At 49.6% G+C, this 286,537-nt stretch overlaps 2 protein-coding genes and 1 pseudogene across 10 annotated transcripts; 1 reads left to right on the plus strand and 2 right to left on the minus strand.

Moving 5' to 3' along the window:
* The first annotated feature begins 8,623 nt into the window (after positions 1–8,623).
* TWIST2 (twist family bHLH transcription factor 2) lies at positions 8,624–35,752 on the plus strand. Its single transcript, XM_038142715.1, has 2 exons — positions 8,624–9,399; positions 34,974–35,752. Exon 1 carries the CDS (start codon positions 8,888–8,890, stop codon positions 9,368–9,370), a length of 483 nt encoding a protein of 160 aa, XP_037998643.1. The 5' UTR covers positions 8,624–8,887; the 3' UTR covers positions 9,371–9,399; positions 34,974–35,752.
* A 20,797-nt stretch (positions 35,753–56,549) lies between these two features.
* Positions 56,550–58,499, minus strand: LOC119702963 (annotated as a pseudogene).
* Positions 58,500–58,540: 41 nt separating this feature from the next.
* HDAC4 (histone deacetylase 4) lies at positions 58,541–234,937 on the minus strand. Of its 9 annotated transcripts, none has more exons than XM_038142676.1 (27): positions 234,805–234,937; positions 209,242–209,491; positions 164,148–164,219; positions 141,556–141,800; positions 129,141–129,291; positions 126,101–126,221; positions 121,106–121,227; positions 112,857–112,997; positions 110,908–111,020; positions 107,405–107,521; positions 106,524–106,722; positions 103,941–104,170; positions 97,694–97,951; positions 96,230–96,416; positions 90,304–90,437; positions 88,882–89,002; positions 85,527–85,573; positions 79,986–80,093; positions 79,694–79,749; positions 79,112–79,199; positions 78,103–78,222; positions 76,304–76,401; positions 70,107–70,225; positions 68,393–68,526; positions 64,657–64,741; positions 63,423–63,564; positions 58,541–62,972 (listed from the first exon to the last, which is right to left on the minus strand). In XM_038142676.1, exons 2-27 carry the CDS (start codon positions 209,261–209,263, stop codon positions 62,933–62,935), a joined length of 3,270 nt encoding a protein of 1,089 aa, XP_037998604.1. In that variant the 5' UTR covers positions 209,264–209,491; positions 234,805–234,937; the 3' UTR covers positions 58,541–62,932. The 9 variants fall into 9 exon arrangements, with proteins under 9 accessions (XP_037998604.1, XP_037998605.1, XP_037998603.1 ...); XM_038142677.1 differs by lacking the exon at positions 234,805–234,937 and adding an exon at positions 234,232–234,328; XM_038142675.1 differs by lacking the exons at positions 209,242–209,491; positions 234,805–234,937 and adding an exon at positions 192,042–192,252.
* Between the last annotated feature and the right edge of the window lie 51,600 nt (positions 234,938–286,537).

Below are 286,537 nucleotides of genomic sequence, written 5' to 3' on the forward strand. Positions count from 1 at the left end.
TTAAAGGTCGCTGCAAAGCCTGCTGAGAGCAACATAAAGTTTTCTGCTGAGTGTGCAGGTTGTGGATCAGACTCCGAGTCACCTGACAGGGCCTAGAGTGGAACCGACAGCAAACTCGAGCCTTGCCAAAAGCGCCAAGGAGGAGGAAATGAAACCTCACCGCCGTATTGATGCCAGAAAAAAAAAAAAAAAGACAAAAAAAACCCCCAACAAATTGCAAATCTCAACTGATAATGAAAAAGCTGGAGGAGGTTCAGGCCGAGGACAGGTATATTTTATAGCTCTCCTCCTCCAGCAGCCACTTCAAGGATGTTTTGAGCTATAATACACAAAAATGCAATGCCTCGCAATCCACCACAGGTTGGGCTGCTCGTCCTCCTGGCGGAGAGAGCTACCAGGGTATTTAATTCCAGGGTTGGCTCACATGGAAGCTAGGCCATATCCACAGGCTGCAGCTGCTGCCCAGGTCACCTCCCGGAGAAGGTTTGAGCTCATGCATCACCTCCTTAATTTCATGCAATGATTTATACATTTGAAGCTGACCACGTAGGATGTTGTTCTCTCCCACTGAGACCAAAACCTGTCCCACTATGAGGATGCATCCAGCACTGGAATGACCTTGCAGCTTCAGCTAAAGGAATGTTTCTCAAGGCCGCCCCTCCTGGGAGCTGCTGCAGGCTGGGTGTGGGCAGCTGGGACAGGAATTAGAGCCCAGGAATTCTGCTGGAGCGCTGCTTCCCACCGAGGTTCAGGATACCTGAAGGAGGCCAGTAAGGAATCTGGAGAGGAAATTTGGACAAGGGGCTGGGGTGACAGGACAAGGGGAAATGGCTTCACACTGACACAGAAAGGGTTAGATGGGATATTGGGAAGAAATTCTTCCCTGTGAGGGTGAGGAGGCCCTGGCACTGGGTGCCCAGAGAAGTTCTATCCCTGGAAGTGTCCAAGGCCAGGTTGGACAGGGTTTGGAGCACCCTGGGATAGTGGAAGGTGTGGGATGGGACCTCCAAGATCCTTCCAACCAAAGTCATTCTGGGATTCAAGGACAACAATGAGCAAGCCAAGCCAAGCACACCAGGGATGTGTTGGGAAGGGTAAAGGATGTCCTGGATCCTGGGTGCAGCAGGCCTGGGAGGTTCATACCTGCTGCCTCATCCAAACATCATCCCTGAGCCTACACATGCAAATCCACAGATGTTCTGCAGGAATGCTCTTCCTGTGCCTCTGAGGGGTGCAGCTGTTTCCCTGATCAGCTTGGTGTCCCCAGGCCGTGTGTCTACAGCCACACCTGCTGTGGCTCGTGACATCCCAACAAACAGGGTTGTTGCCCCTGAGAAAGGAGGCAGTCCACTCAATATTTCTGGAACAACAGCTCGAACCCAATCACACTAATTTCTATTAATTTTAATGGTTTCTTCTTTTAAATTCAAACAGCCTCAAGTTTTGAGGGCTTGTTTGTTTGGCTTGGGGCTTTTCCACCTAATTGTTTTTGAAAGAAATAATGGGCCTTTCCTGCTTTTTCCTTCCCAGATCTCACTAGGAATGTCAAGCCCAGTTTCCCCTGGATTTGTTGAGGGTCCCAGAAGTGGAACTCGAGCTTTTGGGGGTCCAGTTGAGCCTTTAACAAAACTATCTTTTCTCCTCAAAGTTTATTCAGCTGCTCAGTTAAACAGGTGTTGGTAAAGACAAAGAAAAATGTGGAAGTTTTAATCAATCTAAGAAAAATAATTTCCTCTCTCAACTAAGCAGCTTTGGCTCTCCCTTCTGATGTTGTGAGTGTAGTTACTCAGTAATTATTATTTTTTTTCTTCCTTAAATGGAAGATTTCAACCTTTCAGTGTCAAATTAAACACCAAAGTGAAACCAAATCAGCTGGTAGCCAAGAAATTTGATCAGAAGGCACCAGCCCATTGCTGCAGCAGAAACCTAAACTGCAACACATGGAGGTGAAGGACTCGGGGTGCCTGGTTTTCCAAAATAAATAATATTTTCCTAGGAATTCAGGCACATTTCATAAAATGTTGCTCTATTTAGAAAACTAACTTTTTTTCCTCTCCGTAACTGTCAGGTTTTCCTTTATCTCTTTGGAGAGGAGTTCACCAGTCACACAGGGCATTGTCCCTTCCCTCTTCCAGGCCACTTGAATGCTGGAAAGCAATGCCCAGAGCACCCAAACCCTGGGGCAGAAGGTGGAGCTCCCTGGTTTAAGCAGATGAATATTCAGGGAGGATGAGCCCACCTGCCAAACCAGCAGAACTCTTCTTTCTGGTACAGGGAACCCAGGTCTCATTTCTATGATCCCACAGGGAATAGGAACGCTCCAAAGGCAGGACTTCTCACTGCTGGGAAAGAAGAAATCGTAGGGGAATTGCAGTGCTGCGGGATGAGACATGAGGGCAGAGATTGCCTGTTTTTATCCAGGCAAATGCGAGCTCCAGGCCTTACAAACTGTGAGTAGCTCAGGTACCTTCACCAAGGCCAAGGTGAAGTTCAGAGCAGACCAAAGAACCTGCAAAGGACATATTTTAACCAACTCCATCATCTTCTCCAGGAAAATTCCATTTTTCCCACTTGAGAAACCCCAACATATCTTCCTTTGTTTGGCCCTGGCGTTCAAAATTGTGACTGTTCCAAATCATGGCAATTCCCAAAATCCCAGTGGGCTCCAGCAGGGCAAATGGCTCCCAGCTCTCCAGCTTCCGGGGAGCAGTTTTCCCTCTGCAGGCACAGTTACCTGGTCAGGATCATTGTTTTGGCTTCCCTCTCCCCAGTGTCTGACCTGCCAGGTGCTGCACCTTGGTCCTTAAATTCTGAGCCAACAGTTCCATTCCATCCCCAGGAGTTAAAACTTTGCATTGAGAGAGGTTCTTCCCGGCACCCATGAGGAAAACCATTTATTGCAACAGCAGCTTAATTACTACAGGGCATTCCTTTGTTTTTCCCAGTACCTTGTTTCTATCTTTTCGCCTCACAATGCTGTTAACTACAAGGCTGGTTCACCTCTAGGATTCTAGTTAATCCTCAAAAATATTGGAATATTTTATTCCAAAAATATTGGAATAAAAACAACGGGCTTGGAGCAACCTGGTGTAGTGGAAGGTGTAACATCCCCTTGAAGCTGGTGTTGCAATCCAAAAAAACCTTAAGAGAAGCTTGACCCTTCCAGCCATTCCTGAATGCTGTTGGAACACCCAGGCTGGCTTTGGATTCACCTTTATATTAGTGGGAAGCCCTTCTTTCCCAATTTAGCAAGGCCGGAAATCAGGGAGGAAAAGGTGAGGAGAATGAAATATTTCCCGTGCTTTGATTTTCCAGTTCATGAAACAATATTTTCATTTTTCCTAGCCCAGGTTTTTAAGCTACAGTTGCAACTGCTGCAGCCACAATTAATATTCCACCTTCCAAAAAGAGGGGGAAAAAAAGAAAAAGTTTCTTGCCCGTGGATTCCCAGGAACATGTTCCACTCCAATCTGCAATTAGCGGTGGCCTCGGGCAAATGATCTAAAATAGAAATGTTATTTTTGGAATGGTGATAGCCACCACGTTTTACTCCTCAGAACACCCGTTCTCTCTGCTGTGTGCTGTCATTAAAAATAGAATCCACAAGGGCCACGCTGCTGCCTTTGGGTTTCTTTCCTGCGGCAGGACACACGCTGCCTTCCCAGTGCTGCCAGCGCAGGGAATGACACGGATTTCTCATCTTGCCAGAAGTCTGTGATCAGATCTGAAACACTGCACCCCATGTTTGAAGCAAAATTAGGTCTGGCCCAAATTCTCCTCGTCCTACTGACAGTGGTGCAGATGGCAGTGGGTCCCCAACAGCTTCATGCTTGAGATCCCAACCCAAAACCTGTAGAAGACACAGAAGGTCTCCCTTCTTATTCCAGAGGGGGACAAATCCAGACCTGATTTTAATATATCCATAACTTTAAACACCTGCCTGTGTCCTGCAGGAGTTAAAAGGGCCCAGAAGCACCTCTCCTCTCCGGGACATGCTCCAGTGGGGCAGCCACAGCTTCTCTGGGCCTCACCACCTTCACAGGGAAGGATTTCTCCTCAGTATCCCATCTAAACCTTCTCATGGCAGTGGAAGCCATTCCCTGTATCCTGTCCCCTCAGTCCCTTGTCCCCAGCCCCTCTCCAGCTCTCCTGGAGTCCCTTTAGGCCCTGGAAGGGGTTCTAAGGTCTCCCTGGAGTCTTCTCCAGGATGACCCTTGAAATTCACGCCTTGCTTGGTCAAAGCTTGGGTGGAGCTGCCACCTTCATAAAGGAGATGGACAAAGGGCCTATGGGCATTTCCCGGGAGAAAGAGACTGGGAAAATCTCAACGTCCTCCCCTCGCCTTTTTTTTTTTTCCTGTCAGCCTCCTGCAAAGAGAAAGAAAGATCCCTGTTTCCAGGCTCCTCGAGCACCAAGCCGAGGTATCCAGGTGGATCGGCCGGAACAAGGAGGGAGCTGCCACCATCCCTCTCCCGACAGGCAGATCCAGAGCACACCTCGCCGCGTTTATTGCCAGGATCACCGCTGCCCCGGGCCAGCCTCCCCTCCGCCCGTCCCGCTGCTCCGGGGCTTCGGAAGGGGAGGAAGCAGAAGGGAAGAGCGGGCACATCAGCTGGTAACAGTTCAGAAACAGATGTACATTCCTGCACAGAGCTCCGGCCGGAGCGTATCCAATTACTTGGGAAGCGTGCTCCGCCCCGAGCGTCTCATCCCTAAAGCCCCGCAGCCCGCACCTCCCGCCCCTTATCTGCGCCGCTCCTTTGCTTTTGATTATGAACTTGTCACCGCAGGGGGAGGGCTCTGGGGGACACAAGGCACGAGAGAACAAAGCCCAGCACCAGAAGGAGCAGGGACGGTCCCGGCTGGCGCGGCGAAGGCGGCGCGGGAAGGTGCTCACGCCGGGTCTCTCCCGGTGGGTGCTGCACAAGCACTGAGGACACAAGCGCTGTCCCCTTAAAAAAAAGAGGGGAACAATGAATTAGCTTCATCACATCTGGCTGCAGTAGAGGTGGTTCGGTGCTGGGTGAAATTTGGGAGCGGGATGTTTCTGGAAGGAGAAGGGATGCTCTCCTCTCTCCTCTACAGCAGGAGGTAGCAAGAAGGAGGAAGGCAAAAAGCACAACAGCGTCTGGTTTTCCTCCAGTTTGCTCCAAAAATTGGCATCCCTGGCAGCTCCCCCAGCACAGGGCAGCTGGAAGAGCAGCCTGGATGTACTGAAAGGGTGTTACCTGCACTGTCAGGGCATCCAATCTTTTCCTGCTTCCCACGACAAGCAGAGGGAGGGGTGGCAGGAGGCTAAAATCCAAACCTTTTCCTCTTCAGCACAGAGAGGCCAGAGGGTGATTTTCTGGCCAAACCCTGCCCAGGGGACAACTGGACCACAGGCTTCCTACGGAGAACAAGCACTGACCCCAAATCCCAATCCACACTCATTATTGCCTGCTAACACAAAGATCTGTGAGCCTGATAAAGGCAGGGGAACAGCATGACAGTGTCACATTCAAACAGGGCATTACAATTCCACCAAAACTATTTTTTATGCGGCAGGTTTTATTCCCGAACCTGTCTCCCACCTTGCCGCGGCCGGAGGAAGGATGGATCCAGCCCAGCCCGCTTTGCCAGCGGCACCTTCGTGCTGCTTCCCTCACAAACCTCCCCGAACTCCCCTTTCCTGCAGGAAAGCCGGATCACAGATCAGCCGGGGCTGGTCCCGCGCCTTCGCTCTGCTGCAGGGCAGATATTTGCAGGATTGTCACCACGGGACGTAGTCCTGGCACCAAGCACTGCAGCAGTGGAGGGTCCAGACACACACACAGAGCAGCTATGGAGTGATGCTCGCTGGAGCCGGGCTCAGAGACTCCATAATTACCCCACGGCCAAATCCCACCATAAATTTCCCCTAATGAAGCCTGCCTGATACTAAAAGGCTTTGCACGTTTAGAGGTTATGCACAGCAGCAATTCCCTTAGGGGGAAATCCTGCCTCGATCCTGCAAACACTCCTTCGGTCTCGTTTGCTGAGGCGAGGCGGGTTTTTATTTCATTTATTTACTTAATATTAGCTGTTTAACCCAGAGGAGCACGGGGCTGCTCTGCTGCTGCCGCCGTGCAGCCTGGAGAGGCACATCTCAGAGTGCCAGGAGCAGCAGCCACTCGGCTGGACCGGGATCACGCCACGTGGCCGCAGCCTTTTTCCCAGCACGGCTCTAGTGAAATGCCCAGGAGCTGTGGCCGTGCCTGTATGGGATTATCCCAAACACCCTGTGCCAGCTGAGAACTGGGCATGTTGAGGTCCATCCACACAGTCCAGCCCCAGCACCCCTCTGTCACTTGTAGGATCAAATCCCACCCCATGGAAACACCTCACACCCTGGGACATCAAGCCCCGCTTTCGGTGGTCATGGCAGGACCATAAAAAGCTGGAGAATAAATGTTGGCAGGGCAGGGGGAGAGGAGAGGCACAACCAGCAGCTCCACTCACCCTCCTCGCCAGCTGGGATCATTTTCCCTTGCTCCTGGTGCTCTGAAACACAGCCCAAAACATCCCTGCTCCCTCCCTGAGCAGCTTTATGCAGGCACCTGCAGCCCTTCTGGGCAGGGCGCCCCGGGAGCTCAGCCCTACATCCCCCCATCCTCCCGTGCTCCATGAATCCCTGCATCCCCCCTGCCCTCCCGTGCTCCGTGAATCCCTGCATCCCCCCTGCCCTCCCGTGCTCCATGAATCCCTGCATCCCCCCTGCCCTCCCGTGCTCCATGAATCCCTGCATCCCCCCTGCCCTCCCGTGCTCCATGAATCCCTGCATCCCCCCTGCCCTCCTGTGCTCCATGAATCCCTGCATCCCCCCTGCCCTCCCGTGCTCTGTGAATCCCTGCAACCCCACAGCGCCTCTCCCCCAAAATCCGGTGCTGTGAGCCAGGAACCTGTTTGCTGGGAAAACCAGGAATGGTGCCCCTCCAGCCTTCGGTGATGGCTTCCCTCAATACTTGGAAAGGATCCCAGGCACTCAGGAGGCTCCTAAACAACCCCAGCCCAAACCAAATGCCCCTCACAAAGGGTGGCATCAGCTTTGAGGTCCGTGCTAGGCACCATCCCAGCCCACTTGCACTCATGGAACTCCAGGTTTCGGATGCTGGACCAGCCCTCGGCTCCAGCCCCAAACCCTTCTGGAAGGCAGCATTTGGGGTGCGAGCGGGAGCGGCACCCGCCCTGCCCGGCCCACTGGGGTCTTAAATGGATTAAAAATCTATTTGCAGAACAGCCTCGCTTTCCGACTTCTGTGCTGCACCTGAAAACCTTTCCTTTGGAAAGCAAACACAGACTCTCCCCGGGGGCTGCCTGGGGAAGGCTTTCCACTATAAACATTACCTACCAGCAGTGCAGCCAGCCCCAGGCAAGCCAAAAATTCCTTCTCCTACCAAGGAACAGTTTCCAATCAAACCAGACATTATTTTTTCCGTTAATGAGTGTTGATACCTACTGGAAAACTTTGCAAAGAAGTCCACTCTAAACTAATTCTTCTGATATAGTATTGACATTTTACGAGTTTCTTTTGTCTTATTTCTTTTTATTATTATTGTGCTATTTTATTACCCTGCTCCATACTGAAAACATGATCTTTGCCGCTCAGGAATGCATCTGTTCCTGCAATTTGGGCTATGACTGAAATCAGAGGTCCAAATCTGATTTTTCTCTGCCTTAGCTCCACAGAAGCAAGCAGAGTTTTCCCACATTTCCCCCCACGGCATGATGGAGAGGAAAAAAAGAGACCTGTTGTCTTCTGTTGGATAGATCAGAAATCCTGCTATCACAGTTTTTGTGCGCTGGGATACCACGAATTCAGCAGCGGGATATTCTGGAGGAGGAGAAAATGTCCTCCTACCTACCTTGGCTGCTGATTCCCTAAAATGTACTGTTTAGCATTTAGTGGAAGGGGGGGAAACTTGGGAGCAAATGGCAATGCATAGCCAGTGTTGCTTCTCCAGGGTCCTCTCCATGGGTTTTCCCATGAACTATTAGCTGCTTTCCAGCAGCTTTCCATATTTTGGGTTTGTCCAGGAGGAGTTTTTCCCATGCCCCCCACAAGTAGGGGTTTAGCCCCTCTGCCCCCAAATCTCCACCATTCCCAAGCTTAGCGTGCCCCAGGGAAATTCAGCCACTCCAAGGTCACCCCGTGGGATGTGGAGGCAGGTCCCCACCCCATCCCTGCAGGACAGGGAGTTTGCAGGACCCCCAGCATCAGGGGCTGGAAAATAGGGCCCCATTCCATAGAAACAGGGCACGCTCTCGGGTGGGGGGGGCTCGCTGCCTCTGCACCCCGATGTGGGCACAGAATCTCCGCAGCCTGGCCACGGAGCTGGGAGCGGGACCCCAAAAACCCCGGGGTGGGTGTGGGGGATTATGCTGGAGGGGTGCTGCAAATCCAGCATCCCCGGGGGCAGGGGGTGGCGTTCACCAGCTATCTTTGATTCGAGGTGCATTCCCAAGATTTTAGTTAAGTGTAACATAAAACTGTGAAAGTTTAGCGGGGGAAAAGCCTTCCTCCCACCGACCTGGCCGGCCAATCAGGAGGGAGCCCCGCACCTCCCTCACTTCTGACAACTATTTAGCAACTGAGCTCAGCTAAAGTTTCCAAAAAGTTAGAATAACTTCCTCTCTCCAAGACCTCAATTTTTTTACACAACCTCGGTCCTTGAAATAAGAGCCCTTCAAGCAACCTGGAAAACGTTTGGTCAGCAAAAAAAAAAAAGAAAAAAAAAAGAAAAAAAGAGTCCTCCTGTTTTTCCAAAGGATCTGTCTCAGGAATTTAAAGCACATTTAAGACACACACACACTCACATAACATAAGGAGGGGGGGAAAGGCTCTTCCCCTCCCCTTCTTGCAGAAAGCATGGAAGAAAGCTCCAGTTCTCCTGTTTCCCCTGTGGATAGCTTGGGGACCAGTGAAGAGGAGCTGGAAAGGCAGCCAAAGAGATTTGGCAGGAAGAGAAGATACAGTAAGAAGTCCAGCGAAGATGGCAGCCCCAACCCAGGGAAGAGGGGGAAAAAGTCCAGTCCCAGCTCCCAATCTTACGAAGAACTGCAGAGCCAGAGGATCCTGGCCAACGTCAGAGAGAGGCAGAGGACTCAGTCGCTCAATGAAGCTTTTGCCGCCCTGAGGAAAATCATCCCCACGCTGCCCTCTGACAAACTGAGTAAAATCCAGACGCTCAAGCTGGCGGCGCGGTACATAGACTTCCTCTACCAGGTGCTACAGAGCGACGAGATGGACAGTAAGATGACGAGCTGCAGTTACGTGGCTCACGAGAGGCTCAGTTATGCCTTCTCCGTGTGGAGGATGGAGGGAGCGTGGTCCATGTCGGCCTCCCACTAGCCACCGCCCGCGCCGGGCCAGCCCAAGGGGTAGGTACCCGTTTCTCTTCTCCTGAACGATGCTCTGGGTCTGTTTCCCTCCTTTTGCCCTTTGTGGAATGCTGGGGATGCTGATGGGTTTGGGGTCGCTGACCTGGAGGGCAGCGTAGGCACATCCAGCTCCTCTCGTTCCCCCCCGTGCCGGAGGAAATTCAAATAAATGGAGCTTCCAGGAAGGCAAAAACGAGATCTCTCCAAAATTTTGGGGCGTGGGGGAGGGAAATAATAATCAGCATGCTTTTGTTCTGTGGGAATGGGGAGTAAGAGGGGGCTGGTGTTGAGAGCTGGGTGATGAGGGACAGAGGGGAAACCGTCACCGTGTGACATTTGCCAGAAAGCGCTGCTTCGGAGAAGGGCGCGGAGAGGAAAAGGTGATGGCCACAACAGGCTGACAAGGGGATCCAAAACAGCTGCTGGCCTGCTCTGTGGGTGTCTGCACCCCAAAAACCCCAGTGCTGAGCCCCGTGGTGGTCACATCCCCTCCCAGCTGGGGGGCCGGGGGTCAGCAGGACCCACGCGGGCTTGGCGACGGGTTCGCCCCAGGTTGTGTTTCCTCTTAAAAGAAACAAGCAGCAGATGTCGGCTGCAGTCCTGGGCTGTGCCCCTTCCCCCTCACACGGCAAAAAGCAAACAGACATAGGAGAAACTCTGCTAAATTTTTGGGTTTGTCCAGTTTCCCTTCCCCAAAGTGACGGTAAAGCAGTGGCTGGCATTAGGCGCAGTTTCTTATTTACTCTCCTCACCAAACCCTTCCTCGTCACTTTCCATTAGCAGAAAACTACTTCCTCTTCAGCTGCCTTTGTAATATTCGGGGAGGGAGAAATAAACAGTCAGAAAGGAGGGGGGGAAAAAGCCTTTTAATAACACCCTCATCTCCAGCTAATTAAGCAGAGCAGCTCTGCGTAGTGTCAGCTAGAGTTTGGGTCTGGCCGGGCGCTGTCTGGGGCTCCCTACATAAAACAGAGCCCTCAAACCCATTTCACCAAGCAAACACTCCGAAGGGACATTTTTCCCCGCCACCCTTGTGATGTAAAAATGAAATAATTTCATCATGTGCAGAGTTGAAAAGGAAAGTTTATCCAAGCCCATTGGCCGGACTTGCTTAAAGAGGCAAATCCATCTTTGTTCAGTCAGCAATGAACGGCCCCTTTGAATAAATAATATACAGAACCAAGCAAAAACTTGATGCAACTGCAGTGCCTCAGTTCAAAAAGGTAAAAAAAAAAAAAAGTGAAACCAGGACTTACTAGTGGCGTGAAACAGACTTAAAACCATTTTAGATGTAAATGTTTCGCTTGCATCCTGAAATGGTTTGGAATTTGCACTTTGGTGATGGAATTAAGCTCTTCTAGTGATTCCCCAAGATATGAAAAAGAGTCTCAAAATTGGTTATTCTGCCACTTGCACAAGCTGCCTGTTGTTCAGTTTTATTTAAATAGGTAACACTTTTTGTGGGGTTTATGGCCATCGCTGGCCTTCTTATATTTTTGCACATCGTGCCCCGATTTCAGCTGCAAAAATCCAAAACTGAGTGGGTTTTTCAAAAGCAAAACCCTCTGTTGATAAAACAGACAGCCTTTTCCCATGCTAATCTGGCTAAAAAACTGCAGCAAACAGATTAAAAAAAAACCAAAAAACCACACAAAAACCCAGGCTTCTTGTCAAAACCAGATGTAAAATGTCCCGAACACATATTTCTTCAGCAGTTTAGATTGGCTGAATAGGAAAGTGCTGGGCTGGAACAATGCATTGATTCTGTTGTTTCCCAAATGATGTGTTGCCATTAGCCAAGGATGGTTGGAAATCTGTTATCTAATACACAACCCTCCTAGCACACAGGGCAAAACCTGCCTTTTTTAGACCATGTTTTACACCCCACATTGACTAAATTATTATTAACATTGCTCTGATGAGGCAGACTTTATAGGTAGGTGCTCAGATTGTTCCTATCACAAAAAAAAAAGTGTGGATATAACAGAAAAATCACGATGCAGAACCAAACCCCGGCACATTTTGGTTTGATTTGGAATAAATCGGAATTCGGCTCCTTCGCCGTAACCGAGCCTCCAACCCAGTGCTCCGAGGTGGCTCTTGCAGAGGAAGATCCCAAACTTTGCCCCTTTCCCTGTGCCTGTGCTGTGCAGGAACACGCGTGTGGTTGGACTGTTGAAAAGGTTGTTGACAAATGGCCTGGTGCGGTGCGGTGTCAAATTCTGTCGTTTATGGCGACAGAAATTACGGCTGCCAGAAAATAAAAAATAAAACTGCAACGAGGTCCTCAAGAAACCCTTGAAAACAGGCAAGTTTAGTCGGGTGGTGGGACTTCTTATGTGTTAGAGGGGAGCAGCCTGTGCTGCCCCAATGGACAAAAAAAATCCATAAGAAATTGCTGTGTGGGTTTGGGATCAGTGCCTGCCTTTCCTAGGGAGTAGGAACTGCAAATGTGGGGTGGGCGCCGCTCAGGCTGGGCTGCCATCCTCCCTTTATCTGAGGTTTTGGGGACAGAGAAGCAAGGAAGGGTTTTCTCTTTGGAGGGAGGCTCATTCCCCTCTGGCTGCAAGCAAAACAAAAATCAGAGGAGCTGTTTGATTAGAAAATCAGAGCCCTGGGAACTGGGAAAATGCCACCTGGCCCCTGCGAACGTCAGCAGGTCACTGCTGCTCGCTCCCCTGGCCACGAGAGCTTTTCCTGTTCTGCTCCATGGAATTCCAGACAACCGACTCCGGGAGCTGCAGGAGAAACAGGCACAGATTTAGCACCTCTAGGACTGCAGTGGGATGTTTCAGCCGAGCCTTCCTTCCCCCCAAAATCTTCCCATCCTCACCGCCGGCACCTGCGCCCTTCCCCTTGCAGCCACCTTTCCCTTTTGCTTTTGAAATGTTGCACAGGCTCTAAACTGAAAAGAACAAATCAGGGGGGAAAAGTGTATTTCCTGATACTCCTTTTAGTAGGGATAAAACCCGTCCAGCTGGGATGGCAGGACCAGCAGCACAGCACCACAGCCCTGAGCCCCGCTCCAGTAACACCAGTCTGCTGCTCCTTCCCACTCACTTGGGACGAGCCCTTCGCCTCCCCTGGGCTGGCACTGGCGCTGGGAACCGCTGTTCCCACCTTTTCCATGCTGGAGAAGCCACGTTTAATGCGTGCGTTCAATCCAGAGCCCTCGTCCCATCGCCCCTTCAGATTTGCAGGGCTGTTTCCAGTATAAAACACCAGCATCCTATTTCATTTTCTCCTTAAAGGAGCAAACAGATGTTATCTCTGCTGGCCCTGGGAACAAAACTTAATTCTATAGTGTCTGAGAGCAGCACAGTTAACTGGGGGTGTAGTGACACTGGAACGAAGCCCTTTTTTGTCCCCAAAGCCCCATTTTTTTATACGCATCCTTCAAAAAATGTAAATAAGTTTCCTTGACAGGAAGGATTGTAAAGTTTGGTATTTACATTAATGGCCTTGTAGCGGCGGGGAGGGGTGGGGGTTTCATCTCAATGCATTTAAAAAGCCCAGCAAAATGCATTTTGGATCCTCTGTTTACGTTCGTGTCTTTCCTTGGGAAAGGATAAATCTGTTACCCAGCAGACACCAAGCACGCTGCAGTCAGCCAAAAACCGCTCAGGCTCAGGGATCTTTGAAAAAGAGGGTGCAAGGGAAATGCTCCGGAGAAGGAGACATGTAAAGAGACAAATCTGCCAGGGGCTAGACGCAAATAAATGAATTAGCCATCAGAAAGAGCTGGAGACACGCATGGCGGAGGGAAAATGCTGGATCGGGTCCGAAGGAACGCTTAGAAAAGTGGTAAAAACATGTTATTACTTAATCTGCTGGAGGCAGAGCTGCGGTGAAACTCCTATCGGGAGAGATGTGCGTTGAAGGGTCATTAAGGGAACAATCGAGGCAGACATTTCGGCTAAGTAGACCTAATTTGTCTCCAAATTAGTCATCCTCACACCGCTCAGCTCTGCAGAGCAGCCCTAATTTTCAAGGCATCCTCATTAAAACGAAGGGAGAGATTGAAACGCTTCCCCTGATCAACCTCCCCTCACATTCCTTCCTACAGTGCTTTTTGGGGGCATGTTTCCTGCAGCTATAGGTAGCAGTGATAAATGAGCCCTGCAGATCACAGCGGGCTCTTACAGAGCTGGGACAGATCCTGTAATCACCGCTGAGATCTCTTTTGGGGACATTTTATGTCACTCTTTCCCCCGGCAATATAATTCTTTTTATAGCCATAGCCCTCAGAATCATTTCCATGTGCTTCAGCACGACTTTGAAATCTCCGAGCCCAAACCCTCCAGAATTTATGTCTTGCTGGAGAGCTCTGGGAAGGGTTTGATGAGGCCACGAACGTGGAAAGGGACGGCACCAGAGCCCCGAAACGCAGAGCGAGCTGGAAACGCCGTCGGGGAATTACAGCTGGCTGGGGAAAGCAGATCTTTCGGGGAGCTTTTTCACCCCTCTTCCCAGCTTTTGCAGAAGATGGGGAAGGGGGGAGAAAAAGCAGATAATGCTCCTTGCAAGCTGCTGATCCCACCAAACACCTCGGTGGCTGCTCGCAGCTCCTGATTCCCTCCTTCAGGCAAATTTGGAAGTGACGAAAACCAAGAAACCATCCAGCTGGGTATTAGCAGACTCGTACTAATTAATGATCAGTTCACAAGAATTAAAACAGTAGAAATATTTGCCAGGCATTAAAAAAAAAAGCAAAAGCCAAAAAAAACAAACAAGAAAACGCCAAAACAACACTTGCCATGACGGCATTAATTAGATTTGTAGTTGTGGACGATGACCACTCAGCAGCAACAACTAATCACACACAAAGAGCAAATTAACTCAGCCAGCCCATAAATCAAGGCAAGGCAGCCCTTGCCCTCAGACCCATCCCTTTAACCACTTCCACACCAGGCCCAGCCGGTCCCCCCAGCCCCGATGTCCTTGTCCTTCCCCTGCCAGTTGCGCAGCAAAGATGCGGGAATCAGGGCTCTGGGAGCTCTTCGGGATGCGCTTCTCCTCCTGCCTTAGAGCGGGGCTTTGGGGGGTAAAACAGAGGATCCCTCCTTGAATTTTATTTGATATCTGCCACCCAGAGCCCAAGGTTGTCAGTGTTTAGCAGTAAGGTGTGTTTTCCCTTGGGAATGGGGGAGGAAAAAAAAAAATCAGTCTTTCTCGGTAACTTCAAGGGAAGCAGCATCAGGAATTTGGAGACAGGTTCCTTGCAGGAGGAAGGTGCAAATGGGACAGGGAGGTTTGGTCACCACTCCCATAAAAATGTGAAATAAGCTACAACAACTCCTATGCCCAGCTGTTAACAGAAGGCTCCAAGTGGCCATTGGATCCCTGAATTCTCCAGATTTGTTCCCTCACTTCTCCGGGTGGCTCTCCCCGTGGCCTGAGCCTTTTGGGTGGAAAAGATTTGTTGATCTAATACTCCAAAACGTGCGCAGGAAAGGCAGCATGGATTCTTCATCCCCAAACCAGCGGCCAGGGGGTGTCTGGCACTGCCCAGGGGCTGGGATCCACCTGTATCCAGCCTCTCTTTGTTATAATTATGTGATTTGGGATTTTAAATTTTTTTTTACACACGTGCTTCAGCAAGAGGTGGGATTGAGGCAGATCCACTCTCCCCCAGATCACAAAAGTGGTCAGACACCAAAACAGAAAATAATCCTTGTGTCATGCACTCTGTGGTGAGTCCCTCCTCTTCCTCCCATCTCCTCTCCACCTTTCAACCACAGCTTGGAAAACAGAAAAAGGAGGAGGTGGGGGCGAGAGAAGAGACAGATGTCCACGGGTTCAGCTTGAGGTCCAGTAAGCCTGGCCTAGCTTTAATTGAATTCCTAATGAGATAGTTTTGCCTTGTTAGCTGCCACCCCCAAGAAGCATTTCCTTAAGAGTTATCAGACCTGCCAAACACATGCTTTAAAATGCATGAATTGGGTTTTGGGTGAGTTTAGCCACCAAAAATCCTCGTGCAGTCATTTATCTGATTATGCCCTTGGTTTTAGCTGTTCAGGCCTCCTTTAAAAATCATATGTTTGTGCTTAAATGTAAATAAACCAAATTGCTCTGCTTAAATGGGGGAATCGCGGCTGTGCTGAGCCTCCTATTTAAAATAATTAGTTAATCCAGCTTGGAAAATTTAGGGTAGGGTGGGATGGAGCCATGGAGAAGCTTTCATAGAAAAAACAGTATTTTGGGTGTCTGGGGGGATGGGGGTCCCCAAGGCATTCACACCCAGCGTCCCCAAAACCAAGCTCCTCAACAAAATTAACCTGCCAGAGACACAAAAATTCAGATTTCAGGCTGACCCTTATGGCAAATTTTATGCACATCATGGTGAAATTTGCCTGTGTGAGAAATTCTGCTCCTCAGGCAGAACTCCTGTCTGGGAGGAGAAGCTCAGAAATGCGAGGAATAAAACAAATAAAATTGTGGACTCAGGAGGAAGGTGAACAGGGAGATGCTTCCCAGCAAACAACCTGGCATTGGTACCTGGAGATAAACCACCTTGTTAAGGGAAGAAAGGAGTTTATAGTTTAATCCACCCACACAAAACCCACCTGAGCCCGTCAGAAACCCCAGTACCATCGCCCATGGATGCTGTCAGGACCACACTTGCCCTGCAGCACAAAAATCCCACCCTGAATATGGCCAGGACAGAGATGTGACAAAATTTATTAACGATCCATTAATCAAAGGGGTTTGGATGAGGAAAACAGGTTTTCTATTTGTCCCAGCTGAGCACCTGCCTCCCTGTCCTTCTCATGTGCATCCCCCCGGGATGCCCAGCACCACCTCCACTCCACAACCCCCCAAAATTCCTCCCACAGGCACTTTTATGCCAGTTCTTGTGAGTTTTTCTTCCCCTGAACACACAGGTGAGCTCGCCCATCAGTGGGCTCCAGAGCACAGGATGGGTGGCAGGAATTGAGCCTCTGCATGGAAGCAGAGCATTTTCACCCATGGCAGTGCCTCTGGGAGTACCAGGCAATCACCCCCTTGGAAATTTCCCAGTGAGAAACCAGGGCATAAAACCACATAATAAAAACAGGCCGGATGAGATAACAATAGTTTTTTAAAAAAGCGTTCTGCACATAGCATATTAACTTGTACTTTTGCACATTGGACAAGATGGTTACTCTGCATATTTTAATTTATTTTGCTTAATTATTTTGCCTGATGAGCCCAGGAAACTTCTGATAGCACCAAGCCCTTTTTGCTGCAGTAATTGCCAGCGCGACGCTCCAGGCGCGGCCCCGCGATCTCCAAAGCCCCCTTCCAGCTCCGTGGGGGTTTGTGCACAGAACAACCCAATATTTTACAAGGGCTTTTTCACCCCTGACCACGAAAGGGGCTGTTTAAGAGATCCCTGGGATTGCCAGCACTAAATAACCTATTTTATACCAGATGGGGCTAAAATGTTTGCTGCCGGAAGGGAGCTGGAGTGGGAACGCGGCGGAGCGGCCGTGTTCTTGCCTCTATCGTGGTGTGACGAGCTTGCACTTGGGTTTTGGGACTGAGAAGAGGTTCAGGCTTTTGAAATTTTTAAATCAGCTTGCACCTCATGAACAAGGGAGATCAGAGATCCCTTTCCAGTGATTCCCTTGGAAACTTTAGGATCAAACAACCCAATGATCAATATTTCTCGTCGTAATGCGCGCAAAGGAACAGCTCACCGCTGCTTTCCCTGTTCACTCCAGGGAGGTTGGTGGCGGAAAGCACCTCAAAAAGGTGCTGTCACACCAAAACCACAATTCCAGGCACCCCCCAGGGCAATGCCATGTGCCCAGAAGGCTGAGGGTAGGGAACTGGGAGCTCAAAACACGCTGATTTTCAATGGGACCGAGTTAATCTGGAAGCTTTCCTCCTAAGCGCTGTTATTTTGTAAACCGGGCAATACTTTCACTCTCAACGAGTGGAAAAAGGTAAATATTTTAAAGTTGCTGAGGGAAACAGACACGGCTTTGAAAATTGTAGCTATTCCTTAGCTGTGCATATTCGTGGAATGGTAAGATTTTTCGGGCTAATAATGTCAGAATCAATTCATGGAATCATACGGTTTTTCAGGATAATCATGTCAGAATCAGAGAGAAAAACTCCTGGCCTTAAACACAACAGTCTGCAAATTTATTCCCCTTTTTTCATACTGGTTTATTGTTCTCACATATGCATCACTGGCTAATTTTCTGCTGCAATTAGCGAGGTTTTCCTGCCCACTGCAATGCCCGAGGTACGTGTACGAGTCTCAAGGACAATTCTTAGATCTGCCCGCTCACCCCTGCTCCTCCAGAAAATAAACCTCCTGTTTAGAGCACATTCCGAGCTATTTCCTAATGCCATCATTTCACCAGCTGTGAAATGTATTTTTGTCCCCCGAATGCTGTTTTTCCTTAATCTTTTGCTGAAATGCTACTGCACAGTTTCTCACACAGCTACAGCCACATTTGTGTTGTTTGAAGATCCAAAAGCTCTTTCTGGAGAGGAAATCCATAGGCTCCCCCCCCCGCCTTGAATTACTCATCCACTGCACTGCTCAGGCTGCCTTGCAGCCTCTCTGCAGCTCAGGCATATCCTTAAAATTGCACACAGGGCTAAAATATTCCAAAACCAGGGGGATTTGGGTCGTTTCTGAAAGAGGGAGAGGAGGAGATGAAGGTTTCCTGGAGCTGTCACAGTGAGCCTGGGCCAGGAATCAATGCCTAAAGCTTTTTGGGGGGAAAGCTGCTGGGACAGTTTGGGACCTGGGTGTTTGGAGCTGCTCCACTGAGGTGCAAACGGGGACAATGAGCCACTTCCAGCCCTGCAGCCACGGCACAACCAGGGCAGAACTCAGGAGAGTTGTCGGCACGGGGGCAAGCTTGCTTTTACCCCCACTTCCAGCTTCTCCCAGGGCCAGGAATGCCAAACTACCTCCAATCACAGCTCCAGCCCTGTGCTGGCACTGCTGAGACCCCAGCCCTTAACCCTGGTCCCCTTCCCAGCCCCTCGGAGCAGGACAGGAGCCCTGGAATTTGGGGTCTCCCTCTCCCTGGCTGCCAGCATCCCAGCAGCACGGAGGGATGCAGGGACACCAGGCTTTGCTCCAGCAGGTCCGGGAGGCATTGGATGGGGCTGGGAGGCAGATGAGGCTGCTCCATTTCCATTCTCTTAGGAAACTTAAGAATTTTTATAAAAAAGCAAGTGAGGATTTGGCAGCCAGCGGAGGGCGGGGATGCCTGCCAAGGCCTGGACAGCTGTACCTTCTTCACTAGCAAGTTGTGCGATCAGCTAGGGCTGTGCTGAAAGCCAAGAGGAGTTACCAGAGCTGCCACATCGCATTTGGCTGATCCTCCCTCTGGGAGACACCTTAAAGAAACAAACCCACCCCGACAGCTCTGCCAGCATCAGCACAGCAAAACCAGGGGTCACCCCACGGGCTCGGGGGGTTGTTCTGGTGTTCCCCCCCGCCTTTCCCCAATTTCGGATCCGAGATGAGGGGACAGGGGAGGAGGAGACTTATCCGAGGCTGTTTTTTCCATTTTTGCTTGCGTACCAAAGCCCTGGCCGCCCCTCCCGAGCTCGGCCGGGCCTTCCCGACGGCTCGAAATAACCCAGGAAATTGTGCAAAGCTGCGGCGGGCCCGGCCCGCCCGGCCGCAGGGACACCCGGCTCGGCAGCCGGCACCGACGGTGGCACTGCACCCCAGATCCTGAACCTGTGCCCTGCTGGCCTCCTCAAAACAGCAGCAGGGTCACAGCAGAGGGAGGGAGGGAGATGCGATGGGCCGGGAGGGGATTTGGGGAGCGCTGATGCGCCTGCAGAGCCCAGGCCGCGGCTGGGGCAGCCTCCCCTCCCAGCAGAGAGGGGACAAAAAGGCTCTCAGATGTCTTCTGAAACAGAAAATTATCCCCCCTTTCCATCGAGAGAAAAGCAAGAGATCTGCCTCCAGGTGTTACCCCATCCCTACATCTCCGAGCCCTTCCCAGGCTTGAAGATTTCACTTTAAGCTCATCACTGAAACAACCTCCTGGCCTCCAAAGCCTCCCCTCGCACAGCCTGCCACGTGTATTCCCATTCCCCTCACAAAGCTCCTTTTTCCTTGCAAACGTCTCCAAAAGCTCCTTCCAAGCACCCGTGCTCGCTCCAAAGCTGCTCTGAGGTCCCCGCTCGTCCCTCAAATAAGGTGCACAGACATTTCTGGCCACATTCCTTCATCTCTCCCCACCCCGGCAGCCCCAGCAGCAGCAGATTCCCAGGCTGGGAGAAGGAAAAGGTGGAAAACCACAGGAGCTGCTGACTCAGCACCTGCTGGCACGAGAGGGCAGGGTAAACTGCATTAAATAATCAGGCGGGGTTGGGGTTGCATCCAAAGAGAACATCTCTTGTGTGTCTATCAGGGAGCACATGGGATATCTGGGAGCAGCCAGGAGCTGTCTCACTGCCCAGGAAAAGGAAGAAGCAAATTTTGCACTGGGCACATCCCACATCAGTGATCACCAGGAGAGCAGACTCCCAGGTTATTTAATTGAGGGTCAGAGTGTGCTTCCACCTTGCAGTCACAGCTGCCTTTCTAAAAGAAAAACTCTTTTTTTTAAAAAAAAAACAACAACTCATTTCTCTGCTGTGTTTTCCTGAGTACGTGATTAACCCTGCCCTGTCCTCCTCTTAATAGGAGATTTTAAATTAGCTCCAAACAAAAAAAAAAACCAGGTCTACCCCATTCCTTTATCAACAGCCACTTCAACAAACAACCCCAGTTTTTAAAGATGACTCCAAGAGGGTCGGGCAGCTCAGTCCTTTCATGAGGGAAAACCACACCGAGCTGGCAAGCCAATTTGTGGCCTAAACACAAGGAACAAAACCTCCCAGGTCAGCCCTAATCCAGCAGGACAAGCATCCTCCAGAGCTGCTGATAGCTACAGAAGGCATCTGCCCTTCCCTCAGGGACTGGGGTCCTTAAAAATCCAAAGATTGGGGTGCATGAGAAGCAGCTGGACCCCAGAGAGATGCGGTGCCCACGGGGCTCCTGCAGCACCTCAGCACAGGCTGAGACCCCAAAAACTGCACAGGAGAGCTGGCAGGACCATCCTGAAGATCCTGGGGCAGGGAGAGGAGAGGGACAAGCCCCAAAATCTGAGAGATTTCACAGGTTCCTTAGAAGAGAGTGGCTAAATGCTGCTGGGCAGGGGAAATGCAGGGGTTTGGTGGGGATTTGGGAGTGAAAATGTCTCAGGCCTGCTTTGCTGCTAAGGAACAAGGGGGGTTCCGTAACTCCACACTGAAAAAAGGGGGGTTGAAGTGTCAAATTATACCCTTTTCTGACTTAGAGATGGGGTAATTGAGAGGCATTTTAAAAACTTTTATTTTATTTTTAGTCTGATAAGAAGAGTGAGACAGTATAGATGTTATAATTTATGCTACTGCAATCAGAAGTTAGCTATGTCTCTAAAGTAGTCTTATTTGTAAGGTTATTTTTTGAAACTTGTTTCTAGCTCTATTTGTCTCTCAATAATGCTTGTTTTATTAAAAATATTTATTAAATATACCCAAAAAAAAAACAAACCCAAAACCAAATCATAACCCACATACACATTGAAGCACAGCAAATTGCAGAGGTGAGGAGGGAGCCCCCAGCTTGCTCCCATCTGCTCTGGTCACCTCCAGCCCGTTTCCCACTGGTTTTGGCAGGCAGCAGAAGTGCCATGGGATGCTGGGGCTCTTTCCAGCTGGTGCCCCTTGTGGGGACACTTCCCAGCAGAGCCGTGGGGCTCTCTGAGAGGGTGGCACCTCTCTTGTGACCATGGACCATTTGATGGGACGGCAGCAGTGGGTTCTGCTCTCCTTGCACCCTCAGCCCACCCTGGGCTCATCTCCACCGCGCCCTAAAACTACCTTGCCCCGCAATTTTGGCTGGTGGATGGTGACTCAGTTTCCCTTCCAAAAAGCAAATATTAACTCTTGCAGTGCCCACCTTGCCCCTCCCCAGCAGGCAGGACCTTGTCAGCATGGGGAAGGGATTCACATGCCACCAGGCTGGATTTACATTCAGCCCTTCGTATTCCTTTCACAACTTCTCATCTCAGAGATCTGAATTGCAGATGTTGCTGTGCCTCAGATTTGGAAGGGGACAAAAACGGAAGGAAAAAGGTTAAGCAGCTCTGTGAGTCACTCCAATACACGACCTACTGTTGATTTAGAAACCTACCTCGGCTGTAAATACAGAATAAGCTTCTCTGAAGTGTTTAACCTCTTGTATTCTCTCCAGAAAAACTAATAAATGAGAGCAAAACATCCCTCCTGAGTCACAGAAGCAACAAAGCTGGAAAACCCTACCGTGGGTTCAGCACTGAGGATAAAGTGACCCAAAACAAGTGACCTAACGAGGGAGAGGGAAAATAAAAAAGAGGCATTAGTGGGGCAGATAATGAAGAGAGCAGGCTGTGCTGCTCTCTGGGATCTGTTCCAGGCAGCAAAGGCGGGGAAAAGCTTCCCAAACAAGCAGAGAGAGCCTGTGCCATGAATAAAATGAAATATAGCCCAAAGCAATAGCGGGACTCTGGCTCCACAGGCACCCACTTGGTGCACCCAGACTCTCCTTGGAGTCGCACAAGCTGAGCACACCCATCACAACCCCAAATCATTTATCCACAGGCTGCTTTTCTGGGGCTTTTGGGAGGCAGAGGACATTTCAGCCGCATCACTGGGGAAGGACTGGGAGAAGAATTGCGAACAGGAGAATTAGCTTTGAGACAGGTCTTGCCATGCATCAGTGCCAGCTCTGGAGAGGGCAAGCTGTGCGTGGAAATGTCCTGATTTCAGCTTTGGAAATGTCCTAATTCTAGCTTTGGAAAGCCCTGTGAGTTCTGGAAGGCAGCTGAACCATCCAACCCCCCCCTCCCCCCACACACCCCCCCAACTTCAAATATCTTGTTGAATCATCTTTTGTCTTCAAAGCAGAGGGTGTAGCAGCGGAAGGAGAGCTTTCCCTGGGATTTGAGGCACTGAGTGGGAGTTGAGAGAAAGGCCAGCATCTGCTGATCTCAGGGTACCACCAGGAGAATTCTGCACCAGGATCCCGAGGAGGTCACTTGGGCTGGAGCCATCCCGAGGCCTCCGGTTCGAGCAGGATCCTGCAAAGTGACCGGGGGGGGCTGGATAGTCCCAACAACCCCAGTGATTAAAGGGAAAGCTGATGAGCCAGCAGTTCCAGCATAAATCAGGCTGGCCTTAAATATTTAGGCGTGATTTAAGTCGGCAGAGCTGTGGTTCACAAACCACCAGAGGTTTCTGTAGGGATGGGGATGCTTTAAATAAAAATAAAAGTCACCGTTCTGGTCAGCACACAGATGTAAAACTCAGGGCAGGGAAAACTGCCTGAGTAGTGCTGTTGGATAATTCAGGCCCAAATACCTCTTGGAGTAATTTTCCTCCAGTTCCTCCCCATTCCAAGGCAATTTCCAGCCCTAATCAGACATGAATTGAGGCAGGATTCCAGAAAATTTATTTTATGCTCTTTTTTGCTAATTTAGAACTCAAAGATTATGTGCTCAAGCTTTTCCTACCTAAAACCCAGAGGCTGGAAATTTACCCGATTAAAAATACTACATTAACTGATTAATTAAGTTAATAATCTGTTGGGGTTGTTGATGAGCAGACTGAAGCCAAAGAGATTTATGGCCTCTCCAGAGCTGGGAGGATTTTGAAAGACACCAAGTTTTCTTGATCCTTTTGAGAATTCCAGCCTAAACTCCTATCCAGCAGCCTTTATCATTTAGTTGCTCTTCGGATCTCTAGGAAAAACTAAAATCCGTAACACACCAGAGCAGCATAAGTAAGGATGAAGCAGCATTGTCAAGTTTGGAATACACAGCTCAAGTCCAAGTGAAGGCACAAGTTGGTTCAGAGCTGTCCCCAAATGTCCCGGGCTGTCTCCATGTCTGGTCTCAGCTCCTTTTCCTGGCAAGGAAAATCCCATGGGCATTCCCTTGCTCAGCTAACAAGATTACTTGGCTGGATCTCACCAGGGAGCCAGGCAGTGAGTCCCCAAAAATTAAGCCCCTTGTCCCCAGCCCATGCACACAGGACGATCTTGGCATCCGTGGAAAAGGGGAGCAGATACCCTCAGAGGAGAAACAAATCCCCAATTCCTGCAGCCAGGGCCTGACTTTTGTAACCAGGCACTGGAGGAATAAACTCAGGTCTTTTCACCCTCAAAGATCTTTAAGGTCCCTTCCAACCCAAACCAACCCATGATTAATGGAGCAGAGATGGAAATCATTTGGAGAAGTCCAAGAACCTCATCCCCTGGACTTAAGGCCATCCCAAAAGCAGAAGTGGAACAGCCAAGTGAGGAGATGGGAGCAGAATGAGGATATCTCTGGAAGGAAAAGCAATGCCAGCAGCTCTCCTGAAGTGTCTGGAGCTGGCACTATCCTGCCAGCGTCCTTATTCCAACCCCACAGAGCTCAGGAACAGCATGCAAACACTTGGAAGGGAAGGAAGAAAGCATTTAATAAGTCTGAAATAATTTTCTTACAAATTCATTAGCTATTATTTCAGCTGTGTGACCTCCTGAAGGGACTTTCTAGAGGGCCAGATTATGCAGTCAACTGAAAATATAAATACGTATGGAGGGGGCAGAGATCACTTTTTTCAGCCAAACCGTGTGGGATGTCAGGTTATGTTTCCTGCCGGGGGCATCCGTGCACTTCCAGGAGGGGACGCTGGCCCAGCACTTGCATTTCTTCCACCATTTCAGGCAAAATCATCTCATTTATTGGTGTTAATTTCAATTACTGCTGCTTTTAGGGAGCCTTTAGCCTGAAGGTCTGTGCATAGATTCACACTGATAGTTACTGCTGGGGAAGTGCTGTACTGGAGGTGAAAGGTGCAGTGCACATACAGATACAGATCTTCCCCAGCCCTGGAAGTGTCCAGGGCCAGGTTGGACGGGGCTTGGAGCCTGGGATAGCAGATTGTTCCTGCCCATGGCAGGGGGTAGGACAACATGAGGTTTCGGGTCCCTTCCAGCCCAAATCGTGTTGTGATTTTATGGTATGGTGAGGCCCATCTGTGCCTGTGCAACAATGGCAACTAGAAATTTCACAAGAAAACCAAAGCATTTTAACAGGTAAAAAGCACCCAGAGGAGTGAGAAGCTCTTCAACTGAGTCACCCCAGACATCCTCCACACCCAGATATTTAATGGAATCTGGGATCACAGATGACCTGTCTGTTGTGTGCCAAAGCATTTGTGTGCAGAAACATTTCTCTAGACAGAGATGGATCCAAGCTTCCCCATTCTCTCCCTGCATTCAATCTGATTTCCTAATAAGCCTCTAAACCCTCATTTCAGTCACAAAATATAACACCCAGCCTCCTTCCCTTCACAAATATCACACGCTGGTTTAACCTGGAGAATTGGAAACTTAAACATCTTGTACTGCAAATATAAACCGTGTGTAAAACTCGGTTGTACAGAGCAGAAAAGCTGTTCAGCATCAACCAGAGGTTCCCTTCACCCCTGGAAACATCCAAGTCCAGCTTGAATGGGGCTTGGAAAAACCTAGTCTACAGGAAGGTAGACGGCCCGTAAAGGTCCCTCCCAACCCAAAGCATTTTGAGATTCCCTGAGCTGCAAATCCGAGCAGAGGAGCCCATCAGCAATTTCTGAGCAAGCCCCTGGCTCCCAGCAGCACCAGCTCGGCTCAGCTGGGCTCAGCTCTGTCCACAGCAGAGCCCAGAGAGGAGCAGCACGGCCAAGCTCCAGCACGGAGCCTTTGTTGGGAGCAGATGCTGTGGGGAGCTGCTCCTGCTCCCCCCAGAGCAGGGATTGCATCAGTGCCACAGGTTATTATCCCAGCGGGAACCTCACAGGGGTCACTCGCCGAGGCTCAAACAAGTCCAGCTTTTGCAGCTGGCAAACCTAAACAAGGGCAGCCAGCTGCTGCCGAGCTGAGTCAGCCGCGCTCGCTCGTCCACTTAACCCGTTCGTTTAATCACCCAAACCCCAAAACCTGACAACTGCAGACAGGAGAACACACATCTGCTCTTTTGCAGCATGACAGGCTGGAAAAGACCGTGGAAACCGATTTTCCAGGGCTTTTTTCCCTAGGCTGCTGAGTGCGTGCTGCACACAAATCATGTTCCTGGGAGTCGCTGGCTGGGCCGCTCTGAGTCAGCAGAGCATGTGCTAAAAACCCCAGCCGGCCAGCGGGGCGAGCAGCACGCACTGAAATATTGAACATGTGATTGCATCCTCCCCTAAACACTGACCAGCCGATCTGCCTGCTCCTCGAGCAGAACGCACTGAAATATTGAACATGTGATTGCATCCTCCCCTAAACACCCAGCAGCCGATCTGCCTGCTCCTCGAGCAGCGCGCAGTGAAATACTGAACATGTGATTGCATCCTCCCCTAAACACCGACCAGCCGATCTGCCTGCTCCTTGAGCAGCACACACTGAAATATTGAACGTGTGATTGCATCCTCCCCTAAACACTGACCAGCCAATCTGCCTGCTCCTTGAGCAGCACACACTGAAATATTGAACGTGTGATTGCATCCTCCCCTAAACACTGACCAGCCGATCTGCCTGCTCCTTGAGCAGCACACACTGAAATATTGAACGTGTGATTGCATCCTCCCCTAAACACTGACCAGCCAATCTGCCTGCTCCTCGAGCAGCACGCACTGAAATATTGAACGTGTGATTGCATCCTCCCCCAAACACCGAGCAGCCGATCTGCCTGCTCCTCGAGCAGAGAGGTTCCACCTCTGTGCGCTCCTTCCTCCGAAAATTTGAACTTGATGGAGCAAGGCTGTTTGCTCCCCTTTGGAAAGCAGCAGCAAGGGAGGGATAACTTTGTTTTAGCTCTAAAATCCAGAAGAGCAATGAAAAGGTGACACGGGAGCTCTGAAGGGGATAATTTATTGATAGGAAATGAAGAGGGAGCAGCGGCACAGACAGCGAGCAGAATAAAACAAGATTCTACAAATCATTAGTCAGTCATTGCTTCAGGAATTAAACCCCTCAGGGTGTTCATCCATGGGAGGGGAGGCTTTTGGAGCAGAGCAGAGGGTTGGGAAGCTCCCGGCACTATCCCGGCTGGAAACTGAAGAGGTTGTGACTAAGATCTGGCTCCCTGTCCTGCTCCCTGTGGTTTGCCTGCCCAACACCACCCATGGAGCAGTTTCAGGGAAGCCCATAAAGCAGCTGGCCAGCCCCATGACGGGCTCGAGGCAGTGATGCTGCTCCTGGGAGTCTTGGAAAAATGATTCATGGATGCTCAGAGCACGGATGGGGAGCGGGGGGAAGCGCTGACCACGGGAGGAGGATGGCAGCATCCAAACCCGCAGAAAGAAAGATAAAATAACCCCACCCTGGCCAGCCCCAGAACAAATTCACAGCCACTCTGCTTCTGCCTGCATCAAGTCCAACTCCTGGCCCTGCACCAGAGACCCCAAGGAGATGGGCACCCCCAGGAAGCCCTTGGGAAGAGGCTGGCAAGGAAAGGAGGAGGAAGAGGAAAAAGAGGGTTAGAGATGATTACAAACACCAGGGCAGGGAACAGGCTGAGTACCTTAAAGGGCTGGGGCTGAAATCCAGAGGGCTTGGTGTAAGAGGCCTGGTTTAAGGGTTTTAAACCTGGTTTAAATGGGCTATTCTGTGATTCTAAGCATGGGCAAAGCCATCTGCATGGAAGGCAGCAGCTGTAAAGTTTAGGAAAACAACCGTACTGTGTGGTACTTGCACTAAAGGCATGAAGAACTAAAGGCTGGAAGAACGTGGGGCTGAGGAGAGATGTGGGACTCATTTTGCCAGGCTTGTGCCCTGCTGGTGTAGCTGCCAGGCCAAGGAAAAGGGAGAGAAAGAGCCCCGGGGCGAGAGGAGATAAGGCATGAAGAGCAAGCCGGGTCTATCACACCTATTCAAATTCCAAGTCACTGTCACCATTCCCAGGGTGCCAAAAGCCCCAGTCCCAATGACTCATCCCAGCCCCACAAAATCCAGAGTGGCTCACTCCATGCCGAGGACTCCTTCCCCCGGCAGGATTGTTTGTCATATGAAATATAACTCCGTCTTCATGAGGGCAGCACCCTCTAACCCCAGGTATTTTAAAGAGTTGAGCAATTCTTGCCATAAAAAAAAGATCAGAGGGCCTTTATTGACTGCAGCAGGGTTAAGCCTGTTTATTCCAAGTGAGAATTTGGCCCCTTGACTTCAAGGAAGACATGCTGATTAATCCCAGATGGAGACCTGGCCAGGCACAATCCATTCCCAAAGTCCTGGGGCTGAATCACCTCCATTATGGAGCTCAGAGCCCGGGGGTTACCGAGGAACAAGGAACAGCACCTGCCATGTGGGGAACTCTGAGGATGGGGCCAGGGAATTGGGATTGAGAAATTCAGGGACTTTCAGGGTGTGCCTTATAGTGGAGGGAAGATGCCAGAGTAGCATCTTTTCTCCTGCAGACATCTGGGAATGTCACCTGGGATGGGAGTCCAAAATCTGGGCATTGAGCACAGCGGGGAAGGAGATGGGGAATCTTCCTGGCTTCTTCCCACTGAGGGCTTCTTGTGGCGCTCTGTAAGGATCCATAAGAGTAAAAACAGGATTAAATCCATCCATGCTGCAGGGAAGCTGCCCCGGCATTTCTTTGGCAGTTTTGAGAAGCAAACACAGCTTCATTGCTACTCCAAATGCCAAGAAAAAGGATCTTTTTTCAGCAATCATCTCCAAGGCTAACTCGGGACAGGCAAGATTTTGCTTCCCAGAGTTGTGGGCACGAGTGCCATACTTTTTGCAGGAAAAGGTAAAATCCTTTACATATGTGCCTATGGAGAGATGGCAAAACTGTGGATAAACACCAGAATACACCAATTCCAAGGCTGGTATTGATGAGTTTTGGGGTCTTAAATGCAGAGGGGGTGGTTCCTCCCCCACCAGGGGCAATTTTTAATGCAGGGGCATTAAAACTTCACAGCTGTGGGATGCCACTGTCTCTGCCCCAGATTTGCACGGTGCAGGCCAGGGGGACTCTGAGGGCTTTGCGTGCGGAGGAGACTCCTGAGAAGGGGGAAACGCCTGGGCTCGCAGCTCCTCGCTCCAGCCCGGCCTTCCAAGCTGTTCTTGTGAGGGCCAGCATCTGGAGCGGGGTGGGAGCCGAGGATTGATGGGCAGCAGCACACATACAGCTGTGCACATCTGGCCCGCAGGTGTCTCAGCTGCTTTTTGTCAGGGACATGAAAAAGCACCCCGAGTTCCCGGGCCAGTCGTACCTGTCCCGTGGATTGTTCCCAGAAGCCCCCAGAATTCCGTGGATTTTGTGTCTCTGCCTTTTAGTGGGTGGCCCCAATATTTTTTTTTCTTTGTTTTTCCGTTATTATTTTATTTGAAAGAAGGAGTTTAAACCCTAGATGCTTTTAAAACGGGGGGGGGTTTGTTGTTATTAATTCCTCTGGCGTTAATCCACGCAGCTGAGTCAGTCATAATGGATGGCTGTCATCCTTTCCCTGATTTACTCCTAGGAGTAGAGGTTACTACAGAGCCTTTGTGCTGCACTGATGAAAAAAACTGAGGCTGCTCCTCCTTATGCTCAGCCACAGGTACAGCCAGACTTGCTCCCAAAATATTTAATCTGTGCAAGGACAAGCAAAGTGGGGAAATGGAGGGAAAGTCTCATCCGTGGGGTAGGAAAATCCCGGAGCATCCCACGGGGATGCTGCTGCTGCTGGGGTTTGGGAACTGCAGCTGCACACAGGAAAGCTGTGAGAGCAGAGGAGCTGCTGGCTGAGCAGGCCAGACCGACAGAGTTCCCTTGGAAAAAGAAGAAAGGCACAGATGTATATGTTTATTTTTAGAGAAGGTGTCTTTCCTAGAATTTGTATTATTTTGGCAGGAGAGCTGAGGGGGTGGAGGAAAGGTTTCCCTTTGGCCAATAATATCTGCTCTCCTAAAACGGGGTGGAGGCAGGGGGGTGTTCTCACAGCCCAGTTCATATCTGAGTTGTGTTTATCCCTGCAGAGGCATAGAGGGACCTGAGACCCTCTGTCTCAGTGACTGCCAGCTTTGTCCCAAATTAAATTAAATTAAATTCCCCCTCGGGCTGCCAGCTGTGTCTGTGCAGGGTGGGATCTGTCATTGTGAGCATCTCAGTGGAAGCGGATGGGCCACCTGTGACAACTCCACCCTCCTTCCCTGGTTTCCAGCCATTCCCACGGCTTTGGCCCCCTTTTGGGTGTGCATTTCAGGCAGTGCCTGCCCAGAATTGCCAGTGCTCTGGCAGCTGGAGCCCACCTGGATCCAAGAAGGCCACAGGATGTGGGATCCAGGAGGCAGAGGAAGGTGGGATGTGGCTGCTCTCTCCCTTGGTGTGAGCCTCAGAGCCGCTTTTTAGGGACACATCAGCGCCTGTGCAAGCTCTCCTCCCCAGCCTGGCTATTTCCCTGGAGCTGCACCAGGAGAACGCCTCATTCCCTGCCTTTTCCCCACTTTGTTCCACACTTTTGTCCCGTGGCTTTTTGGGGAAGTGGATTTGAGCCAAAGAAAGTGATGATAGCCAGGAGGGCCGGTGGGGGCCACCTCCTTCCCCTCCTTGCCCCCAGCCCTGGCTCAGGAGATGCCGCTGGTGTCCCCCGGTGCATATTCCCCCAAGCCACCCACCAGGCAGCCGGGCAGGCGTGCATCTCTTGGTTCTCCCAAACTCCCAAACTCCGCTGCTTTTCCCTGCTCCAACTGCTCATTAGCGGCTTCCGCCCCTCGGCAGTTCCGAACCGCCATTCCAGTGATGTGCTGCCAAGGTTTTCAGAAGGGGGCTCCCACAAACCTGCCTCCTCCTCCAGCTGCCACCAGCCCTGCTCGGCCTGTGGAGGAGTGCAGGGCTGGGGGAAATGCGCCTTTTCTGTTTAAAGGTTTTTTTTAATGCTGGTTTAAAGCTGGTTTTATATTTGTTTTAACTTTCTGGTGAGGGAGGGATGCAGCACCTTGGGGCCAACATTCCTGGCTGCCCAGATATTGCTGCAGGGAGGCAGAACCTAACAGAGAACATCTGAGCATCCTAGCAGCAAAATGCTTCACTTGTCAGCATTCCCTTCTCCTCCCTGTGGTGAGCGCAGGCCCACAAGACTGGTTTTAGCTGGGCTACGACCTGAAATGTTGAAGGATTGGCTCCCTCTAGGTGTTTTGGGCCCCAGAGTTTTTCCATGGGAAGTTGTTGAGCCCACAGGTAGAAGCCACTGAATTCTTCTCCTTGGTGAGCATCCCTCTCTTCTTCTCGAGGGGTTCTTTCTGTCCAAGGCCAGGTTGGACAGGGCTTGGAGCAACCTGGGATAGTGGAGACTGTCACTACCCATGGCAGGGGGTGAAATGAGATGGTCTTTAAGGTGCCTTCCAACCCAAACCATTCTGGGATTCTATGGACACCAATAACCCTTCTTGCAGCTGTGTGAGGGGGGGAAACAAAAAATATTTAAATCAAAATTACGGAGTAATTTCTGGCAATATGTGAGAGGAGCACTCACGACTGGAGCTCTCTGTCCACTCCCTAACCTCATGGCCGTGCTCCATCCTGCTCCAATGGCTGGGAGCACACCCAGGCAGGGCTCTCCCCTTGGCTTCTTCTTGTGGCATCATCTCTTTAGGATCCTCCGTTCTCCCCGGACAGCGAGGTGTCAGCAAACCACGCAGTGCATGCACAAGAGGGTCTGGAGAGGGAGAAACAGCCCCAGGGGGAGGAGAAAAGGCTCCAATCTTCATTTCCTCATGCCACACACCCATCAAACTGCTCCTGATAACAAACTGGGGGGCTGCAGGGTACAGGGAGGATGTTTCACCTCCAACCAGCCTGAGCAGATAAATCTCCCAAGCCCTGCAGAGGCTGGGGTGAGTCAGAGAGAGGCTTCTCCCCGGGGCTCAGGAATGAGCCTCTGCCAGGGATGTGTTTTGAAATGGTTTCCCAGCTGTAAGATGCACATAATTGTGGCTTTCCCTTCATCTGGGAGACTTCAAGAGCGGATGGTTGATAAGGGTAGAGCAGCAGAGGCAGCACAGCCCGAGCCAGGGGGTCTGGTTTCAGTCTGTCCCTACCCGCAGCATTCGATCTGATTTTGGCTCTCTCTCCGCCCCCTCGCACGGACACAATTATCTGAATTCCTTTCTCTGCTGCTTCCTCCTCTCTGGAGCCTTGCAGCCTGGTCCTGCTGCCTTTTCCAGGGCTCCCTCCTTTCCTGGCGAGTGGAAATCAAGGGATTTCTGCTGGGTTTATCCTTTCCTGGTAACACCCCAATAATCAAGGGATTTCTTCTGGATTTAGGCTTTTGTGGTGGGAAACATCCCAAAAAAATCAAGGGAATTCTGCAGTTTTAAGGTGTGGTTTGTTTGGGTTTTTTTATTGCACCATCCAAATCACTAAATGGTTTTACATTTAAACAAGGACAGGCTTAAACTGAAACAGGTTTTACATTTAAATTAAACAAGCCTAAATTTAAATGAATTTGAGCAATTTAAATTTAAGCAAGGCCAGATTGGACGGGGCTCTGAGCAACCTGGTCTGACGGAAGGTGTCCCTGCCCATGGAATGGGATGGGCTTTAGGTCCCTTCCAGCCCCAACCCCGCTGTGAAGTGGCTGCCATCGATTCTGGCTCCAGGGACAGCTGAGAACTCCATGAAATAATTTGGGAACATCCCTTCAGCAGTGATCCTCCCAGTCATGGGGATGCCATCAGCAATTTTAGCTGTTTCCCACTCTCCCCATAGCCTGGAACAGCTGAGCCGTTTTTTCATTTGCCCACAAGACAAAAACAATGACAAGAAAGGAATCACCATTGGGCATGGAAAATTTTGAGTTCAAGCAGCAAAAGTTTTGGGAGGTTTCTGAGCAGATCACACCCCAGGGGATGCTTGGAGGCCAGGTGTCCAAACCTGACCATGGATCTTTTGACTGATCAGTGCCACAGGGCTTTTTAGAGGAGCCATTCCCAAAACAGCGAGGAATGATGGCTCCGGAGCTCAGGAATGGGATTTCAGTGATTTCCTAAAGCAGGAGCATCACCTTCTGTGCTGTAACCCAGCATTGCTCGAAGCTACTGGTGGGGCTATTCCAGAATAATTTTTTACCCTAGAAAGAGGAGGGATTCAGTGAGGAAGAAAATTCCTCTCTCTGAGTGTGGTGAGGCCCTGGCACACGGTGCTCAGAGGAGCTGTGGCTGCCCCTGGATCCCTGGAAGTGTTTAAGGATAGGGCTTGGAGCAACCTGGGATAGTGGAAGGCGTCCCTAACAGTGGCAGGGATGGAACAGGATGGACCTCACAATCCCTCCAAACCATTCCAGGATTCTATGAATGCCACATTTTCCTCACCTTGCCGTGTTTGCTCTGTCCTATCTTGTTCAGGCCTTACTTCTGAGAAGAAGCAACTCCACAAGGGATTTCTCCTTTCCTATTCACCCTAAAACGTGCCTGGGATTTAGGGCAAGAAAACAAAAAGACCCTGGGGGCAGAGCCTTTTTCCTACACCCTCAACTTTAAAAGAAATTGGGAAAGCTACCTTAAAAAATACCAAAACCTAAATAAAACAGCAAAACCCACCAAAACCAAAAAAACCCAAACAAACTGCAGCAGTTTTCCTGCATTTCACATTTCATTTGCACTCTCGGCCACATCACGGAAATGATTTCAATCCTTTTGTAATCAAACCCACCCCAATCCTATACAAGCAAAGGCCTGGGGACCTGTTGTGAAATTTCCTGCAGCCAGGGCCGTGCTCCTGCTGCCACCTTCCATCAGGCCAGCAGCTCCCTGCTCCTGTGGCATCCATGCTGTGCTGGGGAATGCTCCTGGTGGGGCTGGGAAATGCTTCAAAAACAGGGAAAAATGGATCAGCAAGGCCCCAGACAGAGGAAGCTGTGCTGTGGCAGGGCATTGCAGCTGAGTTCTGTGCTGGGTTAAGAGAAATGCTTGGAAATCCCCGAGAAATCCCAGGAGAAAGCAGTTCCCATCCCTGGAAGTGTTCAAGGCCAGCTTGGATGGCTCACAGAGGTTTTTGGGGCATTTTCCCTCTTCTTCAGCCCTTCCTTCTCCCTGCAATAGCCAAACAGGGCCAGGTTGCCAACACGAGGATCACAAACCAGATTCAGAGCCTGATTCCAGAGCCTAATTTCAGAGCGTGATTTCCGAGCACAGTTCCACAGAATCACAGCACGGTTTGGGTCAAAAGGCACCTCAAAAAAAAACCCCAATCCAGTTCCACAGAACTAGCATGAGGTGGAATATGGCAGAGCAGTCCCAGAGCTCTGGGAAATCTACAATCCACAGGGCAGGCCACCACCATCCCCTCACCATAACAGGGAGGAAAATCATCCCCGTAGCACCGAAGTCCTGTGGAATTCCCAGTTCTCCAGCTGGAGCTGGAAACCAGAAAGAACCAGTGGGGAGGAGAAGCCTCAGCAGCCAGAGCAGGGGGTCTCAGCCAGGGTTAAAGACGTCAGCTCGGCCCTGGGAGCAGCTTTGTGCTGAGCTCTCTGCTCTTGGGTGGGATTTTAAAAAAATCCCTGGAACTAGACCAGCTTTTTATCTGGTTTTACCTCGTTTTCGTGTCAGCCACATTCAGAGAAGAGCAGGGCACAGCAAAACCTCGTGTGACCATCCTCCACCCCTTTCTTCTGCTGGCTGGAAAAAATAATAAATAAAAAATAAAAATAAAATCAGCAAATTGCTCCGTGGTATCTTCCTCCTCCTTGGATTTTATTTTCCTTTCCTGGAGCCCTCCCTGGATGGGGAAAGGGTCAGCCTGTCGTCTGTCAGACGTGGGCATCCCCAAACCACCGGGAGAGGTGGAGCTCTCCTAAGTGGTCCTGGGCAGCCTGACAAGTCCCCTAGCTGGTCTGCAGAATGTGGTTGTAATTAGATAATTAATAACTTGGAGAGGGAAAGGAAAGGAAATCAGCTAAATGGGAGCTTTCCTCGGTGGGAGGAAATAATTATATCTGCTTTTTGATGTCTGAGCTGAGGCGGCTTTGCTGAAGGCAGGAACAGCACCTTGCCTGCAAAGTCATCCCTGCCCTGAGCAGGAGAGGGGATCCCACGGGCATTGCTGGGTCATGGAGTTTGTCCCACAGAATTTACCCTGCTCCTGGAAGTGTTCCATGCCAGGTTGGAGCAATCTGGGATAGTGGAAGTTGTCCCTGCCCATGGCAGGGGAGAGGAATGAGATGAGCTTAAATGTGCTTTCCAACCCAAACCATTCTGGGATTCTGTGATGTTTTGATGGATACATTGGTCCTGCCTATGGATTTACAATTTTAAACTCCAGCGCAAACCAGGCTGTGACATTACCAGACTCTGAATTTAGGCTGTCTGTCCAAAAGCCTAAGGAATTGTGCTTCCACTTGCTCCTGGCACACTGGAACTTGCCCAGTGCCTGGATTAACTCCACGCTGTTGGAACCAGGGGCAGCATTCAACACCTGGTGATGAACCACAGCCTGGATTTGGGGGGAAAAAGCCCTTCCCACACAACCTAGCTCAGAAAGATGTCCCGCATTTGGTGTATTTATTTTTCTTCTCTTTTCTCTTTTTTTCTTTTTCTCCAGACTGTCCAGTGTCTGCGACTGAAGTGGAATTGGGATATATCCAAGTTTGTAGCTTCTGAAACCTTAAAAACCTCAAGAAAACTGGTCCAAAAGACCCCTCTTGACCTCCCTCGCTCTGAACTCTTGCAGAGCATTTTAGACTGAGTAGCAAAACAGCACGGAAGAGAAGGGGCTGAGGCTTTGCAACATCTCTCCCCAGAACGACTGACCAAAGAGAGAAGGAGAAGCAACATTCCTGGTTGTTCATTGTTGTTGGGATTTTGTGTCTGTCTGTCTGTCTGTGCGTTTGGTGTTTTATCGCTAATTTTTTTTTTTTTTTCTGGAGACAATCTTAATTCAGGAACGCATTTATGAGTGAGGCATCTTTGGGTTCGAGTTTTACTTCCCCTTAACTGTATTCTTCTTTTTTTTTTTTTTTAAATTCCAAACCTGATTTCTTGTACAGTCATGGCAAAACTGGACCAAGGCTCTCAGCAAAAAGAGGAAAAGAAGGAAAAAAGCCCACTATGCCCCCAGCTCCCTGCATGAATTGTTTCAAGTACAGCCTGGATTACAGACTGCCTTCCACACTCTGCCACCTCTCCCTTATTGCTCCATGATTTGCTACCGCTCATCCCCTTCCCCCTTTTTTGATTTTTTAATTTTTTTTTGTTTTCATTTTCTGTTCCAGTGTATATGTTGCTTATTTGTTTTATTTATTGAGATATTTTTAACGAGCTAAGAGACTGCAATGTCGCTGTGTATACTGCTTCTCTTGCCAGTAAAAATAAAGATGTCATGCAGCTACCGAGGGTTTGGGATTTATGTTCTTGACTCCACAGCCCCCAGGAAAGGCTGAGACTCTTCCTTGTGCCCCACCATGTTTTGACACTCCCAGGGAGTGGGGAGATGGGGTGCAGAGCGTGTGAGCATCACTTGTCCAGGCTGATATCTGCAGGATGATTTGGCTTGGAATGGACCTTCAAACCCAACACCTTCCACTAGACCAGGATCTGGAAACATGGGGCAAAATTATCCCAAATGACCTTTTCTCCTAATCAACTATGGGAAGGAAAAAAAAAAAGAAAAAACAAAACTAAACAAAAAACAAAAAACAAAAACAAAAAAAAAAAAAAAAAAAAAGAAGAAAAAAAACCACAACAAAAACCAAACACAACAAAAACTCCCTGCTGTGGTGTCTAGGGCCATTAAAAAATAAATCATGTCATTCCATCTAAACCAGCTTCAGGGGAAAACATTTTAAGATGCCAAATCACGACCCTGTCTGTGTGTGCATCAGATGCATTAATTCCCTGATAGCTTTCCGAGCCCCCATGTCAAGTGTTTATTTTAAAACAAGCCCCGTTGCGTGGAGGAAAATCCATCACATCCATTAGAAGCTCTTACTTAGGAGTAAATGACATCTCAGTCTGGGCTCTGGGTACCAGCAGAGCCAAAAACACCATTTAAGAAGGTGAATTTAACAGCTGTCAGACCACGCAGCAGGCGGAATGGCTTCCCCCCTCCCCGAGGAATGTGTGGTTTCACATCAGTTACTGCAGTTTTGGGAATCTCTAGCTGTGCTCCAGGTTGCCATTTCACCACAAGAAGTGACGTTTTTTCGAGCACAGGCACCGAAATCCAAATCCAGCTTTTCTGAGGGTTTGTCAGGGAGCCTGTGGCGCTACTCTGCTGCGCCATGAGATGCTCAGGAGCAGGAGGACACGGCTGGATTTTCCCAAGGATCTGTGCCATGTGCCTTCCTCGCTGCTGCAGAGGGTCAGGGCTGCTTCCCCCAAGCTCCTGTACCATGGATTTAAGGATCTGTCACGGGAGATCAAAGCCTTCGACCCCTCCCTGCAGCTCTAAACAAACATCGATGCTCACAAGCACCTTTGGAACCTCTTCCATGGTCAGCTGAGGCTCCTGTGGGTGTATGGCCTTGTAGAGGTAAATTCGGAGCCTGGAATTAGGGTACAACATTTGTTTTTAGGCAGAAAAGGGAGTAACTGTTCAAATGGTCAGGAGAGGGCCTTGCCATGGGGTTTGGATGGGTGCATTCAGTTCCTGAGGAGAACCAGGGCCATAAAATGCTCCAAAAAGTTTGGGAGCTGTGAACTCTCCAGGTAACAGATTTTAACAGCAAACACACCCGACTCCATGAAGAGGGAGGCAGACAGCTCCATCAGCTGCTGGGAAGGCTTTATCTGTGCTTGGAGTTTGTGTGGCGTGAGCGGGACAGTCAGGAAACCCAGACCCCAGACTGCAGCTGTGTCCTCACGGGCAGCACATGGATGCATCTAAATTTTCTTTTCCATACACAGGAGTCTTTTCCAATGGCATTTATCACCCCTAATTCCCAAGGGGATTGGAATTGTCCTTCCCAATCCCACCTGTGATGCCACAACACCCTGTGAGAGATTAAGGGATGTCACCAAGGGCTGGGGCAGGGTGGCTTGTGCAGAAGAGGATGAAAGCAAGAAATCCCTAAAAGCAGCAGGATCAGATGAGTCCCAACACTGGGATTTCTCCTCTGTGGCAGCACACACGCCCACGTGGAGCCTGGCTAAATATTGATCCTGGATTTCTTGGTCTCTGTGAAAAGGCCACAAAAAACCCCACAAACCAGTACAAACTATTCCAGCAAACCACAAAGCGAAATATTCACTGGAAAGAAGCCAAGCACTGAGGTGAGGATGTAAAACGCACTGATCTGGGGAGGGGTTTTTAATAATTTTTTACTCAATCCCAGCTCAGCTTAGCACCTCTGACCCCTCCATTTCTAAAAGGGGGGAAGAGAGGTTTTTGCATTTTCAGCCAAAGTCCACACGAAAAAATAATAACTATAAAAAAAAAACCCAAACAAATCCAACCCCCGAGTCCCACCCCTTGGGCTGTCTGTTCTCCCTGGCTACCCCCAAGGCCACCTCGTTTCCACACAAAACCAAGGAGTGCTGACAGCAGGGAGGGATGGGGAAAGGGGGGAGCCCTGACGATTTTTTCCCAGGGATCCTTGGAAACCTGGAAGTGCTGGTTGGGCTGGGACCACCCAGGCACTGTTTCTGGGATGGCAAATCCAGCCCCTCCTTGCAGGGTGACACCAAAGAGAGGTCAGTGTCACCTCAGCACGGAGATCTTGGCTGGGGGAACCTGCATCCCACACAAACCTGGGAGAGCAGGGAGGACCCACGTGCAGCTGTGTGCTCAGGACAAGGATAAATCCTCTGTTTCCTGCGACAAAGAGACCTGAGTCAGGCTTAGGCAGAAAGATAAAACTGAAATCAGGAGCGATGTGAAAGTAACTCATCAGCCCTGGGGGGATTTGAGACCCACTTGGATGTGCTGCTTGGGTGCAGGAAAGTATTGGTGGCCTTGGCAGTGCTGGGGGAACGGATGGACTCTGCTCTTAGAGGGCTTGTCCAGCCTGAAGGATTCTCTGATGTTTCAGACAGACAAAAGCTGCTCCAGCAGCAGACGGATGGCTGGGAAGCGCTGGGAAGCAAAAGGAGAGGTCAGTCCCAGCAGGACACAGCCCCTTCTTTGTCACTCAGACACGGCCTCTTTGCTTTACATTAAAAATCACACATTTATGTCTCACCTTTAAACCTCTCTCCCACTTGCAGCACCAAAGCTGGGCAAAAGCTGCTCACCTAAACCACAAAAAGAAACAAACACCACAGACCGAGGCCCTGGCAGAGAAACTGTGGCTGGAATCCCTGGGAGTGTCCAAGGCCAGGTTGGACTTGGGGGCTTGGAGGAGCCTGGGATAGTGGAAGATGTCCCTGCCCATGGCGGGGGGTGGGATGGGGTGATCTTCAACCACCCTTCCAACCCAAGCCACTCCACGGTTCCATGATTCCATTACTGCCAGCATTCTGCCCGTGTTTTAACGGAATAATTCCGGGTTTTTCAGCTGCATCTTGATGCTCTTTGTGGTCTTGATGCCATTCCCCTCGCCTTTGTAGTCTCAGGATTTGTCTGGAGCTTGGTAAAGTGCACTCGGCCCTTTTATGATTTCCTGTCCTGTTTCGGAGCCCTGCACTGAAAGACTTCAGTTGCCTCCTAAATCTTTTTCCAGAACTCTCCTGTCATTTCAAATACGGGCCAGCGTTTTGTTAGCTTCAAGACTTTGAAACAATATCAAAGTAAACCTCAAAGGAAAATAACGCAGTAAAGGGGAAGGTTGGGGCTTAATTCATATTTAAATAAAGATCCTTCACTTCAGCTTGGGTTACTGTGTAAAATGACTGGGAGCAAATGGAGCTTTTAAAGGCCTTATTCCCCCCAGGGGTCTGTTTTAAAACGATCAGGGAGCCTACCAGGCCCAGGAATGAAATTGCCTTCCCAGGAAAAATTCCCTACCACTGGGAAGAAAAATCCTTGAAGTTCTCCAGAAGCAAGATGGACATTTTTCCTCCCTCCCCCTCCCGAGCTGTGACCCAGAGCAATGTTTGTGAACGGTGGGAAGGCAGACAGGATCCCTGTCAAAGAGGAGCTCAGGATTGATTTACATGTCAAAACACGGATTTTTCTCTCATTTTCTTGTCATTTTCTGGGGCTAACCACACACAGTAACAGGAAGACACTGCCCTTTCCCCCTCCCAAAATGCTGGTTTTCGGGAGAGAAAGGAGGAACCGAGGGCTGGTTTTCAGCAAGCCGCAGCACCTGACAGGGATTTGTCCAAGTCTCGGAGTTCCAAGCTGCCTGCCCAGCACAGGTACCTTCACAAGAGCAGCCAAGCGCTGGACTCCGCTGGGCTTTATCGGGGATCTCCTTTGAAATTCTCCTCTAAGCTCCACATCCTGCTGCAGCGCAGAGCGGCGGTGGTGATGGATTTAGCCTTCCACGTCCCCTCTGCCTTTATTCCTTATTTCCTACTCCAGCCCCAGGAGCAGTGGGCGGGAGGGATGGCTTTTGCTAACGCCAGCAAACTCCAGATCTGCCAAAACCCCGAACAAAGGCTGTGAGAAAAATATTTCTGCAGGAAGCGTTCGCTGAAACATGATTCATTTCTCCAAGATAAGTCATATTTCCCCCGGCCAACACTTACAAAAGGGTTCTCCTCCCTCATCCCTGCGCTGGCCTGGATGATGGATACGGCCCCAGCATGTGCTTCCAGTGGAGGGCTGTGAAACTGCTCCCATGCTAAAGCAGTTTGAGGCCGGGGCCGAGCGTGGCTCGCTCTGGGGTCCCCTCACTGTCACCGGTGAGTTCTTCCCGCTCCACGCTCTGGAAGGGAACGGTCCCCATTCCCGAAGGGGACTGTCCCCATTCCCGGCCTCACGCCACCACTTCCAGCATCATTGTTTTCCAGCCGGGTGTGACATCCCTGCCTGGCCGCTGTGGCTTTGTCACCAGCTCCTGGAGACAATGGGCTCCACGGGTCGTTTGCGGTTCATCACGTCTTTGGAGCTGTCCGGGCACTTAGCTGGGAAAAAAACCCCATTCCTGCTTCGCACATGGCCGGGAGATCCATAATGGAATTTCCTAACATCCCTTATGTCAGAAATCCTGGTTAGAGAGGGGCCCTGCCAGACCGTGGCTTGCTTTCCCAAATTAGTGATTGGGTGGGAACTCGGTAGGAGCTGGGCGAGGGACCAGCTGGCATGGGACAGCAGCTCATGGTGGGAAATGTCCATCCAAGCATCCAGGCAGGGCAGCCCTGGTGGGGTGATGGACCCAAAATGCTGGGCAGGGACCTCTGTGGCCACAGTTCTTCTCACCAAGAAATCATGGAATGGTTTGGCTTGGAAGTGACCTTAGAGGTCATCCAGTCCCACCCCCTGCCATGGGCAGGGACACCTTCCACTGTCCCAGGCTGCTCCAAGCCCCATCCAGCCTGGCCTTGGACACTGCCAGGGGTCCAGGGGCAGGCACAGAGACACTCCTGGGACACCACACCAGTGCCAAAGCTGGCAGAGACCCCCATGGGGCCACTCCCAGGGTCAGCCACACCCGGGCCAACCTTGGCTGCCCTTTAGATCCATCCGAGGTGGTCTCCCGGTGCCTGGTGGCATCCCATGCCCCTCATGTGGGATTCTGTCAGTTGGGTTTTATTTCTCCTTTCTCCTTTTTGCCCTGGGGTACGGGAAGTCAGAGGAGCTGGCTGGAGCATGAACATGTTCCCATGAGTTACTGCCTGGGTCACTCTCCCTGCAGGCATCGTCAGCACCAGCAGTGACATCCAAGCTTCCTGCGTGCCACCACCACCTCTGGGGACACTGGAACGGCTGGTGGTCCATGGGCTCCTCCTGCCACGGATTGGGCTTCTGCTTCATTTGCCAGTTGCCACCACAGAACATCCTGGTCTGAGGAGACAGAGCTGCTTGGGCAACTTGGACCAGGCAAAAGCCAGCAGAAGAATTAATGTCCACCGAATCTCAAACCCCAGCCTTCTCACATAAGGGCTGAGGTGAGGTGAGGTTTGTCCCTCCTGGAATGACACCACAAAAAAAGGAAAAGGAAGCAGGAGTGGGAAGGAAGAGAGAGGTGCAGAGGAAGAAGAGGATTAGCATGAAGTACAGACGGGAAGGAAGGCAGAGACCTGCCCCTTTCAGACCACACAGGCAGACCTCAGGGTGGAGATGGATGGCTCCTACAGGCCCCGAGTCATTTCCCATGTGTCCGTATGCCAGGTGATCATTTCATTCCTGCTCAACTCTGCTGCTCTGCACCGGGACTGCAGCAGTGCCTTGCTAAGCCCATGTTTGTTAGCACTGCACTAAAACGGAATTATACCCAGAAGGACATTTTGTGGCAAGCACTGCAGGAGCACCGTGTTGGTGAGAAGGGATTTGATGTTGTTAGAAGCTGTTCTTTCCTGCCAGAAATTCACAGAATCACAGCACAGTTTAGGTGGGAAGGGCCGTCAAAGCTCATCCTGTTCCCCTCCCTGCCATGGACAGGGACACCTTCCACCATCCCAGGTTGCTCCAAGCCCCATCCAACCTGGCCTGGGACACTTCCAGGGATGGGGCAACCACAGCTTCCCTGGCCAAACTCCCCAATATTCCTTAAAATGTGCATCAGATCTGCAGGGCTTCCAGTCCACACGCTCCACAAGGGTCTGGGATGAGTAGAATACGAAGACAGAAGCTCAGATCTGAGGGGACACAGCCCAGCCCTGTCAGGGGGGATGGGCACGTCCAGCCCCAGCCCAGGCTGGGAGCAGCCAGGAAGCAGCCAGGTGTCCCTCTGGCACAGCTCTGTGACCAGAGCCAGCCCCTGAGCCTCACACTGTGACATGTTTGAACAGCCAGACCCTTTCCCCTTCATTAGTCTTGGGGTCGGGGGGAGCCAAAGGTCGGGCTGGGAGCTGATGATTACACTACTAAACAAAACCTCCTCCTCCTCCTCCTCCACCTTCCTCCTTCTCCTCATAAATTTTCATTTAGTACCACCAAGGTGTCTCCCCCCCCACTTTGCATTCTCTTTGACAAGAGGGGTACTCCATTCCCCAAAACCAGCTCCTTCTTGCCCCGAGCCCCAAGATTTTTGGGAAATTTGTCCAGGATCCTGCCCATTAGCGCTAGAAAAACAAAGGTGGCAGAGAGGTGAAACCCCACAGTTGTGTCTTGGTCCCACTTCCTGGTTTTAATGGCTCTGCCACCTGTGTTCCCACAGGATCAGGGCCCTGTTTGACGTGCCAGGGGCTGGAAAGTGCAAAACCAAACCCCACTGTCTGAAACACATATGCTTGCTTTGCTTTGGAGAGAAAACAAGGGAAAAAAAAGCAGGAAATGCAGCTGGCTTCCAGACTGGCTGCCTGCACTCGTTCATGCCCCAGAAAAGAGCAACCCAAACTGTACAAGACAAAGTGCAAAGCATCATCTGTGTTTCTCCTGATCCTGGACCCCTCTGTTTCTGTGGGCTTCTCTGAGACTACCAAGAAGTTCAGCCCTAACATTGTTTTACTGGTCCTGAAATGTCTTACAGAACTTTTCCAGCCGTGGTTCTCAGAGCTCAGCCCTCCTCATTCCAGGGAAGTTTCAGAGTTCAGCTGGAATGGGGAAAGAATTTGGTGATTTAGATAACCTCAGCACTGTTTAAGAGATTTGGCTGCTCAAGTCCAGCCAGGGGGTGATTTCTGAGCTGTGAGGTTCATGTTGAAGTTCAGGCTGGAACAGGGCTTGGAGCACCCTGGGATAGTGGAAGGTATCCGTGGCCATGGCATGGGTGGAATGAGATGGGCTTTGAGGCCCCTTCCAAGCCACTCCCTAACCATTCTGTGATCTTCCTGCATCACCTTGGCCAGGGAACAAACTGCTGCTTTGTCTCTGCTTTTCCGGCCCTCTTGGATTGCTGTCAAGGAAACTTTCCCCCTCACTGGGCCATCCCCAGCTCCCCATCCCAGCTCAGCCTGAAGGACAGTGCCTGGGGGCTGGTGCCATCGTGTGGATACAGCTGCAATCAAGAGGAGGAGGAGGAGGAGAGGTGGAGGGCAGAACTCTGGGAAAAGGACAAATCTGGCATTGTCCGAGTCTGGATCTAAACCAGGTTCCCTCCTAGAGATACCAGTGGGTTTAAGTGCTGCTTCCTCCAGCGGGTGAATAAATAAATCAGCAAAAGGATGCACCACCTGCACCACTTCCACCCTGGAGCATCTCCTGGTGCCACAGCAGATCCCAGAGGGAGTTTTCCCTAAGGAAAGCAGCAGTGGTTGAGATTTAGGTCCCTGCCAAAGGCCCAGAAGCTGAAACCACTGTACCTTACTCTGCTTTCCTACTGGAAACAGGGCTGGAACACAACCCCTGCCCGTGTCATCCCCTCCAGGACCTCCAGGACTGTCTGGTCAACCAACGCAAACACACTCCTGAACCTGGAGGAGGATCAGGCTGTGGATTTTGGCCCCTGGCAGAGGGTGTGTTCTGCACTCTGGGCTTGCATCCTGTCCTGGAAGTCACAGAGTCCCCAACCTCCAACTCTTGCAAAACTGAGGAGCAATCCCAGCCCAGGATAAAAATAAAGGGTCCACAGGGCCCTGCCACTCTGGGGTCAGCTGACACAGGATGTGCAACCAGGCTCCTTCATGTCATTTTTCCACTGCTTTTTACAGCCTGGAGCTGAAGCGGAGCCAAACGACAAGCAGTGGGGAGAACAGATCAGGAGTCTGGGGTTTCCTTTGGGTGGTCAAAATCCCAAACCGAGCCCTGCTGGCTGGGATGTTCCCATTATCCTGCAGAGCAGAGCACTGAACTCCAGTGAGCTCCTTCCCAAACCCCACTGGCTTGGTGATGGAGAGCAACCTGCCCCGACTCTTTCGGACGCATGGATGTAGGGATGAGCTTGGTCCTAGGGAGGGCAGGGATTCCCTGAGGGCCCCATCCAGGCCCTGCCCAGCCTCCCTCCCTCCCACTCCTGCCCCTCCCACGTGCACTCCAGGCCTGTCCAGCCCTGTCCAGCCCCGTCATGTTTTTGGCTCGCCCCCAAATTCCCACTGCCAAGGTGTTTGCGGAGCACTTGGCAGAGTGATTTCCCCTCCAAGTCCTGCTGGCTCTGCCAGGATGGCTCTGGATCTCGGCTCTGGGAGAGGCAGAAAGGATGCACCAGGTGGCCAGGGCTCAGCCACGAGCCCTGAGTGGCTCTGTGCTGGCTGTCACGGGGTTGGAGCACCTGCAGGTGCAGGTGGGATCCCCTGGATCTCCGGTGATCCATCAGGGCACATCCATTCCCAGAGAGGCTGCCACCCCAACCCAGCCAGGTTTAGCAGCACCTGCATTGAAAAATCCATGAACGACCCAGCCCCACGGTGCTGTTTCAGATTAAATGGTTCCTTCCCATTGTTATTTGGGAAATGTACGAATTTTTCCCATCTGTCTTTGACCTATAAAAAGAACATCCCTCAGAACCGAGAGGTTATTGCCAGCGATGACGCGTTTTCATTTCTGGTCTTTAAGCACACTTCATGGCTTGCCAAGACTTTTTAGGAGGCTAAAACTCAAGGCCTCAACTCAGCGGAGCGCTTCCAGCACGTGCCAGATAGGATTTAGGTGTACACTTGTGTCTGAGCACATGTTGCAGGCTGCTGGACAGAGAGGTTTGCCCAAATTGGTGCCAAAAATCATCTTCATTAACTCCTCGACTCTCTGATTCTGTCCTCGGCTTTATTCACCTACAGGTGAAATTTGGCTTGCAGATGTGCAGCTCCTGGATTGCAGGGAGCAGCTCATTATTTGGTGAATGCTGCATGGGGATTCAGGAAGATGTGAAAAGCCTGGGGCAAGTAGAGGTGGGTGATGCTTTCTTTAAAGCATGTTTTTAAAATCACAACAATTGCAGGAATTTCATGGACTGTTTAACAACAGCTAAATTGGGGGGAAAAAACCCTAAGAAGGCATATTTGAAGTGCCTCTGAATGAAAATTCTGATTTTAAAAAGAAGTTTTACAATATAAACCACTGTTCAAGTGAAATATTTGACTCCAGGCTGACTGAAATACCCCTTTGCAAAGAATGTCTCTTCTTTCTCCCCTTTCCTTTTTTTTTTTTTTTTTAATTTTGGTTTGCCAGAAGTTTCCATCATTTCATTTTTCACCCCAAATCCTAATTTCAAGTTTTTGGAGCTTTGCTGCTAGGAAAAGTCAAGGCTTGTGTGTATCTAAGTATGCCCTGAGAACTGAAAACAGAGCTGGATAAATGAAGAGAGAACACAAAATTCTGACTCTCAGGTTTGTCTTTAAGAACTTGCCAGTCATCCAGGAGGAATTCAAGATACCACAGCTATCAGAAGACACGGGATCTGTACTCTGCTTCCAGGAAAGACACATTTCATCATCACAAGGAAAAATACCGGATGACAACCAGCCCCCTCCAAGCTCTCAGCATTCCTACCTGCACTGCTAAATCCCAAAATCCAGCCTTTTCTGCGGTGTGCCTTTTATCTCAGCAGCACTGCCCTCAAATGCAGATTCCAGAGGAAAGGCGAAGCTGGATTTCATGGGAATTATCCCTAAAGCTTTTAGCTCAGCAAGGCAAGGGTCAAACAAATTTATTTGGTGAACCTCCCCCGTCAGACCTGTCTCATCCTCTCTCTCCTGCTCCATCCCTGGAAGTGTTCAAGGTCAGGTTGGATGAGGCTTGGAGCAACCTGGGCTAGTGGAAGGTGTCCCTGCACACCTGAGTTGAGCTGTAAGGTCCCTTCCAGCCCAAACCTTTTGGGATTCAATGCACCCATCAGCAAAGCAACCAGAGCTCTTCCACCCACACGGCTCTCACAGAACAAGGTGACCAACAGAGAGGGGAAAAATGCTCAAAATCGCTCTTTTTTTTTTTTGATCCTTAAAACGTTTGTTTAATCCTGAAAGCAATTAAAACCACAGAGGCTTTAATGGGGAGTTGAAAGCAGCAGCAGGGTGGGTCACTGGGGCTTTTTTTCCCTATTGTCAAATGGTGAAACCATCCTGTTATTTAACATGTCAAAAGCCTGTGAAGCAAACAAAACAAAACCCCAAACTTCCCGACCGCAGCGACACATTGATGGACACCAGGAAAAGGGCTGCAAGCACAAAACAAACAAACCTCCCTGAGAAGGGCTCTGCCAAATTTAAGGGGAAAAGAGGTTACGAGTAATTTGTGGGAAATGCCGCTAAGAGGGAAGGATAAAAGAGACCAGGAATAAAAAATAAAGAGGAGGAAAGGGCAGAGGGAGAAGGGACTGGGACAGGGCTGTGCCAGTCAGGAGGGATTTGGCCGGATGATGGTTTTACTGCACTGAAATGTGGAAGATACTTTGATTAATTCTAGGAGCCTACCCCAAAGTCATCCTCGCAACTCCCAGTGTGCAAATTACAGAGGGGAGGCGGGCAGTGACTCATGCTGGAAACTTCCCAACTTCCAAAGGGGGGGGGTTTGAAGAGGAATCTCAGTTCTCAAGCAAACATGAAGGTCCCTGGACCCTTGGACCCGTGCTGGGAGAAAGGTTGGAGACAGTGTGGTGGCAGGGAGGCGGCCTTGGATGGGGTGGTCCCTAGGAGGGCTGGCAGAGGAGATGTCCCCAAGGAGGATGGGGGTGACAGCTGTGGGTGCCTCTTCACGGCTGGGATCTGCCATCCCAGCAGAGATGCCTGTGGGAAGGCACCAAGAAAGCTGCTGCCCGCTGGTGAAAGACTGGAGCAGGAGCTGTGGGATCACTCTGTGTCCCTCCACCAGCACCTGAACCAGCTGAACGCTCTGGGCCTTGGGTGGAGCCCCCCAGCTCCGGGGTGCCTCGGATCAAGGTCGGCTGGATCACGGAGGGGAAAACAAAGTCAGAGCCCCGGTGTGGAGTCTCAGGTGTGCTTCTCCCTGCCCTCTGCTCAGCCAGGAGGAGACACAAGCACAGAGATGTTTGCCCAGCCAGGAGGAGAGACAAGCACAGAGATGTTTGCCCAGCCAGGAGGAGACACAAGCACAGAGATGTTTGCCCAGCCAGGAGGAGAGACAAGCACAGAGATGTTTGCCCAGCCAGGAGGAGACACAAGCACAGAGATGTTTGCTCAGCCAGGATCAGCGCCAGCTCCGGGAGAACCTCTTGGGATGACAGCAGAGAGACTGAGGGGGGTCCTTGCCTGATATTTATTATCCCATCTCAGCTCCACTCTCATCCTCTCGTTTTCAACTCTCCAGGTAGCTGACAGCACCAGGAACTGAGGCCAGCGTGTCGGATTAACATCATCTTCCTCCTCCAGGCTCTTGGCCCCACGCTGGAGTCGGCTCAGCCCACGAGCAAAACCGACCCCGAGAATGTCACGAGCTGGAGACAGAGGTGGGGACAGAGATGGGGACACCAGGGTTCATGCCCTGTAGCCAATTGTGGCTACGTTTTTCTAGTTTCTCTCTTTAAGGAGCGAAGATAATTACTTTCACTTTTAAAATTTATCTGTATTTTTCTTTAGAGAAAGGAAGGTGCAGGGTGTGACCCTCATCTCCACCACCCGGGCTCAGCCTGGGGCGTGTCACACAGGCTCTGGGGTGCGTCTCCCTGGCCCTGAGCAGGACCCCCTCTGTGCCCTTCAGATGGCATCAATGGTGAATAAAAAGCCGCTTCCCTGCGCACCGAGCTCCTCTCAGCCTCCCTGGCTCCACCACGGGCTCCGTAGCCACTAGAGGGGAGTGGAAGGTAACGAGTTGAGGAGGTGGTTGTGTCCTCCTGGGAAGCACAACGCCGCTGGGTTGGGAGGTTACACAGCTCTGGGCGCCCACCAGACCCAAAATTCCCAGCATCCACGTGAGGAGGTCTTCCCCATAACCCCAGGGCACCAGCAGGATGCTGGAGCAACCTTCAGCACGGAGGAGCCACGTGGGGTGTGAAAATTGTTGTCCAGATCCTTCAGGCAAGAGGAAAGCACCACAGGCCCAGGAGAGGACGGGTCTTTCCCCCAGCAGGGAAAGGAGGCCATCCTTCCATCAGGAGCTGGGAGAGGCCATCTCCAGCTTTTCCAGTCCCTTAGCTCACCTTTCCCCCATGACATCCAATGGCAGAGGCACCACAGAGCCCACTGTGGTCAGTCTGGGCTTCTTCAGGGTCCCCATGGTCCCTCACGAGAGGAGACGGGGTCACCCAAGAACTCCTCTGACCATGGGATTCGCCAAGTGAGGTGAATGTGCTCCCTCAGGCAGAGCTTGGGCTCCTTGTCCTGTTGGCATCATAGAAATAAATCAATAAAAGGGTTCAAATGAACCGTAAATAAAAGGCTTCTGCTGATAAGAGCAAATTTCCATGTGGAGGAAACACGGAGAAAAGGCTGAACTTTTTTTCCCCCTTCAGTCTGGAAGCCCTTGAGGTGCTTTTTTATTTCTGCTCTCCAAATAATTTAGTGTGTGTTTCAGTGTGTTCAAGCCAGCCCAAGCACAAGTCACCAGGAAACGCTGGGGATGGTGGAGATGTACATTATGTACAGGGAATTTAATGCCAGGCCTGGGGCACCAGGAACTTTTCTGCTTTTGCCATTGGGAAAACCTACATTTTACTGCCCTGAGTTCCCAACCCACAGTGAGGCCGTTATTAAAGAATACAATATTAAGATATAAACCAAATTTAACAGTTCCCTTTGCAGGAATGTGGTGGGGAGGCAGAGTTATCCCATTCATTTGGTATTTTTGTCGAAATGGGAAGCGTGGGGGCTTCTCCCAGGAGTATATTTTTTTATCCACTAGGGAACAGGTCAATATTTTGCTTGTGTCCATCCATCCATGCATCCATTCAAGGCTGGGTGGGGCTTGGAGCACCCTGCGACAGGGGAAGGTGTCCCTGCCCGTGGCAGGGGATGGAACTGGATGAGCTTTAAGGTCCCTTCCACCCCAACCATTCTGGGATTCTGGGATTCCCCTTAGGTCACTCCAGCATTTCATTTATTCCCGAACAAGAAGGGCTCCGTTCATGCCCCGAAGGTGATGGGCTGGGCTCTGCTCTCCTTTTATCTCCGGGTCTGTCCGAGCAGCTCTGGAGTCCATCAGCCCTGCTGTGATTTCATCCCTTGGCACAGCCCTGCCAGGATGGATCCTGCGAACGCTCGCCGGGAATCGCGCCGCTGCTCCCCCGCCCCTCCGGAGGAACAGCCCATCCATCCTTCATTTCAGCCCTCGTGGCTCATCCTTCTTCCTTCGCGGCGCAGCGAGGGAGAGGAGGATGTGGAAGCTGAAGGGAAAGCAGGAGGAAGGATGGGGATGGGGAACCACAGCGTGGTTTTTCCAGGATGACTTCGGAGTCTACGGAAAACAAGCAGAGCCAGGGAGGAAGGAGCCAGCTCCGTTCTCTGCCAGTCACTTGATTTTTAGGGGGTTTTTTTCAATCTTTTCTCTAGCTCTGCTGGTTGAAAAGGCTTTTCCTGGACGTGTCACGAGTTCTGCAGGGCACAGGGGCAGCCAAGGCCCAGCTGGGCCTGAGCCCAGCCTGGCAGCCCGGCACTGGTTACCTAAGCAAACGAGATTTTGGGGATTGTGTCTGTCTGCTGGTTTCCTTATCCCTGCCGCCCAGATAACCCCTGAGCCCATTCCCTGGTCATCCTGCTCGACAAGGGCACTTATCTTGGAGAGATCAAATTCCTGAACATCTCTGGAAAAGGGGCAGGGACACCTTCCACTGTCCCAGGTTGCTCCAAGCTCCATCCAGCCTGTCCTCAGACACTTCCCGGGATCCAGGGGCAGCCACATCTGCTTGGAGCTGTCACCCCTCCCAACCCTTCCCATGCAGCAGGGAAAGGAAAAAAAAAAACACCCAAACCTCTGAGCACCATAAAGATTTTATTATAAACAAACCTCTGTGAGCTTTTTGGGAGCCGGGGTGATTAACATTCCTTAACGAGGACGGTGGGGGTGCTCAGGGCTGGGGGAGGGCAGGCACAGCACCCTCCTGAGGGTCCCACCTTCCCACCTAATCCCCCCGTTGCCATCTGGCAGATTTACTGGCCCCACTAACGTGGCTCCCACTGATATAATGAGGAATTGCAGGCTGGGCTGTATTTCCTCATGAATTTCACTTCCCTGCCAGAAAAGTTCAGGGCTGGGTCAGATTTTATATATATTTATGCATATAAAAATATATATATCTATAAATGTATATATTTCTTCTTTCCAGGTGATTTCCACCTTTCCCCGTCTAAAGACTCATTCACCCTCATCTTTCCCACCCACCAGGTTTTGCTCTGTTGGCCTGAGTTTGGGCTAAAGAAAATATTCCAAGGGCCAAACCCCACGTGCATCCCCTCCAGGGGTGGGATGCTGCCTGGTGCTGCTCTCTGCGGGTGCCACAGGAGCCCTGAGCCTGTCCCCACCGCACTTCCAGCCAGGAAATGCTGATTTAATCAAGCTCAGCTTTGGCATAAAGGGCTGGGAAGGGAAGCTGGGTGGCTGGGACTTCAAACAGCCCCATCCCTCCTCCCACACCTTCACAGGGTCATGATCAGAGAGGGACCTGCCCCAGCATCCTAAATCCCTGCCCGCTGAGCTCCTCCAGCTTTGCTGCACCCACCTCAAATCCTCCTTCCCTGGCCATGGCCAGGCTGCCCTCTGCAGCAAGAGGTCACCAAGCTCCTTCTCTTAGGACAGCAAAGCCTCAAATGTGTTTCTAGGTGAATTTTGTAACGAGTAAAATGCTTCTAGGTGAATTCTGTATTTAATAACAGCTCCTGCCGTGGCTGCTCTTGAAGGGCTCTCTCCTCTTGTTTAGCAGAGCTCTGGCAGGAGTTCGGGGGGTGCTGGCGTTGCCTCTGCTGCCTGAAGGCTTTGGGATGCCAATTGCAGGCACAGATTGCTGAGGAACGGGCCATCCCCACTGATCTGGGGTTTCCTGGCTCCTTTCTATGGGTCACCCCGTCTCATAGCCGAGAATTCCCGTCCTGCATGGAACGCAGTCAGAATCCAGGAGGAGGTGAAGCCCATGCACACCCTGGGGGTGAAGGGGGTGTCCCAGGGCGCAGGGAGCCCCATGCAGCTCATGGGAACAGAGCTCATGGAAGAATTTGGGTATAATCCTCACGGGTTTCCGCTCCCCTGCTGGGAATTAACCATCCCTGCCTGCTGGAGGGAGGCACCCTTCACCCAGGGGATTTCCACGTTTCCATCACGAGGGGAAGGGAAGGATTTGTTGCACTCAAGGCACCCCAGCCCCTTCGTGAGATAACTTTTTTTAAGATCTCAGAATCCCAGAACAGTTTGGGTTGGAAGGGACCTTAAAACTCATCTCATTCCAACCCTGCCGTGAGCACGGACACCTTCCACTATCCCAGGTTGCTCCAAGCCCTGTCCAGCCTGGCCTTGGACACTTCCAGGGATGGGGAAAATAATCCTGCCAGAGCCTTGGCCTTCCCAAACCCCACCCCTGAAGCAGCCACACACCTTCTCACCAGAGGCTGCCTCTCTCAGCTGCCTTTTTCTCACAGTTTCAGAGTTTTATGGCCAGCATTCCTCATTTTCCATGTCATTAATCTCCACAGGCCCTGGCTCCAAGCAGGCAGGAAGCCAAACGCTGCCAGACAGGTTCCAAGCGAAATCCAAGTTGTCTGGAAAAGAAGAAAATCCAGCTAAAAGTTGGGAAAGCGCTTGAGCCTCAAACTGGCTCTCCCCAGCCACCCAGCAGGACAAGGGCGATGCTGCTCGGATGGGTTTGGTGGCAGCCAGGGCGTCCTTTCCCATTCCACTTGACCTTTCCAGCAACCAGCCAAAATACAACCTGTTCCTTTGAGCTCACAGATTTAATTGTGCCCAAGGGGTGTGGGGAGGGGGAACCCAACACCCAACCCAAAGCAAAACTGGGAGATTATTTTAAGTTTCTTTAGAGAGATGTTGCTCTGAGAGCTGCTCCTGAGCAGTCAGCCAATGCGTTTTTCAGAGCGTTTTTGCTGTGAGTTCTCATTTCCTCATCTTGGAAGATGCTCTGCTGTGAATCTTCAACTCCCCAAAGTCCCAAAGCTGAGGATGACACAGGCAGAACCTCTTTCAGGTAGAGCAAGGGAGGAGAAGAAATCTGTTCTACAGTAGGACAAGAGGGAAGAACGAAAACTCACCTGGAAGTCTCCAGAAATACCTTTAATCCTTCTGCAGGTGTTCACATGGTTTAGTTCTGCTCAGGAAGACCAGAGAATCCCAGAATGGGGTTCCCTTCCGTCCCTAAGGGAAGGCTTAGGTTGGATATCAGGGAAAATTTCTTCCCTGAAAGGGAGGCCAGGCCCAGGCACAGGCTGCCCACAGGGCAGTGGTGGAGTTCCCATCCCGGGAGGGATTTTAAATCCCTGTGGATGTGGCACCTGGGGACAGGGCTCAGTGGTGGGATTGGCAGTGCTGGGGGAATGGTTGGACTCTGTGCTCGGAGAGGGCTTTTCCAACCAAAGTGATTCCACGATAAACCCAAGGCACGGTGTTTCCTGACCGAGGGGAGGTTGGGACCCGCCAAGTTCCGTGTTTCTGTGTCGCTTCCCTGCCTCCAGACAAAACTCCAGCATGGCTCCGCACCAGGAAGGGCTGGCTGAGCAGCCCAGCAGCACCGGCAGGTGAGCCAGGATCCTTGGGAAGGAGGGCCTGATCCAGCTGCCTCCCAGAGTGGATTCCAACCCTGGTGGAATCTGCTTGGATTCCTCTTCCCTGCTTGGATTCCTCTTCTCTCCATCGCCCTCCAAGCCTCTCCACAGCAGGGCTGGGAAGCAGCCCTGGACACTCAAGCACTCAGCCCTGCTGTTCTCGCCTCAGAAAGGGAACGGAGAGGAATTGTTTGGGAATAACAGTGCAAATCAAATTTCCCATTGCAGATAAGGGGGAGAGAGGTCAATTATGAGAAGGCTTTAGATGACAGAGGAATTAGCCTGCAGCCCGTGTGGAGTAACTCAGTTCCAGTCCCACTTCCAGCACTCCCAGGATCTGGCACGGCCCAGGGCTGTGCTGAAGCCCAGCAGATGAACCCGGCCAAGGCAATTTGTTGTCCCCGACAGACACAGAGCTGCTTCACCAGCCACAGGCTGAGCATCCCCAGTGCCCTAGAAGGAGGGGAAGCATCCCAGCGAGTCAGGGGCCGTCATCCATCAGCCCAGGGGGAGCCAGGCAGCCCTGACCAGCTTCCAGCTGGAGCTGTGGGAAGCCGCTCTGTGGTTTGGGTGTGCAGGTATTCTGCAGCCCCTCCTCCTCCTCCTCCTCCTCCTCCTCCCCAGCTGCATCCCCCAGAGGTGGGTTGGGCACCTGGCTGCAGACATTCCCTAAAAACAGCTGGGGAGATGCAGCCCCTGCTCCCTTGGCTGGCCCAGCACTCGCCTGTCACATCCACATTCGCTGAAAAATCCCTTTGCCCAGGATTTTTCTCCTGGGAAGCTGAGAAGCCTCAGAGAAAAAGGAAAACAGTTCTTATCTCATTTGCTTCTCCTGTGTTGTGCTCCTGTGGAATGTGTTTGGGGATTTTTCACCCACAGGTGATTGTTTCACTGCATTCTGCTGTGAGTTGTTTTGGCTCTTTGGCCAATCAGGGCCAAGCTGTGTGGGGGCTCTGGAGAGAGTCACGAGTTTTCATTATTATCTTTTTAGCACTGTGTAAGTATCCTTTCTGTATTCTTTAGTATAGTATAATATTCTTTCATATAATATAGTATAATAAAGTAATAAATCAGCCTTCTGAGAACATGGAGTCAGATTCATCATTCCTCCCTGCCACGGGGGTGCCTGCAATACAATACTCCCCAGATTTGGCAGGGTTTGGGATGGGCTCGGGATGCTCCCAGCGAGGTCTCCCCGTCAACCTCCCTCCCTTCCAGAGAGAGCTCTCTCCACACCTTGCCCAAAGCCGTATTTCATCCCTTTTGGTCCTGGTTTTCCTCCTGCTGGAGCGCAGCGCAGGAGGATTGGGAGCAGCCCCAAGGCCGCCCTGCCAGGGCTGGGGACCCTCAGCAGCACCAGGACCTCCTCCAGGATAAACCAGTTCCAGGATAAACCAGTTCCAGGATTAAGCGGCTCCAGGATAAACTGGCTCCAGGATAAATCAGCTCCAGGAATTCCCGGCACTCCCCAGCGGCTGAACCCAGCTGGCTCAAAGGCGGCTGCTAAGCCCGCACTGGCTGCATTATCCACGGGGATTGGGTTGGATTGCAGGAATTGCTCTCTGCTAGTGGGGAAGGAGGGATTTTTAGTTTTTATATTCTCCCCCCCCTTTCAAACTCAAATGTGTAATTGAAGAGTGAAATTCTGCAAGCTTGCTCAAGGACACTTTAATCGCCTTTAAAGCCCAGGAATTGCTCCCCATTCCCTTCCTGATTTAATGGGAAGCAGGTTTCTTGTTCCTGCAGGCACTCTGAAGCTGTTGACCATTGGATAATTGTGCCTTGATACAGCACAAATGCACAATTCTGTCTGCACTCTCATCCTTCTAAATACAGTAACCCCCCCCCCTTTTTTTTCCCTTTAATTGCACTGACTTTGAAGAAGGAGTCCCAGACCATGGCAGGGGGCTGGAACAAGATGGTATTTAAAGTCCCTTTCTGTGATTCTGTGATTCTAAACCTTCCCACTGTGGGGCAGGGGAATGAATTAATAAAGAAAGAGATGAAAAAGACTCAAAAGGCCCTGTAATAAATCAGATAAAGGGCACCTGTCTGTGGCTAGTGCACACTGATGCTCTGGCTGTGTGATCCAATCTACGCTGGAAATGTTTTCCCCATTTCTGCTGTGCAGCAGTGAGATTTTGGGGTGCTTTTGTTTCAACCCCAAACATTTCCTTCTGCTACTGAGCCATTTATTTTGCTGTAAACCTGGGCAGAGGGTTGCTTTTCCCTCGTGGGCATCCAGAATTCACCTGACCCCTCTCTGTGTCCCGCAACCAGGAGTCCCTTCCCTCAATTAGGTTGGGATTTCCTCCATTCCTGCTGAAGCCTTCCATTAGCACAGCCGTGGGATGGGAGGATATTCCCCATCCTCAGCAGGAGCAGCTTGTGCTGCTGGAGAAAAGGCAGACTGTGCCTTCCCCACAGCCTGGGGAGCTGCGTTTTTCACAATTTAAAAACCAGACTCTCTGTGGCTCTGTGAACAGCCTGGCTGAGGAGCCCTGGTTTTCCAAGCACCCCCAGAGGGTCCAGCCCTTCCAGGTCCCTCTGGCCATGAACCTTCTCCTGCCTTGGCCCGGCTTCAGCCTTTCCTCCTGTGTCCAGACAGAAAGGCCCTGAATTCCTGCACGTGACCCTGTTGCTGCACCTTTCCATCAATGACCATAGTATTTTCCTGCAGGGAAACTGTGAAACAGCTCCCAGCCTCTCCCTGCCAGGAACTCCCAGTCCCTTTGACATCCCCTGGAATTTCTCCCCACACGCTATTCTCCCCAGCATTTTCTCTATCCCAGGGCAGCTCTGCAGGTCACACCAACACATCACACCCAGGCAGGGGCAACAAATGAACTCTCAGGTCCCCGAGTGAGCTTCAGAGCATTCCCTAAGAGATCAACCCAGCCCTAGGAGAAAGTTTCTACTCCAGAAATTATGATGATCCAAATCCCATCATAAATCCAGGACGTTTTGCTGGCACAGAATGAGCTCCTGCCCCCTGTGTGCTCAGGTTGTGCATTTAATATTGGACCCTTTTCCTCCCCCTGCAGTGCTCCCACTGCCACAGGCATGCATCTAAAGCACAAAGCCTTGACTTGCTGCCCAGAGGCAGAAACAGCCTCTTCCTCCTTTAAAAATATTAGTGTAACAAATGAAATTAAGAAAAATAAACTCAGTGAGGGCGTGCCAGTGCCAGGCTGAGCTTCCATCCCTCACACCCAGCCACAGGCACTCATCGGAGGAGCCACGAGGGAAGCGCCTCAAAATCCTGTTGGGCCACATTCATTGCCGCACAATGTCATTTTCTTTGGGATCTGCAGATTTCTGGCTGCAAAAATTCCCGTGGCTGAAGCAGTGGGTGCCACAGCACTCAGCTCAACCCTCTCCTCAGGTTTGTGTCCCTGTGCCACGGGGAGCTCAGAGCATTGCAGGTGAGAGGATGCCTGGCACAGGCACTGGGATGGTGTCGGAAACAGCCCCCACCCCTCCAAACAAGGCCTCTGCCTCAGCTGGGTCACCCAGCAGTGGGATTTCACTCCCAGAAATGAGCTCCTGGGAGCTGCAGGTGCCCTCCCAGCCAGGCTGGATCCCCCAGATCATGGTCCTAAAGCAATCAGCGCACCCACACTCTGCAGACAGATACAGGCTGCAGGGAGAGCTCAGAGCCCCTGCCAGGGGCTCCAGGAGAGCTGGAGAGGGACTGGGGACAAGGGATGGAGGGACAGGACACAGGGAATGGCTTCCACTGCCAGAGGGCAGGGATGGATGGGATATTGGGAAGGAATTTGTCCCTGGCAGGGTGGGCAGGCCCTGGCACAGGGTGCCCAGAGCAGCTGTGGCTGCCCCTGGATCCCTGGCAGTGTCCAAGGCCAGGCTGGACATTGAGGTTGGAGCAGCCTGGGACAGTGGCAGGTGTCCCTGCCCATGGCAGGGGTGGGATGAGAGGGGACCTCCCGGATCCTTCCAACCCAAACCACTCCATGACTCCATGAATCAGGCAGCAGCAGCAGGGGATGTTTCACTGCTGAGGGAATCGGGAGCATGCCAAGTTTTCCCTGTGAGCTCTCCCCACCCCTCCCACCAGGAGCCCTTGGTGAGCACCAAGCTGCTGCTGCTGCTCCAGGGAGGCGCTGGAAGGAGCCCAGAACTGAAGCGTGGCCTTCTCCTCTGTGACCACAGGACAATTCCAGGTGACACACATGGAGCAGATGGATTTTGGATGTGGTTCAGGGGGCTCCAGAGACAAGCAGGAAGCCAATCAGAGGGAAAACACGTATGAAAAAGGCCATGAAAGCTATAAAGCTGGAGCTGCTTCACCTGGAAACTCAACTGGTTTTTTTGCAGGCACTTGCCAACATGTACCCGGGAGCCACAAGGAAACCAGGAAACCCCAGGAGCTATTCCATGAACACCCCAACGCAGACGTGGGTCTATGTTGCCCAAAAAACCACTCTGCCACCAAGACCCCCTTCCATGACACATCAAGAACCCGAGAGATGAAACACCCCATCCCAGCAAAGGAAGGAAAGAAGATGAGCAGCAGAAACCCGGGTGGTACTATAATTAACTTTTTTCTTTTATTTACACCACAAGAATAACAAGTTGTCATAATGTGGTACAAAATACTGGACTCCTAATAAAGTTGAAATTGAAGTCGGTACTGTCAGAGAAAGACACCATTGGCCAGTAAAAAAAAAAAAAAAAAAAACCAAACCAAAAGAAAAAACAAACCAAAAAAAAAAAAAACCCCAAACAAAATAAAGAGAAAAGAGAAAAATAAAATAAAAATAAAATAAAAACAAAGAAAGAAAAAAAACAAGAATGAGAAAAATATTCCAACTCCACCAATTTAAAAGAAAGGACCGTCGGAAAGTCGAGCACAAAGAATGCTACCATCACTGAAAGTAGGGTCCATACAAGAAGAGTGAAATTGTGTCTAAATTACAGCGTAAACCGGTAGCTGCTACCAATGGTGACATCATACTGAGCATGTATAGGTATAAAGTAGAATATAATATAGTTACAACTTTTTGATACTACATATCTGTAATAAGCTCTCGGGTGAATAATGTTTCAACCCCTGCCCCCCCCTCCCCGCCCCCACTTTTATATATATATATTATATATATAAGTTTGTCATCCTCATAAATTGGAAAATAGCGCCTCCACTATGGAGCACAGAAAAAGTGTTAATTTATTTTCTTTCAATAGGATACTTTTTTTTTTCTTTTTCATCATCAATATCAAAGACAAAGTGAAGATGAGCTGAGAACGAGCCCAACTTCATGACAATGAAGAAACACGTTTTGCCTTTTGCTGTAAAGTTCTCGTTTTTAAACCACAGTGTTGCACAGTACACGACTGCTTAAAGTGAAACCGAGCAAAAATACATCATGTAAAAGTAATTTCTTAAAAAAGTTAACGCAGCTGTGCTGAAGAGTTAACTCTTTAAAGTCCTCCTCATCCATCCATCCATCCGTCCGGCTCCTCGGAATGAACGACTCTGCGCGTTGATACAAGGGTTGCATCCAACCTCCCCACCCAGCCGAGAAATCAAAGCAAAAACACCAACCCAAAGGAAAATAATAATAACAACAATAATAATAATAATAATAATGACACAGGCAGTTTACTTGGTGTGTTCGGCATAGTTTCCCTAAAAACACTGTTTCCACATAAATACAATAAACTCTATTATTGGCAAGTCACAAGTGCTAGATAAACGTCTTAGTTTTTTTTCTTTTCTTCTTAAAATGAGAAATGTTTAAGTAGTCCTTTTTGTTTTTTTATTTATTTACTCTTTTTAACAATAAAAAGCACAAATTCTTCTTATTAAGTTCAGTAAGACTCCAAAAGAAAAAAAAAAAAAAAAAGAGAATTCCCACTCTCCTTCCTTGGTGTGTAGCTGTGTGGGTGAGTGAGTGTGTGTGACAACAACATCCCAACCTTTAGTCTCCACAAATGCCACTAGAGGAAAAAATAAAAACCCAATATAAAACCAAACCAAAACAAAAACCAACCCAAAGAAACCCCAAACCAGCTCTTTTTTTTTTTGTTGTTGTTTTTGTTTTCTTTTTCTCGTTATCGTTTTCAAAGCTGCCAAGTTTGGCGTGCAAAATCTGTATACAATATAAAGACATGCCAACCTTACAGACCATGCAACCTCAAGGTGTAGGAAACTTAAAAAAATATATTCATATATATTTATATATATATTTATATATATCAATGCCCGTAAAAGAACATGGGCCCAAAAAAGTTTACAAAAGGAAGAATGGAATGAGTACATGACTGTGACTAATAAAAAAAAAAGGAATGTTTTGTATCGAAAGTAAAAAAAACCAACAAAAAACCAAACAAACAAACAAAAAGAAAAACCCAACCAAAAAACCCCCAATGGTTACTTGTGTACTGCAAACTGGGCCTCACTTCACTGTAAAGAGGATTGAAAGGTGTTCCTTTTCTTCCCAAGCAGGTACAAAGGATGCCCTGGGCAGCACGTGCTGGGATGTGGGAGCATCCCGGGCTCCCACCCCGCTGGCATGGCCGCCCCGTGGCAAAGTCATCTGAAATGAAGAAGCTTCATGGCTCAAAAAGGTGAAAAATCCCCCTGGAGAGCCTCAAAACGAGGGCTCCCTCCCTTCTCTCCGTGCCTGCACTGGCCCCGGAAAGCATCCCCGGGGAAGGTCACAGCCCAGGGAAGAGCGTTCCCAGGGAAAAGGGGGATGCTGCGAAACAAATCCACATCGCCGGGAGTTTGGAGGAGACGAGCTCTGTCATTCGGGAAAAGTCTTCCCGTCCCGGCAAAAAGCTGAGGGAATGGATGGAAAGGAAGGAAGTGGCGGAAGGAAGCGGTGGAAGTGGCGGAAGGAAGGAAGGAAGGCGGCATCCCAACAAGCTCCTCCGGATTTTCCAAAGGAACCGGCTCAGCACAGTCAGCCGGCGGCTCCCGGGAGAGCAAAAAGGAAGGAAAAAGCTTTGCCACAACCGGGAGCAGAAATGTCAAAAACCTTCCGGGGAAGAGCTGACAACACAAAGGGAGGTGTAAACACAGGCACTGCCCACGGCACAGGGAGCAAACCCTACGCCAGTCAGCAAATTCGGCAGTCGGGTGGATTTGAGATCACAGCAGCAGCGTGGTCAGATGGAAGAAAACCCCAAACCACAACATCCCCAGGTACGCCATGCTCCCACAGGGGGGGATTTCTAGGACGTGCCGAGGACAGGCCTTGCCACTGGGGCTTTCTGGGGTTTTAGGATGTACTTGGGTTTGCACAACTCAAATACTGTAGTGTCTGGTTCTGAAACTGCACTAGAAATCGAGGAAGGAAACAAAAGCCTCCAGCGTGGGGTCACGCTCCCAATTCCTCCCGCGAGCGAGTCCCGAACGAAACAACAGCGGCTGCTTCGAGAACTGGAAAGAAGAGAAGTTACTGGAAGCAACCCCACCGGTCACCATGGGAACGGGATAAAAGAAGGAAGGGTGGTTAAGGAGAAGCTGTGCTGGGAAGAGGGACGTGCTGTCCCACACTGCTGGAGGAAGGCACGTGGGGAGCGCCGTCTCCGCGAGGACGCTCCGCTCTCCGTGGCAGGGCTCGCGGCCTCTCCCACCCGGCATTCCCCGGAGGCAATGACCTCCTCAGGGAGGGTGGGGGGTGGGGCACAAAAAAAAAAGCCTCCAGAACCCCTCCCAGCATCAGGAAGAAGAAGAAGAAGAAGAAGAGAGGAGAAGAAGAGGGAAAGAGGAGGTGGGGAGTTTGTGGGCATGTCCGGCGGAGAGAAAACGCTGGCGGTCCCGGAGTATCCAAAGAGCCTTCCCAAGGGCAGGCAGCGCCAGGAGCCGCAGACAGGACAAAGGCATCGCCCACTGAACACTACCAGGTAAGAAAATTCCTTATTTTCTTTACAGAGCTACTACAAGAGAGCTGAGGAAATATACAGTCAGTGGAATCGGTACAACAAAGGAGCCCATCGCGGTCCCTCATCCTCCTCCTCCTCCTCCTCAGTAAAATGCACCCTTTCCCGGAAAAAAAACAAACTCTGTTGGTCTGCCCACAGTTCCTTACACCTGCAGAAAGCTGCTCACTGTACAAAAGAGTTGAGGAAAAGGAGAGAAAACAATAAAGAAAATTTTAAAAGAAAAAGAAAAAAAAATTAAAAAAAGGAAAATCCATGTATTATAAGCAAGAAAAGAGGGAGGAAGAAAGGTTTAGATGCTATTGCCGTTCAGAAAGGAAACCTGCCAAATGGAAAATAAATGTCAGAGTCACACAAACAAGGCTTCCGGAGGGTTTCGGGAAATATCCATATAAAAATTAACAGCAAATTCAGCGTCTTTGCTATAAAAAACTCTTTTTTTTTTCTCGTGTTTGTTAGAAAAGGATCACAACTAAAAACCTTAAATTAAAATACAAATGTTTAGGGTAGTTGCCCAGTGGCTAAAGTGTTGGCTTTCTGAAAAACTTCCCAACCTGTTGCCTGACAAGTCCTCGAGTTTCAACCTAGATCCTTTTCCAAAAGCACCTTTGACGTTCCAATTCCCAAATCTGTCCCTAGGGAGCTTCCAATGGCTACTGTTAGAGTATGCATTTATTACATATATTTTTTTTCTTTTTTCTATAAATGCATCATAAATATTTTTCTCAATAATTCATAGGAATCCGGTTTCTAAGCTTGGAATACATTTGGAATATACATTATACACATATATATATTTATACCTAACAATTTAAGCAATATCTCATGCTAGTTGCTTTTAATAAAAAGCATTCCAGTCTTAAAACCTGCATTTGTGTCTAATACATGCTTCAACAACCAAATTGATAAGTTCAATTACTAGATAATGTAGAAGAGAGAGAAAACGTTTGAAAATTGGTTGTTAAAAATGGTTGAATTTCAAAGACCCAACAGTATTTGCCACTTTTTTGGCAACTACCTTAATTTTTTTTTTCTTTTTTCCTTTTCTCTGAAACAGCAATGAAAGAAAACAAAACAAATCCAAACTTGTCAACAGTTTTTGGAGACGCTCTGTTCAGCTGATGCCTGCTTCCCACCATCATGCCAGCACAAGCCAAAAAGTCTTCCTTCCTGATGGCAGTCCTTGGCTTTCCCAACCAGAGGAAAAATATTCAGGAACTGCTGTGTTTTTTTCTGGTTGTTTTTTTTTTTTGTTGTTTTTTTTTGTTTTGTATTTTTTTTTTGGTTTTTTTTTTTTTGTGTGTGTGTTTTGTTTTTTTAAATTATTTTTACTTAAGGCATTGTTCCTCAAACTTCAGAAAATCCAGCTGCACCAAATCCATCAATTAAAAAAAAAAGGCACAAACTCATCTTCAGATGGCTTTGGAGACAATAAAGCCGACTCCATCTGGGCTACCATTCCCCCCCTTCTGCTTCCCTTTCCTTTAGGTGTCAGATGAGTCCTCGTTCCCTGTCCCTCCCCGTTAAAAATTCACCATCATCTCCCAACGTTCCAGTTCCGACAAGAGCTGTCGTTGACTCACAGGCAGGCAAGAGCCATTTCCAAATATCCAAGAAATGAAAGTACACGATGGGTTGAGTGGTTCAAGCAGAGATTGCTCAGTTGTGGGTAATCAACTTTGTAAGCACCAGTTTTACGTTAAGGTTTGTTTGATTTGTGTTGTTGAATCTTTGATTTCTTTATTATTCTCGTGTTTTGTTTTAGTTTTTTTTGTTTGGCAGCTCTGCCAAAGACTTCCCGGGCATCATTCCTCTTTCTGCTCCCGGTGAGGACCAGAGGAAGAGTGCCCAATATGTCAGTCCTTTGCTGCTCTTCACCAGCGGTTTTTTTCAGCAAAAAGAGACTCGAGGATGCGGAGAGATTTGTTTTTTGTGTCGCTTGCTTTGCTTTACACCTGGCTGTCCTTCCGTGTTCGGGAAATAACCGTGACAGGACGCAGGAGTAACAAGAGAAAGCTTCTTGGCAGAGCTTCAAGACGAAGACGAACAGACAGGAGAACTCCAGCTCGAAGGTGGGTGCTACAGGGGAGGCTCCTCTTCCATGGGTTCGTCCTCAGGTCTGATGGATTGTGCAGCCAGGCCAGGTGGGACAGGGAGGGGAGAGAGACAAGAGGGTTTGGCATGACATAATTGGACAATTCGTGGTGCCAAGTCTCACTCCTTATGTTCCCACCACCTTCCAACCCGGCCAGCTGGGATCACCTGAATTAACCTTGCCACCAAGAAGTGTTTTTGGACAACCTCACTTGGGCAACATTAAGATTTTCCCCAGCAAAATAAATTCCTTTTTGCGGTCCAAAACCACACTCGGAGCAGAAGGCTCAGGCACAGGGGGCACGCACAGAGCTCATGGCTCTGCTGCTCTCCCGCAGCCCGGGAGGTCTTCTGGGAACCCATGGAGGAGAGGGGACGTGGGGAGCACAGCAGCAGCGGCTGAAAGGAGAGGATTAACCTACAAGGCTGCTCCTCCTGGCTGCACAGACTAGAAATGTGATGGGAAACCACTGACCTCTTCTCCGCCGGCTTCACACCCACCGACAGCGATGCCATGGCCGTCACCGTCTCCGCCTCCTCGTTCTCACACTTCTGGGCCTCCACCAGGGAATATCCCACCGTGGAGGCGAAACGCTGGAGGGAATGCCAGTACTTGCCTGGGGGAGAGGTGACAACAGGGCCATCAGGGCACCATTTCTGCTCCTGCTTTCCCAAACCTGGCCGCCAGCTCAGAACTGCCCAGGAACACTCATCTGATCCATACTCTCACTTTAAGGGCCTTAGGTGCTCAAAAAAAAATTCCTTTTTCCACTTCAAATACCTCAGAAACTTCTAGACCTAAGGACAAATGTGCCTGGAAATGTCTCTCCACCAAAAAATCCAGGAGAGGGAAGGATGCAGTCCAGGTCTGGATCCGGCTGCTGACTGCCACGTACTTTCAGTGGGCAAATCCCTGAAGACTAAAAAAGTCAAAGATGTATTTAGAACCATCAAAGTTGGAGAAGACCACCAAGACCACCAAGTCCAAGCTTCAACCTCCAAAGTATTTTTTACGTCAGCAGTTTGACACCCTTTTGCATGGGGAAGAGCACCAGGAAGGCTCCAGAGGAAAGAATTTCCAAGAATTTCTCCAGGCAAGGTTCAATACAATGATTTTAAACTGCTTAGCTAAATAAACCTAAAATATCAACAATTGCCAGCAAAACTCACAAAATATCCTTGGAAAGGATCATCCCTTGGGAGAGATCATCGAGTTCAACTCCTGGCCCTGCACAGGACATCCCAAGAATCCCTGTGCCCCCAAGAAGCCTGTGCCTGAGAGCCTGCTTCACTTCCATGCGTACCTGCTCCTAATTAATGGGTGCCACAACACCCAACAAGACTTGTGTTATTCAGAGATACTTCACTGCTTTTGAAGAAGTAAGAGCACCCTCTAATGGCAGGATAGTCTGTCCTTTACAGAGATTTTAGAGCTTTTAATTTTTGTTGGGTTAACAGCTAGACTGGATCCTCCTGAAGGTCTTTTCCTACCTAACCTGTGCTCTGATTCTGTAATTCCCCCTACAGGCTAAAGCCCTGCTGGGCATGGCTCCATCCGCAGCAACACCAGTTTGTCGCTGCACAAACCCAGTTCAGGATGCAGTGACCACCAGTGAACTGGGAAATGGGAGCATGGAGCTGGCAGAACGGTGGGGAAGCCCAAGGGGTGTCCCCCAGGGACCCAGCTGGGTCAGCGGGGCTGCACTCACTGTGGATCTCGATGACCTTCTCCATGGAATGCACCGCGTTAGCATTCGCTCTCTGCTGGAAAACCTTCTCCGGAAGAGGGTCAAGCTGGAGAGAGAGGGGAACACCAAAGGAATGTTACCATTGAATCCCAGAATGGTTTTGGTGGGAAGGGACATTAAAGCTCATCCCACTCCTGCCACGGGCAGGGACACCTTCCACTAGTCATTCTGCAGTGGGAACATGCCTGTGCCACCCCAGGGAAAGGCCTAACAAGCACTGCTGGAGGAAAGTTTTAGGATTTATTTGATTTCCTTTGGAAAAACTCAAGAAGAGGAGACACCTCTGCCCTCCCAGGTTCTCCACTAATGAATGAATTCATCCCAAACCTCCAAGGTGGGCTGCCCAAAACAAGAGATGTCAACTGCTGTTAACTGTGCTGAAAACAACCCAACCAGCGATGTTCCCCAGCAAAGAACAGCCAGAGTTCAAGAGTTAAAAATATCTATGGCAAAGTTTAACTTCGCTCAAAGCCAAGAGAAGCAGCAGCCAAGACTGCTCTTATGAGCACATGGTAGCCATTCCATAGGTACTTCACGAGATGCTGCATTCCAGATTCAGTAATTATGGACAGCACTTTTTATTAATTCTCCACTCTAAAAATAGGTCTGCTCCAAACTGGTTTCTGTATGACATTAATTGAAGGCAAAAGCAATTCCTGGATAAGTCTTTGAGCAAGAGCTTTCCAAGGCCTCTTGGTTGACACTGAGACAAAGCATGTTCCTGATTCCAGAGCTCACTCCTCCTCCTGACCTAACACTCACAAAGAGCCTCAGCCTGTGGAAAAGGGAGCAAAAAACCTCTGGGAATGAGGCACCTGGTTGTCATCATCTTCTTGTTTGAAGATGATGGGCTGGGGATGCCCACAATGGACTGAGCAGCTCTGCAGAGTAATGGCAGAGGAACGGTGGCTAAGTGGTCTGGACTGCCATCAGCAGACCTCGAAATCATGGAATCGTGGAATGCTGGGGAGTGAAGGGATCTTAAAACTCATCTCATCTCACCCCCTGCCATGGGCAGGGACACCTTCCATTATTCCAGGTTGCTCCAAGCCCCAGTGTCCAGCCTGGCCTTGGGCACTGCCAGGGATCCAGGGGCAGCCCCAGCTGCTCTGGGCACCCTGTGCCAGGGCCTGCCCACCCTGCCAGGGAACAATTCCTAATTCCCAATATCCCATCTAACCCTGCCCTCTGGGTTAAAGTGGATTAAAACCATTCCCCCTTCCCCTGTCCCATCAGAACCTCATCTAAAGTTCCTGTCCAGCTCGCCTGGAGTCACTTTAGGCACTGGAAGACTTCTCCCTGGAACCTTCTCCAGGCAGAACAACCCAAACTCTCTCAGCCTGTATCAAAGACTCTCTCTGCACCAAACCCACCCCTGATTTCCACTGAACCCTGTGAGCATTGCACAGTTCTGCCAGCACAGCAGTGCAGGTCCATTCCCCAGCCCTGTCCCCCTCCCCAGCGTGGTAATCAGCTGCACAGCTCCAGCTCTGGTTTAATTTCCTGGCAGGTTGGAAAGGAGCTGGCTCCTGCGCTCGCCCCGTGCTTCTCCCGATGCGGGAGTTTTGATCTCTGCTGGTGGACGCCGTGCTCAGGGGACTGGCACTGCTCCCCTCATTTCCTACCAGCCCCAGTGGAGCTCCAGGACAGCTCCTGAGCCAGCCCAGCTCCCTGCAGCCCGCCCTGGCCACAGCTGCCTGTCCATGTGTGAGCAGGCAGGATCCTCCGACACGCTGTAGATCAAACCGCATCAAAGGGCCGCAGCACAGAGCTGCAGCCGCTCCCCCCAGCTCCCCTGCCTTCAAAAGGCTCGAGGAAAGACCTGGATAAAACGAGTGTTTCCTGCTTTCTGATGTGTGGGTAAGCCAGGGAATATTACCCTATCTGCAGAGCCCACCTAGCACAAGTGAGAGCAGGTCTGTGTTTGAGTGTCCTTGTAGCCATGGTTAAAATAATCAGTGTTTTTTATCTTTAAGGATCAATATTTCCTCTGCTCAATGAAATCACTCCGGCAGCTCACAACACCCAAGGTATCCTGAGTGCTGAGCTCTCCCCACAGCCTCACACTCCCAAACACACCCATGGCTTGGGTGAAGCACTTATTTACTGCTTGTGGTTGCAGCTCCTGTGATCCTAGGAGCACATGGAGCAGAAGGAACGACCTCCTCCAGGTGTTATTCCCACTGCTTCCCTTTCAAAGTGCATCTTGCCCCATAAAGGTGGCTGGAGCCAGAGGAATTGTCTGTAGTGACCACTTAAAACATATGGGTGCTGCAATAAACACCTCACAGAATCCCAGGAAGGTCTGGCTTACAAGGGACCTTAGAGCTCATCCAGTCCCAAGCCCTGCCTGGGACAGGGACACCTTCCACTTTCCCAGGCTGGTCCAAATCCCATCCAACCTGGCCTTGGAAACTTCCAGGGATCCAGGGGCAGCCACGGCTTCTCTATGAAACCTGTGCCAGTGCCCCACCACTGGAACCCCCCTGTTTCCATGCTGGTGTGGCAGCTGCCTCCTGAGTTTTCAGCTGTCCTGAGGGCTGAGTGCAGGCTGGAGCCACGCCCCATGCCCAGAGCCCTCTCAGAACTGCCTGGCCAAGCACAAGGAGCAGGATGCTCCCTGGGCACTGGGAGCTGGGATGCTGGATGATGGAAGCAGGTGTTTCTGATGAACCCCAGCTGGTTTATCTCCTGGCCTGGCTCTTCCAGACTCCCACCTAACGCTGAGTGTGGATACTCCAAGACAGCACTTCTCCAACAGGCTGGAGGTCAAACTGCTCCACACCTCCATGCAGATCCAAGCTCCCTCTCCATCTTCCCAGACACTTGATGGTCACAACTACAACCCTCCCCAGAAATCAGCTCCCACTGGAGACAGACCCACTGCTCAGCTCCTCTGGTGCTGCACCTCAGCCCAAAGTATCCGTACTCAAAAGCCCTCAAACATGGTTTCAAGCTGCACCAGAGAAGGTTTAGGTTGGATACTAGGGAAAATCCCTTCCCTGGAAGCGTGCTCAGGCATTCAGTCAGGCTGCCCAGGGCAGTGTGGAGTCAACACCCCTGCAAGGATTTCAAAGATGTGTAGATGTAATGTTCCTTCTTTCATCCCACTGACAATAAAAGTGGGGGGAAAAAAAGCAGAAAATATGGAGCATCTAAAATTTTCTCTGCAGGAAAATACCCTGAGCTCTTCAGAATCCAACATATTGCTGTATTTCTCTGTCCGGCTCTTATCTTGCAATCACCCCCCCCTAACCTTTCTGGCCAATTTTTCTGACACAGCCAAGGCTTTTTCTACACAGCAACGTGCAGAAAATAGAAAATGTAACTCCTAGGAAAAAATCCAGCAGCAAACCACGTCAAGCAAGCTGCCCCATGTAGCAGGCACAGGCCGTAGGACTAGAGAGGGGAGCAAAGAGAAGGGAAGACTTGCACAATGAACTCAGAAATTAATTAAAAGAGCTGTTTTTCAAAGAGCACAAAGCACATTATTTGGAGAAAGAACAAACCCAAGAATCATTCTTAGCTGTTTCACTCATTGCACGGACTACAAAGCACAGGTGGTTTTTAAGCATAAAACAAACACTCTTTAAAACACCGAGTGTCAGAAGGACACAAAACAAGGACAGAAACTTGGCAGACGGGAGGATGAGACGCTCAAACCCGAGGAGGGAGTGGGTTTTGGGGGTGCCTGTACCTCGTTTCCCAGCAGGGCAGACACACAAGCCTCTGAGGCATCGCAGATGGCCGTGAGGTCGTGGCCACCCTCGAGGGCCAGCACAACGCGGCCCCCGGCCAGGCCCATCAGCTGCTTCGTCAGGTACCCGAAGCCTGCAACGAGGGAACAGAGGAAATGCAGCAGAAGGGCAAAGGTGGCGGCTGGAATGGGGCTCCTGGCGGAGGATCAAAGAATTAGGGAGAGGAATTACATCATATTAAAAAGCCAGCGGGGATTTGAAAAGGCTCGGCGCATAACACGAGCCAGGTTGGGCTTTAATGCGCTCGCCGGGCGGTTCCAGCTGCGGCTTCCCTGGGATGGATCCCTGCGTCCCTCAGCAGCACCACCCCAGCTGAGAGCATCACCATCCTCCCCTTGCCACCCCTCAGCACCCCAAATTAAAGCCAGCAGCCGACATTCCCTTTGGAAGCAGGGAAAGGGGCGGATTGCTGCTGGATGCTGCTTTGGGGGAGGGAGGAGGAAGGGGAATGGGCCCAGTTTGGGTCGGGATAGCAGCAGCGCAGTGCCCCGGAGAGATTTAGGTTTGACATCTCGTTCTCAGCAGACAGCTCTTCCCGTCCATAATATGCTATAAAAATTCCAGGGGCACCCGGCACTTTGATCAGATGACACACAATACATTTCTGCCCCCTTTAAACAAAACAGAACCAAGCGGCAAGGATTTAAAAAACGTGTCCTCAAAGCAACCTTCCCCCTCCAGGAGAAAAAAAAAAAAAAAATCGAAAAGCCAAACAAAGGAGAAGCCAGGGAATTTCTACCCTCCATCCCCACTGCCTGCTTTCTGCTTTGGAGTGAACCCCTTTGTGAGCCGGCAATTTAACAAACCAACAGCAGAGAAAACCATCCACTGCAGAGCCCACAACTGCTTTTGTGAGAGGAGCAGAGCATGGCAAATTCAACCAGCAGGTAAACAAGACCCTTCCTTTCCAAAGTGTTTCTGGATATCTCAAGGAACTTGCTTCTTGTAAACATATTTCACTTTATTCTTATATAAAGTTTACAGGTTCAGCTCCCTTACGAGGTTTTAAAGTTCACTGTAGAGAACAACTTTCCTGGCTGGAACAAACTCTTAAAAAATAATAGTAAAACTCTTTGCAAGAAAAACTGTCCTCTGGATTAATTCGAAGGAAACAGTGCCAGGTAAACTCCACATAACCTGGGGTGGGGGGGGAGGAATTTCAATGCATCTCCCAAAAACATCCCAGACCCAAAGAAAAAAACAGGGTTTGTGGGTGTCTGCAATTAATTCAAAGGTGGAGAGCAAAAATATTCAGCTCAGAATTTTAATAAGGTGTCCTGGAGGAAGAAATGGATTTCTTGGTAGCAATGAGAGTGTTTACAGCTGGTATGGCCTCTTTCTGCAATTTTATATTAATGCCAGCATAACTCTAATTCAGCAGAGATGTGACTACAAATAAATTACACAATATTACATATTGAATATTTCAAAGTTGAAATATGCAATGTTTCAAAAAAAAAAAAAACAACAACAAAATTAAGGCTTCAGTCAGGCCAAAATATTATAAAAAGATAAATGCCATGAAAATTCAAAGAAGAAAGATGGAAGTTTTGCCATTGAAATGGAAGATCTGAAATAGACTCCACAAAGTAAAATCTGGGAACACCCTCCTTCAATCCATAGGACAGCAGCAGAAGGAAAGCCCCCACTTACATTTTGCTGACAGATTATATCCTCCCAGGGGTGTGGGGTGCCCTTCCACAGCATCGAAACCAGATGACACCAGCACAACGTCTGGGGCAAACTCGTTGGCAATGGGCATCACTACTGTCCTGCAACACAGAATATCCACAGCACACACGTTAGGGGGGCTCCTGAGCAAAGGCAGGGGTGCCTAAAGCCTCTCACCAAACCCTGATTCCACGGCAGCAAAGCCCACCTATTTCTCTACAAGGTGAGAGCCTGGCTGGAAGAACTTGCACTCCCTGGGATTTCCTCCACCTCGTGTTTTGAGCAGGGAAATGAGTTGCCACCTCTTGTGTTTCCCATTTGGGATCACATCCTGATTTACATACATGGGAATAAGGGTAAAAATAAGAGGGCATCTGGCACAGGCTGCAAAACTACCTGGGAAACCTCACCCCAAGGCATTATCTCCAAGTCCTCCCTCAAAACACCTCCTCTAGGCTTTGCAAAGTGATTCCTTCCTTCCTTCCTTGCTGCACTTCTCATTTCCCACAGTGAAAGGCTGGAGTGTCCCATGGGGCAGAACAGCTTTAGAATGCAAACATCCCACCCAAATCCACCTCTCCCAATGCTAGTTCCCCATCCTCTGACATTTCGTTCACTAAAAAATGGATGGAATTGTTCAGCATCCCCATCCTACTGATTGTTGAAGTTGTATTTAAATGAAACAAAGGGTCTGTTCCCGTGGTTTCTCACCAAAAGCCTTTTTTCCCCTCTGCTTTCTCTCTCTCCAAACTCCACGGTTTCTCCTCAAAACCTGCAGGAGGTTGCAAACATCCCATTCCCCACATCAAGACACACTTCCCAAATTATATTCTTTCCATTGTAACTGCACCTACTGAATTCTGGATGCATCCCTAGGGCAACCTGACCTGTAATTTTCCCATTTCCCCATCCTAGGAACAGCCACCAGCCAGGATAACTTTCCAGAGCAGGAACTGAGGTTATTTTACCCACATCCCAAAGCATGGACCTGTAAATCTTCGCACACATGAGAACCTCACACTTTATTGAGTCGAGTCTTTATGTGATGCTCTAAAAACAGAGCCCAGGGGAGCCTGTTCCACACTGAGATGGCTCAAGTGCTATCAGAACGCTCATAAAAGCTCCCAGGTTTTGCCACGAGGTTATTAAACAGCCACAGGACATCTGCCAGAGTCAGCAGCTCGTGACATCCAGCTGAGCTCGTGCCCCTCCGCAGAATGGGGCATCAGCCTCTGCCAGGCACTGAGCAAACCCATCCCCCAGTCCCCACTGCCACCACGGAGCAGGAACAGGCACCCAGACGCCAAAAAACTCCCACCCCCACCTCCCAGCTTTACTTTTTCCCCACCTATTTGCCATAGCAAACCCTGCAGTATCACTGATCTCTGTGGGCAACAAAGGGAAATCATTTTCCTTTCATACACACAAAACCCCAACAAGGAATTTGAATTTTCTCCTCTGACGACGTCATTGCCCCCTCCATTTTGTCCCTGGGGGATGATTCTGTGAGGAAGACAAGAGCACAGCTCTGGCTGGTGAGTTTACAGTTTGGTGGAGCCCACAGAAATTTTTAGGAGAAACCACCTCCCTCACCAAGGCCTGAAGCAGCAATCCCAGAGCAAGTGCAGCAGCCAAGGGTTTATTTTTCCTGAGCTATTTCATTCCTAGCCCAAGAAAAACTGCTCAAAGAATCAGATTTATTTCCCCCCCCATCCCGAGTTACGACACAGTGGGAGCTACTGGGATCTCAGTGGAAGTGTGGGATCCCCAGAACCAGCCCAAAGCTGCACCCCCAAGGGGTGGGAATGGTCCATCAGCAGTGAGCAACCCATGGGATCAGGGATCCATGGGGATTCTCAGCCATGGGACAGCTCACGGAGCACAGCATGGCTGGGAAGGACCTTGAGCACCATCTCATTCCAACCCCTGGCACCAGTGTCCAGTGCTGCCAAGCACAGAGGCTCCTGAGGAATGGGGCAGCTGGTGACCCTCGGCTGGAGGTGGCTGTGGGTGACAGTGGCACAGTGACTCCTCCGGCACAGCCACACAGCCCCCGGGGCTAACCCTGAACCCTGCCAGGGCCAGTTCTGGGAGAGAAAAAAGCCCTTCTCCTAATTCCAATATGACACCCCAAAGCATCCCAAAGCCACATCAAACTCGGTTTGATGCTCTCCATGATTGGAAAACTTCATCCAGGAGGGTCAAAGCCAGAACTCCCTCATTTTGCATTTTCAATTGTAAGAAAGAATGTCAAAAATCCGGAGTGTTTCCGAGATTCCATCTGTGGACAACGTTTTGGACACATCTCTTTCAGCTTTTTGCTTTTTAATTTTCCCTTATCCACAGATAAAAACAGCCCCTTCACTCAGATCCAGCCCAGTAAAGCCAAACCCTCCAGGGGAAACAAGGATTAAACTGGAAACAACCCCGTGGCTTTGCCCTGCTGATGAGACTCTAAAAAAGCCAGAAATTCGAATTATTATCCAGAAGATAAGCAGCTCTGCCTGGAATTGGGTCTTTTAGGGAATGGCTGAGGTGGCTGTAAAATTACTCACTGAGGAATGAATATTCCTAGCGCTGAATATTCATTCAATCCACATAGAATTTTTTAAAAAACAAGGAAACTGAAATTTCCCTAATTTCAGAAGCTTGTTTTGCTTGCTTAAAGTAAATTAAATCCTTTTATTTGCCTGGTTACAGCTGAGCTGAACAGCTCCACACGAGAGCAAACTGATGGCTGCAACCAGCAAAGCCTCCCTACTGTGTTCTGCAATTGCTTGGGAGAGAGGAAAAAAAAATAAATGCAATTTTAGATCTATTTCCCAGAAGGCTGAATGAACAATTTTTAGCCTGGCATTAGCCAATTCCCCAATTAAATGCCTAATAAATGACAGGTAAATTAAACAACCCTACAGAGGAGTATTTTGGGCTTTAAATGCTCAATTGCAGCGAGTAAATTGGTGAAACTTAGAAGGCTGAACACTTTCTTAGAGACTTTTTCCCACTCTTGGCCACATCTATGTTTTATATATATTTTTATGTGTGCTATGTATAAATTTATATATATTAAGTTTATATATTTATATATCTGTTGATATATTTTATATTTCATATATATCATGTGTATATTTCTATACATGGTTTTATACACATTATATATTTTATACACATAAAATAAAAATATTATCCACTGCTCCTCAGGCTAACCGGCTTCCCGAAAATTCCAGTCTTTGCTTCTCCATGGTCATTTACTGTGTCAAAAGAGATTAGGAATTTGGGGATGAAATCAGCGTGGGGAGAGCGTGAAATTGAAAATACAGCAACAACTGCTCCAGGCGAAACCTCATCGTATCTTCCCCCTCATCCTCTTCCTCACTCCTGAATAGGTTTATGGATGGAGGGAAAAACGCAAATGCCCCTAAAATTGGTTTCTGAACTTGTTTAGTGCTTTTTGAAGGCAGCAGGAGGAGGGGGAAGTGCAGTCCCGGCTTTTTCCTTCTGGCTGAGGTGTTTTAAATAAAGTCAAATGTGGAATCGAGCTGTACGTGGAATTATGGCTGGAATCATTAGGGTTGAATTACTGGGACAGGGGAAGAAATTCTCAGACACAACACGACTGCTGGCATCATCAGGACAACTTCCTTGCAGTAAACTCAGAGGGAAATTCCCGCAGATAAAATATTTTTAATTTCACTAATTGCTGTTCCCATGTAATAAGGAACCAGCCGATGCCTTCCCATTTTTCCTGCAGGTCTCTTAGCTGGGTTTGCACCTGGACCAGGAGGACTGAGAGAGGCAAACAGAATTTCAGCCGATGTAAAATGTAAGGGAACAACAAATCCTGATCCAAAAAAACCCCTCTGAATTTTACAACTTGTTTGTTTCTGTAACTACGGAACAACAGCAGAGGCACCAGGAACGTTCTGGGGAGTTCAGGACTTTGGGAACGACATGCCCTGCATTTTTCCCTGCATTAAACTGACTCCATTTCTCCCTGATCTGTGCAATCTGGGACTGCCCACGCTTGGGGGGTGAGTTCAGACACGGGATGTGGAGCTGACTCTGGCACAGCCACAGCTACCATAGGGTGCAGGAGCTCCAGGCTCCCAAAAAACTCCCCAGATCCCTTCTGATCACCCCCTGCCCCCCACAAAAACAGCGCACCCCAACCTGGAGCTGGGGCAGGCAGTGATTTCAGCCCCAGGTTAGGAAGGCAACGAGTGACAAAGTGCAGGGAAAAGCTCATTTTTAACTCTTCTTCTCACTTCTGATATGTCTCGATGGCATTAAGGACCATCCAGAGGTCAGGACAGTTTGGGCATCCCAAGACTGGGGAAATAATATTTGGAGAGAGGATGAAAATCACTGATGTGAGTTCCCATCTCTTTCTTGCGTGAAACAAACCCGCTCTGAAACAGGTTTTCAGTTTGGGGATGAGTGGTTTCACTGGGATTTTTAAAAATCTATTCCCTCATTTCTCTCGTTCAGAAGGACAATTATCTCAGTTATTTTCATTTCTCAAGCCCATACGCTGGCTTTTCCTGAAACACAACAACAAAAAATGAGGAGCATGTTGCTTATTTAAATCTTCTCCTTTTACATGGAAAATGGACTTTTCTCCCTAGAAGCAGACATGCATGTGAAGAGTTAAGGCTTGGGAAAAAAAAAAAAAAAAGAAAAAAAGAAAAAAAAGAAAAAGTCTATCAGTATCTTTGCCTAGCTCAAAGGATTTCCACTGATTCCTCTCCAGACTTCAAAGCCTCACAGTTTGGCATTCGGACTGGTTTGAATTAAAGCTCAGCTCTCCACTGTGAGTTTCCAAGTTCATGGTGAAAATGCCTCCTGCTTCTGGAGTTCATTATGGCCAATTTTCTTATCTTTTCTTCATCTTCGGTTTGATCCCCAGCAAATGCAACGTGGCATTCGACGGGGTGGAATAACAAGGTGCTGCCTTGAAGGCATGTATTGTCTCAAGGGGCTAAAGCAAGAAAAGAAGGGGGAAAAAATAGGATATATGACCCATTCCCTTCACTTTCTAACTCTTGGGGGACTATAAATTGCAAACTTCAAAGCGTTATTTCACATTAAAATCAATAGAAAGATTCGGGGGGTGGGGGGGGGAAATGTTTTTCAAAGGAGCTGGTTAAGATTTAAAAAGGTCACTTGATAATGTACTATCATGGCCAAACTTGGCATAGGATGAAAAAAAAGCTTCTGATTTAACGTATGGTTAAACTGAAGGTGTGCAGGCTCTGGGAGGACCATCCCCCAGCTCCCCCAAAACTCCCCAAAATAAGGGCTGGGACCCACTCCAAAGGCTGTTCCCTAAACAGCTGCAGTGTCCAGGCAAGCAGAGCCCAGGAATGGCTGGCAAAGGCCTCACTGTGCAGCCCTGAGCCTTTTCCAGGAGCCTGGACACTCAATTAATATTTAATGTCCTCAGCTCCAGGTGCCCTGGCTAATGAAGAGATCCATCCTAGAGACTGTTGGGATAGCCAGGCTTCCACCCTGGAGCAATGTGCTGCCTTCCTGAGCCAGGAGTGACACAAATGATGTGATTTGGTGTCATTTGAAATTGTGTGTGTTCTCTGAGGGCTTCATGATGGCAGAATGAAGAGGAGGAAAAGGTGCTTTTTGCTCAGCCTAACGGGATATAACAGGGAAGAGCAGAAAATAATGCTCCCGGATTTAATGCTGTTCCACGAAGGTGATATCCCAGAAATTCATACCCTGTGCTCTGGCAAGTGTGTGTCTGCCGGAATTTAGGCCACCAGAGGTGTGAGGACAGAAAAGCACTTCAGATTGTTAAAGGAGAGGCCAGGTGGACCCTTGGCACAGGGGAGCCAGGGGTGGGACAGGACAGTGACTAAGAAAAATCATGGAATGGTTTGGGTGGGAAGGAGACTTAAAGATCACCCAGTGCCACCCCTGTCATGGGCAGAGACACCTTCCACTGTCCCAGGTGTCTCCAAGCCCCAGTGTCCAACCTGGCCTGGGACACTTCCAGGGATCCAGGGGCAGCCCCAGTGCTCTGGGCACCCTGTGCCAGGGCCTCTCTTGGACGAATAATATGAAAATTTTAAGGCTTATGAAAAGCAAAATCACGGAGGATGGCACGAGGAGAAAGGAACCCAGCTGAGGTGAAAAACACGTTTGTGAGAGGGAAAATTCAGTAGTACCTGAAGGCAGTTAAATATTCCGTGTCTCCCATGGGCGGATCCAGACCACCAGTAAAAGCCATGTTAACGTTGAAACCAACTCCTGCTCCTGTGCCAACCTGGAAAAGGGAAATGGGACTCTTAATTAGCAAATTCTGGCAACACATCTTTGCTCTTTTGATGTTCTCCCAGTCAAATTTGGATCTGGATCCAGCAGTGAGGTCGATTAGTCCCTGGTCCCTGAAACAAGAGGGAAAAGAAAGCTCCTCCACGCTCAGATCTTTATGGGAGCTGATGACTGGTGGTGTTTGACTGCTGCTCACCCAAGAAAAACACCCCAACATCAACCGTGCCCTCTTGATTCTTCTGCAGCAGAGTGTGCTGCACATAGTATCATTCCATAACTCATTTTAAGCTTGATTCAGGAGCATATTTTATATTTCACTACAGTTGCAACTGGGGGGAAAACTATTTTAATCAGAGTGAGCTCCCCCTCTGCTGGAGAAAAACAGGATTCACAGAGAAGGGATTTGGCTGCTTGAGGGACACGTGGGTGGGAGATGTAAATACATCCCTCTCCTTGCTTGTACTGCAAATGTCCCCATCTGCCCTGCCTGCAACTACCTGAGAGAGAGGAAAACTGAAAAATAAACCAGGGTTTTCCAGCTTTTTTTTTTTTTTTGCCAAGAAGGTCCTTGCATATGAAAAATAAATTAAAAAGTGAAAATCAATGTGTTACACAGCTGGATAAAACTTCATGGCTTTTACTGCACATTATTCCTCATACTGGTGCAAATATTTTTGCTAGAAAAACACAGGGTGGGTGTTCATCTACCCACAGTGGGTTATTTATCCATCCTTGGCTTAAATCAAACTTGTTTTGTATCCTTTCTTTTATTTGGTCTAAAATGACACATCTAAAAATTACTCCTTTTGTAAACCAGATTGCTAAAAAGCAGGAATTAAGCCTGATACAAAGGGCTGCTGCTCCCTCACTACAGCAGTCAGCAGCATCACGTCACATTTAAGTTTCTTTAGAGGCTGAAATGGAAACATTGCTGTTTTCTCAAGCAGAAAATGTCAAACTGACATGGGAAGAAGTTTTCAGATGTCACCTGGAGAGTCTCAGAGCACTCTAAGTATTGCAGAAAACTTCCCTTTGCTAAATCACCCTGAAGGACCATATTTCCTGCCAGCCCAGAGGGAAAGGAAGGATGTATCCATCCAGAGCTCAGCTTTTAGCTCCACTAGCCCAGCCCTCCCGCTGCAGGCTCTGAGGACACCACCAGGAAAGGGGAATTTGCTCCAGCAGCATCGTGACTGGCCCTCAAATCCCACAAATCTGGGGTGGAGATGCAGACTTGGTGGTGGTGAGCAATGCCTGGGCAGGGCCAGGAGAAAGAAGGGGAGGTGGAGAAGGACCAGGAGAAGGGGAAGTGGAGAAGGAGAGGTGGAGAAGGGGAGGTGGACAGGCTCCATGGCTGTGCCAGGCAAACCGAGTGTGGGTGGTGCAGCCATGGACAATCTGTTCCTTCAGCACCTAAGAAACAACTTCTGCTGAGGAAGGAGAAATCCTGTACAGGACACGGAGTGCTGGGACAGCTGGCAGAGGGCTGCTCTGGAGCAGGCTGTCCCACAAGGGCTGGACAGCTAAGTTGCAGTGACTCGTTTGCTGCGGTCCTGCCAGCTCCGGCCAGGACACCGGGCTGTTGGATCACAGGGACCTGGCGTGTCCTTGGATGGGAACACAAAACCCAGAGGAGCTCTGAAGGTGGCAGGGGCTCCTCTGAGTGCCAGGGCTCTGGGATCCATGTGCTCACCTCATCTGGAGCGCCGCTGCCTGGGAAGAAGTTGCCATCATCGTAGCGATGGAGTGAGATGTAGAGGACGTTGGGGTCGTTGTAGAAGGCCTGCTGAGTACCATTCCCGTGGTGGACATCCTGCAGGGACAGGGATCACACCAGGGAGGTTAATCCTTCACTAAATACATCGATTAAAGGCATCAGTTCAGGATTTGGGGGGGTTTTCCTTGCTGTTGAGCTTTGTTTTCTCCAACCTGGCTGAAGCAGTTTATGGGGAATGGGAACAACTTGTTTTGCACACCTAGTTTGAGATTACTCCTTGTTTAACACATGGGATAAACACAATCCCAAATGTCTATCAAACTGAGGACTCATTTACCTGGATGGAAAGAACGGGATTCACACCAATCTTGGCAGATGGAGATACTGGGATATTTGTTGCCCCAGATCTGCATCTTTAGTCAGCTTGTGGGGTGAGCACTGATACAAATAAAGTTCTGTTGAATCCAAGTTAAACAACACAACCCATGAGAGCTCCCCTATTGAGCTGCTGTGTGGTGCACAAACACAGCCTGTCAGGACAGCTATTTCAAATGCCCCTCCCTGACATGAAAAACAGGTGGGAACTGAGGAAAAAAACATCCATCAAGTCCAAAAGACAAATAAATGCATTTTAACTTGTGGGTTTGACCCATGGGTTATTTGTGGCAACAGAACCAAAACTTATGGCTGGTCCCCAGTCACTCCAATGCCTTCCCAGCCACAAAAAAAATGATTAAAAAATAAAAATCTTAACATTGCCACAGCAGAATCCCAAAGAAGCCCTTTTTTTTTTTTAAATTCTGGTCCCTTTAAGATTTTTTTCTCTGATAGAACACTTTTATTCAATTAAAACCCCAAATTTTGGCTTGCAGACAACAGGCAAGAAGTTTTTCACTGACTTACAGTGCTTGCTTTTGCAAGAAGAAACCCACCCAGAATAATTTCCACCTGCTCTCCCAAAGGGAAAGAAGAGGCATTTACTCACCCAGTCCACGATGAGGATTTTGCTCACGTTGAGCCTTTGCTGGAGCAGCTTGGCTGCAATTGCCACAGAGTTAAAATAGCAGAAACCCCTGGAGAGGGGAGACAAGAGGAAAAGAGAGGTGTTAACTACAGCTTCCCGTGGTCCCACTGCATCCATCACCAAAACAGAACACAGAAGGAAGGAGTTCCTTCTGCTCTCACTCTTCTTTCCTCCCTGGAACCATGGAAAGGTTTGTGTTGGGAATGACCTTGAAGATCATCTCATTCCATGGGCAGGGACACCCTGCACTAGACCTATTTCCCATTGGAAGTGCTGAATTCCAGCAGCAGGCTCTAGGGAAACAGGGAATGTCCCACACTTGCCCAAACCCACGGCTGACCCTTGCTAGGAAACACCCCCTCGAAAGCACTAAGCATGTCTTACCCTGCTCCAGACAATCTGGGGAGCGTTGAACACTACACATCTCCTCTAGCAATAAAGAGAAATTCCACAGTGATAACCTAACAGAATTCCTTTGGAATTCTCAGCTGTGGATCCCCCACCAAAGGAGCCCTGGATGAAGTCAGTGAAGCCCACACTCACATGGGTGTGCTCTCCTCCGCGTGGTGACCCGGGGGCCGGACAACAGCAAATCCATTCTGCACACAAAAAACAAAGAGAAGGAAAGGTCAGAGGGACGAGGATGGACACAGGGACAGCCAGAAGCCTTAATCCTGTTTGGGACTCTGGAGTCGCTCTTGATGAATTCCTCACAAGGTCACAGCAGTGGACGATGCTTTCCCTCTTTGTGGAGGGGGGAAAGGTCCCGGAGCTGCTGCATGGCAGAGCCCCAGCAGAGCCCTGCCCAGAGCACAGCTGGGGGCTGCTCTCCTACCTTCAGCTCTCCCGTGGCCACTTTGAACACCAGCTCGATGACACAGCCCACGGCCAGGCGAGCGGCGCCCGACGAGTGCACCTCGTTCCAAATGGTGTCACTGTCGACCTGATGGGACACACAGGAACCAAGTTAGGAGCAAGGAGGGCAGCCAGGAACCAAGAGACCCCCTACCTTATAAAGACATCACTCACACGGGATAGGACAAGGGGAATGGATTTAAACTGAAAGGGAGGGGGTTTCCTTCAGATACTGGGAGGGAATTGTCCCCTGTGAGGGTGGGCGGGCCCTGGCACAGGGTGCCCAGAGAAGCTGTGGCTGCCTTTGGATCCTTGGAAGTGTCCAAGGCCAGGCTGCAGCAATCTGGGCTAGTGGAAGGTGACCCTGCCCATGGCAGGGGATGGACTGAAATGGTCTTTAAGGTCCTTTCCAATCCAAACCACTCCATGGTTCTGTGACTCTGTGACCATGGAATCAGCATTTCTCTTTAACTGCTGCTGATCCAAGATGAAATAAAAGGTTTATTAAATAATTCAATGATTTTTTAAAATAAAAAAAAATCCACAATAAAGAGGGATGTTTAGTGTTGGGCATTTAAAAGAAGACTGCCCAGGAGTGACAGCAGCTTCCCTGGGGAGCCACGAGCTCACCCACTCTAACAACAGACCTTCAGCATCCTGTGCTGACCACACAGATCTGCTTCAATGCTAAATACTCCACAGAACCACTGTATTTCCCCCCTGACCATGTGGAAACAGGCCACATTTTGCAAGGCGAGGCACCCTGCAGGCACGCCCATCGCTGTTATTCCAGATCGTGCCACCAGAAGAACAGGACATCCCTCACCAGGAAGGGAAGGACCACCAGCTATTTTTCACTTATTACTCTGCCCCGAGTGTATCTATGGAAACAATGGCAAAAAGCAGAGATGGCAAGAAAGAGATCATTTGTGCCTGGCTGACTGAGCAGTGAGGAGACACAAGTGGCCCCAGGGAGGACTGATCCACCTCCTTCCCAGACGTGCTGAAGCTGCCACTGGAAGTGATTCCAGCTCTGTGATCATGGATGGTTTCTGGTAGCATCCACGCCGAGGATGCTTTGGAAGCCACAATAAACTAGGAAAGCACTTGGAGAACACCAAAAAGCCTCTGGGGAATGCCACTGCATTGTGGGAGAGCCTGCAGTGACTATTTGTGGCCTCGGGGCTCCTCTGGACCCCTGTAAATTTGGGCAGCAACACGGGAACAGCAGCAGGATAAAAGTTTGAGTTACACACGACAGCTCCAGGAATCCTGCATCAGGACTGCACACATGCAGAAGATGGGCCTGACCTCACCAGGTCTCTCCAAAAGCCCCTAAAGAGGTGGGAAGAAGCCCAAGCTGCTGCTTCTCCCCACTGCCCAGTGCGCTGGTGCTCTGTGAGGGTCCATCTTTGGCCTCCTGTCACTGGCTCTGACCACCAAGGAGTGTATCTACCCCATCTCTGGGCACAGCTAACCCATCCTCAAGCAAACCTAACCCATTTTTCTTGGTCTTTGGAAGAAAGTACCTCAGGACACCAGCAGGGAAGAGCTTCTCTTCCTGCCTGGACACAGCGAGTTCAGGGCTCCTTCCATGGGCCCTCTTCATTCCCTGTGAGGCATCAGAGGAACAGAAATACAAAAGACCCAAATTCACGTGTCCTGAGGGGCCAACAGACCCTCAGATGGCTGTTTGGGCCAGTTTTTCCCATAAAAAAGACAGGATTCTTCAGTGCCAGAGCCAAGCACGGCCACGTCCAGGCCCCCGTAGAAACTAGGCTCCTGCCAGGAGCATTCCAGGAAGAATGTCCAAAATGAAACCCAAAGAGTTTTTCCTTCCTCATAATAAAAATTACAATTTCCTTAAAATTATTTCCTTCCTTTAAGGAAAACCCAAGGTTTTTTTATTAATATCCATGATGAGGCTCCTACTCACACTGTTAAGTCCTCCTACTCACACTGTAAACTTTCCTATTCACTGATGTGCAGCTATCTCAGAATTAAATGAGCACCTCACAAAATGAGCACCTCACAAAAGATTCATTATTCTGCTTAATAAAAATACACTACAATTATTCTACTGACTAAAAAATACAATAAAATTCCACTGAAAAAATACACAGGTAAGAAATCAAGCACCAGGACAGGCTGACACAGGTTGTACCAGAGCTCCAGTCCCTGCAAAGTGAAGCTCTGCTCTTCCCTCACAGAGGAAGACACCCCACTGTGTCTCCTCCTGCTCTCAATTAAATAATTCTCACATTCTGTTCCTCTGACTCCCCAATTAGTTCCTCCTCATTTCCATTCCACTGAAGTCCTTTCCGTGCTCTCTGCTCAGCAAGAACTTACTTTGCTTGCACAGTTACAATTGTTGATATGCTCTAATCAAAGCCCTTGCACCCAGAAATAGAATCACCTACTCCGGAGAAGATCAACAACACAAACACCTCTGGGGTTTTTAGAACACATGCAGAAAAATGATGCAGATCTTCAGATATTTTTAGAATGCACGCAGCAAAAAGCTACACAGTAAAGAAAACAAATGTATCAGCTATCCTAAAATCAAGCCTTTGAGTGTTTTGAAGAATCTGGATGCAAGTGTGCTGGGATAATCTTGCAGATTTTCCAAGCTTAAACTCCTTTCTCCCAAAACCTTCTTCTAATTACCCTGGATTAGGGAAGGCCGTGGTGCGTGGAAGTTGGATGTTGAAAAAGGGTGTGAGCTGCAGAGGAGCGAAGCTGAGCACAATTCCCAAGTGATCAGCAGAAATAAATGAGTGATGTTTCACTCGGAGCTCACACCTGTTGATTTCATTGCTTCTGTGCTTGCTTTCTTCCTCTCCTGACCAGAAGGCTGCAGAAGGGAGGAGGCTTGTCAGCCATGGGAAGGCTTTTTGGGATAAACCAACAAGGAAAAAGAGTTTCCAAGCACCTGGGAACAAATTTACCCTTTCTCTCCTTGACTTCAATTCACCAAGACTGAGTTTTTAATTAAAAGAGAGAGTCTGAAAGGTGTTGTGAGATGAAGGGCTTTGCTCTGAACTGTTTTCTCGCTGCTTCACTCCCAGAGCTTCAGGAGTGTTCGGACAACGCTCCCAGGGATGCACAGGGTGGGACTGTTGGGGTGTCTGTGCAGGGCCAGGGGTTGGATCAATCTGGGTGCTTCCAACTCTGGATATTCTGCGATTCACTCTCTTGCCTGTCCTTCATTTCACTCGCTGTTGAGGAGAACTCATGGCTGCCCAAGCTCCATCCTCTATCCTGAGGCAAAACAGCTCTCCTGGAGCTTCTCCCTCCCAAAACTGCCCTGCACCCCCCTCCAGACCCATCCTTCCTTTTCATCTACACAACATCCCCAAAGGAAGACAGCCACACTTGATTGCTTGCAGGAAAAGAGCCTGGCTTCAAAGCTCTCCTGTCACCATGATATTTTTATGAAAATCCTTTTGTTAGGATTTTCTTTTCTTGAAAAGCTGAGAGGGTTTTAGGAATAAATGTAAACAAATTATTATTTGTTGTTATGAAATGCAACAGGTGCTTCCTTGATTGGTCAATGTGAAGTGTTTTTACTTAGTGACCAATCAAGGAGGCAGCTGAGTTAGACTCTCTGGGAGTCACAAATTTTTGTTATTTATATTTTTTTATTTTTATTTTGTTTTCTGATGTATTTTTTTGTTCTTTTAGTATAGTTTTAGCGTAGTTTTTAAAATATGATATATATCATAATATAATAAACCAACCTTCTAAAACATGGAGTCAAAGTTTCTCTGTCTCCTCATCCCTTGTCCTCGCTACCCTGAAAATCACACTCTCCAGCCCGTAATTTCACACAACACTCTCAGCTCCTGAATTCCAGTAATCAGCCATCATTCTGCTTTATCCTGCTCCAGTATCAATCCAAAGGAGGATCTGTCCCACATTATTCTACTGATTTTTAATTTTCCTTTCCTTTTGACTTGATGACATCACGTTCGCCCTCTGAAAAATATCTGGCAATCAATGGGGAACGGCTTCCCACTGAGAGAGGGCAGGGTGAGGTGGGATTTTGGGAAGGAATCGTTCCCTGTGAGGGTGGGGAGGCCCTGGCACAGGTTTTGCTGACAGGATTGCTAAAACACTGCACCAGAATCAGCAAACATTCAATATTAAGGCTCTGTGGAGACAACCAAGCAGCAAGCACTATCCTTATTGGGAGCATATCAGGAATACCAGCACCAAGGCGTTTCCTGCCCTGATTTGGGATTTAATGCAAGACTTCTGGGCCCGTGCTGGGCTCAGACACTGTCTCTACTTGTTACCATTCAGTCTTCATTTGCAAATGATAATTTTTTTTGCTTTGAATGGCATGCCTGACTGCAGGGCAGAGTAAATCCAAACCTTTTAAGCTCTGGCCAAAAATTTGCCATGAATTAGGCGACTGCAGCATATTTACAATACAAAATAAAATATCTCCACGAGTGGCGGTACGAATAAACGACGATTATTCTCTTTTTTTTTTTTTTTCTCTCTGACGGGATAATTTTCAAAGCAGCGATTTTGCAAAGACTCAGGAAGAAAACAATTTTGTTTCATTTCCATAACAGAATCCAGACCTTGAAAATTCAACCTCATGAGCTACAATTATGCAGCAGAACTACCACTGTGAATTTTCAAACACAATGCCTTTTATTGTCTCTTCTCATTCTTTTCCCCTTCCTGTTCTCCACGATTTTCTGTCCTGTCACCCTCCACAGAAACTCTGGAGCAGAAAGTCTGACTTGAAAGGGAAACGTTTACGCTTTCAGGCTTCAAAGGAAAACAAGAAAACCTTCAAAACAAGGTATTTGGGGTTTGGGCTTTTTTCGGCTTCATGCGAACAAACAACAGCAAAAAGCCTGATTATATGGAAATTTGACAGCTGAAAAGTAATGCTCAGCTTTTCCATGAGGGATGGAGGGGCATTTTAGTCACCTCCTGGAGAATCCACGTGGATTATCCTGGAGCTAGAGAATAAAAGATGCCAAATGCTGTTGCATTCCAGGGCAGAAAAACAGCAAACTTGCTATTCACAGGAAAATGTACATTCCCAAATATTGTCCTATTTCATGGCCAGGTTTCCCACCTGCTGTGGGAGGCAGGAAGCTCTGGAGCGCCGAGACTGAGGATGGAACAGCTCCACAGCACGAGCATGTCCTGCTTTCCACAGGAAAAAAAAAGCACTTCGGGATGCAAGGGCTGCTTCCAAACACAGCAACCCCTTCACCACTGAACATCCCAGCCTGGGAAATGAGGTTTTTCCTCCTGACCATGCCTCTGAGTGTCCCACACGCTCGGGCTCTCGGGAGCAGCTCCAAAATGCTCCGGCTGCTTTTGAAGAAAGGCACGTGAGGCCGCGGCAGCCCGCGCCCCAGGCAGCCCCTGCTCACGGGCAGCATCTGGCTGCAATTACCCACCATGGAATGCAAAGCAGCAATTTTTGGTGCTGAGGGGACCGGGAGAGAACAAACAGGACATTATTTACACATTAAAGGGAGGTACTCACCCCGACACCACCGCAAGGCAGCCTGACAAACATCGACGTTAGGGAACCTGTGGGGGGACGAGAAACGCGCTCTGTGAGGCAGAAAGTCAGAGGTCACCAGATTCTGGGGCCAATTTTGTGGCAACTCTGCAGTCTTTCCAAGCACAGAAACACACACGTTTCTTCCTGGGGGTTTTCTTCTCAGTTTCACCCAGCCCATTTACAACACACACACACGCACACACACACACAGTGTACACACTTAGGCTCCTGCAAAAACTGTCCATAAATCACTCATTTTTAAGCAAGGTGTGGGTGCTGTCTGATGTTTTGAGACTGTACACAAGGAAGATGGCACCAACAATCACTCAGTGTGTCTTCTCAGATGTGCACTCTAACCCCTTCCCACTGAGGGAGGACAGGAAATCATAAAAACACCCCAATTGTCACTCATCTGCAGTTACTAGATGACTTTGGAGAGCACAGGCTTCATAAAAGAGGAAGACAGAAAAATAAACCAGTGGCAAGCAAAGAAAAAACATGTGTTTTGACTGAAATAGCAAAACCAACAAGGAGAATGTGAGGAAAATTGAGAAAACCATCTGCAGGGCTAATTTTGAATCTGTAGGAAATGTAGCAGCGCTTTCTGGGCTCATGTGAGAGCAAATTATTGGCTCGTGTGTGAACAAATTCTGTGGGGCCCTGAGCAATCTGGTCCAGTGGAAGGTGCTCCTGCCCATGGCAGGGGGTGGAATGGGATGGTCTTTAAGGTCCATTCCCACTCAAACCATTTGGGATTCTGTTCCTGAGAGAGGAGTTCATGCATCTGGACTCATCTGAGCTCAAAGTGAGATGCCCTCCTTGATTAGATCCACATGGAAGTTCTTAGATCATCCTGCCTCAGACCTCCTGTCACATCTCTCACTGCTAATCCACCCATTATTTCCCTATTTATCTTCTTGACAACAATTTATGATTGCTGCCCACAAATTAAAAGCAGCCTCATTTGCCCAAGTTTCAACTTGACCAACAGTTTCTAAGTATTTCCACTGTCCAGGGAGAGATGGGTTTGTACTTTGTATCCGTGACAGGACAAGGGGGAATGGCTTTAAAGGAAAAGAGGGCAGGGATTGATGGGATACTGGGAAGGAATTGTTCCCTGAGAGGGTGGGCAGGCCCTGGCACAGGGTGCCCAGAGAAGCTGTGGCTGCCCCTGGATCCCTGGAAGTGTCCAAGGCCAGGCTGGACCCTGGGGCTTGGAGCAGCCTGGGACAGTGGAAGGTGTCCCTGCCCATGGCAGGGGGTGGGATGAGATGAGCTTTTGGCTTCCTTCCCACCCAAACCGTTCAGGGATTCTGTGACTCCATGAAGGCACATCCCCCTTTTCATTTGCAGAAGCTTAACAAGAAACATCCTGTGTCCTGAAAAGCCTTTTCCCTTTCAGGCTGAGGTTTCTCAGGCTTTTTTCTTCCTCACAAAGGTATCAAAGACCAAGAGTTTACACGGAGTCATCAGACACCTGCCAAGACACTCAGCCCTAACAAACTCCTATTTGCATCCCAAAACCTCACACAAAGCTTTGCCCTCAGTGTTCAAACCTGCCCTAAACCCACCCTCTAACGTGTTTCAAAGAACCCCACGAAGCTGGTTTGTAAATTTAAAAGCCTTTTAAATCTCCAACGGAAAGAACAGCTGAAGGAGGGGTTTTTAACAGGCAGGTTCCCCTCTCCACACGGAGCTTTCCTCTGATTCTTGCTCGGGTCCTGCCCTGTGGAAGCCATCAGGAGAGAAGGAGGTCATGTAGGCTGGCAGCCAGTGCCACTGTCAGCATCTCCAGGCTAAAATGGTGCCAGGTGGGCTTAGGAAACCAGGTCTAAGCCCAGTTAAGAGCTACTGGACATCCCCTCCTACTGGAGACCCTTGAGGACCTGACCTCCGGCAGCTCCGGGGCTTTTCTGCAAGTTGTTTCCAAACAGGGAATGTTCTGTACTGGAAAGCCCTTGGAATTTCTCTTCTCTATAGGATTAAACTTGGTCTCTGCAAGCACTATAAAATGAGTGATGAAAACCACGGTGGGCACAGAACTGCTGGAGCAGAGGCAGAGCAAAGGTTGCTTCCCCCACAGGCTCTCTACAGGAACCATCAGGAACGGTTCAGCAATTTGGGTGTCCCCCCAGAGATGCTATCCAAATAAACTGTATCTCCAAAGGCATCTGTGGCACTGCTGAGACAGATCATGCCCAGAGCCAAGGAGGGAGTGGAAAAGTATCCTGAGAGAATCTTACATATCCCAGGGAAGATTTATCAATGTTCCTTCGGGCTGTGGGTTTTCCACTCCCGAGCATATGACATCATAAATTCCCTGAAGTTTACATCCTATTGGAGCTACCATTCAGCTGGAGGTGTCTACTTTTGGGTTCTCTGGCCTTAAAGAGGTGGGCAGTGAGCTATAAATACCGTGCTGATTGTGTGTTTAACTACTGGCTAATGGCTTCCCTCCCTGGGAGCTCATGGACACACCGAGCAAAATCTTTCCAGCTCCTTTGCTGTGACCACTACATCACAAAGGCCACAGAGTTAAACCTCTTTTTACATCATCCAAAGTCAGGCTAATCCCAAAATAAACTTTCTCAACATCTCAACGTTCCAGAACAGGGTTTTTTTTGGTCTTTTTTTTTTTCTTTTTTTTTTCTCAGATCCCCGCATGGCAACTTCCCAAATTGTCCCTCCAGCCTGCTGCTGCAAGAAGGCAGGAAGAAAAGGGAGGTGATGATGACTCCACAGAGGTGCTAAATCCATGTTGTTTGGCTGCTTTGGAGGGTTGGTTATCTGAACATCCATCCCTTAGAATTTCTGCTGGGAAAATACAATTTTTTGGTATTTTTGTCTGTATTTTACAACAGACACGGCCCTGTTTCAGGAAGATTTGGTCTCCAGTGAAAGGGATAAACAATCCCACTCCACATTAAACAAATGTAAAGGCCCCTGCCATCTCTCTTGCTCACTGTCCAAACCTGACCGGGGTTTGTTATTGCCTGTGCAGCTGGCTGGGGCTGCAGATCCAAATCCTTGGCAGTGTGCTCCAGTTCCTTCCCTAGCCATGGATAACTATCTAACACACAGAGTGCCCAAGGATGAAACCAACTGCCTGAACTATCTTTCCTCCTCAAGAAAACATCCTTTTATGTTCTGAAGACATCAAAGAAAGGAGGTTTAAGCTCTCTACAGTTTAGGGATCTGCCTGAAGAGAGGTAGATGGATCTTGTGCATGGAGCTGGGAACAATCCTTTTGGAGATGCATAGTGCTAAGGATGAAGGGAGCCCCAGCACCTCACCCAGAGGTCAGGAAGAGGGATGTACCCCCAGGGAATGGTACCTAGAAGCTTCTTGCTGTCCAGTTTCTGTCTGTTCAGAGGGTTTGTGCCGTAGAGCAGCGTGTGGGCTTCCGAGTGAACCGTCTGCAGCTCCTCCAGCGTCGCCTTTCTGCCACGGATGCACTGCAAGGGGAAGGAAAAGGGTGGGGAAATCACTGGTGAGCGCTTGACTCTCTTTGCTGTTTCCTTAGCAAGCCATCAAGACAGACAGAAAACCACTAAAGTGGGTCCTGAGGTGGAGAAACTCAGGTTTTGGGTTAATCCCTTACTCGCAACACTTATTTGCTCGGCATAGAAAATCATCTTCAGATCCAGTCAAGATAAAGAAGGAAACTTTAAGACAGGTGCTGGCAGGAGGTGGTGGGGGTGAAGGAAAGGTGAGCAGAGAGACAAGGGAGTGCATTCTTGAAAAGGCAGGACAGAGGCTGAAGAAAGCCAGCAGGGAATTAAGGCAGAGATTTACTATTTTTGGGAAAAAAGAAGAGTCTGGTGAGGCTGAAAGTCACCAGTGGTCAGGAGGGAAACACAGCTGGAAAGCAGGCGAAGATCAACAACAGCTCCCATCGTGAGAGCAACCAAAAGTACCAAGGTAAGCACAGAAATTAAGGAAAATAAATCTTCTTTAAGGAAATCAACAGGAAATTACGGACAATATTATTGCCTGGGATCTTACAGTCACAAACCTATACATTGGAGAACATCTCTAACACCCACTGAGGAGGCCAGGCAATTAGCAATGAGGTTCATTTGGTCCCAGATAATCCCAAAATCCGATTAAATGGGTATCCACAGACAAGAGACAGGTTTGAAAGGGATAAACGAGAGCAGGGCAGGGAAATTTAGGCAATGGCAATGCTGCCACCACGTGGAAGTTTTATCTGATGGCTCAGGAACATTCCCAGCCTGATCCTGACATTGCTGGAATATTTATGCTCTGGGATTCAGCCCTCTCAGGTGATCAAACAATTGATGAACACACACTTATACCCCCATTTATCACCACTGCTGTTAGTTGTAACTAATAACCACTCGTTAATTTTTATTATTAACTTCCATTCTTTCTGTTTTAATATCTAAGCTTTTTCTCTCCATTTGCTTGCTCTTAAAATTTATCAAATTAATATAATTTAACCTCTTGTGATGGAATGGTGCTCAGTGCCTTCCTCCTACCCCCACTCTTTTTACAGCGTAGCTTGACCATTACTTATTAAAGAGCACAAAAAAAGTCATTAAAGCACAGAAAAGCTGTTGCTTTTGCTGCAATAGTTGGGAGGGATAACAAATGAGAGGGTTACATCATATCCTGCTCTTTTCTTTGGCATAATAGCAATAGAATAATAATAATAATAATAACAATAATTTTGTAATAATATTAATAATACTAATAAAACCAGCCATGTGGCCTGTTCTGGTGTTTCCCTTACCTCACACTTGCCCCGCAGCCCCGTCTCCTGGAGCCTGGACCAGATGCTCTGGATCCTGCCTGCATGCTCAGGGTGGCTGTTGGTGTTTCCACAGGTGCACTGGTGCTTCAGCATCAAGGTGTCGTACACAAGGCCTGTGGTACAGGGGACAGATTTGCTCTTGGGTTAAAAAAAACCACCAAAAATTTGCCAGTTCGAGGGAGAAAAAATGGTATTTTGCACTATGGAGTCAACAGTTTTAGGCCAAAACTGTGTGTTTGACCAGGAGCCACAGAGAATTAAAAGCCCAAAGCTGCATTCACCCCTTCCCACAGAAATCCTCGAGGGATATGAGAAGCAAATCAGCACCAAGATGTGAAATTAAATGCAGGGGGAGGTGACGCCTATGTGAGCGCAGAGGTGCCGGCGCAGGAAGGGGATCTGGGGCTTTTCCCCTGGCTGCCAGAACACCTCCAGGGCTTGGGATCAAAGGCAGAAGGACCGAGGGGTTCCTGGCTGTGTTTCACACTGTGTCTCACACGCAGCTCGTGCCTTATTTGCTAATTGTGGCCATTAGTGCCCACCTGGGCATCGGCACTGGGCACCAACCAAGGTGTTCAGCCCAACGAGGGGGGCTCGGGCAGCTAAATCCCCCTGCATTCCCAGGGATTTACAGCTTTGATTCACGCTCCAGAGCTGCCTGGGTACGATTTTGGAGGGGAAGTTGGGATTCCATAGCCAATATTCCAACTGGAGGAAAACAGCAGGTGCTCCCCAGTGACAGAAGACATTCAAGCCTTTCTCTAGAGCAAAAGACATGAAGACAAATGTTGAAATCCATCTTTCCTTCAGCCAGAAGCTCCAGAAAACAGAATAGAAGTAGTTGGTTTGGGGTTTTTCCCCCCCAGGAGAAGGGTTTCTTGCAGAAAGTATCTGTATGAAAGTTGGTCCAAGGGTTGGAGCCCCTCTGCTGGGAGTGCTCACCTGGAGAGGAGCAGGGTCCAGGGAGAGCTCAGAGCCCCTGCCAGAGCCTAAAGGGGCTCCAGGAGAGCTGGAGAGGGACTGGGGACAAGGCATGGAGGGACAGGACACAGGGAAAGGCTTCCCACTGCCAGAGGGCAGGGATAGATGGTGTTTTGGGAAGGAATTGTTCCCTGGGAAGGTGGGCAGGCCCTGGCACAGGGTGCCCAGAGAAGCTGTGGCTGCCCCTGGATCCCTGGGAGTGTTCAAGGCCAGGTTGGAGCAGCCTGGGACAGTGGAAGGTGTCCCTGCCCTTGGCAGAGACTTAAAACCAGATAACCTTCCAGGTCTTTTCCACCCCAAGGTTTTCCATGATTTCTGTGGAATGCAAAGGTCTAGATGAGAATCCAAAGGCTCTGAAAGCAGCAGTGGCAGGAGCCAGTCCCAGCCCCTGACGTCCAAGGATGCACACCCCAGCTGAAAGCATTCCGGGGAAATCCCGGGCGAGCACATCCACAGCTGCATCCTTGCTCCCAGCTCAAGCACGGACACACAGCAGAACCTGGGAGCTCCAAGGGGCTCACAGGGAACCCTGAGAGCAGCTGGAGCTGGGGCTGTGCTCCTGCACGTTCCCAGGCCTGGCTGCAGCTGCAGTCCTACCTCCCGGCTGGGTGTGGGCACGCTGTGCCACCGGGAATCTTGGCTCCCCACTCTGGCCCCGGCTCTTGCAGCTCTGCAGCCTCAGGGGAGGTGTCTGGCAGCTCCTCGCTCTGCTGTAGGTGAGTGCAGAGGGAAAAAACACCCCCCAAAAGCCAAACCACGATGGGTTCCAGGGAAGGAACAGAGCCCTGCTAATTGGCTGCCCTCAGGTCAGCCCAAGTTCACCTGGAGGAGGTTGTGCTGCAAAGCTCTCTCAAGGTCTCTCGTGTTTGATTCCCAGCATCAAACAGCACCAGGAGCTGCTGGGCCAAGGCAAGCTTGGAATTCACCTGAGGAAAAGCTTTCACCCCAGTCTGAGTTAACTGAGCTAGTGCAAGGTCTTAAACTAAAAGAAATTTAGACTGGATTAATGGAAGAAATTCTTCCCTGTGAGGGTGGTAAGGCCCTGGCTGTCCCATCCCTGGAAGTGTCCACGGTCAGGTTGGACAGGGCTTGGAGCAGCCTAGGATACTGTGAGGGGTCCCTGCCCATGGAACTGGATCATCTTCACGGTCCCTTCCAACCCAAACTGCTCAAGGAATCTATCCCACCCCAAACCTGGTGTTCACAGACCTTGGTTCATCAATGGTTTCTCCTTTCCCAGGGGCTCACTGATAACAGCAGTGTCCATCACTCATCATTTCTCTTTCCTAGAAACCAGCCCAGTTGAAAAAGGAGTTCCCAGTTCCTTCCTGTGGCTGGGGACGCTCAGCTAGACACACACACACACACACACACACACAAAGGGAAGCTCGGCAATTTAAGCTCAAAATACAAAACTACACTGGCTGTTACAAGTTAATTGAAGTGGTGCGGGAAGCAAGACTCTTTTCAGACATAAGAACAATAATTTTTAAAGGTCAGCACTAAAGCAAAACCAACTGGCTTTTCTTGGCAGAACAAACATATGATCTGAGGTTCAGATAATTATATTGCTCTGCACAGGAGAGAATAAACGCCTTCATCAGAAAGGAAAAACCCTTTAATGCAGAACATCAGAATAATTTGTGGACCCATTTTTGCAGGAGATCAGAGCCTGGATAATTGGAGCTATGCAAATTAATGGCCTAACCTGAGGATCCTTATTCAAGTGCATAGAACAGGGCAGGCACGAGTATTCATTAAAGTCACAGGGGCTGCTGGAGCTAGAGAGGGCGAGTTCAAGGACCTGCTTTCTGGGAGGAAGGAAAATTAAATGTCATGCTTCGGGACATCAAACCGATTGCTGGAAGGATCCAGGAAGGGCACGGCTCTCCCTTTGATGTGGAGTAATGAACATCGTGCTTGAGAGCTGCAGGATGCGGCTCTTTGCCCCGCACCTTTGAAGTCTCAGGTGCTGGTCACCGAGAGAGACAGGAAAATAAAATATACATCAACCCCAGAACTTCCAGCTGTCTGGAGCTAACTCAGTCCAGGGAGAGCATCAGCTCTCTGTATTATTTCTGTAGAATAAGCCAAACATGAAAAGGAGGAACAATGCCTTTGTCTGTTGGACAATGACTGCTCTCTCAAGGGCCGCGTTCACATCCAGAGTGATCGCGGTTGGCTTAAATAGGGCCCTGCAACGAAGTTTGCTTCTTGCAGCCCTCTCACCAAACCATCACACCAATTCCAATCCTCACTCCTCTGCCTTAGGATCAGTCTCCAAAGCACTTATCAGCCAGATGGATTTTCCTCAGGAAAAAGAAGCCTGATGCACTTCAGCACTACTTACTTTTGAAAAACACCCAAGACATTAATTTCCTGCCTTCCAAAGAACAGCTCAATCCCAGTGATTAAGCTTTAGTATCCACCTCCAGAAACACAATCTCCGACACGCCACCGTGGACAACTCCAACAAAACATGAGGCAATTTAACTCACACATGCTCAGCAGCTGAAATGCCTTTCCTCTCCTTTCTCCTGCTTCCATGCCCATGGGAGTGGGCTTTTTTCCCTGCTTCTCCTATGCAGACAGTGCAGGTTAATTAAACCAGACCTAGGACTAGTCTTAGGACTAGTACAGAGGCCTTACATTTATGCTTTGCACCTTAATTAGTGCCAGTGAATGCCTGATTTTATTGTGTTTTTCCTTCTCCATTCACTCAACATAAATGCAGAAACTGAAGGAAAAAGAAAAGTCAAGCCTTTGGAATCTTAATGCGGATAAATGCTGTGAAAGTGGTATTTTACAGGTGAACTACCTGAAGCATTCTGCACCTCATCACTCTGTGCAGTGCTGGATAAAAGCAGTGTGATTCCACCTCTTATTTTAAGGCACTTTTTTAGTTTTTCAAACCCTGCCTCCAAGAAAAAAAAAATCCTTATACTGGAACAGCATCTTTTCCAAGCAGCACCGCTCTCAAATCTGTACTCTTACTGCTGCCTGCAATTTTGAATGAAATTCAGAGGCACAGATCTGAGTCAAACAGATCCTCTGCTAGGAAATGTTATTTATTTCTATGTTCGGAGTCTTGCATGTGATTGATTGGGCAGCTTCAATACCAGCAGAGGAGGAGGAGGGAAGAAAGAGAAGGAATGAATAATCCCTTCAAGCAGGGCCAGGCTTCCTTGTTTTTAAAGCCCCAAGGTTTGGGATTAGGTGTATTAGAAGCTCAAGTTTCATCTGCTCTGACCCCAAGCCAGGGGACTTTTCCTTGCACCCTTGGCAAAAGCCAAAATCTTTTTATCTGGCCAGAACTGACTGCATTTGAAATGCAGTTCTGCTGAAATTCTGCGGTAAACGTTAACAACAAATAGGGACTTTAAAGGGCTGATTTGCAAAACTTGAGCCATTCCCTGGGTTTTTCCAGAACTGACAGCACATGCTTCCCACCCTGCCTGCAGCCAGGAGCTGAGGAGCACTGAACATGCCACTGTTACTACACCACCAGGGCCTGAAAATAAACCTGATTCACAGCACTGAGCTGAGTGATGCAAGAAGTGTAGGTTAAAAATGGAATAAAAGCAGAAGTGAAAGGGAAATATCATCATCAGTTGCTCTTACTTGGGTGTTGTGGATTCTACTCCCGCCCCCCCCTCTCCCCCCCTTTTCCTTTTCCCAGGGAACACATCACATTGCAAACTGTTCATTCACAAAGTAAGCGCCTGACATTTGCGGAAAAAAGTGGACTTCAAAATCAGCCCTCATCACCCAGCACAGGGCCTGAGGAGTTGCACAGAAAATCAACTTTCAGCTGTTGCTTAAGGGCACTGAAGAAGCAGAAAGGATTTTGGAGTAGAAAGTTTGCTGTCAGGATACAGGAAGAACAATTAAGCTTTTTTGCTTTAAATCTTGGTGGGGAGATCAAAGAATCCCAGAGTGGTTTGGGCTGAGAGGGACCCTAAAGCCCATCTTGTTCCACCCCTGCCACAGGCAGGGACACCTTCCACTATCCCAGGCTGCTCCATCCTGGCTGTGAACACTTCCAAGGGATGGGGATCAACATCTATTTTGCACTTGTGCTTTCCACCAGACAAACACAGGACTGCACTCATCATTTTCCTCCACATGTAAGCAAACACCCTTTGGTCTCTCTGTTTCCTCAAGACAAGCTGAAATCACCAGCTCACCTCATTTTCCCCAACCTGCAGGCACAGACTCCAGTGTGACAGGAGGAGGGGAGACTAGCAGGGAGCCCAGAGTAGATAACTGATGGCATGAGATTATGGAGGGACTGGAGAAGGTGGAACAAACAGAGCCAGCATTGCATTTGGCACTCTGTCCTTCAGAAGCACTGGCTCTCCCTGCCTTGCCTCTAAATCAGCTCTGTCACAGCCTGGGACTGGCTCTGTGTGCCTGGAGACAGAGATGGCTGTGCTGCTGCTGTGTGTGTGCAGGGTATTTTTGCTCAGCGGAAGGGACAAGCAGGACAAGAGGGATGACTCAGTCTGCTCCTTGAGGAAGGCAGGATGTTATGGAGTACCCAAATGGGGATGAGATGCAGAGCCCACGCTTACAGATTTGCAGGGATGGGAAAGAAAATCATAGAACCATCACCATGGAATGGTTTGGGTTGGAAGAGACCTTAAAGCTCACCTCGTTGGTAGGGCAGGCACACCTTCCGCTATCCCAGGGGGCTCCAAGCCCTGTCCAACCTGGCCTTGGACGCTTCCAGGGATGGGGCTGCCACAGCTGTTGTGGTCAACCTTGCCATCCCCACAGGGAAGGATTTCCTTCCAATATCCCATCTAACACTACTCCCAGCCTAAAGCCATTCCCTCTCTTCTGTGGCCTCACAGAACAGCTCAGCGTAAAACAAACCAGTGACCGGAGCCCCCCCACAGCCCAGAGCCCCCCAGAAGCTCACCTGTTGTGAACCTTGGCTTAGTGGGTGGCTCCTGCACGGACATGGGGAAGGTGGCCGAGGCGGGGGAGGACTGTGCCCGGGACAGGGGCCGGTGTCCCCCAAAGGACACGGGCATGCCAGCCGCCTCCAGCGACGCCTTGTAGTTCCTCAGCTGGTGAATCCGCTGCTGCTCCAGGAGCAGGGCTTGCTGCGGGCAAGAGAAGCAGGCAGTTGCTGAAAGGGCCTTCCCAAAAGGGTTTTTGAAGGCTCTCAGGCTTGGGCTCCTTTCCCTCGCATGCAGCAAAGGAAGATGTGACATTTCTAGGGCCGAGTCAGACAGGCACAACACATGGAGCCCCAGCCTGAGCCTGCTGCACACTGACAGGGTCACTGCCAGGGGCAGCTCCATCCTCCCCCACAGTTCCCTCATCTTCCTCCCCCTGTGCTCCCACCCCACTGCTCTGGGACATTAAGCAGTGAAACTCCAGGCCATGGAACGAGTTCCACTCAGCTGGATCCCAGGCTGGACAGGGAGCTCTTAACTGAGCTGGTTCTCTCTGCAGCCACACCATCAGCTGGACAGGCTCCTGGTCAGAAGGGATGGCTGCTCCATCCCATTCCCTCTATAAATTTCCTCCTGCTCTGAGGCAAAACAGTTGCAAAGGAGATGCTATTTTAAAGACTTCTGAGGTGTGACCACGGATTCAGGATTAAGGTGGAGAGGCTTCACCTTCAGAGGAATGGTGTCACTGATAATGGTCCATCATCACCAACACAGAATTAGAAAATCCCAGGATGGTTTGGGCCTTAAAGCTCATCTCTGCCATGGGCAGGGGACACCTTCCCCTATCCCAGGTTGCTCCAAGACCCATCCAACCCGACCTTGGACACTTCCAAGGATGAGGTGGCCACAGCTTTCCTGGGCAAACGTAGATCCTGAGCAACATCCCAATGACATTCCTGGGGAAAATGGACCAGCTCCGTTACACTGTGCTCCCTTGTTATTTGATTTATCACCTGCAATCCACAAGCCTTGGGTGTTTTCCCTCAAAAGTGAGCCCGGCTGGAGGCTCCAGGATCTCTAATTCTGAAGCAGGAACGCCTTCCACTTGTCCCCTGTTCCCTTATGTGCAGTCTTTCTCGGGAGAAATTAGTTTTAAATCATTAAACCAAAATACAGTCTCCTGCTGGTGGCTAGTGCTCAGAAATGTTAAGATGCACTATCTTCCCAAAGAAGCAGCCATGGAAGTGTTTCAGCGGCTCAGTAAACACAGTGACTGTGTTTTGTGCAGGTGATCCAGACTCTCCTCCCCGGGGTTTGTCAGCTGGCAGGTGACTCCAGGGAAAGAATCACCTGATTTTACATCGGGTTCCTGTAACCAGCCAGCCCTCGGGAGCCGTTTCCCCTCAGAGTGTCCCCCTCAGAGCAGCACAAGGTGACTTCCAAGCCCAAATCCATATCTTACAACAACCCAAGTGCCAGACCTGGCGGAAGAGCAGCTCCTGCTCCGCCTGCCTCTGCCCGGCCTCCAGCTCCTGCTGCGGCTCTGCCTCCTCCTCGTCGCTCTCGATGGGCTCCTGCTTGACCTGCACCACGCTGGCCAGCCCCGGGGGCTCCTTCTGGCCCGCGGCCCGCTCGCCATAGGGCTCCTCCAGCAGGGCCTGGTGCTCCCGCAGCTCCTCCTCCGTCTCCTCGGGGTGGCTCTCGTGCTGCCGCGCCGGCTCGGCGGGTTTGGAGATGATCTGAAAGAACCCCAAACTCATCAGAGAGCTGCTTCCCAGCGCGGGGAAAGCTCGCTCTGCTCTCCAGGCTCACAGGAAGGAGCAGTTCTGAGTTATTGTGTCTCTCAATGCAGGCCCAAAACAATGCAGGCAAAGGTCAGGGTAACCTTGGCGTCGAGGGCTCTGAAATCCTGTGTTCCGAGTAATGACACCCCCTTATTTTCCACTTCATTCTCTCTCTGAAGGAATAATAGCCTCTTGTTCCTGCATGCCTCCAGATGCTACTCCGTTCACAAACCCACAGAGCAACCATCGAGATGTTTGGCACTTATATTCTGAAAGAATACGGGGGACACAAACCCTCCAACAGGGCTTTTGCTGCCTGTTTGCTCAACATCACCTTGAATCACTCCCTGAATATTTTCTGTGCGGCTGAAATAATGATTACTTGAAAATCTGTACTCTTATGGAGCTGGTTAAGAGGAAACCCAGGACATGCAGCTGAGAGCAAACCTCAAGAGCAGTACTGTTCTAACCTGACCTCCCTAACCAGACACAGTAAACGTCTTGGAGAGGAGCTCCTAAACCTAAAGGAACAATTTAATTTTCACTGTAATTCACTCAGGCTTTTTGCAAGTTCTTTGGCAAGATAAAATTCTCAGTCCTCTGTCTCAGACTGCTTACGATTTTTATTTGGGATATAAAACAACCCCCAAATGTGACCTGTTTTTAACTCCAGAGTAGGAAAACCAATCCATTTCCTCCCTTTCAAAGAGCTCAGGCTGCCCCTGTTTCACAGGCTTATAAAGAGACTGCTGCACTTTGAAAGTTGTCAGGGCAAGGTTAATGAGGATTAGGTCATCGGTATGGTAAGCAATATTGATTTTAAATCTAATAAAGCTAAATCAAAACATGGTTATTGAACACATGCAGGAGGAGGGACTATTTGTCAGTAACTTGCTCTTTGAAGAACAGAGGCTCCAATCTGGAACTAAGCCTTTTCTCCCCCCAAAAGCAGGAAAGAAAGCTCTGCCATATAACCTAATCGAGGCAGAGGGGCAGGAACGGAGCTGAATCTGGCAAGGGACATGAAGAAAGAAAAGAGGAAGGCTAAGGAGATCCTGGTGCCACTGCTGAATGAGGGAAGGAAGGCACCTGGTGGCACATGAGATAGAATTAATGCCTTATTTAAGACAATCCTTCAGGAATCCCAGGACTCTGACACCAGAGGAAAAGTCTCGAACAAGGAAATCTTCCCTTGGTGAAGGAATTACCACTTAAAAGACCTGGACATCCTTAAGTCCATAGGACTCTCAGAGGCTGCACTCACAGGTGATGGGACAGGAGGCCATGGGCACAAATTAAAACCCACAAAATTCCTTCTGAACACAATAAAACTTTTTTTTCCCCTGTGAGGTTGGTCAAACAGTTGAACAGGTTCTTCATAGAGGTTCTGAAATCTCCATCCTTGGAGATCCCTGAGCAACCTGTTAAGAGGAGGGACATTGCCCTCAGTGACCTCAGGAGGTCCCTGCAAAGATTCAGGGATCAAAACCCCTCAAGGATTCTTATGAGGTTCCCCTGCCCCCCCAGTTTAATTCCTTATAACATACACTGAATAACCAAACCACATTAAGCTAAAAGTTCTTCTACCAATTTTCTTTAAGCCCTCTTAGGCTTGATGAATATTATCTGCTTTAAAGATAATTAAATTATCATAAACCATCTGCTGCTTATTCCTTTTTTTTTCCCCCTGCTTGGATCGAAGGTCTCAAGCTTTTGAACTTAATGCCTTTTGAACTTCTGAACTGCACAAGGTAATTGCTGGGAAAAATAACTTACAGTGCCATTGTCATACCTAATGGGAATGAGAGGCAGTGTAGTTCCCTGGAAGTTTTAAATTATTCCTACTCCTTAAAAATGTAAGAATTAAATGATAACCATGGTGAAGGCTGAGAAGACCAAGTGGTTGATGGCAAGGACATTTCAGACATTCTGTCTGCAAAGGGAATCTCTCGAATCTCTTGGTCTGCCACTACTTCCAGTTGTTGCAACCCCACCCTTAAAAGAAGATTTTGCAGAGAAGACACTTTCTTACCAACAAATCCCACATAAAACACTCAGTATCTGCATGCCAGGCCCTTCCAAACTCCCTAAAAATCTTCCATTTGTGCAGTTTTACGAGCACGTGCTCATGCAATTTAAAATCTGAGGGAATGAAAGTGCAAGGGGCTGGCTGCAATGGTAGCACTGAGAATGCCTGTATCTGAAATAGTAAGCACAAAGCACCATAAATAACCTCTCCATCCCTTAATTAGCTGTCTGGCTTCTTCTGCCACGAGGTTACTCCTCTGTTTTCATACCCAGTGGCCTCTGGCTGTCACAAGCTGCCACCATAAACCTCTGGTAAAGGCACTGCCTCTCCAGCCTCAGGCAGACAACGACTTCGCTCCAGAATAAATTACAGCTCTCTAGTCCCAAGCATTTTAAAAGGCTCCATGCAGCTGGCAAGATTTCTCCTCCACAGCTTTGAAATACAAAGAACAGAAATTAAAAAAAAAACCCCACCAAAACAACAAAACCAAACAAACAAAAACCCCCACCAAAACACAACAACAACAACAACAAAAAAACACACAAAAAACCCAAAACCCCTCCCAAAACAAAACAACAACAAAAAAACCCAAAAAAACCCCAAAGAAACAAACAAACAAACAAAAAACTACAAAAACCTCAAAAAACAAACAAACAAACAAAAAAACTACAAAAACACACACAAAAAAACCCCCAAAAAAACAATACAGCAAAAAAACCACATAGCAAAGTCAGGTCATAAATATAGGGGAAACCAAAGAGTTCATCATTTTTCTGTGGAACATTTCATGAGGAGGAAAAAAACCTGCATTTTTTGCTAGTGACATTTCAGCTAGCATTGGATTTGTCCAGTAGATGTGATAAACAAAACCACAGAATCATTAAGGATGGGAAGACCTCCAAGACCATCAAATCCAACCTCTGAGCATGCCCATCACTCCATACCATCTTCTCCAGGACACCTTTCTCTACAGTGGCAAATTCCTGGGACACTGAAGACCTTGAAGGTCCTACCAACAGGTTAGAGACATCTATTTACACATCAGAGATCAATGAGGAGTCCCCGGCAGAAAAACCACGGAATCCCAGAATGGTTTGGGCTGGATGGACCCCGATCCCCATCGGTGGGGTGGCACAGGTGGAAAGCCAGAGAAAGAGAGGAGCCAGGAAGCAAAGGAGGATGTCAGCTCAGCCCTGACCATGCCAGGATGTGCAGAAGCCAGTAGAACCCTCCCTTTCCTCCCTCTGGAGGTGAATGACGAACTCAAGGAAGAAAGAGAACAACTCTTGGACAGCTGGAGACACAGCTTTGATGAAAATTAATAAAAAACAGGAAAAAGGCTGAACTCATTTGACTCAACACGGCTCCTCCCACGTTCTGATTTTTAACTTTCACGGACTAAGGAGAAACAAGAGATGATAAGGGATGATGGGGAGAGGCTGACTTGGGCACCAGAGTACTGGCAGAGCCTTCTGCAGCAGCCAAAGCCTACAGAAACCTCTTGATCTGTTTTTTTTTTTTCCCTGCAGTGATGCGACAGCAGGGGAAAAACAACTGTCTGATGCAGCCTCAGCCCTACAGCTGAAAGGACCAGGAGACTGTGGAGCTTTTGTGCTTGGAGGAGAGGGAACAACCCACCTGCAAGGCTGAACGGGGCTTGGAGCAAAACCTCTTCTGATATTACAAATCACAGAATCCTTAAGGTTCGAAAAGCCCTCTCACACAATTGAGACCAACTGTTCTCCCAGCACGGCCAAACCCACCCCAAACCCTGACCCCAGGAGTCACATCCACAGGTTGTCCAAACACTTCCAGGGATGGTGACTCCCCCTCTGCCTGGGCAGCCTGTGCCAGTGCCTGAGCACCCTTCCAATGCAGAAATTTTTTCTGATCTTTTCCAACCCAAACCTCCCCTGATACTTCCCCGTTGAACATTAAACATGCAAAAAAGGCAGGAAACAGAAGCACAGGCTGATGTGGAATATCAGCTCAATGAGAATCACAGAATGGTTTGGGTTAGAAAGGATCTTAAAGCTCATCCCATTCCACTCCTGCCAGGGGCAGGGACACCTTCCACTCTCCCAGGCTCCTCCAAGCCCCATCCAGCCTGGCCTGGGACACTTCCAGGGATCCAGGGGCAGCCACAGCTACTCGGATGATTATTCTTAATATTTTCATGTGAAACAACACATTTTTCCTTAGTTGCCTTCCTGGAAACAGCAAGACTTGTTTTGGCTGCAGTCCCCGCAAAAATTTTCATCTGCTGCAGACACCTAACAGGGAATGTTTAAGGCCAAAATCTCAACATTTGGAAAATCACATGGAATTAAGAAAAGCCTGATTTATGAGTATATAAATATATAAAATACTTCAGGAGTATTATTTATGGGAAATCTGCAAATAAAAAAATTAACAGGCAGTGCTAGCAGTCCTGTTAATAATTAAATAATCTTTTATATTATTTTTAGTCCTGCCCTTAACTCTCCTACACACACAAGGGTCCTAAAATATCCCCAATCTGGGAAAAGTCTTTTCCCATGTCAGCACTTGGATGCTATCCCATGGGATAAATCCGCCACACGCACGCAGCACCAGCACTAAAGTGATTTTAACTCATGACTCCTATAAATCAAACACAGGGAAATCAGTTTAATTAAACCCTCTCTGACTGATTTTGCTGTGGAGAGCGATGGACAAAGCTGGAAGTCAGAGTGCTCCAGTGGCTCTCCAGCTCCTGGGAGGTCCAGGAGAAAGTCTGAATGAGCTCAGTGGATACGTCACATCCAAAGCTTTGGAAAAGCTTTAAAATCCCTCACGCAAAAAATCCCTCCAGCTGACAACTTCCCCGAACAAAGAACCCCAACTCACTGCCCCACACCCCATGGCCCTGGTCCCAGGGACTGTTTGGAGGGGGGAGGAAATGGGATCCCTGTGGAGCAGCAGCTCCCCAGGGCCCCGTGTGCGGGGCTGAGCCGGGGCCAGGGCTGGCACCCGCGGGTGGCAGTGCTCCAGGAGGACAGCATTGACGTCAGTGACTTGTGTAATCATCCTGCCTCAGCCCGGCCCATAAACAAGGGTTTGGGGGTTGTGTGTGTGGGGGGGGGTTGTGGCTTCTTCCACTCTTTGATCCAGCCCTTGGCAGTTGTGTTTTCTCACAGGACTGGAACAGTGAAAATATTTGGAGGAACCTCTGCTGCAAATGAAACAGCAGTGATCTGAACGGCCGCCTGCCACGGGCTTGTCCTGAGTCCCAGACCTGCTGCTGGAATTACTGCTGTCCTAAGGAAAGCATCCACTGGAACTCCTTGGGAGGAGTGTTTAGAAAGCCTCAAAACAGAACAAATCCCAGAATAGTTTGGGTGGGATCTCAGAGATGATGCAGTTCTATCCTCTGCCATGGGCAGGGACACCTTCCACTATTCCAGGTGGCTCCAAGGCCCCCATGTCCAGCCTGGCCAGGGATCCAGGGGCAGCCACAGCTGCTCTGGGCACCCTGTGCCAGGGCCTGCCCACCCTGCCAGGGAACAATTCTTTCCCAATATCCCATCCAGCCCTGCCCTCTGGCAGTGGGAAGCCAATCCCTGCGTCCTGGCCCTCCATGCCTTGTCCCCAGTCCCTCTCCAGCTCTCCTGGAGCCCCTTTAGACCCTGGAAGGGGCTCTGAGCTCCCCCTTGAGCCTTCTCTCCTCCAGGTGAATGCCCCTAAGTCTCAGCCTTTCAGCAAATGTTTCAGGGTATCTGAGTAACTTCCCTCACAAATACATCCTGGTGCTGTCATGCCTGAGAGAGGTCCAAGGATGAGAGGCCCAGGGATGTTGGAAGTAGAGCCCACAAATACACCTGGCACTGGAGACCCCGAAATCGCGCGCTTGAGGCTGCTGTGGAGGAAAAAAGGCACTGAAAGCTCTGTGCCTACCTTGTTCATGTGCAGCTGCTGCTGCTGGAACTGCTGTTTGTGTTTCTCCAGGAACTGCTGGTGCTGCTGCTGGATCACCAGCTGCTGGAGGGCCTGGGCGTTCTGGGGCAGGGGAGCAGACTGGGTGCGCCCGAGCGGGCGGTGCTGCCGCAGCTTGTGGATCGAAGGGGAGACCCTCTCTCCACCCACCAGGGGCTGTGCGTGCAGGGGCAGTCCTGAAAGATACCAGTCTGAAGATAATATGGAGGAAAAAACAGCAGAGGAGAAACAAAAGGAAGAAGAAAGGAAGGGAGAAAACGGCTGTTGAGTAACGCTGATGGTGACAGTAATACCACGTCAAACCCAGCCACCTTGCCATCTACAGCTGGAGCTGCCTTGAGAGAGAGCAGATAAATTAATCATCACTGCATAGAGCAATGCTTTGCTTGGTTTGAGCTCTGTATCTGCTTGGTGACTCAGAGACCCTCTGGAAACATCTCATTTCTTGAAACCAGCAACACCTTACTGACCTTTCTGTCACTACATGAGACCACACTGGTCTGGAGTTTAAACCTCACAGCTTACCTTGGTTTAGGGACTGACCCCAGGTTCAATTCAAGCTGCATGAACCAGCTGCCTCCCTGGCATGGCTAGGGCTGCAGTCACTTTTGGGCAAGAAGCCCTCTGCTCTCCTCAGGATTTGGTTTAGGAGAGGGAGAAGCTGCCCAGAAGTCTGCAGCCAGCTGGGTGCTGAGGATTATAAACACCTCAGCATTTGTGTCCCAGGATGTGACCTCCTTTCCCACCAATTCACAGAACTGCCCTACGTGGAAGGAGCTGACTCATGGGAAAGCCTCTTTTCTCAGTAGACTTACAGAGTTTCTCCCACTCTCTGCTTTTTCTGAAAGGGATCATGTGGAAAGGTATTTGATTTTATAAATGCATGTTCCTGCAGATGTCGGTGTGCGCACACACAGGTCTGCGTCTGAATACACGGATAATTGGGAAAGATGTGTTCCTTTTCCCTGAGAGCACAGCTCCTCCTCCCAAAAGTTCAAATCAGACAGCAGAGCTTGCAGAGGATATTTTGGAAGACTACCTTCCTCCAAGGCAATGGACAAGGTGCTCCTGGGAAAGCTTTCCAGGAGACACCACATTCACAGAATCCTGGAACAGTTAGGCTTGGGAGGGACCTTAAAACTCATGTCATTCCACCCCCGTGCATGGACAGGGACGCCTTCCACTATCCCAGGCTGCTCCAAGCCCTGAGTATGTTCCATCAGGAATAAGGAACATCAGGACATGTACCACAACATGGAGGATACTACCCCGAGTAACCATTCCCAAGAAGAATGGCACAGCTAAGGAATTCTAGTCCAGCTCCCCAAACTGGCCGTGTCTACCTTCCAGCCCAGAGAAAGCCATAATGGCTAATTCTGCAGCTGTCAGGGGACTATCTCCAGAGCTCAAGGCTCTCCAGCAGAATCCTAATAAACTCCACTTCATTTCCAAGGAGTTTCCAAATATTAGCTGCAGCTTGGCAGCCGCTGCACTCCAGGCTTTGGGGACCACGTGTGAGCGCACTGCCTCTCAGCTGCTGCCTCTGGAACGTGTGCTTCTCCTTGTTTCCCTGTGCTGATTCCTTCTCCTGAGTGTTGGGCTGTAACACGTTGTACTCACTCAGGAAGCCCCGCACAGAGCAGGTGGAGTAGAAGGAATTTGCTTGGAAGCAAACACAGTATGCTGGAAACTGAGGGAAGCAAACACCACACGTCTCTGCATCAGCCTCCCCATATCTGTGTGCTCCCAAGCTTATCCCAATCCCATGGATATTCCTGGGGTTTGGAGGTACAACCAGCCAAGAGCTGCAATGCTGCAGTGGCTGACACCTCCCAAGAATTTCCAACAGAAATGGAAGGAAGGGAAGGAAAATCAACACGTCAGTAACTGAGGCAGAACATCCTTTGTCCCAGCACCACACACAGGAAACCAGGAACGCATCCCAGTGGGAATTATTGCTTTGAATCCAGCTTATTTATAGCTACAGGCCTTCCCACAGGTAGCTCATTCTGAAAACCCAGCACCAGGAGTGACTCACGGCAATTAACATCCTGCAAAGGGAACACACACAAACAAATACAATCTGCTGGAAGGCAGCTGATTTTGCCACGGTTTGGCTATTTATATTAATGATGGAAAGGAAGTGTTTTAACCTGTGATTTTCTAAGTGCGTGCCTTTCATATTTTCACGGAACAGAAACCATCCACGGAAAACAGGAGTCGTTAAGATGCAATGGTTTTGCCCTCACTTTGATCTGAACTGGTCAAAACTATAAACAAATAGAGTTCTCAACTTTTACCAAGCAACCTTTGCTGTCCTGATGGAATAACAGTATTTATTTTCATCTCACCAAAATGAGGTGGGAGATCTGATTTTGGAAAAATCACCACTAATCAATGACTCAACAAACCAAGGTTTTATGTTCTACCCGCAGGGTGTACAGGTGATGCAGGACCTAGAGGCTGCCTTGACAACAACCCAACAGATCCCTGCTGGTTTCCTCTCTTTTCCAGGTGCCCGAGTGCTGGCCCCGGAGCGCTCACCTGTGACCAGGGGCGTTTGTGCAGTTGGCTGTTCCAGTAGGACCATGTGCTGCAGGAGAGGGTTGTGTGCAGTTCCCCCATCCCTCTCCAACGTTGTAGTGCTCAGGTAGGGAGTGAGGTGAGTGCCAGGGAATAAGGAGATCCGCTGCTGTAAGGCTGGGATTGCGAGCCTCTCCGCGTCCTGCTGCGCTTGTCCCGCCTGCAAATGCACAGGCACAGGGGGTTAGGAGACATCCCACAGGCTGATCCCAGCCCCACTGACAGGCCAGAGGCTGATCCCAGCCACACTGACATCCCACAGGCTGATCCCAGCCCCAGTGGCAGCCCAGAGGCTGATCCCAGCCCCACTGACAGCCCAGAGGATGATCCCAGCCCCACTGACAGCCCAGAGGCTGATCCCAGCCCCACTGACAGCCCAGAGGCTGATCCCAGCCCCAGTGGCAGCCCAGAGGCTGATCCCAGCCCCAGTGGCAGCCCAGAGGCTGATCCCAGCCCCAGTGGCAGCCCAGAGGCTGATCCCAGCCCCACTGACATCCCACAGGCTGATCCCAGCCCCACTGACAGCCCTGAGGCTGATCCCAGTCCCAGTGGCAGCCCAGAGAATGATCCCAGCCCCAGTGACAGTCCAGAGGCTGATCCCAGCCCCAGTGACAGCCCTGAGGCTGATCCCAGCCCCAGTGGCAGCCCAGAGGCTGATCCCAGCCCCAGTGGCAGCCCAGAGGCTGATCCCAGCCCCAGTGGCAGCCCAGAGGCTGATCCCAGCCCCAGTGGCAGCCCAGAGGCTGATCCCAGCCCCAGTGGCAGCCCAGAGGCTGATCCCAGCCCCAGAGGCTGATCCCAGCCCCAGGGGCAGCCCAGAGGCTGATCCCAGCCCCACTTACGCTGGAGGGGCCGGTGGCAGGCAGTCCTAGCGTGATGTTGGGCAGGGAGGGCGAGGTGTAGAGTGGGAGCTGTGTCACGGAGCCCTCGCGGTTCACGAGCCTGTGAGCCAGGCTGGTCTGCAAAGGAGAGCAAGAGCAGGGCCTGGTCAGAGCCCATCCCCAGAGCCCATCCCCTGGACACAGCACTCACCGGGACAAGGCAGCAGGAGGGGACACAGAACTGCACCGACCCCCCAACAATCCCAGCCTGAGCATCCCTAGGAGCAGTGTCCAAAGGCTCCTGGGGCTCTGGCAGCCTTGGGGCTGTGCCCGTTCCCTGGGGAGCCTGGGCAGTGCCCAGCACCCTCTAGGGAAAGAATCTTTCCTGATCTCCAACCTAAAACTCCCCTGGAACAGCTACGTGCTACTCCCTCGGTACTTGTCCTTCTCAAGCGTTTGCCTTTTTAAAGGTAAAACCAATTATCTTAAAAAAAAAAAAAAGCTTTACAATTGGTGTTTTTCTCTTTAGCAAATAACAGACAATTTATGTTATTTACTAGCGTGTGTTAGCATAAATCAGACTTCAAAATCTCATCCAAAAGCCTCAAGGTTGCATTTATGGAGCTATTTCCTGATTTTCAGGGTGAAATGCAAGATTTGCTCAGTTATCTTACATGCATTTGAAGCAAGAACACTTTAGCAAAAATACCTTTAATTTCTAAACAAGACTGATTTGAAATACGCACTAGAAAACCCATTATAAAAATTACAATAAAGTGCCTGATTTTCCTGTTAGGAAACCAGTGTTCTGATCACCCTGAGGTCTCTGCAGGTTATTTTCCAACATAAATAGAATTTAGACTTCAAGAAGAATTCTACAGAAGCCTGTTAAACTCAGGTGCTGCCGTGAAAAGGGGGATTTTGTTTAACTCAGTGTTCTATTATGGGGCAATCTGTACCTAAGTTGTGGCTGTCCCATCCCTGGAATTGTTCAAGCCCAGGCTGCTCCATCCCCTGCCATGGGCAGGGACACCTTCCACTATCTCAGGGTGCTCCAAACCCAAAATCCAGCCTGACTGTGGACACTTCCAGGGATAAGGCAGCCACGGCTTCTCTGGGCAGCCTGTGCCTTATTCTTAACAGACTTATTGCAAAAAACTTCATTTTTTCTCTCTAATCTAAAGTCACTCCCCATGTGATTATTTGTACCCACACACTTCTCCTTCCAACTGATTTTTGAGCACTCCTGGCAATTTTGCTTTAATTTAAATTACATAATGTCAGTGTGCCATTGAAAATAAGATACTTATTGTCAGCAGAGGAACGAAATATTTTACTGATATCACAAATGAAACAAAACTACCTCCATTTTCCCTTGGAACAATCAATACTCTGGAGTTGTGCCTCAAAGCCTCTCCTGGGGATTTGATACAGAAAACAGAGGAGAGAAGAAGGCAGCAGCTCGATGCTCTGAGCATATGGGATTTGGCAGCATTATCACCACTTTAAACACGCAGCTCCCATCTCTGGGCTGAATTGCACACAGCCATTTGTGAACACACAGTCTGCAGCTGCACTCCAGGAGTTTTTACAGCCTTGTACCAACTGCAATGGCAATGAATGTTGTGTGCCTTTCAGAGAGGGAAAAACCTTTAAAAACAGTATTTCAAAACAGAAAGTGTCTGCTTTAAAGGAGGCAGGGCTGCAGTCTTTCCCCACTGAAGACACTCAAATAATGAACTTGGGCACCATCTTCCAACACACCTGGTTCAAGGGCTGATGCAGCAAACTAAGAAGCAGTGAGATTTCATTTAAAATGAAACATGAAGCTAAGAACGAAACACAACATTATCTTTTCAGAAACACTCAAATATTTCCAAACATTTAATGGTGGGAACATGGGAAGTCCTGGTCCATCTCCCAGGTCATACAACTCCTACTGAAGAAGAGGGTTTTAAAGACACCAAACCCCACTTATTCTTTTTCCCAAACACAGGCCAATGGATCAGCTGGGATCACATGACGTGAATGATGAAATAAAATGCAGAGTTATTCTTCTTTGGGAAAGGGAAAAGCTTGGGCAGGACAGGGGTTTTTTTTTCTAAATCATTTGTACTGCTCGTGCCTCAGCCTAAGTCACAAAGTTACAACTGCACTACAAGCAGTTGATAGAAAGACTTTTTCCTGCAGTCATTTGATTAGGTGTTGGTGGTCTAGTCCCAGATGATCAGCTCTAATTATTAAGTTGAAAAATCAAATGGACGAGCAGGATGCTCCAGCTTCACACCTACCTGCAGGAGCTCACTCTGACTTCATGGAATGGTTTGGGCTGGAAGGGACCTTAAAGACCACCTGATTCCATCCCCTGCAGGGACTTTTGGGAAGCTGCCTGCTCTGTTTAAGTCATTACAAAATTGCCAAACCCACCAGTTTTTCCATCAGCAGCAACTGGGAATTTGCAGTTTGCTAAGACAGACAAGACTGACAGCTCCTGGATCAGCAAAACCAAAACTCAGTGCTCATCCTCCTGGGGCAAGTGAAGCCCTCACCTCCCACCATCTTAATCTTCACACTAATTACCTAAATCTGTAAGGTTTCCTATGGACTAGAGTGGCTGGAATGTGTGCTGCATCATTTGGCAGGGCAGAGGGTGGAGGAGGAGGCATGTTCCCCATATTAAATACTGTTACACTACATTAGAAATAAAAATAAAGTGCAAATCTGTACAAAACTAGAAAGCAATAAGGACTGACATTTCCACCATCAGAAGGCCTTTTCAATTCTAAAGGAATATTTGTGGAGAACAAGCCCCAGCCTGTTTTTGGAGCACTGGTGTTAAGACAGACTCTATTCATGGGGAGAACAGCTAATGGGAAGCTGGATGAAAAGAAATGCACCAGTAACATCAGACAACCACACTGGTTTTCTAGAGGCACAGTTTAGAGTGGGAGACAGCTCACATGGCCCAGACCCCTTGGAAAAGCTTGGCTCCCAGATTCCTGAACACAGGAGCCACTGTGCTCAATCCAACCCCACCTCAGCCAGGCCAACACCCTGCCCTGGGCATCCAGCAATGCCTCAAGCGATGGTGAAAGTTTATGGGATTATAAACCAGCACAAGGCACCAAGCTTTCAGATCCCCAGTTGCGGAGGAAAAGTTTAAATCCATCTCCTTTAATCCAATTATGGTTTGGTCATATTTAGACCAGCCTACTGCACACAATAAATCCACGCTTTATACAGGAATAAAGTCCCCAAACACTAAAATACTTGCCTTTGACCTTGCTGAATCCCTTTTATTTTTACTTTCCCCTCACTGTAAAACCACTGCAAGCTACCACAAGCTGCCTGTGAGTTGGTCCAAACCAGATTTAATAAACAGATAAGGCATCCTCCGGGCTGAGAGGTAATTCCCAAAGTCTGCTCCAAGTCACAAGTCGGGGTTTTCCTTTTGTGTGGTTTAGTTCTCAAACTCTCCCAAAGCTGATGGGTGTTACAAAGCAGAGGGAAGGAGGGCTCTGTACCTCTGCTTGGATACTCGTGACTGATCCTGCAATTCCATTCTCGGTGCTGATGTTGTTGGAGCTGTTGTTCGGAGAGCTGGGACCAGATCCAGGAGCGCTGTTGCATGCAGAGTCTGAAAAACACATCCAAAACCAACTTTTAACATTAGAAACCATCTCTGTGATGGTATTTAGACAGATAACAACCCCTCAAGTTTTGTTTTGGATGAAAGCAGCCCTCCTCCTCCTCCTCCCCTTCTTCCCCCTACATCTTCCCAGGGCTCTTAAAATACCAACAAACACTTTCAAATGGTTTATCTAAGTACCTACTCAGCATATTTAAGTCCTCTCTCTATGGGGATTTCTCTTAGAGTGTATTAATAACTTGAAATATGATTGAAAGATAATAAAAGGCATGGAAGGTTTGAAGAAGTCAGACTGGAGAATGTCAGAGTCACTCTGTTTCATTCTTCTGGAAGTGCCTCTCTCACCCTCTTTCCCTCTAACCCTAGAGACACCTCCTTGCATCGGACCTACCTCAGAAGCTCTCTCACCTGCTCTATGGCACAGCTGCCAGTGTTCCTCCTTTTATTTGGGAAGGTTAATAACATTCAAACCTTTTCTTTTGAACTTTCCTCATCCCCAACCATTTGCAGCAGGACAATCTCCCAGCAGCTGCAGTGGCTGAGGCTGCAGCAGGCTCCTCATTGCTCCAGGAGGAATAAAAGCTACTTTTTACAAGGGCCTGGAGGGACAGGACAGGGGAATGGCTTCTCACTGCTACAGGGCAGGCTTAGAGGGAGCTGTAGGAAGGAATTCTTCTCTCTGAGGGTGATAAAGCCCTGTCACAGGGTGGCCGGAGAAACTGTGGCTGCCCCATTCCTGGAAGGGCTCAAAACCAGGATGGAGCAACCTGGTCAAGTGGGAAGTGTCCCACCAGAACCCCCTGTGTTCTTCAGGGATTAAACATAATTTCTATTCCCCAAAGTGGGCTGTTTTTAAAATTTATTTTCCGTTTAGAAGTCCCCTCTTAACACGACAACTCAGATACCTTCCTAACAGGCTCCAGGCTGGCTTCCTGAACCATGTCCATGCCAGTGAGAAATGGGAGCTTCCACTGCCATTTCTGAAGTCATTGCAGGGAAAAAATGGTCAGCCAGCAGAGGCTGATTTATCCCAGCAGCCATGTGCCATACAGCCTTGTGTGAGTGAAGGAAATTGGATTTTCAGGTCTGAAAGGCTGCCAGAACTCATGGAAAAAACTCTCAGGCACAGGCTGGGATTTTTGGGGTGTCCTGTGCAGTCCTAGGGTTGGACTGGGTTATCCTTGTGTGGTGCCTTCCAACTCGGGATATTTTATGATTCCACAACTTTTGGCTCTTGAAATCCTCCCTCCCCGCTGCAAACAGAGAGGCTGTGACACAGAGAAGCGCTGCTGCAGCCCAGGGTCTCCCAACCCACTCCCCTGTCTAAAGGGATCTCACTTTGAGCTTGATGGAGTGAAGATCCTGTGCCTCAGAGCGAGACAAGCCTGGCAAAGCTGTCACTGGGTGGTACTTACACCGAGACATCCCTAGATGGTGCTAAGAATTAACTTTATGGTAATCTCATCACGTTCTGTACTCTGATGCCACTTGCAAACTTTGGTTCTGGGAGGACAGGACTTTTCAACAAGAAACTGTCAGTTGAGTAGTCAAAAAAAAAGTTTTATACAGCTGTATATATCAAACTCCTGGGTCAAGAACCTTTTCCTGTTTTCCATCCTAACTGACACAGATCCAGGCGCGTGCCTGGTCAAAGGGAGCAGAGATGGGAGCTGTGGATGGGGATGAGGCCTGACTTCAGCCTCCTCCAGCCGGACAATTCCAGCGCCCTCAGCTGGGTTCCAGCACCGCTGAAGTACACGAAGGAGACAGGAAGGCGTTTGGGGAAAGCAGAAGGGGGTGAAGGATTGAGGAATTGTCACTTACCCGCCGTACCTGTGACGTCCAGCGGGCGCTTCTTGAGCGCCGTCACCACGGGCCCGTCCTTCCTGCGCAGGAGGGGGCTGCTCCTCCTCTCGGCCACCTTCTGCTTTAGTCTGGAGCGCAGCTTCAGGTTGGGCTCAGAGGCTGGCCAGGAAAGGACACAGTGTTAGGAGTGTCTCAGCAGTGTTTTACTCAGCCTGCAGTTGAGCTGAGCCGAGTTGTGTTGAACTGAGTTGAGTTGAGCTGAGCTGAGTTGGCTGCAGTCGAGCATTCGCAGGAAGCTAAATTAAATTAAGTCATTTGCTAACAAATATTTGGAACACAGCTTTTTAATGTAACAAACAGGTCCCAGCCCATGCAGCATCTGAATTCAACAACAACGACGACAGGCATTTGAATTAAAAATACAATAATCATCCTGCAAAGTCTTCTGCGAACAAAGACACAGACTTGGGATTAGTGCAGAGTTTCCCACCTCTGCCAACTTGCTCCCAACCCAGTGGCAAACCCAGCTGACGGGATCCAGCAGGGGAATGGATGAGCCAGCTGAGATGCTGCTGTTGGTAATCTCTGATGCGCTGCTGGAATGGGCAGCTCCACACCCTCGGAGTCATCCGACCCCAGGGTGAGCAGGCTGAGGGAGGGATGCCAGAGCACGGGGAAAGAGAACACCAAAATCAAACCCCAACCGCACATCAGGTGATTGTCTCCCTGCTGGTTCCTTGTGTCAGCTGGAGCCAGTGTCAACTCAAGGGAAAGGGCAAGAGAGCGTGGCCAAGGAAATCCACTGCCAGGGAGGAGGAGGTTTGTTTCTTTGTTTGGGAAGCAACTTGGGGTTACATCATCACAGCCCCACAGTTCAACCCTATCTAACAGCACATCACACACCTGAGAAGTTCCAGACTGCCCAGGGCAGGTGTGGATGCATTTCCTGTGACCACAGCCTTGTGTACACCACGCTTTTGAGAGACTCCCTCCAAAACACAAAGCCTGAGATCCCAAAAAGCCAAGGCAGAGCTCCTGGGAAGCCCCAGCGGCCCTGGGGCCAGGACAGCCAGTGACAGCGCACGCGTTATCGAACCTCCATCAGGGTCACAAAGCTTTAATTCAACACTCCTCCTGCAAGATGATTTCCTCTGGGAGCTTTCTGATCTCCTGAGCCCCGAGTGAAACACCTGCTGTAGGGATGGAGGGCTCCTGACAGAGCTGAGTGAACTGGCCCCATCCTTTCCCTTCCATAACAACTCCGCCGCTTAATCCCTTTGAACCAGCAAATCCTGTGCTCACTCCATCACCAACCAACACACTCCAGGGCCAGTGATCTGCATTTCTTTAGGAGAATTAAAAGAGGGTTTACAAACTGATTGGAATTAACTGGGTCTGGCTGCAGCTATGTTCCCCTTGACCACCTGGTCTTGTCAAAGATCAAGCCTGTCCACGTTAATTGCGGGGCTCGAAAAATCAGAAGGCTGCTGAATTCAAGATCAAATGCTTGAAGTTAAGCCATCAACAGAGGGCTTTGAAGGAATTTTGCGGGGGGAAGAAAAATTTTAAAAAGAAAGAAAGGAGCTTTTTTGTGAATGTTTTGGACAGAAAAACACCAGCAGGAGATAAAGGGAGCACTAAAAAAAAAAAAAAGTGCTTCCTCAAGATGATGCTTCAAATGCTGAATGAAGTGCATTAGCAAGGGGGGAATTATCTTCCAGAGAGAGAATTTGCATTTAAAATGGCAGGGGACTGAATGCAAATCTGCTCCCAGGACAATATTAAAGACTGGACCAGTTCAAACACAAGCTCAGACTCCAAGCAGAAACTACTCTGAGTTCTCTTCCAAACAGAAGTTGGCATGATTTTAAAAGCAGTGTTTGGGTACACACCTCATCCCACATCCTTACATTGCCAGCTTTAATTTGTCCCAATTTCTCAGCATCAATAGCTGCGTGGATGCCACACTCATGGCTGGAATGAGATGATCTCTAAGGTCCCTCCAACAAAGCCACTCTGGGATTCAGTGGAAGGGGAAGGTGCCACAGCTGGACGCTGATATGCCCATTTTAAATCAAGGAAATCTAAGCCTATGCCACACCTGTTGGAAGGATCTGTCCCCTGACAAAGGAAAACATGGCAATAAAAACTGCATTTCAGCCCAAATTTTATTCCTGGTGTTCAGATGAGGGATGGTTTCTGTTGGGAACACACAATTAATTAGGTAGCTTTTAAGTACATAGAAGGAATGGGTTTGAAACACCTTAAAAATGGGCAGGGAAACAAATGATTTGGGGTCACAGATTACCTAACACACCCCATATTTTAAGCCCCAGTAAAAACCTCCTTCCATATAACAAAGAGGTGAACAAACATAGAAAATGACAGCCTTCAAAGAGAAAATACCTCCAGCATAAGTGATTGCCAAAGCAACGTATTGGAATTTGTCAGATTAAACTATTTTAAGGCAAAATCACCCTGTGTTTTCCCCTTCTGCTAGGGGATTGAGTTTCAAAACACCAAAAGGTCTATTTAAAGCCCTGCTCTGATTCTGTTGTTTATCCCTCAGATATAATCCCAACTCTAACATGGCATCAGGACCTCAGAGAGCATAATCCCTACACGGATTTAATTGGGTGCTCCAGAGCCCAAAGTAGGTGAATTAAAATTCAGCACAGGCAGCGCAGCACAGCCTCAAACTCGCAGAATTTACATAAAACTTATTTTATAGTAAAATAATTTAGGCTTGTTCACGTGGTTTTTTAAACTATTATATAATAAAAATATTTTAAAGCTGAAGAGAGCTATCTTTCACAAGTATAAAACAGGAATTTAAACAACACAGAAACATCAATACCTGACAGTCAATGCAGGCTCAGTGCTGCCTCAGGAGTACCAATTCCACTGGAAATCTCCCCAAATTCACCCTGCCAGGCAATAAGCCCAAAAAAAGCCATGCTAACTGGAGAAAATTTAAAAACTGGAGGCTAAACTACCAAACCTAAGTTCAAAAATTACTGCTCTTCTACATCTCCAGGTGAAGTATTTAAAACAAATGCCATAAAATTAGAAAAATTCCCCTCCAGCAAACAAATGAAGCCCATGCCCAAATCTGAGTCAGCTCCCACAAAGCCAGCGGGATTGCTTAAGCACTGACATACTTAATTTGGCCTATAATAAGGATTTATACAAAGAATATTTTGTTTTCCTCGGAGTAAATTAATAACCAGAACATAAGCCAAAAGCTTCCCGGGTTTTCACAGGCTCCAAACCAAGTTACCCCTCTTATACATCACTGTGTGCAGCAGGACCCATGAAATCCAATTCTTCCAACATTTATGTCATTCCCATTGCTTTTTTTCCCAGAATTGCAGCCCCTAAGCTGCTGAACTAATTGGACATTGAGTCTGTGGAAGTCAAAACCCCACCAAGTCCCAGGCAGAGTTTGCCCTGTTCCCACTGCCCATCTACATTTGTGGAATAAAAGCAAACAATGCAGCATGAAACTCCTGCTCCCAGTCCTTGAACATCTTCATTTCGGCAGGTGGGGACTGGAAAGGGATGTTATTAATCTATTATTATTATTATTATGATTACTAAGCTCCAGCTGAAGCTTTACTAGGCAATAGCCAACAGAATTATCTTGTCTCCCTTCTAACAGCCATAAGAAAACTCCATGAGAGAGGGAGCTTAAGCTGAAGGAGGGAGAGGGTTAGATGGGATATTGGGAAGGAATTGTTCCCTGGCAGGGTGGGCAGGCCCTGGCACAGGGTGCCCAGAGCAGCTGTGGCTGTCCCTGGATCCCTGGCAGTGCCCAAGGCCAGGTTGGACACTGGGGCTTGGAGAAGCCTGGGATGGTGGAAGGTGTCCCAGCCCATGGCAGGGGTGGCACTGGATGAGCTTTGAGTTTCCCTCCAGCCCCATCCTGGGATTCTATGAACAGTGCAGGCCCCTGGCAGCCCCTGGGAAGCAGAGATGGAGCTGGGAGGACCAAGGAGGAGGAGGATGGGTTCCCTGAGTGACTGGGATCCCCCAAAGGTGACACTAAACCACAAGATTTTGTTTGATCTCCTCCTGGAGGAGGTTTTCTTCTAGTGCACCACTCACAAGGAGTGTCTTCATGACTCCACAATTGCTAAGGCTGGACAAGACTTCTGAGAAGACCAGAAGTCAGCCATCAATCCATCATCACCACGAACCCTGTCCCCCAGTGCCACATCCCGTTTTTTGAACACTTCCAGGGATGGTGATTCCACCACTGCCCTGCGCAGCCTGTTCCAGTGCCTGACCACCTTCCCAGGGAAGAAATCTCCCCCAATATCCAAGCTGTTATTTTTGGATCAGACAGACTGACACTCTCCACTTGGAGCAGCACAGGGTATTTCCAGCAGGGATTTCTCTGGAGGTCAGGGCCTTCTCTCAGTGCGTGGGTCTGTGGGAAGCCAGGCTTCCATGCTGGGTGGAAGGACAATGTGGGTGGGAAGGCAGAGATGCTCTCGAAATGGAGTGACATCCATGCCACACAGAGCTCCAAGATTCCCTCTGGATTCTACTCCCACATTACACCAGGGTTTCTGACTAGTGTATTTTCTTCCAAACAACCTCTTGTCCTAAAACAAATCACTCCAAACACTCCAATAATCAGAACCAGTTCAGAGGGACACTATGCTTTCCTCGACAAATGCAGTGTTGTAATTGTTGACAAATCCTTTCATTTTCCCTTTTATTTCTTTCTAAACGCAACAAGTTCACACCCATTTCACCTGCTTAGCTGCAAATAATACCCAAACAACTCCAGCTTCCTGCAACACCAACAACCTCACGGGATGCTGGATGCTTTCCTCTCTCAGGCTCCTCTCTTTTGCATGGAAAAAGAACCATGGAGTCACAGAATCATTTAGGTCAGAAAAGCCCTCTAAGATCATCAAGTCCAAGAGGAAAAGCATGTTAAGAAGTGAAATAATTCCCTTTAAATCTTCGTGATGATGGTGGTGTCAGCTTTCTAAGTAACAGCACGTTCTAATACATCCACTGCTCAAATTTCAGAAAGCAGGGAATGCCATCAACAACCTCGTTCCTGGGGAGGAAACAAGGACAGGATTCCTTGGAAACGCAAAACTGAAAAGCTCTGCTAAAACCCACTTCAGCAGCTCCAAGAAAGGTGTTGACAAACAGCTCTTGGGGTTATCAAAACAGGCTGTCCCAACCCAGAGTCAAAAATCACTCCATAACGATTCTCCAGAGATTTTCCTTAGAGGATCCCAGTGCAGCACATAACGAATGTTATTATGTTTGGGAGACACCCACCTTGATCTCGCAGCAGAAGAGGTCACTTAGAATTTCCCCTCTCAAAAGCTGTCAATAAAACTCTGACATTAAATCCCACACAGAACAAAGTAAAATCCCCAAAAGGGGAAACAAAAATCCTTGTGCTAATCCAGGTATTTAACAGCAAAGGCAGGAGCAGCACCAACACAACTGATCTTAGATCAGTGAAAAAAAGGAAGAGCCCCAAAGTGCTTGGAGAGAGGGAGCAGAGTGAAATCAATCCCCCAGCCAGGCTAAGAACAGGATTCAAGCAATTAGTAACTGCACCAGGAAAACAATTTCACACTAAAACCAAACAGCCAAGAAACTGGAGCATAATTTAGGAAAACAAATCAGAGAGAGCTGGATTTCAGGGCACGGGAGGCATCGGGAGCACGCTGCAGGAGCTGAATGTTCCCCCTGCTGAAGGCTTTCAAGCACTCTGAAGATATCTTTCCTGCACATCCTCCCTCTCCCTGTGACCATCAGGATGCTTGAAATAAGAGTAAAGACACAGAGTATTGCTAAAATGCAGGGAAATGGCAAATTTGATGGAATCATGGAATTGTTTGGGTTGAAGGGGCCTTAAAGCTCACCTTGTTCCAACTCCCTGCCATGGGCAGGGACACCTTCCTCTATCCCAGGGTGCTCCAAACCCTGTTCAGTCTGGCCTGGAACACTTCCAGGGATGGGGAATATTTATTCTTCCCAAAAATGTCTCAACCTGCAGGACACGCTCCTAGCTTTGCAGACTGGGAGAAATGATAATTCCAACTGCCTTCCCACCACCCCCTAAGCCGCCCTCTCCCCAGCAATGGTGCTGGTTGGATTCCAGCCCTGGTAATCAGAGCTGTATTGTGATGGGTTCTGTTATTTGAGCTGCAAATATTTAATCAAATTTAATAAAATTGGACTACACGATATGGCGGTTTTAAATTACCAACACAAAGCCAGAGCGCTGCCTGGTGCCAAAAATCTGAAAAGCTCACCCGTAATAAAGAACTTTATTTAGGATGGGCTCCAGCCTTCCCTGCCTTTTGTTTACACCAGACTGTTCAGGAGCCTTTCTTCTCCAAGCAACTTAACATTCTTGGCACTGGGAATTCTGCAGGATATTGCTGTGCCAGAGCCTGACGTGCTGTTGCGTTGAAAGGAAAATAAAAGAAAACAATGAAAAAAAAGAAAAAAAATTCTCCCCTGAACCTTACAAAAGTAAACTCCTTTGTATCCCAGACCAGTGCCCAGGAGATTGATGCTGGTGCCCAAAAAGAACAAGTGCCAGCGTTCTGGCAAACCAAAATCAGCTGAACGTCCTCCTGCTGGAAAACAACAATGGGTTTGGTGGCTTCCACTCTTTAATAATGTGATTAGCTCCATTTATCATCCTTAATTCCCCCTGTCTGACAGCAGGAGTTCACTCAGCAAGAGCTTTGGAGAGATCCCAGCTTGGGAAGTGGCACAGGGTGAGATGTGCAGATGTTTTCCTTCTCCTGCAGGATTCCCTTCCAGGACACCAGGAGCAAGAAGGGCGACTGCTGCTCAAAGCCAATCTGACAAGGTGCCCTGAGGTGATGAGCCAGGAAGGTTTGGGAGCACATCAAAGCCCATTTCTACTGTGGTAATGCTAACAGGGTAGGAATGGATCACCTGGCATCACAAGGCATAGGAAAGAGCTAAAAATCTCTTGGAATCAGGCTGCCTATGAATCCCCAGGGCAGCCTGGAAGCTCTTGCATTTCCCAGGAGCAGAGAGGAGAGGATGCCCTGTCCTTCAGCAAATCCATTTTCTAAGCTCAGCTTTTGCAGTCCTCTAGGAAGGGCACAGTCAAAAGCACCATCCCCAAAGCCACAGGGGCACCTTTCCTGGGAAGAACTCGTATCTTGGAGCCAATTTTTGACTGGGTTCCTGTGCAGCTGAAGTGCTTGTTACTCATCAAGCAACCAACCCAAGGGGGAACAGAGACAACTGCACAGGTGGGACTCCATCCAGCAGGGTAGGTGCTACGGTTCCTAGTGAGGCATTTCCAAAAGGGGAAAACTTCATCACTGAACGGCTGGTCAGGCATTGGAACAGGCTGTCCAGGGCAGCAGTCAGTCACCATCACTGGAAGTGTTTAAAAAACCTGTGAATGTGGCACCTGGGGCCATGGCTTAAGGCAGCCTTGGTAGTTCTGGTTGAAGGCTGGATGATCTTCGGATCTTTTCCAACCTTAATGATTGTGTGATCTTTCCAGAGAAGCTTTTTCTGCTGTCCTGAAGTGATTCCCAGCACGGCCAGTGAGCAGAACTGCTCCCTGAGCAAGGCTGAGCTCTCACAGCTGAGCTGTTCCCCGAAGGCAGCAGCCCCGAGCTGGCTGGGTTGGGAGCCCAGGCTGTGCTGGCTCAGGCATGTGCTACGGAGCTGAGGAGCACAGCCAAGCCAAACAACCTGGTTTACATAATACAGGCTTGAGGAATAACTGACCTGCTCAGCCACCGTGCAGGGAGAAGCCAGACTGAAAGAGAACTGTCTAGGTGTGAACCAAACCCTCGCAGGAAGCCCTGCTGCTCGCCCTGGCACAAACCTCCTTATTTACCTCAGGTACAAACTCGTACATAAAACGCAAATCCCCCAAGAAATGAACTTTTTCTCGGTACTTTTCTCACTCAGCAAACACACTTGGGCTGGAGACACGCAGATCTCTGTGCAAGCTTTGGGTTTGGGAAAACTACTCCCAAACTTTGACAAGTGTCTCCGCTGTCTCCCGCGCTCCTCACACACACCGGAGCAGCCCCAGGCTCCCTGGAACACTGGGAGCACAGAGACAGGTGAAGGGGGAGCAGATGGAGAGGGGCTTGGGAAACAAAGCACGGCCTGGAATCCAGCTTTTTAGCAGCATCCCTTCTTTTTCAGGAAAATCAGATCAGAGGGCCGAGCGCGACGGCAGGGATGGGCAGCATGGTGAGGGAAGGGCAGCCTACCTGTTTTTCTGAGTGGGAAGTCGTCTTTGGAATCGTACATGCCCAGGACTGGGTGGTTGTAGGTGCCGGAGACGCCGCTTTGGGGTGGGGAGCTCTGGTCCAGAGAGCTGTGCTGGGTCTTCCTGCACAGGAGGAAAGAGAAGAAGGGACAAACTTTGCACCGGTGACATGCAGAGGGGACGAGCACAGTGCCTACCGCCTCAGGGAGTGGGGAAGGGGGCAAAGGCAAAGACAAAAGCTCTGCCTTTCTCCTCCTGGGCACTCCTACAAAAATCCCCACTAAAATCCACTATATGGGAAGGTAATTAACTTAGTTTTCAGCGTAAGACTCCACCTTGGCTCTGCTCATACCACGGGTATAAATTCTAAGGCTGTAACCTGGGCTGGGTTTTGCTAAGTCATGTTCCTGAATCTCAGCACAGGTGAGACCTCAACTTCAGCACAAGTGAACCACTTCCCTCCCCAAAATAAACCCCAGGCTTAGCAGAGAGAGTCCAAGGCCGAAGCATTGCACCTGGCCGGCAGCAGGCATGGCACACAGGTGGCCCCCTGCCCTTCCTCCTGCCTGTCCTCCCATCCCAGGAGCTCAGCAGAGACAGGGCCAAAGCACTCAGCACCTTTCCAGATGAACTTCCCCGAGATGATAATTTATGGCTTTGTTTGAGCAGGCTGCTGGAAGTAAATTACAGTCTGTTTGCTGAGGATATTAAATAATGAATGAGTTTTCTCAGCCTCCTACCAGTTTGTTGGCTGCATCTTTCCTGCTTAATGACTTGTGCCCAGCTTTGCTGTTTCTCAGGAGCTCCACCAGCCTGGGAGAAGGCTCCAGCCAGCAGAGCAGCTCCATCAGAACGAGTGATTTAGCCATGCAGGTGACACTCACTGGGCTCTCACAACTTCACTTTAAATAAACAGAATTTAAACCCCATATTTCTTCTAAATACTAACGGATTTAGGACAATGGAGAGCAAGCATTTTGAAAAAAAAAAAAAGTGAATATTTGAAATTTTGTACTGCCTAAAAACCAAACTGAAAATGTTCTCCTACAAAAGGTTCTTCAAGGAACTCAAATGAACCATTCTCAGCTGGAAATTGCACAAATTCACGCCGTTTCTTGGGCAGCACTAATCCCTTGAGTGCAAGCTCAACTCGGAAGTTGGCTGCTGAGATCCAGAGCATCAATTCCACTGCAAGTTAAAGCCTTCAAAAAAATAAGGGGCTAATGAAATACTAAGAAAATACATTAAATTTTCTACATAATTACAAAAAAAAAGAAACCCTCTGCACATTTTATTTGAACATCAACATTTTCTACTCCCACAGACCTTCTAGTGAGAGGTGTCCCAGCCCATGGCAGGGGGTGGAATGGGATGGGCTTTAGGGTCCCTTCAGCCCAAACCATTCTGGGATTCTGTGGAAGTATGAATGACTGTGGTTTCCCAACCCTCCCTCTTCATTATCCAGATTTCTCTGTACATAAAGAAAAATGATTTCTGGGGCTCTTGCAGGGCTGTGTTTCCCACACCCACCCCATGCTGTGCCACATCCCCACCCATGAATGCCCCCACGCACACTTCAATCTTCACCTGAAATCAAAACACAGACAAACTGAAAAAAAAAAATCCCTCCTGGGAAGAGATGTGGCTTTTTCCGCCAGGATCTGCTCATTCCATGGGAAGGCAGCCCTCCCAGGAATGATGTCTCACTCCCAGGAATCCTGGGTGCTGTGATCTGAGAGCCCTGAGCCCCATCAAGTCACACAATGACATTTTTGGCTCTATATGAGCAAGTGACTCTTTTTTTTTCCTCTCCTTTTTTTTTTTTTTTTTAATTATGACCTAAGCAACACAATCGAGCACATTGAAGCTATTTTCATCCCTTTGTCAGGCAATGTGCAGGAATTCAAAGGGCCTGTTTAGATGTGCTCCAGGGCTGCTGAATGACAGATATTGAGCTCTGCAAACAGGAATACATTCCCTGGCTCCAGGACTGGGGTCTGACGCTGCTTCCAGCAGCATGCACTGGTCTGCATGCCCCTTCAGGAATGTCAGAGCTCTGGGATGAGAGGAAATTGGACACTGCATGGAGCTTGCAGACATTCCTGAAAGCACATCCCTTCATTCAAGGCATCCCCTGTTCCCTGAAATCCTTCAAACACCCACGTGCACAGACAGAAAGGTTGGAGTGATGATCTTGGAAGTCTCTTCCAACCTTATCGATTTCATGATTTGATATTTCATCCTTCAACCATGTTCAGCAAGGTGCACTGAATATCGCTTCAGCCATGTGTACCTGTGCTGGAATGTTTTGTGTTCACACCCGTGGATGTTGGGGTCATTCAATGTATAATTTAATGTGCAATTTGAAGTGTAATTGTACCTCTCTACCTCCACCATGCAAATACTCAGTTAAACTCCCTTCCATGGCTGCTAGTACACGGAGTGGCTGCTTCCCAAGCACTGCTGACAGTTTCCCAGAGACATCACAGAGAGCAGAAATTCCGGGGAGCTGGGCTGCCCAGTGGGTTCAGAATCCAGCAGAGGGACAGTCTGACAATGCAGTTCCCAAGAACCTCCTCTGCCGCTGCCTATCACAAAACCCCAGAGTGGTTTGGGCTGGAACGGACACGAAAGACCACCTTGTTCACCCCTTTCCACCATCCCAGGCTGCTCCAAGCCCTGTCCAACCTGGCCTTGAGCATTTCCAGGGCTGGGACATCATCCTAGAGGTCTCTTGCAGCTCTAATACCTCTGTGATTCCCTGCCAGCAGAACATTTTTCCTGTCACAGCCACTGACGTCAGACCATCATGGTGCTCAATACCCTTAAGAGACTTTTTTTTTTCCTAAGCAATGCTTTCCATTTAAATAAAAAAAAAAAAAAAAGGAATTCACAAACCTTAATAAGACCAAGGGAAGTGCTTAAAAGCAGGCGTGTTGCTTCGAGAGGCTCTCCCAGCATCTGTTAGCACTTAATTGCCTGGCCTGCTCACAGTGGGAGCGTGGAGTGGATCTCCTGCTCGCCCTGCTCGCGTGTGCTCAACCCAGCCACCACCCAACTGCATCACAGCACAGCTATGTGGGGACAGGAATGCCTCCAGAGCTCAGCTGGTAACCTATGAGATGCCATATAAATAAATACTAATATGTCAGGAATTTAAAGGTTGGTTCTCCTTTTGAAAAAAAAAAAAAAAAAAAGAAGTAATTTTTCTTTAATAGAATGGACAGGAAATAAAATCCTCAACTTCTGCCTGAACAAGTGAAGGGTGCATTTAAAAAATCCTATGCTGCTGCCATCTGCCCTCCTTGAGGGCTCAACAGGACAATTCAGCACTGAGAAAGAAAGAGCTGTGAGGCCCCAAGGCTTTGTCCATCTTGGGTTAGAATCCAGAATAACAATCCTCACTCACCCCATCAGAGAACAGATGGAAAATGAGGGGATGGCATGACATGAAATCTTTGTGCAATGGTTTGTGCTGTCTCTGCCTGTCAGCATCCCTGGAGCATCACAGGGAAGGGGTGTTAGGATGCCTAAGTGCCACAACAAACCCAAACCACACTTGGGCACTCAGAAAGTTCTCAGCATTCAGCTGAGGCAACATCCTGAAACCCCAAACACGACTTGGCTAAAAACCTGCAGCAGCCCTGGCCTTGCATCACAGAGAATCCCAGGGTGGCCTGGATGAGAAGGGATTTAAAGCTCATCACATTCCACCCCCTGCCATGGCAGGGACACCTGCCACTATCCCAGGCTGCTCCAAGCCCCGTCCAGCCTGGCCTGGCCTTCCAAGGATCCAGAGGCAGCCACAGCTTCTCTGGGCACCCTGAATTCTAACTGACCTTGTACCACTCCTGCATTAACTGTTATTTAACCACCCCTTAAAGAAATGGAGGCTCAGAGTCTTCAACCACCTTTAATGACATCCTCAAGTCTCAGATTAGATTTTCAGAGATGTATTAAAGCTGCTCAATCTCACTTTGCCTCCAATAACATCTGAATTCTTCTGCCAACTCCACATCAGCATTTCTGGCTCAGAGCTAGGATAGCTTTCAAATTTCATTGCAGCTCAGTTTCTGGAATTTGGAAACATCTTCTGGCTATGACCTCATCCTCCCTCTACACACGTTCATTTCTTAAGACTTAAAACACTGTCAGTACTTCAGCTTGAGCATTAATTTCATGGCAAAATGAAATTACTTTCGTAACTCAAAATTTCATGAATTTTGAGGTCACTAAAGCCAACATCCAAAGCACTTTGGCTTTTTATTTAGTAAAGACAGTGACAAAATCATAGCAGTGGAAACTTCCAAGTCACATCAAATTTCTAACTGTCTTTAGTACAATGAAAAAGTTGATTTCTGAAATTGAAACTGGAGACCAGCAGCTGAATATTTTCAGTTGCAAAGAGAGATGTTGGGGCAGTTGTAATTAAAGTGCAGACTGGACCCACTAGATGTTTTGAGTAAGAGCCAAGTAAACAAAACTTCCAAGTCTGAGAGATTAAGAATAGCAGAAAATGTTAAAAGTTTTAAAATGCAAAGCTTAACTATCCTGAGCTGCAGGAATTCACTGAATCATAGAATATCCTGAGTTGGAAGGGACCCAAAAGGATCATCAAATTCCAGCTCCTGAACATAAAAACTGTTCCTCATTTGACTAAAGTTCAAGTTTTATAACAGCAGATGGGATCAAATCCTGGGTGAAAAGCTGGAGGACTTACAAAAGCTGATCTCTGACTGCAGAACTTGTGAGTTTAAATAAATGTGGATCACAGATGACACAAAGACCTCTCTCTACACACAGAACACCATGACACCACCACAGCAGACACAAAAACCACTCACACTGGAGCCCTCTGGAAAAGGCATTTTGGGAATGCACAGGGATCCTGTCACTGCTCTGGCTCATCCCACAAGCACATCAGGTGTATTCCCTCAGGGAACTGGGGACAAGGGTGGCACTGGCTGAGCCCTGCAGAAAGCCCAGCACCACTTACCCGTACCAGAAGCGAGGGTCACTGGATATGCAGTGGTTGAGATTCCGGTGGGCCAGAGCCTTCTTCTTGTTTAACACGAATTCCTGCAATTTCATCTTCACTTCTGTGCTTGCCACTGCACCTGCAATCAAAGAACAAAAAATTAAAAAAGGTTATTAAATCCATTCACATACTTGAAGGAGTTTTAAATTTCTAAAATAGATCCTAAATCAAATCTTTCATTTCCAGTCAAAAAAAAAAAGAACTTTGCTTTCAAAGAGAGAAGAATAAAGCGCCTCCAGTAAGGAGCTCTCCCTTTTTGTCCCTTTAGCTTGGCATAGATTCACAAGTTATGTTTGAAAACACAGACGAAATTTGGTTTACTTCACCAGAAGAGAATATTACACTTGCACAGAAGCACACTCAGAATAAAGCACTTGTCTGGGGTATCCCAGCTCTCTTTGAACCAAAGTTATTTAAGAAAAGGGGTCTTGTGCACCCTGAAGTTGTTAAATGTCACATCTAAAAGCAGAAGGGGAATGAGCCCAGTGGCTCATGTGTAGGTTTTGTCTTGAAAAGTCCTGTAAACAGGGACCTCTTTGTTCCCAAGTCTCTGCACACACCACGACCGACGTAACATTTCGCTTCGTTTACAAGTGCACTGATCTCTGGCTTCAGATAGAAACCCTAACATTTAAAAAAAAATTAAAGAAAGGGAGTCAGTCATTCTGCAGAGCTAAAATGTCAACTGTGTAATCCCTAATCATGACTTCCTGCACAATGGAGAGCGGGCTGTTCCCCTGCCATGATGGATCCCAGTGAACATCGGGTTGACAGCCCAGACTCCCAGGCAGAGCTCCTGATGGAGCAATGCATCCCAAGTTTGGCAAGGGGACACGTGGAAAATGATGGTTCATCCACACCGTGGCGTAAGGCAGGAGCTCCAACGGAAAATATCTGGGCTGGGAGCAAAGGAAAAGGCCAGGGAAGCTGCTGGCTCCACTGGGAGCAAGAACTAAAATATCACCCTGCTATGTTCTTGTGTCCTGCACCCTGCTCGATGATGAGGTGACGTTTGACATGCTGGGAGAACAATTCCTGGGCTCTCTCCAAGAGCAGGGAGCTGCAGCATTCCCACAAGGCTCTGCCTGGAGCTGTAAAATGGTTCAAACACCAAAGGGAGAAAATGCTCTTTTTTTGGAGCGCTGCATTTCTCACCAGCTCCACAACACCGGTTTGGTGGAAAGTTCAAGCAAAGAGCTGGAGATAAATTCCTGAGTAGCAGAAGGGGTGACAAATCCATGCTTGAAAGTCTTCCCCGTCCAAAATGTGTCATCCTTAATCCATTAGCATCCTTAGAACACTCAAACCTGGCTGTGTTCTGTCCGGTTGGCATAAACCTGCTACTTAGAAGACTTGAATTTCAATATCTTTGTCGTGTAAAGTTTACCTCCTTTACTGGAAGCTGAAAGATATCATAAAACCTCAGAGAGCTTTGGGGTGGGTGGGACCCTAAGGATCGTCTAATTTGAAACCCCTGCCATGGGCAGGAACACCTTCCACTGTCCCAGGCGGCTCCAAGCCCCATCCAGCCTGGCCTCACACTTCCAGGGATCCAGGGGCAGCCCCAGCTGCTCTGGGCACCCTGTGCCAGGGCCTCAGCACCCTCCCAGGGAACAATTCCTTCCCAATATCCCATCCAGCCCTGCCCTCTGGCAGTGGGAAGCCATTCCCTGTGTCCTGTCCCTCCATGCCTTGTCCCCAGTCCCTCTCCAGCTCTCCTGGAGCCCTTTAGGCCCTGGCAGGGGCTCTGAGCTCTCCCTGGAGCCTTCTCCTCTCCAGGTGAGCACCCCCAGCTCTCCCAGCCTGGCTCCAGAGCAGAGGTGTTAACAAGGAAGCAGAACAAACTCCACCTCTCTCACACTCTCTTCATATTTCAGATCAGGACAATTTTAGCTTCTCTTTGCCAAATTTTGTGATGTGAGAAAAATAACTTAAGTATCCTTAAGCACTGAGGTGCGATAATGATTCTACACCACAGCACTTCTTAAATAAAAAGTAACTTAAAAATAAAACTGTAGTCATGGGAACAGGATCTTCAACTTAACATCCCCAAATTCTGGGTTTTTTCCTCTACACCTCTGGGTTTCACCCAAAGGATGCTTTGCTTCAATTTTCCAGAGATTCAGGCATTTTAATTTCTTTCCAGATTACTTTAATGAGAATGGCCAGGTATTGGTTCTGAGGAGAGGCCCATCAAAACATGGATCAAACAGCAACAGCTGATGGGAGCAGCAGGGGGGAAGTGGAAATGCTCAGGAATTCTGAACCTCTGGTCTTTCTAACACTTAAAAAGGTCTCCCAGACCCCAGTTTTATCTTACTGAAAAAGTTCTTGGAGCTTTATCTTATTCCCAGTTCCCAACCAGCATCCCATCTTCCTTCCACCACTTCTCCCATCAGAAACCAGACCCGAGGAGTTGATGGCACAACTGGGCGAGGTATTTTGAGGTATTTCTTCCCCCCTTCACTTGCAGAAAAAGCCAAAACAAGCAGCCCAGAGTATCTCTGATAAGGGACATTGTGAGGCCACAATGATCTCCTCAAGTGCATAATGACACAGAGTGGGGAAGGCACCCACAAGCTGTAGCCTCCTGAAAAAAATCCCCTCATGAATGGAAACACTTCAAAAAGGGGAGAGCTGTGAACTCAACTATGTCTTAAAAAGAGTGAAATTCAGAGCATCAGAAAGAGAAAAGGAGTGCAGCGTGCATCTGGTGTATTTTATGAGCTTAATATTCTGCCTCCATTAGGAATGCTGCCAAAAATACTTCAAAAAATGTTAAATCAAGGGAAGAGAGGATACGTTTCCTTTTGAAAAATGCTAAAATGGCATTTAGTGAGACAAAAATGAAGATAAAGCAGAGAAACGCATTTCTCTCTCCCCCTCAATTCCCACAAGCTCCCTGTGGCCTCAAGGAGGTTCCTCCAGCTTTCTGAGGCTCCTTCATGGCTCCCATCTGCCTGTCACCACCCAAAGCAGCGGTGCTCTGGCCACTTACTCTCTTTCCCTTTCTCTTTGTTTTTCAGCTGCTGCAGTTTCTGCTCTCGGTGCTGCTTCTCCAGCTCCTGCTCCTGCCGGTGCTGCTCCAACTTCCTCTGGTGCTCCAACAGCTCCTGCTGATGCTTCATGGCCAGCATCTCCTGCTGCTGCTGTGGAGAAGGGAACAGGGAAAAGCAGCAAATTAACACCATCGGCCTTCCCAGAGCCGAAGCAGAGGCTGCAGGCAGGTGACAATATCAGTGCTTTGTTTGTGGCACGAAGGACAGGCACGGGCCTCCTTTCATCTCCATCACCTGATTTTAAATAAAACCCCACGAGGGCACCCTCAGTATTATTTGTTGCACGGGGAAATTGTAGAAATTGTGGCTGCCCCATCCTTGGAAGTGTTCCAGGCCAGGCTGGATGGGGCTTGGAGCAACCTGGGTTAGTGGAAGGTGTCCCTGCCCATGGCAGAGGGTGGAACAAGATGGAATTTAATGTTCCATCTAACTCAAACCAAACAGAGATTCCATGATTAATTATAAAAAGAATTGCTCCAACAGATAAAAGAAATAATTCCCCCAACAATTTCTGCAGGAAGGATTTTCCCTGGCCCTCTCAATTCACCCATATTCATGGGAATAATCAGGAGACATGATGTCTAATTAAGGTAAATATTTGCAAAGCTTGCATCAGATGGGACATTCAAGGCTGGAAGCACCAAATGCTCCTGCCCCAGTGCAAGACCCCCCTGGGCTCCCCAAGTCCCAGCAGCTGGGAGGTGTCAGTGAAATTGAAACCTCCAGGGAAATTTGGGGTGCATCCCCCAGCCCAGAGCTCCCTGTTTGGGTGAGAGGGGATTCTCCCAGGGCAGAGCTCCCTGTCTGGGTGCAGAGGGGATTCTCCCAGGGCAGAGCTCCCTGTCTGGGTGCAGAGGGGATTCTCCCAGCCCAGAGCTCCCTGTTTGGGTGCAGAGGGGATTCTCCCAGGGCAGAGCTCCCTGTTTGGGTGCAGAGGGGATTCTCCCAGGGCAGAGCTCCCTGTTTGGGTGCAGAGGGGATTCTCCCAGCCCAGAGCTCCCTGTCTGGGTGCAGAGGGGATTCTCCCAGGGCAGAGCTCCCTGTTTGGGTGCAGAGGGGATTCTCCCAGGGCAGAGCTCCCTGTTTGGGTGCAGAGGGGATTCTCCCAGCCCAGAGCTCCCTGTCTGGGTGCAGAGGGGATTCTCCCAGGGCAGAGTTCCCTGTCTGGGATCAGAGGGGATTCTCCCAGGGCAGAGCTCCCTGTCTGGGTGCAGAGGGGATTCTCCCAGGGCAGAGTTCCCTGTTTGGGTGCAGAGGGGATTCTCCCAGGGCAGAGCTCCCTGTTTGGGTGCAGAGGGGATTCTCCCAGGGCAGAGCTCCCTGTTTGGGTGCAGAGGGGATTCTCCCAGCCCAGAGCTCCCTGTTTGGGTGCAGAGGGGATTCTCCCAGCCCAGAGCTCCCTGTCTGGGTGCAGAGGGGATTCTCCCAGCCCAGAGCTCCCTGTCTGGGTGCAGAGGGGATTCTCCCAGGGCAGAGCTCCCTGTCTGGGTGCAGAGGGGATTCTCCCAGGGCAGAGTTCCCTGTTTGGGTGCAGAGGGGATTCTCCCAGCCCAGAGCTCCCTGTTTGGGTGCAGAGGGGATTCTCCCAGGGCAGAGCTCCCTGTCTGGGTGCAGAGGGGATTCTCCCAGCCCAGAGCTCCCTGTCTGGGATCAGAGGGGATTCTCCCAGCCCAGAGCTCCCTGTCTGGGTGCAGAGGGGATTCTCCCAGGGCAGAGCTCCCTGTTTGGGTGCAGAGGGGATTCTCCCAGCCCAGAGCTCCCTGTCTGGGTGCAGAGGGGATTCTCCCAGGGCAGAGCTCCCTGTTTGGGTGCAGAGGGGATTCTCCAAGGGGAGAGCTCCCTGTCTGGATGCAGAGGGGATTCCCATGGGACTGAGGGTGGCAGCTTGATGCGCTGTATGAGGGAGCACCTCGTGTCCTGTGAGGCTGTGGAAAAGCAGGTGTACAAACAGCACATCCCAGCAGCCCGCAGAGGAGCGAAGGCATCTCCGTGGGGCTAAAACTGCTTTTCTTGAAAAAGAAGAGCCAAAAGGATGATTTCCCACCTTCCAGTTTGATCTGCACCCCGCCCAGCGGGCCAGACCGGGCCAAGCGCGGGCCGGGCCAAGCGCGTGGGCCATTCCCGGGCCTCCCGCAAAGGCCTGGAATGCCGGGGCCCTGCGCAGCCCCCGGAGCCTCCGGAGCACGGCGCCCACCCCGCACTCTTTACGTTGGCAGCTTATAAACCGAGGGATTGATCGGAGCTGGCAGCCTCCGGCCTCAAAGGCCCGGCCTCTCCAGGGCTGCGCTTAATGGGGGCCTGTGCTCGGATACCACCCACCGCTCCCGCAGAACCCCCGAGGCCGAGAGGCATCGGGAGCACGGAACTGTGGAATGGTTTGGCTTGGAAGGGACCCTAAAGATCACCCCATTCCAAGCCCCTGCTGTGGGCAGGGTCCAAGCCATGGCTGTTAAGTCAGGGAATCTGCTCTCTCCAAGAACATCTCAATCCATCCTTCTCAAACCCTGCCAGCTCCTGCATACACGAGACTCCCACCCCAAAGTTTTTCCTCCTCCTTGAGCACGTTTTCCTTTTAATCCCTTTAGCTGAGATTCTTTGGGTGTCCTGTGCAGGGCCAGGAGTTTGACTTCATGATCCTTGTGAGTCTCTTCCAGCTCTGGGTATTCTAGGCTCCTTTGATTAATTTGTGGCATTGCACATTTGCACCGCCAATGCTTCAGCCATGGATGCACAATAAATACAAATAAAATCACACTATTCTATATAAAGATGGGAAAAAAAACAATCTAAGAGGTATTTACAATCTGCCTGGCTATCTACTGGAAACTCTCCATGGAGAATCCCTGCTGCTCCCTGTTCCAAGCAGGCAGGCTGTTGTAAAACACCAGCAATCCAGTTATTTTGCAGTGACTGCACCTATGCTTCCCCTCCTAATTCTATTGAATTATATGTAAACAACCAAAAATCCACACTGAAAAAAAAAAAACAACTAGAAAAGCAGGAAAAAAAATAGAGGAAACCAGCTATTTTTGTTTTCTAATTAAGCAGCAGCTTCTACTAACACGTCTCCATTTGGGGAAAGAGTCTCTTTCCCGACTTCCAACAAGTCCACCACATGGTGGGCTTTGAGAACCTCGCCATGGAAAGTATGCAAATGAACAATATTTAATGCACAATATGGTAAAACAGGTTTTGTTATTTTTATGGAATCAGGAGCCTTTTCTCTCCATCTGCAGTCTCCTAGGCTCTGCGGGCTCTGCTTCCTGCGATGGTTTACATACATTAGGCTGCTTTAGAAGGAGCTGTGCTTTCATTGACATCTGGAGTGAAACGGGAATGAAAAGCCCAATTTGTCGCTGGATGGTTTAGGGAAGTTTCATTAGGGATGTATTGTCTCCGCTCATTTTGACCCCAGTTTCCACAAAGCCTATTCTTAATATAGTTTTTCTAATGGTTTCAAAGTTGGGAAAAAAATTTAAAAAATAAAATAATGAAACCACGTCTCCGATTGCACCCATGAAGAATGAAAAGAAATTACTCTTGGTGTCTGCTGTAGCCTGAGAAAACAAAAAAAGAAAACCCATCCGGGTGTCTTCTCAGTGTTATTTCTCAACACTTACCAGGAATGTTATGGGAAGACAAAAATTTAGGCTGGAGATCAGGAAAAAGGTTCTACCCCCAGAGGATGCTGGGCACTGCCCAGGCTCCCCAGGGAACGGGCACGGGCCCAGGCTGAGAGAGCTGCAGGAGCATTTGGACACTGCTCTCAGGGATGCACAGGGTGGGATTGTTGGGGTGTCAGGAAAAACATCAGCTTCTGGTTCATTTAAAGCAATAGAGGCAAATTTGAACAGGCACTGCCCACTCAGACCCTGTGTGTTCACCACACACAGCTGGGGCAGGGGGTTTATTCCCCAAACACTGAAATTTCATTACAAAGTGATTCACCGAGGGAAGTCCCTGGATCTGAGACTAACTCAGCCCCGAGTCTGAGGAGCACTGTGTGACAGACACACACACACGCTGCATTAGGGAGCTCAGAACATCTGAATTAGGTGCTCTTGCCAAAATCAATATTTGTAAATATTCATAACTATGGGGATTCCTGCATATGTTTAATGTCACTGCTCCCACTATTTCTGAAAACTGCACAAATGTTCAACTGTACCTGCAGTTAGTGTTGCTGGTGCTCCTTTAGCATAAATTAATATTAATAAAGGTAACAGGGAGGATGCAGAGCATTTCCAGGTATTTATCAACCGTCAGCCAACCATGAGGACTCAGCCATCCAGAGGATTTTGCCACCACACTCCTCAATTGTCTTCAGTGCTCCAGCTTGTCTGCCTGGGAGGGGGACTCAGGCAGGGGGACTACCTTACCAGTAGAGAAACTACAGAGAAACCTCTTTTTAGGGGAAATGCAGCTAAAATGGTTCTCTTTAGTCTTTGCAGTGCCCTCGCAGGAAGTGTGGAGTGCTGACACCAAGATCCCATTTCCCAGAGAGAACCAGGATGGATTTCATGGAGACACATTGCATTAGGACTTCCACAACCACTCCTCCAAACGTCAAATAAGAAGACAAGCAAAGAGATCCTTCTTGCCCCCCCAGCTCTGACTGGTTCCTGGGTGTTTATAAGAGACATTTTGAATAGCAGCAATTAGTGGAAGGGAGAGCAAAATAATTGTGGAGATAAGCACAAGCCTGGGTGAACAGAAGTTGGAACACTTCTGGCTGACAGATATTCCCTGGAATGCAAAGCTGCTGTGTCCAGCTCCCAACTGCATCTCAGTCCACACCTGAGTTCAGCTCCAGCACGGGGGGATATCAGGGAAAGGTTCTTCTGCCACCTGTTCTGTCCAAATTCTACAGTTTTGGGGGTTTAAATCAGGTATTCAAAATGATCTTTGGGCTCTGTAAAAATAAAGTCAAATCGTTGGTGAGGATGAAGAAAAACTCTCCAAGAAAGTACACAACAAATCACCCCCTGAAAAACCCTTGGCTATGAGTGGAAGCAAAGCACAGGTGCTGGGATTTCTGGGAGCTGGATTTCTGGGAGCACTGCTTTGTTGGGTTGTTTCATAGTGATCCCAACGCTGGCTGGACTCCGTGCTTCATGTTCCCCCCATCCTGTTTACTGAAGTCTCGGGCTGTGGCTCCAGTTTCAGGATCTGCTCTCCTGGCTCTGTGGTGGCGTGTTTGGGATATCTCCTGGAGCACCGTGCAGAATAAATCAGCTGTACCGGGGAAACATTGTGACTTCCAGCAGCAGCCAAGACACAAAGATCTGGGAGAAGGAGCACCTTTCATCTCTTTTCTGGGACACGCATCCCACGTGCCCCCTTCCCGTCATCAGGCAGCTGACAGCCGGCTAAACCTGTGCCAGAAATTCCCATGGGCAGGGAATTTTCTGCAGGGAAACGATCCCTCCCAGGCAGCAGCTCCCTGGGCAGGAGACTGATCTCAGTCAGACACATCCTACTGAGAACGTCTGGTGCTCAGGTTTATGAGGCTAAACCATGTCCAGGACCGGGAATGATGGCAAGGTTCCCTTCACGCCAGCTCTGGCTGACAAGATCCCATGTTTTTACCTTGGCAGCTTTACATATGGATATGGAATTTTGTACCCTAGTCTCCTTCCCATGCCATTACATCTCCCAAAAGGCTGGAAGACCTCTAAGCCCTGAATACCTGCAAAGGTTCAGCAGGAGCAACCTGCTGAAAGGTACAGCACTTTTGCGTGAGCCTTTTGCTCCATGACTCCCACTCCAGCTTAACTTTTCCCTTCCTCCAGAAGCGGAATATCCAACAGCCTTCCCAGAAAGCAGCAAGCTCGGTTTGTAGTATCCGGTATATTCAGCTCCTTCTCCAATTTTCCCCTTTAAAGCTGAGGACAACCCTTTGAGTCTGCCTCTGGTGGGCTTTACCTGGTTATTGTGGAAGGGGAGGGAATCAGGAGCAGGCAGTGCCCATTCCAGCACGGATGGCAATAAGTAAATCAGAAAATTTGACTTAAACCAATCCCTGTAAACCAAAGAACCACAAAAAATCCTGTAAAGGAGGAGCCCTAGATGGTTGATGCTAATAGGAGATGAGACCTTGGTCCTTGAAGGAGCAGTTACATCCTCTGTGAACTGTTTTGGGGTGTTTTGGGTATTACCAGAATTCCACATTTCTGGACATGAATGGATCAGCAGTGGCGTACATTAACAGGTCAATATTCCTGGCATAACAACAGGATCCAGTGGGGTATTTTGTTTATTCCTGCCCTGATTCTCTGTGTTCTCTTTGATTATTTCCAATTATTTTATATGTTCAAAATTAAGATAAAATTGTAATTGAACATTCGGGAGTGGGAACTGCCAAAATATCTCTTCTGACGCCATTTACTCTGAAACTCTGAACTGACAAAAAAAATACCCGCAGTGCCCCACACATATTTTACTCCAGAAAAATCTGGAGTTCCCGTTGTGCTCCTTCAGCCAACCAACCATGGCCCATCTCAGAAGAAACCAAAAGGAAACGTTTCTTCTACCAGTTTCCAGCAGCTCTGTAAGGCCCAGAGCAGACAAATTTCCCCGGTTGAGCATTCCAGCTTCACTCCTGACACCACCAGCAGTGCTTGGAGGGGAGGAAGATGCCCGAATTATCCCAGTCTGATGCAGGACTCCTTCAACCAAGAGATGGGGTAGAAGCTGCTCCATGGATTTGTTGACAGAACCAACCCCTCCATGTGCAGGTTTGTCCTCACCGCCCTCACAAAAGATCCTGACTTTGAGGCTGAGGAAAAGTCACCACCCACCCCCTTCAAAGGGAGCAACCGCTCTGATCTTCCAAAAGTTTTCCCCAGGGTTGCTTCCATCAGAAGTTAAGTTTTGCAGGATCTAAGGTGTAAGTTTTGGAGTGGGCTCGGTGTGCCAGAAAAGCAAGGCAAGGTCACTAAGAAAGAACAGGAAGCCGTCTGGAAATAGCACGAGCTCCAAGGCGTTTGAGTAGTAACGAGGCACAAAATGTTCAGTCTAGTCTTTTACCACTGACTGTACCCAGCTGCAGCTTCCTAAGATGAATAATCCTGTCATCCCAGAATCCAGACAGAGGCGGACACCTGGTATCGCTGGGCTTTTCAAGTTCCTCTTGAAAGGGACACGGGCTGTGAGGAACGGGTGTGCTGCGAAGACCGGCAAAAAAGCGAGCGGAGGGAGCCCCTCCACACCGGCTGCTGCAGGAAGAGAGCACAGAGCAGACAGGCCCAGGAGCGGGAGCTGGGATAGCAGGGGTGGGATGGAACTTGGCCCTTCCAGAGCCCAAGGGAAGCGGGTGCTTGGCAGGAGCCATGGTGCTGCTGGCAGCATCCCTGGGGACATGGGGAAGGTGCCACAGGGCGTCAGCAAATGACAGTAACTCTAGCAGCAGAACTGAAACATGCCCAGCTTTCCCTGCTGAGCAGGAATCAACATGGAATCAACATGGAGAGGCCACCAAAAAGAAGCACTGGGCACTGTCAGAGCTATGCTGAGACCAGCCCCACTAAAAGACAATGTGATTGGAATGGGTTGGGTTGGGTTGCGTTGGATTGCGTTGAGTTAGGTTGGGAGGTACCTTAAAGATTATCCAGTTCCTCTCCCTGCCACAGGCAGGGACAGCTTCCACCACAGCCCCATCCAGCCTGGCCTTGAGCAGCTCCAGGGCTATCCTGCAGGCAAACCTGCCATTCCATGGGCAGGTGGCTCCACATGAAAGCAATGAGCAGTTTCTCCCCTCAGCATCAGCATGACAACTATCAAGTCTAGACATCTTTGGGAAAGAATTACATTTCTTTACAACACAGCAAAATCTGTCTGGAAGATTTCCTGCAAGATTTTCGCTCCCTGAAACCAAAGGAATGGCCCAGGAGTTTCACACCGTGTCTCTGAACAAGAGGCTGATCCCTTGGATGTGTTACTGTCCCTCACTCAACGCAGGAATTCATTCTGTCAATGGAAGAAGAACAATTTCAGGATCACTGCACAGCAAACATCCTCACAAAGCTCCTTTCCCTGCTGCTGCTTCCCTGCCCATCCTGTCTATGCTGGACACACAGCCCAGCACTCCCTGTGCTACAGATGCACACAGTCCTTTCTCGCTCAGACAGTGGGAAAACTGGGAACGGGATTGCACACCCACAGGTGAGGATTTCAGGCCCACAAGGAGCTGGGAGGTTCAGCTGCCTCCCTGTGCTGTTATCCCGCCACTGACGTGCGTCAGCATCCCCGAGAAGTTTCCGGCTGTGGCTGTAAAACAGCCGGAGCTGGGAAGAGCCCTGCTCCAAGCTCGGACCGAGCAGATGAACCACATTCCCCACGACGTCCTTCCCTCCCTGCTGAGCTCACAGCACCCGAGGTGCCTCTGGCCCTGCCAAAGCGCCCATCCTGCGCCTCTTGCTTCCAGCCCTTGACCAGAAGGGCAAACGGAAAAGCTTTTGGTAACTTCCAACTGATCTTGGCTGGGAATGAGTGACTCACAAAGGAAAAAATTCCCTGCCTGCTCCTCCGCAACCAAAGGTCAGGCAAAGCTCGCAGCGAGACCTGCGGAGAGGCTTTCCACCATCTCACCCGAGAGCCAGGCCCCTCATTCCATCCTTGGTTTTGTTCAGGAAGGCAGATTTGAAGGTCATAAATATTGTCCCACATCTGGTGAATGCACAGAGGAGTGGAAAATCCACCTGGCTGAAGGTGAGTGGCTACCGGAGAGACGAGCAGCCGCCAGTGCCTCCAGCCTCCGGTCTCTCCCTCGGTGCTTTCTGGAGTAAGGCCTGGGCAATCTGCAGAGCTGCTCTGCAGCTGTGAAAGAAACAGCCTGCCCTGCTCCATGCAGTGGAGCCTTCAAAAGGCTTTGCTTATTTTGCCCAAACATGTCAGCGTTTTCACAGAATCGCCAAGATCACTTTGGGTTGGGAGGGACCTTAAAGCTCAGCCCATTCCAAGCCCCTGCTGTGAGCAAGGACATCTCCCACTAGAGCAGTTTGCTCCAAGCCCTGTGCCTGCTCACTAATTTCGTCCTAATACCCCATCTAAATTTACTCTCTTTCAGTTCAAAGCCATTCCCCCTTCTCCTATCTCGCTCTCCATGCCTGTGTTTTCTCCTTACCATCCCACTCCTCCCCTGTGCCGAGCTCTGTGTCCATTATAGATCCCTTCCACAAATACTGTTTCACTCATTTCCTGGCTCTCTCCAGCTTGCACCATCCTGGGGAATCCAGCACTTTTATGTGAAGGCCAAAACACAATGTCTATAAAAGCAAGGACTGGGACACGCCGGGGAAAGGATCACATGTTCAGGCAGTCATTGCCTTCTCCTCCTGCACTAGGGTCAGATGATTAAAACTGAGCTGATGGAAGTAATTCCAAGCTCTGGAAAAAGCCAAAACTTCAGCTCTCAATAGGAAAAAGTTATCTACTGGGACAGAAAAACAGGCAATCATGCCAGCATTTTCCAGGCCAAACTTCACTCAAGTGTTCCTCACACTCCTGCTTTGTCTGGGGGATGGCATGGAGGGGTGCTTACCCCTACTTAGCTCCTGTCAAGTCAGACCAGCTCCTCTGTTCCCACCACCACCACGGCAATAAAAGAAATTAAATAACCCCAAAGCATGACTTCTCCTGTACTAGCAAAGGAGTCAACACTGGAAACAAAGGAGCTGTTTGAAAGCTTCATCTGCTGGGAGAGCTGGGGGTGCTCACCTGGAGAGGAGAAGGCTCCAAGGAGAGCTCAGAACCCCTGCCAGGGCCTAAAGGGGTTCCAGGAGAGCTGGAGAGGGACTGGGGACAAGGCATGGAGGGACAGGACACTGGGAATGGCTTCCCACTGCCAGAGGGCAGGGCTGGATGGGATATTGGGAAGGAATTGTTCCCTGGCAGGGTGGGCAGGCCCTGGCACAGGGTGCCCAGAGCAGCTGGGGCTGCCCCTGGATCCCTGGCAGTGTCCAAGGCCAGGTTGGACACTGGGGCTTGGAGCAGCCTGGGACAGTGGAAGGTGTCCCTGCCCATGGCAGGAGGTTGGAATTAAATGATCCTTAGGGTCCCACCCAACCCAAAGCTTTCAGGGATTTTATGAAATAAATGCTTTGCACTCATTGATTAAAACAGTGGACGCCAGGCTATAGGGGGAAAAGCCAAAGTAATCAACTCTAGACAGCACCACATACACAGAACAGAGTAAAATGCAGAAATTCTTCCCCCTTCATGAAGCAGTTTCCAAAGCAATTCTGGCTTTAACACTATCACAGAATCACAGAATGGTTTGGGTTGGGAGGGACCTCAAAGCTCATCCCATTCCCAACTCCTGCCATGGGGTGTTCATGCCTGTGTGCACATGGGACTAAAAAAACCCCAAAACCAAATAAATTTCTCCAAAAAGAGCTCTGCATCTTCACTCAGGACTGTTTCTATACCAAACTGCATGGCTCCAGTGCTTCACTTGCAGAAGACAAATGGGTTTTATTTGCTTTAACATCCCCACCCTGCTTTCTCCATGAGCTGGGCAGCTCCGAGTCCAAATTTAAAGTTATATATTTTAATTTTCTGGGCAAAAAAATCGCTTCCCTGCACTCTAAGCCACTGGACTTAACATAGTTGCCAGTTCTAAGAGTCACCTAAATGTGGGCTGACTCTGGCACAGAGAGACAAGCAGGATGTTTTCCCAGAGAAAATGCACCACAGTCACACACTGGGGTAGTGTGTGGGGGTTATTTTCTTTGTGAGGCATCACAGGGCTTATTTCAATGAGGTGCTGTTTGATTTTTAAAGCAACTCTGGTCCCACTGACACACTTACTACCCTCAGAGATCACCTTGCAGGCCACCCTTTGGTACAGGATTGTACCATCCCTATTTTAAGGCTCTGATTTAGCCAAGCTTTCACACAAGATGAAGAAGTTCATTACCTAATGGGCTGGATACACTGTGGCATCTCAAAATTAGAGCTCAGCTTCCTTCTTACACAGATTTTCAGCAGACTCAGTCAAAGTTTTGACATAAATGAGAGCAAATATGTTCCTATCACCAGTGCTTTGAGCTCGGCCATTAAATGAGAACGAGCCTGCCTGATTTTTCATAGACAAATAACTCCAGGCATGGACAATTACAAGGGAATAATGGAAATATTTGTCACAGGAATTCCCCATCCTTCCCCCATCCCGAGTGCTTGTGCCAGCCGTTGGCAAATGTGCAGCCACAGAAACGTGGGGACACGTAAACGCTCCATACACACACCCCGAGATGCACACACTGTGCATCCATGGATAAATATTTTCACACCCAGGCACCTCCTCGCCTCTGCCCTGGCCACAGCACAGAGGACTCACCAAGGGACAGGGGTGTTTGCTGTTAATCCAGCCTCAAACAGGGACACTTCTCACAAAGCCCAGCTCCTCTCTGTACTAAGAAGTCTGTAAATAACACCCCATCAACTTTTAATCCCATCTTCCCCACTCTGACATGCATTTTGTATTGAAATGAAAGTTATATAAGGTTGAATCGAGGTTGCTTTTTAATATTACATTAAGGCTATTTACCATGCGCAGCACTAATCCCCCTTTGAAAAAAGGAGCCTATTACCAATTCGGAAAGCTTACGTTGCCATAGCAATAGTCCAGCACTGGGAAATATTTATATAATGTCTCATGTTTTCACTTGCAACAGCCATCTTCCAGACTGGACTGCCCACTGGCCCTGCCCGGTGTTTCCTCCCTGTCCCACGCAGGGCACAGCACCTGCTTGGTGCCTACCTCCAAACAATCTGAACGTGTCCAGACCCACCTGCAGGCACTGCCCCTGCATTCCCTGTTCCTGCAGTCCCACCTCGGTCCACACTCAGTCTGCAGCTTGTGCTGATGGCAAACGTCCATCCTGCGTCACTATTCCCAAAATGTGTGACCACAGGAGCAGGTAACCTCCTGCTAGGGTCAAATCCATTGAGGCATTTTCTGTGTCCAGGGAAGGGAACAGAGCTGGGAAGGGGCTGCAGCCCCAGGAGAGGCTGAGGGAGCTGGGAAAGGGGCTCAGCCTGGAGAAAAGGAGGCTCAGGGGGGACCTTCTGGCACGCTGAGAGAAGGGTGGAGAGCAAGGGACAAGAGCCTCGAGCCATGCCAGGGAAAAGTTTAGACCGGAGACCAGGGAAAACATCTTCCCTGAAACAGTGGCCAGGTATTGGAACAGGTTCCCCAGGGCAGAGGTAGACTCACCACACCTGGTGTGCTCAGAAGTTGTGTGGGATGCAGTGCTTGGGGACCGCGATGGTGCTGCTGGGTTGACGGATGATCCTGGAATGCTTTTCCAACCTCAACAATTCCACAATCCCCTCGTCCCCAGCCACCCTTACCTTGATGTGCTCGTGCAGCTGAGCCTCATGCTGCCGAGAGAGCTGCTCGTGCTGCCGCTGGAACTCTGCGATCAGGATCTGCCTCTGGATCTGCTGCTTCTGCTTGAGGGCCAGCAGCTCCTGCTGCAGCTGCTGCTCCCGCAGCGTGGGCTCCGTCACCGGCATGGAGAACTGGTGGTCCAGCCGCAGGTCCATCGGCACCGAGCTCGGCGCCACTTGCAAGGGCAGGGCTGTGCTCACGTCAACTGCGGGGGAGAACACGAGAGCGGGGTCAGCGTGATCCTCATCCAGCAAAAGATGGAGCAACCGTGGTCTGAATCGAGAGCAGCGCCATGAAATTCACACCATTCCCTTAGGGGTAACCAAGGGCTACAGGAATTCAGGGATCAACGAGTTTTCCACCATGCACCACCTCCTACAAACCCTTGTGCTTGCTACAAAGAAAGAGCATCGTGTGTGACCCATCCATGCCTTCCAAACACACACACAGCTCCATTCCATTCATCCGGCACCACTGGAAATAAGGAGGATAAAGAGTAATCTGAGACTTCACAGAAAGGATTCATCCTGACTTGTGATGGATAAACTGATGGACTGCTGTGGTCAGAAACATGAGGCTCTCCTTTTAAGAAACTCATGGAAAAATCACAATGTGTTGCATAATAAATCCCAAACTGGTTTGGCTTGGGAGAGACCTCAAAGCCCATCCAATGCCCCCCCTGCCATGGGCAGGGACACCTTCCACTGTCCCAGGTGTCTCCAAGCCCTGTCCAGCCTGGCCTTGCACACTTCCAGGGATCCAGGGGCAGCCACAGCTGCTCTGGGCACCCTGTGCCAGGGCCTGCCCACCCTGCCAGGGAACAATTCCTTCCCAAAATCCCACCTATCCCTGGCAGTGGGAAGCCACAACCCCTTTGCAATAACATAACACAGCTTGTTTCTCCTAAAAAAAAAAAGAATTTCTGCCACCCCATGAATGACTAAAAATCTTCTGAATTCCATCTGAGTGACAGTTCTGCCTTTCACAGGTATTCTGTATTAGCAACATTTGCTCTCTCTCTGTCTCTCTCTCTATCTCCGGGGCAATCCCTCAATAACTCTGCTGAGAGCTTTGAATAAACATCATTTACAGGATAACAAAGGCTAATCCCTCAGAAACACTGAGCTTCAGCAAAACTGGAAAATAAAGGTGGGGGTTTTTTTTCTCCATATCCTCTGTCAGGACATTGTTTTTATCCATCCCAGGGAGAGAGTTTTCATAGGGTTTTTCCCAAATACTCTCATGGAGCAGAGGTCCAGGAGCATGTTCACTCCTCCCTGCACCCGCCTCAGCTAGGGAGGAGGAGGAGGAGACTTTCTTTTTTTGATGGAAACATTTTCGGCAAAAGGTCACATTACTGGAAGTGTTGCTATTTTTCAACCCACAAGCTCTTCCCTCCACTTCCCTATTGTTTTCCTTCCTGTGGCCTTTTCTCCGCTCCCCTCTCTCCCCAGCAGGACCACAGCAAGATTCCTTGCCATGGATTGATTCCCAAGCCACAGCCAGGGATTTTGGGGAGAGCAGCACACTCTGACCTAGAGATAAGCACTCAAACTCACCTTAACACAGTGTTTGAGGTCACTGGGGAGACCTCAGAGCCCCTTCCATGGCCTAAAGGGGCTCCAGGAGAGCTGGAGAGGGACTGGGGACAAGGCATGGAGGGACAGGGCAGGAGAGAATGGTTTTTAACTGATAGAGGGTGTGGCTGGATGGGATATTGGGAAGGAATTGTTCCCTGGGAGGGTGGGCAGGCCCTGGCACAGGGTGCCCAGAGCAGCTGTGGCTGCCCCTGGATCCCTGGAAGTGTCCAAGGCCAGGTTGGACATTGGGGCTTGGAGCCACCTGGGCTAGTGGAAGGCGTCCCTGACCATGGGGGACTGGATGAGCTTTAAGGTCCCTCCCAACCCAAACCATTCTGGGATCCCGTGCATTCCCCTTGTCCTGGCCGTCCAGGCCTTGTCCCTCTCCAGCTCTCCTGGAGCCCCTTCAGGCACTGGAAGGGGCTCTGAGCTCTCCCTGAGCCTCCTCTTCTCCCGGCTGAACACCCCCAACCCTCCCAAGCATGCAAAACTCAACCCAGTTTCAGACAGAAGGAACCACTTGTGATTGTGCGTTGAGATCCATTCCTCCTACTTTACTCCCCAAAAAGGAGCCTTCAGTTGCCATTCCCTGCTGGAAAACAATTCTAAGAAAACTTGACCAGTCTCCCATTTCCCATCCAATGGGAGTCATCTCCCCACAGCTGCAAGGATGAGGACCACAGTTCCCATTCAGGGCTCCAGCAGAGGCTGCGTCATCCCTGACTCTTGACTATTTCAGGCTCCAAAAATCCCCTCTTCGCCCTGCTGGGAGCCGCTGACCCCCAGAGCCCTGGCGAGCCCCAGCCAGCCCTCCCTGCTCAATGAACACAGCCCCACAACAAAAACCTGCCTGTGCTCCAGGAGTGTTTGATGGGACACTCGAAAATTGCTTTTCTAGGTCCTGCCTCCAGAACACACGAGCACAATCAGAGTCGTGACGTGAGCCGAGGCACAAAGACGACATTCAGGGCTGGCATGAGAAATGCCAAAGCCATGAATTAGGAGACAAGATCCTGATTATGAATAACAAACTATCTCACGGTCTCTCCCTGCTTTTATTTCTTCTCTGTAGGAACAGAAAACCACCAATTTTTAATTTCTCCCCCCCCCCCCCCATCCTTGGCATATAGGGAATTATTTTTTCCCTCTGGTCAAGTTAGCCTGATTTTAATTCCATGGTCATGTTACGATGATTTTTATCCTAAGTTAGAACCACTCTGCTGGTGTTTCCCTTCCCAAATAAATAAAACATGGCTGTACATCAAAGCCTGCTTGCATGCTGCACGTTAATTAAGACCTAAAGCACTTCAGTCCCCCTCAGCTGCTGATGGAGATTGGAAATCTGACATCTCGCAGCTCGTTTGTTACACGCTGAGGGGAATAACCCAAAACACAGGGAAATGGAGTGACAATCTCTGACCGGAAAGCAAAGTGAACTTTCTACAAAAAGTATTTAATCAAGGAATCACAGGATGGATTGGCTTGGAAGGAGCCTTAAAGGTCGTCCCATTCCACCCCCTGCCATGGGCAGGGACACCTTCCACTAGGCCAAGTTGCTCCAATCCCAGTGTCCAGCCTGGCCTTGGGCACTGCCAGGGATCCAGGGGCAGCCACAGCTGCTCTGGGCACCCTGTGCCAGGGCCTGCCCACCCTCACAGGGAACAATTCCTTCCCAATCTCCCATCCAGCCCTGCCCCTGGCAGTGGGAAGCCATTCCCTGTCCCTCCATGCCTTGTCCCCAGTCCCTCTCCAGCTCTCCTGGAGCCCCTTCAGGCCCTGGCAGGGGATCTGAGCTCTCCCTGGAGCCTTCTCCTCTCCAGGTGAGCACCCCCAGCTCTCCCAGCCTGGCTCCACTAGAAAAATTAAAATCATTTCACATAAAATTACATTTCACAGAAGACATTATCAGGGGACTTTGTATGTGTAGATTCTCTCACACTCCAAAATGGAAAATATCCTCTCCATAATTCCCAAGTGTTTTGGAAGGGATTAGGGGAAGGTGACACTAAACCTGTGAATACACTTTTCAATAAAACTAACAGTAATAATTGAATTTTCTTCCCCTTCTCTGATACAGCATTTTCATGCTGGTCTTTAAAGGATGGAAATACAGGTTTGAGTCCTGAAAGCACATTAAAATGTTAAATCAAAAATTTGGTATGAGATACACCAAATGAATATTTAAATTCAAACCTTGTTTCAGCATAACCTTTACTTAAGGTTAATTTAAAAAATATTCACAGAATCCCAGAACCACAGAGGGGTTTTGTTGCAAGGGACCTTAAGGACCATCACATCCCAGCCCCCTGCCATGGGCAGGGACACTTTCCACTAGACATCAAACTGAAGGTTTTTTATATCAATGCTGTTGCCAAAATTACTCTTTCCTTTCTTTTTTTTTTTTTTCCTTGACCTTATACTTTTTTTTTTTTTAATTAAATTTAAGCAGCACAGAAAACTGCCTCTCACATTTGAAATCCAACATCACCTTCAAAGGGAAAGTGCAGGAAATGCCTTCCCCAAGCTCTCCCTCCCTCCGGCACAGAGTGAGTCCCACCGAACACAAACAGCTCCTTCCCAGCTCCTCTTTCTTCAACAATTCCCTTGGAAAAGGGAAAAAAATCCCATCAACCTCCCCAAACCTGCAGCAAAACCCTGGGGAACGAGAGTCTGGTCAAGGCTGGAGGAAAAAATCAGCTCCCACTCCAGGACACATCCCACCTGCCCAGGACAGAGCAAGCCTGCGAGATTCCTGAAATCCCGAGAAAAGAGCATTCCAATCTCTTCTAGTGACTCTCCAGTCCTGGTGCCCTCCCAAATCACTGCCCTCCAGGAATGAGATGTTCCTGGTGGTTGACACTCCCCAGCCAGGGCTTTCCAGAGCCCATGGACTCAGCTTCTCCCTCTCCCATCCTTTCTGGGCCGGGGCTTTATTCCCAGCTAATGAATTTGCTTTTTAATTATTGCTGTGCCAGCCGTGCCCTCGGGCCAGGCTCTGCCAAGAGCAGCACATCAGCCTTTGGGCACCCACAAAAAGCAAACACAAAGCCAGAGGATGTGCTCAGGATCCCAAACTCTTGGCTGCTACCATCAGATCATCCCCATCCTGCTGAACCACCCAGCAGGACGCTGAGGAAACGTGTGCATGGATCTCCCCCTCTCAGCATTATTTCCAGCTCTTTCATCCCGAGGGAAAAGTGAAAAAATCATATGTTTATTCCCTGACTTCATTCCTCAGGGCTGTCCTCAGTGTCCAGCAACGGTTTAGGATTTTTAAATAGTTCCGTGTTTTGAAAGACATTTCAACACCAAGTTGCTGCTGGCAGGAATGCCTTGGGCACATGGGGAGCGTGACGCTGGCTCTGAATCCTCGAACGGCGTTCCTATAACCCATCACCCCAGTCTTCCTTCAGAATCAGCCTGGAAAGGGAGGAGAACAGCTACTGTTGACTCTGAGCACGGCCAAGGGAGCACTCGAGGTGGTTTATTCTGGCAGATGTGTGCCAGTCAAGCATCACTGGATTATTGTGAATTAAATCCATCCCCCCTCCCGGCAGTGGCTGGAGCACCGGGATCCCCTCCGCCACCTGGCCAACCCAGGGATCCTTCTCCAGAGGGGCTCCCACTCCCCAAATTGCTAAAACCCCCCGAAACACTGCGAGGCAGTGAGATCAGAGCTATAAATAGCACTGAGCTACTGCAGTATCTGACTGCAGTGCCGGGATAAAAGCAGCGGATTTTGTGGGGAAGCGGAACGAAGCCGTGGCACGGCACCCTCAGAGCTGGCTCCATCTCCAGCACAGCGCACGTCCCACACAGAAGGAGAAATTATTAGGAGAGGGGGGAAACAACACATTACCAGCTTCACTCCATCCTAAATTTTTATTCTCCAGACAAGATTGTGCCAAGTTGGACTAGAGGAGCTCCAAACTACTCCAAGAGCAGGTGGTGGGAGCAGGTCATGGCAGGGCAGCTCCCAGGACACCAACATCCTCTGGAGCACATCCTGAGCATCACATGGGGGCAGGATGAGGGCACAGTCCTGCTCCTCCGTGGATCCACACCAAATTAAAGAACTATCACAGATTTATGGAATGGCCTGGGTTGGAAGGAGCCTTAAAGATCATCTGGTTCCAAACCCCTGCTGGGTGGGATAGCAGGAGGAAACAGTTACTTTTGTTTCACTCAATTCTGACCTCTGTTATCCCATTTCCAAGGTCCAGAATCCCAGGAAGGGTATTCTGGGCTGGAATTAGCCAACAAGCCTGAGCATCACAGCCCAGCTGGAGCCAAAGGCAGGTCAGCACCCAGCAGTCCCCAGGAATTTTGGGACAGCCCAGGTGGGTGGCTGCAAAGGCAGCCTGGATCCTGTCTGGGAGCACAAGCTGGGAGTAAACAGCAGCCGAGGTTTCCTACAAGCTCCACGCACGCTGCAGCTCGGCGAGGGCTGGAGTCACTGCGTGCTCGGGGAATATTTCCTGCTCTGTGAATGGGAACCGAAATTAATCATCCCATCAGCCATGGAAACACGTTGTGAGGCAGCACTCCACAGGCGACAGATGGAGCTTTAAATGTCACTCACTCATTCATCGCAAGGAAACTTCTCCCTGATTACTATCGAGACCTGGAGACAGAATAAGGGTGCAGAGATTCTGGATTTCTACATATCCAGCTTTCCTGAGCCTAATTCCTTCCCTGAACAGACCTCATTACCATTTATTAGGAACCTACATGGAAATTTTATTCATGACGATAAGGAAGCCAAAACTTGAAGAGCAGACCACTTATCCTACTGCCTCCACCTTGGATCTAAAGCATTAAAAAATGTCTCTTCACTTGAAGAAAAAGAAAACTCACCAAGCTACATCCACTAAATACAGAAAACATCCACTAAATACAGAAAAAAATTTTCCAGTAACATTGCTCAGTGTTTGCAAGGAATCCCAGAATGGCTTGGGCTAGAATGGATCTCATTCCAACCCCTCTCACCTCAGAGCAGGACATCAGAGTTTGGAAAATTATAAACTCTCCCATGGATAAATATCCAGGGGTATTTCCTTAATGAGAATATGGAGAGTTCAAGGCCAGCACCAAAGCCTTGATGGCACAGGCGTCTCCAACAGAGATGTCTCCAACAGATGAGCCTGTGCAGGACAGAGCAGCTCCAAAGGGAGACACTCCAGTTTCTCAACCTCCTCTTCAACCATTATCCCACTTTATCTCCTTTCTGGTTTCATCAGTGACATCTCTAACAAATGAGTGTCTTGAATGGAGCCAGAGCTTTTTGTGAAATTAAAGATAATGGAATGAAAGGAGTCAGCTTGGACTATTTCTCATTTCAAACTTCACACAATTGTGGGAAACCTTTCCTGGCAGTTTCCTTTCATGGAGAGGATAAGCAAAACCCACTTGAGTTGCTACTGAAAAAGATCCTCATCTAAATAAATAATAAATAATAAAACAGGAAACTACAAAAATAAATGTATAGCTCTTCTTAAAAGGCTCGGGAAGCTGTGGCTGTCCCTGGATCCCTGGAAGTGTCCAAGGCCAGGCTGGACAGGGCTTGGAGCCACCCGGGATAGTGGAAGGTGTCCCTGCCCATGACAGGAGGTGGGACTGGATGATGTTTGAAGTTCCTTCCACCCCAAATCTTTCCAGGATTCTCTGATTCCTGGGAATGTAATTTCACCTGCCTCTTTGCTTCAGGCATTACCCAGCAACTGAACCCCTTTGATCCATCTGTCTTGCTTTCAGAACAGGAAACTTTTCCCCTCAGCAGATCCCCAGGACAAAAAGCAGAGTTGAAGGAAGCCCAGCTGCACTTCTGTAGAGACAAACCCACATGGATTTCTCACACGCTTCTCTCTAATCTCACTCTGAGCTTCCTTCAAGGGAAAATGACACTTTGGTGAAGAGAATTAAACATGGAAGAGATGGAGCAGGAGCCAGAAAGTCTCATTCTGAGATTACACATGAAAAACTTCCCATGAGGAAAAAAAAACATCCAGCTGGTTGGGTCAGGATGGGGGAGGTGAGGAATTCCCAGTGAAGGCGGGGTTAGACAAACACCTCGACATTCCCACTGGTCCTCTGGCGTTTTCCCTGAAGCCTCCCAAGGGGCGAGCTCTCCAACGGCAGGAATAAAGCCAGCTGATGAGCTGGTGGCACAGCATGGTTTGGGCTCAAAAGCCCATCCCATTCCCCCTGCCATGGGCAGGGACACCTTCCATCATCCCAGGCTGCTCCAAGCCCCAGTGTCCAACCTGCTCTTGGGCACTGCCAGGGATCCAGGGGCAGCCACAGCTGCTCTGGGCACCCTGTGCCAGGGCCTGCCCACCCTGCCAGGGAACAATTCCTTCCCAATATCAGCCTAAGGCCATTACCCTTTGCCAAAAGAGAAGGTGAAACAAAATTCTGAGGAATTTCCTGTCCCACTGTATTTCAAACAGCAAATAGATGGTTATTACTAGCAGGAGAGTGAGTTCATTTGTGTCACCAGCCAAGGGACTCCCAGCTGTCCAACAAGCCCCAAAATGTGCAACACCACCTCCTCCAGCATGACAAAAATAAAGCAGTAAAAGGAGCAGTTAAGCATCAAATTGTAATAGGAATGCTATTCCACAGCTTTTGAAAACTCTTAGATAGCTCAAAGGCTGCAGTTTTAAGTAGAAATCCAGACCGTGGTGGAAAAGAAGCCCATGCAAATGGGCAAGTAGCCCACAGCTTCCTGGAACCCCCTCTGGAAGGGCTTTACTTCCAAATAATGGATATACTCAGGTATCAGCTGCATTAGGATCAGGCTGCTTCTTGTTGTCCATTCAATACAATGAGGATGCACGTGAAAATACCAAAAAAAAAAAAGCCTTTTAAGAGAGTGTCAAACACAGGCAGTTTCCTAGAGAAATTCAAGTAACCTTGACCCATTCAAAGCCCTGGACAGCACAGAGAAATGGCACTAAAACATCTTTTTATTCTGGCAGAACAAGCAGGAGTTGCCCTGCCTGGATGCACACACCACAACACACACCTAGGCTAAGATTTCTCTTAAAAAACAGGCCTTTTTCCTTTTTTTTTTCCCCCAAGACCCAGCAGATGAACTGAACACATTAAAACCCAGAAAGCTGCTCCCCAAATCCTAAAGGATGAGGGCAGATGTTCCCTCCATTCCCCATGCCAGCAGTGATCCGTGCACGACAAGGATTCCCCACGTCACGGATGGCTTTCCTCAAAGTGAGCTTTCTCTTGGCATTTATCCCCAAACCACTGACACCAGGTGGCCTTTCAGACATGGCACAAAAACTCAGTGCTGCTTCTGCTGAAAATCTTCCCAGCCTGTGGCATTTTCCTTCAGCAGAACCAGCCAGGTGCTGCTCCTCAAACAGAGCCAGAGCCATGCAGGAATCAGCTTGAAGATGAGTTTTAACACAACACACCAGGTTAAATCCAGGTATGGTCGTAAAGAGTTTTAGATATTTCTCACAAGGAATCTCACTGGGATTCTCCATCTCTGCCCTGCTCTGGTGAGAGCCCACCTGCAGAGCTGCCCCCAGCTCTGGAACCCCCAGCATAAGAAGGATGTGAAGCTGCTGGAACAAGTCCAGAGGGTGCCAAAGGATGAGCCCCTCTGCTGTGGAGCCACGCTGGGAGAGCTGGGCATGTTCACCTGGAGAGAGGAAGGCTCCAGAGAGACCTCTGAGCCCCTTCCAGAGGTGGAGAGGGACTGGAGACAAGGCATGGAGGGACAGGACACAGGAAATGGCTTCCCACTGCCAGAAGGCAGGGATAGATGAAATTCTTGGCTGGGGGTTGTTGAGGTCCTGGCACAGGGTGCCCAGAGAAGCTGTGGCTGCCCCTGGATCCCTGGAAGTGCCCAAGACCAGGATGGACAGGGCTTGAAGCACGCTGGGATAGTGGAAGGTGTCTCTGCACACGGCAGGGGCATGGCACTGGATGAGCTTTAAGGTTCCTTCAATGCAAACCATTCTGTGATTCTCTGAATGCTGTTTTTCAACTCATTTTAAAATTGCCCTCCTAAGGAACAAACATCTCCATGAATGAACAAAGAGAATAGCTTAATTTTGTCCCTGGGAGCTTCTAGACTCAAACCTCCTGCTTCTTTTATTAAAAGCTCTGAGTTGGGTGGTCTCCTGCTAAGCATGGTAAGCAGCTTCCCAAACCACAACACACCTACACTGCATCTACTACAACCCCAGCAAGAGGGGAGCAAGTCCTCCCTCAGAAATTCTGATAAATTCTGGATTATCGTGCTTAAAAATGCCACTTCAGCTGCAAAACTTGGACCTAATACAGGGTTTAGGGATGCTGGCAAATTAAATGGTGGCTGCCTTTTTCAGTGGGAGGCTACAACTCTGCTCCAGCTACGTTCAGGCACCAAACTTCCCTGCCAAGGAGTCGACTGCAGCCTGATCCTTCCACAAAAAGAAACAGGATGCTGTGAGAAGCCCGAAGGTGAGAGACATAAAATATCTATATAAGGATGGAGCTCCTATACATACCCAAAATAACAGTGACTCACTTTTCAGAGCACTGGGAAAAGATAAAAGACTTGGGGAAGGAGCTGAAGAGGGTTCAGGGATTCAGCTGAGCGAGGCTTAGGAGGACACCACGGACAAAAGGCACTTGGAAAGCTGGGAGAAAGAGATGAAAAGGACATCCAGGCAGCAGCTGAGGAACAGCTGCAGGAGGCAAGCTGAAGAGGAAGGCTTTTAAAAGCAAGTCTAAGGAGGTTAAATCTGATTCAGTGGTATCTGGAGGCAAGCAGAGATGGCAATGGCTTATCTGCTGCCTCCCTCAAGTACTACACACCCTGGGTATTAGCAATAAATGACGGAAATGGGACATCCAGGTTTGCTTCAACATTCCTAGCCAAAACACTGTGTAAAGAAGCTCCAAAGAATACAGATAATCACTACCAGAACTTTCTGTACGTAAAACTTCTGCTTGTTACACAGCTAATCCCTTCACCACTGAGCAAACCACACCTTACATTAACTGCATTTGATTTTCAGGGCACTTAATGGAGCTCTGCACTCTGCAGGGTCGTCCCTCAGGTTTAGGAGCCCATTCCTCCAAAAGACTACAGAAACAAGTCATTCTTCCAGGGAAAGCCAGACCAGCTGAAACATTCACAGAACAGAACACCGTAAGTGAAAACACTGCTCAGAGCAGCTGTGGCTGCCCCATCTCTGGACGTGTCCAAGGTTGGACGGGGCTTGTCCCACGGACAGGGGACACCTCGCACTAGCTCAGGTTGCTGTATCCATATTTTCTACGTGAACCCCAGACTATGCATTTCCCAACGTTCCAGAAGCCCACAGGACACGAGGTCTACGAAAGCCCCTCTGCCTTCCCAGCTGATCAACCCAAGGAGCCAACATTGCTGTTCCCAAGGAGGGAACAGCATTTCCAAAATGCCATTATTACCATTTTTTTGCATATAGAAAGGTCTTGCAAAGAGATGGATTCCTGCACACGCCTGTGTCAGACCACCCCTCTTACAAGGGAGATAAGGAGCCAAAATCCAAGTGCGTTAAATCCTGCGTCAGTTTCCATCCCAAAATAAAGCTGCCTTAAATCACCACAGCCTAATCCCCCCGTGATTTCGCCTGTTTTCACTCCCATGTTTCCACTTCACAGCTGATTTGCCTCAAGTTTGCTACACTCAGGGCGGCGGCCTTGAACTGCAGAGCCTTGCCTTGGCGGGGACCGTGAGACAGCACCAGCTCCTGGCCATGCATCCCAAGCCCTGGAGATTTCATAAGGACTTCACTGTCCATGCACGAGGTGCTTGGGGTCCAGAAGTGATGCTGGAAAAATGAGGGAGCTATCAAAGCTGCAGGAGCTGGACACTGAGGGGCTGGAGCGTGTCCATGGCAGGGAACAGAGCTGGGAAGGGTCTGGAGCACCAGGAGAGGCTGAGGGAGCTGGGAAGGGGCTCAGCCTGGAGAAAAGGAGGCTCAGGGGGGACCCTGTGGCTCTGCACAGCTCCTGACAGGAGGGGACAGCCGGGGGAGTCGGGCTGTGCTCCAGGGAACAGGGACAGGAGGAGAGGGAACGGCCTCAGGCTGGGCCAAGGGAGGAATTAGGAGAACTTTCTTCGCTGAAATGGTGGTCAGGCTTTGGAATGGGCTGCCCAGGGCACTGGTGGAGCCACCACCCCTGGAAGTGTTCAAAAGCCATGTGGATGAGGCACTTGAGGACATGATTTAGCGGTGGCAGTGCTGGGGGAGCAGCTGGACTCAGAAGGTCTTTTCCAGTTTTAGTGATTCCATGATTCTGTCCTATGTGAGGATGGATCCATGAGATACTAATAGAAAGGAGGATGGTGCAGTTTTCAGAGGAAAATAACACAAGCTGTCCAGACCAGTGCTGTTGGCCACAAGACACTGAGACACATCAGCAGAGGCAGTTTCAGATAATAACTTGTTCTACAGATCCAACAGCACCAGACAAACCCAAGCAAACCAAGTCCCAAGGAAGAAGAAGTAAGAGGCTGAAGCACTTTACAGTCAGTTTGATCACCAGCGTGTTTTTAGAGGATGCAAAATTCATTCCTGACCTCACCCAAAATTTGACTTCCCCGTACGATCATCACTCTGTCAGAAATGCCATCTCGGTACTTTTCGGTGACAGTACATTTGTTTGTACTGTACATTTCTGGTGAGAAAACTTGTTATGTTTTGTAGGTCACTTGGTTTTACCATCTGCCTTGATTTCTGCTCAAGGAAAATGTTGTTTCTGAAATCCTCAGTGCCACACACGGACTGGGAGATGTCAGAACCAGTAGAAGCTTGGTTTTGTATCATCCCAGTGGAAATACAGAATACTCCCGGATAATGGGAAAAGGGTCAGCAAAAGCTTGGGGGTGGTCAGTGGGAAACCATTCCCCCTTGTCCTGTCACTCAGTGTCCTTGTAAAAAAGTCCCTCTCCAACTCTCCTGCAGGCCCAAAAGTTCAGAAATGCTCTACAATAACCTTAATAAAAAATAAAAAGGATACGAAGCTTATTAGTCACAGAAACCTGAGGTGGGAGAGATCCTTCACTGCAAGGCCTCTCCTCCCACTGCCAGCCCATCTCAGATGCCTGAAGGAGCTTTGCCACACTGACAGTGACAAAATAAAGCACTGTGACAACTAGCTGATCCTTGGGAAGGCAAACACAAAATTATTCAGTCAGGTCTTGGAATTCTATAGCGGATTTGTCCTTGTTTTGACCATAATCTCACAAGTGATGCCAGCAGCAAACCCATCTGGCGCGCGTAAGACTAAATATCTGCTGCTCGTGGAGATCAGCATCTCAAAATTAGCATTTGTGCTGAGATCTGGTTTGCAGTGGCTTAAAGAATAAGCAAGTTCAGCTTCCTGTAAAATGCTGCACTCCTTCAGACTGCTTTGCCCAGGGAGTCTGAATTCACTGACAGGCAAAGGAGAACCTGGAGTGACGCGCTGCAAAGAAGCATGGAATGGTTTGGGTTGGAAAGGAAACCTGTGCTCAGTACCTGCCATACCCACCCAGAGATGCACAGCTCAGGATTTCGGATGTAAAGCAGCATTTGGGTAGAAACCAGCATAATATTTAATTCCAAGGCGTAAATAGCACCCTGAATTATGTAACAGAGCTCCTCAGAAGCTGAAATTCTCATCCTATGCAAGAACGTCTTTGGTGGGATAAAGAGTAAAGTGCATTCTAAACTGCACAAAAACTTCAAATCCATCCACCATGCTCCAGGACTGTCTCAAACCCTTGCTAAAGCTGCTTTGAAAGGACTAAAACTTGTCTTAATATTATGGTAATTTTTAAATCACCTCTAATTTTCATTTGTCTGTCACCTCATGCACCTCACTTAAAAAGTAATTTTTCTCTTTTGGAACAGAACTATGGTGTAGTTCCTGCACCAGCATCCTGACCAGCACCAGTAACTTTGTTAGAACACATAGCCAAATCTCTGTATTGAAGCCCAAATGATTTCCAAATAACACTAAGGAGCTAATGAAACTAAAACACAAAGGAGAAGCGTACAGACAACATGGAAAAGTATACACTGTTAAGGCTCTTGGCAAATGCCCGTGTACTTTTGAGTGTGTGAGTATTTACAAGCTGCAGGAACTTGGTGGGGCTCGGTGATGTACAGAGACAAGTTGCCAAGTAACTGCATTTTTCTACTTCTCTGCTGCAACGAGCCTTTTCCTACCCAGCAAACAGCAGCACTACTCCAAAGCTCCCCCTCTGTCCGAGGAACACAATTTCTGCTGAAACCAGAGAGAAAACAGAGATAGTCCAACAAATATGGGGGGTTTGGGATATGAGTAAACCCCACATTATTGACCCCGACAGTGAAAACCTGTAAGCGAGTATTTGGGAAAGGGATGGGGTAATGGTGTCCTGAATGACTGAAACCCCCTTCAGAGCGGATTAACACACGTGCTCCTGTTGCATACAGGTATAGATATAAAAGAAAAGCCTTATAAAGTATGGTTTAGGCCCTGCTACTCTAGCTAAGCTAGCAGTTAGCTTGTAACTTCCCAGTGAAAAATCCTAAGAATGAAAGCAGTTGGCACAACAAGCTATTCTGGTTAGAAAACCGTTTGCACCTGTGATAAACAAGAAATCTGTCCCATGAGGATCAGAGAACAAAATATGTGAACTGACCAAAAATAGAGAGATTTGACAGACAAACACCCTGGCCATTTACAGACCAATAAACTGAGTGTCAGTGTATTGTTAGCCAGTCAGGTCTAACACAGTGCCTTCTGATATTTCCTATAAATATGAGCTTTGTGAATAAAGAATTGGCTTTTCTGCATGAAGAAACTGAGAATGAATGAATGAAGAGAATGAGAATGAGAATGAAGAAGCTGCTTTACTGCAACATGTTCCCAAACCAAGAAGAAGTGGAGTTTTCCACGGCGGCTCCCCAATGCCCTGTTGCACAGGACAGAGGTGGAGCAGCTCCTCACAGACACGCTGCACATTTGGCTGCACATGGAACTAGATGAAGCTTCCTGGCTGCTCACCCGGGACACCTGATACTGGTGTAAACACAGCCAGCACCTTCCCTGCCGTGTCACTCCCATCCCTGACCAGCCTCGGGACACGGCCAGGTTGTGTGTCCAGAGTCCAAACAGAAGCCAAACCTTTCCCTGCGCTGCCATCCTGGAAAGGAAACTCCAGAGAATTCTAGAATTTCCTTCTCTGCAATTTTAAGGATGACTCCACACCAGCGTGGGGTCACCAAGGTAAAGTTCTCAAGGTCCCAAAAGGGATGTTTTTATTTTAAATCTATTCACTTATTTTTTAGTACCTGCCTTTTCCACAGTGTTATCTCCTAACCCAATGGGCTTTGAACTCCTGAGGCTTTAGAGACTTTGTTACAGGCACAGCCAGGGATGGGGGAGAGGGATCTGAGTTTTGTTTAGCACTAATTCAAGACATGATAAATCCTTGGGGCAGGGATTATACAAGCATAACACAAATATATACATATATATGTACATATATAAGTATATACAAATCCCTCTATCAGGGATTTACATGGAACATGAAAGGAATTTTATTTTTTCCATCTCTAAAATGTTTGATACCTCCAAACATGGTATCAAATGCCTAATACCGTGTTTAGGGATATTTTTTTAATAATATTCCGGTTTTACTTTGCCAGCACAACATTTGGTTGAAGGTCAGGCCTGGTGTTTCCCACCAGGAAAAGCTGGCAGCTTTTCAGACCCCACAGACTATCAAAGGCAGGACAGGGAGACGAGGAGCCATTCCCTCTGGAACATCTGAGCTGGCTTTGAAGCCCAAAACATGATTTGTGAGGCTAAATGCACTCACACACACAGTTCCACTGGAGGGGCAGCTGGGACACCATGGTCTGGCTGAGCTCCAGGGCCAGAGCTGGGAGCTGCTCCCAAGATCCTGCTCCCACTTCAAGGCCATTAAGAGAAGGAGGGCAGGGTTAGATGGGATATTGGGGAGAAAACCTTCCCTGTGAGGCTGGGGAGGGACTGGGATGGATTCCCCAGAGCAGCTCTGGCTGCCCCTGGATCCCTGGCAGTGTCCCAGGCCAGGCTGGACTTTGTGTCTTGGAGCAGCCTGGGACAGTGGAAGGTGTCCCTGCCCATGGCAGGGGTGGGATGGGATGAGCTTTGAGATCCCTCCCAGCCGAAAGGCTCCCGGGATGCTGTGATTCCTGAGTGCCTGCAGGGAGCCACTGCACGTGCTGCTGGAGCCCAGGGCTCGTCCGAGCCCCTCCTGCCAGCAGGGAACAAACAGAAAATCCCACTGCTTTTCAGAGGAGGGGTTCAGAAATGGAGGGACAAAATCCCACCTGCACCTGGCCAGATCCGTGTCGTCCGAGTCCCAGCAACATCAGCGCTCCCTGGGAAAATGCCTCCAACTCTGCCCCATCAATAATTTTAAAAATACATTATTGAAACCACTTCGTCTGTTTTTTTGAAAAAATAGGGGGGAAAATGTAGCAATTTACTTAATCTGAGGAACAATTTGCACACAGGTGGTAGGTGACTGTCCTCAGTGAAAATAAAAAGCTTCCCATATGCCACTGAAGCAGGACAACTCAGGATCTTCAAGAGATTCATTAATATCATTAGAGCGTGACTGCCTACAAGCAGGATTACAAATGGATAAAAAAAGGCAAGTTTTGACCTAAATTTCATTGGTCATTCAGTACAACTTGGAAAAGTCGTAGCTTGGGAGTTCTTCCCTCCGATGGAAAAGATCATTGCATTTCACCAGAAACTTTTTTCAAAAATTCAATGTACACAACTCACTGGCAAGAACTGCCAGAGCTTTAAAAAGTACCTAGGAAAAGTATCATCAAAACGTGTAGTACATTTATTCTGCATATTACAACTGCAGTTCCAAATCAGTGATTCCAAAGCCTTTCATTAGATCATAAAAAACTTCAGGCCAGCTTATAATGAAATCTCTAATCAAATATGAATGAATCATCTGATATGACACAATTCCTTGAATGAGAAACAGATGGAAAAGTAGTGATGATTAAGTGGTTTAGATCACAAGATATTAGTTAAGCCAAAGGAGGAGATATTTAATCACAGAATCATGGAATGGCTGGGGTTGGAAGGGACCTTAAAGCCCATCCCATTCCACCCTCTGCCATGGGCAGGAACACCTTCCACTGGACCAGGCTGCTCCAAGCCCCCTCCAGCCTGGCCTTGAACACTTCCAGGGATGGAGAATCCACAGCTTCCCTGGGCAACAAGGAAAGGTCTCTTTAATGAACCATCAGCGGTTCCCCAGGGAAGTATCTGGAGACTGCTGCTGTATTTTAGGCATCACTGCACAAAACATTCACCTGATATTCCCTCCACTGCCCGAAGAAAAAGCAGAGCCAAATTTAGCCCTGAAAATCAATATACCCTGGGGAAGAGCCTCCAGGATCGTGATAAACGTGTGTCATGCTAGAAGAGGAATTCCTAAAATCCTAGGAGTGCAGGCGGCTGCTCTTTCCCCTTAAGCAATAAACTACCCCCGGTAATTTTGGCAGAGAGCACCCTGGGGAGCTCTGTAGTGCAGGGCACAGCCATGAAAAGAGCAGGCAGCAAAAGGAAACACAGCCCCTGGGAATAACGAGACCGTCCATCCTCATCCTGGCACCATCTGTGCGGGGAAGCTGATGGAAAAGAGGAACTGAGTACAGGGTGAGTTGGACCACTGCAGGCCCAGGACGAGTGGTACCTCCAAAAAGTGAAGGGACTCAGAATGAAATCAAAGGAAAACAACAGAGGTTTCACCCCAATTGCCTCTCTGAGGTTGCAAACCCAGGTAAATCACCCAGGCTGCAAACACACATGGCAGACAAGACACGGCCTTCAAGATCCCCCCCGAGGCACATGGAAATTCTTCCCCAAGAAAGGCCTCAATCCATGATCTGTTTCCATGAAACATTTATCACGTTTCATTCACCACACAGTACTGTTATTTTTAGCAAAGCCAGAGGTAATGGGAACAAATTCCTGAAAAAACCATTCAAGGGAGCCCTTCCACGCTTGCTCGCATCATGCCTCTCCTCCTTTCCTAAGTTTTCTTGACAAAGTTCGAGCATTCAAAGGCTCTTCCCTTCATCACCTGCTTTTATATAAAATCAAAAGCACAAAACAAGCTTTCCTGTGGTAGGGAACCGGTAAGAATTCTTCTTTTTGAAATAACACTTGGTGAAGAGTCAGGACTAAGGGAATCCAGTGAATTCCAGAGCTGATCGGTGTGAATTAATGAACTAAGCAAGGTGAGGGCAGAAGAAAGAAAAACCAGCAAGCTGGGGCTTGCAGCAGAGTAAACTTTCCTGCATTTCATCCAGGAAACCAGCGCTGCATTCAAGAGCTTCACATTTAAGTGCTGCTTTCAGCTGTTAACAGAGAGATAATCATTTATAATTCATGCCAGCTCTTCCAATTGATAACCATTTCCTCATGGGTAAGAAAGGAGACAGATAAATCATGACAGATAAATACGTTTTCTGAGACAAAAGACAACAAAGCAGAGTCGAGGAGCTGTGGGCTCCTGTTCTTCCCAACCCACAGGGATCAGGATATTCACATTCTGGGCTCCAGCATCAGGTCAGTTCAGGACTGCCCATCCCTGGAAGTTCCCAAGGCCAGGCTGGACAGGGCTAGGACCAACCTGGGATAGTGGAAGGTGTCCTTGCCCATGGGACAAGATGGGTTTTAAGGTCCTTTCCAACCCAAAGAAGTGTGTGATTCTCTGATTCCCAGCTTGGCTGGAGGAGTGGTTTAATTCCACGTGGAACATGGATGCTGAAGCTGAGACAGAGGCGGACGAAAAACTCATCCCTCTTCCACACACCCCTGCACATGCACAGAGTGCTAAAGGCCATTAAATTATCCCACAACCAACAGAACACGAGCGTGGGGACAGCGTTAGTCCAGAAGAGAGGTCCTGATGCTTGAACTTCCCTGCTCCTCTGCTCTAGATGTGGCAGTTCCCTCCCCTCTCCTGCATAAATAACCCCAAATTTACTGACTGCAAAGGGCTTCTAATAGCAGCACAATAATTCAGCAAATCCTCTGTGGAAACTGGGGGGCTGGCTGAAGGGCTGTCAGGGCTTTCCTTGCTGGGGAATGGCTCTGAAGCTTTCCTCCAGCAGGTGAAACACTCCTTTGATTGTCACTGCATGGGCCACGGTTTGTCCATTTAGCTCAGGATTCGAAATTAAAGACAAATATTAGTAAATCGTAAGTACTGCAGAAAATAATAACATTGAGCTGATTTTAACTCTCAAGGCTTTAAGCTGCAGTTTCTCTGCTACCTTGGAATCATGGAATGGTCTGGGTGGGAAGGGACCCAAACCCATCCACTGCCATGGGCAGGGACACCTTCCACTAGCCCAGGCTGCTCCAAGCCTGGCCTCGGACACTTTCAGGGGCCCAGGGGCAGCCACAGCTTCTCTGGCAATCTTATCTTACACCAGAGCATCTGAATGGTGGCAAAACTGTCACACCAAGGCTGACCGTAAGAGCTGCAGCTTTTCCACAACCTAACGAGAGGACAGGGTTGAATCTGCTCAGTGTACATGGTAACATCAAAATGATTTTTCCCAGAACTCACTTTTGAAGATAATTTGGGGGGGTTTGGATGGGTTTCTCCCCCATCCTGGGCTTCATGTACATATCCATTACATATATCAGGATATTTTTAAGACTAAAGGAAAGCCTTTCTGAGGGGTAGCTCCTCCTGGGGCACGACAAAACCTCACATTATTCCCTCACAGACAGGGATTAATCTCTGACTGCAAAACCAAGGGACAGTATTAGTCCAGAGGCTCGTACAAACCATTTATTTCCACATACATCAGCATTATTATTTTTGTGAATGACTGTGGAAGTGAGAGCAGATAACTAGATCTAGCATGGAGAAAAAGCAGCGGGGAGCTGAAATCTCCCATTTAATGCTCTGTGTTGGAAGGGACCTCATCCCTTTCCAGCTCTTTTCCAAAGGCAGCGACACCTTCCACTCTATCAGGGTGCTCCAAGCCCTGTCCAACCAGGCCTGGGACACTTCCAGGGATCCAGGGGCTGCCACAGCTTCTCTGGGAAATCTGTACCAGGGCCTCATCAGGCTCTGATTATTTAAAAAAAAAATAAAAAATTAAGGGAAACAAGTTGTTCAATAAAGTGAATTTATTCCTTTTCCTCCCTCGGGCCAAAGGCACAGCGATGCTCGGGAGCCCGAGGCAGAGCAGGCAGAGCTATCCAAGGATGATTCCTGCACTCCAGAGCAGGATGAGGGCTGGGGGCGCTTGGTCCCCTTGTACTCTGCGAGCACCTCAGAAATTCAGATGCGTCAATTACGGGTGATATGTCTGTGAAAAGGGAAAATGTTTCCCTTCCTCCGATTAATCCTTAATTTATACAGAAAAGAAGACAGAAATAATTTTCACTGCTGATGACTGAACCCAGTTCTGTTCAACCAAATTCGCTCCTAAAAACCATTTCATAAAATTGCTGTAAATATTTCTTTGTTTGGAGTTGAAATGCTCTGCAGTTCAAGGAGGATTTTTAGAACTTTCTCATCATTTCACATCAGAGAAAAACAACTAACAAGGGTCAAACCTCTCCTTCACTTGGTTCGTGGTGAAGAGAAAACATTTTGGTTTCCTACAAGCACACCGCACTGATTTTATCTGAAATTGAAATGCAGCATAAAAGCTCATTGACCACTCAAGTTTATTCAACCTTACCCTGACCAGGGCAGGAGAATGTTTTAAACAAAATATCCCAAGACACAATCAAGCCCTTTTTTTTTTCCTTATGCCGTTTTTAACACCATTATTTCAGTCATGCCTGAGACTTGGAACACCACCCGACAATCCCACACACAACTTGTTTTTCCAGAGCAATGCTTGCTGTAACTTCTTCTTTCTTCCCTCGGAAAGATCTGCAGCAAACTCCTGAAGACAAGAATGATAAGAGCCAGATATGGCAATCCCAGAATGGGTTCAGTGGGAAGGGATCTTCAAGGTCATCCCATTCCACCCCCTGCCATGGGCAGGGGACACCTTCCACTAGCTCAGGTGGCACCAAGCCCCAGTGTCCAGCCTGACCTTGGACACTTCCAGGGATCCAGGGGCAGCCACAGCTGCTCTGGGAATTCCATCCCAGCCCCTCCCCACCCTGCCAGGGAACAATTCCTTCCCAATATCCCTGCCCTCTGGCAGTGGGAAGCCATTCCCTGCATCCTGTCCCTCCATGCCTTGTCCCCAGTCCCTCTCCAGCTCTCCTGGAGCCCTTTAGGCCCTGGAAGGGGCTCGGAGGTGTCCCTGGAGCCTCCTCCTCTCCAGGTGAGCACCCCCAGCTCTCCCAGCCTGAATTCCGTTCTCACAGCTCAATTACTGGGAGAACTATTTGACAAAGAGGCCCATCTCTCATCCCACCCACTTCACACCAGCACAGCTCCCCAGGGATCTCTGCCTCATTGTTTTCCCAAAAGCACAGAGGTGAGTTAATTAAAAATACTCAAAATGGAGTCCAAACAGCAAGAGCTCCCTAAATCCTGCATGGCTCCATCAAACAGCCTCATTTCACCTGGGGAAAAGCAGCCAGAGCAGACTCTCCCATCAAGTTCCCCAAGCTCTCAACCAGCACCGGCCTTTGGCCTGAAATACCTCAAAAGGAAACATTAAACTTAACCAGCAAACAAAATCAACTCCAAAATAAAGGGATAGAAGATTCAAACCCATCCCCTTCACAATCCTGGCCCATGATCCACAGAGCCACAAAACCCAGCCCGGCTCACAACTGAGGTGCACAGTAAAACCTGTAAGTTGACCTGTGCTGCTACAGTGACTTTAAAATGAGAATCCCTCTGAGGGTTAGGAAAATAGAACCTCCCTTACCTGACGGACACGTTTGGGAGCATACGGAGGGGAGAGGGATTTGTCAGGATCCAAAGCTAAACGCCCGTGCCTGGTAAACAACCATCTCTTCCTTTTTTCCCCCAATGCAACAACTCTACCTCCTTGAAGGTTTCCTTCTCCAAACAGTCATTCAAGTCCACAAAAATCTAGGTTAGGTCGCAGCCCACTTTTTTTCTCCCCCTCCCAGTGTACCAAAGTTGTTTTGAATAAACTTCGTTTACATCTTTCCAACTGGCATTACCAGAAGTGCTCAGATCTTCTGCAGGATCTCATCCTTAATAAAAAAAGGCCTGAGGGCATTTTGGAAGGCAACAGAGAAGGGAAAGTTGGGGGTTTGGAAGATCTGAGCTGCTGCCTGCAAGAGTAGATAACGTTTGCTATATCCTATCAGCCCTGGTAAAAATATCTGCTTGTACCAGGGAGAGAGAAGGGCCAAACATAAAAGGCAGCAGCAGATTGTTTCCCCCAGAATTCCATGTACTGGGAGCAGAACTTTGGTTTCCATCACTTGTAGAGCTGCAGCCCTGAGCTCTAAGAGCTCTCCCAGCTCGGCAAGGAGCAGCCAGGATGAGGAGCAGGAGGACGAGCCCCAGGAGATGCCGTGGCAGGATCATTAGGAGAGGCAGAACAGCAAACAGCCCAGAGCCCAGCGTGACACACTTTGATCAGCCCGGCCTTGGCTCCCTGTTCCTTCTCCCTAATGAGAGCAGCAGCTCCAAAACCTCCTTCTGGGCTGGGAAGGGACTCCTTCAGATGCTGCTTTGTTCTCCTGTCCTCTCCTTTCTAAGGCAAATCAAGTATTTCCCACCAGGCTGGGCTCCCCTCAGCCCCCTGCAAGACTCCCAGGGCTGCTGTGCTCCGTTCCCAAATCCCACTCTCCCAGCCTGGGAAAGCAGAGGTGTGCAAGTCCTAACAGACTCTGTTCCAGCACTCTGCATTTGCATTCTGCTCTCCTACTCGCAAGGCAGAGCTGCAGAGCCTCTTCCCGCATCCCCCAGAACAGGAATGAGGTTTAATAGGAGGTTTTTTCCTTACCAGAGCTGGGCATGTGGTTCACTCGAGGTGGATTCAACAGCTCCACTGGCTGGTCTCTGCCAGAAAGCCCATCTGGAAAGAGGAGGGAAAAAGAAAATAAAATCACATCAACACTTTGGGTAGCTGAGCTATTTTTAGCCATTCCAAGCAGAAAAAAAAAATCAGCAACCAATTATCGATGCAGAGCAGAAACACAAGCAGCACAAATCAATGGAAATGAGAACATTCCCAGGACAGCTAAAGCAGAAAATAAAGGAGACTGTATCCTAAATTACACTCAGGGTTTCCTGGTCTTTAAGTCCACAACTGGTGCTGATCCCCGGCTGAGGAAATAGGCACGTCAGCTCACAAACCTTACCAGAGAAAACTGCGACTCCTTCCTTGCTGGGGGAACTGAGCTAAGACAGAGACGCAGCCCCACGGAGCAAAGTTGAGGAACGGCTGGAATATGCCAGGGAGATGTTAAGGGAAACTGACAAATCACTGCAGGAGATTAAAATGCAGAGACATGCATAACAAGCCCCATTTTGCATAAGTTTAGATTTCAGAAAGGCATTAAAAACATACTTTGTAAATGAGATGCACAAATCCATCTTGCTGAAGCAGTTCCCTATTTAAAATATTTCCAAGATTGTATCTTGCATCCAGGTAGAGTTAAACAGAACAACCAGTGTTGGAGACTGCCACACCTGAGTTTCTAGTCACCCATTCCCCTCCCAGAAAAGCCAAAGCAAAAAATGCTAAATTATGTTTTCAGTGTAATTACGAACCCTGGGATACAGAAAATTTATCTCAAACCTATTTGTTCCACCTTTGCCAGTCTGTCTCACTTTTCCCCTCCAACCCCTTTCTGTGTTGCAGCTCTGATAGGATCAAGCCAAACCCTGTCTGGAGACATCAAAGAAGCCACCCCATCTCTCTCAGGCAAAGGACAGTGATAGAAAAATGTTAATATTTGTTTTCTCCTCCCTGCTTTCTCTGTTTTTCTGGAGAGAAAGCACAGCTGGGGACTTCTCCATGTCTTGCCTGGGTTCACCTCCAGTGATCATACCCAGATGGAAGGGGAAGAGCAAAACATCACTATTTAAAATATAATTGAGCCATCAGGCACTCCAGAGTCAGTGGAGAGCACAGCCCAGAGAAGTTCCCAGTTTTTCTGGGGAGCAGAGTATTCCCAGCTTCTGCTGGGCAGTTTCAGATAAAGATGTTCCTTCATAGGAGAAGAACCCACGGACAAAACAGAGCCCTGCAGCAGCACCCAGGTGCTCTGTATAACAAACCCAGGTCAATTTGGGGGCTTTTTAAGACTTGTTTAATTGCAAGAAATAAAGTACATTAATTTTTCCACTCATAAAAAACCCCCCATACCCACAAACCAGTGCTTTGCAACCTTTGTTTCAAAATGAGGATTAGATTAATCACAGCAGAACATTCAGGAACATCTTTTAAAGCACTGACACCTGAAACACTTGAAGGAAAACTAAGCTATCCAAAACCAAGGTTCTGTCTTTGCTGTGCAAATAAAGCTCCATAAAATAAAATAAAACAAAATAAAACAAAACATAATAATAATAATAAAATAATAAAGCTCTAAATCTCTGGAGTCCTCCCGCAGCACAAGGATGTGGAGCTGTTGGAGCACTGCAAAGAGGTCAAGCCATGCAATCAGGGTTTGACTCTCCTCACAAGCCACAAACCCTGGTTTGAGTACTGAGACAGCCCAGACAAGCTACAAAATACTCCCCAGCTCTCCGCTGGCCAAATTGGTCCTAAGCTACTAAACAGAACTGGCAAGGAAACATCCTCTCAAATTGGTTCTCGGTGAATCAGTCTGATGATTTCCCCAAAAGTCTGCGACAAAGTGCTCTGTCCACGGAGCCTGGAGGGAAGCAGACACCAGCCTGGCTGATTCATGGCTCGAGTCAGGGAACATTTTGTGTAGCTTAGTTTCCAGATGGGCATTCCTACTCATTAATTAACAAGATGAAGCCATAATTCATTGATGGAAATTTGAACACTTTGGTTTTTATCTTACTCTGTTCCAAAGAGCTGTTTAAGTTATTCAGAAAATATAGTGAGGACAGGTTTGGAAGTAGCTGAGTTTGCAGGTTTTAAAGGAGTTAAAAAAACAGCAAAACAAAGGCAAAATATTTATAAGTTCAGTCCCGAATAAACCAGAAACATGACAGATAAAAACCCTCGGAAAAGATGAAGCAGCAGAACCAGAGAATTGTCAAGATTGGAAAAGACCTCTGAGATCATCAAGTCCATCCAGGGCAAAACCAAACCAGATGAAGGCAGGGAAATATAACTTCTCCACTTAAAAAAAGACGAGAAATGAAGAGAAATGGAAGGATAAAACATTCAATGAGGTCTTAAAGAAAACTGCAAGCAGCCTGACTACAATTAACTCTGATGAGCTTAAAAATGCAGGGCAGAACTGGGAACGAAGAGGTTATTTAAATAGTTTTCCATTTATTCAGATCTTTCAACCTGATGCAAATCACCCTGGCCTACTTGAATTCTTGGAGCAAAGCAATAAGCAACTAAAAATTATCTTTAAAGGACACCAGAGAAGAGAGGAGAAGTTCTACAGAGGTGTAGAAGTAAAACTTTAGGAGAGACAGGGAGAAAGGCAGGAGCAAGAGGTAGAGAACATCAGCATTACTGACTCAGATTTGTCCCTCTGGAGCTTGAAATGCAGAATTAAACCTAAAAAAAAAAGGATGGGACATGAAATGACAAAGGAGCAAAACCTCCCCGCTGCGATAATGACAGAAAAAAGTACAACTACAAATGGGAAACATCTGGCCAAGCAAGGGCAGAAGAAGGAAAAGCCAAAGGGTTTTCCAAAACCAAGCACTCTGCATTCGGTGAGGATGCAGAGGATCCCAGTTCCCTCCTGGATGTGCTCACAGGGGGCATGTGCAAGGTCATCCCTCAGGGACATGGCAGCCTTGGCGGCCACAGCTTTAGCTTCAACACCTGAAGATGAACTATGGGCAACCAAGGAGAAACCTCAGAGAGAAGATTTTTTAAAATAAGACTGAGAGATTGCAGAACTTAGTGTTGCCAGCATCAGCCTGTTCTCCATGGAGGGAAGACAACAGAGTGGCCCGGAGATATTTGTCAGGATGAGCAGTTTTCTGCTAGCACCATGAGTTTGAGACCACTCGACCAACTTCTGTTTCCTTTGCTCATAAATATTCTGGACAGCACCTCACTGCACAACAGCAACCAGGGGCTTCTGAGCAGGCAGGGAATTTACTGAGAGTGTGGGCCGGCCCTGGCACAGGGTGCCCAGAGCAGCTGTGGCTGCCCCTGGATCCCTGGCAGTGCCCAAGGCCAGGCTGGATGGGGCTTGGAGCCACCTGGGACAGTGGCAGGGGGTGGAACAGGATGAGCTTTGAGTCCCCAAATCATTCTGGGATTCTACAAGCCAGCACAAGCCTCATCCCTATCCATCAGGCTGCTGACAGAGAGGCCCAGGCTGTAGCACACAGGAGCTCCTGGCTGGTCCTGGCACTGCCCAGCAGTTCTGTGCTGTCTCCGTTACATGTGTCAGCCCACAGCAATTCCATGAATCTCTTCCAGGCACAGGAACGTGGGGTTTCATTCCCCCCTGCTCTCAGTACCCACAGAACATCACGCTATAAAAAGCACCTTGCATTGCTGGGCTGGGGGGAAGGACAATGTGCAAACAGGATTTCTCTGCCTTACTTCCTGGCAGGATCTGGGGAGGGTCCGTGGGTGGCTCTGCTGGAGTGTTTGGCTGAATTTAACAACCAGATCATGCACTGCCCTTGGAGCCTTGGGATACCAGGCAGCTAAAACAGGCTGGTGAGGAATAAAAAATCTCCACCCCTGACCGTTAAGCACAGGCCACTGGAACATCCTGACTTGCATATCAAGCGTGTGTGACGAGTTACAATATTAGTAATGAGAACGCTAATTATCATGGATGCGTTATTTATTTGTCTGCTCACTCAAAATTTACAGAGGGGGGAAAAGAAATCTTTCAACATTTACAAGAAAGCAATTAGGACAGCAAATGGATTATTTCTCTTTAAACCTATGAGAAAATGCTCAGTGCATATTTCCTCTCTAATTTGTCTGCACTCAAGGATCTATTTTTGGAAGTCTCCCTAGACTGTATTGTAGCACCACATGTACTGTAATGGCATTTTAATTAGCCCAGAGAGCTGGAAGATGCACTCTGCATCCGAAAGAGAGGCAGCCTAACAAAATGAGAGCATCCTTCCCTTCTCAGAGATTTACAGCAGCTCTCAGGCTGAAATACCAATTATGGCTTCAACTGGAACCGACTGCGAGTGCTGTAAAAACCCAGTGCCTCACCCGGCCCGTGGAACCCCACGGCAGCAAACCCGGGCTTTAAGCACTATTTACTCCTCCTTTAAAGGTAGATGGTAAAATTAAAAATGCTGCAGCCACACAGGGGCAGAATGGGGGACAGGAGGAGGGGAAACAAGTGAAAAAGGGACGGATCTGTCCAAGTTATCACAACACCCATCTAGATGAAAGTTAATCCAGTTCTGTTCATATGGAGTAATTCTTTAATTATTAGGATTATTATAACTACAGCTAATATTGAAGTGAGCCACCTTGCCTTGCCAGTGGGTGACATCATCATGCATCACCAATCACCACCACCAGGATGGTCTGGTGTGTGTATATATATATATATATTTAATTTGCCTTTATTCTGACTCCTTGCTTTGGATGCAGTAGGAAGTAGGTCAGGCGGGTAGCTTCCTCAGTTCTGGAAGAGGTTGGCACATGTGGAATAGCAAACCCCCCTCATGCCCTTGACAATCCTGATTGCTCCAGAGACATTTCAGAGTCCAGATGTCAGCGGGGGGTTCCACCAAAGCCAGGAGCCCACCCCAGCACCCAGCACTTCGCTAGAGAAAACCAGGATGGGGTTCAAGCTTTCTTTTCCATTAGAATCCACACAAATACCTCACAAGAATCTGAAGATACCCAGGCGAACATTTACAAGAGCTTGATACTGCTCTCTTACCCTGGACCTTGTAAAGACAAATCCAACAGGTCACAGTTTGGTTAACATCAACATAAAAGCATAAAAGGAAAAATGAAAAAGTTCAAGGCCAGGCTGGATGGAGCTCTGAGCAACCTGATCCAGTGAGTGGCACCCTGGCCATGGCAGAGGCTTGGAACTGCACGGTCTTGAAGGTCCCTTCAAACCCAAACCCTCCTGGGACTCTAATGCTCAGCAGCTGTTAACACAAAAAGCAACATTTAATTTATTACAAGGAAGTTATCCTAGAAGCCAAAATACCTAAGAAGTGTTTAAACAGGAAGCTGTGGTCCTGCAGGCGTTGACAGACTGATATCCAAATGACAAGACACCACTTCTCAAATGCTAAACCCTGGAAGCATTGTGTTCCACTTCCTATGCCATTATTTTCCTTAATTCTTTGCAGTGGGAGGATAAAGCAACTCCTCCTAAACATGACAATCTTCAGCCTCCTCAGCAGACTCCGATGACTTCATCCGCACAAAACTGAGGAGATGTGTCACTTTGGAAATCCAAGGGAATAAAATAATCCTTTACATGCAAATGCAAGTGAGCAGAGGCTCGGAGTAACCCACCCGCTCCATCAAGGAGGTTAAGGCTCCCTCCCTGGCATCATTACAGCAAGAAGAAGGAGCTGCCCATTCCAGGAGATTTGCCTCCCTTCCATTTCGGACGAGGAAAGCCAGAACCCCCCACAGCCAGCCTTCCCACTGCCCCCCAACAAAGAATGCAGGGAAGGAAAAATAAAACACCTTAAAGGAAGAGAATCTATGGAACATTTTTTTATGCCTATTTTTTTCTTCCAAGTGGAAAAAACCTCACTTATTTAAGTTGGTTTTCATTCCACTTTACCGTAGCTGGTTTCAAAATCAGCTCATTTGGTCCATAGGAAGTAACTATGGAAAGCCAGGCAAAATTAGGGCTAAGCTCAAGCACACCCCTAAAGGTAACAGCATCCGGATCACCAGTGGCACCTTGGACACGGAGGATGGCTCAGGAGGGACGGGAAGCCCCGCAACGCCCCTGCTCCCACCCAGCAGGCACACGCACCTGGCAGCCAGGAGCAGCGCAGTGTCCCGACCATCGCAAAGGGCAGCAGCCGCACTCCAGCGCCCGGCTGCTCTGCTGGGCCAGCCCCAGCCCGTCCGGCCTCGCCAGGGTCCGGCAGTAAAGGCTGAGCTCTGGCTTCCCCTGGCAGGCACCGCCCCCGGAGTGACATTCCCAGGATGGGGCCGCGTCCCAGAGCCGGCTCTATTTCGGGCTCTGCTGGGCACGGTGACAGGAGGCCTCTGCTGGTGGCCACCCGACACCTCCCCCTGCCCAGCGCAGAGCAAACCCCAACACTCAGCTCAGGGCTCCCGGGGCACTGCGGGACTCGAGGTGGGATCTGCAGGCTCCACCGTGTCCTGATGTCACACCAGCCCCAGGCGAGGTGCTGCCCGCAGGATCAGCCTGGCACTTTGCACTGCACGTCCCCCTTATCCCAGCCTTACCCCATAGAGAGCCACCAGGATCAACAGCAGGCAGCAGGAAAAGCATCCCTATGTACCTGTCCCTGACATAAGTTCCTTATCACAAGGGCTGGAGCCCCTCTGCTCCGAAGCCAGGCTGGGAGAGCCGAGGAAGACAAGGCTCCAGGGAGAGCTCAGAGCCCCTGCCAGGGGTCCAGGAGAGCTGGAGAGGGACTGGGGACAAGGCATGGAGGGACAGGACCCAGGGAATGGCTTCCCACTGCCAGAGGGCAGGGCTGGATGGGATATTGGGAAGGAATTGTTCCCTGGCAGGGTGGGCAGGCCCTGGCACAGGGTGCCCAGAGCAGCTGTGGCTGCCCCTGGATCCCTGGAAGGATCCAAGGCCAGGTTGGACACTGGGGCTTGGAGAAGCCTGGGATAGTGGAAGGTGTCCCTGGCCATGGCAGGGGAGCCACTGGATGGGCTTTGAGGTCCCCTCCCACCCACACCCCTCTGGGATTCTGTGATTCCGTAACACCTGCCATTATCTGCCAGCTTAGATTGTCTGTATATATCATCTTCATGTCAATTATGTGCAGATTTCTAAAATTTGGACTTCAGATATTTTTAAATCCCAGATTAAAAAAAACAGACTCCCATTTCAAAGCATCTAAAAGTAGATTCCACTTTCACAGACTTGGTGGAACAGCAATTTTCCCACTTGCAACGAAGGAGCCCAGACGCCGCTTTTCATGACTATAAATATATTCATAGATATTTTCCCTGGCACAAAGCACTTCAATTTTAAAGGCAAGAGATTCATCAACTCTTCTGGAGAGCTTCATCCTTTTGCTGCTTTGATTCTGTCAGTGAGCACACGCTCCTGGCAGGAGTGGAGGAGGGCACAATCTGCCACCATCTGCAGGGTGCAATCCATCTGAAAAGGTGACTGTCCTCAAGAAATTAGCATAGTCCAAGCATTTAACTTCACTCTGGAATATTATGTTCAACCAACAGGCACTTTCCAGAGCCATTCTGCAAAATGTTCCTGCTCCCTGTGTGGTGCTGGGATCTTTTGGTTTTAAGTTGTAACGCAGCCGTTTAACAGAAGTAGCTAAAATTTTCCATCCTTCTTGGGAGGTGAACAGGATAAAGGCAGGATTCCGCCCTCCCGGTTAAATGTTTCTCCAGGAGATCAGTGTTATCAAAGTGAGGTGTTTAATCTGCTGAGACAGGTCCTGTGAACTTCAGCACAGTAAAAAAAGCCAAACTCCCCAGGACTCCCTCGGCATTCAGCAGGAGAGGTGCTGCTGGCACCCAGCCACTCCCCAATCACCCACTATTCAGAACACACAGATCCCCATTGGAGAGCCACAAATCCACAGACAGAATGCCCCTTTGATCCAAATGTTCCAGCAGGTTTTTCAAAACTGATTGCTGATTTAAGAATGAAGCAAGGGAAGGGGGGTGTGGGGAAAGCACCTTGAAATTATCTGCAATTGTCAGCAGTGGGAGAGAGGCGAAGCACATTTTCAAGGCAGGAGAGAAGGTTCAGTAGCCTGCTTAATTTTCCCTTCTCTCTGGATGAATAAACTGTCAGGAAGAAATCCAGCTGAAAGATAGCCTGGCTCTTCCACAGCTTCAAATGAGGCTCCAGCTCCTGCCCACACGCTCACAGGACATGATGTTCAAGCTAATGAGATGCCATGGGAAGAAAAGGCTTCCCTCCTTCCAGAAGGGAACAAACTGTATGTGACGGGAAGCAAAGAGCATAGATTGCCTTTCAGCCCCATGCCTGGCTAGCACACGAGCTAAATAAGGCTGTTCCACACAAGTGATGATTCTGGGGAGGCTTAGGATGGATCTCAGGAAAAGGTTCTTTCCCCAGAGGGTGCTGGGCACTGCCCAGGCTCCCCAGGGAATGGTCACAGGCCCTGAGGCTGCCAGAGCCCCAGGAGTGTTTGAACACCACTCCCAGGGATTCCCAGGGTGGGATTGTTGGTGTCTGAGGGGTTGGGCTTTGTGATCCTTGTGGGTCCCTTCCAGCTCTTGGAGATTCCGTGATTCCATGAACTATTTCAAATGCAGGCTGCATCCAGAGGTTCTGATCCTTTCCAGTGCAGAAAAGGGACATGAGGACACTTATTCAGCAACCCGCTACACTCATGCTAACCCAGGAAAAATTCCTGGATGCAGCAGAGATTGCAGGGAGAACTGAGGCAAAGGAAACTGAGGCTTGGAGCCCTCCCTGGACACTGCTGGCAACGGGAACCATCCAGGATTTCAGGACTAAGCAGATGCCTTCTGGCCTTGGGAGCTGCCTGAGCACATGGCAGAACTGGAAAGAGCAGAGGGAAAAAAAGGGGGGATTTTTCACTGAGGAAAATAAATATGGAGACATGGAAACAGGATGATCAGCAAACAGATCAGGCCTTGGGTTTGATGGAGCAGTGGCTGTCAGGCTCCAAAGGCTTTCAGCCCCAACCTTTCCCAGTGCTCCACCACCCTTTCTGCTACACCCACCGTTTTTCACGATGGAAAACTCATCTTCACACACAATATCACATCCAAGCCTGCAACAGCATAACATCTGTGGCTCATCAGGGAAAAATCCTTTCGGTCCAACATTTCAAGGGTAGCAGACTAGCCGACCGTGCTAACAAGCAGCCTGAACTGCAAGTCACCCCACACCTGCTGGAGACAACAATGACATGTTTGAGTGCCACTCTCACTCTAAAAAAGGGAAAAGGACAAGTTTTCTCCTTGCTTTGCTCAGTTTTCAAGCAGGTGCACATAAAAATTGAGCAAGTGTGTGCACAAAGTTTGGACCAAGAACTACTGGAACCCAGAAATCAAAATCCTGTCCCAACATGCTAATTCAGGGTGCTCAAAACAAAACTGGAGACAGTGCTTGGTCAAAATCAAAATCATCAGTTCAACAATCCTGGAAGTACACAAACAAACAGCAATTAAACTGATCAGGCAGTTAAAACCAGTCATGTCTAGAGACCATAATCCAAACTTCACCATTGGCTCTTCACCCTCAAAAGAAACAAACCCCCGTGAAGTTCCAAGCACCAAGGGTTACTTTTAACTAAAGATAAGAACATGGAGTCATTCATCAAAAAGACTGTTGTACTGTAAAATACACAAATGGAGTATTTCTGTGGGAATTACTGCCCTTAAACTAGAGCCATGAAGAAACTGGACACTTTCTGCAGAGAACTCTGGATGGAGACCACCAAATCCTAACCCAGAGAGCAGCTCCCAGCACCCACCCTCAGCACCTCCTTTGACTCATCCTGATGATGGTAAGCAGCAGAAAGCTCCAACGGAGGAAAATGTCACCACTGCCACCAGAAAGGCACAATCCACAACTCCCTCGCACTCAAAAATTCCCTTTATTCTGGTTCTATGGCACATAAGGGGTTCACACCAGCTGAAATGTTCCTGCAATGCATAATGGGTTTTCCTTACCACAATGGATCATTATTCCATGGCGATCTAATCTAGTAATAGTAGATAATACCAGTAATATGGATTTGCTTTAGTAAAAGCATTTTAAATTGCATTAAACACAGTAACACGAGAACGGCACATTTTGAAAATGGATATTTCTAATTCCTGGTGTGTAGAGGAGCAACTCCTGTTTCCAAGCCAAGGAGAAGCAAGGCTGTCTTAACACAAGGCCAACCCAAAATCATGGAATTGCAGAAAAGGTTGGAAAGGCCCTCCAAGATCATTGAGTCCAACCATCAACTCAGCACCACTGCTAAACCTCGTCCCCAGGTGTGGCCTCAACGCTGGACTTTATGTTCAAAATAATGTGACAAAGAGGAGAAAACAAACTAAAAAGCATTTTAATGAGAATTGTTGTCTGTTCTTTTAGGACACAGAACTTTTACCCGCAAGATGCAGCCTTCACAGGGGGCTGAACAGCACCAAACCACCTCTGGGCTGCGCTTCCGTAAGTGGATTGCTCCAGGTCTGTCTGGAGACAGCCTTCACAGGGAATCAGGAATCTCAGGAGCTGCAACACCCAGGGGACCTCTGAGTCCCTGAGGATCCCTCTGAGTGAACAATCAGCATGATGAAATACTTTTTGTGTGTTACAAAAGGAAATAGATGTTCTAAAAAGTACTCAGCAGAGGTCTCCAGATGTAATTGTGAGTGGGTGGTTTAGGCTGGGAGGGACATGAAAGCTCATCCAGTTCCAACCTCCCTGCCATGGGCAGGGACACCTTCCACTAGCCCAGGTTGCTCCAGTTCATTTGAACTCATTTCTGTGTCATTATGTTGGGTTTTGCTTCATCACTGCAAGTAGAAAAGTGTAAATTAAGATACTTGGGTTTACTACTTAAGTTACTCCTTAAGGCACCATTTACTCAGAAGTAGTCAGGCAAAAAGGGGATGATTTTGGGTTTTGTTTTCAGGGCTTTTTTCTTAATCTGGAGTTATTTCTCTCCCATTTCTTGCCTTAAAGCCATGCCTCCCATAGCCCTCTGTGTGCCCTGAACAAAATCCAGCTGGCACCTCCCAGAAATCCATCAGAATTCCTTTAGAGCTTCTGCAGCCAAGAGGTCCCTGCTTATCATGGGAGGGAGAAAATGAAAATATGATCAGCAAATAGGGAAGTGGGCTCCACATAATAAACCTGAAAGAATGTGCTGGACCTGGAGAAAAGGAGGATCAATTTTCTCATTCCCTAGAACCAGTGCACATTGTGAGCCTGAACATATTATCCTACCTGGATGTTGTTTAAAATAAGAAACCACAGTGACTACAAATTTGCTAAATAGCAAATACCTCCATTCGTTTTGGCTGCATCCTCCAGTGTTTTACACCAACAGCTACCTCTGGGCTGCCTTCCTCCAGCCACTGATGGAGAATCCATCCCCGGCCGTTTGTTGGCCGGAGGCACTGCCATGCTGACATTCCCATCAAGCCAGCAGTGCCAATCAATGGCCTCCCCAAAAAAATCAATCCTGGCCCACATTCTAATTTCCCCCCACAACACCCAGCCAGCAGGAATTGTTCATCCTTTGTGCACCACGAGCAAAGGAGCAGCTGAAAACACTTGACATTTGTCAATGCAGATAAGATTCCCTCAGCGCTGGGTACTGGTGTTCACTCCTGGTACTGGAAATGCATCCAGGCAGGGCTGGTCCCAGCATCGCTGCAGCTCTGTACAAGGACTCATCCAATCCAAAACCTTTCAGAGAGCCAGAGAACATCCTGAAAGGAACCCACAAGGACCATGGAGTCCAAGCCCTGGCCCTGCACAGACACCCCAACAATCCCACCCTGTGTATCCCTGACAGCATTGTCTAAACGCTCCCAGAGCTCTGGCAGCCTTGGGGCTGTGCCCATTCCCTGGGGAGCCTGGGCAGTGCCCAGCACCCTCTGGGGGAAGAACCTTTTCCTGATATCCAGCCTCACCCTGTGGTTTGATCCCTCTCTGCTGCACGTTAAGAAGCCACCAAGTAACACAAATAAATCCTCACTGCTTTCCCTCAAACGCCTCCTCGATACCCAAGGCATGTCCTTGGACAGGTTTTTTTGAACATCTTGTTCTCAAGCCACAGTTTAAAATTCACTGTACCCCTGCATCGCTGTCATCCTCTACTCCTGTCTCTAGCGTACATGAGGTTTGACCTTTTCAGATTTACATTTACAGCGTTCACAATCCTTGTGAGCTTTGCTACAGACGGAAAAAAAACCGAGTTGAGAGGAATTTCTGGAATGGTGACTGGGCTGCTGATGTTTCCTAAGGCAAAACACACACTGCTTCTATTCCAGCTTCCTAATACCCTGGTAAACAAGAGAAAATTGATTGACAAAGGAACCCTAACTAGCTGGAATCTTCTGAAAGATGGAAAACAGACTTCCAGGGCTGCCCACACAAGAGAAGAAGCTTCGGCAGTCACTGTTCAAGGGTAGCACAAACAATGCTCTAAATGAAGAATGCAGCAGGAAAAAAAATGCAGCCCAGCAGCTGGATTTCCAACTGAAGGAAGGCAAGCCAGGCACTTCCAAAAGTATCTGTATCCAGCCTCATGCTTCTCCCTTTCCTTTGTGCTGCAGATGCCGTGCTTGTTTTCCTGGTATCCTTGATTTATGTGGATCCCTTCCACCCAGCTGTCTCAGCAGCACACAGAGCCTCACTGTGTTCCCAGGCTGTGGGAACCCCAGCCTGGAGCAGATCTTCCTCTTCCATCCAGCCCCCAGAGGGAGGCAGGCACGCTTTTCCTAACGCATCCACCACATACAACACAGGCACAAACCCCAAAGCTCTGGATTTTAACAAGGCTTGGGGGGACAGGACACAGGGATTGGCTTCCCACTGCCAGAGGGCAGAGATGGATGGGATACTGGGAAGGAATTGTTCCCTGGCAGGGTGGGCAGGCCCTGGCACAGGGTGCCCAGAGAAGCTGCCCCATGATTCCTGGCAGTGTCCAAGGCCAGGCTGGACACTGGGGCTTGGAGCAGCCTGAGATAGTGGGAGATGGTGGACCTGGATGAGTTTTAAGGTCCCTCCGAACCAAAACCATTCCATGATTCTGTGATTTGCCGGCACTCCCATCCTACGAGACCATATGAGAGCAGAAACAGGCTCTTGGAGAAGGATGACCAGCTCTGGATAGCAATGATCCTCCTCAGACATTGGTATTCCTTGGCTCATGAAGGCACCACAAACTTCGGCTTCCTCAGCCCTAAATGCCCTTCAGTGCTAGAGAACACCCGTGCCCAAATTACCCCTTCTGATGTGTCTCGTTTTTAACATGGAAAATAATGGGCACAAAGAGGAAAGGCTGAGTTCAAGGAATGGCAGCATTCCCCAAGCCACTTTTCCAGACCTCCTACCCCAGACCTGCCACCCTGCCAGTCACTGGTCTCCTACCAAATCATGGAATCATTAAAGCTGGAAAAAACATCTAAGACCAAGCCCAACCATTCCCCTAACACTGCCAAGTCCACCACTAAACCACGTCCCCAAGTGCCACATGCACAGTCTGGAATAACTTTGCCTCAAAACAAATTTATCTGCCATTTATAATGAATGGGTGAGATCCAAAATATTTTATATTTAATCACCTTTTGATATTTCCAGCACAAGACACCAATGTGCTTGTTCAACACTGTTACAGATCAGAAACATCTGCCTCTACTTTTAGCACTTTTATTTCCTAGAAGACTCCTGCTATGCACACTCCATCTGTCTTGCTCACCATCAATAAAATCCATTGATCAGCGTCAGCCACCAAAGCCCAGCAGAAAGGTAAAGAGAGGATAAGGAATTGAGAGCTGACTGCAAAGGAGGCAGCTCCTGGGGCAGAGGATGTGGGATTACTGTGGGCAGGGAGATGGGTAGCACAAACTATAGGAAAGGTGAAAAAAAGTAAGAAAACAGGACACAGCTGGTTAAAACAACACCTCCCTACTCCTGCTTGGGGGTGAGAGCTGCGTTTCAGCTTTGCTTGGGAAGCTCTGCCTCTGAAAGGGAGACTTCACAGTACCCGCAGGCTGTTGAGCAAAGCAGCCAAAGAAGTGAGAGCCATCAGCAGAGCTGTGTCCCACCAGAGGGGGGATCACCCAGGGACCAGCTGCTCCTACTCTCCCCCGTCCTTCCAAAAACCAGGCAGCTGAACAGGGCATGGGGGTTTCTCCAGCAGTTTGGAATATGCTGTGTGCACAGTTCTCTCAGTCTGAGTGCCATGTCCTGAAAAAACACAGCAGGAAGCAGAAGCAGCACCTTGAAGTCTTGAAAGGATGGCTGATTTTTTCACCCCAAGAAATTGAAAACTGTAGGGTGCCAAGAAGAGAACAAACTATCAACAGGCTGCCAGGTTATTGTACTGCTGCTTAAACTGTGATTACCACCACAAATTCCATCATCTGGGGCTAGGTGGAGCTCCGAAGAGATGTGTGGGATTAGAGATTAGTTCAGACAGTTTGAATTACTCCCTCCACGCTTGGAAGGAGATGTAGAAGAGAGGGGAGTTTGGGGGGGCTGTTTTTAGTTTCTTTGGTGTCCTCCAGCCTGGTCTCTCCTTGATTCACTTCATTTCTACTCAAACAAACCCTGGCCATGCATGGGCAGGATGGGCTATCCAGGATGTGGAGCTGTGACCGCACGGGCAGCTCCGTGGCCACAAGTGCTGGAGGCACCAGCCCTGCCCTGTGCCTCAGCTAATGGGAGAGCAAAAAAGGCACCAGGAAAGGGGCACAGAAATGGGGGTTTTCCAAACAGGCCCCAAACCATGCCCCCAAGTGCCACATCCACACACCTTCTCACTTCCAGGCATAGGGACTCTATCATTGCCCTGGGAAACCTGGTTCAATGCCTGATCACCCTTTCAGGGAAGAAACTTCTCCTAATATCCAATATCCTAAACCTCCCCTGGCCCAGCCTGAGGCCATTCCCTCTCCTCCTGTCCCTGCTCCCTGGGAGCACAGCCCGACCCCCCCCGGCTGTCCCCTCCTGTCAGGAGCTGTGCAGAGCCACAAGGTCCCCCCTGAGCCTCCTTTTCTCCAGGCTGAGCCCCTTCCCAGCTCCCTCAGCCCCTCCTGGAGCTCCAGCCCCTTCCCAGCTCCGTTCCCTGCCCTGGACATGCTCCAGCCCCTCAGTGTCCCTCTTTTCACAAGGGGTTCAGAAGTGACCCCAGGATTCCAGTGTGGCTCCCAGAGAGGGGGAGCTGAGCCAGTTCTCAGAGAGGGCAGCACCTCAGGCCAGGTTCCCTAAACACACATCAAAAACCATGACCTAAACCACCCGAGGCAAAGCTGGTTTTACTCTGCGGACACCGTTCGAAACACAAGCTGGTGGGTTTTATTCTGCATACACAAAATCATCATCTCTCCTCAGAAGTAGATGCTCTTTATGAAAACCACCACAAAGGACTTTGAACCTGCAGTTTGGAAACACACAGACCCAAGGGGTTCTTGTTTACCCACAGTTCAGGAATCTTCCCTCTTAAGGAGCACCAGTGTGGAGCTGGTGATCCACCCCCTGCCATGGGCAGAGGCACCTTCCACTGTCCCAGGCTGCTTCAAGCCCTGTCCAGCCTGGCCTGGGACACTGCCAGGGATCCAGGGGCAGCCACAGCTGCTCTGGGCACCCTGTGCCAGGGCCTGCCCACCCTGCCAGGGAAGGACTTCTCCCCAGCATCTCATCAAAACCTGCTCTCCTTCAGCTTAAGGCCAATCCCCCTCATCCCAGCACTGCATGGCCTTGTGAAAAGTCCCTCTCCAGCTTTCTTGTCAGAAGCATTCCCTTCCCCATCTTGCTCCTGCATCTCATTTCTGCCTCTGCGATAACTTTTTGATTGAAGCAAAACAACTGAGCCTGCAGACCAGCAAAAGGATTAATTAAAACAAAATAATAATAAACAACCCCCTCCACATAATCTAATAAAATCTAATACAAATTAAAACCCGTATTCTGAAGTACCAGGAACAAGTCAGTCAACACTGACTTTATATTTCCAAAGGACAGAGAGCCTTTGCAGAGATTCTCAGAAATAAACCATTTTCATTTCAAGTCAAAACCCCAGCTGGAAATTCTAGTCATACATACCTTAAGAGCTGGACTGGATGATCCTTGTGGCTCCCTCCAACTCAGGATATCCTGAGATTTTATCATTCGATTTTTCACCAGTTTTTGTCTGTCTAATCCCTAGGAAGAGCAAGAAGCCAGGCTCCAGCCTGCCCGCCAAGAGCACTCCAGCAGCTCTGTTGCCAAAGGGTAAAAGGCTTCCTGAAGCATCTGCAGTTCTCAAATAAAAGGGAACATCACTCACTAAACCAGCATAAAACAGTAGGTCCTGGCCTATGGATTCTGTGTTAATATTGACAGGTTGGAGCTCACAAGTAGCACTTAGAAGAGTGAAAGAATAAAGAAAAACCCAACACGAAGACTTTTTGTTGTGAAGAGATTAAAAAAGTTGAGGAGCAAATCAAGGACCCAGAAAATGGTGAAAAAAAGCAGAAATGTCCCCAGAAAACTTCCAAGTGTAGTCCTAAGTTCAAGAATGACAGCATCCCGGAGTATTTAACAATTTCCACTTAAGTCAAGCTAATAGAAAGATTGAACTTTAATTTCCACTGAATTACTGCCAAAAGCTTTCCTTTAGCTGAGGATGGAAAAAGCATTCTCCCTCCTGCCTTTTCAGCTTGTTCAGGATACACAGCAAGGAAAGGAGATTTTTCACAGGGGCGCAGAGTAACAGGACAATGGGGAACAGCCTTGAGCTGGAGGAGGGCAGGGATGGATGGGATATTGGGAAGGAATTGTTCCCTGGGAGGGTGGGCAGACCCTGGCACAGGGTGCCCAGAGCAGCTGTGGCTGCCTCTGGATCCCTGGCAGTGTCCAAGGCCAGGCTGGACACTGGGGCTTGGAGCACCTGGGACAGTGGAAGGCATCCCTGCCTTTTTGTGCAGGCTGCCCTCTCCCTCACTCCTCAGCCTTAATTGCAGCCATCCCCAATTTCAAAATGCAGCTGTCCATAAATCAAAGGCCAGCAGGGGCTTCACAACAATCCAGTCCCTGCAGCTGTGGCTGCTGAGCTCCGGTGCCTCCCAGGCAGGGGAGCAGCAGCAGCAGTCTGGGCAGGTGCCCAGCTCCCCTCAGGCCTCGGGCTGTATTCCTGAGGCTTGGGTAGCCTGGAAAGCAGCGTTAGGCAGCCATGGATCCATGAAAACACTGGGGCATTAAGCAGCCGCTTGTTCTGTATGACAAGGTGAGTCAGAAGATGCTAGAAATCCACTGAGGTGCTTCATAAAGCAACTAGAACTTGTTAAAAACCCAGAAACCCAAGCAGAACTTCTGCCCTAGGGATCCAGGATCCACCTGACTCCAGAGAGCTTTCCTGTCCTGTCTCCCACCCCAGCCAGGCTGAGGACGGGCAGCTCCCTGGGGAGCTCCTAAACACCTCTGACACGCACTTAAACAGGGACAAGGATCATTACAAAATTCCACACAGAGACCTATTTGATAGAACCATAAAATCAAGAAAAGCCCTCTGTGATCATCAAATCCAACTGTTCCCTCAGCATTGCCAAGGCCACCACTAAATCATGTCCCCAGGTGCCACATCCACTTGTCTTTTAAATCCCCCCAGGGATAGGGACTCCACCACTGCCCTGTGGACAGCCAGTGCCAGGGACTACCTCCAAGGAGTAAAACCAGCTGGGAACAAGATCCCCAAGTGTGAAGAATGAGGGAGGCAGGCCTGTGAGTGTTCATTTCCATGGGGAAACTCTGAGGTTGTCCAAAACCTGCCAAAATTAATGATCAGAGAGTCCAGAGCGGGAAAAGATGGGTGGAGGGGAAAAACCCTGCATGCTCTCTAGTGTTTTATCAACATTTATTGATTTATTTTAAAAGCTGGGTGGAACACAGGGAATTAATAGACCACCATATGCCCATGTGCTGCATCTGCTACAGCGATTTATTCTTATAGTTCTTTTATTACCTTCTTTGGGAACTGAATGAGAGAAGGATCAGCATCCCGACACTTGGAAATTAGCTCGTTTTCACAACTGTTAGCAGGAAAGCAGGAATTAATTCTCTAATTCCAGCCTGAAAAATAGTGAGAGCAAGCCCAATGAAGAAAATAAAAATAAAAATTGTGTTTGTAAGAGGAGGGGGGGGGGAAAAGCACTTGGAAGAGCAGTGGCCTTATTATGCTGGCAAGGCTACAGCCCATGAGATCAATGTTTTGATGAGCACAAGGACCTGTGCCAGAGGGGGACGGGAAGCAGGAGAAGAGACTTCAATGGGCTGAAAGGACGGAGAGAGGAAGAGGCAGGGAAATGGTTTGGGAATGAACTGGGTCAGGGGTGCGTTTAGGACAAGAGAGAGCAGGGAATGCCTGGACAGGGACATGGGAGCAGAGCAGGACCTCAGCTAGGGCTGGGAGGAAAGAGGAGAGGAGAGAATGTGGTCACACTCACCTACAAGTTAAAGAGGATACTTAGAAGTGGAAAAGAAAGGAGAAGGATTTCCAGTGGACTTTGCACACCACAAGAGAAGCACCATCTGCTCAAGGCAGCCCTCATCAGGGTGGTTCAAAGGGAACCCAGAAAACCTCAGCTAGCTCCCAGGAACAGCTCTGTATCCACCTTGGAGACCTCTCTAAGGTACCAGAGATTTGAAGTGAAGAGCAGATAAGATTCCCCTGGGGTTTGGCTGTTTTGGGGGGTTTTTAGCACCTCTCCAAAAGCCTTCCTACACAGCAGCAGCAGCATCGAGTCGTGTCCCACCCCAGGGCTAAGTTTGCCAATGGGATTTATTTCAGGGCTTGCAATCCCCCAGGAGCTGGGAGCTGCATTTTGGCACTGCCTCTGCCTGGCTCATGACCCCATGGCAGTCACAGTTTCTAGGTCAGAAAGAGGATTCTGTAACAATCACAGAATTTATTGAGGAGGAAGACACCCCGCAGGGATCGTCCAGTCTGGCACCTGACCCTGCACAGGACAACCCCAAGAATCCCACTCTGTGCCTGAGAGCGTCGTCCAAACGCTGCTGGAGAAACTTTAATTTGATTGAAATTCTTATTAAGAAAAAACAAGAAAACGAAACCCACAGGTAATGAAATGCAAAGATAAACCTGCATCCCTTCACACAAAAGCACTCATCACAGCAAGCCCTGTGCTTCCACACCGAGACCTGATGGGTCAGCCTCTCGAAGCCAAGCCCCAATCCCTGCACTCCAACCTGAATTTATACACCCGGCATCCCGCGGGAGAGGGCTGGAAGGGGAGGAACACGGCTCCCTGAAAGCACAGGCTCTGTCCCCGGAGCTGAGCCCGGCCTGCCGGAGAGGAGCCGCTGGAAGCAGCGCTGCCCCGGCCTGGTGTTCCGGGCTGCGAACAAAGGCGCCCTTAAATGTGGTTTGATTGACGCAAATCAGAAGCTGAGCGGGTGATTCATCGCTGTCGGAGCACAAAACCAGCGCGGGGCCAACTCGCCGATGCGCTCCGACCCTCAGCGCTGCGGGGCCGCGCTCAAACCGGGCCCCTCAGGGAAGGGAGGGGTTCTCCCCCCTCCTCCCCCCCCTCCAAAGACATTCTGGATTTTCCCAGGTTGTAATAAATCTTCGGACACGAATGCGTAGTTAGCAGGGCGCTGTACCTCCCCACAGCCAGGCAGGGAAGATCAGTGTGTCAAATACAGTAAAGGCAGAATCCCGGGGCAGCTGAGGGATAACCCATGGCCACATCCCAGCCGACTCCTGCCGCTCTGACCTTTCCATGGCCGACCCCAGCCTAGTCCCTCTCTCTCCGCTTCCCCTCCTCTCTTCCTATCCCCTGAGCTTCTCCAGAGCAGGGCCAGGCTGGTTTGGGGCTAGGACAAAAGAGTTTCCCCCCCATTTTCAAAGGGGGCCTTCAGAAAGAGCCCCGAACCGCAGCTCTTGTGCTGACCCGAGGCGGCCCCTTGCCCTCCATGAAGCTGCGCACAGGGCAGCCACGGCTGTGGAGGAAGCTGGGATCACAGAACGGGACAGGCTGGACAGCAGGATCCTCCTGGAGCATACTGCAAGGATCCTTCCATACTCTGTGCATCTCAGTCCAACTCACCCAAAAGATTTACAAATTCAAGAGAAACAGCATGGATCACAAAGACCTGGAGTGGGAATTGGGGGAAGAGCTGCTGGGCCACAGGAGGGTCCCTGCTATCCTGCCGCAACCCTCGCACCACACACAAAGAGGGCAAACAAACTTCTACCATAATTAACTCATGAAAATGACACCATTACGTTCCTGCAAACAATTAGGAGACAAAAGAGAATGTACAAAGATCCTGCCAACACCACAAAACAAACTGAAGACATTGTTTCATACTAATTTTCTCATAAACCATTTCAAGGCAAACGTGACTGTAGGTAAGAAAATTCTAACATCCATGACTTCTGAGGTCTCTCATCAATCCAAGGAACACCTTGGGGTGGAAAAGTGGATTTCAGTGGATTAGGGGTAGAAAAAGGTATCAAGATCTGCCCACTGGCTTGCACCAAACCTCTGCTCCTCAGCCTTCAGCTCTGCTAGCACAGCAATCCAGGCCAAAGCCTCTGGATCCTGAGCTGGCTTTGCTGGAACAAGTTCATGTTTGCACCTGAGCTTCCCAAAGAGCTGCCCTGATCCGTGCATCACTCACAGCCGTCTGGCTCCTGGTGTTTTGAAGCCTCTCCCAGCACCACCTGGATTTCCCACCCCCTCCCCTTTTATCCCAGCTGGAATCTGGACCCAGCTGCCCCACAGTGACCCAGGGAAAGCAGCTCCGTTCAGGAACAGCAATGGAAGTGTCCTCCCTCCCAGCTCCACAAGGCTCAACCTCCATCCAACTCTGCCGTGTGGATAGCTGGAGATAAACCCTAAACCAAGCTGGCAGCAGCATCCAGGGCCCTGGGAGGAAGCAGACTCCAAGCAGAGAGAACCAGAGGCAGGCTAGATCCACATCAACATCTCAGTTCAGTGCACTCCAGGCTCCCCTCCGGGGACACTGCACCTGCAGCGGGCTAGGCTTTGTGTCTCAGGCCTCGGGCTGGATGATCCTTGGGGGTCCCTCCCAGCTCTGGGGATTCTGTGCTTCTAGGGAACAGTGCTACTCCACTACGGAGAAGAGATTTTAAATGAAGGGCAAAGCCTAAAAGAGCTTCCAGTGCCACACAACCCTTCCACCTGGTTCAAAAATGCCTTCAGCATCTCCGCACTGCTGAAGCTGGAGCAGCCTAAGGAGAAGTCATTTCATCAGCTCCAGCATTTCAGAACTAACTCCTGAGGGTGAAAATAGAGAGGGAGGGGGAGCAGAACACAAGGAGAGATTTCTCAGAAACACATTACCACGAAAGAGTGAAGCACACAAAGTTTAATCCCACAGCACTGCAGTTGTCACCCCTCCTCAGGTTCTGGCTTAGTCATGGCTGAAAAAAAACAACCCAAATACGACTCAAAGACAAAACCCTCCTGAAGTTTAGAAGTGCCCATGCAGTTGTGGCAGGAGTTTCCCCCCCGGCACTGCTGCCCAGGAATCTGGCAGGATGTGCCTTCAGCTGTGCTCTCCAAACAACAGATCACTTCTTATTCTTACTTCAGGAAGGGATTCTGCAGGCAGGACCCTACAAGCAGCTGCCTGCAAGAGTCAACAGCTGGAAGCCGAAGCAAATTATTTTAAAAATAGAGAGGGCAGCAGGAGATCAACATGTGAAGATCAGGACAAGGTGACAGACAAGAGCAAATACATTCATATACAGGATAAATTGCTATAGCTCTCAGGCTTTGGGGCTTAGGAAACCGTCAACGTGATGAACATCTTTAGGAAGTCCAGAAATGAAATCTTGCCTTGTTTTTGGCTTAATGCAGGAAATCAGCTTTAATGACAACCTACAGCTAGCTCTGGAGTAATTTTCTTTCTGCTTCATTGACATACATGACAAGACTTTATTAGCAGGGCTAAAATTAAAAACAAAACATTTTTCCAGCTGCACAGAAAGCTTAATGCACACACTGACACCTCAAGAAAAGAGACCAAAAAAATTATTTCAAAGCAATTCCACCACCTCTTTGTATTTCAGCTTTTCCTAGTATTTTACATCAGAAGTTTCGCACTTTGCACAACCACAGCCACAGATTTTTCATCATCAAGAATAACCACTGTCCAGCTTGTTTGCATGGAATCCCAGAATTATTGGGTTGGAAGGGACCTTAAAGCTCATCTCTTTCCAGGGCAGGGACACCTTCTACTGTCCCAGGCTGCTCCAAGCCCTGGTGTCCAACCTGGTCTTGGACACTGCCAGGGATCCAGGGGCAGCTACAGCTGCTCTGGGCACCCTGTGCCAGGGCCTCATCATCCTCAAAGTAAAAAACCCTTCTTTTTTATATCTGATCTAAATCGATCCTCTTTTCGCTTAAATCCCTTACCCCTTGTCCTATCAGTATTTTACATACCCTGTATTCCTCAACAGTGTTAAACGTTGTGATGCAAGGATTCAAAAACTTCAAATTGATAAAGAATCACCTCAAATTACACTCTGTTAAAAAAAAGAATTAATTCATTTAAAAAGAACTTTTAAAAATCAAAAGTTTTAAAAGTTAAATGGCTTTAGGCCACTGAACTAGTTTGCTGTTTGGTACCCAATAATCTTTCCACAATTTTCCAAGTGGAAGCAGTAGCTCCCAAAGGTTTCATCCTGCCAGGCATCCCTTCAACCTGGTATGGTTTTTAAAATCTTCCTGCACAAAATGTTCCTTAAAGAAATGTTTTTACAAGAATCTTTCATCTATTCAGATGCTTCTTCTAATGATAGGACTTGGATTGTGTGAAATCCTAAAAATATCGAGCTAATTCAGGATCCGTGCTGCCCAATGGGATTGGGTGGTGAGGCACTGTCACAGGCTTCCCAGGCGAACTGTGGCTGCCCCTGGATCTCTGGAAGTGTCCAAGGCCAGGCTGGATGGGATTTGGAGCAGCCTGGTCCAGTGGAAGGTGTCCCTGCCCGTGGCAGGGGGTGGAATGGGATGAGTTTTAAGGTCCCTCCCAACCCAAACCATTCTGGGATTCCACAGGGCTGGTCTATGTAACAGCCACATCTTAAAATTACAGACAATAAATCGTGTCCTGTGCAAAGATGAGAAGCCTACTCAGGGTACAGATCTTTTTCAGGGTGTTCCACAGCGCCACCTGAATTAACATTAAGAGGTGGTTAAACAGCAAAGGCCACGCTAAGGGATCCAATCCCACACTGGACATCTCAGAACAGCAAACCAGGTGAAAGACACCAGCCCAAGGAACTGCGCTCGCACCTCTGGAAGAGCTCATGTGCGTGATTTCCAGTTACCCAGTCTGCAGCAGAAATATGGGTTGGCTTTTTGCTTCCTTTTAGAAATTTTAAGCAGGAGCGATGGTTGAAAAGCTTCAGAAAAAAACCAAAAAATGCAAAACCCATAAAAGATTTTGCTTGAGCCCCTCTGTCCAGCATTAGAGAAAAGGAGAGGGAAGAGAGAAAGAGTAAGGAATTATGATTGTGGAAAGAAAATTTGGTTTTGCTAAGCTCTCAGAGTGCTGCTGCAGAGAGAAGTCACCCAAGGAAGTGATCCTGCAGCACAGCAAACCCCTCCCAGGACTGCCCCGTCCACCTCCAATGGAAACACGCAGGTAAAAACCTCCATTATGGTAAAAAACACAAATCCTAATTTACAGGAGGTCAGCAAAAGCAGAGTCCTTGACACAGTGAGCAGAGTTTTCCCCTGGCTCCAAGGAGCTCCTCCTGGAACTCCAGCTCATGGCATGATCAAGGAACAGAACTTTACTGCCTGTGTAATGAGTGGCCAGACCACGAGAGGAACATGGGAAGAAACCATTAAAAGCCAGGGATCACCGCAAATGCCGTGGCTCAAGGCTGCAGTACCTCGGCTCTGCTCTGCCTTGTGTGCCTGAAACGCCCTGTACCGGTTTGTTTGTTCATCTCGTGCTGCCCTGGCTGATTAAAAACATGTCGTTCACCCAAATAAAGCAAATATTACCATCACCGAGGAAACGTCTGCACAGCTGACCCCAGTCATGTTCCTGGTACACGGGGCTTTGACTGTGACTCAAAGAATCACCAAGTCCAGATATTTACTGTAAAACTGCACAGAACTTTCCAGATACATCAGGGATATGATTCCTGAAGAGCTTTGGCTGATCAATCACTTACATCACTTGGATACCAATTTGGCATTTACGGGAAGGAGAGAGCTGGGCGTGCTCACCTGGAGAGGAGGAGGCTCCAGGGAGAGCTCTGAGCTCCTTCCACGGCCTAAAGGGGCTCCAGGAGAGCTGGAGAGAGACTGGGGACAAGGCATGGAGGGACAGGACAAGGAGGGGTGGCTTTAAGCTGAAAGAGGGCAGGTTTTGATGAGATACTGGGGAGAAATTATTCCCTGTGAGGCTCTGGCACAGGGTGCCCAGAGAAGCTGTTGCTGCCCCTGGATCCCTGCAAGTGTTGGATGGGGCTTGGAGCAGCCTGGGATAGTGGAAGGGGTCCGTGCCCATGGCAGGGTGAGGAGTGGGATAAGTTTTACTGTCCCTTCCCACCCAGACTATTCCATAATCCCTGAAATTCAGTACAGCAGAGATCCGGGTAGGGAAGGGGCACTTTCCCATAAAAATCCCTGAGGAGCAGGGAGACTCTGAGCCCCTGCTTTCCCCGCAGTGGGAATCACTGCCAGTTTACTGAGCAGTTTTCCACCCCAGCAGAACACAAAGGCCCTGGAGCTGGCCCTTGGAAGAGGCACTGGAGCTATTTATAGCAGCTCAAGGTGTGTGCTGCCGCTGCTGCTGCAGACAGGGAGCAGCTTGTTTTCCCAGGAATTGATCTGTACAGGCGGATTATATAAACAGTTGTTTCTCGCTCATTTCCACACCGCCGGCATCTCCCGGGGTAAAAACGTGCCTGTCAATACAGCAGCTGCTCGCAGGCAGCAGAGCTGGCAGCAGCTGCGACGCCTCGAGCTGGGGATTCTAGGTGAGCTCGGGAAAGATGTTCCGAAAATACAGCTGCAAAAGCTGTCACATGCAGCTGGATGCAGGCAGAGGAGAGCCATAATCTCCTTCCACGCTATTCTTCTGCTGTTTAAAAAAGCCTAAAGCCAATTCTCTCAGTTTCACTCACCATAAATCCTTGTTTAAGCCTATCTGCACGAGCCTTTTGGATGATTTCTATGGGAAGCTCTGTGTCCAGCTTCTGTTTTGGGAAAGTCCAATTTCTCTGAAGGCTATTCCTTCTACTTCAGTAGTTATTTGCTCCTGCCTCACAGCATTCTCCAATGATTCTATCAGAGCAAATAAAGACTGGGAAGCTGCTATAAACAGGTAGAGAAGCAATAACCACACGTGTGAGCACTTTGCTTTATCTGGCATCATCCAGGGCACACCTCATCTCTTTCAGGTTAATCAGATTTTCAGAGCAGGACCCAAAAGCTGCAGTTTAACTCTACGGTATGAGGAATGTTCCCTGCACAGAGATTCCTTATCGCTTTTCCATTTTAAAATTTAATGACAAACTGGAGGAGAGAGCCAAGGCTGCAGCCTGCTTACAGTACACTCAGAGCTCGGGGCCCTGAAACTCGCTTTCATCTACAGCAGAAGCCACTGGAAAAGAGGGGGAAAACCACCAGCAAGCCTTTGTTTTTCCCCCAGTGATGTACCCAGGTTAATTCTGCTGGCTGTGCATTGCAAAACCAGCACTCACCTGAAGGGCTGCTGGGCTGTTGAGCAACGCTCTGACCTCTGTCGCAACTGCAGAAGTTAATGCTGAGCATTGCTAGAGAAAACTCATCTCTTCCAGTTGAGGCAGCAGTGTATCACATTAGGGATCCCAAGGTTTCACCTGAGCAGCTGCTTTAAAACCCAGAGGAGTTCAGCTAGCAGCAAAACAGCAGACCTACCCCAACAGAAATCCCTAAATATCCATTACTACACCCTCTGAGCCCGCAAGAGCCTTCCCCAAGAGTCATAAGCCCTTCGACCTCCAGGCTAACACACCCCACACACATCCTGCTGCAGCCTCAGCAGGTGAGAAGGCATTTTCCTCCTCACATCTTAACAAGAAGTGCACAGGAGACCTTTTTTCCTTCCTTTAGATACAAAAAAGGCAAGCTCAAGCCAGCCCTGGCCAAGCGAATCCAAAATACTGTGTTTAACCAGTACTGTCCTCACTGCTGGCTTCTGTCCCTCTCTGGGGATGAAGACAAGCTCATGGGATCACAGAATGGTGTGGGTTGGAAAGGACCTTTAGGATCATCTCATCCCAAACCCCCTGCCACAGGGGGTGGGATGCCACCCAGACGCTGCTTTCTGCATGGGATATGCACATATGCATCGGTACATTTGTGCATAAATATCCATATTCAATATGTGTTTTGGACATACAAGCATATCTAACACCAGTAGAAATTCCCACTTATCAAACTCCTGTACTGTTGACTGACCTTACAGTCTTCATCCAGACACTTATGAGGCAAGACACTGGAAAAGCTGGAATTTGGGGGAACGGTGGCAGGGGATGAAAGCAAGGCCTCCCTCCCAGCATGAATGCCACTGGACAGCAGCTCCTCCCAGCTCCCTTGTCTTTTTAAGGGAAGATTACAGAGGTTTAGAAAGAAGCAACTGCCTTGGGCTGAGATGTGAAACAATCAGCTTGCTCTGTGCCATGCTCCAGATCACAGAGAAAACATCGCTTGCAGCAGTGGCAGGGAGCCTGCAGGTGAGCGCAGCCCACAGAATTGCTATTCCAGAAAAAAAGTCCCAAATACAGACGGCTTAGCAGCAGAGATAATGGCGTTTCACTCCACAGGCTTCATCCACTATGAAATTTGGGGAAAACCTATTCCACACATACATGACCAGCTGCCTGAAACCAGCACCAAAATGCGCTCCTGTATCAGCAGGCCCTGTGTCCAGGATGTTAATTAGCGCTCCTTTCCCTCCTGCCACGGGATGAGGGCCAGGTAAAAGCTCTGCACAAGTCAGTGTGATTAATCTGCCAAATCCGTGATTGGCTGCCCATCACGTAGGAGTCCCACAGTTAATTCACAGCTCCAGAAGACACAAACACATTTCATGCCTTCCTGAAGCCAGCCGGCATCAGCTGCCTCCTCCCTGCAGAGCTGACAAGGCTCATGGATTTAAACCCACGATTCCTTGGAAAACAGACTGGAATAGTGTGACAAATTGAGAAAGTCTGCAAGTTAATTTGTATCAGACTTTAATTAAGTTCATTTCTAGATGTTTCCCTTTATTATTGTCTTTATGTCTGGGTTAAATTAAAAGTTTCTCCAAGTGCATCCCCCCAAAACACGCACAGCTTTGAGAAAACTTGACCCAAGAAGCTGTGGCTGCCCCCGGATCCCTGGAAGTGTCCAAGGCCAGGTTGGACGGGGCTTGGAGCAGCCTGGGATAGTGGAAGGTGTCCCCGCCCACGGAACTGGATGGGCTTTAAAGTCCTTTCCAGCCCAAACCATTCTGGTATTCTATGGAAACTTCCTTTTGGGAAACCTTATGCTCCAGAACCGGATCTTAGACAAGAGTGCTTAGAGGAAACTTAGTGCTTTCTACTGCAGTTGGAACAGTGGGATTTGGAGCCAAGGAAACCCCAAGAGCAATAATTAAAGCTTAAAAAAAAAGTGAATTACAGCAACTATGCTGGATGAAAACATTCAATAAGTGACAGAGAAATACACTGCACTCGAAGCCATGCAGGGCTGAAACTGCTCACTTCTTTTCCTTCCTTTTTCACATTTAGTTCATTTGTTCAGGACCTATTTTCTATAATTCCTATTTGGAGAACATCCATTACCTGTCCATTCACAGAGCTAACAGCCAGGACCCACCCAGGCTCATACCTGATGCTTTACCAAGTCCAAGCATAGTTCAGCATCTCTCTGCCAGCGTCCTTCTCCCCCGAGCCACCATCATCCTCATGCCTGGACCTTCCTGGCAACCTGAATACCTAAAACTACCCTCCAACACTTAAAAAAATCCCCACCGCAGCTCAGAATGAAGCAGCACAGGAGAGAGGCAGAGTTCAGGAACACGGAGGGCAAGGACACAACTGGGGCAGAGCTGTTGCTGGTTCCCCCCACAGCGGACAGAAATATCCCCATTTGTGTAAATACAGCTTTAGTCAACAGGGTGACAAATCCATACAGAGATAAATGTCACCCGCTGACGTCAGTGCCACAGCAACCTAATCAAAGTACAGCCTTCAGCTATTTTTAAAACACAGTTCAAGTATTTTTCTTTAAAAAGAAAAAAACTTGTTAAAACCCAACTTAAAAAGAAACAAAACACCTCTTTAAAAATAAATGTATTTAGCAGTAAAACAGAGCTGAAATATTTCTTTCTCTCTGGTGCTGTGGCCATACAATAAAAGCTTTACCCAAGCCCGAAACTTGCTGTTCCATCTGATGCGTCAGTGCACTAGAAAGCAAAAGATAAGGATTTGGAAAAGCGAGCACATCAGATTGGCACTGGCCTTTGTATTGGAAATTTACCCAGACAGGTTAAAAATAACACGGGGAACATTGGGAGCCATGCTGAAGGTCGCTGTCGGCGGAGCTGCTGTTTTTATAGTAGGAGCTGCCAGGGACACGTGACCGCCACTGCCAGCACTTGTGTCCCCAGCACACGTCGGGATCCCCGGGCTCACGGCTACGGTCACAGAGCCTGCTCAGGACCAACACGGCCCAGCGCTTCCTTGAGGGACCTGTTTTCCTTCTCAAAACCAGTCCTGTGACTGACACCGAAGGGAGTCATTCCTGTCCACTGGCCAACATTCCCGTTCTGCACTGCCATGGTTTTAAGGCCCGGTGTCAACGACATGGTGGTGTTTACACGGAGCTCGGCACACAGCTCCCCAGGCTTCAGGCCCTGCAGAGCTCAGTGAGAAGAGCATCAGCACCTGTACCGGAGAGCTGGTCAAACATCCACCGTGACCAGCCTGAGGGGATGTTCTCCATGGTGGCCACATCTGGGCTCTCCCTGGTCTCCCATTTAGGAAAAAAAAAAACACAGAATCCTCAAGGTTGGAGAGACCTTCAAGATCATTCAGTCCAAACACCAACACAGCACCACCATAATTGACCTTAGTGATACCCCCAGGTGCCTCTGGAATTTTTCCAGTGATAGCACTAGCTTCCTGGGCAACTCACTGCAATGCCTGACCACCCTTTCACCGATTTTTTTTTTTTCTATATCCAATATTCAATACCCAATCTGAATCTCCCCTAAGAGGCCACCTCCTGTCATCCTTTCACCCGAGGCACAGCAGAAGAGTTCTGCTCTAACCCCCACTTCATCACAACCTCTTGTCAGGTACTTGTAGAGAGCGATGAGGTCCCCCTTGAGTCTCCTCTTCTCCAGAAGGAGAGCTGGAAAGGAAGCAATTCCAAACTGGGAACACCTGATTCTGGACTTCACGAGTGCAAGAGGCTCTGCTGCTTCCTTGCAGTTGTAAAGTTTTCCATAAACGCTTCATGTGGGGGAAAAGTGTCTCCAACAGTTAAATCCTCAATTTCAGCTCAGACTCCACGGGCAACGTGCAGAAGTCACTGCTGGGCGTTGGCAGAGTTGAGCAGTGACCACCTGCCATGCACCCAAGTCTTCTTTCCATGCTGTCCTGGAAAGGAGAGGTGGCATGGATTGGATGCTGTCGGGAATGGCTGGCAGCAAGCGCTCACACTGATCTCTTCTCCTTGTTTGCTGGTTTGAAGGGAAGAAACTTGGTTTTTAGGAGGAGCAAGAACCTTTAATTCTTCCTTCATCTGGAATGTACAGCTCATTTAAGGGTTTCTTGAAGTTATCTGTATTTAACAGAGGGATGCCCAAAACAGGTTCTGCTCCCACAGAAAAACCGGATCTCCAGCCCCTGTGGCCTTACTCAAGCCCAAACTCCACAGGCAAGGACCTGCTGCCGAGGGCTTCCAAGCTTAACTGGACAGAAGGAAATAAATCTTCAGCAGCAAGAGAACAAATATCAGCGCAGGAGGATGAAAAACACGAGGGAAGGGAAGAGGAAAATTCCCATCAGCTCCTACTCGGTGAGATCACACACACGCCTCGACTCGTGAAGATGCACATGAAGACCAAGACAGACATGCATCAATGCCTCTCTCAACCAAGGGCTTGCCTTATTTAATGGAAGACAGCAGAGATAAACCTCTGGGATAAACTAGCGGTGGAAGAATCCATTTGCCCACCAGAGAGAATCAATGATTATCCATTTTCCCTTTTATCCTCCTCGTCGTACAGTGAATTGGAGCAAACGAGCTAACTGCAGCTCCCATCTGCTCCCCTCCCAGATGTTCCTCCAGCTCCGGAATCCCCGGCAGAGCCCGCACCAAACCTGTTCTGAGGGGAATCTCTTGCCAAATTTAAACATGACAAGCAAAGCAGCATCCCTTGGAATGCTAAATTTAGTGCGGCTTGACCGTGTAACCCACAGAGCTGGACATGTGGAGGGGCTCTCCCGGGACTCAGCACTTGTGTCCAGCTCATTTCCAGTTGGGAATACACTGGCTCATGGATCTGGAGTAGCACACAGACTCTAATTACATCAAGGAACACAAGTACAGAATAACAAAGTCTTTAAGCAAGAGCCATGCTGAGAGCTCCGAGGTCCCCCGCAGCACTTTCCCAAATAAAACCCCACATTGGGGGAGGGGGGGAAGGAACACAAAGTGCATTTACTGTAACACTCGCAGATGAAAAATTGTAATTGCTCTGCCTTGACATCTGGTTTCTATTTCGTTCCCATTCTATCAGGTTACATAACAAACAGATGATGCACCAGAGCCCCGGAGTTCTTCAGCAAGTCTTGCGCGGATTTGGTGTTTACATTCCTCAGCATAAAAATTCAAGCTATGCCACACACACAGGCATGTTCGAGGCAGACAGAGCGCTCAGAGACAAATGAGCAGTTTGCAGAGGAAAAGTAAGGCTGATTGGGGAGTGTGGGCGTGTTTTTAATAGAAGATTCCGTACAGAAAATCCTCCGCTGTCCCGATCCAGTTCAGGAACTGAGTCTGCACTCGACGGTGCTCGCAGCTGTGCAGACGGAGTTTACAGGAGCGAGCCACGGGGAACGCACGAGTTTACAGCCGGGCGAAACACTCGGGTGAAGCCAGTGCCAAATTTAATGATGCAAACCACAAATTCCATCCTGCCCTGTTATCTAACCAAGCACGACCTCTGGGGCCGTCCTCCACCTTCTCATTTGGGTTTGCTTTTTTGGTTTTTTTTTAAAGAAAATGGCACTTTTCACTCACTTCAGCTGTCACAGTGATTCACAGCCCCAAGAGCACGCTGAACTCAGGCATCCACTTCGCTGACCCTGTCCCCAGACATCGCAGACTTTCTTCTGAGTCAACAGCACATCCTTCCTCGGCAGCAATTCAGGAAGTCGTGCAGTGCTAATAAAGCTGACTCAGCTGAGCACAGGTCCCAGAGAATCCCCCTTCCCTCCCCAAAACACCAGCGTGTAGGAATGAACATACCAAGAGCTGGAAGATCATGGAGCTCATGCTGCTCCACTGCTTCTCTCTGAAATTTGATCTGCAATAATTCTGAATTATTCACAAACCCCTTATTAATGGAAAATTTTGTTCACAAAATATTTTCCATGGCTCACACAAACAGTAAGTAGCCCCAAACTTTAAGTCTCCCCCAAGCTTCTCACTGCACATTTAATTGCCAACCTGGCCTTCTTTACCTTCACTTTTTGGGCCAGCAAGAATAGCAAGCACCAAAATAGCCAGAATTATAAACTCATCTCACATATGATTCTGTATTCTGTTCCCATTTTGGGCTCTCTGTTTTGTTTCTTAGAGGCCAAAACACCTTGTGCTTCTCACTGTCAGGCAGGACACTTGTTCAGGGTAACATTCAGCTTCCTGAGGTACAACCCAGACTAGGGCTGGATTCATACCTTCAGGAGAGACCAACTCCCATGAGGACTTGCCAGCCTCACCACCACAAGTCATGTTTGAAGGAAGCAAGCCTGGGACCCCCTCTCAACTGCAATGCAAGGGTGTAAAATGTGTCCTGTAAGAGGGTACAAGAGCCCCATGCTGTGTTTGGGAAACGCCTGCCAAGACTCCCTGTGGATGGGACCTCTCCGAGCAAGAGGTCACTGACATTTCAGCTGGAGCCAAATATGAAAATAATAAAAGCCCTGATGGACATTGCTGCAATGCCTGCTGGTTTCCAAAGGCCGTGGCTGGCTTTCCTCCTCACATTGCCCTCACACGAATCTGCACACATCCACGCGCCGTGCTGCGAGGGTGACACCAGAAATGGTGCAGGCATTAGTCACGGGCAGGCAAGTGGAAAAATGCTCCAAAATACCAGTTTTCAGGAGGCCTGTTCCTCAGGTACTACAGGTATCTCTCCACTGCTAGCTCGGGCAAACACAAGAGCAAAAAGGACATTTTCCTGGCCAGAGAACCACTTCTGGCCACGTCTTAACAAGTTTATCATTAAGCAGCAAGAAAGCAATTAATGGTATTGACTTCAACGAAACACACAGCACTAGCTGCATTCCACTCCTTACCACGAGGTGGTTTTGCCTCTGTTTCCACCCTGGACTAAGTCCTTAGAAAGCCCACAGAGCAGCAGTTTAGGGGAAGAAAGAAGGGAAAAAGAAAAAAAAAAAAAAATTTAAAAAAAAATCCAAACAATGTTACCTCCCATTACAAAACTCCAACAGCTAAAATAGTTAAGGTGTCCCCCAGAAATTCCATGGAAATTAAGCACAGAGGACAAGAGCAAGGGGCAGAGACAGCACTGAGGTAGCAAACAGCCTCAGCATGGAGACCTCAAGGGACAGCAGTTCCTTACTCCAGGATGTAACTTTACACCTATCCGCATCTTAGTGCTCTTCTTCAAGCATCCAAATTAATGTGTTTATTCTTCCATTTCACCTCCAGGAGATCCTCAGGTGTCCATCCACTAAAATCCATCAGGGATTTAGTCTGTGGTGATGGCATGTTTATAGCTGGTGAAGGAGTTAATGGATTGTGCTTTGGATATCTCCTACTGCTGCTGGGGGCAAACCAAGGCAGCAAAGGGGTCCTCTCCAAAATCAGCACACAGCTCAGTCAAAACATGTCCTGACGCGTGCCAAGGGCAGAACAGGGAACCCCACAGGAAGGCCAAGGGATGCGGAGAGAGTTTGAATTCCATGCTTCCCAACACCTGTATTTCAAGCAGCAAGAGACACTCTGAGGAAAGGGACTGCAAGACTGACTAGCTCAGGGGCCAAGATGGAAAAGCTGTTTCTCCAGCACCAAAAATTTTAAGTGCTTATTCATCCCTGCTTGTCATCTGTAAGCAAACTACTCCTCCATTCACTACAGACTGGCAGAATGCAAAGGCGTCGCGCAGGAGCCTTCTCTTTTACTATTATAAATGATGCTATTTTTGCCTTTGAGCCTCCGGTATCACAGATCCCACATCCTTCACACGCCTCAGCCCAGCTCCCTGCGCTCTGCTATTGTGTCTTGCCGAGCCGGAGGTGTTTTCCCGCTGCAGCTTCACCTGCTGAGAGCAGAGCCGTGCCACGTGCCTGCTCCGCGTACAACCACCCATTCAGAGCACAGGACAATCCATCCAGAGCCACACACATCCAGCGAGCCCCAGTCCCGTTTGGGCTGCACCCCCTGAGCTTTTGGCACTCACGGCACCTCTGGCAACCCAGGAAGAGCTGCCACGGCCGTGCCAGGCACCGCCGGCCGTCCCAAACCTGGCACACACCACGGATTCTGCCCTCTCAGCTCTTCCCACCAGCACCAAGCTTTCCCTGCTGCCAGACAAAACATCTCCCAGCTGCCAGCACACGGCTGGGCTGGCACGGCCAAGGGCACTCGGCAGAGGTCAGCAGCTCCAAGAAGCAGCACAGCAAGGCATGGGATGCTCGGAGTGATCCCTCATTAGATGTGGTAGCATTTGTCATCCTGCACCCCCAGCAGCGTTTCGTGAGCCCCCCAGTGCTGAGGGGTGAAACATCCCACACACTTCAATTCATTTTCCCAACATCTAAGAAAGGGCTTGAGCTGAAATTACGATTTGGGGACCAGAGACAGCGCAGCTCAAATGCCTCTTCTGCCTGCATCCGAGGCCTGAGCCAGGAGATGTGGAAGCTCTGAATCAGAAGCATTCTAATTAAAGGACTCAGCAGATGACCAGTAAAAGTGGCCAGCAGCCTCCCCTAGTCTCAGTTTGGGAGGAGGAGGGAGGAGAAACATCCCAGGCAGATTTTTCCTCCTTGCATCTTTCCCTGTGCACAAAGGTATCCTTAGTCAGGGAAATTATTAACTTGGAAGAGGCAGAGCAGTAAATAACGCAGATCTAAGCAGATAAATCACGTAGAATTTGCCAATACCAAGAATATATTAACAAACCAAGATGTTATTAACAACTTGCAAATGTGACAAAACCAGTGAAGCTCACAGACGCAATGGAAACACAGGCTTGGTGGGAAACAGTAAGCAAAAATATTAAAGGAGCGAATACTGAGCCTTCTGCCTTCTTCAAAATCTTTGAAAGCTGTTGGTGAGATGGTGTCTTTGCCAGATACAATCTCACCAGCAACAGCTCCTAAACGCTACCTACTGCTTCTTACTGCAAAATAAAACCAGGTGAAGATTTTGGGGGAGTGAAAAACCCACTGATGTTCAATAGAAATAGTCCCACAGTTGTTTCTTGCAAGAGGAAAAAGGAGTTTCTAGCGAGACAGAACTCATCTCCCAACGCAAGTGTGTATCATACCTCTGCCTGCTCAAGCCACAAATGTTTATGTGCCTAAACCAACTACTGCATCATTATTTCTGAATAAAAACAATCTCCTTCTGCAGAGCTCTCTGGCTTCAGGAGCCTGAAAAGCCAAACAAGACACCACAAGCTGACCCCTTTATCCCAGCTCACTTTCCCCAGGAGGGAGGGAGGGCTCATCCCACGGCAGAGCTGGGCTGCTGCGACTACAGAACCCAGCTCTGGGGACTGCTGGCTCCTGAAGGGGCTCTCCTGCCTGCCTCTCCTGAAGAAAGCAGCCCCAACCGTGAAACACAAACTGAAATAGGAAGGAAATATTTAATTTTAGTGTCCGCACGTTTTTTTGAAGGCTTCCAGGGATGGCAACTCCACCACTGCACTGAGCAGCCTATTCCAGTGCTTTACAAGAAAAAAAAATTGACCTCAGGCACAAAGGAAGTCAGAGATTCCTCAATGTGGGATGGGCATCCCAGAGAGCTCCCAGAACCAACAACCACCCCACGTCCCAGCCGGATCAGTGGGGACAGGGGATCTCCAGCTCTCCGGCACCCAGGTCCAGGGGAGGAGGAAAAGCCAAGCACACCCTGAGCTGACACATCTTCACTCAGCAAACTGCAGCTCTGGGTTCACCCCAGCATCACCCAGTGCCCACAGCATGCCACGTGATGCTCTGTTCAGAGGCACGCCAGACACCTGAGATGGGAAAATGAGTGTGTGTGTGTGTGATCAGCAGGCTCCAACAGCCTGACCCAACACCAGGCTGTGGAAAAGCCCAGCCCCAGCCCAGCACGGCCCTAAGGAACAAACTCTGGCCAGTTCAGACAGAAGGAGCCTGGACAGACACACAGCAGCCACATCAGGGGAGCTGCTCTGTGCCCACTGCAGAGCCAAAACACCACCCTGGCATCAACAACAAGAAAGAGAAAAGCAGGAAAAGCCCACGCAGCCTGCACCCCGACACAGGCACGGGCAGGCACTGCCAGAGAGCACAGTGACACAACCCCCACTGCCCTTTCCTGCAACGCCTTGGGGCTCCCCCAGCACCCCTCTGCACATCACAGACCGAGGAATAAACAAACTGATCGGGAATACGCTTTTAAACCTGCATTTTCACTCTCAAACCTCGAGCTCTTATGGGGGAAAAGGGCCGCAGGGATATTTTTTCACACATTCTGCATTTTGGCCAAAACACATAAATCTCTCAGTGAATATTAGTTTGCAGCTCCAGAGAGGAAGGCCTAGGGAACGAGATGAGAAATCCTAGGAAATACAGAGTTTATCAAACCCCCACATGAGGCTGAGAGCAAGCCATGCTCTCCTTTCTGGCATGCAAGTCACCTTTGAGCAGACAGTTTTCTCCCCAAAAGAGTGTTCTACCTCTGGAATTTCTTCCAAACCCAAATCCCATCAAGGTCCCCCTTCCAGTGCTGATCCACTGACATCCACAAGCTGGTTGTTTTTCAAAGGACAGAAGGAACACATGCAGAAGTTTATAATGGAACAGTTTGGTTTAGAGCAGCTACAGGTGGTTTCTCAAAACTGGCAAAAATACCTGCCAAGAGTTTTCATCCACAGGTGGGATATTGGGGAATTTCCTCCGCCCCTCCAGCAGCAGTTTGTGTTTGTATTTAGATGTAGATTAGAGAATAACAATAAAAAATTTTTAAAATCTAAATTTTAGAAACACTTCTAGATCATTCTTATTCTCAAGTCTGCTCAACTGCTCCATTTAGAGGCAGGGCAGCTGCCGGGGCAGCCTTGCCAGTGGGAGGAGGAACGTGCTCCAGGAAAGCCCAGAGAGCAGTTCCATCAGGGCACTCTCCAAGGAGAAACCTCTGGAGAAAGCCAGCAGTTTCCATGCCACTCTCTGACTCTGAAGCTGCCAATGGACGGTCCCAGCCTCTCCGGCAGCTCCCCCAAGCTTCCCTGCAAGAATCCCTAGTGCAGGAGGATGACCCACTTTCCAGGTTTCTCACCCCCTCCCCATTTTCGGCAGCATTCAGCACCCCGTTTGCACAACAGTTGTTCCAGCAAATGGCTTTGCAGAAAGTCTCTTTCATCTGATAGCTGGAACATCTAAAGATCAAGTCCCTGTTGCCCAATGATTTGGGCAATCACTCCCAAAACATCACGTTCTTTTGTGCAACTGCTCTCCACGGTTTCCCCAACAAAAGCAAACACCAGAAGTACCAGTAAAAAAAAAAAATTAAATTAAAAAAAATGTAAAAAAAGAGTCTGAGCAAGCAGCTTGAGAAGGAGCCTCCCAAGTGATGGGAGGTGAAGCAGTGAAAGGAGGGCTGGGAGTCACTGAGCAGAACCCTCGCTCACAGCCACAAACACACTCCTGTGTTCCCAGTAAATCAAACAGATGCACCCAAAACCATTGTTCTAAGCTGCAGAACAGTATCTTTATAAACAGAACAGGATTCCAGAAGCTAAGAAGTTAAGGAGGGTGGGGGGCGAGGGGGCTCGCAACACCGACTGCAGCAGCTCTGACACCCCAGCCATGCCCTCCTGGACTTGACCACCCTGCAGCTGCAAAACTGGCAACCTCTGGCCTGCTCGGGGGCACGCTAGAGTCCAACTGTATTTACGCTGACAGAGACAAGCGAGGGCTGTGACGATTTATTGACGCAAGAGCTATTTTGTGCTCCATGCCAGAAATTAATCAGTGGAGGAGGAGGAATTCTCCTTAAGCGCTTTGGTGAGCTGCTAAAAACAACAGGCTGAGGTCTCCCATGACAAACACCACTGAAAAGAGAAGAAAGGAAGAAAAAAATTAAAAGGGCAACTTCCACGCAGCAGCTTCTTCAGAAAGATTCAGGAATCGGGCAGTGCCTGAGCAGAACCTGCCTACTTAACTTTCCTTGTGAAAAAGAAAATACATGAGAGAAATAAAGCAGAGCTTTCCCAAAGCTCTGTCAACACGACTGGCTGCTGTGTTTGTTCAGATCAACCTGTCTCAAGTTTATCTGGGGGAGGTGGAGGCGGTGGTGAAGGTGTAGTGACCCTTCAGGTTGGCTCTACCTGCTGCAGTCAAGATAAAAAGAAGGAAACCAGGGGCAACAGTCCCATCACCTCCTTGAAAGAGCTACTGCACAGAGCTCACTTTGAAGGGAAAAAAATGCAAAAGAAAAGAATCTTTAATGCAGGCTGAAGGAATAGCATCAGCCCTACCTGCCAAGAAGACATCACGATAAACCTGTCAAGAGTTACGAGCCTGCAGAACAGGCCTTGCACCTGCTGGAAAGGAAAAAAAGGAAGGGAAAAAGCCAGCTAATGCCAATCAGATTCTTGCTGCTGGCAGAAAAGAGATGCCAGAGCCCTTCTCCTGGGTTTGGTAAGCTGTGAGGATCACATGCTTTCCCCTGGCAGAGGTTCTGTGAGACCACTGGCACCTTAGTTAGAATAAAGCAAGTTCTGGGAAGTTTCAGAGATTTTTCCTGAAGCAACAGACGTCAAGGATTCAGTACTTGGATGGACTTGTGGAGTTTGGTGTATGATCTTTTTTACTGTTTTGGATGATTTTATGACCAGAAAAGAGAGGGTTGGTCTAGTTCAGGCTTTTATGTCTTCCCACAGGAGCAGCTAAAGCATTTTCTAGATCAGGAGTGAAAAAAAAACCGTTTAAAACTGTTTCTCTTTATAAGCAGCATAAAATAAAGGTCACAGTTAACAGAGAGGGTTAAGCCTTGTTTGAGTAGAAAGTGCAAGTTTTGAATGCCGAAACAGAAGAGCAAAATACAATTCTCAACGGATTATTTTAACATCACCAGGCTTTAAGGGTCTCCTGCCCGAAGAACTGTCAATTGATCAGAACTGCTTAAACCACCTTTCCAGCAGCGGGCTGAAAAAAAAACCAGCCGCCCCCAGATCTGCGAGCAAATAACCCAGCCAGGGCCACGCTTCCCATCTCCCGGCCTCTCCCGCTTTGCCGGCCGGCCGCGACCGCATCGATCCGGGGCCATTGATCCCTGCGACACAGAGAGCCACCGCACGGGAGATCGTGCACGGCAGCAGCTGCCAGAGAGAAACTCAGCATCCACAGCACAGCCAGCACAGCCCAGGGGACACGCAGAGCCCATGGGGACACGCAGAGCCCACGGGGGACACGCAGAGCCCGCGGGGGACACGCAGAGCCCACGGGGGACACGCAGAGCCCACGGGGGACACGCAGAGCCCGCGGCCCCTCGCCCTGCGCTCCATGGCTTTGATCCTGGTGGGCTCACAAGGCCTCAGCGGCTGCCCTGGAGGACAAAACAGGTACCTGAGGCCAAGGCTGGCAGCTCAGAGCTCCCATCACCATTTGCCCCATAAAGCTATTTATGTGGTTTGGCAGCACAAGGGCTAGAAACAGCATGAGCACACGGCTTCCAGAATAGCAAAAGGGTCAGGATTGATTTTTTTATTTTTTTTTAAACAAGTGATTTCTTTGAATTCGGCTGAGATTTCTCCAACATGCTCATCCCAGCCCTCCCACAGAGCACAGGGGGCTTCCAGCAGTCCCCTCCACTGCAAGCAGCACTACATTGGTGGGAAGTTTCTCCTCGAGGAGAGGGACTCTGCTGCTGCTCTGTTCACAGGTAAGTCAGCAAAAGAAGTTGTTTTTCAGTGCTGGGATTGTTCAGCCCTTGGTAAAACCAAAATGACAGAAAAGAAACCCCAAGAAACAACAAATAAAAGTAAAATTTACTCTGTCAGCCCCCCAAAAATCCACATCACATAAGAGCAGAGGTTGAGAGGGTGTATTTAATGGCTGTTGTCACAATCTTACCTGTCCTTCCCCCCTCCCCCAGGTATCCACAGGTAGCTGTGGTCAGGCTCCTGTCTCCCCCGGCTGACCCTGCCCAGCCATCCTGGCAGAACCTCCTCACGCTTGGCAACTCAAGCTTCCAAAACATTTCTTGCAACATCAAAGTGGAGCAGGGCAGCTACAAACATGGAGAAGATTAAGTCTGGCCTGTGGATTCCCTGGCAAAGCCTGTGCTGCCAGGGTTCAAAGCAGGACCAGCAATGCCCCACTGAACCGCAAACACACTCAGGAGCTCCTGGAAACTCCCACAAGCACTGCTGCCACCAGGGGTGGCTTCCAGCTGAGACAGGAGGGTCTCAGAAAAGCCCACCTCCCATATGGAATTCACTTTTCAATAGGTATGAAGGTTTATATCAGCCTCATCCTTCTGAAAGGCTAAAAATCTGCTTCCACACCTGAGCAAATCAGTCCATCAAGGCAAAGGGTGACAGCAATCCCCAGGGGGAACCCCAGGAGCTGCTGAGCACCTCAAAGCAAGCCAGGGCACTGCTCGTAAAGCATCTTTAGATTCTCCCAGTAGTGATGAAACAACACTACTTTGATTTTGGTTATGGAAACAAAACCTTTAAAAGACCTGCTGATATATCAATTTTAGTTTTTGTAGCGGAAGAATAAATCCTGTGCCCCGTTTCTCTGTGGTTTGACCACTCCACCTGGCAGCTGAAACGGTGCAGGTGTCAAGGCTTTCCCTGCTTAATGGCCTAAATAGAAATAATAAAATAAAGAAATAAAAGTGCGGGGGGGGATTCCTGGTACATGGCAAGCTACGAGGAGAAAGGGACTGGCAAAACCTTTACTGAAAGATGGGAGAATTCCCAATTCCACAATTGTTCATTCTCCAGTCAGGCACCTGCTACTCCACGTTCACTCGCTCCCGGCTATCCTCTGACTGTAAAGGCAGTTTCTGCAGATGTCAGAGGATGAAGAAGATATACTAAGCACTGCATTGAAAGAAGAAACATTGCAATCCACTCTTCAGGTAACAAATTGTATTTGGGGAAGTATGAGATACAGGGCAAACTGGGGTTGACCAAAAGTGAGTAACAAAAATGTAGTAACCTCATAGAAAAAGGTTTGTCTCCTTTCCAAGTGGGACACAAGATCCCAAGGACTATCTCAAACATTATTACAGAATCAGCCGACTTTAAAAGTACAATATTTTTTATATCCTTTCCCTACCCTGTACTTCATTCAAAATTTCCAGAGTTCTCAGCCTCTCATCACAAGTACCTGCTTCTCATCTTTGCACTGCAGGAAACATCACAGGCTAAAAAACTTACTTTAGGAACAGGCTTTTAAAGAATTCCTAAGTGCAAGAACTGCATTTAAAGAAAAAGCAGAAATGAGAGGAATGTACTTGGCAGGGACACTGACCTAGCAGGAACTTCAGCTTGAACCCCAAGTTGAAGCACAAAACTATTCTTCTCTTTTGAGGGTACAATCAAACCCTTGCACAGAAAGTCCCAACTATTTGAAGCTCCAGAAAGTGAAAACTTCACAGGTTTAGTGGGAGCAGACTTAAAACTTTCAAGGACCTCAAAATGACACCGTTCCTGGAGGAAATCCAGGACAGGCTCAGCTCCCGCATGGGTAAGAACAGGAATGAAGGTGGAAAAGGTGTTCTGTCATGGGCTAGAGAAAGAAAAGTGAATGGAGACATGGCCAGTTCCATCTGCTGGAGTTTCCAGCTCTTCTAACCACAGCTTGTTGCTGAGTTTACCCCACAGCCAACCCCAAAGTCCCCCCCAAAACTGGGGGACCAGGCTGCTCAGGGAAACAGCCTCTGAATTCCCAGTCTAGAATAATCCAGTAAAACCAGAGCACCAGACTGGTAAGGGGAAGCAGGGCTCCCTGGAAGCATCCAAGGCGGTTTGGACGGGGCTTGGACCAACCTGGGATAGTGGAAAATGACCCTGGCCATGGGTGGAGTGGGCTTTACAGCCCCTTCCCACCCAAACCATTCCATGTCTCCGTGATACACCATGTCCAGATGTTCTTCCACGGTCACCAAGTACCCACCACAGCCCAGCCCTGCTAGAGGAGGGCTGGAGCTTACCCCCATAGTCCTTGTGTTTGTTTGAAATGAGGCTCTTGCCCCCAGACAGCCTCATTGCTGCCAGAAAGTAGGTCAGTGTCATTTAAAGCCGCCTTGAAATGCATCTCCACAGAAACTTCTTAATCTTTAAAAAGAGAACGCATCAAATATTTATTGCGCGGTGCGAAACGCTGGGAGATGCTCATGGGGAGAGCTCTTCTGTGTGCACTGCATGAAGTGGCTTTCCATGCCTCACTGAGCTGTGCAGCAGGGCAGGAGGGTGGCTGCTGCAGATAAAGCCCCGTACAGAAGTCCTTATCTGCCCAGCAAATCACAGTACGTGACTCCCCAACTCGTTCTCCCGGTGCCATGTGATCCCGGAGCTCTCTGCTTCCTCCGGGAGCTCCTCTCAGCCCTAATGATCCCTGCTGCAGATTTTACCCTATCAGCCAGGCAGCTCATTCTCAAAACTTCAATATTCCTAATTATCAAACATTCAGCACTGCAAAATGTAGCTGAAATTTGCATCTCTGCAAGAGTGGCTCTGAAGAAAGGATGGAGCATTTGCATTCAGACTGGTTAATTCCTGCAGGATAACATTTCATAAACAAAATGCTTCATTGAACATGGAGATTTTCAGCTTTTACAAAGGAAAGTGAACTTTAAACAAATACAAATCAGTTGAGTGATTAAGTGTTTTGGTTTTTTAAAACTAATCTTTATGTATAACTAGTATCAGCAGAACAATCTTTACTGATTAAAGAAGCGAACGATAGTGAAACTCAAGCCACTGAAAATTAGGGGAGGAGGTAGAAGGCAACTGCAAGGAATCATTTAAGGTGAATAAGAGAGGGGGGAAAACCCTAAAACATTTAAAAAAACCTATAAAAATACCCCACACCTACTCACAACCCAGTCAGCCTGGGTAAGGTGAGCACCACGGGTTATGTAAGGCAAGCTTAAATTGTGGCCAACGTGAACAGGTTAAGGAGTGAAACTAAACATGCTTTCCCCCGCCCCCCCCAAGCTTTGTCATAATCCTAAATGTTATCTTAATTAGCCTAATTGTCTTAATTATACTTCGCAGCAGCTTGAGCCTTCACAGCACAATTCCAGCGTCTTTTTTTCCAGCTTTGTTCCAGCGCTGGAAGAGGCGGCGACTCCTCTGCCAAAAGCCAAAGGCCACGTGATGCCTCCCAGGAAGTTTTCTCCCACCTGGGTATTCTTCTTCTCCAAAAGCTATTTCGTATTCCCTACAGAATCTGAGTCCAAAACACAACAAAAGAAGAGGCAGTGATGGGGGGAGAAGTCACGCTTTTCTCAGCCAACTTAAATCTTCTCCGTATTTTTCCACCTTGTTCAGCGAGAAGCTCTCAGCGCTCAACGCTTCTTACAAAAGCTTTGCAGAGTGAAATGAAAAATAAAAAAAAAAGCGCAGAAAAAAACCCCAACCCACCCCACTTCCATTCATCTATGCCGCAACAATTTCATGGCACAGCTCCTAAAACATCCCATTAGTGCTGGCCTTGGAGAAGATTAGAGAAGAAAGCTTGAACCCACTGAAGCAAGGCTTAATGGGCTCTTGAGTTAAGCCAGAGCCTTCCCTTAAACAATGCCCATCATTAGGAATAATTACCTGTAGCTGTATAAATCAACATGGCTATGATAACTGACATGAGAAGTCCAGATGTCATCTTTGGCAAGGCTTGAGAAATATTTCTGCTCCTTATTATACAACTGACTCTTGAAAGAGAAATGAGCAGCAAGAACACCAGCGGTGAAAAGCCACCACAAAACACTGCAGAATTCCAACCCAACCCTTGGAAGTACAACCAGAGTAAGAACCCAGCACCCAGGAAGGGCACAAGGTGGGTATCCAACAGCATCCTGGCCAGCTGCCACACCCTAGGTTTTGGTCAGACCACCCTCCTCAGCACCATTCCAGACAGGGTTGTTAGAAAAACAAAGCTCAAGCTGATTTTTGGAACTACAGGAACGCTGAGCCAAAGCAGCAGAAAGAGGCAGGAGAGACAAGTGTTCAGTGATGAATTAGGAAAGGAAGCAAGGCAAACCAGCATCAGGCTTCCACTGCATAATAACAGCCCAACCAGGAAGGACATCACCACTTCCCAAGCCTCTGCAGAGCAGCTCCTTAAGAAGCCAAGACGTAGCCATGGTTGGGTTTGGACTGCAGGTGGGTGTTTCAGGTGTCCCACCACCACAAGGAGAGAAAAGCAGGCGGCCACAGCTGCCCAGCCTCACTCCTGAGTCATGGAAACACTGAAACAACAATTATCTGTTATCTGAAGAACAGAGCTCCCGAAAAACATCACTCTGCATTTGTGTCTCCAGTGAACACCTGCATTCATACAAACACACGTTTCTCAACTCCTCATAGTACCAACAAATTTCAAAATCTAAGACATTACAGAAGCAGAGGCCAGGTTTGTTTTTTTCTTTTTGATCATTCTGATGATTTTAGAGACTCATAAACTCATTTCAGTTGTGAGGAGAAGGTCAGGTCTCCCCCTGCTGCCTGTAGACTCCAACACCTCTGTTTATTGCAGGATTTCTTCCCCCACAAACAAGTGGTTCCTTAAATCTTAGGAGCTGTTCTCTGGCTTTTAGCACTTCAGCCTTAATTGTTAACCTCAACCTGATTAAACTGAAGTCACAGAGTAATCTCTCAGAGGCAGAGTGAAGTAAGTCCTTCCACGTGCCTTGTTGTTGTTGGATTATTTGCTTCCCAGCAGCCAGTTCTGTACCATAAACTGAAACGGCCCAAGCACAATTAAAATTCCTCTTACAAAGCTCTAACTAACACAAAAGTTGCCCCAGACTCCCTAAAAACAAATGTGTGAGGCACCTTTAAGCTGGAAAGCAGGTAACTGAGCAGCTACAGCTTCTCCTGACAGACAGAAATGCACAATTTGGTAGTGATGAATCGTGCCTCAGATTACAAGACACATTAGGGATAATCCCCTAGACAGCATTGAGGTGGATCAATTGACTTTTCTTCCAGCAAAACTATTCCTTCCTGTTAAAAAGTCCAACAGGTTTCTTAAATACCAATAAAGACACCAGCAGAACCATGCCCGTTCCTTGGAAGTACACTCCATATCGTTAAGGCTGCTCATCAGCACGGATTTAACAAATTAAATATCCGGTTAATGACTCAGAAGATCTCTGTTTTCACTGATGCAACGATTAGAAACCCGAATTACAGAACAATCAGAAGTCTGAAACAGTAGAACTTCCTTGTAGCTCTTGGTAACACCAAAAGCACTTTGCACCTTCACACCAAGTATCAGACAAAGCAGGAAAGGGAGCGGGTCTGGTGACCCTTTCAGCACAATTAAAAGGTGTGTTCATGCAACAAACTCCATTTTGGGGCCACTGCTGGGACTCCAAGTGGCCTTACCCTTACCTGGATGGCTTTGGGAGCTCATTGCTGGCAATGTCTAGTCCTTGGGAGAAGGGATTGGAGACAGATCAGTTCCCACGGGAGTAACAGCAGCTCAAAAGAGCTCCAGTGCTTCACCAATACATAGGAGTGGGAAGTGGGGATTAAATCATGGCCACCTTGTAAAATCCAGGGCACAGTGACATGCTGAGTCGTATGGGAAGTAATCCAAGAGGGTGGCAGAGTGTCTTCCAATAGCTTTTAAAATGGGAACCTGCAATTAAAGAAAAAGATGTCTGCGTTAGCAAATGAAGATTAACAGCCATTTAAATTGTACATTATATAACCTATTTATCCCTGAGATTAAACTACAATGCTATTTTAGGCATTAAGGGCTGCAGAGAGAGTAATTTTCAGAGCTGTAAATGTTACTTTGATTAATAACCATAAAGATGCAAATTAATACTTAACATTGTTTTAAAAAAAAACAATTAAACAACTTTCCAACAACACATTCACGTCTCAGAAACCCAAAATTCTGTGTTAATTCTCATCCTCCAACAGCACCATATGAAGCCACTTCAGTCCAACAGCTTCCATATTTTAAAAGCCATATGTATGAGTGGTAACTGTACTTCACGCATCTGTTCCCCAAAGAAGTCTAAAGAAAAATTCCTCAGTGCCAAGAAGTGGTCTTGGAGCAGGAAGGAAAAAAACCCACACAATCAATTCCACTCCCACTCTACCCAAGCCTCCAGCAGATTACTAAGAAGCAGCTCCATACTGCCCCAGGGGAAAAAATCCAGCATTCCCAATTATTTTGAAGCTGTGTAGTAGAGGGAGGGAGAGAGAACAGAGGGAAAATCACCCACAGAGTCAGCAACCTCTCACCCCGGCCCCCAAAATATGGAAGTATAGAAGCAGTAGATACCCTGGTTTGGAGAGACCCCACCTGAGACCCATGCTGACCTAATCAGCCACCCTCACACGGAAAGAACTTGCTCAAGTTCAGTTTTGGGGGGTCAGGGGGTTTTTGGCACTATACCAGTGACATCCAGTATTTCCCATCCTTGGAAGTGCCCGAGGCCAGGTTGCAGTGCCCTTGGAGAAACCAGGGGTAGTGGAAGGTGTCCCTACCCATGGCAGAGGGTGGAATGGGACGGGCTTTGAGGTTCCTTTCCACCCAAACCATCCTGGGATTCCAGAGCATCCCTGTTTTACAGGCAGGCTGTCTCAGGGATTGTGCTGTGCCACTGGCACGAGCTCCCAGCCAACGCCCCCGACCCGGATCGAACCCAGCTGTGTCCTTCACGCAGAGTATCCCACTGCCACAGGTGATTTCCCTTCTTTGCACCAGAAAACACCATAAAACCAGCAGCCCAGCCCTCCTGGGTACCCAGGGGAGCTCCTCCTACCCGGCCAGGCATCACCCAGCGCTGGGGTGAGGTCACTCTGCTGGCAGCAGCCAGCTCCAGCCCATCCCCACGGATCCAGCTGACTCTGCTCACCCCAAACTGCTCTGGCAGCAGCTCCCAAGGAGTGGTGCCCTGCAGCACGGCTGGGGCGGCGCACGGCTGCTGGGAGCTGCCACAGGAGATGCCATGGGAGCTGCTCCTGCCTTGCACAAGGACCCTCTGGCCACAGTGTGGCTGTGCCATGGCATTTCAGGCAGTGCTGGCTATTCCTGGAAGAGCTCTTAGCACACTCGGGTTTGAGTGCTCCTTTCCAAGAAGCAAAACCAGGTCTGAGACTTCCAGCACCAGCACAGTTACTCAGGATGGGCTTTCTAAAGTTACTGCCCTGATGTGCAGAAAAATGCCTGGGCAGGCACTGCTGAATACAGTCCCTTCCTTGCTGTGCTTCATTAAAAGCCCCCTTTAACTGGCTGTTTCTCTGCAGCCCAAGTGTCTCAGCATCACCACTCTCCAAGTTCCTCTCTGCCCATCTTGCATTCTTAGAGACCTGGAATGCGTTCCATGTTACGCATCAAATCCGAGAGAAAATCACTTAAATGTCATCTCTAATCCCTGCAGGTCTCTGCCATCCCAAATGTTCAAGATGTTCCAGTCCCATTAATCAGCACATCCTGTTAAACAGAGCTGGGTCAGCTTAGACCAGGCATTAGCAAGATACTAACATAATTTATTTTCATTAAAACCAGCAGGTACTGTTGTAGCATAAGCCATCTCAGCTGCAGACAAGAAGGATTTCGAGTGGAGTTACCAGATCTCCCTGTCCTCATTTTCCCAGCACAAGAATGAAAATATGAGTGTGAACAGTGAAAGTTTCCCAAAGAAACGGAACTGAATGAATAGCACCAAAACCATTCAACAGCACCGCCAGTTAAATCTATTCCTACCTCTGCCCCACCCCTGGAAGAGTTCAAGGCCAGGGGCTTGGAGCAGCCTGGGACAGTGGGAGGTGTCCCTGCCCATGGCAGGGGGTGGAATGAGATGGGTTTTAAGGTCCCTCCCAATCACTCTGGGATTCCATTATTCTCTCCAGGACACGGCAGTCCTGTCTTAAATTACCTCCCCCAAACTGTAATTTTCAGGTAGCCCTTGCACTGATCTCCATGCAGACCAATGCCAGGCCTTCACCTGCAAAAATTCTGTAAATTTGTCCTTTCACCACCATCTCAAGGAAAACACTCCTTAAATTAAAAGCGAAACGCTCTCTCTCCCTGTGCCTCGGATATCGGGAGGTCTAGAGGGTTTTCCAAACAAATTATCTCGTTTAGGAAAAAAAAATAAGATTAAAAAGAAAAACAAACCCGAGTTTGTTTAACTTCTGCTCCAGTGCCTCCCAGGACAAGGGCGATCACCTCTGTCCCGAGGAACAGCGAGTCCACCCCGAGCATCATTGCAGAGGCACGGGCAGGGACTGGCTCAGGGCCACCTCCCGCTGCCACCCGGCACACAGGAGGCACCTCAGAGCCGCTGCCTTGGCCGGAGGGTCCCAGCAAGGCTCACTGCTGGATTTTGGGGTGCACCTCAGGCTCCGCTGGACCCCGGCTGGAGCAGAGATGGGCACAGGCAGGCAGGGCGTGCTGTGAGCCGCAGGATCACCTGCTGGCCACGGGAACTGGCCTGGCAGACAGCAAGCAGGGCCACGGGCGCCGTGCCAGGGTTGGCACGTCCCTGGGCACTGAGCAAAGGAAGGGCTCGGGAGAGCAGCCATGGACAGGGCAGCGGGGGCACCGCAGGAAGTGCCCAGCAGAACTGCGGGCTCAAACGAGCAGGTCTGTCAAATGTTATTTAACCAGCACTGGCAGCATCAAGCTTCCTGCCTTGCAGGAGAATTTTCAGAGTCTGGTCACCGCTGGATTTTTAAAAATCTCAGGAACAGGAGCACAAGGAACCACTTAATGCCTGTTTATTTCAGCCTGCTTCTAGCAGGGCACACCTGAGAGCACAGGCTCCCTAAAACCACGGGGGTGGTGCATCAGCAGCTGTACCCTCATCACATTCCTGGATCAGAGGGTGGCCACGGTCTGAGAGTGCTGTCACCTCCTTGTCACAGCCCCAAACGAGCCTCTGTTCCTGCAGGACAGACTGAGGGGCTGCCAAAGTGCCTCGTTTCTCCCTGGTTTGGAGCCTCAGCAAACCACCAAGCCTGGCAAGGCACCTTCCCTGGATTTAAAGTAATTCCAGATCTTCTCTTACCCCAAGAAAAAGCTTTTTTCCTTTTATTTTTTTTACATAAGAATCTTTACAGTTCTGCCCCAAGAATGATTTGTTGATAGGAGGCCTGGAGCAGCTCCCCTACAAAGACAGGCTGAGAAGGCTGGGGCTGTCCAGCCTGGAGAAGAGAAGGTTGCGTGGTTGGATACCTCAAAGCAACATTCCATTATCCTGAAGGGGCTCTGAGGAAGCTGAAGAGGGACTCTGGATCAGGAACTGCATTGAGGGGACAAGGAGTAACGGGTTCACACTATAAAGAGTGGGAGTTCGGGTATTAGGAAGAATGTTTTACTGTGAGGGTGGTGAGACACTGGCACAGGTTGCCTGGGGAGCTTGTGGATGCATCCCTGGCACTGTTCAAGACCCGGCTGGAAGGGGCTTGAAGCAACCTGGGATAGTGGAAGGTGCAGGGGTGCGGAACAAGGTGATCTGTAAGGTCCCTTCCAACCCATTATGGTTCTGTGATTCTGTGGCAGCATGAACATTCACCTTCCTCCTCCCAGCCCCTTCCAGATGTGCTTCTGTGCCGTCACAAGTCCAGATGTGCAGCAACCACTAATGACAGTGGCCACAGAACTTTATTTACAGAGCTCCATTTCTCAGAGCTGTAATTGCTCTCCAGCCCCGATAAGAATCTTGGCCTGGGGCTGGGCTTTCAGGCTGAGTCAGCCGGGCTGCTCAGGACAGGAGCTCTGGTGCCCATTCTCTCTGACACAGCAGCAGCACTGCTGCCAGCATCCCTTGGTGGAACAAAGGCATGCTGGAAGGCCTTCCACATCCTGCCTCTGCTCTAGCAGCACCCCAGCACCGTGGGGTTTGCTCTCCAAAAGCCATGGAAGCACCGCTACCACCTTCCAAAAGGCGCCACCGCCGGTCCTTCTGCCTGGCACAGATCGTTTCCAACGAGATCGTCATTTTTCCCCCAAAATTACCTCCCTGGCTGCACTGAGAAGCAAACAGCCCTGGGATTACACAAACACACCGACCTGAAGGGAGGCACAGCCTCTCTCAGAGCTCTATCGATTCACTCTCTCCTTTGACAACAGATCCCGCACTTTAACCGGGGGGAAGCTGCCTTTGCTCCTCAGGGTTTGTTTATAAAATACTGCCAATACAGGATCCATACACGAAAAGAGGAGGGAAGGAAGAGGCTTAGAAGTGCCTGGAAACAATTCACTGTGACCACAGGGAGATTTACTGCGTCTTTATACAGGGTGATGGAATGGCTTGGGCTGGAAGGGACCTGAAAGCCCACCTCACTCCCAACCCCTGGCATGGGCAGGGACACCTTCCACTAGGCCACGCTGCTTTATTTAGAGCAGAGCCAGTGTGAAACAGCCTCCCGAGCTCGCCTCCCCTCCATTTCCCAGCCACCACTTTGCAAGGTGACAAAAAGAGTGGCAGCAGTCCCCAGGATCCCCACAGCTCTGAGACAACATCACCTCAACTCCCGTTTCTCCAGCAGAATACAGCTTCACTGGATCTGTCCCAGGAGAGCAGGTTTCACAAGCACTGCCCACAGGTGCTGCTTTTCCTACAGTCCCAGCAATACTCACACCTCTTCCAGGAAATGTATTTGCAAACTTCAAACACCATCAGACACCCCCCTCAAAGAGTTTGGAGTCTCTAAGCGGTTTTCTGTCTCTAAACACACACTGTGAGAATAGCAAGTGACACTGTAAAATCTACTATCAGCTTCATGATAGTAGATTTAGTAGATGATAGTAGAACTGTGGCCAGAAGAGCAACTGGATTACGATGGAAAAATGAAAAATAAAAATAAAGAAGGGAGTTTGCTGCTGTGTTAGCCCAGTTCCTCCAAAACCACGCAGATTTTGGGCAGATCTGGACACTCCCCTTCCTTTTCCAAGTAGGCAGTGTAAGAGTTTCAAAAGGGCAAGAAAACCATCAGAGGTGTGGTACAAATTTCTCACGCAGGTGAAGCAGATTATAATAAACCTGCAGCCCAGAGAGAGGTGACTTAAAGATATCACAGTGATGCAGAGTCACGATTAACACAGACAAATCACTGATCATTCAGCTTTCCATCTGTTTCTGTCAGAGCTAGAACTTTTTCCCCTACTTTTGCTGGGTGAGAAGCTGAGAGGACCCAGGAGGAAGGAAAGGGTCCACAATTTGGAAAAAGCACAATTTGAAGTGTGCTGTCTGCATTACCTGCTCCTCCTTAGCTGCGCTGAGAAACTGGCTTGAGGTGCTGGAAAAACCAAAAGTTCTCCTGAATTCCAAAAGCAAACGGACAAATTTCTTATGGAAGAGGACAAACGAGGCCAAGTGCACGAGGCCAGGAAACCCATGAGACAAGTCACTGTTTGAGAAGTGTCACCATGTGCATGTCCTGTTGTGAAAGGCCTCCCAAAGTACATCCTCTTGGATGCTGCTGGAGAACGTGGCAATGAAGAACTTTTCAAGACCTTAAAAAACCTTAAAATCTCATCTGAACACCAACCTGCAGTCACCAAACCAACTCAGCTCTGCATTGTCCCACACAGATGTGACAGCCCCATCACACAAAATACTAGTTTTGCTCTGTAAAACTTCCTATATTGCACTGAAATCACATATCAGAGTCTTTCCAGTTTCCACACCTGCACTTAGTGAGTTAAGGGAAATACTGCCAAGTGGAAGTGTTGACACAAAACTCAGGAATCCTCATGGAAGGGGTCAGGGAGCACAAGCAGTGTGAGCACTGAAGCCTTCACTACAGTTAGAACTGTGTAAGTGACAATTAAACAGGAAACCCAAGCGAGTGGAGCTGTTACCAAGAGCTCCTCTCCAAGGGAACGCCAGGTACAAACATGTCCTGGCAAGGAGGATCCAGACTGACCAGTCCAGCCCTCTTTGCCAGGACATCCCATCTTTGCCAAACATATCGTTTCCCTGCAGCACCAGCACCAGAGGTGCCTGCATCTGAGACCACAAGCTCAGCACGGTGATTCAAACACACAGAGCACCTCAGAAACACGGCAGCACTTCAAGGAATCGGCCCCCGTGCATTTGTTTAGCAAATGCTGACTTTTCCCAGCCAGCTATCACAAGAGGCTCTCACATGACAGCCTGCAGCCGAACAAACATTGTGCTTCTGCCTCTCCCTGAAAGCTCAACTCTCCAGCTCTCACACACAGTGAGGACCTGCTGCTCACACCAAACACTGCGACCTCCTGACAGGTTCCGTGGGGTGACACCATCAGGGGGGATTCCATCTCTGGGCACATCTGTCCTACATGTTAAATTTTTGTGTGTGTGTACCAAGATTCCAGGACTAACCAACACCTGCTCCAAACTTCCCCAGTTCACCCAGGAGCTGCAGGGCCTTCCCAGACAGTGCCTGGGAGCAATCCTGCCATTATTCCATAAGCAAGTCCCTGCAATATAAGCAGTGCTACACATGCACTGAAGTCACCGTCAGAAACAAAATGAACAGCCACAAGTGGCAAGACACTATTAACTAATTATGAGCTGCTTTATTAACATGGAGCTAATCCACAGCTACGGAAGGGTGGAAAACCTAGGCGGAAATAATTAATCTAATTACACGTAACAGAAATTGTCTACAAAAATAATAAAAGGAAAATGCTCTCTACAGTTTCCCATCCTTTTGCTTCTTATAGTCATGGAGCGCTCCACAGCTGATTTCCAGGGCACACAGATTCCCTGAGCAAAGCTGCTTTTCCCAGGCTCTTTTCAGTTGTGTCTCAAAATCAGGTGCTCAGACTGATCCCTGCTGGAAGTCCAAGCGCTGAGACGCCAGGCCAAACTGAAAACAGGGTACCTCAGTGAAAGTGAAAACACCCTTCGCCCATTTCTATATCGAATTAACACAAAACTGACATTATTGAGCTTGGCCCTGGCAGTATTTTCCTCACCAAGTTTCAAACTGATGAAATCCCTCGTGGTACCTCGCACAGACACTTTTGCAAATCACCACCCTGACCAGCACTTACAGCTGCTCTGCAAACCAAAGGTGCCTCCACAGCCTAGAAAGAAAAATAATCTGGTGGACACCCAAAACCACCAATTGTGCCTTTTCTCCTTCCTTGCTAGGAACACACAGGAGTATCCACACGATTTCTACTTCCACAGATTTCACAGCAATACCATTGGGCAGGCCTCTCAGCAGTTTTTAGACCTCGACAGGAATTGATGTCGAAACCACTGCAGGTATCCCAAATACACAGAGAAGCAAAACCACTTTGGGAACAACCAAGTGCATGAGGAGTGAACCTAAATCCTCCCAAGCGTCACCCAAAACTCTGAACAAAAGATCCCGAGCAAATCTGGAAATGCCACCTTGTGTTCACTCCGTGGGAGCCCCAATTTAAACTGGCCAACAGCTTAGAAATTATTTTTTTCAGTGTCAGGCAGGAAGAGCTGCAGATTCAGAAGCACGGGCGCCTGTTTGAAACCTGGGACTGTGCGGATCTGCAGGAATACAGAGCCCTTCTTGACTAGCAAGACTCTGGCAGAGGGTCTGAAAGAGCAGGATGCTTCTGAGCTCTATCCAGTTTCTCAGCAAGAGCAGCAAGAACAAGCAGTCTCACAGATGGATCCGCGTGGGAGGGAGAAAGGATAAAAGTCTGCCTTGGGAGCCTGTTCCAGCTGCTACCGGAGCCTCGCAGGAGTCGGCACAAATTGGGCACAGCTACCTATAAAAATCAACTGCCTTGGCTTTTTCTGAGGCCCTCTTCTTTCCCAATTCCATGTCTTTCCTCCATCCTACTATTTCCACATTTGAAGGAGTCCAAATCAGATGGCTGGAAGTAGTGCTTGACAGAAGGTGAACGCAGACTGGGAGTTTATCCCGTTTTTCATCCCTGCCTTGCAGATCACCCTCACTACACACACTCAGGAGCAGAAAAATCAAAACTCCTTTCACATGCTTGACTGAGAAGCGATTAAAAATGGAATATCTGAGGCCAGGTTGGAACCTGAACCAGTGAGGGGCAGCCCTGCCCATGGCAGGGGGGTGGAACTAGATGGTCTTTCAGGTCCCTTCTGACCCAAACCCTTCTGTAATTCCATAATTCTACATTGTTTTTAACCAGAATCCCCTCAACAACATTTTCAGTGCCAGGAAGAGGTTGTGGGGCCAGCAAATAGGGAGCTCACCTCACTGGCTGAAAGCAATTCTTTACCTGGAGTTGTTTTTCAGCTCCTCAGGTAGGCAAAGGCAGAGAGAAAAACATTTACCTTTTCTCTTCACGTACTTGAGCTGTTCCAGCCACATCTGAACTTCTTGTTCCTTCTGACAAAGAATCAGAATTACTGGTCACTAGCTGTGCCTAACCCATCTGGTCTCCCAGCATAAAATAGCTGAGTACATGTGTCATCAATCACTGTTAATTACTTTCATTAACTTGGAAAAAGAATATTGACTTTTTTTTAAGAACAAACATTGTTTAAGGTCAGCCTAGCTCTCTCTCTCTTTTTTTTTTTTTTTTTAATTGAATGCTATCTGATTACCAAGAGAAAATAATTTGGTCTGAACACTCAAGCAAGCCTGCCACCCAGCTCGTGCAGTTTTTTTGTCTGGTGAGACATTTCCTCAAGTCTTTTTCTGGAAGGGCCAGTTTGATCCAGAAGCTTCGTGCTGCTCTCCGGCGCCCCGTGTTAACCTCGCTGCCATTCCCACCTACTGCCCCCGTGGCTTTGGCAGTCCTGACCTTTGGCATGCTCTGGGAAAGAAACATGCCCCAAGGTCTCCACAAACACGTTGCATCACCATGGAGTGGACATTTAGCCCTCTGCCGTTGGCTGCAAAACAGTGACACAGGCACAGATCACAGCAGTCCGTGCGTTCTCATCTGCAGCAGAGCCTCTGCCAGCACATCAAACCAGCCAGGAGCCACACGGTGCCATGCAAAGTTCCCCTGGACTGTCCCCCTGCTCCAGAGGCTGCCTAGGATCACCTCATGGCCCCAGCATGAGCTCACCTTCCTGCCAAGCACAGGGCTCCCTCTCCACACCTGCTCACGGAGCCTCATCCACTCACTCTCTCTGGAGGAGCCACTTCAACTCAGTGTTTATTACATTTCTCCACGCCTCAGTTACTGGCTCCAACACTGCCCACCTCCAAAACAACTATTTTGCTTGAGGACATCCCGTGTCACTCGTGTCCCCTAGTATCCCTTAACTCTGCCCCCCAGCCCCAGGCTGTGCTTCCCAACCCACGCTGCAGGAATGTGTGCGGAGCTCGGGCGAGCACCCTCAGCAGCCGTGGCTGGTGCCCAGCGCACTGGGCACAGCACACTCTCACCCACAAAAGCTCTGGGACCTCACCACAGGCCCCAAAGTTTACATTTCTGCATGTTTTATCCCTCCTGTCTGGCACTGAATTATTTGGTATCACTATTATTGGTATTATTTGGTATCATTCTTGTCACTGAATGCCAATAATGATACCAAAACACTGCCCCTTCCCACAGCCACCCAACGGCCAGACCCCAGTCCCAATGAACTGGGTGGGATCATGGAATCCCAGAATGGTTTGGGTTGGAAAGGGCATCTCATCCGAGCCCTAAGGTGTGCTGCCACTCTGCCATTTCTCCCTTTGAAGGGCCTGTTTTCCTACAGCCAATAAAAATGTCTTGTGTATCTTAACTCAAGGGACCTTTGCCTAAATCCTAACTTTACATACAAGCATGAAGGATAATGCACCAAACAGAAAGCAAGAACTCACAACTTGGCCTATAAAGTGCAATATAATTTACTTTTATTTGTTGGAAAAACCTGTAACCACTCACAGCATCCCTCTGCTGACAGGATCATCCCTCAGGGATGCTCACAGGGCAGTCCTGGGCACTCTGCTCAGTCCTGGCTCCTCTGCCAAAGCTGCTGAGACTCCAAGCCCCAGACTGCTGATAACTGAAGGGGCAGGAATCCCCACAGGAAGCTGAAATAAATATATAGTTTTATATTCACAGGGGTTCCACAATTTCCAGTTTAAAATCACAATTAACATTTTCCAGCCCCATCCACAGCCAGGACAGGAAACCAAGTGGGTCACCACAAACCTGTAAGTTCCTCTGCTGTACCCCTCTGAACAGGGTTCCATTTCTCATGACCAGCATCACCCTTTAATGAAAACTAGAATCTTCAGGCAAATATTTCAGTCTTAAAAGCTGACAAGCAAGAAAGGCAAGGAAGGAGCAACTGGCACCTCTCAGGCTCCAGGAGGTTTCAGGTTGTTTATTATATATTTATCTGGTTTGTAACACCATCAAAACCAAAGGGGAGCAAAACCCTTTAAAGAAGTACCTGCAGGTTACCTTGGCAAAGGCCAGCAAACTTTTGGGAAATCGCTTTCCAGGTGCTGCTCCCAACATCTCACAGTGGCTCTTTGACTCAGTGTGAAGGAAGAGCTCCATTTACTTTAGGATTTACATTTTATATGGCCCATTTTGCCTGTTTCAACAATGTGAGCGTACCAAGCAAACTGGAATTGTCCCTGGCAATAAGAAAACTGGACTGTAAAGCCACACAAGACGTTGGGCATATTTCAAGGATTGACATAGTCCCTGCCATGGGGACTTTTTAAGGTACGTTTTACAATACTCTCAGTCACCAGTCAGAAAGGGATTTCAACTCTGTGTCCTCAGGAAGCCTTAGAGCCCTATCTTAGGGCTTGGGTTGGAGGAGACCTTAAAGCCTATCCCATTCCACCCCCTACCATGGGCAGGGACAGCTTCCACTGTCCCAGGCTTCTCCAAGCCCCAGTGTCCAACCTGGCATTGGACCCTTCCAGGGATCCAGGGGCAGTCACAGTTTCTCTGGGCACCCTGTGCCAGGGCCTCAGCACCCTCACAGGGAACAATTCCTGTCCAATATCCCATCCAGCCCTGCCCTCTGGCAGTGGGAAGCCATTCCCTGTGTCCTGTCCCTCCATGCCTTGTCCCCAGTCCCTCTCCAGCTCTCCTGGAGCCCCTTTAGGCCCTGGCAGGGGCTCTGAGCTCTCCCTGGAGCCTTCTCCTCTCCAGGTGAGCACCCCCAGCTCTGCCAGCCTGGCTCCAGAGCAGAGGGGCTCCAGCCCTCAGAGCAGCTCCATGGCCTCCTCTGGCCTGGCTCCAGCAGCTCCAGGTCCTCCTGCTGTTGTTCCCCAGGGCTGGGGCAGCTCTGCAGGTGGGGTCTCACCTGAGAGGGGCAGAATCCTCCCTTCCCCGCTGCTCACAGTTCTTTGGATGCAGCCCAGGATTTGGGGGTTTGGGATTTCTGGGCTGCAGAGCACTTTGCTGGGTCATGCTGAGCTTCTCATCCACCCACACGTCCAAGCCCTTTATGGCTTTTCACACTAAACAGCACAGACAGAACACTCCTCCCTGCAACTGGCTCCTCTTCCAGGGTGGGAATGAAGCAAAGTAATTTACACCTGCTTTTGTCCCTCTTCAGCCTTTAAAAACATCAAAGCCCAACCTTCAGGGTCTTACATTTGCTTTCCTGGAGCTTGGGATTTTGCACCTTGGCACGCTCCTAAATCTCCTCCTGTAACTTTTGGCTAACAGCTCCAGCTTCTGCACCAGGAGGAATTGCTGGGCTTTCAAGATAAGCTGCCATTAGTCACCAAAGCTCTGCTCTGCAGGATCTCCTCTCACCTTATCCATCTTATCACCTGCTTCTTGGGATACTCTGAAATAAACGAACAGGAAAGAATACAAGGTGAAAACAAAACAAATCCAAAGACTCTGCGTGTAAGCGTTAATCTGGATCCATCTTGTACCTGACAGGAGGTCGTACTGAGCTGGGGCAGGTCTTTTCCCCCTGGTATGAGTGACAGGACAGGAGGAAACAGCCTCAGGTTGTTCAGGGGGGAAGTTAATGCTGGATATTTAGAAAAATTTCTGCGTGGAGAGAGTTGTCAGTTCCTGGGCAGTGGTGGAGTCCCCATCCCTGGGATTTCAAAATCAATTGGATGTGGCACCTGGGACACGGGTTAATGACAGTGCTGGGGGAACTGTTGGATGATCCCACTGAACTTTTCCACCTAAATGATTCTGTTTCTATGAACATAATGATTAATAAGTTCCATTATGGCAGAGGGGAAGAAATGGCCGGACAGCCAATGCCTGCAGCCACCTCCAGCCAAGTGCAGCCCCTTCCTGAAGGAAGCTATTCACAGCCTCAGCACCCTCTGACAGACAAGCACCTCCTCGGGATGTCAGGCAGCTGAAAATTTACATTTCAGCACCAGCCTTACATTCAAGCAAACGGCAGGGCCACTGCAGAGCAAACACGAGTCCCATTACCTCAGAGCACTCGGCATGCAAAGCACACTTCAGGGCTGGGGCGGGGGATAGGAGATTGCGGGAATTTTTTCCTGAAATGGAATGGGGAGATAAGATCGAGTGAAAAGGAGCAGAGGCTGCTGACATATCTAGACTCCCAGAAGCCAGTAAATATGCAAATAGGCTGCCATTTCTGCCAGTAACACTCAGAACCAACTTCGATTCTGCTAAAATATATCGCATCAAACAAGAGAGATAAGGCCGGCACTGAATCCACACAGAGCAGCTCCCTTTGACCAAGACAGCTTCACTTCTCACTCCAGGAAATCCTGAACAAAGCTTTCTATTCAGAGTCTCCGCTCTGTCACAGTGTTTATTAATAACTTTGGCCATTTACCTTTTAGTAGTCTGATTTGGAAGTGCTATTAAAAATTCTGCATAAAGCCATAAACCACTCTGGAAAAGCTGCATCCATCCAGTCCCAGTCACAAACCCTTCCCCAAACCAGGACAGGGCTTGCTGCCCCGAAGCCACAAACAGCAAATTTCACACGAGATGTCAGAGAGGAGAAAAAGAAAGGGTGTACTGAGTGTGCATCCCTGGAGACAGATTACAGAGCAAGGACTGAAGCTGATGTGACCTGATAGCGATGATAAACTCAGGAGATGATAAAGGCATTCCCTGGACATCCATCTGTTGTCCTTGGGGTTTGGACAGACACACCAGGCATAAATACGGGTGCATGAAAATATTAAATGTAGACATGATTTGTTCTCATGGATATGAAGTATACACGTGTGAAATAAATAGATGCATATTCCAACACCAGAGGCAAAGAAAGCATTTCTTATTTTCACTTCATTTTATCTGCCTACCACCTCTGAATCAGCGAGATGAGCTCAAAGGCCAGTGCTGGCTCTAGTCTGAGGTACGTATTTTGCACATTGCTAAACAAAAGCAAAAGCAGCTCTGCTCTGCCACGGCAGGGGCTGAACTCAGCCTCAATAACTCATTCCATTCGATGAGGCTGTTACCTAAGAGAGGGAAAACAGCACAACCTGCAGCCCTCCTCGACAGCCCTTGGCTGCTCTTCTGAGACTCCAGCACACAGGCAAGAGTATCGGGAACTTCAAGCAACCACCAGCATCAAGCAATAAGCATGTACAGAAGGTAGGGAGATGTAAAAAATAAACCCCAGACCTCTGCAGGCTGAATAAGCCTCCCACGTGTGGCACAATACAACAGGAACAATTTCCCCAGCAATGCAAGGCACTGCAGGGAGATGAAAGCAGGCTCCAGCTCGCCAGGAGCAGGACCTGCAGGCAGCAGGGAGGCGTCAGGAATTCCCAGGAGCAGGAACCCATCCCCAAACCTGTGGCAAACACAGCAGAGAGCAATCCAACAGGAGGTGGCTGGAGAAGGCTCCCGGTGCAGCAGGAAGGTTATGACAAAGCAGGTTTGATGGCAGGAGGAGAAGCAGAGACATGGACAGGGCTGAGAGGGCCTGCTCCAGGAGAGAGGAGCCGAGGGAGGAGGGAACAGCCCAGCAGCTGGGAAGTGCCAGCCCAGGGAACACCTGTGCTCACCTGAGCTCAGTCCATGCCCCTTCCATCACAGCCAGCCCCAGCACTGCCCTGGCAGGAGAACACCAGGACCTGGCCTGTGTTTGCCTGGGTTTCACAGCCACACTGTGGCTGGCTGGCTCCAGCATGCGCTCAGAACTCCCTTATCCCTATCCCGAGGCTGCCATAATTCCCATTTTAGCTGCCAGTGCTAGGAAGGAGCCTCAGAGCTATATGCTGAGGCCCTGGAATTTAAATATACGATAACACTGTAAATAAAAGGAAACAAATTCCTTAAGGAAAACCTTTTCACATGCCAGATCAGTTCCCAATAGTAACTGCTCTGCTTTGACAAGAGATAAATATTTACAGTCTGAAACAGAGAACACCTTGTGTTGCAATACTGGAACGCAAACCTTGTCAGTCCTGGAATCCTGAAGAGAGGGTTCTGATATTTTAAAGTAAAAAATTAGAAATAAACCCCCAAGCTGAGCACTTAGAAGCACACACACATTATTGTGCTCATATACCCCACCAAAACAAAAACCTGAAGGTAGTCACACAAAGAAATCGTCAAACATGCTGAATCCAGAACAGATTTTCTCAAAAGGAGACCTCATCCCCCAGGGAATGTAGACAGTTTACAGCAAAAGTCTAAATTATTGCCAAAAATATGCTGCTTTTTTTTATTTATTTAAATAAAGTCTAAGTTGCTCCTCTTAGACATTCCGCCAGCGAATGCAGACACTGAAGATTTTTCCTACTGGAGCAAAAAGGCAGCAAGGAGGATCAAATGTCCATATCCAGCTCCTTGGACTGGGGCATCCCACACCAGGAATACCCTCGGGAAGAGGGAAGAGAAAGGCCAACAGCTAAAGCCTGAGCTCTCTCTGGGCTTCCAGCATGACTCCCAACCTCCGGGCCTGATCAGCTCCTTCCAGCTAAGGAAAGAATGTGGGGAATGTCATTCATACTGGCACTTGGGGAGATCCAGGCATGGGAAGTGTACAAAGGCTGGATATCCCTGTCCCAAGAGGGTGACAAGCCTGCTGCAAGGAGATGCTCTCATTTCTGCCCAGCTCAGGTTGCTCGGGTTTGCTGCCATTTTAAATGAGCTGAACACCCCATTAAGCATGAGTGCTTTTTTTTGCTGCATGTCTGTGCAGCCCAAACTCCCTTTTGTGAGAGGACCTGCACGAGGCCAGCCTGGCTGGGCTGTTACATGGCAGGATTTCATATCTGAGGTGCAATTTTCCTCACCCAACTGCTGTTGGGGCTTTTATGGCCCGCTCCCTTTGAAGTGGGGCAGCCAGAAGAGTTCAATGTCTACCTGCCACTCTCAGTTCCCTCACTTCCTCCTCCCCTTCCCAAGGAATTATTCCCCTGGGCAGCACTGTCCTGCCTTGGCCTGGCTGCTGCTCCACGATCCCATCCCTGCAGTCAGCCAAGCCTTATGTTCTGTACTCAAGTTCTCCATTTGCTCCCCTGCTTCCAGCATCCCTGCACAGCAGTTTATTTTTAGCCCAGCATTTTTAGAGCAAAGCCCAGAAGCAGCACACTTTCGGTGCCAAACAGAATTCAGCTGTGACTCTGATGCCGTCAGCTGACAAGGAGGACACTTGGGTTTGGTGGCCACACGACGCCGGTGTGACTCCGTGGCTGCCACCCAGGGCCACTGCTGGCCCCTGTGGGCTCTCCCAGCTGCACACACCAGTGGCCCTGGGCTGCCACAAGGGATGGTGACTCTGCCACTCCCTGGGCAGCTCCTTCCAAAGCCTGACAACTCTTCCAGGGAAGAAATTCCTCCTGATGCCTACCCTAAATGTCCGGACAGAGAACTGTGCTGGCCCAGGAGAGCCCAGAGCTTCCCTCTTGCAGGTCCATATGGGTGTTTGCAGTTTGGGGTCACTGCTCACAGCCAGCTCAAGGCAAAGGGGAGATCCCTGCTGGCTATACCAGGTGCTGGACCGAGCCCTTCACCACCAATACAGACAAGGAGAAGCACCCCAATGCACAAAGTGAGGCTCCCGCCCAGCTTTACCATCAGCTTTCTGGGGCCAGAGGTGGTTTTCAAGTTCTAAATACTAATACCTTCTTTTTGCCTTCTTTTGACCATGGCTTGTTGTTTCAGTGCAATTATAGAATAACAGAATCAGATCCAGCAGGTACCACCACCACCTTTTTCTTGTTGACAGAACACAACCCAGTAGAGGCAACAGCAGTAAGAGACACCCCAGACACAGCAACTGAGATGAACACGACCGTGTGATCTGTGTAAATCCACCCAAAATCTGCAGGGATGGCTCAGAAAATTGCACAGTAAAAGCCTTTTCTACTCTCAACAGCTCACAGTACATCCTCCTGAACAAGACCACGATGACAAGGCCATCTTCTCCAAGGCATAAAGCAGCCAGTGACAGAGCCACGCTTAGCCCTGGAATCAGATCAAGCCTTTTTGCCCACTGACCCAGAAGTCTCCAGCTTTTCTGCAGGTTCGATAATTTATAACACAAAACCTCAGATTACTTTTCCCCGTCACAAGCTGGTGGTTTTTGCAAAGCTTCAAGCAGGAAGTGTTTTTCCTAATGTTAAATATTTCATTCATTGTTATGATTAAGCCCATCCTCAAAGCCTTCATCTGAGCCTGAAGAGGGATGAACAAGGGGAGGAAGAAAAGCCTGACAAGCAGAGGCAAACACAGTCCCCAAGGAAGCATTAGGTACCTACCATGTACCATCAGAATAAATACTCCTTTCTAGTCCTCTCCCTTCTCCTTTGATCACGCTTCCAAGGTCAATATCTTGTGAGAGGCAGTCCCGACTCAAATGCATCCTTCAGCCTCCACCAGGATCTGACAGCAGGTATCAGTTGTGGAAATAAATAAGTAAAGAACATTTCCTCCCAACCAAAGCCCTGCTATTTGACTCAAACAGGAAATCTGTCTTGGGTAGGAAAAATGCACAACAGAATCCACATGGAGAGTAATTTATTTTATTTATTTTTTCCCATGCATCAGGTAGTGAGGAAGAAGTGCTTTGCACAAGGAGCAAAGACAGGCTGAGCTTTGCAACAACCCAACAGAGACCCTGCTCACATTCATGGAATTAATAAGGTTGGAAAAAACCTCTAGGACCATCGAGTCCAGCCATTAACCCAGCCAGGTCTGTTTCTTTCCCTGCCCCTGAAGATGCTCCAGCAGCACACACCACACTCAAACTGCACCATCTCCCAGGGACGGCAGCAGGAAGCTGCACTTCACCGTGTTCTTGCCCTCCCCAGCTTTAAAAACGTGCCAGCCTTCATCCCCTCCAGCCAGACCTCCACAAGAAACATGATCCAGTATCCTCTGAGTTATTCTGAAGCATTCTGTGCTCCCTTCTTCCCCAAGCAGGCTGAAGAAACAAGCCAGGCTTCCCAGCAGGACGCACACCCCGCTGTGCTGCACAAGGCCAGCTCGGTGTCACTGTCCTGGCGACCTCGTTCCCGCTGTTCCTGGACAGGCCCCCTCTCCTGACTCACCCACAGCACTGGGGACAGCAATTTCTTTTTATTCCAAGTCTCTGCTGGCTGGAGAAAACGACTGCCCTCACTTGAAGAGATGAGTCCCACATATGCAGCGCTGTAAAACGTAACCCAGCCTGCAGGAAAGCTCAGGTTTACCCATGAATTCTTCCTTCAGGACCCATCCTGACGGACAGTCTGCACACAGCTCTTCCCTTTCCAGTGCTCCCTGGGAATTCCATGATCTTTGCATCCCTGTCTGTCAGCAGTTGGACCCACTGCATCCAAAGTCAAGGCCAACAGCCCATCTTCCATCTCACCCCACCTTCCATCTCACCCCACGTCCTTCCAAACCGGTGTTCACGATTACCTGCCCACTTCTCCCTGCCCTGAGCTCCCAAGGCCAAAGCTCACAGACTCTTCCACTTTGCACAACCCTCGTTGTTATAAAGGTGTGAAAAAATGCAATTTTTCCTCACTCTTGTGCACGTTATTTGAGCAGAGAGGCAAATCTCATCCCTCCACACGCACACGGACCTGCAGTAAAAGGCAGCCCATGTTTTTGGCTCTCCAGGAGAACCACCTGTATTGAGGATTTTACCAGAATCCACCACAAACAGTAACAAGAACTAGGTAACTGTATCTCCCATGGCGGGGACATGTAACCTTCCAAACGCCTCGAGAAACACTCCTGAGAATTTCTTGGGAACGGCAAACACCAGGATTAATTCCTTACTTCAGGCTCACATTGAGGACCCTTTTTTTGGAGACGAAATTTTGTCAACACAACCCCAAAACCAACCCGAGCACTTTTTTCCCCGAGCAAATGCAAGCATAAGCTGTTGGAGCACATCAGGAAAATCCAGGCAGGAGAAGGATGTGACAGCCCAGTTATGAGTAAGTGCTATTGCTCCAAGTGGAGTTAAGACAAATCCTATCAGCAAACCAACGCTCACGTGACAAATGGAAGTTCATTTTACACGGAACAAGACACAGTGTACTAATGCTCCCAGAATTTAACTGTAATTAAGTCTCGCTGACAGACACCTCATTAAAGCGCCACTTCTCCAGAAAAATTAATAAAGTGAATTATTTCCTACGTGTGAAATATCAGGGTTTTTCACTGCTCATGAAAGATACATGGAGTTCAGTTCAGCTGGATGTCACTGCTCCCCAGAATGAAGGAGTGACACGCTTAAAAAGACATTTAAAACAACACATTGCTGTGCTGCCAAAACCCAGGCTGAGATGCTCAGCCCCTGAACGTTATTTTATCCTCTGATGGCAGAAAATAAAACCTCTGAAACACAATTCTTCTTCCAGCAGATACAGATAGATAGATACACAGACAGATGAAATAACTGGCTTGTTATTAGAAAACCAAACTAAATTAAGATAACCTAATTTTGGCCAAACTAAAAAAGGATTCTCATGACCCAAAGATCCCGTTTTCAAACTGCAACTTTTCGGGGTTTAAATGCTTCTAATGTGATGAACAAAGGTTCAGCCACTGATGAGGGAGGCAGAGGGCTGAGTGTGTCCAGGCCCACGAGCCAACACACATTCCTCTGCACTGGGAGATGGCTCTTTGAGGCACATTTTAATCAAACTTCTCTGAGGTAATATCCAATACAAAATGAGCTGAAAAACATGGAGCTGATCAAGATGTGCCCAGTAATGAATGCCTGAATTTTGAGAGGGGAAGGCCAAGCTGTAATTCCTTGTAAAGGGAAAACCACAGAAGCTTTCCAAGAGATTTTACAGTCCTTTTCTAATTGTTCCCTTTTTCAACACCATTATGCAACCTCCGTGTGCTTTCCTGCTTCTCTACCCCCCTTTATTTCACCCATTCTCCCCTCACCGACTTCTTCTAAATGCTCTGAGGCAGCTCCTTTAAGACAGCCAGAAATACAGTGCAGATTTTTCTCTCCTCCTCCTCCTCCTCTCAGTTTAAACTGCCCAATTCTTTCCGGTGAAGAAGCATTGCCCAAAATCTGCTCGCTATTCAAGCAGCCCTGGCAATGACAAGCAGCACTTCATGAATCATCTGTTATATACTGCCTTATCAACACAGTCCACTGCAGGAGAAAGTAAACCTGGCCCACTTTGGGCTTGTGCATAACACAATCAAAAAGCAAGTGGCATTAATTACAGCAGGGCTCTGAGGAGTTCCCTGATCCAAGGATCCAATATAGGCTATATACACACACACACATACATACATATATATATATATATATATATATATAATGGACCCAAAATGCTAACAGCCATTTTCTCCCCCACCACACACAGCTTTTACTCGAGTATTTTAAAAGACTGTTTACCCCTTTTACTGGTTACAAATATTGCCACATTTCTAGTTATTAAAGCAGACAGCATTAGTGTTTCTGCTGTTTGCCAGCTTCGGCTATTTGAAGCAAACACACATATTTTTATGGAAGCAAACACACACATTTTTATGGGGTCTTTTCCCCCCAAGCTCAGCAAGTGAGGGGAACCTTGCACTGCTCTGTTTCCTTGCATGGCTGTGGAGCATTGGCATGCTTGGACCTGGGGAAGCTGGAAGCAAAGGTAAATGGAAGGGAGAAGCTGTCCATGAGGGAAGGGGGCTCAAAACTGAAAAGCAATTGTGAATTCAGTGACAAGACAAATCCCATTGGTTTCTCTGCCCAGTGAAACACATCCTTACAAAAGCACAAACTCAAGGGGTTCCAGCAGGACTATGATAAAATCTAAACCCACGTAGACTTGTTAGCAGGATTGAAAAAGATGATGGAAAAGTGATGGGAAAACTAGAAACAAGCTAAAGGTGAACTGGCAGAGCAATGGAGTAGAATGTGACACCACTGAAGAAGCCAACAAGAAAAACACTTGGCAAATATTTAACACATGTCATTACCAGTGGCCCAATAAAATGTTCAATTAATATTTCCTTGTGGTTTGGGACAAGCTCTGCCATTTGAAACAGGCCAGCAACAGATCCCACTGAGCAAATAAACTCCTTTGTGTATACTCAACCACGGCTACAAGACGAGTGAAATACAGTCCCAAGAGCTGGGGTTCATATTGTTTTAATATATAAATATAAATACACAATGCCAAGGAGCACACAAACACTTCTTTAGCTGGAGGAGGACACCAAAGAAGTGTTTTAACCCCTAGGTTAAGCCAGCACAGCTGGGCAGTGAGCACTCAGGTTCTCAAACGCTGAAGGGAGCATCACTTAAGCCACACTGACCCAGGGTATCCTCAACAGCACATGGGGACAGCTGGTTACAGTGACCTGACAAAGGCACAGCACGGCATACCAGCGCGGGGAACGCTGGAGGATGAAGGAAAACTCCTGAAATATTTGATTTATCCCATCTTACATATTTATGGGCAAGTTAGCCTCAACACTTCGTTTGCAAGGTGTTTGGGCACTTCAGGTATAGACAGTCTGCAGCTTCCCCTGATTGGAAACCTGCAAATGAACCTCGAGGACAAGTTTCGGGTACTGCAGCAAGTTTCTGGATCACAGACACATCTTAAGCTGGCTTTAAAAAGTCTATTCCCCAGAAAGCACAGAGCATTTGAAGGAGAGATAACGAGAGCTAAACCCACAGGCAATTTTAAACTTTGTTTTGAACAAGTCCTGCTCCTCACCCCTGCAGTCCCACGGGACGGGGGGTTTAAGGTTGAAGACTCAACCCCAGCTTTTCAGCAGGCTATAAACAGGCAGCTCCTGTGCTTCCACCTCTGCCCATGGGAGGAAGGAATTCTTCCCTGGTAGGGTGGGCAGGCCCTGGCACAGGGTGCCCAGAGCAGCTGGGGCTGCCCCTGGATCCCTGGCAGTGCCCAAGGCCAGGCTGGACATGGGGGTTGGAGCAGCCTGGGACAGTGGCAGGTGTCCCTGCCCATGGCAGGGGTGGCAGTGGATGGGCTTTCAGGTCCCTCCCAACCCCAACCATTCCATGACTGTATGGCCAGGAGAAGAACAGGCACTGAGCATGGGGGCTGCGGTCACTCTGCTCAAGCTGCTGCTCTCCAGGAGTGGGCAAATCACAAGGCTGGCACATCACGGGCTGGTGCTGAAAGCAGAACAACCCGACAAGTTGGGCAAAGCCTCCACCAAAAATCATCCCTCAACTAACACAGGTCCGTGGGACATGCAAACCTTTCCAGTCCAGATGCTCCAAGTGCTCAGGAGGCAGTCTGGAGTTCAAGCCCTTAAAGATTTGGGCAAAAACATGTTTCTTCAAGACAACCCACTGTCATCTGCACCTACCTAAATATCTCCTATCAGGTCCTGCTACCAGGTAACTTCTTCAGGAGTTCATCAGTCCCCAGGTGTCTGTAAACACATTGCTACTAGTTTAAGAAAAACCCCTCATTCTTGTATTTACCTTTTCCTGCTGTCACTGCACTGCTGTTTTTTATCTTTTCTGCATTACTGGGACGTTGCCTGTGAAGTTGCATCTTCACCAGCACAAAGATTATGCAAGAAACTATCCTTACTGTTTTCATCTAGTCTTGGAATGGTTTGGGTGAAAAGGGTCCTTAAAGGCCATCCAGTTCCACCCCCTTGCTACGGGCAGGGACACCTCCTACCCCAGGCTGCTCCAAGCCGTCTCCATCCCGGCCTTTCTTTATTTTCCTGATGATTCACCATCAAAAGGCAAGCAAGAAAGTGAAACTAATTTCCACTATGGAGGCTACCGGCATCCCACACCAGGACTTGTGTCTCCTGCACCGGTTATCTCCCACCCTGGACACTCCCTGGGCTTCTCAAGAACTTGGTAACTCACACCTGGCAGTTCTCCTCTGCTTTAGGATAGTCCGTTTGGGAGATTTTAGGAGATGGCAGCACACAGACACAGGCTGCCCACCAGACATCTCCTCCCAAGGGAATACAAGCTTTTCATGCCACACGTGTGCCTTCCTTCCACGCCTCCATCCCGCTGAGCAAACGACAAATTCTTCTGGTGTTCTGAGATGATTTTCAAAATGCTTTCTCTAATCTGTCTCCTTTCTAAAGCTAAGTCCTGAAGCAAAGCAAACAAACAAAAAAAGCAGCGTGGCAAAGTTAAAACTGTGAAGATTTAAAGATATTTTTCCCCTAAGTTTAGACCACCAAGGGCACAGCTTAATATCAACACCAGGAATCTGTCAGATGCACATGCTAAAACATGCCATCCAAGGACAGAGGGAAAAAGCAGAGAATCCTGGAAAGCTGCATCTTCCACATTTCACTTTACCCAGAAAATCTGCAGTCACTAAAACTTACTCTAACTGGGTGGCATTTTACATTTCCAAATGTAATTGAGTGAGCGTGTTGCCATGGCGACAGCAGGGTTCTGCAATAACTTTGTTGCCTTGTAATTGCCGTATATTTGTATACAAGCAGCTGAGCTTTCTTTAATTCAATGCCCTCAACTCTTGCAGAGAGGCTGCGGAGCGACGGCGGCAGCTTTTTAGGCTGAGAACTCTGAACAGTGGTGCTGGAAACATCAGAAACGATTAAAACTCAGCGCCGCGACCGACCGCATTACACACACACACACACACACAAAAAAAAAAACCCACCAGGAAACCCGGCCAAGAACCAAATTATTATATAAACTTCAGAGCTCCTTAGCTTTTAAAGATGTTGCCGTTGCAACGACAACGACAACAACAAACAAGAAAAAAAAGCACAATTCAGATAATTAACTCCAGGTAGATTTGGCAACGAGCGAAGCACTTTGAGGGCAGGGAATAAATGCAGCGAGAGTCCCATTTATTGACAGGGCGCAGTACCAGTACATCAGAACGCGTTGGCCGGGGGATTATTCGCTCGCCGTGGCTCCCGGGGCCCGAACGGCGCTTGCTGCATCCCCCCGGCCTCCAAGCAGCGCTGTGAGGACGAGGGGATGCGGCTGTGGGAAGCGAGCACGGCACCGAGCTGCCTGGTGGGAAAGAAGCGGCAAGACGGGAGAGAGCCAAAGCCTCGCCGCACGCCCCACGCCAGGCTTTTACAAGGCATTTTCACACCCTGAATCCACCCACACCTTCCCGACACGGATCCCCACTCCTTGGGAGCGTTTTCAGAGCTGTAATCCAGCCCGGAATATGAGGCAAGGCTGGAACACGAAATCCTCCCGTACGGGCGTTAGCGGCGACGAGCCCGATGGATGCAAACCTGCCAGAACAGCCTATTGACAGGCAAAAACCCCAGCCAAACCAGCCCCTTCCCCTGCCGCGGAGCGGGCGCGCTACACAATTACGCAAGTGCTTTGAGCGGAGGGCAGGTTCCCTTCCCCTCCAGCCGCTGCCCAGCGCCGAGCTCTGACAGCGTCCAGTTATTGTTATGTAAATCCATCTGCTCCGCCGAGCTGTCACCGGCACCCCAGAGAGCACATCTGGGCCGGCGGGCAACATTCCGGGGGAGCGCGGGCACCGCGCAGCATCCTCCCCTGATGAATCCCTGCAGCAAAACCCACACGCGGCTGCCGGGCAACACCTCCCTCTCGCCGCTCCTCCGCCAGCCCCGAAGCTCGGCTCCTCCGGCTTCATTTCGCCCCGCGCAAGCCACGGCTCGAGGTTTCCAAGCGGCACACGTGCTTTATCCCCCCCCTGGAACCCCCAAAAAAGGAGTTCTGGCGGCGAGGCTGCAGCGCTGGGCCTCGGACCGGTGAGTGCCGCCGCCGACGGCAGCCACCCGGGTTTGCTCCTCCCGGGCACAAAAAAAGCCATTTTGGGGCTTTTCTCCCAGGAGGAGGTGAGTGCCGCGGGGCCCGAGCCCGAGCCCGGCAGCCCCGGGGAGCGGAGCGAGAGGACGCAAACTTTCCCCAAGTCCCGCGTTATTCGCGGGATGAGGACAAGGGAAGGAGGCGCGGGGGGAGAGGATGGAAGAACCGACCCCGGGCCGCGGCCCGCCCGGCGCCGCAGGGCCCCGCCGCGGGCGTCGCCCCCGCCGCAGGGCCGCGCCCGCCCCGCCGAGCCGCGGGGCCGGGCCCCCGCGCGGCGCTGCCCGCGGCCCGCCGCTCGCTCGCCCCGCCGGTCACTCACCGCTGCCCGCATCGCCTCGCCTCGCCTCGCCCCGCACGGACCGAGCGCCGCCGCCGCCGCCGCCGCCGGGGGGACGAGGCGGAGCCGCGGCCGCCCGGGAGGGGCGGGGCGAACGCGCGGGGGGGCGGGGCTGCAGGCGGCGGCGGCCCCGCCCGCCCCATTCACAAAAAACCGGGTCCCGCGCACTGAGTGGGCGGCGGCGCTGCCCGTCACGCCCCCCGCGCCCCGCCCACCCCGCCCGCCGCGCCCGGGCCGGGCCGGGCCGATGGCGCGCGGCGGCCCCGCCCCGCCCGGCGCGCGGCCCAATCAGCGCGCGGCCCGGGGCGCCGCGCGGCTCAAATCCGCCCGCCACCGCCGTGCGGGCGCCTGCGATTGGCCGCGCGAGCTGCCCGTCAGCTCCCCCTCCCACGGCCGCGGCGCAGCGGCGACCAGCGGCCCCCGGGAGCGGCCCCGCCGCGCCGCCAGCCCGCCGGGCGGGGAGGCCAGCGGCCTTAAAGGGCCCGCGCCGCGGGCAGCCCGGCCGCGGCGGCGGGGGCGGCGCGGCTCGGCGGCGACGGAGCGCCGCGTACTGACCTGGGCGGCGGGCGAGGCGGGGACGCTGCGTGGCGATGGCCCCCCCGGCGCGGAGCGCGCCACCGACGGACTCAGCCCGTGACGGGTTCCGCCATCTTGGAAATTTTTTTAGATGGGGAGTCACGTGGTGCAACCATTTTTTCCCCGCGGCCAATCAGCGGGCGCGGGTTATTTATAGCCGCGCGGGGGAAGGGGGCCGATCGGGCCCCGCCCCGCGCGCCCCGGCCACGCCCCGTGGCGCGCGGCCCGTCGCCATGGCGACCCGGGGGGGCGGGGCAGGGGCCGCCATGTTGGCCCCGAGCCCGCGGCCCCGGCCGGGTCGGTGTCGGGATGGCCGGGCCGGGTCCCGGTGCCGACCCCCCGAGGCCGCAGCAGCTGCGATCCGTGCCCTGTGGACGGTTATTGAGATAAAACGCGCAGCTTTAGGGTTTTTTTACGCCCTGGCTTGCCGCGGTCGCGCTCCCTCGTGGGCCGTTCCGTGTTTTCCGCCAGGTATCGCCTGTAGCAGCAAACAGCTGGAGCGAGGGGTAAACGACAGAAAGCGCAGGGCTTGGCTCGACGTATTTGCCTGAATTATCGAGAGGAAACAAAATAATAAAAAGGAGTTTTCCATGCTTCCCTGTACCCCCGTTTTCACAGGGATGAATTGATTTTTGAGTTGTACGTGGAATTGCCCCGTTGAACTGACATACCTCGTTTCACTCGTATTTTGTTGATTCACGCAGTGCCCAAAGCTCCCCGGGCCCTGCTCCCAAACTTTCCAGATGATGGGAAGGAAAATATTGCAGTGTTGGGTGCAAGAAGTTCATCCTGTGGGACACAATCCGATGGGAACATCCCGCCAGCAATGTATTATCCCATTATTTCTGTTTCCCAGAGAAGCTGCGGCTGCCCCTGGATCCCTGCAAGTGTCCAAGGCCGGGCTGGACAGGGCTTGGAGCACCCCGGGATAGTGGAAAGGAGATTTCCTGCTAAGCTTCCAAGGAGTTTCCTCTTATCCTTGCCTAAGGCAAGCTGAAACATGACATTCCTTATTCGAAGGCAGCCATCCCAGCACGCTTCTGGTGGGTTTGATTAATTGGCTCTGCCTAAATTGTTTTTAAAACTTCCAGATTTCCCTTGTAGGGGAAAAAAAAAAAAAAAGAAAAACACCAAGCAAAAAACTCCTGTCGTTCAGCCATCTGGATTTACATAAATTCTGGGACCTGATGGGAATTGCTATCAACTTTGTCCCTCCCTCAAACTCTGCATGTACGTGGTAGTATATAAACACTGCTCCTTTTCTCTTTTACTTCTTTGGACATTTTTACCATGGGTGTTTTCGTGTTTTCATTTGAAAGGGCCGCCCTCACAAAAATCCTTGGCACATTGATCCGATTCTTAAAGTTTTGTGGTTTTTTTTCCCACGGACTCCCAGGGAATGGTGACATTTCCCTGGAACGCACACCTGAGAGCACCGCTGGCATTAAGAGCACCGCTTCTGCCTGAAGCCGAAGCCCTTTTTGTTTCATGTGCAGCTCCCTGGGGCTCGTGGGCTCGTTTGTTGCTCTTCGGCCGCTGAGGTTTCACAGAGCTCTTTCTGCCCTCTTCCTCAGGGCCAGCTCGGATGGATGGATGGATGGATGGATGGATGGATGGATGGATGGGGGAATGTGTGCATCAATCCCGAATGATTTCTGAGTGCCAAGAGTGGAAGGGCTCCAGGGCCAGAGGGTTACCAAGGCAGGGCAATATTTGCCAAGGCAGCGGGTCTGCCGCTGGTGGCTGGTGCAGGGCAGAGCTGTGGCAGCCAGGTGGGTGTCCGCCCTCCCCTGTGGTCCCCGTTTCTGCTCCAGCCCTGGGGGGATTTGGTCCCAAACCCTTTAAACATGGGTTGCAACCAACCCAGCTGCCTGCCCTCGCTGCAGTGCTGGAGCAGTTTGGAAACAGGAAACGAGAGGAGAGAACTGTGCCCTGGAAGTTGCCATGGAATGTAAGTTCTACCTTCGGGTTTTGATTGATGCTGTACCTGTGGCTGTGGGTGTGAGTACGTGTCTCTATTAATACCCAGTCTAGGCTAACCTGTGCATAATGGCAGAAAATTAAACCTTTGTCGTTGCTCGTGGAAATTAGACCTCAGAGAAGGGAAAGGCTTCTTGCTATATGTTAAATCCAACATATTGGCTATGGCTGTATATAGTCTGTTTTTACTGTATTTGCAGCTCAAAAACTTACTCAGAAGCCTGTTGAAGCAAAAAATAAAAATCTAAAATAAAAACCAACACCCTGCCAGAGCTAATTCATAAAGATTTAAATAAAAAGCAATTACAGAACTTCCCGCCTACCTCCACCTCATCTTTAGCTGAACTCCTTGTTTGTCAGGAATGATTCCATTTTTTATGTTCTCAAGCAGGAAACAGCCATCACAACACTCCAGCTAATTTCCCTCGCTAGTCACAGGGAGCTGCTGAAAGTAAAAGAGGGTGCTCCAGCTTTCCACTCCAACCCTGCCACTCCACAGGCTGAAAAAAAGGAGGACAGAGTTAGGAAGAGAGGCAGCAGGAACCTCCTCTGGAGCCTAGGCACCAAAGATGTACTCCAGTGGCAGTGCCGCTTGGGTCCTTGGAGAGAAGTCAAGCCTAGATACAATTTCCAACCCGGTGATGGCTCCCTCTTCTTCCTCCTGATCATTCAGTCTCCATCACTGGCCTCCCTTGGTTTTCCTGTCCTCCCCATCGCCCTTCTGTGCTTTATCTCCCTTTCCCTGTTCTCCATCTGTCCCACGGTGCACTGGTTAACTCCTTTTTGCCATCAAAAGGAAAACCCCATCAAACCCACCTAGCTTAGAGCACAGCTCTGATGGGACAGGGAATGTTAAATTTACATTGCCCCCTCCAAGACACCGTTTATTGCGGAGTTTTGTTCTGTTGTTACTGGTTTTTTTAATCCTCGTGAGTTTTGCTTCAGCTGGAACTCCTCATTCTCTCCTCGCCTCTCAGCTCGCTGTGAGCCAGAGCAAGGTGGTTCTCCTCCACTTCTGAGCCCCCCACGCCTGTGTCTGGCTGCAGGAGCCGCTCCCCAGCTTGTCTGCACGCCCAGCACCTCATCAAGTCTGCAGCACTCAGGGCCTGAAGAGCTGAAATCCTGAAGAAGTAAGAGCCAAACTCTTAGAAACAAGTTGTTGCTGTTGTTTTGGGCAAAATCAAGTCCCTGTCCCCTGGCTGGGGGGAAAAGCAAGCAAGTGAAGTTCACAGTGGAGGTCACAAATGTAAAGTTTGCTTTCTTCTCCATATTTACACTTTATTGTTGCTGATGGAGATACACTGGATTGTTATGGCAGCCATTTCACAACGACTGAGTGCAATGCACCTTTAAAATAAAACTGCTTGCTGAAGTTCTCAATATTTTTCTGGATTTCTATCAACTTCCTATTTATTTAGCAGCTATGCTCTCAACTATGTTATGGAATATCCTGACTTGGAAGGGATCCACAAGGATCATCATTTCTACTGCAGAGAGAAAAATTATTCTGTGGCCATTACAAACCACTGCCCAAAAGTTCTTACAGTGTCATCATCCCTCCAAATTAAACTGAAGAATTAAGAGTATGAAAGAAATCTCTTTTCCCCCTCAACTGGTTGGGTGGGGTTTTTTGGGTTTTGTTTTGGGTTTTTTTGGGTTTTTTGGGTTTGTTTTTTTTTTTTTGTTCAGTCAATTTTAGTAGCACATTAAGGCTTAAATTGAGATAAAAAGCAGAAATAAGTCTAAAATGAATATGGAATCTTTGTGAAATCGAGGCTAGAATAACTGTTGGATATGCTTAATTTATCAGCGCTCATTTTCCGATTCTTAACATTAAAAATAAGGGAAATGTGTATCAATTTATTATATTTATTGTCATCCATGGCAGCTGCTAGGAGAAAAATGTGGAGTGTATCTCTCTATAGTGGGAACCTTCAAGGAAATATTGATCCATTTTTCTATTCTGTCTCTTTCAACCAGGCAAAAAAAAAAAAAAAAAAAAAAAAAAAAAGCATTGTCCAGGGTGAAAAACAATTAAAATCTAAATAAATGTAAGAAAAATAAGACAGGGGAAAAATAAAAAGAAGAAAAATAGAAATAAAAACATTTGTAGCCTGGCCCCTGGGTGTTCGTTTTACGTGAAGAGACTGACTTGCAGCTGAATGACGAGTAGGATATTTTTCTGCTGAAATATTGATAGTAGATTACACTAAACCACAAACTATCTCCAGAAAGCCCATCATTTCTAATCCTAATGGTGTTTTCTTTCCCTTGGCTGACTACTACATTCATGAGATGATGGCTTTATTCTATCTGGGGGAAAAACTTTTTACCATACAGCTAAATTAACTTGTCAAAAGACTTCAAACTTCGGAAGCTTTTACAGCCCCATTCAAAGCTATTATTCAGGATTGAATGAGAAGGCTGTGGACTGTAAAAGCTGGCAAAAAAAAAAAATTCAGCAGCATTCAGGAGTTGAATGGAGCACTCACTTTTTGTTCAGGTTGTGTGTGTTTCATTGAGCTGTCTCGGAAAGAGCTGGATTTTTTGTATTTTAAAGCAAAATGCTTCTTTCTGCTGCTCTGGAAGCTGTGACCCAGTCCATGCTCTTTCACACACACTTGGTTATATTTAGTTTGTGCCAACCTAAATAAGTGTCAAACAGCTTTCCAGAAATGTGGGGAGCACAAAAGAGAACGGCCAGCAGCTAAATTGAGGCAGAACGAGAACACAATTAGACTTATTTTTATCCTTTTCTTTTAAAATCAGATCTCAGACTATCTTACAGTCAGCTACAGCTTTCTCATGCAAATAAAAATGCCTGGCTTCAGGAGCAGCAACTTTTAGATTTTGCAGACGAGGAGCAGCTGGCAGAGCTCGTGCTTGGAGTCTTTCCTGTCGCAGATCCAATCTACTGTGGGACGAATCTGGAATAAAAAGCCAAGCCGCCAATGGCAGCCCCCGGAAGGGAACCCAGGGCTCTCTGGGAGCGTGCAGACTCCTTCAGGATGTGGCAGGATGGGATCCACCGTGGCCAGCACGGGGGGTGGCCTTGACTCAGCTCTGAGTGCTCTCTGGATGCAGCTGCCCAGATGGGGCTGCTCCGCAGGGAACGCTGAGCACAGGAGCAAACGTTAAACACAGCTTCTCACCAAGGCCTGCAGGGAGCTTCTGCCGCCCACCAGGGACACACAACTCACTCTCCTGTTCAGAAACTGAATTGGAATCCCTGGCGTGTTCGTGGAGATGCCCAGAGCTTGCAGCATATTGGTGTTCAGAGCACACAACGGCTGTGCGGGGGATCCAAGTGCACATTCCTCTTCTGCCGGGCACATCCCTCCTCCTCCATGGCCAGGGACACCTTCCACTGTCCCAGGCTGCTCCAAGCCCTGTCCAGCCTGGCCTTGGACACTTGCAGGGATCCAGGGGCAGCCACAGCTCCTCTGGACACCCTGTGCCAGGGCCTCACTGCCCTTAGACTAAAGAATTTCCTTCTTAATCATCTTCCCATGGTCTGAGCTTAGATGGGTTTTGAAGGAAGCAGCAGCAGAGCACCAAGGTGTTTTAGAGCTTGGCAGCCCAGAAGCCGCTTGGTTGCTGCCTTCATAATAAGGTACCAAGATGATCTCATGATTTTAAGCACTTGACACTAAAGTAGCACTGATAGATGATGTGTGTGGACAAAATTGCATAGACCTTTCAAATTCCCAATTACTCCATTCTCTGTTTTGCTGCTCTAAGGATCATTTAATCTCATCTCATGTGGGTCACAGCATTTCCTGAATACCAGTATCTATTAAAAAGCACCAGTGCTTTGCATTTGACAAAACCTCAGTTGACCTGTTTTCCCCTTCCTGTGGCAAAACCAAAACCACCGTTTTGGATCGGAATCCACTAAAGCACTAGAACACCTCAAACTTTCTCCATCTGCTTATCAAGGAGCAAGGATTTTTTTTCCTAATGCAAGCTCCTTAAATGTGATATCTTAAAAATTTGTGTTCCTTACGAGCACCTTCACCAAGTTCTTAAAAAGCATCAGAGCAGAGCAAGATGTGCCAGCAGAAGTGTCAGAATAGCAACAGTGGCATCAAAATAACGAGAGGAATGTCTGAAAAGTCTGAAGGGTTACACTCAGACCCTGTTAAATAGCTGGGTGGGACTCTGGAATCCAGCCCTGATACATTGTTTAATAGAAATGCAAGAAGCGAGTGCTGGCCCATTAATGATAAAGTTTAGAATGCATGAGGATGAGAGGTCAGAGGAGTCAAAAACCTCTGCAGCCCCAGAAATGTCTGTGTGACTATAAAACACAGGCTGAAAGGAGAGCTACTTCCCTCTTCCAGGGTCACTAGGCAAGATCAGGCCTGTAAAAGACAAGGAGGTCCCTCTAGCTTTCTTCCACAAGGAAAAAAGAAAGAAAAAAAAAGGCAGACTTCCCATTCTGCAAAAGAGCAGATCACAGAAACCCCATGGTTTCCTGGACTAGATCCAAGCACAGGACTCACAAGGGTAGGATGGAAACTCAAATGGAAGAGTTGCTTTAAAAAAACCAGCGAGGCCATGGGGACCAGCCCAGAGCTGGAATGTGAGGAGCTGACACGTGGATCAATAACATCCACGCTGCAGAACGAGGGCTGTGGAGCCCTCCTTTGGGGAAAGGAAGGGTTTCCACAGGCTCCTCCAGAGGTGGTGCTGCAGTGGGATGTGTGTGCAGCCGAGCAGTGGGATGGGTTCAGGATGTTCCCGCTGTGATCTGAGGAGATGAGGCACATGCACCTTGATTCATCCTTATCAGGAGCTGCTTGTCAGGTGGCCTGTTGCACATTAAGGGCTGAGTTATCAGCAGAGCCTTTGTCGTGTATCAGGACGAGGGGCAGGACATGTTCTGCTCAGACACAGAGACCAAGGAGCAGAAATCATGTGGTGGCAAGTGTGGTGGTCCAGAACTGGGATGTGCTTGTGTGTAACTGCAGAGGAGACAGAAGGTGTTGGGGCTTTTTCTCCCTGCTGGTCAAAGGAATTATACAATCCCATCCATTCCACCTCCACCTTCCACTATCCCAGGTTGCTCCAAGACTGGCCTTGGCATTTCCAGGGATGGGCCAACCTCAGTTTCTCTGGGCACCCTGTGCCAGGGCCTCACCACTCTCACAGGGAAGAATTTCTTCCTCATGTCTAATCAAAATCTATCCTACTTCACTGGGAAGCATTTCCCCTTGTCCTGCCACTGCAGGCCCTTGTCTCAAGTCCCTCTCCCTCTCTCCGGGAGCCTCTTTAGGCTAAAATGGGCTTTAAACTCTCTCCGGAGCCTTCTCCCTTCTCTCCAGGGTGAACACTCCCAGCCTGTCTCCATAGGAAAAAACATTTTTTTATCACCTTGCTGTTGGTAAAGCCAGACAAGTCTTTCAGGGGAGATTACTTGTTAAATTATCCACAGTTCTGCAGATGCTCAGCTCTTTATTTTGGTTATATATTTCAAAGAACAATTTCTCCAGCAAACAGTGCAACAGCTGTGGCCAATAGAACTCCTGGGTGCCATCATTATCCTTTTTCCTGATAGAGACTGTCACGGATTTACCATCGAGTTTTAGCTTGGAGGCTGGTGCTCTACAGCCAGCCAAAACTAAAATGGAGCTGGATAGCCTTAACACAACAAAAGGAGAATTTACAAGGTTGGAAAACTAATGGAACTGCAATTCTCGCACCAGAGGAAGGAGCTGTGTCCAGCACAGGTACAAGAATATAGTTTGGATGTGACAGGGATCTGCAGTGATACATTCTCCTGTGCTTGGCCAAGACTGAGGATTTTGGAAGGTGGACTCCTGTGCCATCATGAAAGAAGAAGTTCTCCGAAGATCTCTCACATATTTCCAAGTTGAATTCCCAGAGCAACCATCAGTTTGGGGTGCCTCAGTTACTGACTGTCTATAAATCCATCTCTGAAGTCACACCCCAAAAAACCTCTCCTGAGGTTTCTCCTGATACAGAAACCGAAATCAGACCTGGAAACCTCTTCAAAGGCATCCTCAGTCTTTAGCATGCAACCATACAGAGTGCGAGGCCACACCTTTGGCAGGATATGTACCTGCAGCTCCTGGAATGATGGAATCAGGAAGGTTGGAGAAGAGCTCCAGGATCATCGGGTCCAGCCCTAACCCAGCACTGCCAACCCACATCCCCCAAGCGCCACAGCTGCACGTTGTTTTAACACTTCCAGGGACGGTGATCCCACCACTTCCTTACATGTCTGCAAGGCAACTTTCCCTTGGAAATCGACTTTCCAAGCCATGAATCCCTCACTCATCCAAGGTGCAAAGCCGACAGCCCTGGCTATTGGATTTCCTCTGCTGCCCCACGGCTGCCTCGCCAGCCCTTCTGAGCAGCAGCCTTCAAGGCTTAATCCCAAAATTGTAGGGCTGTTCCCTGGAGTCAGTGGGCTCTGTGTGCTGGGGCTGGTGGCGAGGATGCCAGGTGAAGTGCTGGTTTTGGGATGCACACACCTGAGCACCAGGAGCAGGGGCCAGGCCACCGGGGAGCCACGGGAGCTTGGCAGCTTCCCCTCGCTGCCAGCCTGGACGGGACTGAGACCAGCAGGGAAATGATCCCTGCTCCCGAGGCATCCCATCTTCCCTGGGTTTTAATGAGCCAGCAGGACAGCCCCCTTACAGAACAGCAGCCTTACAGTTGGGTTTGAAGAAGCGTTTTTTGCCCTTCTGAACTTGAGCCCAAAATCCCCAGTTGGAGTAACTCACATTCGCGGCAGCAGAATTAACCCAGCCAAACAGAAAGCTCTTTTTTTTTTCCCCCCCCTTAATTAAATTGTTATTCTCTCAAATCGAATGTAAGCGATTTGAGAGAATAACAGTTCTCCTCATTCCAGACTAAGAAAGATCACAGGTGAATGCTGCTAGTGAAATTAAAAACTGACTTAAGACAGCTTTGCTTTTAACAAAGTTTTTTTTTGTTTGTTTGGGGTTTTTTTTTTGTTTTGTTTTGTTTTGTTTTTTTGCTGGATGCCTCTTCACTGAGCCAACTGTAAGAACTAACATGGGGCAGGTTTTTAGGCTATCAAGTGCAAAAGATGCTTTCTGTCTGCATTCCTCCTTCAGAAGAGATAAACCAAGCCTAGAGAAATGAGGATACTGAAGCTCCTCGTGTCATGGAGGGGTGGCCATGCCCAAAACACACCCATTATCCACAGCTGCTCCCTTTGTTCCCAGGGCCACCATGAGCTTTGCTGGCAGAAACAAACCCTCCCTGTCACTGCTGGGCTGCTTTGCTCATACCAGGTACTGGCATTTCCAAGGTTATTCATGCCCAGAAAGTCCCAACACCAGAAGAGCAGCCCTTACACCCAGCCCAGTTGCCTTGAGGTCACAAAAGAACCATTTAGGTTGTAAAAGACATTTGGGATCACCGAGTCCAGCTGTCAACCCAGCACCACCACCACCACTTTCTCCACTAGAGCACATCCACACAGCTGCTGAACACTTCCAGGAGTGGTGGCTCCACCACTGCCCTGGGCAGCCTGTGCCAACTCTTTGCAGCCCTTCCCACGAAGAAACATTCCCTTATATCCAGTCCAAACCTCCCCTGGCACAACCTGAGGTCGTTCCCACTTGCCCTGTCTCTTGTAGCCTGACTCCCACCTGGCTGCTCCCTCCTGTCAGGGATTTATGGAACCCCCAGTTCCCACCAGCCCTTAAAAAACCTCTTGTTACAACCCTTAGCAATTTATTTCCATTCTGCCTGGGTGCTTTGCAGAGGAACCCTGGAGAATGGCAGAAAACAACGGTTTAAAGATTGAGTGGAATTACCCATCTCCTGCTCATTAACTGGCTTCAGATGGTACCAGCTTGCTGGTGTTTTTTCTGCATCTCTGGCAGGGAATGTTTTATTTGCTTAGTAAAGTTTTCACATGCAATATGTTGTTGCTGTTTTGTTTTGTTTTTGAAATCCCTTACCTATATATTTGTTACAGACAGATATTATACCCTGGCAGTAAAGAAACACTGCAAAGTGCTAGTTAACTTCTCAGAGCTGCCTGAATAATTCCATAAATACGAGGGGACTGAAATGACAATAATAAAGGGATCTGTACTTTGAACAATAAATATGAACTGGAGCTCTGCTTTGGATTTGAGGCATGCTGCAGCTAATAGGTATTCAGCTTGTGTGGGCCACTGACATTTAAATAAACACATGTGCAGTCCAAGGGGGTTGGCTGCAGAGCCTCTTGTCAATTGAATCCAGCCCTGGGAACACTCAGAGAGTGGCTCAGGATTGCAGGAATTCCTGGGCTGTAGCCCTCAGTGGGATCTCTCCTGAAACCCAAAGATGTCCTCCATGGGGGGAAAGAAAAAAAAAAAAAAAGAGGTGGGGGGACACAATGAGAATGAGGAGAGGGGGGTGGAAACCGCCCCAAAATATGTGGCTTCAAAGAAATGCTGAAAATATTTATAAGAAAAATGCCTGGCGGGCTGCCCGTTGCAGACTGAAGGAGAGCTCAGCTCCTCAAGCTGAGATAGCTCAGCAACCTTAACAGCATTCCTGCACTGCCCTGGGAAAAAAAAAAAAAATCACCTCTAAACAGGGCCAGCTTATTTGAATTTGCAGAGCCAGGCCAGAGTGTGTACTCTGCAATGCCATTCCTGATGGGAGAGGAGCAGGCTCCCAGGCTGCAGCAGGAATGATCCTGGGACAACACCTTTGTGCAGCTCCTGCAGCCTGCAAAGGCAGCTTTGGTTACAAAGCTGGTTACGGGTTTTCTACGAAGGTAGCCCTCAACATCAACAATTATTGGGCAGCATCAGACAGACAGAGAGGGACAGGGCTACGTGGTGCTCACCCTCAGCTCCTCACGCCAAAAACTGGAAGACCACAAAGTGTCTCCAGCACTTGTTTTGTGTGATTCTCATAAACCTGAGGCATTCACGGGTCAAATATTCTCCCTCAGTATTGCAGAAAGCATAATTTCACATCCAGGTGTCACTTTTTCCCTCGCCAGGGCAAATAAGGGATGACCCAGGGAAAAGGAGACATCACCTCTGGGGCTGTCAGCCTCAGAATGAAGGAAGCGGCCAATTTAAAAAATAAAATTAAAAAAAAAACAATAAAATAAAATTTAAAAAAAACCATAGAGGAATTAACTGAGCTACTTATAACTGAGTTTAACACCAAGCAAAGCAGTGGAGGCTGAGTAACTACATTACAGATAATTAGAAAACTGGGATGGAAGGAAACTGTTCTTTTGGAAGCTGGAACCATGGCTCCTGGGGAATCCTTTGTAGCCATCAATGCATGCAGAATAGAGGCAATTTACTTGGTGCCAGGTACTCTGGTTCCTCAAAAGCTCCCTCACCAGGGGCGCCTTGGAAATTAATCTCCCCTAGGATTAGAAGAAAAGTTCTCAAGTGAATTCCAAACTGGTAGGAAACAGGAAGGGACAGGTAGGAATAAAAAATGGTTATTTTTCACAGCAGAGGGAATCCCAGGGGAATCCCCAGGCAATTTGGACTGTGGTGTGAGTTGTTCTCAGAGCCTAAAGGATGTGGAAAGGGGGTATTTGGAGCAATTTGCAGACGATAAAGAAAATAAAAATTACTTAAAGTAGCAGAAATTAGTGAGATTAGGAAAAAAAAAAAAAAAAACCTTCAAAGGACTGTGGGACCTGGCAATAAAAGAGAGCCCCAGGTGCAGTAACACCAAACCAGGCTGAGTTTACCGGAGCCCCTCCCTTTGCTGTTGCCACACAGCAGTAAGAGAATCCAAAGGAACCCTCAGTTCACTCCCAAACAGTGAGCAAAGCAATGGACAGCACAAGGAATTCACGGAATTATGGAATGGTTTGGGCCAGAAGGGACCCTAAAATCATCCAATGCCACCCCTGCTATGGCAGGGACATCTTCCACTGTCCCAGGCTGCTCCAAGCCCCAGTGCCCAGCCTGGCCTTGGGCACTGCCAGGGATCCAGGGGCAGCCCCAGCTGCTCTGGGCACCCTGTGCCAGGGCCTGCCCACCCTCACAGGGAACAATTCCTAATTCCCAATATCCCATCCATCTCTGCCCTCTGGCAGTGGGAAGCCATTCCCTGTGTCCTGGCACTCCATGCCTTTGGGAATCAGGAGCTGTGTGGTGGTGGCTCCTCCTCACAGCACCACAGCACCTCCGCTGCATCACTGAAATGATGCAGATTGCAAACCCAAAGAAGGCCCTTTTCCCGTGCAAATTGAGGACTTTGCTTCCAGATGTACTTGCGGAAGCCAGAAAAGTGACCACTCTCCAACGGCAGCGAGAATAATGGGAGGTGAAGCAAACAAAAACATCTAGAAAACAAAAAGAAAGGGGGAAGGCCCAGTTAAAAGAGAGGCTGTGAGGCTGCAGCATGCTGGGAGCCAGCACAAGGCCTGCTTTTACCCCATTAAACATCCTCTGTCCCCAAGCATCCCTTGCAGGCAGCGTTGGGGAGCAGAGCCCCTGGCCAGCTGCTCCCATTTGCACAGATTAACTCTGGCTCCGGCCCTAATGGGGCAGGAAGGGAAACTTTGACAGGAGGCTGGGAGAGAATGTCCAGCATGCGTCCCTAATGCGGCCAGGGCTTCCAAAACAGCTCCTCCAAACAGAGCTCCCAAAAGCAGCCTGATGGCAAGAGGGTTTCACAGGGATGGAACCTCCAAGGAATGCTGCTGGGGTAAGGAAAAGGTATCTGGGGAGAAATTCCCCCCTGCCCCCCCCCCAACAACTTTCTTGCTGGAGACAATCTTGCTGGACAATCAGGGAGAGAACCTTGTGTGTTGAAGTGTTCTGGAAAAGAGTTTAGACAGACAGAAGAAACAATAAAGCCACTGGAATCAATTACTTCTCGTTAACAAAGTAATTTGTGCCCTGTGAAGGGAATTAGGGATGGAATCATTGAACTTGTGAGCGGTCACCCTCAGCTTGGGTTCTTCTTCCCAAATTTTGCGTTTAAAAAGAGAGGGCACATGGAAGAGCAGGGGCACAGCCCTGGAGAATCAGCATCATTCCTGTAAAGAGAGACTTGGCCTCACTTCCATGAGGGAGTCCACACCTGGATCAGTTTTTCTGATCTTCCTGAACTTCCAAAAACATTTCCAGTCTTTTTCGCTGGAGGCTCTGAGGGGTCAGAGGTTGTGTCCTTGCCTAAAAATCCCTTTTGGGGTATCACAGCTTCCTGGAGTGAGATCACATTCTGCCCCCTTAGAGTGTTATGTTTGGATTCTTTTCCTTCCATGTTTTACCATACAACCCAATTTTTTCATTTGTCTGCAGTGAGCAGAGAGCTGGAATTATCTCAGCTAGGGGAACGCTTCCCTCGAGAACTGAAGAGAGCCAAATGCCCCCAAAAGATGATTTTAGTCCTGTGAGAAGCTGCTCTAATACCTGCAATGTATTTTGGTGATTTACTGCCGCGCCTTGGGTTCTGTTTGAAGAGCTGGCTCATGTTGGGGAGCATTATGTAGATTTGTTTGCACTCAGCTGAGTTATTCCTAACCAGGAGGCTCTGCTGGGAATCCCAGGACTGTATTTCATTGTGATGGAAAGGTGGTACCATTTCACCAACACCAAAACCAGCCCCTTTTCCTCTGACGGGAGGATTGCTGTTATCAGGGAGCCCTGTGATCCCTGCCCACAGGATGAGATGCTGCTGCACACACCACGGAGCCAAGAAATTAAAAATAAAGCTGTCCACCCTTGAGAGAATTGCTCCCTTTCTATCCTCAACAAGAGAGCAGGCTAAATTTAATTCAAGTCAGAATTCCCTCGCAGAGTGGCTGCAGCTGACTGCCTGTGGGAATTCAGGAAATTATGCTGGAAGGGAGAGGGCTTGAGAATTTGGTGACAAGGAGTCAAATCAATCCCTTCTATGGGATTGAGACCAAACCAAGGAGCTGCAAAACTTTAACTTGGCAGGCTGGGAGAGCTGGGGGTGCTCACCTGGAGAGGAAAAGGCTCCAGGGAGAGCTCAGAGCCCCTGCCAGGCCCTAAAGGGGCTCCAGGAGAGCTGGAGAGGGACTGGGGACAAGGCATGGAGGGACAGGACCCAGGGAATGGCTTCCCGCTGCCAGAGGGCAGGGATGGATGGGATATTGGGAAGGAATTGTTCCCTGTGAGGGTGGGCAGGCCCTGGCACAGGGTGCCCAGAGCAGCTGTGGCTGCCCCTGGATCCCTGGCAGTGCCCAAGGCCACGATGGAAAATAATCCCTGCAGAGAGCTGCAGCAGTCACAGTTCTTACAGGAGCTCCGAGGCAGAGAAACCTCTTTAGAAGCTGAAAGCTGCAGAGCAGCACTTCCCTCCCAGTTAATTTATTTCCAGCTTTTTCTTTTTTCAAGAGGGATTCTCCTGTGATCAGTTATTCCTTGACAGTTCCCCACTTTCCATGGGAAACCAGGTTCCTTCAGTAGACCCAGCCAGCAGAGCTGAGGCACAGCCTTTCCATGGCAAGGTAATTACAGGAGAGGGCTGGGGGCTGCTCAGCTCCTTCCTCAGGCAGCCAGCACGGGGAGCTTGGCCACAGCAGCTGGGAAGAACAGAGGGATAAATCAAGGGATCCACGAGGGAGCATTGTCCTCCTCACCCAGCAGAGCTGTTTAGCCCATAGCCACCAGCCCTGACTATTTTTTACCAGAGCTTCTGGCCACAAAAACTTGTGACCTCAAGAAAAAAAAGTCATTTCCAGATCACCCCAGCAGCAGAAAACACAAACGACCTGCATGGACCCCAATGTACTTGGACTTCCCTCTTAAGGACAGAGAGATGAATTTACTAAGATTCAATTTACTGCTGAAAACTCCCTCCCCCAAAAATTAATTAAAACTACAGCGAGATACACTGCTATCTAAAAATATGGGGGGAAAAAAAATCAGATTTCACATTAGCATTTTGGTTTTAGCAGTTCAGCAGTGAATCCATAGATTGTTAGAACCAGCAGCAATTGATTCTTTTATTACCAGCTACCTGCTGAGAGCTGCCTGTGTTGATGTTTCACTGACAGCAGAACACTTCCTACACTGTTATTACCTGAAACCAGCTGGAAAAATAACATATCCAGGAGGCTGCCGTGAAGCCATCCCGGAGATGGGGGCTGCCATCAGTGATGCTGACATTTCAGGGGGCATTTAGGACACCACGTGGGGTTAAACCGTCTGTAATGGTTTAAAACAAGTTCATTCAATCACAGCACTGGAAGCCACGGCGCCTTCCAGCAGGTAATGGTGGTTTTCTTGTGACTAGATGGTAGAAATGGGGTCTTTATGGACACCCAGATCACACTGGGACCATTCCCTCCTCCCTGCCCAGCAGGCAGCCAGGAGAAGAAAAGCAGGGAGAACGCAGGTGGGCATCCAGGGAAACCTCTTTGGGTTCCTTGAAGCCAGAATGAGCCCACGAAACATTTCCATATCAGCACAAGAGGGTTCCCCCCTCAGCCCCATCAGAATTGCTATTTACCTGAAGAGTTTCTCGTGAGCTGGTTGAGCAGAGGTTGTCTCCACAGGTCCCTGGAGACATCCCTGTCCCAGACAGATCTTCAGGATGCTCTTGTCTCCGAGAGCACACCAGTCCTAGCTGTAGAAACACGCAGTGTTAGCTTAATGCTTGGACTCGGTCCCAGGAGCCTTTTCCAGCCTTAATGACTCTGTGGTTCTACAAAGAGCGGCCTGTGAAGTTTCTGCTCCTCTTTTCCACACCTATAAATTCTGTGGGCTAGAGGACCAGAAAAAAAAGAGCAGCAGAGAGAGCCCAGCTCCCCAGCACCACAGGATTCCCACAGAAGCTCTTGCTGCAAAAGGGTGCGAGCATAAAGTAGACACGGAACTGGCTACAAGCAGGAGAAGGATGGAAAAGCAGGATTTTCCAAAGGGAGTGGGGTGGGAAGGGATGCTATTGCCAGGGTTATACAGCTGAAGCAGCCAACGTGGTAAGAGCAGCCTGGAGTGGGCTGCAGGGGTACTGGGCTTTACCAGGCCCATGGTGAGAAGGGGATTGGTAAGACAAAGACACTCAAGGCTAAACCTGAATATGCAACAATTCCTTTGGAAATGTTGGCTTTGGGGTAGAACTCCTGCAAATGGAGAATGATCCCACTGTCCCTCCTTAGGCCCAGATCCCCATGAACTTGAGAAGGGAAACAAGGACTGATGTCTTTCAAAGGGAAGAGCTGCCCTGTTGAACAGTGGATTGCACGATCTGAACCAGAAGCAAAAGGTCTCCTGCCCTCTCATCCCGCTCCAGGCCCATAACTCTGTGGGACATCAGCTCCCAGCACCACAGGGAGCAGCTCGAGGTCGCATGGGGAAACGATGCACGTGCAGGAAGGCAGGAGCAGGGCAGAAAAAGAATTAAAAAGCAAAATGGAGAAAAAAAAAAACAAAACAAGTGGCAGTGGTTAATTGTTCAGTGTTTCAGCTACTTTCTCCTCAGAAAAGAGGAAATCCTGGGGCTGGAGAACACTCCAAGGAGCAGGAGGAGGGCCTGATCCTCTCAGTGCTGTGGAAAGCCTCTGGAGCCCAGCATCTGATTCCAGCTCAGCCCTTTCAAGGCATGGAGGGTCCCAGGTGGGTCGCTGTCCCCTGTTCTGTTTTTGGGGGCTGATTTCAGGCAGGCAGGAGGTGCACAAGTCCTGGAGTTCAGCATTCCTGACCTCCTGTCCCTCAGGTCAGTGGGACCATCACCCTCACCCTGTCAAGCCTAAGCACATCCATATTTCATGGGCAGGATCACACACTTCAGCTGGCATGCCACTGAGGGAAGGAGGACTCCTCCACTCTCAGATGTGCAGTTGAGGACCACTACAGCCAAAAAAATGAGTTGCTGAACTCAGCATCTCAAACTGGAACCACCAGGAGCCGTGCAGCAGGTGGAAGCCTCTTTCCCACCCTTCCAGCCTCTGCAAGAAGTGGAGGAGAGCCACGAGCCACCAGGACCAGGCCAGCCTGGCTTGGAGTCTGAGCCTGGTGGGATGAAGGACACCTGCAGCAGCTCCACCAGCCAGAGAACCTAGAAAGGGATGGGGGTGCTCTGGTTTTCAGAGAAAACAGCTCTGAAAACGACATGCCCAGGGCAGAGTCTTTCCCCCACCCCCTTCTCCGTGGGGATGGCAGAGCTGGGTTTATTCATCCCCTTCTCCGTGGGGATGGCAGAGCTGGGTTTATTCATCCCTTTCTCCGTGGGGATGGCAGAGCTGGGTTTATTCATCCCTTTCTCCGTGGGGATGGCAGAGCTGGGTTTATTCATCCCTTTCTCCGTGGGGATGGCAGAGCTGGGTTTATTCATCCCTTTCTCCGTGGGGATGGCAGAGCTGGGTTTATTCATCCCCTTCTCCATTGATGGGTGTGCGTCAGTGGCTGCACGGGTGTGGGAGGTGCAAGCGTGCCTCAGTCAAATCCCAGCCTTTCAGCTTAAAAAACACCTCGGGGGGGGTGGGCCCGCTTCCCCTGGCACGGAGAAAAACAGCAGGGGAAAGGAATGATCCATCGATATAAACCGAAAAGGGAAAAAAAAAACCAAAACCTACCCCAAAGCCTCCGCAGCAGGAGGTGAAGAAAAAAAACAACGCCTGGAAAAAATACATCAATAAATAATTGTATCTCATTTTCTTTGGCACGAGGCAGATAAATCTCAGAATGGTTTGGATTGGGAGGGATCTGAAAGCTCATCCCATTTTACCCCCTGCCACGGGCAGGGACACCTTCCACTATCCCAGGCTGCTCCAAGCCCCATCCAACCTGGTGTTGGACACTGCCAGGGACGGGCCAACCTATGCCAGGGCCTCACCCCCTGACAGGGAAGGATTTCTTTCTAAAAAAGAGAATTATTAAGGATGGGTGGTTGATGGTGAGGATGCTGGAGCAGGGATGCCGAGCAGAAGCACGGGAAAAGGGGATTGGGCTTCACCAGTCCTGGGGGAAGGTCAGTGCCACCACTCTCCACATGTGTGCCTCACAAAAACACGCAACAGTGGAACCAGCCATTGATCTTGTGATGAACATCCCAAAAATGACAGTGGTTTGCACCACAGGAGTGGGAATACAGGGAGTAGAGGACAGCAGACATCTCCCATGGGATGGAAGAGAGGATTCCTCTAGAGCAGGATAATGGTGACCATCCCTAGACAAGGAGCTTTTTACACCTCAGTGGCTTCAAGAGGAGTAGCACAGACCCACATCAGACCCACTGGACAGACCCACATCCCAGGCTGGGGAGCCAGGAATGCTGGCAGGAGCCCATTCATCCCATTATGATGAACTTTCCCAGAATTTGGGGATATTCAGCCACAGAAAAAGCTGTGCTTTGAGAACAGCACTCAGCAGGGAAGCACAGACCTTGTGGAGGTCATAAAGCCCCTCCACAGCCAGACACTGCTGGCTTTGCCACCGGCCCTCCTTGCTCAGCAGCGCCGGCTCCACCGCCTGGGCTCGTGGCTCGCTGTCCCAGCTGGAACTGGGATGCTGCAGGCTCCAAAGCAGAGCCCCAGCCCAGCCTGGGCAGCAGGCAGAGCCCGAGGCTGGCTCAGGGCTGCCGGGGTGCTGCCACCCCTCCCGTAGCCATGCACGTGCTGGCTCCCGTGCCACGAGGCGCCCGTGCCGCGCAGCCCACGCTCCGGCAGGCAGATGATGTTTTTCTGAATGCATCCCCATCTATAATGAGACATTACTCACAAGCTGCGGAATCAAATGGAATAATAGCATCTCTCGGCGTTAGTCATGCTTTAAATGCGTACCTTTCAGAGCAGGAGGGGATTTGATAGGATAATCTTCCAAGAGACACGTAGGAAGCTTTCATTGAGGGACGCGGCCCCATCGGCAAATTACAGCTTGCTGCTCTTCGTGCTGCTGCACTGAATGATGCTTTAGGGGGGGACCAAACGTGGGCCAGGGGGGCCCACGACCCCCTGCAGAGCGGTTCAGGGCAAGACAACAGGATCTGGGAGTTTTGCCATCTCCAGGTGCCACAATTCTTTCAGCTCTCGGTGCCAGGCCATGCCTGGCCACAGTCACACAAGAGCTTTTTCTTCCCTTTGCCCTGCTCTCCGACTCCGGCATCCTCGGTGGATGTGCTCCCTACCCAAACAAACCCTGCGTGGCTGGAAGGGAACACGGGCTGCTGCAGAAGAATAAACTCATTTTGCACACGCGGAGCCAGGCCCCAAACCTCCGCGAGCAAGGAATGCTGCAGCCTCCCGCAGGCACCACGCTCGGGACGCCTCACCAGAAGGGGCCAGGAGTGCTGCAGGGAAGCTGGTTATGCTGGGAGAACGCAGTTTTGCCCCAAAACCACGTCTGTTTGGATGACCCCCGACGAGGAGCAGGAACACACTTGGTGGGAAAGCCCAGCATCCTGAGGTCTGCCCTGAGGGAGCCCCACGAGACAAGCTGGCTCAGCTCCGGCACCTCTGGGCTTTGTTTGGGAAAATTCATCATAGGATCTCAGCCCTGTGATGAGCAACCCATCTCTCATCTCTTTACCCACGTTTGAGGCACGCTGAAGGCAATCTTTCCTGTGTGCTCAAGGAGATGGAGAGGAAATTTGGTTCCCAGTCAGAGGCTCTTAACCAATTTCAGCTGCAGAGCAGCGCGAGAAAGAAACAATTCCGCACAGCGGTGGGGGACGTTCCTGCAGCCTCCTGCCGGCCCCAGAGAGGCTCCTGGGAGGGATGAACAGAACACAGAAACACAGCAGACGAGGTGAGGTGAGGCCCAGAGCCTCCTGTGCTGCCGCAGGGAAGAGCCCCTCGTCCTGCCCGAGGGGGTTTTGTCCTTAGTGGCTGCCAGCCCCGGGGCCACTCGGGCAGCTCTCACCCTTCAGCTGGAGGTGCAAAGGCTCCAGTTCTGGTAGAAAACACAGGCAGCCTCCAGGAAAACAAAAACTCACCCTGTGCCCTTCTCCAGGGGCTTCTTGTATTACCAAAAACAAAACAAAAAAAAAAAAAAAAAAGGGAAAGACTCACATAAAGATGTTGCAGTTCTCCCGGTGAGAACAGCTCCTCAGTCACATGGAAGATGTGAGCAAGCCTGCACACCTGTGTGGCAGGAGAGGAGGTTTGGGGGCCTCCCAAAGCCCTAGAAGGGGATTAAATCCACCCTGTCTTCAAGTGATGGATAAAAACACATGGTGCATAACTCAGGTCCCTTCTGAACTTCCAGTGGTGTCCGAAATCACCCCAAAGAAGGAAAAAAAATCTCCATTTTCCTATGGCAGTGCTACACCTGCTACAACACCAGTGCAAAAATTCAGAACAGCAAGACCCAAAATACTCCCTCAAATTTTCTTTTTGCATCTAGATAGCGAATTAATTTGGAACAGCAGCAGCTAATTGATGCCACAGAGAATTTAACAGCAGCGCTGATGACCCCTGCACACCTCCCTGGTCTCTGCAGGCACAGCAGGCCTTGGTCCCTGCTGCAGGAAGCAGGTGGGAAAGCAACAACTTCCCCTTTAAACTAAATCAGGGTGAAAGCAAAAAATGAAAAGAGTGCCCTGCACATTTCCAGGCATGAGACTCCCATACAAATGGTCCCCGCAATGTTTAAACCATTTGGGCTCCTTCCTTATGCTGTTTCTAAGTTTGAAGAATGCCTGCTGGGGATGATTAATATTCCTCCTCCTACACTTACCCGTTACTCCTGACAGCAAAAATTAAAACAGGAGCTTCTCTTCATTCAACCCCGGCCCACAAGAACGCGGTTACACGGGGAGAAGCTGCTAATAAAAAAGGGAGAAGGTTTGTAAATCTGCTGCATTCACAGGCGGGAGAGGTGTGGCTCTCATTCAGCATCCCGCTGGATGAAAATTCCCTCACCTCCTCCTGGCGGGGTGCTCAGCACCAGCGCTGCTCAGACAATTTCTGGGGGAAGGCAGGAACGGGCAGCACCTCGATCTGGGTGCCTGGCACGGCGGGGATGCCCATGGGATCTCAGGGTGTGGGCACTGCCTGGGAGCAGCCAGACAGACAGGGAGAGGAGAGGAGCCATCCCAGAGCCTCCCAAATTCAGCTCCTCGCTGTGCTGCTGTTCCTGCCCTCAGCTCTGCTCCTCCGGCACCTTCCAGGGCACCTTTCCCCAGGGACCAGAGCGTTCTCCTCAGCCAAGCCCTGCCGGCAGCTGTGCTGGGGGAGTGCCCGGGCAGAGGAGAGGGAAAAGCTGGGTACCGATCCGTGATCAGCCCGAGCAGACCCGGGATGCAGGGAACACCTTCAGAGCTGGGCGCTTTCCCCGTGCCCCTGGATCAGCCTGGGCTGAAAGGGGGCTTTGAAGCTGCCACAGGGACACAGGAGCAGCTTTGTCACCCAGGGTCTGCTTTCAGAGAAGACTTGTTCTGCATGTGGGGTGGCCTTGACCTGTCACTACCACAAGACCTTCATGGGCTCCACCTCGAACACATTCAAAACCCATCAAGGACTCTTCAAGGCTGTCCAGCATCCTGAAATTGAATGTTACAGGTACCCCCTGCCATGCTCAGAAGGGTTTGTGCTCATCACGTGCAAGCCCTCAGCTCCCTATAAAGTGGTTCTCCATCAGTTTGGCCCATTTGTTTTTTGGGCAGGGATAGTGGTTTGCCTTTCCTTTGTCCTCCTTGCATGGAGGGCTGGGGAAGTCAATTTTTCCCCCGTGCTTCACCATGTGGCTTGGCTACAGCAGATCTCCAAATTCCAGAGGGCAGAGTTAACTCTGAGTCTGGAAAGCTTCAAGGGACGTCGTGCAAGAGACACTTACACAACCCTAATGAGCCAGAGATGTCCTCAAGATTAAAAAAAAAAAAAACAAAAACAAAACCAAAAAAAAAACCCACAAGAAACCATATTAATTGCAGCCCTTTCCCTTCAATCAGTTTCCCTCCATTTAAAAGAAGGAATGAGAGATCAGAAATTCCAGGCAAGCCTAAGGAAATGGGTGTTCCACAGCAGCTGAACGGGGCTTGGAGCACCCTGGGATAGTGGAAGGCGTCCCTGCCCATGGCAGGGAATGGAATGAGATGAGCTGTGAGGTCGCTTTCAACCCAAACCCTTCCATGATCCCAAGTGCGCTGCCCCGGGAAGAGGAGATTCTCCAGCCCCATCCCCACCGTGACATTTGGATGCCCCGAGACTCTGCAGGTCTTAAACAAATCGAGTTAATCACTGCCTCACACGAAGCACCTTCACGGGGTGGGTGCAGAAACAGCGAGGAACAACGGCGTTCCTCTTTAATGAGGATAAAGATCAAAATGAAGTCAATTAAGTCTGCCGCTGGTGACATTTGTCTAAGCACATGAAAATCGGTATAAGCTGAAGCAAGACAAGTTGTTTGAACTCCGTGGGCAGGATTATTTCTCTTTCCCCCCCCCCGGCTTCAAAATTAGTTTTTCGTTATGCATTTGAATTCTGTTTCCCTGCGTTACTGGGTAGGTTCAAGGGACATGTGGGACAGATTCCACTCGACAGTTTGTAAACAGCTGACGTGGGAGGGAGAGGGCACTCGAGCTATTGGAATTGTTTTCATTCAAAAAATTTTGTAAATTAATTCCTCCCCCATCTGCCTGCTCTAAACAGCGCGGAGCCGCGTTCCTCCCCTCGGAGCGGCGCACGCAGACAGATGTGCCTTCTGTTCCTCACCAACATCCCGGCTGCCGCGCTCGCTGCGCAAATGTCAAGGTGCTAATGAGCTGGAGCAGGAGTCAGGCGAGGACAAGGCGCAGCGCGGCAGTGCCAGAAGGAGCCTTCCAAAGGCTCCTCCGCAGCCTCCGGGCAGGGACAGCAGCGGGAATTGGGGCTGAGGCATGAGGGATGCCCGAGGAAGAGCATCCACAGGCTCACACACTGATGGACCTCTGTGAGCAGGGACAAGGGACGTGCGTGTCCTGTCCGTGCTCCTGGGGTGGCCTTCCCAGCCCAGGACACTCCGTGATTCCACATCATTCCAGACTGCCTGGAGTTTACGATCTCTGTTTCGGGGCTAAACACCCGCCCCTTGCCCTCCAGGGTGGCACCAGCAAATGGGATGTTTCCTCCTCTCACTCAGGGCAGCCGGAGTTGTTGCATCCGTCACACTTCCATCAATTCTTTCCCATCTCCATTTCCCCCCTCTCCGCCTTTTACCACACCGGAATATTTTAAGCCCCAGGACAGGGATGTCGCTTAAGTCCTCTTTGCTCAGACGGTACCTGCTGACCACTGAATGGCAGAGCGATTACCAGGCGGCAATTACACGGGAAACTTTCACCTGGGAAAGTGGAAGCTGACACGGGCCCGGCTGCAGAGCCGCAGCCCAGGGGTGCCAGCACCCACCGGAGGGAGGGCAGGAGCTCAGCTCGGGCACAGCCTCCCCCTTGCCACACCTTTGCTCTCAGGTACCAAGCCCAGCAGCAGGACCCGAGTGACCATCCTGCAGCCCCAGGGATGCTCCAGCCCTCGTTCCTCAGGCTGGCTCTGCACCTGGGCGAGAATACCCAGCCACAGCCAGAGCACTTTTCCACCAGGCATCAGGCCTCTCCTCTCCAGACTGGTGGGAATGAGAAGTAATTAAATGTTATTTCTCGCTATTATTGCTTCCCCTGCCTCTGTGAGCAGCTGTCTCCTGGCTCTCTCTCACATTTGGAGCTTGCTGGAAGCATCCCTGGATTGCCCTTCCTGCTCTCCAGCAAGCTGCTTTTCCCAAGGACTCCCTTCTGCATCTCCCTGCGGGAAACACAGAAAGCGCTGCCTCCTCCACTGACTCATAATCCTTCCCTCAAACATACAGATTATTTAAATATAAGCAGGGATTTCATGCTGGGTTTCAGAATGCCAGGGGCTGCAGAGCATTAAAATCCACCATCTTATCCTCAGCATGCCCAGTGCCAGCACCCAGAAACAGAACCACGGAGGAGCAGTCGCTCTTCCAGCCCCGAGATGGAGCCCAGCACCTTCCCCTCGGGGGGAAAACACAGGCACGGCAGGTCAGCCTGCTCCTGGAAGCAAAACCCAAACCCCTCGTGGCATTGGGCTGTAGGTTCACCTCTTTGACACCAAAAAACCCTCTAAGCCTGCTGAGGTTGTACCATGGTGGCCCAGGGCTGAGCTTGCTCTTTCGCTCTCCTCAGCCTCCTGGAAGCCTCAAGAAAGCCACGTTTCACCCACACCTACCAGCAGGCAACAGCCCAGGGATCCAGAGTCCATATCCCCAGGAAATAAGCTAATTGGAATGAAAAAAACCCAAAAAATAAGAAAAAAACCTCAAGCAAAACTCCCCATAAATACAAAAACAAACAAACAAACAAAAAACCCCAAAAACAAAAAACAGAAGCACTGCAGGATATTCTCAATTACAAGATCCAGGCAAACACCCTCTGAGATACCAAGCAGCAAACACTACTCCCCACTGTGCTCCCCAAACCTCACTCTCCCAGCAAGCCGGGGGACCAGCCATCCCCATCTCCCTCCCCAGCAGGTCCCGTCTTTCCCAGGGAGCTGTTCCCTTCATAGCACCCTAAAAACCCCAACAGGGCTCCTCACCCCTGGCTCATGCAGCTCCGGGAGCATTAAGAGCCCCACAAAACGTTCCCCAAAGCATCGCTGCAGCCCTGCCCTTCCTTTTAAACCTTTATTCAACAGTTTTTCGTTGGCATTTGATTACAGCCCGGGTCACTAATGAGGCACCGAATTAACCCCTTCCAGGCAGGAGTGAGGCGGGATGTGCTCGCCCTCCTGGTCGGGGTGAGAGGGTTTTCCCTGCCCTCTTGTAAATCCATCTCTGCCAACAGAGCAGCTCCACCGTGGAGGGATGGGGCCGCGCTCCGGCAGCTGCTGGGCAGCTCCCGGGCCACCAGACCCGATGGGATGGGGCGCAGAACACCAGGGAGCGGTGCCACAGCTGTCAGAGCCCGTGTGCCCCGTGGCGTGGCACGATTTTAGAGTGAAAAGAAGGAAAAAGCATCTGGGAATCTGCAGGCAGGCCATGCTGCTCACTGCGGTCACCATCACTCATCCCCGAGCTGCTGCACTCCAGCACCATCCTCTCCCTTCCCTGGGAACTTGGCCTGTGGAAAAGTCCTCCCACGAAAACCCTTGGGAACAGAGGCACACAGAGATCCGTGTGCCGACACATCTCTGACAGCCACGCTGCTGCCAGCCCGTCTTTATTCCTCGTTTGATTCCACCCCATCCGCCCGACACGGGCGAGCTGCTGCACTCCCTGCCCTCAGAGAGGGACGGTGCTTGTTGTCGGCTCGATGCCGGCCACCTGCAGTGGGTTTTTCTCGCGATTCCAGCGCTTCTCCACCGATCCCCGGGTGCCGGAGCTGCCCCGTGCCCGGCGCATCCCCCGCCCCATCCCTCCGCCGCGGTCAAACCCGGCATCTTTATCAGCAGGTGCTAAATTGCCGCTCCAGCTGCTGAGTGCTGACAATTAACTCAATTAACATCTAAACAGATGCAATTTTTGAGGAAACGAACAACATTAATAACAACCAAAAGGGGGAAAAGCTGCAATTACAAATGCGGGGGGGGAAAGAAGCCCTGCTCGGCTACAGAGAGGCGTGCGCTGCTCCCGGTGTGCCCTGGAGAGCTGTCAGAGCACGGCCCTCTCTCGGGGGGCTGGCAGGACGTGCAGCTCGGGATACCCGTCCTTCCTGCCGCTGGATGTGCCAGGGATGCCGAAACACCCGGAGGTATCCGTGCACCGGCGCCTCCGCCGCTGAAAAGGCGTTTCCTCGCAGGCACAAGCTGCAAACCCCAATTGAAACGGATCTCTGCCTTGCTCCGGCTCGGTGACCTTTTTCTGCCAGGAGCGATCTCCTGCCTGAGCTCCGTGTAGGACACAGGGACATCTAATGGCAGGAGAACAACACTGCGAACGGCGGAGCTTAAAAATCACGGAGGCAGCAGCGGAAAAAAAAAAAAAAAATTCGCGGGTGAAAACCGAGAATTGCCAGCCTGGAGCTGGGGCTGCGTCCTGGCCCGCACCTCTCCAGCTCCTGGGAATGTGGAATGAGATGTTGCTGCCCCGAACGTTCATGGAAAGGAAGACGTGTTGCTTCCAAAAAGCCTTTATTTTTATATACACAGCGACTCCCTGCCAGCTCGAGTCTCCAGACTGCCCTCCTGCCCTCCTCCCCCTCCTGTTTGGGTTATCTCAAAGCAGCTTCCATAGAACCATGGAACCACAGGGTGGTTTGGGTGGGAAGGGACCTTGAAAACCATCCCATCCCACCTCTGCCATGGGCAGGGACGCCTTCCACTGTCCCAGGCTGCTCCAAGCCCTGTCCAGCCTGGCCTGGGACACTGCCAGGGATCCAGGGGCAGCCCCAGCTGCTCTGGGCACCCTGTGCCAGGGCCTGCCCACCCTGCCAGGGAAGGATTTCTCCCCAATATCTCTTCATGGACCCCTTTTCCCAGCCAGCTGTGCTCCCTACAAACCAGGGACAGGGCCCCTTCCCTGGGACCCACTGTGCCCCACAGACAACGGGGTCCACAGTGGGCAGAGTCCTAAGTGCAGCTCCCTGCTAGGTTTAATGTTCAGATTAAATTTTAAAGAGCATTTAATTGGCAATTGCTCTGCTCTCTCCATTTATGCACATCTCCCTGCGCCAGTGCTTTTCCATGGGCACAGGGGGAAGAAGAGGGTTTACAAAGAAACTGGATGGGTCTCCCCTCAAAGCTAAACCCCTCCTCTCGGAGGCTGAGGACGTTCTGTGTTGATGTGTGAGGGATTTGCCCTAGTTTTGTGGGTCTGGAGATCGATTGTTTATATGCATTTTCATCTCATTCCAGATGTCGGCACTGGGAAGAGGCAAAACCCAGACTTGGGCTTTCCACGTTCATTTTCCTTGCATTCAGGAGGGAAATAAAATGTGCTGGGACAAGCAAGAACGTTCTTTTTTTTTTTTTTTTTTTTTTTTTTTTTTTTTTTTTTTTTTTTTTTTTTTTGTTCCAGCCAATTCTCAAAATTCTGTAATTACCATTTAGGTCAGGGGTTTCTAAAGAAAGCAAACCCCAAATTCCCATGGAAGGAAGGAGTGTGGTGTTTCACTCTGTTCGCCAATAAAGTGGGATTTCATCCCAATAATACCTCCCCAGGAAAAGACTCCGCTTTGCTCAAACAGCAAAAGACTTGGCTGATAAATTTGGGGTTAAGGACACACAAACAAGCTAGATAGGGTTTTGCCTTCTCCCCATTTTATACCTGTCCTTATTTTGGTGTAAATAGGATTTCTGGAGCAATGCCCCGGGTCCTGTAGCCCACATCACGGCCAGTCGTTGACAAATCCACCCCACTGCTGGCTGCCATCCTCTCGTTTAATTTTTTATTCCCTGTAATTAGGTGCTCTACTGGAAACAAGGCAAACTTGGGGACAAAAACTGCCCAGGGTAAGGCAGTGCCTTCACCCAGGATTTATGCTGGACGAGGCAGCTAAAAGAGACTCAAGACCTTTTCTGATGCAAACGGGAGCATCTGTCTCCAGCTCATCTTTATTTAGTCTCCAGCTCATCTTTATTTAGTCTCCCGCTCAGCTGAAGTGCTGTGGACTGGGCTGGCTGTTTGCAAAGTGCACGCCCAGGCTGTGCTCCTGCTGCATCCTGCATTCCAGCATCTTCAGCAGCATCTCAGGATTCAGGGATGCTCTGCAGCTTTTCAGGCAACAAACAGGAAAAAACGCCTTGGCACCTGTGCTCCTGATGCTTTTGGGTTTTTTCCCCCGGTGGCAGTGGGCAGTGACACCCATGCAGCTATTCATCCCCAGGCAAGCTTTGGGAAGGGCTTTTCTGGGCCACGGGTCCATCCTCATTTCCTTCTGGATGGGAGAGGTGGAGCCTTACACCAAGATTTCCCAGGGCAGGCATCAGCCTCCCCCTCCAGGCTGGCAAACCCCAGCCCTGCCCGATTCTCCTCCCACTGGAATATTGACTAAGGAGCTGCAGAACCCTGCAAGGTAAGAAATGCTGCTTGGAGGGGGCTGAAAAAAACCCAGGAAACATTGGGATTTTGGTTTTCCAGAAGCAGGTGCTTGGAGGGGGTCTCCCTGCTGGCCCTACAGGCAGGAAGGAGGTGCAGCAGCATCCCTGGCTTTGCCTGGACACAGGGGATGAGTTCACCCCTGTGGCATCCCGAGCTCAGTCAGCCTGCAGAAAAAGAAATCAGTATGTGGAATGAAGGAGGGAAATCTTTTTGGCCAGATAACCCCTCGCACATCACTGGCTGGGTGTGGAGCTCCCGTCAAGCCCGTGGGCCTGATGGGGTCACCCTGCCGCTCACCCATCCAAAACCACACAGATTCCTGCCTTTTCCCCCAAAAACCTGCTCCCAGCAAAATCCAGGAGTGCTGAGGAGCTGCTGGGTTAAAATCTGGATAAAACAACCCTGTCCCTCAGCAGGGAGTCTCCAGCAGAGTGGTCTACACAAACACACTGACAAAACTCGGGTGCTTTTGCAAGCAATCATGAAAGTTGTGCAGGATAGGAGCCAACTCCCATCTCTTTTAGCATCCACTTACTCTCCACGCCAAAGCTTTTTGGAAACCCTTAACTGGTAGCTTTGAAGCATTTGGGGAAAAAAAAAATGGTTTCCCCTTTTCATTGATGTACTGTCTCTTTTTTCTGCCAAAACCCACATTTTTTTTTTGCCAAAATAAAAACCCACTAGTGTATGAAAGCAGAGCTCATCCCCCAGGGAGGGCAGAGCTAGCAAGTAAGAGCTGACAGAAATAGAAAAGCTTCCAGGAAATAATATCTTCAGTGCTGTTCTATCTGCTCCATCATCCTGCAGTCAGGAGAGTAATTTCACCAGGGTCCAGATGAGCCCAATTAAAGCTTTCTAATTTTCACAGGCCTCTCCAGAAAATATGTGCTGTGCAGAAGTCACGGAGACCTCATGGAGACTCTGTTGGTGCTCACTCCCTCCTCTGGTGATGCTGACAAGCCTGGCTGGGATCGGGGGTTTGTTCCAGGTCCCACATTGCCCTCAGGAGCATGGAGGTGTCCATCAGACCGTCAAACACCTGAGAAATTCCTCAGCTCTCTGTAGTTCTCTAGGGAGGGACAGCAGAGCTTTCCTGCCAGGTTTGCAGAGTAGGGATGGTAGGATTGCCCCTGTTTGGCTGGAAATTTTGGGGCTGAGAAAGCAAACACACTACGGACATCCAGCTCCCCAAGGCCCAGCAGGGCTCACCAAGATTTTTTTCACCAAGGGGGCAGAAGGGAAAACCCAAAAGAAAGCCCCTTCCATGGAACTGGGGGCAGAGGCACCTCCCTGGTGACCTGAGGGCTGCAAGCACCCACAGCCCTGGTTCCCCCGAGGTGTTCTGCAGCCCATCCCAGCACATCTGAGCTCTCCAGAGGACACGGACAGGCAGGGTGCCTCTTGCAGGGCAGGTGTCTGGGAGGTGTTTGCCATCAGCTCTGTCCCAGCCGTATTTCCAACGTGCGAAGGCACAACAGGGTGGGAGGGCTTTGCCTCAGGGCAAGAAGGGCTGGCTAAAAACCCCAAAAGAGCCCCAGCCCAACTTAATTTGAGCCCGCAGCTTGCTGAGGGTGCAGAGGTGACTTTGTGAGAGGGGGAGCGAAGGCATGGGGACACTCTCTGCCCTCCTGCCCCGCTGTGGGTGTGCAGGAGGGTGGCACCAGCCCGGGGCCATCCCAGTCAGCCCAGCACATCACCCAGTCCCCCGACACCCGAGCAGGAAATCGCCCAGCCTCAGCTTTCAATTAACCTTTCCCACAGGGAAACCCAGAGGTTTCCAGCTTCTGCCCCACCAGGGACTGGGAAAAAAAACCAGGCAACTGTGACTTAGAGATGCTGCTGGCCTGGTTCCAGAGGGTGCCCAGCTTGCCCCAGCAGGGCTGCGATCAGCCCGAGGGGATGGAGCCCCTCTCCACGGCGGCTTTCCACCCCGGAGAGGATCTCTGGGGAGATGGGCAGCAGGTCGGGCTGGGAAGGTCCTGCTAGGACACGTGTGCTCCTTTATGGCTCCAAAGGGAACATTTCTCATTATCTCTCCTCGCAATTTAATTAATCTGCATTCAGTAATGAACCTTGAAATTTCAATTAAAAACATCATTACTAATCAGGACAGGATTCAAAGCAGTCAAGGGCTCTTGATAGCTTTGCAGCGGCAGGAAGTTTGGGGTTGTGTGCTCGCAGCTCTTCGTTTTGGACACAGACCCACGGTGGATTGCCTCTCCTCTGGCGCGGGCAAACCCCGGCACAGGAGGTACCTCTTGAGCTCCCTTTGTGCAGACAACCACGGGGCTCCAAAATACACCCAAAAAAAGGGGGAGTCACCCAAAAAATCAGCGGAACAAATAAATAAAGAGATGTCTGTCCCGGGCCACCGTTGCCTGGAGCATAGTCCAGCGATTAAAATTTGGGGAAATGGAAATCTGCGTCTCCTCAGCCCACTAAGGAGGCACGGGCGGCTGGCAGCAAATCACAGGAGCTGCGGGATGAGCGCTGCCCCAGGAATGTCAGAGCAACCCGACCCGAGCGAGGCACCGCAGACATCATCCTCCTCCTCCTCCTCCTCCTCCTCCTCCTCCGGCAGGGCTGGTCACGCCCTGCTGCTCCCGAGTTTGTCCTTCCAGTGCCGGCATTGGAACATCACCCCCCTGGCTGTAAATCCTGAGGTAACGTAGCCCTTCCCCTGGTTCCAGTAACAACTGGATCGTGGTGATAAATCCGTGTGAAAAACAGCAGAAGTAAGCAAGGGGTGAAAGAGAGGTGAATCCTGTGTGCCCCGAGTTGCCCGTGTTCTTTAGAATAGATAAGAATAAGGAATGTATTCGCTGGAAGAGAATAAAATTAATATTTTTGGTTTGTTTCAGAGGAAAGCTACACCTCCAGCAAAATCGCAGGAGTGTGAGGAAAGCTCAGGGGGCAGGAGACAGAGGAATGCCAAATGTCCTGTCGCTGCCTGAAGGCAGTGCAGCCTTCAAAGGCAAAACCCGACAGTGAAAGGCAAAGTTGGATTTTTTTCACAGCTCCCCCAGCTTTTGGGCTGTGGTTTTCATCGCACTGCAGGCGTGTTATTTCCCAGATCCACAACCCCGTGCTGACTGTAGCCCTCTGCACATCCCAGCAGACTGAATTATCCCACCCAGGAGGTGTCTGTGGGACAAGGCTCTCCTGGTCTCCAGCACTGCTCCAGCCCAAAGCCCATCCTGACCACTAAACTCCCATTTGGGAGCAGGGACACAGATTATTCCCTGAGGCCCCTCCACAAATAGTTCAGAACTGTGACCATAGAGAGAGGATGGAAGTTTAAGCGTAGCTCTGTGCAGTGCAGGTAAAAGCCCTATCACCCCAGCTGCCCCTCCAAGGAAAAGGCAAATGGAGAAGGGAAAATGGCACCTCTGGGGTCAAACCCCGCTTATTCCACGTGCTGTTTCCAAAGCCTGGCCAGTCCACAGCTGGGACAATTAAATTTGTGCCACAGAGGTAAAACTCACAGAATAAATCGTTAATCACAGGTTGTTTGCCCAGGACCAGCGAGAAAGGAGGGAGCATTCTGAAAGCTCCAGGAGGCAGTGTGTGTGCTGCATCACCCAAAGGTGAGGTGCAAGCACAGGGCACCCACAGCTCCAGGATATTCTCCCCATTGCCTGCCCTGGGTTAAAACTGGGATGGGGAGAGGTCTCGTTCAGGTGCGATGTGTTCACATGCCCAGATGGCAAGGGACGGAGGGACACGACACAGGGAATGGCTTTAAGCTGAAGGGAGGTTCAAGGGATGGAGGGACACGACACAGGGAATGGCTTTAAGCTGAAGGGAGGTTAAGGTTGGATATTGGGAAGAAGTCCTTCCCTGTGAGGGTGGGCAGGCCCTGGCACAGGGTGCCCAGAGCAGCTGGGGCTGCCCCTGGATCCCTGGCAGTGCCCAAGGCCAGGCTGGGCATTGGAGCTAGGAGCAGCCTGGGACAGTGGAAGGTGTCCCTGCCCATGGCAGGGGATGGAATGGGACAGGCTTTGATGTCCCTTCCCACCCAAACCATTCCATGACGACCAGCAGGGTCACACCATGGCTATGGAGAGAGCAGGTGCTTCCCAAGCATCTCCCCAAAAACCCCAGCTGGTACACACTGAGCATGGCCCTGGGGGGGTTCACCCTGTTCAACTGGGGGGTCTAGGCCCACTCTGGGACCTCTGCAGCTGCTCTGTACCTTTGGTGTGGCTGTGTTTATTCTCCCCAGGAGCTGCCCACCCTTTCTGTAAGCCTGGCTGGGCTCAGGGCTCAAGAGATGTTCCCTGGCACGGAGAGCCGGGGTAATTTTCAGTGGGGCCCACACCCAGGATTATGGCTTTGAAAAAGGAGGAAACACGGGAGCTTGGCTCAAAGGAACACGCTAATTGCCTGAGCAGGAAAAGAAAAGAGTCTTTTTTTTCCTGGTAGAAGGCATCTGATAAAAGCCTGAGACCAGTGGTATTTATATTAGCAGATTTTACATCCTCCTTGTGTGTACTTGGACTGTGAGATATAAATCAAAGCAGGGGTTCATTCCAAGAACAGTTTATTTTTATCAGAGAAGTATGTGCTGGCAAACCAGATATTGGTATGTTGATTTTGTTGGTTAGGTGTGATTTATAATGGTTCCTATTGTTTTATGGTGTGTTTCACTTAATTTATCCAAGTTGTGGGTTTAGGGTTTTTTTTTTTGTTTTGCTCCTTCTAATGTATATTTTCTTATGGGTGGTTTTGCATTTTAGTGGTTGGCTGCAGTCTTGGAGCACTTTAATGCGAAGGAAGAGCCCGAAACCATGAAAACAAATCCTAAATGGGTTTGCAATCAAACATCCCCCTCTCTAAATGGATCCCGGCGAGGTGGAGGGCGAAGCAGCACAGAGTGCTTCTCAGCCTATCAGTGCTCCTTAGGCAGGGCTTTGGGAAGCAGCCGCATCCCTGGGAGCAGCCAGAGGCTGAGCTCCCCGGAGGCACCTGCAGCAGGGGACGTAAAACCACGGAATCACGGAACATCCTGGGCTGGAAGGGCCCCACAGGGAGCATCGAGCCCAAGTGCTGGCCCTGCACATCCCAAGAGTCCTCTAGGAAAGAGCAGGAAGGGAACAGCCCAGGAAAAGGCTAATTCACAGCACCCCGGTGTGCCCAGCATCCCCTCAGCTCTCCCTGCGGCTTAGAACCAGGGTCCTGGGGAACCTTTGCAGCGGAATTTCAGGAATTTCAGCAGTTCCCTGAGCCTGGGCTCTGCTGGCAGCTCCGTGGCAAGGAGAGTGTGCCCTGCTCGTTAGCTCGATGCCCGCGGCTGGTAATTAAAGCAGGGAACGAGAGAGAAGATTAAAAAAAAAAAAAAAAAAACACCACCAGAAAAATCACCTTCTTCAAGATTTATGAGAATATAAACTCGGAGCTGAGATGTTCCTATCCCCACCTATGAGGCCCAAGGGACAGCTTTGCCCTAATGCAGAGTCGGATGTTTGTCCCAGTGATGGATTTGGGTTTGGAAGGTGAGCAGGGAGCTCAAGAGCTCCCAAAGGAGCACACAGGAGCCATGGGGCTGCCAGGTTCTGATTTCTCCAGAGCCTGTCGAGCTGATGGGGGGCAGTGAATGTCCCCCACCCCTGGCCAGGGGGAGGCTGGGGAAGGGGCAAGTGGGCAGCAGGGTGTGAGCCACCCCCTCAAAGCCACATGAGTCCCTCTCCTGCACAGCTGGGCTGAGCCTTGCCTGTCCCACCAGGGAGGGCTTTGCTGCCCTGGGGGGCTCTGAGATGCCTTTTGGGCTCTGCCCTGGCAGGGGTTTGCTGCTGTTCCATCCTCCCTGCTCGCCCTCAAGCCCTTTCATTCCGGGGTCCCTGGCGAAGGCGTCCGTCAGGGAGGCCAGAAGGATCACGGCCCTGCTCTGATCAGGAATTTGTGACTCGGGGAGAGCAAGGAAGAGGAAGGCTTGGGGCTGTGCTGCCCCAGAACCCCAAAGCCATGGCCAGGAGGAATCCAGCAACAGGCACTCCAGAACCTTTTATCTCCGAATCAAAAAGAAAGGTAAAATAAATAAATAAGTAAAAGCAGCGCCAAGGAGGAAGTTTTTAAAACACAAAAGTGGAAACATGCAACATGAAGACTCCAGATCCTCTCTGGAGCCAAAGCTTCTGTAAGCTGCTGCAAACTTCCCGTAAAAGCAAGGAGAGCCTTTCCCATTTTGGGTTTCCAACCCTCCACGGGGAGCCCGCCCGCCCCTCGGAGTGAGCCCCAACTTCACTGTGGAGGAAAGAGCCACATCCATTCCAGCTAAGGTAATCTCCTGCCTTAATAATTCATGGGCTGCTTTCAGGAGAGCCTGGAGCTCTGAGGAAAGCTGAAAGCTTCTGTGCACATCTGTCAGCAGCACCAATCAGTGCCTACCTCTAGGAAGAGAATAAAAATCAGTGAAAGCATTTTGATTAGGTGACAGGGTCAAGTATTGGCTCCTTCCAAGCCACAGAAGTCACATCTGGCTTATTTGCACATTTTTCCTCCCCTAAAGTCGCATAATAAAAGCATAATCCTGAAAAGAAGAGAAAGATCTTAGGCTGAAAGGCGTGCTACCTGACAGATGCACTTTTGACTCCAGAGTGCCTTGTGGAGATTGTTCCCAAGGAGTTGTCAGTGGAAACCATCCATCTCCATGGATGGTTTGCATGCCCGCTTCCGTATTGTCCCCCCTCTTTACCCTCATTCTACTCTTTTCTTGTCCTAATTGCATCAGTGCTGGTGGATATTGTCCTGGGGAGCCTTGGATCTGTCAATTAACCTGGCAGAGCCTAAAAAACACAGCTGGGAGGCTGTGAAATGGCTCATGGATGTCCAGCTACTCCAGCTCCAGCTCTGACCCTTTTTACTATTCAAAGACACCCAGACTGGACAGGGCTTGGAGCAACATGGCCCAGTGGAAGATGTCCCTGCCCATGGCAGGGGATGGAACAAGATGAGCTTCTTTGTCTCTTCCAACCCAACCCAGTCCACGATTCCTGGTTAAGGATACACCTCTGCTGATGAGGAGGGGTTGGTTTCTCCCCTCCAGACACGCCTCTTTTCATTTTCTCACCACGCCCACCCCCTTTCACACACCTTTCCCTGTTTTACAAGGAGTTCTGGCTTTCAGCTGGGTTTTGTAATCCTTTATGAGCCTGGGCTGATTTAACAGGCTTCTCAGAGATGACTGAGGGACGGAGACACACATCTGGCTGGGAGAGGAAAAAGTCCTGTAAAACAGCTTCTGGCTGTTTGAGAAGCTGGGCTGAGTACCCTCAAGACACAGGCATGGCCTGACACACCATCAGGGCTCTGGGATCCACATTCCAGGGCTCAGGAAGATCCCAGGCGACTGTCCCAAAGGATATTGGTTATGAAATGCAGGCAGCTCCCCAGTTGCAGCAACCTTTGGAGTGGCACAGGCAGAGCAGCCTTTGAAGTTCATGGGAACTCCTCGAAGATCCTCCCAGGAGGTTTTCCCCCTGCAGATCCATCTCCCAGAGCCCCTGCCCAAGGACAAAGGCCATGTTGCTATGAACCTCCCAAGCTCCCAGCCTCCAAGAGCCTGACTGCTGTCTGCTAGCCCCTCATGTCCCAGCCAACGTGGGATTTCTGGAAGAAGCACCTTGTGGCACCAGGATAATTGTGTCTAATTACTCCAAAAGCCTCCATGAACCTCTCAGTGTGGCTCTGACTCCGTGTCACACTTGCAGACACTGCACTTTTATTTCAGGCAGCAGAGAATAATCCTGCAGTCAATTACTCCCACTTTCGGCCTTTGTGCACTGCCAGGTATTTCAGACAGCATGAAAGACACTCTTAAAATATTCTGAATGACTGCTCCAGGCTGTTGCGAGCAAGCGCTTAATACAATGCACGGGGGAAAAAATAAATCTCTCTTTTGACTGAAGGAGTCAGTGGGCTGCATCTGTGATGAGGCAGGAGCTGATCCTGCACAGCACTCGGGCTGGAACGAGGGGGCTCAGCACGGGGGATCCACTGACACTGCTCAGTCCAGGGCTACCCTGAACCAGTCAAGTGGTGATGCTCCTTTTTAATTTCACCTGCAGCAGAGGCAGAAAAAGAGCCAGGAAAGGAACAAATAGTTCAGAGGCAGCCAGGACCAGAGTGGGGAGGTGCAGAATCCTGCAGCAATAGCTCCAATAAGCACTGATTTTTTATTTTTCCAAGCAGCTGAAATCACGGACTTCCTCTCCCAGCAAAGGCCAGGAGACACACGGCCCCGCACAGGACAAGCAAGGAACAAACGCAGAGGCACAAATGGCTTTTTTAGCAGAAGATGCAGCGCTAGCTGGTCGGTTTAGCACCTGCATTCCAGCCACACTGCTGGGAGCCAGCAGAGACGGTGAGGCCACCGCTGTGCCACCAAATGAGCCCGGGCTGCACGAGCATCCTGTTCAGTGCTCTCTCCATTGATCCCAACTGCTTCGCCACCTGCTGCAGACACACACGTCCCAAAGCCAGGGTGGGGATGCAGGAGGGTGGGGTTGGTCACACAGCAGCTGCTAAACCTCCCCTTTCAGACCTGACACCTTTTCCTCTCCGCTCGTGATGAGGAGAGGGACTGAACATGTGGTGTCTTGAACCCCAGCTGGGAGCAGGTCTGACCCCAAATTATCCTTCAGCCCCCAACCCCAAACACACAGCAAGAAATTCCAGAAGGTCAGCAGCAAACGAGGCCTTTCCTTTTGAAAGGAGGTGGGAAATTTCAGAGGCCTTTCAAAGCAAGCAGAAAATGTCTACTTTGAAATGCCTCTTGCCATCACTTAAAAGAAAATCCTGAAGTGTCAGCTCCGTGGCTGGGTGTGCAGATAACCTCTCACGCCATCAAAGCCTTCTGGCTCCCGCTCTGGGAGGCTATAAATAGCTGTGTGCACAATTAGCAGCTTTTGGGGCAATCTACAGAAAATCATAATCCACAAATCATAGCCCAATCGATAGGATCAGCTTTCCCAGCTGCAACAGAAGAGGTCGGGGGAGATCAAAGCAGCAGGAGATCTGGCCCCAGGGACGGGTGGCAGTGGCAGCTCTGCAGCCTGGCAATGCTCGGGGTGCCTCTGCTTCCACGGGGTGATCCCAGGGCTGTGGGAGCCGGGCAGCCCCTCCCCAGCAGCCTGCACCCCCTGCTGCAGGGGCACACGAGCTCCTCTGATGAAAAATGCATGGCAGCCGCCGTGGCTGAGGCTCCCCAGCCGTGCGTTTAGTGTTTTCTCTGTTTGACCAGAGAGGATCTATTACCTGTCTCTCCAGCTGGCTGCTGCCCCAGAGCTGGGATGACACAATCTGAGAAGGAGTTTTCTCCTTTCTCGCCCCTGCAGCATCCAGGACTGTGCAAAGCTGACTTCGCAGGCCAGAATTTGCTTCAGCCATAAAACAGTTTGGGGACCAAAAGCATGGATGGAGGCTGAATCACAGAAACACAGAATGGTTTGGGTTGGAAGGGACATCAAAGCCCATCCAGGGCCACCCCTGCCATGGGCAGGGACACCTTCCACTGTCCCAGGCTGCTCCAGCCCCAATGTCCTACCTGGCCTTGGACCCTTCCAGGGATCCAGGGGCAGCCACAGTTTCTCTGGGCACCCTGTGCCAGGGCCTGCCCACCCTCCTAGGGAACAATTCCCTCCCAATATCCCATCCAGCCCTGCCCTCTGGCAGTGGGAAGCCATTCCCTGTGTCCTGACCCTCCATGCCTTGTCCCCGGTCCCTCTCCAGCTCTCCTGGAGCCCCTTTAGGCCCTGGCAGGGGCTCTGAGCTCTCCCTGGAGCCTTTTCCTCTCCAGGTGAGCACCCCCAGCTCTCCCAGCCTGGCTCCAGAGCAGAGGGGCTCCAGCCCTTGGAACATCTCAGTGCCTTCTCTGCACTCTCTCCAGCAGCTCCATGTCCTGCTGCTTTGACTCCAGGGCTGGAGGCAGCTCTGCAGGGGGAGTCTCAGCCGAGTGGGGCAGAGGGGCAGAATGCCCCCTCCCCTGCTGCCCGCGCTCTGGGATCCGCCCAGGGCATGGCTGCTTTCTGGAGGTCAGCACCTGTGACCAGGGCATGTCCAGCCTTCCATTCACCAGCATCCCCAGGTCCTTCCTGGCAGGGCTGCTCTCAATCCCTTCCTCCTCCATCTCCTACTGACCCCAGGGATTGCCCCAAACCCCTGGGGAATTCTCTGTACACAGGAGAGGCCAGTGCAGGCCTGGCCTATTCTTCCTCTTGAATCTTGACTGCGACAGGGAGATGGAGCCTCCAGTGCTGGTCAGGAAAGAGAGGGAAGCCCTCGGGCAGCTCCTGAGCAGCCTCTGGAGCGTGCTGGGTGCGTGCTCCAGGTCGGAGCGCGTTCCCCACACGGCCAGCAAGGACGCGGCAGTGACGTTGCCTCCGGGATCCTGAGGGAAGGGGACGGAGCTCGGCCCATGCTCTGCTCAGAGTCCACCAGAGCCGTCGTTTCGCATGAGGAAAAGAAGGAAAGCGCATTCAAAAGAGATGAGAATTATTCCAGAAATGCCTTCTGCCCCTGCCTGAGGTGGCTGGGATGGGCCTGCCCGCCGCATCGGGCGATTTGAACGGCTCACCGCTCCCGGGCCGTGCAGGAGCTCGCCCTGCCAGCCCTTCCTGCCGGGCAGAATCTCCCTTTACAAATGTCACGCAGGGAATTGTTTCCCTGGGAGGTTTCCTGCTGATTTGACACAGAAAGCCTGGCATGTGCTTTTCCGGGGGGGGACGTTCGGCGTTGGAAGCCACTGTGGAATGGTTTGCAGAGGTGAAAGCCCAAAAGCAGGAGAGACAAGGCTCTGCCTAGGGAACACATCAGGATGGGATGATTTCCAGGGCAAGCAATGGTTCTTCAAGTTTCCATCCCCCAAAAGCCACAGGACTTTGCTGTGTCACCTCAGAGCGTTTTGAAGGCGGCAGATGTTTGTGCAAAGTTGTTCTCGAGCAACGATCCACACAAAGCCTGTTGATAATCAGGTGCTTTATTTTGGGTGGAATGATCTCTTTTGGTGCTCCAATCACACCATATTCACCCCTCTCTTTCCACACCTTTAATCTTCTCACCCTTCCAAATAAGCGGTTTTCCCCTCAAGTATCTCCATCCCCTTCCACCCAAAAATGTATCATCCTTCCTAACGATTAATGAGCAATTAACACTCATTGGAAAGGTGCAGTTGGCTCTTCTTTACATTAAATCACTCACTACAAAAGGCACATTACCCTGTCCATGTAACAGGCAGGTTATTATCCCTTTCTCTGCTGCTTGCTGGTTTTTTTTCAGGTGAACAATACAAGCTCAGCCTCATTTCTGACCTCGGTGTGCACATCCTAATGGAGCACTGCAAGAGAGGGGAGACCCACAATCAAAGGGAGCAGGTGCCTATTCCCTGGCCAGAAGGAATTACCAGGAGAGGCTTGAGCCTTTGATACTTGGAATAAATTGTCACGCAGAAAATCGAATGCAGAGAAGCTCAGGGAGAGCAAGGAGCAGAATGCTTTTTCTGGTGTCATGGTTGGGCACAGCAATGCCGAGCCCTCCAAGAGCTGCCACTCCCTTGCCAGGAGATGCTGGGAGGCTCTGGTTGAATGCAGGCCGTGAGGAGGTGTGCAGGCTTGTGATGCAGGGTTGGGAAGTGGAAAATGAGGTTCCCTAACTTGTCTGAGGTTTGTCTGGTCGTGGGAAGTCACAAACGTCCCAATGCCCCAGTGTTTTATGTGTTCCATGCTGGGAGAGGCAGCATGGCAGACAACTGAGGTCATGACAGGAGGGACCACAGCTGGGTGATCCTTTTCCTAGACCAGACTTGCTCCAAGTGACCTTTTGGTATTCCCAGAATTTGGTTGCTCGCTGTTTAAGCCCCTTGGCGGAGTGACAGTGAGTTTCTCTTAACACAGCTCCTCCAAAACACTGGGATAGTGGGAAGGTGCCATTTTGAAAACCACCAATTTGACTCTGGAGCTGCAATCTGGCTTCCAAAAGCCTTTTAAACAATCAACACATGCAGACAGCAGACACAACACTATAGGCCAGGTCCTCCAGATGTGAAACCTCCCAGTGAGCTACTCGGTGTCCCCTTGCTGAGGGGTGACAGAGGATTCCAGGCAGTGCCTGCAGTTTATACAGCAGAGAAAAGGAGGATCAAGCTGTGCATGTCTGGTCCTGTGCTCCTGGATCCCAGACTGGAAATGTCCATGACAACACAAGACAAACACAGCTACAAATACATAAATACGTGTGTGCTCTGCTGGGTACTGCACAGAGCAGAGAAAATGTGGAATTGTGGTGGCAGTTTTCACCAGAGATTCATGAAACTCAGGGTTTTTCCACTGTGGATAGACTGGGAGCCTGTAAATCTAAAGAGAGTGGGGACAACTGCTCTGGGGTAAACATTCCAAGTGTTCAGCATGGGGAGGAGATTTGCCCATCTGTATATTCCTCCCATTCATCAGCTCGGAAACATGACCTCTTAAAGGAAAACTTGGAAATGCAGTTGCTTCTACATTTTAAAAAAGGGGAGGAAAAAGAAAAGGCAGGGGGGGTGGGGGGGGAGGAAGAAGAAAAAACCCCAAAGAGAAACCAAACAAAAAAAAAAAAACATGGAACCATTTATTACCATGAGCCATCCCTTCAAAATGTGGGTGTTCAGCACCTGGCAGCCTATTTTCCAAGGATATACAGCAGCACAAGGCAGGATTGGCTCCAGAGCCACTCGAAGGGGAGTGTCAGGACCAGGCTGCTCTGAAAAAAGGGAGAAGAGAAAGGAGAAAATGACAGGGAAGAATGGCAGGGCGTCTAACACTTTGCATCTAATGCCTCCACATGGCTGCAAGTGCCATGGCAATTTGGCCCCGATAACACGGATGGAGGGATGTTGCTAACATATTGCTTCCTTGTCAAATGTCTCACTGGTTTTGCAGCCAAGTCTCCTGCCAGCGAGGCCGCAGCAGCGCCTCTCCGCTACTTTCATATGCAAAGAGCTTGTTAACTCAATTGCCAATAAAATTCTAGTGGGTGGAGAGGAGGACATCTGCCTGTCTAGTCCTGTGCTTGCCAACATGGTTCTTTTATTCCTCCAGAAGCTGTGAGCTCCGACTCGAGCTGGTATTTTGACAAGCATTTCTGTTTTCCTGACACAATGGGCAAAGTGGGCACAGATCTTGCGTGCCACTCGGAATATGTTTTCGGCGCCGTGATTTGCATCCCTCCCTGGATGCGGCAGCTTGGACAGTGGGGTTTGGTCTGACATGGAAATGTGCCGCCTCTCTACTTGCGACCGTGTGAGGACAACGTGGGGACGATGCTCTGCAGGGGCCACGGGGCTTTACAGGAGGGAGGAGAAAGGACGGGAATGGCGCTGAGGAAAACTGAGTTGTCACAGCAGGAACTGCGCCATCCCGTTTGTGTTAGTGACACAGCTTTGGGCTGCTGCAACCCCAGGGGCCCAACTAAGCCAGGCTGCAGTCCCCTGAGGATGCTCCTCCAGAGAAACGGGGGCTGATGGGGCATCTGTGCTGTTGGCACAGTCGCAAATCCGCCCTCGAGTGAAACCGCAGCTGAAAACGAAAGGTACCCAATGAGTGGAGGTGGCAGCCTGGTCACCAGCAGTGGGGCAGGTGGGCTTCATCCCCTGGGACTCATAACCAGATTCTCCCAGTGCTTTCTAGGCCTAAATTCCACGTAATTTCTGCTTTCCTGGCTAAGGATGTGCCACCCTCTTTGGGACGCGGTTCAACCTGCCAGAGGAGGCCAAGCAGCAGTAGGGATTTCTGCGGGAAAGGCTTAGGCACATCAGACTGTACAGATGGCCAGAGCCAGAGTCTCTCAGGTATCACACAGGGCGCAATCAGCTCTCCCCCACCCTCCTCTTCCCCTGGCTCGCCTTGCGTGCCAGCCCTGCTGCCAAGCCTCATAAATTATCCCTCAGCTCTCCAAGCACCACTCCACAGAGGGTGGGGAACCACGGTCCAACTGCTCCTGCAGCTGCCCAAGGGCACAGCAGCCACACTGCTGCTCTGCCTGCACCCCCAGAGCTGGACCCCTCCCTGGGGGGGACCACAGACCTAAAGGACGGCTAATTTCATGCCTTTTAAACCAGATTCCCTTTAGCACAAAAAGAAAAATAACAGAGAAGTTTCTTATCTCCCTGGGGAATGTCTCGAGACCGGAGCTGTTTTATTTTCTGGGTTAGTTTGACATCTGAGAGGAGAAGATAGTGATCTGAAATTTGCAATGAGAAGGGGGTTAGTCCTTCCCTGCATTCATAAATAAATGACCAAGAAGAGATACGTGTCACTTTGTCTTCACTTACTGGGCTGAAGGTTCTTCTCCAGAACAAAAGATCAGGAATTTATTGTCTTGTTAACTGTCTGGAGGCTTTTAATAAGGTGCTGTGCTACTCTGACCATCTTACCATTCTGTAATTTGATTATCCAGACGTTCTGGTTCTTAATTGATAATTAATTTGAATAATGTGCAAAGAATTGAATGATGGAAGGGAGAAAGAGAAACAGATGGTTGGTCTATGCAGCTAGAAAACATTTAACGGGGGAAAAAAACATCACATTTGGAGCATAACAATATACTTTGTTCATCTCTGGGAAGAGACAATGGCATACGTTGTGGCTCATGTCTTCAAACTTCTGCCCTGGTTACAGAGAAGAAGGTGGATGGCAAAATGCGTGAGGACTGGGGAGCTGGCAGATGTGAAAGCTGGCACTGCCGTCCCTGGGAAGGAGAGATCCGGGCCCCGCCGTTTGTTGGACGTGGCGCTGGCGTGGACAATCTCAAATTGCAGTCCTCCTTCATTGTGCAAAGGGGTTGAAGACAGGGAGATGTAAAGCTGCAGCATCAGGGGCTCTGTGTGGTTGTTTGGAAGGGATCTGTGGATTTTATGTTCTCAGATTAATTCCTGGCCTCTGAGTATGTTACAAAGAAGATGCAACTCCAGGAAACAGAGAGCAGGGAAAATGGCACAGAAACGCCACCACTGTCCTTACCCCCTGCAACACCACTGCCTAAAGCCTCAGTGCCCCTCCCAGCCCCTTATTCCCACCACCCTCTGGACAGGACACGGCTACCAGAGTTTCTGCAAAGGACACCAGCCCCTGCCGGGGCCTGTGCTCAGCAGTTTGTTCCAGCAGGGAGCCGTGGGCAGCTGCCCTTGACCTTCTCCCTTCAACCCCTGACATTCCAGGCTCCTGACTGGGTGTTTTTCAAGAACTCTTCCGTCTGGGGTTTCCGGCTATCCCATGGCTGAGGCTCCTACAACTATGAGCTTTATGAAAGCATCTTTTCCTGGAACCAACACCCACTTTTTAATTTATTTTTTTTTTAATGAAGGGATGTTACTTAAATGTGTTCACTCCTCCTTCAAGGGCAGACTATACTTATGGAGACAGCAGCGAGAGTAATGGCTGAAGGTAATTCAGATTCCAGGAGGGAAATAGGAACAAACAAGCAATGCATTTTCTCCCATCCACCCATGGATGCCAAAGGCCCAAAGCCCTTACCTCACTGGAAAGCAGAATCAGGAGCCCACTAACACGTTTGCTTTATTCCACGGACCGTGCCATGCTGGTTCTGGGTCTGAAAGCAGCAAAGCTCTCTGCACAATGCTCTTCCCTTCCCTCCTCCAAGCTAAATTCCATTTTGTACGTGGAGGATGTGCAGGGGAACTTATCCCCACACCCTTATGTCCAAACCAGTGCCCAGCACTCGGTCTCTACTTACGAGCTGGGATTTCAGAAGGGGTCCAGCCGAGGTGAGCAGGATGGCAGGGGGATGCCCAAGGTCAAACATAATCCATTTTGTTAGGGCCTACAGAAATAACTCCTTCCAATTTTTTTTCTGGCTCTCCTACCCCTCCAGTGGAGGAAGGAACAAAAAACCTGCTGAAGAGGCTCTCATTGATGCAAATGGATTGCAGCGGATTTTAAAGGAGTTAAATTTGCAGCCTGAACTACTTGGCAGGATCTCTGAAATCATTATTTTTTTATTCATAGCAGTAATAAATAATAATAAACCTAAACATCCCAATGGTCCCCACACCTCCTGCATCTCCCTAGCTGCAGATCTCGAACATGAATAATAATTACAGCTTATCAAATCAGCCCATGATTAGAGACAACAGAAAGACATTTCATATTGTTAACTTCCTCGCACAAGACGGGAAAAAAATCAGGTCATAGGGGTATTAAAAATTTATATCATAGCATTTGACTTGACTCGTCTCTTAAAAAGGAAAAAAAAGCCAGCATGTATTATGTATTTAGGCAATTCCTTTTAAACCCTCTCCCGAATGAGCACAAGACAGGCCAATAACTTGATAGATGGATGGCTCCATCCAGCCCATGTGCATATTTTATACACGCACGCACGTGCAGACACTTAGCGGGCACTCACACCTATATAAAACACCAGATACATACACAGAGAGAGGTATAAATCTATTTATAGCCCCTAGCTGAAGGCAGATGCAGAGCTAATGTTTAAAAAAGAAAAAAAAATCCCTACACAGAGATAGCATCTTATTTAAATCTGGCAGCTTTGGAAGAGCAACTTTTTTGCCAATTTTTTGTGGAGCCGCAGCAACCTCAGCAGAGCTTGGTTCATTAGCTGCCTGATTCCTGTTTGAGTTTGCTGCTTGTGTTGTTTGTTTCTTTCCTTAGGTCATTTTTCTGGCTTTCGTGGTCCAGAAAATACCTTGACAAGGGAAAAAAGCAAGTCCTTGATGCCGTGGAGCACAGAGGAAGGAGTGGAATAAATCAAGTCAAGCAAGAGGCTGAATTCTCATCTCATCTCCCAGGAGATCATAAAATGGAACCAGCTCCTGCTTGGATGATTTTCAGCACCCACATTGTGCCCTGCCCACCTGCTGGGGCTGCACATTTGCTCCAGGCAGAGGAGCTCTGCAGAGCTGGGGTCCCTGTGGGCAGGTCCCATGGCATCCCATGGCATGGCATCCCATCCCATCCCTGTCCTGCTAAAGATGTGCTCGAGCACCTGCCTAGTTCAAGGGGAGAATGAACAATTTCAGTCAAAGCTGCCCAAGGCTGCCTTGATCTTGGTGCCCGCTCCAGGTGATGGAAGAAGCCTCCCAGTGTCTCTGGATGCTTCCTCGTTCCTTGGGCCCTGGCTCAGAGTTGTCTCCAGCCCATTATAACTGTCCTAAAACCCAACCAGAACCCTCGCACCACTCAGAAAAATCCTTCCACGTGTTTCCATGCAAAAATTCCCTTTCTATGAGAGACGCAGTTCCGTGCCCAAGGGTGTCAGCACCACATCTCCCCAAAATGCTGCTGGAAATCTTGGAAAGGCAGAGCCCGCGGAGTACTGCAGCAAATGTCTCTGTGCACATGCCCTGGCACCAGCCTGCTCTTTTCAGGAGAGGTCAGCACATTTACATAGATGCTTCAATAGAGCAGCCGCCAAAATCTCCTCTAAGATGTTTTGAAAGCTTAAAAAAAAAACTAAAAAAAAAAAATCCCAAAACCCTCAGATATATTTTTTTTCAACATCTGCAGTCAGTGAAAGGAGAGATGCAAATCTGCTGTCATTTGCATGCAAATTTTTTTTACATCAAATCAGTGACAGAATGCACAATAAACACACTTTAAATTGAAATATTCCACGTTCACTTCCTCCTAGCCTTGCCTGCAGCTGGGATTCAATTTTCATGCACAGCTCCACACAGGTGACCGTCCTCCAGCGGCTCTGAAGCCAGGAAGAGTGTGGGAAAGATGGAATTACAGAGGCAAAGTAATTGCAACCAGCTCATGACTCAAAACCCAGCTGTCATGAGAGAGAGTAAAGATGAAGGTTCTTCAGAAATAAATGCTGTTGAAAGAGTCTGTATCTGTCTCAAAGCCTAAAGCATCCTTTATGATAATCACTAACATTTTGATCACAGGGAAATATGATAATCGCTCGCCCCAGAGTCCATGCAATCAGGAATAATAGCAAATATCTCTGTAAGGCTTGTTTGCTCCAGGCTCTGAACAGCTCAGCCTGTGCACGGCATGGCTGCAGGGGAGGGCAGCGCTCCCAGCGCCACTGCGGGGCTGGGCCGGGCTGGCCAGCCAGGGAAGGGGCTGGCTTGGGCCATGTGGGAAGAGCAGTGGAGCTGGAACAGAGCTGGGCTCCCCCAGGACCAACAGCCACCCTTCCGTGTCCCATGGCCAGCCCAGTTCCAGCTCCAGGCCCATCCATCCCCATCATTCAACCCCATCTCTAACTCCATCTCTATTCCTATCTCCATCCTCATCCCTTTCCCCACCCATACCCAACTCCATCTTCAACCCTATCTTCATGCCCATCCCCCTTCACTTCCCATCTCCATCCCCATCCCTATCTCCATCTCCATCCACTTTCTCTTCCCATCTCCAGCCCTATCTCCATCCCCGAACTTTCCTCCATCCCTATCCCCATCCCCGTGTCCATCCTCATCCATCCCCATCTCCTTCCTCCCCTCCCTCTCCATCCCTTCCAGAGCCCGCTGGCTTCAGCAGTGTGCTCCAAGCTGTAGCTGGTGCCTCACTTCTCCTACCAAGGAAAAACCCTTCCCTTGCTGTAATTTAAACCCTCTTATGCTTGTCATGCGTGGTCAGCTGAATATTTGTCTCCAGCAGCTCCCGTCCCTCCACCCCCACGGCACTGCACTGGGGAGCGCCTATTCACCCTGAGGGCAAACCAAAGTAAACGCTGAGAAATCAATCCTTTGTGCTTTCACAGCCCGAGGCCGGCTGGTGTTGTCACCTTATTGTAAAAGTTCCATGCTGTTGTCTCCTTCTCACAAAAGTTTCACGCTTTCTCGGTGTTTTTTTCTCCTGGGCTGCTCCTCAGAGCACTGCCTCTTTCTTCCTCACACAGCAGCCAAGTGACTCCAGTTCCCTCCTCAAGCAGCCAGCCCGCTCCTTCACAGCACTCTTCTCCTCTCTGGCCACAGCTGTGGCCTGGTAAAGTCAGCTCTGTTCCTAATCTTTGGTGATTGGCCCAGCTGCACCTCCTTAGGGGTAAGATTTTCTACACTACCTTTATTTCCTTATATTCTATCCCCCCACTGGCTGGGAACCCTTTGGATGCCTCGCTGTGTTGCTCTCTGATGCTGTGGGAGCAGGACAGGTTGCCAGGATCCGGCTTGTTCCGGATGCGTGGCTGGAAGGGGTGATAATGTTTGAAGTCACCCGGATCTCTCTCGGCCCCTCAGCAGCCACAGCTGCTTGGCAGCAAAGCTTCACGCTGTTAAAAGCCACGTTTTCCCCCAGATTGCTTGGAGAGGCTGCAAAGGCACTCCAGGCCAGTTAGGGAGATCTCCCTGAAAGTTGCGCGCCGAATCCGCCTGCCTGTGAGGAATGAGACGCCACGTGAAATCCAGCCTTGGGCACTTCTGAGCTCCTCCTGAAAGCCCGGGTCACCTCGGACAAGGGCAGTGAAACAGAGCTGCACACACCTTCCCGTGCTCACTTCTGCACGTGGCAAAGCCTCCAAGCCCGGGGAAGCACGGAGAGCACACACTGGAGAAATCCCAGTGGACTTCCCCCCAAAACCCCACTGCTGGTGCCCACTTGTTGAGCCACTCTCTGCCTGTGTATTTTGAAGGGAACTTCTCCAGACTGCCAGAATTGCTGAAAAAACCCAGCCCTGAAAGGGTCCCAAGCGTGCCTGATTCCTGTTTTTCTGCAGGAGGAAATGTCCGGGATAGAGCAGTGAGGTGTGAAGGAGCATCACCTGTCCCTGTGGGAATGAATGTGCTCTCCTGTGCGCTTTGCTATCTAAAGGCCATTCAAAATACAGAATGGCTGAGCTGCTTCTTTTCTCCTTTTGCTTTTTTTTCTCCCAAGAAATTAAAAGTCCTCTCTGAGACCCCCTTATCTGGCAGGTGAGGGGATAATTGGAAATGCCCTGGCAGAGCTGCCACGTCCGGAGATACAGTGAGGAGCAGCAGGAACATCTCGGAGACACGCACAAACTTAATAAAGGTGGGGGGGAAATCTAATAATCGCTTTGCTGTCTCAACAGCTCCTTACCTGACAGAAGAGCCACTCATTTTTCACTGCACGTCCACTGTTCTTTAACCCTGTGAGAGCTCCCATAAAACACCCACACTCCGACGTGTCCTGAGTCAGCAGCACATCTGCACAAGGTCTCCTTGGCAAACCTCGGCAGCTGCCTCTGGAAAAGCCCAGACACTGTCGGCTGTGGGGCAGCCAGAAAATATTTTCTCCCTGGCTTGAAAAATGCTATTTGTGGCCATCTCCCACCTTTTCTGTTAAAAATAAATCTTGAGCGCTGCTCAGGGCTTCATGGAAAATGATCAGGAAAGCACTGGCACCAAGAATGTGGAGGGAAGCAGGCAGTGTCCTTCTGGTGCTTCACTCCCGTTTCCATTTCTCCTCACGTTTGTTGGGCAAGAGCCTCCAAGGCTGAAATCCAGCATGGGGGTGCAGGGACAGGTCCCCATCACAGCCATCCCGCGGGACACGTGGGCCGAGCCCTTGCTCTGAAGGAGAAATGCCAGCACGGGCAGTTATTCCAGACGAGGCACCATAAAAGCAATTCCAGCTCTATTTCCTTGTGCTTGAGCTGGTTCTCCTGCCCTTTGGCCTCCCACAGAGTTTGCATTTTTATGGTAAAGCTTTTTAAAAAAAAAAAACCAGTTGCACAACCTCGAGCATGGGCCCCCAGCTGGCTTGGGGATGGCATGGCTGGTTATCCGTACAGAGGCTGTGGGCAGCTCCTGGATGGACACAGAGCCACACAGGCTTTCCCACCACTCATGGAGCCACCCTCCACAATGGATTTGGGGTTAACAGTGGGGATATTTTGGCTCAGAGGTCCCCAGTTTCATGGCGGGTGTGCTTCCACAGAATCATGGAATCATTGATGTTGGAAAAGGCCTTGAGTCCCACCACTAATGATCACAGCCACGATCACCAATAAACCATGTCCCCAGCTGCAACATCTACTCCTTTTTTGAGCTCCTCCAAGGAACGGTGACTCCATTCCAGGTCCTGCATGATCCCTGCATGCATCCCACATGGACAGTAGGGAAGAGGCAAAGCTCAGTGTGGAGAAATCCAAGCAGCTGGAGCAGAGGGAAAAAAAAAAATCTGCCCTTTTCCAAGTTGACTGCTCTTGTATTTGTTTATTAAATACAGGTTTGGGGAGGAAATGCCTCACCCCGGTGACAGGCTGTGTTTCCAAGGTTATCTCAGAGCACAAGGCAAGACAAGAATCATTTTCCATCCCCATAATTAGAGAGAGCACGTTAGCAGATTGGCATTAAGAGACATTCACATGCCGTGATGTGGTCTTAACCAAAGTAAGGGCTTTCTCTGTCACCCTTCTCAGCATCTTGCAGCAGGCAGCACTGTGCTCAAAGTCCTGCATCAGGCCACCAAGTTTATGGAATTTGCCTTCCCTGCTTCTCATCGCATGCCAGAGTGTCTTCCCAGAGGTAAATTCAAGAACAACCTCCCTCCACCACCCAGGTTTCCTTGGCTTTGCTCATCACTGGCACAGCTCAAATCCCAGACCGGGATGCCTGGCAAGGACTGGGCATGGGATGGTCACAGAGCATTCCCAGCTTCCTCAAACCACCTTCCATGAAACGCCCCACCTCCCCTTCCCCTCCTCCCCCTCAAAAAATCCAGCCCTGAGCCCAGCCACTCCCAGCTCCTCCACAGCCATTTCCCAGGTTCCCAGACTTAACCGTCGAGGCTGCAGACACATTTATTATCTTTTTTTTTGCCATGCCATCTGGCATTTGTGTATCAGAAGAAGATTATATCTATGTCAAACAGGGGGGAAAAATATCTCTCCCTGTAACAGTTGTAGAAGCAAGGGGGAGAAAAAAAAATACGTTAAAAAAAATTAAATCCCGTGGACCATATGGAAGACTTTTTCTGAAGTGATCTATCTTGAGCAGTTAGGAGGTGTCACCGCCAATGCGCAGCTCCCGGCTCGCTGGGACAGGAGCAGGGTGGCGGCGTCTGAAATAGCGACCTGAGCCAGGGCTACCTGAGCCAGGGCTACCTGAGCCCCGCCTGAAATAGCCTGGGGCCGTGAACTGCCCCCAGCCCTCTCCCAGAATGGGGGCAGAGAGGCAGGCGAGAGGAGAGGGAACAAAGCAGGACAGCTTGCGGCATGCCGAGTGAATCAGAGCAATGGCCTTTCTTTGCCTTTCGGGCTTTTATCATCGCGCGTCTTGCGAAAGCAAGAGGTGTGAACCCGCCGTGGAGCCCGGCCAGCTCTGCAGCGCCTGCTCCGTGCCTCCCCGTGCCGGGATGGTGGAAAATTACCGGCTTCTCCTGCCAGGGCTGCCACATGGGGCTTGGCAGGGCCAAGGAACCAACCCTGGCACGGCCCGCTGAGCGCCCAGAGCGGCCGGCGCTGCCCCCGCGTCCCCCGGGGTGGCGTGGGGTGGGGACCGGGCTGTGCACAGGGTGCCCTTGGCTCGGCAGGGTGGGCACGGCCCCTCCTGGCTTGGCAAGGTGGCTCCACGGTCACCTCCTCCCCGGCAGCATCCTCGGCAGCGCTCCGGCTTCATCCTCCCGTGATGAAGCGCTGCCGGCACCACCCAGGAAAAGTCCTGCTGGGAAGGTGGAAGTACCAGCAGGGGATGGGCGGCTCCTCCTTTCGCAGCCCGGGGCTGGCAGTGCCTCGGTGCCCGGGGAGCAGCTCCCGTGGGGAGCGGGGGGTGTCCCGGAGCCGGGCTGGGAAAGCGGCTCCCGGCACGCCCTGGCAGGAGCGCACCGGCAGCGCGGCCCCGTCCTGCTGGGACGCCGGGTAAACAAAGGAAATACCGCAAAATCACACGGCATCACTGCCCAGGGCACAGCCGGCCGGCTTCCCCCGCTCCTCTCGGGAAAGGCTCCTCGCCTCCTCCCTTTTCCTCCCCTTCTCTTGGTGCTCCTGCCTCCGGGGATCAGTTCGGCCCGGTATTTATCGTGCTCCGCGCCCCCCAGAATTGCCCCTGGGTTTCAGCAGTGCCGACCAGAGCCATTCCCTCCGTGCTGCGATTGCACTGGCCGGGGCAGATGTTTGCTGATGCGGTGGCGGGAGGGAGTGAAGCCCCAGCTGCTCTCCGCTCTTCCTGCTGTGAAAGTTTATGCCATGGAGTTATTTTTACCAGGAAATCCAGCTGTGGTCAGAGCTCTTCTAGCAGCTGCCTAGCCCTGGGGGTGAGGAGCACCAAAACCCACTGTTCCAGCACGCCGTGCCGACCTCCCTGCCGATTACCCGTCCCTCTGCCCCCCACATCTCCCACATCAGCATCCCTGCAGGGCGTCCCATGGGGCAGGGACGTGCCAGCGGCTGCCCCAGGAGCCGCTGTCCCTGCCCATCCCACTGCCAACACCCACGGTGGCAGCTCTGCCCTGGGCCGTGTGCCACTGACAACAGCCTGAGTCACCCCGGATCTCTCGTTGGGGCTTGACCGTGGCACCCCAGATTTTGGGGAGAGGTGGAAAGCAGCCAAGGGGCAGAGAGGCAGCCGAACAGCAGCAGGATCCTTTAGAGGGCTCCAGCCTCCTCTGCTCTGTCCCAGGAACACAGGAGCCCCACACTGAAGGGTATCCCCACCCCAGCCCACCATTGCCCCTGTGCTTACAAGAACACAGAAGTCAGCCAGGTGGGGCAAAAATTTCCATCGGTGTCTTTTCATGGTAAAAATTCTTTTGGAAATGCAGAATAAGTATGAAAGTCCTGCTACCAAGCCAAGGCGGGTTGTGATCCATCCTGAACCCAGGGAGAGAAGATCCCTGCTGAGGTGCACCCTGTTACAACTGCTCCCCACAGGTCTGGGGCTGAGG

Source organism: Motacilla alba, chromosome 7 (genome assembly GCF_015832195.1).
Source record: "Motacilla alba alba isolate MOTALB_02 chromosome 7, Motacilla_alba_V1.0_pri, whole genome shotgun sequence".
NCBI lineage: Eukaryota > Metazoa > Chordata > Aves > Passeriformes > Motacillidae > Motacilla > Motacilla alba.

What these genes read in the sequence shown, in the direction of transcription:
- TWIST2 (XM_038142715.1), top strand. Translation starts at nt 8,888, where the DNA reads ATGGAAGAAAGCTCCAGTTCTCCTGTTTCCCCTGTGGATAGCTTGGGG.
- HDAC4 (XM_038142668.1), bottom strand. Translation starts at nt 170,425, where the DNA reads ATGTCACTCCGGGGGCGGTGCCTGCCAGGGGAAGCCAGAGCTCAGCCT. An exon ending in GGACAGCAAGAAGCTTCTAG is followed by an intron (nt 85,574 to 88,881) that starts GTACCATTCCCT and finishes GTCCCCCCACAG; the next exon opens with GTTCCCTAACGTCGATGTTT. An exon ending in GAAGGTCATCGAGATCCACA is followed by an intron (nt 63,565 to 64,656) that starts GTGAGTGCAGCC and finishes CCTCTCCCCCAG; the next exon opens with GCAAGTACTGGCATTCCCTC.